The sequence below is a fragment of the Thunnus albacares genome, chromosome 11 (assembly GCF_914725855.1).
Source record: "Thunnus albacares chromosome 11, fThuAlb1.1, whole genome shotgun sequence".
NCBI lineage: Eukaryota > Metazoa > Chordata > Actinopteri > Scombriformes > Scombridae > Thunnus > Thunnus albacares.
The window spans coordinates 26,181,535-26,443,226 of record NC_058116.1 but is presented as its reverse complement, the minus strand read 5'-3'; the positions used below and the strand labels follow the sequence as shown (position 1 = coordinate 26,443,226).

Genomic DNA, 261,692 nt, shown 5'->3' with positions numbered 1-261,692 from the left:
TTGTTCTCTCGCCAGTGCCTCTCTCTCTCTCTCTCTCTCTCTCTCACTTGTTCAACCAGGGAGGAGGGGCCAGCTCTGAATGCTGTGTGTGTGTTTACAAACACCAACCAATAAATCCTGTATAGTATATCTTTATAGTATAATAAATAAATCATGACTGGATTGCAGAGTTACAAACAGAGGACGTTGTGTGTTTGACATCTCAAAGAGGGAATGACTTAATCCCATTTAGGATTAAAGCTTCATTGCTATTACTTCAGGCGAATAAAATTACTTCCATTATACGGCACTATTGCTTCAAGTCTTTGGAAACGTATACAGAAATAGACGGACAGGCACACAAGGGTGGATTATCAGCCGGGCAAAGCAGGCTACTGCTCTGCTGCCTCAAATTCATGCTGTGTCACTTGGTTTGTGGTCATATGTATAATTTTGTCAGGACCTAAACATCCACATTACCTAATCGTGGGGCCCTCCCTTTCTTGTTGAGAAGATCTGTGTCGAATAGAGCTTTACAGTAAAACCTTCAAGTTGATATTTCCATGTTCTGCCATGGTGCTCATTCCCAAATAAATGCGTGTCAAAGAAATTCCTACAAGTTCACTGACACACTTTAAACCTGGGTTTAGGTAGTTTATAGGTGTAACAACACGTAGCTGGAGCTGCAGGGTAAATATACTAAAGCTGCCGCGCATCTGCTCACATGGATAGATGGCCAGATAGATAGATAGATAGATAGATAGATAGATAGATAGATAGATAGATAGATAGATAGATGTGCTGCTTCTAAAAGACTTCCTGTTCTGAAACAGACATATCACTCTCTCCAAATCAGATGGCCATTTATTACAGTACATGCTACCAATGTCAACACTACATTGTCTACTACTCATTACCTGACTGTGTAGCTTAGTTGCAAAACTAAAAAAACTAAAAAAAGTCAATAGTTAATTGTCTGTGGAGACATTAAGTTCTCAATAGCCAGCCATTAGAGCGGAAAATCGGCCTTTTGTGGGATATAAAACCATTCCCTCACATTCACAGCAGCAAATGTAATGTTTGAGCTTCACGAAACTTTGGATTAGTTTTATTTTTTTTGGACTTCCCACCTACACTCATCAAACACCTTTTGCAGTGGAGTATACTGTATGTTAGTCTGTCTTGTTCTGTGTTTTTTTTCTACAGTATGTTTGCCTTAATTTTTGGTGTGCGGGTTCTTTCTTTCCAGACATAACAGACATCGTGTCTTTAGCCAGCACACCCTAACTTTGAGAGTTACTTTATTAAAAAATAGCTGTCCACAGTCAAATTATTTTCCAAGTCAAAATACACTTCTATATTCATCAGGCACCACTGCTCATTTAAGAAAACACAGTCTGAGTGTATTAGATGAAACATTGTTTAGAATGACGTCTTTGTTATTTTTTTTTTTGGAGGTGATGTATTGCTAGTGAGGTTTATAGAGAGGAGATTCAGGCAGTTATATTCAGCTGTGCAGCTGCTGGCAAAGGTTATGTGTAAATTATACAGATACAGCTGGCAACAGAGGGAACACTGGAGCAGATCATCAACCGTGTGTCAGCTCACATGTCACCGTCGTTTGCAATAGAACAAAATGTGCACGTTCAAACAAATTTCCACAGGTGCCGGATCAAAAACCTGACGGGAGGAAACAGAAATAGCATGAATAGTTCTCAATGTTTTCATTTGACTGATAAATCTCAAATGTTACCATCCTGACAACAAGAGAATGTTATACAAAAAACATGCACACATCTAAAACAGCACGCATTCACTCTATTTTAAGAATCTCTATAAAAGCATATGAGGTCAAAGTGAACTGAAACAGAGGGAACTTGTTGCAGCAAAAGGTATATGCCATTATGTTTTTTCTCCAGTAGAGGGCATCCTAACTTCAAATATAAAAAGACATTGCACATAATTTAAGAGTGACTTGAATATGATGTACAGTTGCTTAAAGCTTATGATGGTATACAAATACAAATAGGAAGCATAGGTATATGGAAAAATGTCTCAAATGCTGTCTCAAACTTGCTGTCAGATTGTTATTCTTATTTTCCAGTTTCATTTTCCAGTTCTCCCGATTTATTTATAGTGAGTAGTGACAGTTCAATGCCCTGTCTAGAAAGGATAACAGATTATATGTCAGACTTCATAATGGTAGCAGGAAACCCCGCTAATGTTATTAGTTTAGAGATGTTTAAATCTGCAAGACAGACATTGCACAGCTGGAGGATCTTCCAGATGGAACACTTTCCACTGTCATTGTTTGAAGAAGAAGAAAAAAAAGACAAATTTATAACTCTCTGTTCCCATGGTAGCAGGGATGGTGCTCATTGTGTGCAGGTTTACTGCCCTCAATTCTTCTCAGTGGATGATGATGATGATTTTACTCTCCCCTTCTCGCCACAACACCAGTTTAATAAGATGAATGGCATCTGAGTATTATTACTATGTGAAAAATGAAAGCCGAGGGACGGATTCACAGACAAAGAATGAACACAATTACTGAATCAGCTGTGCAAAATGCTGAATATACAAAGAAACGGGTCCTTCTCACATATCACACATTTGAATGAGCTTACAGGGGATGTAATCACCTGCTTTTAGCTCGTTTCCTAATGTGACCTCAGACAGACTTCCTCAGGTGATTTTACAGGATGTTTCATTTGGCTCTGTCAGTACGTGAAGCTTGCATCTCGCAGCCCAGGGGCAAGGCTATTTGTCAAGTGATTACAGGTCTCCCAAAGGGAAATAACACTTTAAGACCACCAGTCATTCATTGGCCTCTGTTCAAACACCTCTCTTCTTCAGACAAGGTCAGTGACAATGTAGTCCTACAGTAAGGTGCGTTTTAGTGTCTCTCAGCTCGCTGTTTTGGTTTCCGGCCCCAAACTCTGCTCTCACCAAGCTTGTGTCCAGCTGCAGCTCTTTTTTAGTGAAAACGTTCACTTACAATATGCTACATGAAAAACAGGAGGCCAGAACAGAACTAAAGGGAGAGTAAATATTGGACTTACATTCATCTGGAGGACAGACACACAACTCCAAATTAACGCTGTTGTTGCTCAGCAGCTGTAATAGGCAAATATTTGCTAACACTTCCATTATAATAACTTAAGAAGGTGATGATGATATGACAGTGTTTTCAGCTTGTTCCACTGCAACCAAACAGCCAAAAATCAATTAATGCAGCTTTTAATGTGACAGTGTTTGAGTAGGCTAAAACAGTGAGGAAGGAATTGAATAATTGATACCCCAAGTCATATTTTTATCATGCATTTGCCACATTATTAATTTAAAAATTAGTTGAGCAAGACAGAGTGTATAGCCATGCTAGTAGCTCTGTGAGGTTGTGTTTATGGGAACAGCAGCACTTTGAGCCAAATGCTAACGTCAGCATGCTAACACACTCATAATGACACTAACATTTTAAGCAGGATTAACGTTAATCTTGTTCACTGTCTTAATTTAGCATGGCAAATACACAATAGCAGATTTTATGCATATCATTGTATCGTATTGTATATTTATTGTATCTAACCATCCGTGAGAAGTAGCTAGCTCTCCAAACAGCAATATTACAAAACAGCTTCCTCAGTGGTTACATTCTTATATAAAATGGTTCATGGCTCATGGTTCCCTGCTACCACTGGAATTTAATGGAGGTTATTAATATGTTTTGTGTACAGACTTCCTGTCCGATAAGCAAGTCACTGCTCGCTCCTCCACTTCTCTTTGTACGAACTGCCACAACTACATAACACGACTGCATTGTCATGTGTTGCTGCAGCTCATCTAGCAGTGGGAATAGCAACCGGCAAAGCTAAAGACATGAGGTATTTAACTGCTGTACATTACTAGGCAATTTTAATCACCTAGAACAAGGGTTATTAGTACTGTTAGCGTGCTGTCTTCAGAGTAAACAGTGTGAAAATACTCATGAGTTTTTTTGAGTTGTAGCATAAAACTCATCAAACTAATTATTGACGTTCGGCAGGATGGCTTATGCAAGTGATCATTTTGAAGTGAGGAGCCAGAACATATTGCATACTCCTCTTGTAAATAAAAAACATTTCTAGTCATTAAATGTTACCATTCTTTTTATTCAGGATATTAACGTTAACTGCAGGAACTGTTCAGAACAAAGCCTTGAATATTTTTCTTTAAGGTTACAACGGTTGATCATTTATATGATGATTTGTGTAGAGTAATGCCAGTACATGAGTCTTCTGGAAAATGGCGCAGAGTGAAGCCAAAACAGACATTTTGAAGGGAAGTTGGCAGGATCAGGACCACAAATGTGCAGATGATGAAAAGCATACCCCCTGGGAGTCCAGTTCAGCAGAACTCTACATCTTAAAGGAACAGTTAAAATGAATTGTGATCTAGTACGTGAGTCCAAACTACCATGTAAGAAAGTTATCCAGTGTGCATTAGACTCTGATCTTGAGTTAGAAAAGACAGACAATGGTCTTTGTAGGTAAGAATATTATCATTTAATCAAACTAACTGAAGAAGAAGCTCTGTGACAATATGGACACAACCCACAACAGGCAGAGGACAGGCTCCATCTGAGAAGTAAAAGGGGATACTGTGGTGAGAAACACAATGCTGGGAGTAGAACAGTAAAAGAGCCGTAACACGACTTATGACTAAGCAAACAACATCTGTGTTGCCCCTGCTCCCACAAAGACCCACAGGGTTTGAAGTGTCTAACAACAGAACAACCGAGTGCTCTGTTGAATTAGGTTGTTAACAAAAGGAAACTCATGTTTCTTTCTGGAGATTTTCCAAGAGGGTGTAAAAAAATATAGCATATAGGCATTCTTGATTTTTATTTCCTTCATCTTTTTTTTTTTAATTTTTTTTTGGTGATGATAAAATACTCCCTCCCATGCTAGGCTAAAGGAAAAACAAACCGGTTTAGGGAGGATGTGTTAGTGCCAAAAATGACCCAGATCACCAAAGCAAATACCAAAAATTCCCTGTGCAGATATCTGAAAAATGCAATCCACAATACAGTCCCGCCACTGAATATAAAACCAATACTGGCCACATGATTATAATATGACTCACTTACATATTGTGAAGTTATTAGCAATTTGTTTAAACACAATTTTTAATATAAGGGCCCCAAACTGATGAAATGTAATAAAAGGTTTTCAGACAACTCAAACATATACAGTAACTCCATGTGTAAAAACAGTGTTATAATCAATTGTTGTAAAATTAAAATGGAGTGTAAAAATAAATAAAAAAGCTTTATACTTTCCCTTTAATCTTCAATCAATCGGTCAAAAATTCAAAAAAGCAAAATACTTAAATAGTAAAGGTTAAATAGCAGAGTAAAATAATATGTGTAGTTTCTGTTTACAAGTGATCAGTGGTAAAAGAGCAAAATTTAAAAAAAAAAAAAAAAAAAAAAGCATTTTTACACTCCATTTTAATGATTATTTATTGATGTAATTGGTTGTATTTAGTGACTTACCTGATAACCTTTTACTGCCTTGCCTTGGTTTTGTGTCTCCACAGTTTACAGTTAATACTGAAGGTTTTTAAACTTGTGACAAACAGTGAAAATACAAAATTGATATGGTCCCTTAAATTGCTCATTGTGTCTTTAAAGTATCTGCCGGAGTCAGCTCGGGCCTAACGAGAAACATTTGTCGACCTCAGTGTATTTTATGAGTGAGCTCAAATTGTAGGGGACATCGATCGCAAATGCTGAATGCCACTTTAAAGTGTAATTTTTTCCCCACATGTGAGCCATACATCAAGCCGTCTGCTGCATTTTGACAGTTTTTATTAGGATTGCAGTATAAAGCCCAAACTCCTGCGTAAACACAAACCCAGACACATCTACACAGAGGCAAACATGACTTGCTGCCAGAGAAGACCTGTGTAAACAGTGTCAAACTGCCCCCCCCCCCATCCATCCAAATGATCTTGTGCACAGTGTGGCACAGCCTCGTATATCTGCTCTGGCTAAACAAGGAGTTAAATTACTAGTCTGTCTAGCTGCCACAAAACAGAGGAAATTGTGGAGTCTCAGAATATTGTCAAGTCAATCACATGTCAATCACTGGGAAGTGCTTTAGTGCTGAAAATTGGAAAAAAAAAAAAAAAAAAAAAGAACCAGCAAGCAGCACCAGTTTTACATTTTCTTGTCATTGAGCTGTTATTAGATCATATGGGGGTGAAAATCTGGGGGATAAAGGAGAAGACATACGATACTAGTCATATGTTACAATCAAACCCAGGATACACAGCTATGCACTGTTGCAATTTGGGTCACCAGCATGTCCCAAAAAAAATGGACTTTATACAACATCCTACACATGCAGCACACACCCAACACTAACCCCGACCAGTCCAGCAGCACATGTTGTTGTGGTACTGCTACATATTTGCCCCTTATGCCTTTGTACCAACACCCACTCTCCAGGGAATGTGACTCAGCAGTTAAACACAACTTTATAGGGGGTAAACTGATTCAACATTCACCAGACTGGGGGAGTCCAGGCCGTTACATCTCCAGGAAACGAGAATAATTAGCTCAACCTTTCCAGTCGAATATGGTGAGCAGATCTCAGCTCTGAGTTCACTGTAGAACCTTCACTCCCTCCCGCATGTGTGACTTGTCAATGCTTTTTTCCAGCACACAAACTTAAAGTACATTCAAAACACGTCATAGCATGAGTTGAAGCTTTACAATAAAAAAAAAAATGTGATAGCAGTCATTTTGTTTAAAAACAGCAGCAGCAGCAGTATATTTTATACATTTGCATTTTATACAAAAAAATGGCCTCTGATGAGGAAGTGAAAAAGACAAACAGTGCCAAGCATAGCAAGGAACTGAGAAAAAACAAAACAAAACAAAAAACACTGGGCAACGTCAGTTTGGAGATACAGTATTATTACTGGCAGGCTGTAGAGGCGAATACAACCCTGATTCTGTGTTTTAAAGGGTGAAACACAAAATCATACATTCTGAAAACCTTGCATGCATTTAGGCCTGGAGAGAAAAGATCCAATATTATGCATTAGTCTCATCTGCTCCTTACTACTTACATTTTCTACTGTCCAGATAGAAAGTCTAGAACAGGCAGATGCTCTCAGATTACTGCCTGATGGGATTAGAGGAACATCGGACATCTAAGAGACAGAAATGCCTTCAGATATAATGAGGCGCACATATCAAACAAGTTTTGAGAATCAGACAGAATTGTTCCTCTCGTAAACCTCAAGTCATGTGTTCCTGAGTTGTGCCAATCTTAGAGCCCCAGAACAAAAAGAAGAGAGTGTTTAAGTTGTACTATGCAGTCTTTTTTATGTAAACATGTAGCCATAAAAAGTACTGAAAACTATTTTTTTTTTTGTATTTACCTAATTTTTCCAAATAAAATTTTGGTATATTCCCAGGAGATAAATCCTTAAACAAACTGTTACCAAAATAAAGTGCACTCTGTTGACAAGAATCTTGCCAGACCCAGATTGAATATCCTGTTTATGATATCTTCTCGATATCCTAATTGAGAGTGGGATTTTTGTTCTTTTCTTCATACATGACTGCATAGATACTGTGATGCTGTGAAATAAAAAGATGATGTGAGCATACAGTATCTGCTTCTTGTAGAGTCGTTTGTCTCATACATGTTAAAGTTTAAGGATATTGGCTTGAACTAAATACCGAAGATGCATGCAGACAGTCCACATGAGTATCGACTTTAAAGTTAAAAACACTTTCACATCCAGCTTTGTTTACTTTCCACTTCCACTATACTCAAGTTGGAAAACATATCTCACATTACCTGACAGTGTCAGTATAACATGTACTGTATATTTTTTATGTTCTAGCTGTTTACGCTAAGTAAATAAACTGTACTCTGCATGTTTTTTTTTTTGTTTGTTTGTTTTTTTTTTGACTGCACCGTTCTATCAAATGGAAGTATTCTAAATGTGTTGTGCTTCATTTTAAATTTTTTTTCACAATATTGCTGGACATATTTGGTTTTAAACAATGTTGCCCTGTCAGCAGGGCAGTGGCAGTGAAGAGGATAAGATGGACTGATATGTGCATTAGGGCTTTCTGTTGTGTCTGTGCACATGCATGCATATCGATGGTCAAAGAGCAAAACCTCCTATCTGAAAAATGCACTTTTTGAGACAACTTGTTTAAAAAAAAAACTTGTTTTTTTGTTAAGGATACCCAATACATTATACATTGTTTTTGGACTATATTACTATATTATGTTGTATTGTTTACTGTATGTTTGTATGGTTATTACGGTATTTTTAACACATAATATAGTAATATAGTCCCAAAAAAAGGAGGTTTTGCTCTTCGGCCATCAATATGTGGATGTGCTTATATTTGTTCACACACTGTAAATCTGCAGATGTGTATGTATGTATGTACATGTGGAGACTATTAAGGGTGTACTGGTACGTGCATATCTGCACGCATATATGTATTTTGATAGATTTGTGTGTGGATAAAACTGTAGATGTTTGGGGAGATACAAATGTATGTTTATCATTATTATTGCTTTCGATTAGTGAGATAGTTTTAGAGACTGATGATTAGATTTAAAGGAGGAGGATTTGGGTATGATGTAGGAGAAATGAAGAGTCCTATGCTTGGTATATTCAAGTCAATGTAACTAAATGTACCTTATAATATACTCAACAGAGGATAATGCAGGCATGGTGGCTAAATCACAACATGTCAAATAAAATGAAGAACATGGCTTTAGTCCAAACCTATCCACCAACAATTCAAATGTTGTATCATAAAATGATGATGATGATGGTAATTTTGCTGAAAAATAGATATTTAATTATGGATAACTTAATAACGACATAAACATAAAGTTTCTTTAAAAAACAGAAACTTTAAACTCATTTGTCTGCACACAAGATAAAACAACCTGCTCAACTTCTCTCTGTTTTTTTGTATCTTACAAGTCAGTACACGACAGGGAAGGTGTACTCCGTGAATTATTGGCAAGAAAGCTCGAACACATCACCAATGCCTTTACAGTTGAAAAAAGAGATGACAAGAGACACACACTCACAGATCTCTGCAGGCAGGGTCGAACACTCCCTACCTGTACCAACTACAACCCGACATGGTTGAATAAATAACTTTCTGAGGAGCTGTCATTACTCACCTATCAGCTATTTGTAACATTACTTGCCTAAGGTTAGGTTTTCTTCTCCATCACTCAGCTCTATAGCAAAGGCGAGCCATTCTGCTTTAAGGCTTCTGTATATGTACATTAAGGGGTGTCTGCACAGGCATGTAGCAGGCATGTTGCGAAGACTTTTTCAAGGCAAACAGATACTGTTATCATAGGAGTCAAGGGAGGTTTAGGTGAAAACTTTGGCCTATTTGAAATGACTTTCTATCCATTGTAAAGCTATAATTTACTGGCACGCAGAGGCTGAGAAGTAGTTTTAAGTTCCCATTTCAGTTCCTCCCTTCGATAAAAAATTAATTGGATGACTTTTGTCTTCATGACATTTTTGTTGTACAAAGGTATCATTGTAACTTTCCATTGTGAAATGCTTCACATAGATTTCCAAAAACAAAGCTCTCTTTTCCTTAGGGAATTATACATCTTCTTTCCTCTTGACTCATAGACCTCAGAGTGATAAATTACTCTAGCACATTCCAGTATGGGCTGAAGGAGACCCCCACTCACCAGACACACAGAGGTGGTTTACCCATCTGTAGAAGCAACTGGATTATGAGGGCCATGGATTTTTTCCCCCCTCGGCTGTGGAAAGAAAGGGCTCACACTCCATCCTAATAAAAGCGTGACATCACCAGAGTACATGCATTTGTTTTATACCTAGTGATTATTCCGGTCTTGCAGACTGTAACTTTAGGCTCCAGCTTCTTTCCTTCGACGACAGCTTTTCTCTCTTGGTTTCGGTGAAAAATTCACTAATCACGAGTCAGCTCATGGTTCAGATCTAATTTTTATTTAAACTCTGTCAGAATGGTACACTGTGTAAAAAGACATTATTGCAAAACATTGTACAGTGCCATATGTCTTTGTTCCATACATCCAGTGGAAGTGATGATGGAGGGTTGTAGTCAGATTGTTGCCTGAGGTGTAACTTTTATTACAGTATTTACAAAGAATTTGCCATATTCACATTCCCAAGGACTATGGGGTTCATTTGACCTCATCCGCAGTGCACTGTAAGGAGAGATGGTTTTATTACCAAGGCTCCATGAATGCCTAGACTTTTTCTGCCTCCGTTTGCAGAATTACTCTCTTGCTTGTGGTCACAGGGGCTTGGACGCGTTCTGCTTTTGCTATTATACCAAATACCCCTAATTGGACCAGTGTTCTGTGCATAGTATGGTTTAAAATAGAAATGAAAGGTTCAAATAGCTCATATTGCTAAGATGAAATGGAATGTTTCATTATGTAAAACCAAAATATGTCCCATCATTTAATATGAGTCAGTCATAGTTAGGCTCATACGTCGGTGGACTAGTGTTGATCTCTTGTTACAAATTAGAGAGGGTTATTTTTATGAGCATGGATAAGAACTAAATGTCTGGCTAAAAGTACATCATGCTGGCAACTTTATGTACGTCACCTGAGAGGTCATGTGGTTTTAACATCTTATGCAGATTTCCAGGATTTATCCAAAACTAAGTTTATCTCAGGAGGTGGATGGTAGTCTGGAGAGTGACTAAGTCAGAGTATATGAGAATATGCTATTTATAAATGGAAGACGTGAATTGGGGGCATTGCAGTTTATTTTTGGCACCCTAAACCCCTTCGGCCACCAGGTCACCCTCAAACATCTATGTTTTTGTGTATCAAACATTAATGCCCTGTAGAATTGAGAGGTGACTTAGCTTGCTTCTTTGCTGATGACAACAGCTGTATTCAGTCTGTTGGATTCACAGCAGTTACTTTGTATTCCATTGGCAACGAAATGCTTTATGAGTACTAATTTGTTTTACAAACTACATTTTGAAGGAAACATAATTGCTGTCCACATTTTTGAAAGAAAGGAACAGGACTGTGACACCAGAGACATGGGTTTGCATCCTAAGAATCATGCTTTAGTTGCTATGAGTGGTTGTTCAAAGGGGGTATTGTGGGAAAACAAATAAAATATGTTCTCATTGAGCCTTTTTCTGGTACATTTTGCGGCCTGGCAGATTATTTAAACCTTAATTTAAATGTTTCCTAATTATGCTGATAAAAAACGTTATTCGGACAGCATTACCTCTGACTCTAAAAGTATATAAGTCTGTTCCAAACTAGTTGGATATACACGTAATTTGTTGCTTTCTCCATCCCTCACAGGAGTTACATTGGATTTCTCTGGCGACCGTAAGTCATGAAATAGGAAATATCCATAAAATGTCCATAAAAATGTCCAAACCTCACCTGCAGCATGTTCCACTTTTTTGCTCAAGGTCTGTAAGCACATTAAACAATCCCTACCTTACCAGTTAATGCGCGAAATACATAAATTCTAGCAGAGATTTGTAGTTATAAGGAGGTGATAACATCACAAGGAAATAATGTATTTAACTATATTGTTTGGAACATAGTGAACATATATCAGTGGTGGAGAAGATATGCTGCAGGAGTGATTTGAAAAGTAACAAGCAAGTGAAATGACTTTCGCAGGGTGTCTGGCCTCATCCTTAGGGACAGGGAGAGGAGCTCTGGCATCCAGAAGGAGCTTGGTGTAGAAAGAGAGAAATAGGAGATAGAGAGAGAAGCCAGTTGGGGTAATTACGGTATCTGATTGGATGCCCCGTGGATGCCTCCATGTGGAGGTATTCCAACAGATTCCAATGTATTTGACTGTGGCTGAAGAGTGCATACAAAGCTTACTAGCTAGAGGACATATTAAATAGCTTAACAAGCACTGCTGAAAGGTAAGAGAATTATCTTTTTCATGTGATAAGAGTGCCTCTTAACCTGAAAAACGGTGATCTGAAGAAGTGCTTTGTTGAGAAGTGTAGTTACAGACTTCCCCTGATCTATTGGTACCTTCACACCTATCATTGTTTAAACTTTCCCCACATGGCTAAAGCCTTGATGCCTGAGGGACACAGGGGACAGTGTCAAATTAAGCTGAAAAACTCAAGTATTTCTTCATCTCTTCAAGTCAAGTCTGGGCCCCCATCGAACATCAGCAGACACAAAACATCTAAGTGTCCTGAAGTTTCTTAACAGTTTGACAGCCGTGTTGCAAGTCCTGAGGACATGCAAAGTGCTTTAAGCCTGTATAAAATCTCTGCTGCACTCACAAACATTCAAGTTCAGTCCTGTTCCATGTGAAAGGCTTTTATTAGGATACTTGGAGAGGAAAAGTTAAAGGTTTGCAATTTCTGATTGAAGTTTTGATATTTCTTATGCTAAAGTTATGGAAAGATTGGGGGTCATGAAAAAGAAAAAAGCTTCCACAGAAAATTTCATGTAAATAAAGCTAGCAGTTTCCAGAATACCTTATCACTGAGAAGGTCAGAGAGTCATCTAAATCAATCTTACAATAATGAATATCTAGCAGTTGTCAAAATGTGTTGTACCTGCTGACTAATAGAGACAGAGAGAGTGACATCCATCACTAGTGGGATAATATGTATTGCATTATGATTGTTAATGTTCATCTTTATGATTATCATATAATATGACTAGGTGCCTTTTGCCATGCTATGCTTTTGCCAAGCCATGCAGCTTTTTGACACTGTACTAAGCATGGATGTTTTATAAGAGCTGGATACAGGACCAAAATTGGCGCCCATTCAGTCCAATAAGAATTGCTCACCTGGCGCATATGTCAAAAAATTTTTCTAGCTTCCAGGTTTGCTTCTGCGTTGTGTGGCCCACTGAATATGTGCAGTAGTGTTTCCCTCCTCTGGCCCCACCCATGAGTTCCCGCCCATAGACTTTACATTGTGATGACGTCACAGATTTTTAAATCACTTTTCTCAGCTCGAGGACAGTTTTACAAATATAAAACCACCATGGATCAAATATTCATAATAGAAAGAGTCACAATTGACCTTGTTTGCAGTTCGGGATGTCCTGTCGACAGTTTTAGAGATGCCTCTTTTACAATGGTGGTCTATGGGGAAAATGCTTTTTGCGCCGCAGGGGGATTTTTCGCTGCAATACCATGAGTGGTCACTGGAAAAAATTGGCTGCAAGGCTGAGCAGCGGAGCCCTATGCAGCTCTTAGAATACATCCATGGTACTAAGGCACAGTGGTGCTTTGACTGAAATGCTAACGTCAGCATGCTAACATGTTCACAGTGACAATACTAATATGCTGATTTTAGTAGGCAATATTTACTCAGGTCACCAATTTAGATTAGCCTGTTAGCATTCTAACTTTAGCTAATTAGCACGAAATACGGCATAAAGTACAGCTGAATGTCACTATTTTGGTATTTGGTCATACACCAAAGTATTGGACAAATTACACCTAACAATGATGCTAGATGAAAAGTCAAGGGATCAACAAAAGGACCTCGAATATCTGTAGCAAAATTCACAACAATCCATCCAGTAGTTGTCAAGATATTTTACTGAAAACCAAAAACATCAACCTCATTTTTAGAAGAAAAGTCATGGGATTACCAAAGGCATTAGTATACATTGTCTGGGAACCACGACAAACAACATTTTGTGTCAAGTCATATAGTAGATGCCAAGCTATTGCATTGAATAAGTGAAAACCATGACCTGCTGCTGCTGCCAGAGGAAAAATCAGCGGATCATTAGAATCGAACCAAAGTCATTAGGCTTCATCCTCCGAGGAACATGTTTGTCTGCACAAAGTTTCAAGGCAGTCCATCCAGTTGTTGCTTCAGTCAGGACCAAAGTGTACCAACCCATGAACTGACCAAATAAGCATTGTCATCCATGTAGCCATGACACTAGCATGGATAAAAATCACCATGGCATTATTTGTCACTTTTATTTTATTTAAAATGGGTGAAAAAGGGGGATATAAAAGATTCCATTCCAGCACAAACAATTTGTGGTATAACCATTTATTATCTTTATCTAATTGTTAAAAAAAATCCCCAATTGTTTCTCTTTACTTTCTGAAGAGAAAGTTTTTAGAAACAGTCTCAGATTTCATATACAATCCAAATTTGGGCAAAGAGGGAAAAACCTGGGTGGAGCTGAGGTGGGACATGGATGCAGCAACCTTAGAGCTGATATGACAGGCTGAGACTCCTGTCAATCAAACAAACAAAGAATCTTCCAGCTCATTCTCTTGCTGGATAAGGCTGACCTCAATATATGTGCTTGCATTTTTTGTTGCTCTATGCTCACCATTCACCACAAGCGTCACCAAATCCTCCAAATTATCAGCCAATCTTTGGGATTAACACTTAAAAATAAGCAATTTGAGTCATGGTCATGATTTAATGAATGCCATGAAAAGTGCACATGTTTGGTAAGATGCATTGTCAAATTCTCTAAAGGCTGTTGACAGTGAGCAGTGCACACACTTCATCAAAGAGTTGGATGAGCTCCTAAGAAGTAGTCATGATTCCCAGCCTGTTGCATCTTGTCTCTCTTTCAGACACAAAGATCGTCTGACTAGCCATGATCTCATGAGAACTCCATCCACAGGGACAAACCACTTTTGGAAAAAATAAGAAAGAAGAATCTGAATCATTTGAGACTTGTCCTACTTCATAATGATTTCATTACAAATGAAAATACATGAACTGCTATGTAAGTTTTGATAATTTTTACAGTTGTGAAAGTCTTTCTTTTGTTGTACCAGAAAAGATAAATTTTACATTAACTTCTATGTTGTCTATATATTAAAAACTCCACCGGATGTTTATTTGTCAGGGCTGAGAACTCATCATCATACCATTTATATGACTGACGTACAAGAACTGTCACATTCATGCCAAATACTTTTTCTTAGAATTACATACAATACAGTGTATCTCTAATAAAGGTGCTTTGTCTGTAGTTGAAGGTGTTCTTGGCCAGCTGTAATCTGATTGGAGACATTTGAAAGGTCAACAGTGAATAAGGTTAAAGTTCAGATAATTTCCAGTTAGACTGCTGTGGTAGCACTGCACGGTTTAATGTCATCACACTTCTCAAAGGAAAAGAAACGCTCTCTGCAGTGTAAAGCAATTCTTCCAGTGATCACACGAAGACAGACTGATGTGCATATTTTTGGCTTCTTTTGATACACTGTGCAAATGTAAGAAAATGTAAAAGCACCTCAAGTGTAAAAGTACTGAATCAAATCTTATGCTTGTTAAACTAAAGTTTCTTAAGTTATGTTTCTGCCCACCATTTTCCCCTTCTTGTGCCTCTCAACTCCTCTGTCTGGAAAGTAAACAAATGTCTGAGTCCGGCACTCAAAGGCAGGACTTCCATCCCCCTCAAAGATAACTAGCCAATGACTCATGCTCAGTGGTCTCAGTCCTCCTCACATTTTCCACTAGGTGCAAATCATTTCCCCACAACCATGTAAAACCAAATGTACATGTGGTTAGGCATTAGGCCACTCTGAAAACCTATATACCACTTATTTGCTCTGGTTGTTCCTGGTAGTACAAAGAAGAAAATCTGAAGCTACAGTGCATTAGTGCAATCTCCCATCCTGTTTGAAGCTAGCTTTAGCCTAATAAGAAAGTATTCCATAATATTTTGGGGAATACGTATTGGTTTATGAAATATTACACAATAAATTCAGATTTGGAATGAATGTATGATGTATGAGTCTTTCTCTTGTGTCTGACCGTACATGTTGTTAATCAGGGCCAACAAAAAATCAACTAATCACCATCTTCTGACATTCACTTTAATGGATTCTGTTAACATCTAATCCATTTTGCAGACAGAAGGCAGGTTTCTTCATTATTGCTCAACTTAGCATAATAAATATATGGTTGCAATAGTGATCTACAGCATATGACTTGATATACACACAGACACGAGGGACCAAACCTCTTTTTTCCCTAATACCTTCTCCACTGAGGTAAATTTAGTTTTTCGCTATAAATTTGATCCTTCGCTTACTTCCAATTCTATTCCTCCCACATTACTGAGGAAATCCCTTACCCAGATTCCCTGCTGTGTACCTGGAGGAGATTGTTTGAAAGTGTGAATGATGACTATATTGTTATGGCTTTGTTTCTTCATTTGTCACTCGACATTCCTATTGGTTGCTGTGTTTGAGAAGACTGTTGGGACTTGTTCCTCGACAATCTATTTAAGAGCATTCATCACCATTAAAAAGTCAGCACCACTGTTGTCAGTAGAAATGGGAAAGGGGCAGGGAAAGTTTAAATGGACACAAATACTTGGCTTTCTTCAGTTCAGATGGGAAGTAGTTGCCTAAAACATAGTGAACATAGTGGAGTATCTTGCAAGCTAACACAATTTATTACAATTGGTGGTGACCTAAACCGAGCTAATGAGAGACAGAATACCAGACTTACTTTCATGAGGTGCCCTGAAACACAACTCTAAATGAATGCTAATGTAACTTTGTGTCTGCTGGATGAGTTAAAAGTTAACTATTTGCTACTAGGTTCACCATAACATCTTTATAAGGTAATTATATGCACTTTCAGCTTGTTTTTCTGCCCCCTAGAGGTTAAAAAACAAACTCATGCAGCTTTAAGGTCTCCATTTACAAATAGTTTGCAACAGCTGAAGGATTCAACAGAAAAAGGCAAGGCAAGGTTATTTGTATACCACATTTCAATAACATGCCAATTCAAAGTGCTTTATATAAAACATAAAAGGCATCAAGAAATAATGTAAAAGCAATACAAGGCTATATAAAAAGACATTTAAATACAATTAAAAAGTGTTAAATTGGGAATAAAAATAAGCTAAAATAAAATAAGACATAAACAGGAGAATAAAAGTTACAGTGCAAGAAATGACTCAAAAGCCCCAAATTTGATTTGAAAAAAGGCAGTGGCAAATAAAAAAGTCTTCAGCCTTGATTTAAAAAAGACTGAGAGATGCAGCAGACCTGCAGTTTCTGGGAGTTACCAGATATGTTCCAGATATGCAGAGCATAAAAACTGAACTCTGCTTCTCCATGTTTAGTTTCGACTCTGGGAACAGAAAGCAGACCTGTCCCAGATGATCTGAGAGGTCTGGATGGTTCATAATGTAGCAGCAGATCATAAATGTATTTTGGCCCCTAAACCATTCGGTGCTTTATAAACCAACAGTAGTATTTTAAAATCAGTTCTTTGACAGACAGGAAGCCAGTGTAAAGACCTCAGAACAAGAGTGATATGATCCACTTTTTTGGTCTTAGTGAGGATTCGAGCAGCAGCGTATCTGAATCAACTGCAGCTGTCTGATGGATTTTTTAGAGAGACCTGTAAAGACACTGTTACAGGAGTCGAGTCTGCTAAAGATAAATGCATGGACAAGTTTTCCAAATCCTGCTGAGACATAAGTGCTTTAATTCTTGATATATTCTTCAGGTGATAGTAGGCCGACTTTGTATTTGTCTTAATGTAGCTGTTGAAATTCAGGTCTGAGTCCATGACTACACCAAGATTTCTGACTTTCAATCATTCTTCCTTGGCTCCAAAAACAATTACTTCAGTTTTATCTTTATTTAATTGAAGACAATTCTGGCACATGCAATAATTGATTTGTTCAATGCACTTACTCGGTGCTTGTATGGGAACAAAATTAAACACTCAAACAAAACTAAATATAAGGAGTCAAAATGAAATGCAAAACTTTACATAAGTCTAATTATAACAAATTAAGGATGTTCCTCTCCAGGTAAGAAAATATCATTCTTTGTTAAGTACATAATTCATTTAGTTCACACTGTATTTAACTGAAAAAGTGGAGATTTTATACTGATGATTTACTTATTGCTAAGCATTCATTTGGCCTGTTTTCTCTTGGAACTTGTGCCCTTGCTTCAAAAGTTTACCAGGAAGACTGAGGAAGCAATTCATTTCTCTTTGGGTCAACTTTGGGTTCACTGCAGCACAAGGCGTTCATATGTGGGCACCGAGAAGGGCCCCTGGTGTCGGTTACAAAGTTTGCTTCACACATACCTAAAGGAAATGTGCTTCATGCTAAAAACAACATGTCCCTGCAGTCCAGATGAGTTTTGGATTACATGTTCAAAGAAGCAAATTAGTGGAGAACACAGTTTAATCCTCAATTACAGTGAGAAAATAAGAATTTAAGGGCACTAGCAAAGTGATGTTCATTTTTTCACACAGTGAAGTGTGAAACTCAAAAGATTACTTATAGCCCAATTGCCACCATTTATATTGTCGTTAAAATGAAAATAGTTATACAGTTTTTGTAATGCAATATTTATCAAGCCCTAGTGGCTCATTAATCCCATGTAAAAAATGTAGGGTAAGTACCATGAATCAGGACGATAGATCTTTCCTGATCTGGGTGACTGATATTACCACAATATAATATTAAGATATATAATTTCTGCAGACAGGCACATGGCTGTAGTTTCAGCAAGACAGATTTACAACACATTTCTTTTAAAACAACCGTGGCTTATTATCATGAATGTTTGTTTGTGTTAGACATTACGTACCTTGTGCATGTATTTCACTCTGTTAAGGAAATCAGATTTTCTTGTTTCAAGTTGTTATTGTCTCTTTTTTACTGGCCTCAAATGTCTTCCGGGTTGGGGATTGGGGGTTGGGACTAGATTACTTTAGCAGACAAGTCAAGACCATGAAACTGCATGTTAAGAAAGAAGGGAAAGTCATCATAGCCTTGGCAGTCAGAAGCTCAAGCTTACAGTGGTGTGGAGGGAGGATTGTTGAAATACAAGAAGGAGATAGCACAGGGGAGATTTTTTTTTTTCCGCTGTAGGAAGTCCGTTCACAGCTTACATTGCCTTGGAGAATTCTGTCAAGGCTTTTTTCCTGTCCAATCAGGTCTTCCAGGAGTTTTACTTTCAGCAAACCAAAGCAAAGGTTTTGTGTGATTTTATGTGAAACTGGCATCAAAATAAAAATAGAAGATCATATACCCCTGATAATCTATCCAGATGAAAACTTTCCAATCATTTACAAACTTAGTAAATGTAATTTATGCTTTTTTATAATCTTGCCTAAACTACTCCAACTCTGTTTACTTTGACATTAACTAGAAAACACTCCTGTTTACAACTGGTCCAAAACACAGCAGGCTCTTAACAAGTTGCAAGAGCACACATCCACATTACCCCTACTTTAGCCTCCTTTGCAATGGTTTACAATTGAATTTGGAATCAATTTTAAGATTGTACTAATCACATGCAGTATAAAATGGTTACTGGCTCAGATCCAACCTACTCTGGAATGTACTCTTAGGTCTGCCAATAAGCTTCTCCTTGAACTTCGCAGACATGCAAAGGGTAATCATGCATTTGCGTTCAGTGCTTCCAAACATTGGAACAGTCTGCCTGTTCTGCCTGAATCTATAAGAATACCCAATTCATTGTTTTACTGTTTTATATAACTTTTATAGGTCATTTTTGTTATTAGTGAACCAGCAACAGGGAGATGGCAGGAAAAACAAATAGGGGATTATGTATAACAAAGTTCTACAGCCAGACACAAAATAAGCACATTGCAGTTCATGGTTGCAGTTTAGTATGCTCATAGGATTTATGTCCCTAAAGGATGTACTCACACCTCATGATTTACATGCAGTGCCTCCGTAATGGTTAGGATTTTATTAACATTAACTGTGATCTTTCCCTAACCATAACCAAGTATTTTAATTGCCTAACCAGACTTAACCAGACCTAACACAGGAAGAAAGAACTGTAAAAACATTGGCCCTTGATCTCTAAATATTATCATTCTTGGAACAAAATGTCACCCAGCCACATCAGAAGGCAAAAATGCAGCTGTTCTGCATGGCCACACTCAAAAGCAAGAGGAAAAGCCATCATATAGAGGGGGCGAGCTGCAATATATATTTGAATATGGGGATAATGGTGTACACTTTCTGACAATGTCTCCTGGAAGGCATTCATAATGTTGCACTCATTTGTACACACAAAAAAAGTGACAATAGCAGTTAAATCAGGGAAGACACAAGTTAAACGTGAGTGCAGAAGCTTTATGTTATAGACTTTGGCATGGACCCCAATTGATTAGATGGATGTATAGAGATAGAGCCTAATAATTGGATAATAGTTGAGAGGTGGAGCTCAGTGTGATGACGAAATAGGATGACAGCTCTCCACACAACTGACCAATTACTGTGTGACTGTAGGTTTCAAAAAGTTGCATGAATGGATGCAGCTCCCAAGTTCAGTAGTGTGTGGAGAGAGGGGGGTTCAGATATTTTACCATCAAACATGCACTTCTGTTAAAGCATACTGGCATTTATTAATGTCTACTATTTTTTACTTTTTAATATTTAACTATTTTTTTCTTATTGATGCTCTTTTATTCTCTGTTTTAATATGTTTTATGATAATCTGGAAAAGTTATTATACTTATTATATTATACAGCACAGCTGTATCAAATATTTACAAAAATGCCAGTCATCTATAGGTTTCTTTTTATCTTTTCATGATCATTTGGCAGCATCATATACGCTGATGTGCAACATGGACGACGTCTGCTTTTTACAGTAGACTCCATGTGCGTTCCATCTGCTCCGGCATTCTTCCTGTCCAATCCAATAACTTAGTTTACAAGAAAGAACCTGGAAAAAAGGAATTCTGTCTTGGATTAAGATGTGATCTTTGAAAATCCTGGGATGAAACAGTGCTCGTTGTAGGTTATGTTGGACGGCTACTTCGTTGGAGGACTGGAGAGCTTGCTGTTGGTGTGTAAGCTCTGACTGCTGAGTCTGTTTATTGCAGTATTTTTGCAGGCGTAACCTTGGAGACTTAGACACTAATTATTTCCACTCTCTATTTGAGACCAAACCAAGGTTATTTGGGTCCATATGAAGAAGCCCCCCACCCCTCCATGCCTGTCAATAGCATCAGTGAGCCGGATGTTTGAAAATGCAGCAAAGATTATTCACCTATTGCATGGTGTGTCTTTTTGAGTAAAGTACATGAAAATTTAGAACAAAGACCAAAAGTTACAACTCCCATAAATGCCAACATGCAGTATTACATAGACAGTTAGTCACTTTAATTACCTGAAAACACAAGCCTGATTGTGCTTCAACATTTAAACGTGTATTCAGGTAATTAAAGTGACATACTGTCTATATTCAGCATCACTGTATCAGATATTTTGTGCTCCAGTCATCAGCTTTGGCAACAGAGAAATTTCATCATATTAGAGGAGGAGAATGTGTGAAATATGCTGTGACGCTGTTTAGGCACGGTTATAAAACTTGGGTATTGTTAGTCATGGGATAGCATTTCACTCTGCAGACAGCCCTCCTCATTACGATGAAAAAAATAACTGCCAATAGGAGGAGTTTAAGACTCTGGAAGGAGAGGGAGGAGTGAAATGAAGAATAATGCCAGTTGTTGCCATAGATGTATTAAGAGAGCTGGATACTGCCTTGCTGCCAATTTGTCCCAGTGGCCAACCATGGTACTGCAACAGAAAAATCCACTGCAGAGCACTATCATAAAATAAACATCCGTAAAAATGTATATGGAGGTAAAGCAAATTTGAGTAAACTATAAACCCTGAAATAGAAAATGTCCTACCTGTGTGCTGTCAATAAGGGAATTTCAGATCCCAACTAATATATTTGTCTCCAAAGTTTTATTCCTCTGTTGGATACAATATACAGCAAAACCTACTGTCTTATCAAGTTGTTTTTAGTAAAAATAACTTTGTCTTGGAAGCGTGCCTGTTTTCTCACATACATCTTGTGGTAAACTATGATCTGACTGATGGTAATGTGCACCTGGGTTGAAGATTCATCTGATTAGCAAAAATATTAGGTTACTGCATGTAAGCGTGCCATAGCTTGATCATTATATAATGTGTCATGTTGATAGTAACATTGTATCTGTTTTTACTTGTTCAGTCCAATCTCCTTTTCTCTATTCCCAGTAAATTACACTTATCTATTAGTGCCCTATCTGACCATCAGCTGCAGTGGAGACCCCCTCAACACATCACTAGTTCAAACCATACCCACCTGTAAGAGACAAAAACACACAGGGAGGGTACTAATGTCAAAAAAATGTATTTTCTGTTATGTTTAATATGTGTTTTCCATCTGTTTGTTTATTGTAAGAATTATTATAACTTTTAGGCACTTTGAATTAGTAGTCAGTGGTCACAGCCATCATACATTGCACAGAAACCCATGAAAAGTTAACAATGATATTCAGGACTCAGGATGGTAGAGAGCTCCCAAGTGCAGACAGAAGGCAGGCAGATGCAGTTCATACAACACTGAACTTTGGAAAACTTGGAAGACTGAAAACTACTGACAGACTTTAGGAATTGCACACAAAAAAGTTGCCTCACTATGTTCCAGCCAGGAGTCCTGCTCATTGCAGCTCAGAGTAGACTCGCCCCAGTGATCCCAGTGCATTAGAGACCAGATTTTTATTGGAACAGATCAAATTGGAGAATGGGAGAACAGTCGGATAAAGGAAATCAGACAGGATTTTTAAAATGTCATCTGGTAAATTTCTTGGTGGTGCTATGGTGGGGCAGTTGTAATTCCTGGGTGGGCAACAGTCCCATATAGCCCCACCCTAGCACGGCCTATGCACACTGTCTTGGCTAACTATTGCTTGCTAAGGTTATTAGTAACATCTGTGCTTTTTCTACTATGACAAGCTGTGAAAAAGGCAAATTTAGCCAGTTGCTGTATAAGAGGAAAAACCTGAGTGATATATTTTAATTCATTTTGTTTTATCATTTAACACTCTATATAGTCGTATAGAATGTATTTAAAAAGTGCGTGAATAGTGTGTCACCAATCTGACATTACATTTTTGTAGCAGGTTGACTTGTTGAAAAGGTGGGATTTCAGGAAAAATAGAATTTTAGGTTTGAGAAGATTAAAGGTCGAGGTTGGCGTCAATATAAATGTAAATGAAAATGATTATGTCAGTAGTTAAAGCTCAAACGTTACTGTGTAAGTAAAGTTTACAGACCTTAGTGTTAGTGGTTAATCTTAGCAGGCACTAATATAAATTAGCTGTGAAAAACAGCCTCTTTAATCTCTGTAGCTAACGTTATTGTTGCCAGCTGTGAAACACATTAACGACAGCCACTGTAGCTAATTGCTCCTTTGCTAACTTAGCTAGTTTTCCATTGTACTCTTCCCAATATTATTTTCCAGTGTTACAACTGACCATAGACACAGACAGGACCCAGTCAGCATGTCCATGTCCATGTTGGTAGCACATAGGTGTTAAGGTAGGGAAGAAATATGCCATTTCTTTCTCTCCGCAAGCATTACATTAGGTACATTAGGCTTTTGACACATTTTTTGCTAAGACAAATTTAAGTTTTTAGGCTAAGAAAATCAATTTAATCATGCTACTTGGGTGAAATCAGCTGAATTAAAGAGCTAAATCGATGCTTAATGGTTCAGCTGATGTGTTGTTTTGTTTATTCACCATACTGTAGATACTGTATTGTTTTATTGATGTAGCCTAGTAATAAAGAATATAATGAAAATCAGTTTAAAACAAGACTAAGAATTTACAATCATGCTAGTGGCTCTATGAAGCTGTAGGTAAGCACAGCAGTGCTTTGAGCTAACTGCTAACATCAGCATGCTAATATGCTCACAATGGTAATGATAGCATGGAAATGTTTAGCAGGTATAATTTTGGCCATTTTAGTCTAGTGTAATTAATTTAATTAAAATGTTTTGAATTTTCCACTAGGTGTGGCTATGGCCCTAGTTCTGTGTATTTCGGCGGTGAGCATGCACCATACAATGTAGCAGAGCGCTAGCTGCTGGTGGCTACCGGCTAGGCTAGTGGTTTCTAAAAGTTTTAAAAAGTATCCTTTGGTGGCTGCTTTCACTTTAAAATTACCACCACAGTACAACAACGATCAATGTACGTTTTGCCTGCCTTCCAGGGATAAATTATATCTAATAAAAAATCTGGCAACTTATATTGGGCATAAAATTTTCTGTCACAGATCAAGTTATTTTCAGATATTTGTGTCAACCAATCAGGGGCCACCAGGAAAAGCAGAACACATTACACACATACATACATTGGGCAGAGAAAAATACGCCCTTCAGCACACAGACAAAGACTGTAAGCAGCGCTTTTTCATTAGTCATCACGTGTTGCTGTTATTATGTATGACTTATGTGAGAGTAATAACTGAAATTTATACACAAACACACAACACTAACAAAAACAATTTTTCATTAAAATATGTATTTCACAATAGAATTTGCAGGAGGGCAGGGCCCTTAATGGACCACACGCTCCTGCATCCGAGGCTGATGGGAATGTCATTAGTTTATCAGGTGGAACGCAAACCTAAAATGGTGAACACAGTGAGCATTATACTAGCTTAGCCTCAGCATGTTTCCATTGTCATTGTGAGCATGTTAGCATGGTGACATTAGCCTTTAGCTCAAAGCATTGCTGTGCCAAAGTACAGTCTCACAGAGGTGCTAGCATGGTTGTAGACTCTTGGCTGTGTCCAAAATCACACTTACATAGTGCACTACATTGACCTTCCGCCATTTTATTTGAGTGTCTGAATGCTGAGTGAGTAAAATCTGCTAACAATCCCACAATGTTCCAAATTTTATCAATGTGAAAATGACCATTGTGCTGATGGTAATGACGCAAAATGACGATGAATAGTGAGTGTCTGAAATCTCAATCTGCTGCTCACTATTGAATAAACTATTTAGTGTCTATTATATAAGAAGGAATGATTTCAGACACAATCTTAGTCTTGTTTAACTATAGCAATGTACATGCGCTGTAGAAATACAGATAAAGTACTAAAGAAAATTGATCTGACCAATGCTCAGTTTCCATTCTGTTGACTACACTGAATCATTTAATTTAGTCTAAAAAAATAAAAGGAGTTTTACTTTACATTCCAGTCAAGGAAGGTCATGGCCATTTGTAATGTATTAAGACAGGAAACAGAGTTGGATAACTATCTCTAAAACCCTTGAAATCTGAATCAAAGTAATTATGCTTTTTTTGTATTAATTTTAGTGTTGACAGCATAATGCAAGTAACTGACATTTGTTCATAACTCTGTGCCTTTATGTAAAAGGAAACCAAGGGTTGTAGATTGATTTGCTTCCTATCAGATAGAATAAGAGCTCACCCAAGCGGTAGTAACGTCTTGAGCTCACAAAACTCTCAAATTATGAACTATATCTGGTTTAGTTTTTGTTTGCTTTTTAAGGCAAAGTATTTGCAGATTTGTTTTTTTGCAGCAAATTATGGGTGTATACAGTGTTGCTTTGGTAACATCACTCTCCTGAAAACTTAAAACAAACTCATATGCATAGTGATAGAGCTTAAATAGTCTATTTATTTTTTTTAATCTTTTGTTTATTTCACCAAGAATGCAAAAACAGAGAGCAGCCTTAAGGTTGGATGGTGGCTTAACACCATTTTAACAAATGCACACATGATCAAGAGAGTTTGCAGAGGCTAGTTAGTCTAATCAGATTCAGTGAATTCCCACAGTGTATTTCAGTACACTTCCTCCTTTTATGTAGTTAACATCTACATAAAAATATGTCAGTCTGCAGTGTCAACTTTATGAAATGTTCAACTCTACATAAATGTGAAGTTTCCACATGTAAATACTGTGATTGCCTTTAGCTAGGGACACTGTTTGTGAATACAAAGTAATGTTTACTTTCTGACCAGTTGCAAAACTAACTGGTATACAGACTGGCGGGGAACAAACTGTAATTTACACAAATTGATTCCCAGAGCACCTTCCCTCCCTTTGGCAACATTCTCCATAGTGACAAAATCTTTGGCAACAGCCTGCAACTGGCAGTGTTTACAGAGTCTTAATGTCTCCTTTATTCTCAGGAAATACAGCTGATGCTTCTTGTGAATCTTCAAGCAAGGAGACTCTGAATTGGCTTGCCGACTTTTGTGGGCGGGGCTAACAAGAAAACAGCTGTCTTTCTCATCAGCTCTGCTCTGGTCTCTTGAACCCCCTTCACACACACACACACACACACACACACACACACACACACACACACACACACACACACACCCTATGTGAGGCAAAACCAATCACCTGATGCTTTTAGCACCTTGTGAACATGGCACACAGCTGTTTCCTGTCATACTGTTCAGGGTTAGTTGTGTGTGGAAAAGCCTGGACAAGAAGACCATAGTGTCATTTTAATGAGTTGAATATGAATGAATGTTATTTTGACTGTATTGCAAATTAATTGAATATTTATTCAACTTTACGTTTGACCGTAACTTACTGCTAGGATAAGATTTGTATCCAAAGCTTGTCCCTAAACAAGACTTAAAATAACCAGTGAAAACTTGCTCTGTAGAGGATCCTTCCACTGTTTTTTTTTTCCTCTCAAAGATGAATCAATGGCTTCTTTACGAGCCCTTTCAGTGCCTTACAGGACTCAACTACTTCCTTCATGTCTTGTGGGGAAAAAAAAAAGGAATGGCTTATCACTTCAGGTAGTCTCATGACGGACGCAGCACTTTTAGCCACTTAATGAACAGACTGTGAATTTCTATGGCTTTATCTTGCAATAAATTGGATTACAGTATAATGGAAGTACATGACATGTTGTCTGTCAATGCAAGAGAAAAGTTAGATTGCCTGAAAGCTATATTACGGTACTGTATGTTAGGAATATGAATGCATATTGTGTCAGTGTGCATCCTCAATGAGGTTTTAAAATAATCTGACAAAATTAATATGAAGTCTCATCACATGTAAAACCGCCATTGTCGGCAGATTCCATGTTCCTGACATAAGTCAAGAGGTGTTGACCTCAGATTTTTCTCTAAATTTAAACTCTGGATTCTCAATCATGACCACCTACACTGATGACCACCCACAGTGACTGTCACACACAGTTTCACTTTGCTTTTTATCTCTCTTCCTTTACTTTTTATTGAAGATAGTCCGGCTGAACGATGGCACTGCTTTTTTTTTAGCAAAGAGCAAAAAACTCAACAAGCAATCTCATATGACTATAATTTCTCATCGGAAGTGAATTATAAACTCTATTCTTACTTTTAATTGCCCAGTAAAAAGGGATTGTCAGCTTGCTGTGTGTCTTTCTTGGTGCCTCACAGACTGCAATAAAACAGCACTTTTATGATGTTGTATGGCAGCCGCTTCTGAAGGGAGGCAAAAGAAAAAAAAATCAGTGACACCTCCGAACAAGCACATTTTTTTCTTATCTGTTCCCTGGCATCTTTAACTGCGAGTCAGTTTTAAACTCTGAGATAGCTAAACAGGCAGAAAGAATCATTGGAAAGTATGAGAACTTGTGAACATGGGTGTTGTTCTCCCACAGCCACAAAAGCCTGTGAGAGGATGGTTATGGGAGAGGGCTGACAAAAGGGGGAGGAAAATTAGGCTCGCCAGCATTCTTCTCATTTAAAGCTGTAACTACACAAAAAAGCACTCACGCAGTCTGGGCTGGGTCTGCTTGCTGCTTACAAGGAGAGGCACTCTTGTATTCATGGTGGTGCAGTGATAACCTGAGCATTTTTTTTTTCTTTTCATCCCTTTTCCCTTTTGCTTTGCACACAAGGAAGGCTCATGTCTTTCTTATAGACATGATGAGATTTGTGCATTTAAGGACTTTCTTTTTTCTGGTGGTCTCCGTAGCTCAGGTTTTGATTGTAACATGTCAAGACGGGAACAGTGGTAAGTGAACTCCTCTGCTCTTTATTTTAACACCTAATTGCTGTTGGGTATAATGTGTGAAAGTAGCTAAAGATTGTCCTTTGGATTGACTGAACATTAGCTCCTAATTTTTGTTTGTTTCTTTTGTTTTCTCTGTAACAGAAGTTGGGTGTAATTGTTCAAAGTCCTTGTTTCTCCAAGTAGTTTTAATCAATTAACTACAGAAACTCTTAAGTGTGCTCTGGATTACAGGAGAAGTTATTTAAGATGAGATAGTCAGGCAGTGCTTATTTCCCATACCCTGTTTTAGATTTGTTGTGCCAAAGAGATTTCTCCTTGTACACAACCACTTAATTGTTCCTGTTTTTTGTTGGATCGCAGTTATCGACCGTATGGAACATGTAAGTCAGAGTTCTGGTGAGGATGATCCCTCACTTGGTCATTGAATACTCTGTTTAGCTTAGAGAATATTTGAAAAGAGATGAAAGTAGCTCAAGTGTGGATTATCTGCAATTGGGAAACAAGCCCTGCATGTCAGGATATAGCCCCTTTGGACATCTGTCAGTGATTGCGAGTGATGTCACCCTCAGGCACTGAAAATGTGCAGAGGAGGGGAAATGAACACCTTTGCGGTTTTGCATTACTCCTGCACCGCTCCGCCACTTTGGAACATTCATTAAGTGTTACCACAACCATTTTTTTTCCCCCCTTCGCACTACATAGTACATCTGCAAAAAGAATTTCAGCACCAGAGCTCACGCGTCTTTGAGGGAACACAGACTGCCTGTTAATTCAGGGCAGATGTGAGGAGACATGAGGAGGAGAGATGCTGTTGGATTCTCTGAGTCACCAAGAGGGGGGTGAACTGTGGGGCTGCTGATGTCTTCAGCTGGCAACTCCAAGAGCTGGAACACCTGAGTGTTCTTGTTTTAGTTGAACTGTGCTTCCCCCATTTTTTTTTTTTTTTTCAGCTGGAGTGTTTGATCTCTTGTGTCGTCACAAGGAACCGTGGTGTTTCTACGTATGATGTCACGGGCAACACTGAGCATTGGAAAGTGCACAGACTGTATTGTTTATTTTTTAAAGCTGTCATTCCCTCTGGTTAATTGTTTTTTTTTCATTATATCATTAACTAAAATGAGTTGGCTTTTCTTTTTAGGTCCAGTTTCACATCAAGCAGACTGCTGCATGATAGTAAGAGCACCACCCTGTGGTGAATGCGGCATAGGGCCCAAAACGGTTTCCATGCACTTAAACTGTGCTGAAGGAATTATTTCACACTAATATAGATCCTTCCATTTAACCATTTATGGCAGCACTGCAATTAAATTAAATTTTCTTGAATTATATGGACATCAACCAAGCTTAAAATGTGATACTTAAGCTGACTGTGAAATAAAATACAACTTTAGCTGGCTCCATAGCTCTCTGACATAACCAGGTTGAAAGGTTTTGAGTTCTTGTTGTCTTATGCAGTCTAGGTCAAACGCTCTCAGAGGCTTTGTTATAATCTGCTTCTGCACCCTTGTCGAGGAACTGTCTCTGTCCATATTTGTTCATGTGGAACAGCACAGGGATCTTGCAGACTCCTTTTCATGGAATTGTGGTGGAGGAGACGACTGCTTTTCGACCATATAACAAAAACAGTGGAAATTTCATGGCTTTTTGTTGACCAAAAGAACATGTGGTTCACTGGTGCTTTGAGACAATGTACTTTCATGTTTGAATGGCTTGTTCCACACAATTACCAGTTACTATTGTATGGAACAGTTTTGAGTGTGCAGATTTTTTAGCATCTTTTTAGAGACTATTTGTGTAGCTTTGTGAATAGAGAAGATGTTAACCAACCATATGGGGCAGTAGGAATGTACATCAAGAACAGAAAGACACATTTGAAAATTTTATATCACATTGTTCATATCCAAAACAGTCCCCAAAGTTATAAAGCAAAACCTAAAGCACTCACAATGTGTGACACATTAAGTTGCACTGAGTTATAGCATATGGTTATGGCTACAATTACCAGTTACCCCATTTCATTGGGACTTTTATATGGAAATGTGTGCTTTAAATTAGTGTGGTTGAATGTTGATGAAACATACAAGTAGATACATTCTCTCAGAAAACTCTCAACACATTATTTAAAATCTGCTCTTAAAAATAAAAAAGAAGTCAGCAAAAGCTTGTGATGGGGTTATTGGAAAGACTTCTAAGGGACCAGATTTTGGTCAAATTTAGAAAAGAAAATATGGTGCTTTGAAGAGTGAAACATGTTTTAAGCAAATGTTGAAATTTTTAGTTCGTACAGTTATACAGGTCTAGATTAAACTCATATGTCTGCACATGTGCGGAAAGTTTGCTTGCAGAAGAACATAATTGGCAAATGAGATCAAGAAGCAGTTAAAAATCTTCTCCTTGATCTCATTTCTCACAATTGGAAATAGTGACGCCAACGCAGATTACTAGATTAAATCATAGCTGACCCTTCACACAGAACCAACAACCTACATTCGAAGAAGCAGAAGTGTTCAAATGATATCTGGAGTAAGGTTTAGGGATGTGAACATGGAAAAAGGAAAAAAATATATATAGCAATAGATCACTGACTCCAATAACAAAAAACAGGAGTCTGTGCCCAGAGTTTTAGCCAAAGAGAGAAATCATGCCTCTGCATGCGTATGTGTGTGTGTGTGTGAGTTTGAACATTACTCCTCCCAGACGCTGACATAGCTGTAAAACATCTTCAAAGATGCCACTTAGCGCTTTACATCAAAGAGACTAAACACTCAGTCTTGAGTTAAACTGTACGCCGCCGTGGCTTTCAGTCTGTAAGCAGATTTACGTTTGTCTCATCATCACCAGGTTTTTGATACTGATCGCAGCCAAAACGTAAATCATCTCAAAACGTTTTTCCCTCTACGAGAGAAACACACAACCAAAAATCTGGTATTCTAAATCAACAAAACCTACATGAGGTCACTCTGTCTCTCAAATTGGTTCCAGTTGTTGTTGCCACATCACTGACATCGCAACAAATGGGCTGTTTTCTACCAAAGCTGAAACGTCCAAACATGTGAATTCAACCAGGTCCACAGACGGCTTTGATTAGAAACACATGCTGCATTTTTGAGCTATGACTTGATTACACGCCTCTTTTCTTCCAGAGTTAAGGGGGTCGGACTCACCAGATTGTACATTGTCTTGAGTTACACGTTGGAGGAAGACAACGTTTTACCAGTTATCTGATGTGTAGCGTCTGGCAATGAACCTGGGACGTCTTGGTGGCATAGACGATGGGGCTGATAGATTTTTAATGCAGTTTGTGTCTGTGTGGACTACTTCATGGGAACTACTTATAAACCAAATTATTGCAGTCAGCAAATGGAAGCTTGGGGTGGGGGGATGACTTCCAGATGTTAAAATAGTCGCTTTGGCAGTATTTGGAAAATGTATTAAAATAAAAAAGTCTTGGAAGGGGAGGAAGTTCAATGGCTGATGTAAGATATATTGTTTCAACATTGCTTTTGGGTGACATGGATAGATGAGGAGCTCACTGTCTCATGATTTGTCTAAACAATATGAGGGGGTGTCATTTCTCCGTAACTTTACATTGCACACCACTGCAGGTTCAAGTTAAACTAAGTATTTGTTTGAAGGACATGCAATTATGGCTTCTCCTGACAGGTTTCCTGTTCCTTGATTGGTACGCACTCACCAATCTGCCCTGTGATCCACTCAGCCTGTCCATGTGGGAGGATAACAGGACAGAACATAAACACAGAACGGCCCGGGTTTCCCAAGTGCTGTAATTGTCTTAATTTCATTCTAATTAGAAGTGGTGCCAGCACTGCCATTTGCACCAGTCATAGAGCAAGAGCTCTGCCATTAAATTCAAATGTGGCATGACACAACTGATCAGATAAAACTAATTTCAGTTGATTTTTGTGCTGTTCACAGGTACAAGAGTGTGTACTGTATCCCACCAATATAGAAGAAAAAGTTCCAGATTAAAGCGTCTAGGTTCAGTTTATTTGTTAAAAGTTCTACTCAGCCTGTGAAAACAGTTGTATTATGTCTTTTGTGGTTCTGGAGGAAGCTTTGAACTTTAAAAGAATACAACCCAGATGACGTCATATCTTTAATATGGTTCTTAATGAAGAGTCTATATAACAAGCTGGAGGTGTGGTTTGGAAGACGTTGGCATTTAGGAGGCAGGGAGGGTCTAAAGAAAGACGTTATTCAGTTGCATTATGGGAAAGGTTGGATGTAGGCTAGGATATTTCAGCCACTGCTACTTTAATTTTGACCATTTTTTCTTTAATCTGTCTCTTGTCAGATTGCCAACTTTACAGGAGTGGAGTGCTAATTTTTTGAAGTACCCCTTTAGTGGTTCATGTTATCTAATTTATGCACACATTATCTGTCCCAGCAATTAAAAAGAGTAATATTGTCCATCCCCAAATGCCAGGAAAACAAACATGACCATGTTGATGCTTTTGTGGAGCCCAGCCGTTGCCGGTGCTGCAGTGCAGTTTGCTTGTACAGTGATTGTTGATACAGCTGGCTGTAGTTTTTCCAGGAGATCAGGGGGACTTTTGCCCTCTGGAGCTTATCCTCTGTAGGTTGGCAGGTCTCAGTGTAATATAGCACTCTCTCTGAACATGCTTTCTATCTCTCCCCTGGTGACTATCTCAAAGGCTGCTGTAATTGTTTTAAATCTTCCAATTTCATGAGATGCCATGTCCCACATGGGAACTTTTCTCTGGCGTACAGTGTTGTGGATCAGGTAGTGATTCAGTAAAATTAGATTACAGTTCCTGTTGAGTGAATCTGATAATCAAGCAAACAAGCATCTCATTGTAACAGTAGGACATATGTGTATGAGTCAGTGTTAAGCTTTAGAAAGAACTTAAAATACAGTGCTAACATACTTTTCTTTAGGTTTGATAGCACCGTAATAATCGTTAAAGCTCAAATTATCTCATATAACCTTTTAAAGGCACAAAATACTTGTTAGAAATGTGATAACACTCTCTGTCAGATTCTCAAACACCAGCCTTACTTGTTTAAATGCCGCAAAATGGTGACTGTCAGCCATAATTGCAGGTTGTGGTCCAACCTAAATTCTAAGTTGTAGCGAGGTTGTGTATATCACAACTGCTGAGGGTGAACAAGAGGAGCTACATGGGCGTTGGTGGGTGACAAGGGTTAGCAATGCGGCCTATATGTTTAGGCTTTTAACAACTTGTTGGACAGCTGATTGACTTGACGGTGAAATGCCTCATATAAGTGCGGTGAAGTGCCTTGAAGAGCTTTTGAATCCAGGTGGTCCTCCTCTAGTGGAGGTCAAACAGTACAGGACTTACTTTACTGCAGTTTGTTAAATAATAAAAAGGAAATTGGTATATATGCTCACAAATTATTAATCTGTAGTGACTTTCAAGTGAACCAAAAACTAAGGGAGTTGCATTATAATCAGTTGTGCTGTATCCATTTTTTTTTTCTTTTCCGGAAACTGGATTTTTTTTTACTCAATGATGATGATGGATGCCATGACTGAGTTGGACCACATGGTTTGGAATTCCCCTGTCCATTGTCAAGACTTGTTCGCCGTGTCTAGTGTGTTTTATATTTCTTGATCAAAATGGAATAAAGTCTTAAAACTGAAAGTATCTCAGGCAAAATGAATCATTATAATGACTGTACTGTACAATTGTCAGTACAAACATGGAGATTCTCCAAGAGGCTCATGTTCAGAAGAAGAAGAAAAAAAAAGGTTTTGTAGAAAGCCTTTGTGTTCCAAAGACACATAGTGCTGAAGGCTTTGCTATGAAACACTGCCAGATCTCAATCGAGGGTATGATATTTCTTGAAATGTCATCTACGATTAAACTCATATTGTGTGCAAAGCAGATACATGTACAGTATTAGCTGGCAGTAGCATCAAGTCTGGAGTCCTGTGAGGCCCAAATATATCAGATGAGAATAAGTAAGTCTAAGGAAAGTCTTGGTATTTGGAACCAGTTTCACACTGGATCATGGTCTGTCATATCAAAATAGACTTGCTCATTCAGAGTTTCTATGTGATAGACTTAAAGCATGTCCAGTAGGAAAGTAGGGAAAGAAGGGATGCATTCTTCTGACACAATATGAGTCTATCCTGTCTCTTACCCACTGACCGCAATGTCCAGTCAATGTTCCCGAACAAACACTTCTCACATTGAGCCAGACCAATGAGATGTGGAAATGTCTGCTTGTAGTCTGTGACTCATGGCTACCATTTAACCTCGATGATTTCACCAAATGGGTAAAACGCTACAGCCAAGAAATGGCTGAAAGAGATGGAGTGACAGTGAGCTAAAAGGGTAAACATTAAATATGAGATGATTTTGTCACATAGCACACGCATCAAGTGTACTTACTGGTCTAGCTTTTAATAGTCTACAGCACATTGTGGAAAGTTAGGAACATTTCAACAAGGAGGACAACAAATCCAAATGTTGGCATGGTAATTTACAGTCCATCAGCTTTAAAATTATATCCATATGAATAACATCAAATCCTAGTACTTTGTGTTTCTGTAAATATACTTCAGAATTAAAGTGAAGCCACATGAGTTTTCCCAAAGAAACCGTATCCTGCAGAATAGTCATGTAATTATATAGACAAACCGTTTTCCTTTCTCGCTCAGGCTTCACTTAATCAGCCACACCAACAAATCCCTCAGGTTTACACAGCTTGAACTTTGTTGTGCATCATGCCAGTCTTTATTTACCTGAGCTACATTCGAGCTCTAAGTATAGGCTTAACTTCTGTCTTCATTTCTATTTAATCTCATACTCCTCGTTCATAAGCCTTTCACTGATGTGGCCTGGTATTTAAGGGGATAAACTTTAAATGTAGGATAAGACTGGAGAGAAGGAAACTACATTTCATCATAATTTCATATCTATTAGGAGAGGAGGGGGTGGGGGGGTGAATGGGAAGAAAAGTACAGGCACAGTTGCAGATCAGAGTGGAAAGAACAGAGGGCTGACAGAGAAAGGAGGAGGAAGAGGACAGAGAGGAGTCAAGGCAGGCAAAGAGGATAAGAGCTGAACTCTGAGAGAAACACAAGAGTGAGAAAGAAGAAGGGTATAAAAACAGTGGCAGCGAGGGAAACCCAAAGGATTGTTGGGAACATGACAAGTACTTCTTTGTAGTGTCATCCTCTACCCCTTGTACATCCCAACAGACTCCAGCACAGGAAGTGCTGTCAAATTGGAATTTCCTCTGGAAAAGCACATGTTTCAGATCTGGGTTGTTCTTGTTAATGCCCATTGTGATACATGGTTAAAAGATAAACATGAGATCAGAACAATATTTCTTTAAATTATCAATTGATATATTTGAGTGTAAATATTTTCCTGCACCCATGAGCAGTTCAAATAATAACAGTGAGGTGAAAGGCAGTAAAGTAACTGTGTCATGTTGTCTGCATCGATAGCTAATTGTGCTCAAAAGGTAGAAACCATTTAAACTTTCAAAAGATCCTCTCATTTCTTCAAGTGTCGAAATTAGGTCAGCAGTCGATTTGTTAGCTCTCACAACTAAGATTGTTGCATTTTTTCTAACTGGAGTCTGCCTTTTGGGAAAACATTTCTAAGGCACACAGCTGCTGATGACATGTTGAATAAAGTATGCAACTGTTACTGATAGAAGGGAGGAGTTTCAGCAAACAAACTGCAGCAGGCAACAAATTTTGCCAAGAAATAATCTTGTGCTTGGCACTGATGATATTTCAAGAATGCTCTCAAGATGCTAGTAAAGTAGAGTTTCATTGGTTGTTGCAGTTTGGGTGTTCTGCCATAATGTCACAAGGCCAGAGGTGGGAATATTCTCCTCATACTTCTCTTATTACAGAAATACAGGTTACTGTGTGAGTGTGTGGGTGTGTGTGAGAGAGAGAGGTTTGACTACAATTAAATTATAGCAGCAAAATTCAGTTCACAAGAAGCATTAAAGTGATCAATTGAAATTTAGCTAAATGCAGAATATGTAACTTGTTCCTAACAGCAGCTCCTTATATAATTGTAGAATGACTTGATTGGTAACTGTGAGTGTATAAACTGTGCAAACTGGATCTTCTTTTTAGTTTCGGACATCATTGTTATTGGTTATGATAATACTTTATTCACCACTGTTACTGTTACTGGAATCTGATGACTCTGTTACACTGTCTGGACTCAGTTCAGTGACCACACTTGTTATCAGTGTAGTGTAACAGCACAGTTCTGTAAACATTACTGGAATGATGGCAAAAACTATGAATATAAGTGTCATTTTGTAAAATGTTACTGGTCTGTAAGTACAGAAATGTGCTTTTTACCCTCTTATGCTTCTTATTCTTTCTCATAGCTGCCAATATGCAAAGTTGCCTAATTGTGATATGTACTGAGTGAGATAACTTACAGTTGGAAAATAAATCATGTAACGGAGACACTGTGTCCAAACTACTTTACACATATCGATGGCTTTCATGTCCAGTAATTTCTTGTTGATTATCATTCAACATATGCGCCAATAACAATCCGTGATAAGCTAATCTTGTATCAGCACAATACCAATTTATCGATCAGGCTCTAGTGAGTTTCACAAATGTAACCTTTTCAATGGATGTCCATGCGGTCACTACTTCACCAGCCCTCAGTAACCTCACAAAGATAAAACTGCATCATAACAGTGCCCTTCTGACCTCATCACCTCTCTCTGTCTATGTCTGTCTCCAACATTTACAAAAATGCGGGTTGCAATAAACTTCAAAGGCTCCATTTAGCAATAAAGAGAAAGTGATAAATTCCGTGTGTCCCCTGGGGCTTCAGCTGAATGATGTCATCACAGAGAAGGGGCCTCACAGTGCAGACCCCCTTTCAAGATCTCTGGGCTCAGTTATCTAACCAATAATAACCACAGCTAACACTGGCTACCGGCCAGCAGAGCCACTGCACTGTTTATCCCTCAATAAGAATGAGTCTTCTACAACTTATGACAGTCCCATGTGGTTTGTACCTGTACAGAGGCAATCACTAGAAAAATGCCCAAGCTGTTATCTCTATGTGTGGTTTTAGTTAAGCTCTGCAGACGGCATATGTTGTTGTTAGAATAATGGTTGATGTGTTGACTATCCAAGCAAAGCAATGATAGATGACTCCAGCAAGAAAAACTTGATGTATTTCACCTGGAATTAAGTCATGGTTTCCATTTCAGAGATAATCCTGGAATCAAGCATATCTCTAAATGTTTTGAGGAGTTTTTGGCCTTAACATCTGCTAAGACACTGTTTTCTTTACAGATACTGTCTCTATTCTCCATAACATCAGCTTTGTTTTGGAATTTTAGGGCTGTATCTCATTTGCAAAATGTGCTTTCTCTAAATGCATTTACGTCACATAACAATGATATTATGGCAATAATTTGGATGATGCAATTTTCTGCATTAGGAATCCTCTGCAGGGTTCTGTGGCTTTAAGCCTTCCATTCATTCTTTTAACTTAAACCTTTCACATAAAGGTTGCAGTAAAATGTTCATGAAATAAGTCATTTTTAAAAGAATTGATTTTATTCCAGAAATGATTCCTTATTTATTCCTTATGTGGTTAAATGTGTGGTTAGTTTAGCTTGTTTAAGGGGAGTTGGTTGTTAAGTGGTACTGAGTTGTCAGTCTTTTAACACACACTGTCTCAGACATCATAGTTCTTTCTGGACAATATATAGCCCAGCAAACATAAATAATGTCAACTTTGTGACCCCACAAAATGCAGTCCAGTTTAAAATGTAAATATTTATGGAAAACACCCTTTGCCTGAGGGGCTGCATATATGATACAGTGAACGTCAGCATCGTGGCCTAGCAGCTGCATCATTACTCAAGCTCCAGCTTCAAGAATAACCAGATGGAGACCGAGACAAAAAGAGCAAGTGAGGAAGAAAACGAACAGTGAAATACACACTAGTGAAAATAGGTACAATAAAAAAGAAGAGAAAGAAGAGGAAAAAAATAGAGGAGTGTGGAAGGAAAGTCCAGAGGGAGGCCGTATGCTTTCATAGGGATAAGGAGAAAGAAAGGGAGATTGGAGAGCTTAACGGGGATATGAGAAAACACAGGCTAATGCGAAAGAAAAAGTGGGATTTAAAAAAGCGCCTCCGGCAGCCATTTGGTTTGAGGAGAGGATGCAGCATCCTTAAACTCCTGTAGCACAGAGGTCAAACAAAATGTGGAGGCAATAAATCTCTCTTGCCTTTGGGGTTGCTCCTCACCACTAATATAGGACACCTCATAAAACAACTCTAAGTCCATCCCCACCTGAAGAATGATAATGGTTAAGCATGTGTATCCCATATACTGGTTTGTACAATTAATGGGAAACACGTTCGATTGAGGTTCAAGTAGACACTTAAAGTTGTGACCAAATGGTGCATTTGTTGCACTCCTATGAGTTGAACTGCAACTTTGTGCATGATATCACTGGCTTCTGCAATGAATGTGGATGTTGCTGTTGTCATGTTTTAGACTGTGCAAAGGAAACAGTTAAAAATAAGTTGTGTTCTTGCAACCACCAACAGTAGAGCCGAGACAGAGAAACAGAGAGAGAGAGAGATTTAGTGTCAGCACCTTGGTCTGCACTTGAAAAGGCAAACAGATGTGTTCAGCGCTGATGTAACCTGCAGACAGCATGCTTGATAATGTCCTGTAGAGCACGATTTTTAAATGTTTTAAGGGCTGTTTTACCAAAATCATAAAAAACAAAGCAAAACAACCAAAAAAACATATTTTCTAACTTTTCCCAAGTATTATCCAACCATGCAGACCATTTCAAAGTAACTGTTAAGGTTTCGAGGTATCTGTCTATGAGATTCCTGTCTCCAGCCACTGTAATGGAGGTGAATGGAATTTTCTTTGTGCTGCTCCAAACATCAAAAAATGATATTTGAAAAATTCAACACCAATGTGTCTTTCCAGCAACATTGTCCCCATTACTCAGGGGAATCCACAGAGCAGTTTATAGGGGCAATTTCTTTTTTGGAATGTAACTCCACTGAAGTAGTAGTAGTACTTTATTGATCCCCTTGGGGAAACTGATCCTCTGCATTCGCACTGAACACTTGACAGTGAGGCCTGTGGATTATCCAGAGTAAGTTGGACACAGTGAGAAAGTATGTTTTGTGTGATTTGGGTGAGCTGATCCTTTATCATCTGGCCCCACACTGACTAACATGACGCAATACAATTACATGAATGAACTTTTTGGCATTAAAATAAGGTGACCCTAACAATCTAAATTCCCATAACCCTGATAACCTTATACAGAAATACATTGCTTACACAATATACTCAACTGACCAGCGCAGCTCTCATCTAGTTGGCAGAAAGAGGCTAGACAACTGGAATTTAAATAATCAGCTTTTTTTTTTTTCTTTTTAAGATTTGATTGTGAATAAATTCAGAAGCTGTAATAGTTGTGGTAAGCAGTAGAACAAAGCTAAGAATGCAGATCATGTGTTGAGTAGACATGTACAACCACAACAATGCTCTTATAATTTCTTATAATTTTTATACAATGGCCTGAAAGACTAGTTTTAATTGTATTTCTCTGTGTTTCAATCACGCAGCAAGAGCATATTGTGCAGGAAACAACTTTCTTTCGAGCTCCTCTGTGTACAGACGCCACAGTTTATTCTTTCACATCTGGCTGTGTGCTCAGTTGATATAAAACACCAGGGCGCACTGACCCCTTGTATATGTTAACGCTCCGCTCTGTAAACTGGAATGTTTGACGTCACCCATTTTCCTGTGCTGCATACCTGTTTTCACGTGGACAGGCCAAATGTGAAATTGTTAATTCATATTAACACATTTTAAATAGTTTATTTTAACTTAACTTTCACTTTGCTTGCACTGATGATATGCATTTGGCATATAGCATGGAGAATCTTTTGCTGTTGCAGTAACACCATGTGTTTGATTATATGGTCAGACCATCTAAGTATTGTATATTGACTAATTCATTAGTTTAATGTTCATTTTACTTATACTAAATAGTTTTTTAGGCACATTTCTTAAAGTACAGGTTTGAGAAGTGGTGCAGCATATTGTTCACATTTAGTAAAATGTGTCAGTGTGTTATATTTAGCTTGATCAATGTGTGCTGGATCTAGCCTGAAAGGATATGAAAACCACATGTTTGACAGATGACCAAGCCTTTGTGTAAGATTTGATTTCATATCAAACAGCTACTTGGTTAAGTTAAATAGTCATTTAGGCACTTTGCTCTGGTCAAAGAGGTGATTTCACACTAATAGATAAGCAAAAAAGCTTTATATAGTTGCAGACTGTGTGAGTTTATTCATATTGTTGCAATTTTAACCCTTTATTTTTTAGGCCAATCTATTGGGTTATAGTGTTGTATGAATCAATTATCATCTTTTCTGTTTAAACTTTGAATTGTTGTCCTGGTGTAGCAGTATACATCAGCTTTAGAGTGTCTTCAGAGTGTCAGTTTAATGGTTTAGTCATGAGAGCAGTTACATTCCAAGTTTGTTGTAACAAAATGCTGTAATTGATATGTTATTTACTAAACAGTACTGCCTTCCCTAGACAGATGTCTGCACCGTACTTAAAGGACTAGTGTGTAGAATTTAGTGGCATCTAGTGGTGACATTGCAGATTGCAACCAACTGAATACACCTCCCCTTCCCCTCCCCCTCCAAGCATGTAGGAGAATCTATGGTGGCCGCAAAACCCTAACCTTAACCCTAACCCTCTCTAGAGCCAGTGTTTGGTTTGTCCGTTGTGGGCTACTGTAGAAACATGGTGGTGCAACATGGCGGCCTCTGCTCCCTATGTAGATGTAAAAGGCTAATTCTAAGGTAATGAAACCAGTGATTCTTATTTTACAGGTAATTATACACTAATTAAAACATACTTATGAATATTATAATCTATGTCTGTCAATAGAGCCCTTACACTGGTCCTTTAATGCAGAAAAGCTGAAACAACAAAGCAAACATTAAGTACTCATGTGGTCACAATAATCCATCAATAAACCATAAGTGAGGAATAATCTACATGAAAACAACACATGTTGTTGAATCATGAATCTTCAGTACAGGACAAGAGCATTTTTCATGGAGTTTATTCTGAGTGCATTTCATGCCTGGACAGAAAAAGATTACCCTTCTTTGAACTTTGACCCTGACCCCCAGGCCAGGCCAAAGAGGGTTCGGTCTTTAGTAACTGTTGTGCTCTGTACTGTAGTGAAAGACAGTCACTGTTCACTGTTTGCATTTTCATTACAACAGCTTGTGTTTTCTAATTCCCTTATTACAGTAAATTATTCATTTTAGAGCATGCCATCTGTTGTACAGCATGTTTAGTTCATGATGAGTATGCTTGCATGCTGTAAATTTCATTGTCCGTAGGGCATGAAGACACAGAACTTGTTTGATTGGTATAACTGTAAGGACTATGGAGTCTATTAAAGGATCTCTCTTTTGATGTTTGAGAATATGTGGCCACAACCATAAATGTTTGTTTTTGCCACATTCCCACTATCGCAGCTAATTTAATCAAAGTTCATTTAGCATATTATTACATATTCACGTGATTCACTTATCGGTGTCCATGTTGGTCTGTAATTCTAAAATGATGATGAATCAAATCCAAGGCCACAGAAAGTAAGGAGTCAGTCAGCAGAATAGATAAAGAACGGAGGAGGGGGTGTGTAATCGAGGACGACCACAATCCTCCCAGGGCTGATCATGGGAGAGGAACAACTCATAACTGTGGTTGCCTCTTTAAGGAGGACCCATTGGAGACAGGGCCTGTTGATGGAAAAGCCCAGACATGTAATCAGTAAGCTACTTATTCATTTCAACTTTCCTGGCCTGAGCTTCCTACCCCTCCCTTAAGATACAGATTTTTGTTTGTGAGAGCCAAGGTGAAGAGCGTGTTCAAACTAGAGCACTCTTTCAGATTTCAAGGCTTGTCAAGATAGTACAGCAAATCCTAAGTGCCTCAGAATATTAAACAGACAGGATGTTTTTTTCAGGTAATAAAATCCTTGTACCGTTCATTAAAACAACACACTTAATGTGACGGATAATCACGGGGAGTTGATTCACTTTGAAGCAAAACAAGGTGTTGACATGTCAGCCAAAAGGTGGGTGTCCTTGTTTTTGACCCATTACGACTCAGGTTTTGGGCCAATATGGCAAAGGTTTTGACTGATGTTTGTGGAAAGACTGCTTTTATGGATAGCTTTATAACTGGACCAATCACAGGTTGAGCTAAAGGTCCTTTACAGAGAGAAGATTTATGTTTGGCCATGACACCAAGGGTTTTAGAGCAGGAAAGCGCAGCTGCTGCAAAGCCACCCCTCAGCAGCTGTAACTCATCTGTATCTGGCCTAGGAATCAGGCTGTACTCCTTACGGTATTAACCAAGTCAGTTGGGGCAAGTTAGCTTCACTGCAATGGACAACTCATTCAGAACAAGGATGGAAACATGTGGTTTGATTCCATAAACTTACTGTATCATCTAGTGAGCAATATCTTTCTGAAAATGAAACGACAGTGTGGCCATGGGTTTGGGGCCTGCTCTTGGACCCAGTCATCTTTTTTTTGTTTTTTTGCTAAAGGAAATGAGAGATTTAGTTTAAAGTGACTCACTGTTTCCATAAGGTCATTTTCTAACCCCCCAACTTCTGGCTGCAATAGAGTCTCCCCAAACACAGTGTGTTATGAGTATTTCCATATTAGCCAAGGAAAATCCATAAACTATCTACCTTTTTTTGCTTCCTCACATCTGCCAGCTACATCACATAGGGAGCAACAGTAGTTTTCCCAGGTTTTTCCTCACGGTTGGGTCTTTGTTATCTGGCTGATGTCTGGTGAGCTGTACAAAATGATAGCTGGAGAGCAGACATTTGAGTCATGTTGAAGAGCTCCAGACTCCATGTTTTGAACCAGTAGAGGAAACTGTCTGCCCTCTTAGCTGACTAGTGGAAAATCCAGATCAAGCCGTCACCATCAGAAGGGAGCATGCCTTTTCACCATTGTCACGATTAAACTGTGCTTTTACAGCGTCTGTGGAAAAGTGTGGAACCTGCAATGAATTAGCTGAAAGGAGGGGAAAAAGTGAACGTCCCACTCCTCCTCCTCCTCAAGGCTTGCGGTAGGGTTTTTAAGACGACTCTGAAAACCACACTTCTCTTCCAGTAAATTTCAAACTCTTCCAACACAGAGTGTTTGAAATCTCTCAAAACCCAACAGGAAAAAATGCTTTCCAGCTACAATGTGGCTAGACATCCCTGCTGTGAGGTTTGAATGTCTCTGCAATGAAATTGACTCAAGTTAGAGGCAGTTTAAGATAACGTGTATGTACGTGAATGAGATTCCAACAAGAGATAATCCAGCGTATTTGACACTAAAAACAATATTTGAACACACACACAAGAATTCAAATCCAGTCAAGGGGAACAGCTAAGCTTGTTCTTACAAAACAAAATACCACATCATTATAATTAAAATTCATTGCTGAAGTGATTATAAGTCTTATCGCAAATAAAGATAATACACTTTTGTTTTCCACAGAATACTGGTTTTCATTTTGAACAGCCAAAACTTAGACAGTGGGGCGTTACTGGCTGTTAAAAGGCAGGGATTGTAAATGCTTAGGTTTTTAGTATCGTCAAATACTTTGCAGTTGACAGAACAATGATGGCTGAGAAAGTATACCTTGAGGTGTATTGCTAGTCAGAGTGTTGATCTTAAAATCTGTAGCCCTCAGCCAGCACAGCTGGTTGAGATAGTAATGGAGATAAAGAGCCTGTGTTAAAGTCTGATAGCTGTTGTATGTCAAGGGGTCATTTGCAGTTGTAGGACTGTCTATGGTCAGACCTCTGTGTGTAGGTGAATGTGCGTTCACATGTATGTTAATTTGAGTCCGATATGGGCCAAATGGTAATATCAGAAAGCTTTGTAATTCAGTATATGTTTCCAAGATGGAAGCAATGTGTGGAAAATCAATATGAAATTGAAACAAGTAATTCAATATCTGTCTGTCATGTCATTGTCTGAGCTAGTACCGCAATCACAGTTACCCATGCTTGTGAGATTAGATGTAATGATCTTAAGTGTGTCTGATTACATGATGCATTTGTAAGGCATCCAAACCTCAGGTTTTCTTTAATTAGAGGTATTTCAGAGATTCCCGATGTTGTTGTGTTACCGCAAGTTTCAGTGTAATTTAACTTTACTTTACTTTAGCTTTGTTTGATCCTGTAGCAAGAGTCTTGATGTGTCTCATCTGATTTATAGAGCCTTCACTTTAACACTGCATATTAGATGTATGAATGGTATTGAAGGTAACAGCTCAAGTAGCCTTGGCTGATGATTGAATGATGTCATAACAGTATTCGTTCATTACAAATTCAATTTGCAGTGATATCCAACCATACCATTACTGTTATTGATTACTGTCCCCAATGCATACACTCATACCAAACCTGATGTATTCAAGAAAGTTAAGATGACTTTATGTTATTTGTTTATGTAAAAATGGAACATAGGCTAATACATTGCTATCAGACTTTTTCTTATTTTACACTCAAATATCAACATTGGTGCCAATAATGTCTTGATCAGGCTTTAACTACACCATGATGAACTGTAGAAGAGCAGTACTGGAGTATACAGCGAGCTTAGAACACTTAGACATTCATTCAGTAAAGTCCATGTGAAATTTACAAGAGCATCTCTCATCTTTGTTTATTTGTTTGTCTATAGTTTTTTATCTTCCTGTACATCTGTCCTTGGCAATGTGTAGAAGTATATTGAGAGCCACAGAAAACTGGATTCAAATTACCTGTATGGATCAATATACTGGCCCATAAAATTGGTTCTTATTCTCCTCATTGATTATACATTTCTTCATTTCAGTTCCTTTCATTTGGCACTTACATGAAGTGTAAACAACTGCCAAGTATTATTTGCAGCTACTCTCTGTCCCAGGCCTGTCTAACATAAATATAAGTCTGGAAGTGAGCCATGCTGTTTGTTCCATATAAGGCCTCAGTATAAGCAATTCTGCGCTTTGATCTGATTGTATCAGTTCTTTGACATTTTTCTTGAATGTTTTTGGCAGACTGTATAGGGAGGTAGAATGAAGTCAGATTTCCCCACATGTTTGAGATCATATTCTCCCACTGTAGTCCTTAATGTCGACTCTCTTAGAATATTCAAAATCATAGCTATCTGTAGTTAGGGGTATTCTCTGCTGCTCCTGTCTCCAGTAGCCGGCCAACCTGATTTACCTGCAGTCTGAAGCTCAGAGCTGCCACCTGCTGTTTGTAACAGAAACAAGTAAAGGCTTCAGAGTCGCCTCTGGAGTCCTGACAGATTTGGGTTCAGATTACAGAACCCTTACATACAGGATTCTCGCTAAAGCTAGGCACATCCCACAGCTGTTTCCTCCATTGTTGTGCTGAATGTTAACTTTTCTGTCTATTTTTTTTCCACATATGTCACCTTTTTGCATTTGAAGAGCCTCTTCTACTTTTTTTTGTCAGTGTGCAAGGCAAGGCAAGTTTATTTGTATAGCACATTTCAACAACAAGGCGATTAAAAGTGCTTTACATAGAACATAAAGGGCATCAAGACAGAATATAAAATAACACAAGGCAATGTAAAAAGACATGTGTGGGCAATATTTCTATTAGATGACACCCCACAACAGGCCTTGTTGCTGCCTCTGCATTCACTTTACTCATTTTAAAACCTTATTTTCCATAATGTGTAAAAATAAAAACATGTAGTGTGGTCACCATTTTCAGGGTTGTTGTGAACAGAAGTGTATCTGTAGCTGACATTGCTGCAAATGCAACATACAACTTGCAACATTATTTTTATGGCCACTTATTTGTGAAATACTCATTAAAATATTAAACATTCAAACCAAAGTGAATAATAAGACATCTGGGAAAGACAGTTGCTTCGTAGGTGGCTGCAGGTTTTGACTTTTGAACATGAGTCAAGATTTCGAGACGCTGCGTCTGTAGGAAATGATCTCATGTCTAACGGCTGGAGGCTTTGCTTAAACAAAGGCTCGCGTTTTCCAGAATATTTTTCCTCTGAGAGTTTGTGCAGGACACAGTGAAAACTAATTTTTATGTATGCATGGCACAATTGCATATAAAAAGTGTATGTTGTTTGTGTGGGATATACTTCATAAAGCATTGTATTCTCTTTATGTTTTTATTTTTTCTCTGAAACTTTTTCGTTCTCTACCAGTCTGTATGGGGAAAAATAAACATAGCATGAGATTATTATCAGTTAAAAATGTATCATCATTATTTTTTAATGATGTTATGAGACCCAGCAGTGTTGACAAACAGGATACATTGACTCAGCAACTACTCCCCCTGAGGCTGCTCCAAGGATGAATAAATTGTTTAATTTCAGGCAGCATGGTGGCTTAGTAGTTAGCATTATCAACACAGAAAGAAGGATTTGGGATGAAACTCAGCTGCTTTCATTGTTTGTGTTGGGTTTTATAATAGTATTAAGAAGAATGAGCCCTTTACCTTTTGTGCAGTGCATGCTGCACGAGCCTAAACAGGAAAAAGCAAGTAAAGATTTGATGGATGAAAGTTTATTTTTTGTTTGCCTGTTGGACTGTGTATCTAAACTAGCTTTGTTTCTGCTTTGTTTTTGAAAATGCATCTAAAATTCAGCAACAGTTTCTATATTGACACATTTTCCGATACTGTCTGAGTATGAATACTAACAAAAGGTACATTTTGCTCTGTCTTGTCTGTAATTGAGGTCTCAAAAAGATCCTAATTAAGAGCAGGTTTGCTTGGCAAGGCTTCAGTGGATAATTGACACAAAGTTGATACCTCTGTGTGTTTCAGGAGATGATGTGAGCTGCACGGCAGACGGCCAGGTGTACACTAACAGGGACATCTGGAAGCCAGAGCCATGCCGGATCTGTGTTTGTGACAACGGTCAAGTCCTCTGTGATGAAATCCAGTGCGATGAGCTGACTAACTGTGAGAAGCTGATCATCCCTGAGGGCGAGTGCTGCCCTATTTGTCAGAGTGATACATCCAGCACGGGCGGCGGACAAGGAACTTTTGGTGAGCAAGCAGCAGCTCTCTGTGGTCATTTGTAAGTTTGAGAAAAGAAAAATATGTCTAGGAAAGGATTTTTTTATTTTATTTGCTACTTTACATTGCAGGTAAAGGGCACAGTCATTTGCTCAGAGGGCCTCACACACTCATAAGCAGCTCTTACAGAAACATAATTAAGAAAAAAAGCCTAACCAAGAGGGATACTGTAATGCTTAAAGTTGGAATCAATAGTAATAATAATACCATGACCATGAAAGATGTTTTAGTTTTGATAGGACCTCCTGCTGCTAGTGAAATGATTTATCTATCAGACAACAATGGACAAAATACTGCTATTATCAAGCTGTTGTACCTCAACAGACTGTTAAGTATGTGTGACATCAGGGTGATTGTATTAATTGACAAGTATGCCTTTGTTTACGTTGACTGACCTGCATTATCATGATAAGTTTCTAGAACTGCATCACTGTGCACTCAACATCCTCATTTTTCACATGGATTATTTGTGTACCTATTTCTCTCATATCCACGTTGCGATTATGATGAAATAATGTGTTCTTTTATGTTTTCTTCTCAATGCAGATGGGGGCAGAGTCTACAAGGTAGGCCACAGACGTGCTATTACTTTATCATATGTTTGCTGACGTTATCACCATCACAGAGCGTGAATTTTAAAGGTCTTGTCATTTCTGTCTGTTTATTCAGGGTCAGAAGGGAGAGCCCGGGGATGTCCCAGTTGTGAGTGTTTGATCAATATAAACCTTCTCAACAGGCCTACAATATTAGATTAAAAAGACACAGTCTAAATGCATGATCTAACTGGTGTTCTTGATGATTTCCCTGCAGGTGACTGGTATTAGAGGCCGTCCTGGACCTACGGTGAGCATTTTAGTTGTTGACTGTAGCATCTTCTAGGATATATTGGTTGCTTGTAACCTTGTAACTTTGTAAAGCACATTGTGCTTGAAAAATGTTCTAAAAATCAACTATTATTATGACTATTTTGCTGAAAATTGCATGTTTACCAATTTTCTGTGGATGTTCAACTACCTGAATTGACACTAGATGGCATAAGAGGACAGTCACCTCCTGCATAACTTCACCTTAAAAGGACATCTGCACAACTGGATAGTCCAAATCATCTTGAGTCACTGTGAAATTTAAAGCACCACTGTGACATGTATCGAAAAACATTTCATTGTTCAGATGTGACTACAATATTATTTCTATATTGGTATTATTGGTTCTTTCTGTTTATTACCACAGGGACCTCCCGGTTCACCAGGAAGCAGAGGACCCCGAGGACACAAAGGAAGACCTGTAAGTCAAATCCACACATCACCTCTGACAAAAAGCACAACTTAGACAAGATAACAAAATTTGGTGTCTGTAGATTATACTCAAGATTCCATACATTTCCAAATGATGATCCTACCTTCTGACCTTTGCTTAAAGAAACAAATGCAAACTTTTAAAATCATTTTAAGTACACGGTGTGATAAACTACAGTAGTATTTATTGGGTTATAGTGAACATTAATCAGGGGCTCCAGTGTTTTCAAGAGTCCAAAGTGTTATCACCTTAAACATAGTGCAATCAAGATCTTATGTCATGCTCTACCCAATTCTGTCTGTATTTCAGTTCAATGCAGCTTACATTTTGTGGTATGGAGTTTGTTAGGATCCTCATCAATTCATATGCAGACTATTGGTATTTGTTTTGATATTTTTTGTTTTAAACATATCATCATGTACAAGTACATCTATAATCCATTTGGCACTCCCTTCATGCTCTTAAAAATAGCATTCTCATGCAAGTTGACTTGACTCTTTGATTGCTGGGGTCATGAGAATGACTCCTCATTACTCATATTATGTCAAACTAGCCCAAATGGTCAAAAAATAAATAAAAAATACAGGAGCATGAAAACATTTTTTTTCAGTTCAAGGCCAAGGGGCAATAAAAATGTCAAAATGTAATGCAATGTGGCAAGTTGATATACATGTATGATGTGCTTTGCAAGCAAAAGTTTAGCAGGTTGATGAATGAATGTGCCCTGCTTGGTGGGGTTACAATCCAGTTGAGGGCAGCATTTTGAGGGTGATTTATTGGCACATAACCACTGCTTCTCCTACTGCACACACTTTACAGCTCATGGTTCATAATCAAACAAAAATTAAGCTACATCATGTGTATCAAAGTGGAATGAAACATTCCACAGTTCATGTCATTCAAAGCAAAATGTCTTTGCTGAACTAATCGATCTTTGTTTCGGCCCTCACTAAAACAAGATAATAATAAAAACTGAAAACAGAAGTATACCTAAGTGCTCTCATGGTCACATAATAATGAATAAATGTCAGCTTGAGTGTATAGCTATAAAATGGTTTCAAATGAGTGAACCAGCATCTTTCTCTGCTTTCTAGGGACAGCGGGGCTCTGCGGGTTACGACGGGGAGCCTGGTGTTCCAGGTCAGCCCGGTGAACCAGGACCTCCAGGGCATCCAACGCACCCAGGAGTAAGTTGTGCAGGGAGCCCTCCCACATGCTGCAAATACACATACTTACACCTACTTACATGTGCTAGCTTACACAGTGAGAGCAAAAAGAAGACAAATTAGCTCAAAGGACAAGTCGTCTACCAGAATTATTGCTCACACACCTTAGAAACATGAACAAACTGAAACCAACACAGCACTTTAAACTCTATTGAGATGTATTAATCCATGACCTAACCTTGCACTGATGCCAACAACCACCATTTACATTTTTGGATTCTAGGTCAATCATTTTGAAGCAAAAACCCATACCCAGACCTCAGATGGGTTTTCTAGTTAGACTTTGTGACAAAGGATAGACAGAGAGCAGACAATACACACAGGGCCACATTCATTCTCAAGAGGATCAATGGTACCTGGTACCTTGAAATATTGAATCACCTTCATCTACTTGTACTTGCACTCAGTTCACATACTCACAATGGGAAAATTTTAATCAATCTCCCATTATTACACTTATCCTTAATGTGTTTTGTTGTATATAACATGATTCCAGTTTAGCTTCTGCAGTCGTCATTCATTTGCACCTATTTACCATACAAATACTGAATTAACACATTTAACCTATACTAAAGGGTCTGTGTTTCACCTGCAGGGTCTGGGAGCCCAGATGGCTGGAGGGTTTGATGAAAAATCAGGACATCCCCAGGGCATGTTAAGTGGCTCAAGGGTAAGAGGATGCATGCAAAATATGAGCAAACCTAATCTGTCACTCTTTCTTAAACCACTTGACAAAAAAGCAGACCAATGCACTATTTATCTTTTAAAATTAGGTTTGATTCTGTAATGGAAAATTCTGCGTGTAGCTGTGTCAGAGAACAGTGGCATGTTGGCAATTAAGAACAGCCCAGAGAAATAGTGTTGTACATTTTTGCACTGGTTTCAGAATACTTATTTAATACAATGCTTATTTAATCGAGGGTCTAAGGATTGAGACTGTCATTTGTTCAAACAGATTTGTGATTTTGAGCTACGTGTATGCAAAAGGACTAAAGTTGATTTGACTAGTTATTAAACTGTCAAAATCAAACATCTAAGCCAAACAATTAGCAAACCACTATCTATCTAAAATCTACTTTAGTGGAAGTCCCCCTCCACTCAAAAAATTGTTTTGTTTTGCTCATTATCACTTAGATGTTCTGCTGCACTGTGCAGAATGGTGTATGTTAGAATTGGGTAATATGTCAAAATTTTCCTACCAGTCCATAAACCGGCGATTGCTGATAAATTTGCTGGTCCACCTGAAAGGTGAGTCCACCGTAAGTGAGCCTGGTCAGTCAGGTTAGCCATTGTCGCTAACTTCAGGGCTAACCCCCTTCACTTTAATCAACAGGTGGCGAGCAAGACACTGGAACTTACTTGGCTTAAGGAGTTGTAGCATTCATTCACTGACAATTGCCTAGACTATACACACTGTTGCGCACGTCTCATAGTGACAGTGTCAACTTCTAGCATGTAGCTAACTAGAAAAAATGTTCTGCTAGCCGTGATGCTAATTTTCACTATGTTAAACTGCACTGACTTGTGCTGAAAACATTAGGGATCTAAAAGTCTGCTAGCTGCAATGCTAATTAGTGCCATGTAAAATCCCATTTGATCATGATAAGTGTTAGCATATTAAAAACAGGATCTGAAATGGGTTTGTCTGCCCAATCTGAGTTGAACATAACGAAAAATAGCTTCATGGCTAAAGGACATTTTCTCTAGTTAGCTACATGCTAGAAGTTGATTCTGTTTCTGTGAGATGTGCTCAACAGTCACAGCTATATTCACGACTATACTGCTAATGTCATACTCATATAGTAAATTAGTTAAAATTGCGCAATAAATTGCCCCTCCCCCCCAAAAAATAGATCAACTCAGCCAGTTCTCTTTATACATCCATGGCCAGTCGCCGATATATTCGTCCAGTCACCCACCCAAGTATGTGCAGAGTTTGACTGTAGAAGGCTTTTTTTTCATATTCATCTGCTAAAAGTGGAAAGTTTCTCTTACCTTAAATCTGAGTTTAAAGCATGCACTGATGATTTCTGACATCAAAACGGACAACTAGTTTCGAAACCAATCATGGTCCAGTGTGCAACTTACACAAGTGTGATGTGTAAACTTGAAGCCTCCAGTGCACAAACACTGAGAATGGACTTTGCAGTGAAGTAGGAGACACCGTGTGTCCAGCAGTTAAACTTTTGAAATGAAAAAAATATTTGTATATTCATAGATTCTGGATTTTTCAATAAGGGAGAATGAGTAGATGTAATTTTTAAACTAGGTAATTAAAATGTTTTGTGGAAAAACCTTATCAAACAAAAGATATTCAAAGTAGACATATGTTGATAACAAATTGAGATCTGCTCAGCTAGTTTCTTAGTTTCGTATTGTCACCACATTTCTACTTTCACTTGATTTGATGGTTGAGTCTTAAGAGGGTACTCTGTCAATGTAGTGATGCACTATAAAATCAGAGGACTTGAGAAACAGTTGAGATGCAGCAAGCACAGAGATATCCTAACTTTAGCTCCAAAAACTCTGTATCCTACACTTCCCATAATGCAACTCAAAAGCATCTGTCATTACACCTTCCACCCTTTCTCCAAACTTAATGCAAGATAACCCCGATGTCATCACCAGGGTTATTTTTTCAGACTTTAGTGCTCCCCAGAGTCCTGCCCTGGGTCGGGTACCTGACAGGTAACCTGCAAAAAAGTTGTGTAACAGGTAAAAAATATAATTATATAAATTCAGGGGTATGGGCACGGGTTAAAATTAACTAAATACAGGCAGGTAGCAGGTGGTGGAGCAAGTGGAGCCTGTCAGTGGATTACTATGAAACTTTGCTCACTGTTATAAGTCATACAAGTAAGCAATCATTATAACATTAGTATGCAATCATTGTTAAGTGTGTTTGTGTGAGAGAGAAAGCACTGTGGTATCTATGCATCTGTATGTGTGCACTGGCATGTGTGAATGTCAGTGAATGTGCAGTAATACCGTTCTTGCAGTCATAGATTATGACTGTGCAACAAGTAAAAATAAAGCACTTTAAAGTGAGTGACTGTGTAGCCTATGTGTTTAATCATGGGCCAGATTGCAGGTTTTATATGTACGGGTCCGGGTGGTCCGGATGATATGGAGATAATTGCGGGTAACAGAATGGTTTTGGTACTGAGCTTTGCGGGAGTGGGCGGATGCGGGTTTGCAAAATTGGACCCATGCAGAACTCTGGTGCTCTCCCCAGAGCTACAGAAGACATTGTACAACATTACATTATACACCTTTCACAGTCTAAACAATACTCCCTGTGACAAGTAGACTAAATTGGATGTGTAAAATCTGTGTTAGTTCTCCTTTAATCATAAACATTGAGCAGTATTGTACCTCTGGTTTTCAGCAGCCCACTCTCTTAAATGTTGGTGCTTCCCACACCTAATCAAAAGACTTTTTAAAAATCAAATGTAGAGAATGTATGATAGATGCAAAACCCTGGAACATTGTTATAAAAGGTACACAATTGAAGATCAAATTTCAATTTTGAGCATCAATATGCTGAACTTTGTGGAATATCTAACTTTTGAAACTACAACACTTTATTTTACAGTCTGTAAGTTTACCCTTACTTTAATTAGCCAGTACATTATACATGTTAATGTACAAGTATACTATTTTGGGAGAACACCATACAAGGACAGAGGAGATATGGTTTTACGTTTTAAATTGTTTTGTTCTCTTGACCTTTTAGACTGACAAACATTTTGATAAGGGTTTTAGTCTAGTAAAATGTTGGCAAAGTAACAACACATCTCCCTGAGTAGAATATTTTCGGTATGAGTGGGATTGGACCAGTAATTAAAGGACAGCTCTCTGTTCTTTGACAGCAATTTGTTCACTTTCTCCATGACAATCAATCCTCTAAATGAATCCATACTTACACTAAGTGCTTCAGAGACTGCACATCAATCTAGTACTTCCGTGTATTGTTCTCATGTTGTTGCTACAATCCCATGGGGCACGTTATATTATTTCTGGCCTTTTATGTGAATTAGGGTAATTTCTATTCATCAATTGATTTAGTATCTTGTTTGTTTTAGGGAGAAGCTGGAGCAAGAGGACCTCCTGGGCCAAATGGTTCACCTGTAAGTCCACATGTTCAACAAGATTGATGCTTCTCAGTAAAAAGCGATGGCATTTTAGTAGTTTGTTTTGCTTCCTGTTTATCCTTTTAATGTTTTGTTGTTTTCTTTGCCCCCCTAAGGGTGTGCCTGGAGGACAAGGACCTCCTGGAGATGTTGGCGATCCTGGACATATGGTATAACATCATTCTAATGTACATTCTGTGTCTATGGTTAAATCATTTTTGTATGTGAATTACATAATTTTGTTGTTAATGTACTGCTGCTTAGACAGTAGGACTGGCCTGAATATATTATTATTTTACTGTGAGAGAGTTCAGGAGGATGGGTAATTGCTGGATGTTTATGATCTGACTGTGTGTTTCAGGGTCCTTCTGGCCAAAGAGGACCTGAGGGCCCTCCAGGGAAACCAGGTGAAGATGTAAGTCACATTCTGTCTTACTTTAAGCAGACTGCAACAGGGTTATCAGCATTCAATCTCCTGTTACACATGAATACTATTGTTTCATCAAATTATAATCAGTAGGAAAGTTAGAAAAAACATCCAGCCTGGAGCGTGGGAGTGTAAATCTGTAATCATAAACTAGTATTTCACACAGTGCAGGCCTGGCTGAATTCTTGTTATTGTGAAGAGGAAAATCCTTGAGCTGCCCAGTGATTACAAGGAGTCAGATTGTATACTGACAAACTTTAACTGAACTGTCAAAGTTTAGAGCATTGTTATAATTACCTGTCATCGGTGACTTTTAAGCTCTTTGTTTTTCATGCCAAACTGACAAGAAGTTGATTATCCGTTTCATCCAATTTTTGTTCATCCAATGTTTTATAGCATTATGTTGCTGTTGTTTTCCTGTCATGGGTCTGTGAGACAAAATTGAAGACTACATGTAGGTAAAAGTGCAGGTGTCAGGAGAAACTGAAAGCATTTGGTTCCTACAAGAATACACCATTATGTGTAATTAAGTGTCATTTCATCTCGATAGATTAAAAATGTTATGAGAAAAAAAAATAGTAGAAAACAAACTATGGAAAACAATGGACAACATAAACTTTTCATCGAGGATGGTGTACCTCTGTTTGTATGTGAGAGTCAGTTCAGATATTGCTTTTGTTTGTCAAAAATCTCCCGCAGTATAACATGCTCCAACCTTTCTCCAGAATACCAAGCATGTAGTTAGAAGCTGGTGGCCTTTATTGCAGCCCAATAAGTCTGTAATATGTAAATATGATGTTCCTCACACAGGGTGAAGCAGGCAAACCAGGAAATTCTGGAGAAGTTGGATTCCCTGGATCAGCGGTAAGCTTCTCCATTGCTATACCTTCATCATATAACTACACATACAAATTGATTATTTAACTAGATCTACTTCTTACGACTCCATGCTGTGTTTTGTTAATACATATTCTGTGGATATAACTGATAATGCTGTTAAATATTTCAGGGATCTAGAGGGTTTCCAGGTACACCCGGGCCTCCTGGACTGAAGGGTCACAGAGTGAGTATTAATGGAATATTAATGGACATTCATGAACCAGTATTTACATATCTTAGAACATTTGTTCTTTTTCTCTGACTTAACTATAATGAAGTTGCACCACAATTACTTTATAAATGTACTTTCATTTCACAGTTTTTGTTAATTTTTCTGCATGCCTTCTGAAGAAAAATGTTTTATCTTACTCAGCTCTGCAAACATAGCAGAAAGGACAACAGGGCATGTAACATTTTTCTTTTTTTTTTTGTTTTTAATTTTTGTTAACAGGGGCATAGTGGACCACCTGGCCAAAAAGGTGAATTTGGAGCTGTTGGATCCAAGGTATAAACAAAAATCAAATAAAACATGTTTTCAATTCCAGTCTGTCTGCCAGTGATTACCTGATTCATTGTTGATGAAGTAATACCTGTTTGACTTAATTACATACGGTAACTGCCCTTCTATTAAGGCCTGTAAAACATTTTGCCATATATTACTGCTCTCCTCCTGCAACCAAATGACCAAACCAAACAACAAATAAGTTTTCTTTGGTTTCTAGGGTGCTACAGGGCCCCCTGGTCAAATGGGAGGACCTGGACCAATGGTAAGTAATATTCTCAAAACAGAATCATCTAATGTTGATGTGAAGTCATCATAGAGTAGAGCTAATGCTAATGAGTCTGATTGTCCCATTGGTTAGTTCAATCAATCAACCAATCAATCAGTCAATCAGTCAATCTATCAATCACTAAAACTTTATTTGTATAGCATCTTTCATACAGGCTAGTGCAGTTGAAAGTGCTTCACTACAGTAGATAAAATAGTTTAAAAAGACACAACAAAACAAAGACAAATAAAATTGAGAAGAGGGATAAAAAAAATACATGATAATATTAATAATAATGAAGTCACAGATAATAATAAAATAAGTTAATAAAATAAAGTCTATAAAATATTCTTAATCAAAAGCCAGGCTGAAGAGGTAGGTTTTAAGTTTATGTTTAAAGATTTCAACACTTTCAGCTGCTCTCAGATCCTCAGGCAGACTGTTCCAGCAGCTCAGAGTGTAAAAGCTAAAAGCTGCCAACTAACAGCCTCGTGCCAGAGGACCTGAGGGGCCATACTGGCTCTTACACTGTAAGCATGTGAGACATATATGCTGGTGCAAGACCATGATGTGCTTTAAAAACAAGTAAAAGAGCTTTAAAATCAATACGGAAACTGACAGGCAACCAAAGTAAGGACTTTAAAAGAAGTGTAATGTGTTCTCTACTTCTGGTTCTAGTCAGCACTCGGGCTGCAGAAAGCTCAGTATCACACATGTGAATATAGTTTATGTCCCTTTACAGTATGTTCCACTACTATGTTACCGGGACAGTAAATCGCAGCATTTGTGCTTCTGTGTACAGAAAGCTTGATTCCCACACCAATGGTTCTGATAACTCTGAATAATTGTTGTAGTTGCATGAATGAGTAAAATCAGACAGGTAAGCAGTAAGTAAAGGTGTTTATTGGTCAGTAGTGCCAGTATATTCCATCTTCCTAGTGTTAAAAGATGGAGCAGCCCATAAAGATTGTGTTATGATTCTGATTTTGCTGTCTGCTCTTATCTTGAATGAGGCAAGGCTATATCCAGTGTACAGTTTAACCCTGTGAACCATCTTTAAACTCTGAAAGTGTAAACATTTGCAGTGAGTGGACAGCTATAATTAATCACTTTCTGTGTACGACAGGGTCCTGCTGGGATGCCAGGGGAGAGGGGACGCTCTGGACCCGGTGGTGCTGCGGTAAGCATGAAATCATTATGCATCAGAAACTTTTGCTATCATGATTCTGCATTTTTCTCTCTAATGTTGCAGGTTTTGAAAGTAATGGGTAGTCTAAGTGTCTAAGCGATGAGTTTTTGTCTCTTAGGGTAAGCGCGGCCTACCTGGTAACATCGGAAAACCAGGTCCACTGGTAAGTCAGCATTGATGCTTATAATGTGCTATCCTTTTTTGCTTGTTTGTTTAATTTAGTTTTTCCACACTTAGATAAATATGAATGCAAATTATTTGTTGATAATTTCATCCATGTCATTTTCACTCAATTGAAAAGATTAATAACTTCACAAACAGACTGATAGTGAGTAATGGTATGGTAGCTGTACCCTGCTATACCTGGGTGACCAGTATGTTTGTATACTTCTATGTTGTATAAAGGCACATTTTCTGGGTTTTATTATAGTCTTATTGTTGTTATTCTTGGTTAACAGGGTCCCTTGGGTCTCAGCGGCCCACCTGGATATCCAGGAGGCCCAGGAATGAAGGCAAGTACAGTAAAACACACAATACACACAACACTCCCTTTAGTTATATGCTCAGTGTGATGGGCCCAGATAATGATTTGATTTTTAACAAATCATTTATTCACTTCTCTTCATTGTATTACTACATTATAATTATTGATATATTACCTATTAACATTATAAGTTTTGTTTACAGAATATAACCTACACAACATACAATTAAATGTATTAGTGTCACATTTCTGTATGTTAATTGTACTTTGTGATTGTCTTCCACAGGGACAGCCTGGCCCCACTGGAGTCCGGGGTCCAGAGGGCCCACAGGGACAAAGAGGAGAGACCGGTCACCTGGGGAGAGCTGGACCAGTTGGCCTCAGGGTTAATTTCTTACTTTACTCATACTTCACATATCATACGCATCACATACTGCAGATCATGAGGGAGTTATTCATGCAGCACCTTTGATCAATCAGTTGTGCTGGAAAACCAGCCTAGGTTATTACTATACTTAACAACTCAACATGGTGTGTTTCTTTGATGATCTAATTGGTGATATTTTGTGTTCAAAGGGACCCATGGGAACAGATGGTGGCACGGGTACCAAAGGACCAGTGGTATGTACATAGTTTTTAGTTTAAACAATATATTTACTCTTAATGTTCATGTTTACACTGAGGTTACATGGCTGACTCTCCACAGGGTAATCTTGGTCCACAAGGTCCAGGTGGCCATCTTGGACCCCCTGGCCCACCAGGACCTCAGGGAAGCACCGGTCAGCCTGGTATCAAAGGACAACTGGTATACTGGCTCTAGCTTTTCTGTGTATAATCAATTCTTGCTAAGCGAGTTTTTTGATGTGTAGAAGACTCACACTTTTTGCATGTTTGCGTAATAGGGAGATGTTGGTGTGCCAGGATTTAAAGGAGAGGCTGGACCCAAAGGAGAACCTGTAAGCAACTAAATCTGCTTATGCTTTGTTAATGTCTCTTGACATGGACATGTAATTGAAGTAAGGGGATAGGTAAGACTGGTTCTTAATTTGATTTTGTGGCTTGTGTGTCAATTTTGTAGGGTCCACAAGGTGCTCAGGGAGTGCTTGGACCTCAGGGTGAAGAAGGAAAGCGAGGAACTCGGGGAGATCCCGGTTCTGTTGGTCCCCCCGGTCCTGTCGGTGAAAGAGTGAGTCACCATTTTTCCTCCTACTGTAATATTCATCAGTCAGAAGGCTGTGCACCATTTTTCCTCCTGCTGTAATATTCATCAGTCAGAAGGCTGTGCACCATTTTTCCTCTTGCTGTAATATTCATCAGTCAGAGGGCTAAGCTTTAAGGACAGGGGTCATCTCAAAAATGAATTCAATAGAAAAAAGTAATCACTTTGGGAGATAACTCACTTTTGGTAAATTGGTTTGTGAAATTGGAAATGCTCCCACTTATGTGTAAAATATGAATATATTTCCTTATGGATGATGGTAAATTAAGGCTTGGTTGGTTAGCACTGTCACTTCACAGCAAGAAGTTCTGGGTTAAAATCTACTGATGTGGAGTTAGCATGTTCTCCTCGTGTGTGTGGGTTTCTTCTTGGAGCTCTGGTTTCCTGCCACAATCCAAAAGTTGGCTAAACTGAAGAATCTAAATTGCCCCAACACTGGCAACTGCATCTCCATGACCCTGAACAACATAAACCTCTCATAGACGTTCTTTAGAGAATCAACACAAGATTTTGATCTTTTTGTTTGGTTTGTTTGGTTTGTTTACTCCATTGATCTGGTTACATACAGGTGTAACCCTGCTTTTGTGAGAGAATAATAGTATAACTGTGATAAAGAATCTAAATCATAATCTGTTTTTCAGGGCGCTCCTGGTAACAGAGGATTCCCTGGTGCTGATGGGTTGCCAGGACCGAAGGTACAGTTATTGTTTCTAGAAATTGGTCTAATTCTGATTTTATGTTTCAAGCAAATGGGGCAAGAAATTATACGTTAACGTGGGAGAATTTGTGCTGTAGATATTTTCTTTGGAGCTCACCTTTCAGTCAACAAATTGAAATAATTATCATCTATATTTTTCTTTCTAAAGGGTGCTCAGGGAGATCGCGGAACATCTGGCCCTGGTGGGCCAAAAGGTTCTCTAGGAGACCCTGGCCGTACAGGAGAACCTGGTCTACCAGGTGCAAGGGTAACACTGAAGACCTTAGCATTTCACTTTTTAGCTACCATATCTGTCAATTCTTCTATTTATCCACTTTAATTATTTGTTCTTACCCATTTCCAATGCTTACATTTTTAATCTCCTCCCCAAAGGGTCTTACTGGTACCCCTGGAGTCCAAGGGGCAGAGGGCAAGCCAGGACCACTGGTAGGTCACAGTCCTTAATCACAGATTAGACATTGTGCATACAATGTGTTTTTGTTACAAGCATTACAAGTTAGCTGCGATGAATCATAGGGGATGGTTAAGTCAAAGTATGGTTTACTTCTTGTTTAGGGTGCCCCAGGTGAGGATGGTCGTCCAGGCCCTGCAGGGTCCATTGGAAACAGAGGTCCCGCAGGAACTATGGGAGTACCAGGCCCCAAAGGCTTCACTGTAAGGCTGCAGAGTCACTCACACTTTGCATTAATAGTCAGTCTGTTTCTCTCTTGTTTTGTTTCTAATTCAAATGTTTTACACTCAAAGGGTGACCCAGGAAAGACAGGTGAACAAGGATCTGCAGGAGTGCCAGGTCAAAGAGTGAGTATTATTTATGAATGAAAAAAATTGTTGTTTTCTTTGTTTTGCAATCAACAGGGAATACGAGGAACAGGATGTATTAGCACAATAAAGACAGTTGATTTATTGATAGCATGTTCTGTCGAATTTTTTGTACTATTTTTCCCTTTCTTTGATTTCCCAATGATGTACTTAACCACAGAAGTCCTTAGGTCTTCTGAAGTTACTTAAAAACCCCACATACACCTTTTGGAAATAAGTCTACCAGTCCCTTCCAGATGTGGAATAGGCAGGTTTTTTAATTGTCATTTTTGTCTTTAGGGTCCTCCTGGGAAAGATGGAGAAGTTGGGCCTGCTGGACCCCCTGGCCCATCTGTAAGTGTCTGCTTTCTCTTTTGTTATATTCATGTCAAACATTTTTTTTTACTGTTATCATAACTAACACAAAAACTAATGTCTCTTTTCAAAGGGTGTTGCAGGAGACAGAGGAGAGCAAGGCCCTCCCGGTGTAAATGGATTCCAGGTGTGTAATTGTTCTTTGCTGGTGGTAAAATGTGAGAAAGTTTATGAAAATGGACTTAGATATGAAAAGACAAGGCAGCAATGAAAATTATTAGACCTCAATCTGTGCTACAGAAATGCTCTGACTGTTCTCTTGTGTTCTTAGGGTTTGCCTGGAAATCAAGGCCCCCCTGGAGAACCTGGAAAACCAGGTGACCAAGTGAGTACAACAAAAGCTATAAATGCTGCTTTAGACAATATTACAATTGATTTAACCTCATTCCATCCAACTTACTATCTTTAATGTTTTTTCACATTTGAAATGTCATATTAGGAGCTTGATAGGGGTCAGCATAGATGATGCTATTAAGAGGCTACTTCCCCAAAATTATCACTGAAAAAATTGAACCTTCAACAAAATCATGATTTTATTTGGGCAGTAACTACTGGCAAAAGGCTAAGCCTTCCCTAAATTTACTGCTGGCTGTTATGCACCCTACACTGCATACTGGTAAAGTTAAAATAATGAAAACACCTGTGTCAGCACTTCAGCGGTTGAAAAGACAGCAGCAGGTTATGTAGGCCTGAAGTTCGCGACACCTGACCATGCTCGCTTAAGGTTGACTGACCTTTAAGGTGGACAGGCTATCCTTATTTTAGTGACAATCTCAGCCGCTCCTCCGAGTTTTGCTCAGCCCCCCAACCCCACACCCCAGTCACCCCGTCTCTGACCCTTAGCCTCCCCAAGCATAATGTTCATGACCCTACGTTAATTGCTCCATTGTCTGTTTCTTTCAGGGTATTCCTGGAGAGCTTGGTGCTGTGGGTCAAATTGGACCAAGGGTAGGTGAATGACACCATGCTGACTTGCATTAATTTTCATTTTTAGTGAATCTGACTACCTGAAACTGATAGTATTTCTTCTGCAGGGTGAGCGTGGAATTCCTGGAGAGAGAGGAGAAATGGGCACAACTGGTCTGCAGGGACCTAAAGGAATCCCTGGTGCACCTGGTCCAGATGGGCCAAAGGTACTGTACAACGCCGTCACCTTTATGTGCAGTGAAAGTAAAAGGAGAATACTGAGTGCCAAATGCCGTTATCAGAAATTAAAGGCATACTATGCAGGGTTTTCCTAAAAATATATGTATAGACTCATACAAAAATAATCCTACTCAATCATCTCTTATGACCCACTAGTAGTGTGTGGCTGTATGTATCTACAGAGACCCTGCCCTCTGCCTGTATTTTCTTTCTTTTTCTATTATTTTGCTTCAGTGTTTCCCCTACTTCTCTGTCTCTCCTCTGCTGTGTGCAGAGTGCTTCTCCTCTGCTTTCTGTGTCTATTTGACCAAGGGCGGGGCTGAGCTACACACACACACATACAAACACACAGCTATGCAGAGCAGAGAGGCCACAGCAGACAGGATGAAGTGTGTACCATGGCTACATTCACCATTCACACAAAATCTGGTACCTTCCTGCAGGTTTGTGTGGAGGTGTGGGTGTGATTATTTGTGCTTTAGAACATATTTGCCAAGAAACAAGCAGAAAATGTTTTATTTCTCTGATTCACAGTTTTGTTCTCGCTACCGCTGCTCATTCTCTTCATTCACTCTCTAGCTCGCTTGACCACCACTGCTCTCTCTCTCTTTCGCTCTGATGTTGTTGAGCCAGGGAGGAGGGGCCAAATTTGAGTGCTGTGTTTACAAAGAGCAACTGAAAAATCCTACATAGTATGCCTTTAAAGACATTTGCAAGAGGTGGAAAATACCTGCAAAAAATATAGTCCTGAAATAATTAACTGATTAATTGATGAACATGAAGAAGGAAATGCATTCAACAAGTTTGATAGACCTCAAGGATGGAGAGAGATACTGAATACAAACATAATATTTGTTTGTTCACACGAAAACTCAGCTGGTCACCTGTAAATAATCAAAACAAAATGTCAAATCTTTGCCAGTTCCTTCTTCACAAATGTGAGGATGTACTGCTGTTTTCTTTTTTATATCATTAAATGAATGTGCTCGGGTGTTGAACTGACAAAACAAGTATTATGGAGCCATCAACTTATCTCTCTAAGCTCTGGAAAGTTGTTACAGTTTTTCACAGTTTTTGGACATTTTATGAACCAACAACTAATCGATTAATCAAAAGTGAATGAGTATAATCATTGGTGAAGTTGAGTATATAAGTATAGTATAGTATAGACAAAGCCAAAACAAAAAAAAAAGTATGTTTGGTTGTATAAATTCAAAACATGCCCAATACCTGTAAGATATAAAAAGCCTGCTAACTTTGGTGTTTGTCACTGAAGGGTAGCCCTGGTCCCCCTGGTGCACTTGGTGATGTGGGTCCTCCAGGTCTTCAGGGAATGCCAGGAGAGAGGGGCATCTCTGGCCCGCCTGGACCTAAAGGTGACAGAGTAAGTGAATCACAATTTTCTTTTTAATGTCAGTAATTATTTGATATGGTTTACTTACATGTTACACTGCTAATCAACTAAATGTATCTCAGTGCACAAGGGGTTTATTTATGGGGATTTGGAGTGCTGATATGTGTTATTACTGTGTACAGTAAATAAAAAAAAACCTTACATCTTTGCTGATGTCTGTCTCTTGTATAGGGAGCAATTGGTGAGAAAGGATCAGAAGGTACACCTGGAAATGATGGAGCGAGAGTGAGTAATGTTTCTTTCACTCACTGCAAACAAATTTTGTGTTTGCTCAAGCAGGAATCAGGAAGTTCCATTTTACACTTGGAAGAAAAAAAGAGCTAAAACTGATTATGTATTAGTGCAAGCTTGAAACTTGTCACAGCTTGCTCAAAGAAATGTGTCCACTGACTTGACTGCACAACTTACTGGTAACAGTAGTGCTAAACCGGATTTCTTTACTGTCAACAGGGCGCTCCAGGTCCGCTTGGCCCGCTAGGACCCGCAGGGCCCAGTGGTGAGAAGGTAGAGTATTTTTTCTCACACATCTTAAGAGGCTGCTTGAATAATGAACACAATGAATAAAGGTTATGACTGCATAAAGTTAAAGTTATTTGGGGTGGAAGTGTTAGTTCCCATGATGCCCACTATATGCCTAAATCCTTCTGCTCATTTAACTTTCTTGGCTGCATCTGACTTTATACTCCAGCTTGTAAAGGACAGTTTTTGGCTTGCAGTGTTTTGGCAAACATAAAAATACTGGATTCATGGGACAGCACAGTTTCAATGACCAGTTGCATTACTGTCAGTGAACTTGTGACATCTTTGCAGGGAGAACCTGGACCCAAAGGACCACTTGGACCTGCAGGATCCAGAGGAATGCATGTAAGTAGACCTGGCCAGTGTTTTCAGCTTGTACATTAAGTCTGTTTAGGCAATGTTTATTGTACTGCAGTAATTGAAGCATACATTATTACAGAGTGCTTTGATGTAATAATTGATCTTCAACTGCAGGGAGCAAGAGGTGACCCTGGCCCAATCGGTGCTGTTGGCTTTGCTGGACCCCCTGTAAGTCATATTTTACATTGTATATAAATTACATAATTTTCTTATGAAAACAATCCTCTCTGCTTTATTTCCTAAAACATATTTATGTCCTAAAGTGATCCTTCAAGAGGTGACGTAAAACTGATGTATTCTTTCAACTATGACTTACATTTTACAGGGTCCTGATGGTCAACCTGGAGTTAAGGGAGAGCCTGGAGAACCAGGCCAGAAAGGAGATGCTGGGTCTCCAGGACCTCAGGGCTTGGCCGGTGCTCATGGACCTCCTGTGAGTCGCAAACATAGAAACTACATGAAATAGTTGTTCTGACACATTTTCATGATATCTTAAATGGTGTCATCAGTCAACTTTGTACTTTTAATTGGTCCATTGGTGTATGAATTCCTTCAAAAATATTTTGTGCAAATAATGCTGTATGATAAGTCATTTTATAATAATAAGTTATTTTTGTAGGGGCCCATTGGTGTTGCTGGACTGAAAGGAGGAAGAGGAACACAGGGTGCACCAGTAAGAGCATTTCATAATTACAGAAGTGTTATGTTAAGGTGATATTAGATGAAAAAGAAATGATTCCATGAGCAAAGGAAGGGTATAACTCCTGATTGTTCAATTCATCTTACCTCTGACATGTTTTTATAAAAACTTTAACCACTATATCCTAAGTCTCTACTCTTTTTTTTTTTTTTAACGTGTAAAGTATTATCTAAAGACATTGTATCATTTTTTGCTCCCAGGGCCCCACTGGTTTCCCTGGATCTGCAGGAAGAGTTGGCCCACCAGGCCCAACTGTAAGTACTCAGTGTGAATAAAACACAGTTGGGATAACAGGAAGAAATATTTGTCATATGAGCTTAAAATTCACCAATGTCTTCAGTATTGTAAAGCATCGCAACTGTGCATCTGTCACCAATCATGCACCCACCTGATATGTGCAGTATGTACAAATATTTGTACTTTAAGACCTCAGTATCCTTTAAAGGATCAAAAATGGTTGTCAGATTGTCTAACAGCATCTGAAATCCCCTTTCCCATGTGTTGGTGGTAGGGAGGTGGCTGTATCTGACAATTTTTTAACTTTCCAAAACAGACAATCAATTCAACAATCACGCACACTTTACACAGTGATTGGTCAGCTGTGCAGAGGTGTATAAACAGTTTTGCTTTTATATATGATAGGACAGCACTTCATACAAACTAGTTTGTTTGAAAAATATTGAGAACTTAATGCTATTCGACTGCATACATCTATGTGTCTCATGAACATAACCATTCCTGCCAGGGTCCAGTTGGAGAACCTGGACCCCTTGGAGCCCCTGGGAAAGAGGGTCCTCGAGGTCTCCGTGGAGACCATGGGTCCCCAGGAAGACAAGGAGAGCGAGGACCAGCCGGACCACCAGGGAGCCCAGGAGACAAAGGGGACTCTGGAGAGGACGGACCCACGGTAAATTGATGTTTCAGTTACTTTTACATTGTGAAATTAAATTTCAGCTGCCAGTTTAATCCTGCCTGACTTACACCAAGACAGGAAATATTTAAATTGTCATTGTGTAAACACTTGGCATCGGTTTTCATTTATATAACTATGTTTGAATTGATCAAACTCCTGCAAGTTGCTAAATATATTTAAAGTTCTAATGAAAAAAGGAGAAAGTGTTTAAATTCAACTTCAACATTTTATGTATTGATCTCAGCACTCAGTTTTTACTTGAAGTGACGTGTCATAACTATAAAGTAGAGATAAAAAAAGAGATTGGGGTACAGTATATTGATTCTTCTCAAATTGAAAACACAATTGTTTTTTCAAGTTGGGATACACAGGGGTCTCAAAGCATGACTTTAAAACTTGATTTCCTCAGTATTTTTCTACATGGTGATCTTGGTTTTAGGGTCCTGATGGTCCTCCAGGCCCAGCAGGAACTACAGGACAGAGAGGAATTGTGGGTCTTCCCGGTCAGAGAGGAGAGCGAGGGATGCCAGGTCTTCCAGGGCCAGCGGTCTGTATCATTTTCATATTTGACTGAAATCCTGACTCTCCTGTACATTGACCTTTCTTTTGAATTTAAACATAAATCACATTTCACATGTAACTTTCCCACCAGTCAATCTATTGCATATTTAATTTCAGTGCTTCTACAGTATGTAGTTGGTACTGATATAATCTGTATTTTGCTGCATTGTTAGTTGCCTGTTTTATTTTTTAGGGTCCACCAGGAAAACAGGGAGGCCCAGGTGCAGCTGGAGATAAAGGTCCCCCAGGTCCAGTTGGTGTTCCTGGCGCTAATGGACCTCGTGGGGATCCTGGTCCTGATGTAAGTATACATTTTCAAATGGTTGTGGTTCGACATCACCGCAAGTGCATCTCTAACATCTACAGATGTCTTAATGTTTTCTGTCTGTTCCTTAGGGTCCTGCTGGATCAGATGGCCCACCAGGCAAAGATGGTGTTCTAGGACAAAGGGTAAGAGACAAAGACACCGAAACAATGACCTGTGTCTTTCTTTACATGTTGCAAGTGACTGACAGGTGATACTTTTCCAGGGAGCAAGAGGAGATCCCGGCCCAGAGGGTTTGGCTGGTCCACAGGGACTTCCAGGCACTCCAGGTCCTGTTGGTGTACCAGGTGGTGCTGGAAGGAGAGGAGATGCTGTAAGTGGAATTTTCACCTTCTTTTTTTTTTTTTTTTTTTTTTACCTCTGCTAGGGCCAGAAGTTTCTGTTCTGTGTGTCAGTTTATCTGTCTGCCCATCAGTACAATACAAGACTGTGTTGAGAGATTTACACATTTAGATGATTACATTCTTGAAGCCGAGTTGATTAAAATCCTGAGGGCATGTTGGAGCGTGAATGAATTTAATATGAAGTGATAGGAATGATGTGTTTTGTATAACAAGTACAGTTGTTGGAGAGTTTTTCCAGTGTTGGCAGAGGTCTGTGGTCCCTCAGGGCTTTCTCACAACTCTGTTCATTTGCAGGGCTCAAGAGGACCTGTTGGTCCACCTGGCTCAGCTGGAAGGCGAGGATTAGTGGTGAGTCTCCAACCAAGAATATCTTGAGTTTATGTGGAATATTATGCTAGAAGAGTCGACATATAGTAGATGCTTTGTAGATTTATTTGACTAAATGTTACAATAAAAAACTTATCCATTTTAAAACAATAAACACATGAAATGTATGTATTTCAGGGACCCCAAGGACCAAGAGGAGATAAGGGTGACTTGGGTGATCATGGAGAAAGAGGGCAGAAGGGACACCGAGGTTTCACTGGTTTGCAGGGTCTTCCAGGACCTCCAGTAAGTCAGCGTGATGCTCAATAATCTGATCAGAGCATGCTGAGTCATCTGTCTTCTGATTCATCTCAAAGTCCTTCCTAACACACTTTGTGTATATAGTGATCAAAAGTTTAAATGCAGTCACTTAACTCTTAATATCTGGTTCCTTTAACTTTTTCCAACTTACACAACTATCACATAGAATCTATGATTTGCAGAGCATTTCACATAATATTCTCAACCATGTTCCTAATGAAGGGAAACATGTTTATACTGTGTCGACAAAATGTTCAACCATAGTCAACATGAAGTTACATGTAAAGTGACACAGTATGTTATAACATCGAAAGTAGCTGAGAGCTGAGAGACGCAGAGTTGTGTGAATGTAATGTGGGAAAATCTATGGAATATTATTTGTCAATATTTCAATATACTCACCTCTTCATTTTATTTCAGTGTAGCTATTAAAAGTTTAGAAACAGAAATCTATCTGACTATCACAGGTGTGATATGGATGAAAATCTCTGGTATGATATAAATGACAGACAACATTTGGAGTAGTTAACAGACTGTCTAAGATATTTTCTTATCTGTTTCAAACATCTGCAGGTGTGAACAAATGATTTGCTGCACTCTGTTGAAAAAAAAATAGTAATAACTTTATTTGTATAGCACTTTCCAAACAAAGTTACAAAGTGCCTTACAATAAAACTGAAAGCCATAAAAACTAAGCACATTATAAAAACACAAACTGAGTAAAATGGACTAAAATGCCATGAAATACAATGAGATCACCGAAAAGCAATTTTAAACGAATGGGTTTTTAACAGTGATTTAAAAGACGAGACAGGGTTGGCAGCCTTGATCTCCTCAGGCAGGTCATTCAGATGTCTAGGAGGGTTGGTGAAATGTGATCATGTTTCCTAGACCGAGTTAAAATCCTGGCAGAGGAGTTTTGGATGAGCTGGAGGCGGGAGAGGGACTTTTTGCTGATGCCAGAGAGCGGGGAATTACAGTAGTCCAATCGACTGGTTATGAAAGCGTGTATGACAGATTCCAGGTTTTTGGCAGAAAGAAATGGTTTAATCCTTGAAATGTTTCTGAGATCAGAAAAACAGGATTGAACCACTGGATTAACATGTTTATCTTGGGTGAGGTTTTGATCAAAAATGACACCAAGGTTTCTGCAATGATGAGTTAATGAATGAGATAGTGAACCAAGACTGTTCAAATTTGGTTGTTTGCACCATCTTGACCTATGATTAATATTGCTGTCTTATCAGCTTTTACCTGCAGGTACATTTTTGTGACATCTACATGTATGATGTCATTCAGACAGTTAAAATAAGTTTAAATAAGATTGTTTTTGTTCCTTTTGGCTGTCTTAGTTTTTTTCTTAGTATTTTCTTTTTGGATACTAGAATATTTTTTATGGTAAGCAGTGTGGAGGACAAATCACTAAAACTGGAACTTTTATTTCTATGCATCTATACAATTTCAAACACTGTATTATATAATGCAGCGTAGGAACATAAACACAGATCTGATGCTATTGTATTTAGCAACAGACTTCTCTGGTGCAGCTGCCAACCTGTTTCCTGTTTGAGTATCATACAACAGGTTATAGTCATCAAACGCAGGTGCAGTTGTGCATTGTGTGCATTCTTGGGAGACCTTTTATGTGCAATGTGTAAGTCATATGTATTGAGAGAATGATACATATTTATCTCTCGCTTTTAGGGTACTACAGGTGAGCAGGGAGCTCCAGGAATCATTGGACCAAATGGCCAGAGGGTAAAATGCTTCATTTACATTTGTTTCAGGAGGAAAAACTATTTTCTGAATGTCATCTTTTGCAAAAACATCATCATATTACTATATGTTTCAGTTTCATGCCAGCATTCAGTTTGGAATTAAACTAATAGTCTTTATTGAAATATTATTCAGGGACCACCTGGGCCTATCGGACCTTCTGGAAAGGAGGGAAACATTGGACAGCCGGGGCCGATGGGACCACCTGGAACTCGTGGACTCAGTGGAGAAATTGGACCTGAGGTATTATCTCATTATACAGTGTAGTAGGAAAATTCTTGCTTACTTGTGTAGGACTAATAAAAGATTGCAGCACATTTAGTGTAAAAAAAACAGGCAGTAAGATTTTGTGTGTGTTAGGAATGGCTGTAAAAAAAACACTCAGACCGTCATTAAATCATTGAACATCTTTTAAACAGATGTTTAAGGCCTATTAGATTGCTTTTGCGTCTCATTATTGTATTCATGAAAACACAAAAAGACAACATAAATCTTTTTCCAATCCCTAAATCAACAGGGCCCTCCAGGAGAACCTGGACCCCCAGGACCACCTGGTTCACCAGGACCTCCCATGGCGGCTATGGATGACCTGTTTGGACCACCTCAGGATTACGACTCCGGCCCTCCTCCCCCACCAGAGTTCAGCGAGGATGAGGCTATGCCCAACAGCAACTCCACCATAATGCCAGTGGATCCCGGCGTTCAGGCCACCCTGAAGGCCCTCACCAGCCAGATCGACAGCATGAAGAGCCCAGACGGCAGCAGGAAACATCCTGCCAGGACCTGTGACGACCTGAAGAGATGCTATCCCATGAAGAAGAGTGGTAAGTCTTTGGGGAGATTTTATTGCTCCAAGCAGCCAAGTTACATAATGTTTTGCAGTAAAATTGTGTCAAGTCTTACATTTAAATTGATTGTTGCTACATTAATCTTACTGGAACAAAATATTGAATATTAGGAAAACTTGTTTTTTACTCTTTAAATGTGCTGACCAGAACTGCAACAATTAATATCAATGCATTAGGAGAGACTGTGCGGTGTGCTCTATGAATTTCAATCACATCCCTCTTCTCTGTCTTGGTCCTCTACTTTATTATAGTCTTATCTCATCTGTTATTTTTCCTGTTCCTTGTCCCAGTGCTGTCACAGATGATAAATCTAGAAACATTGTAAGGGCATGTTGCCTCTGAACTGTGAACTAAAATGGCTTCCATGTAATATTAGTGATTTATTTTCACATTCATCCTGATCTTTTTGTTATTTAGGTGAATACTGGGTGGATCCAAACCAAGGCAGTGCAGAGGATGCCATCAAAGTGCACTGCAACATGGACACCGGAGAGACCTGCATCTCTGCCAGCCCCTCCAGCATACCTCGTAAAGTGTGGTGGACCTCTTCCAGGAACAAACCTGTGTGGTTCGGAGCTGACATCAACAGAGGAACACATGTGAGTGGTTAATGCAAGGCTGTGTACAGCAAAGTTTAAGTAAGAGTAGTTTCATACCTTATAGTTGTAAAAAATATGCAGTTGTTAACTGAAACATTATGAAAACTTAAGACTGAGAAAGGTGTCCTCAAAAAGAGCCTTATATGTCAGCACAACCAAAATCTGGGTAGTGTGTGGAAGTGTATTATTAGTAGTGCATGATGAGTTCGGGTAAGCCTGTTAGACCCTGGATTAACCAGCTGTATTTGTGTTTCTAGTTCTCTTATGGCAACAAAGATCAGTCAGCAAACTCCATCACAGTCCAGATGACATTCATCCGCCTGCTCTCCAAAGAAGCATCTCAGACCATCACCTACCACTGCAAGAACTCTGTGGGCTATAAGGACGAGAAGAATGGCAACTTGAAGAAGGCTGTGCTCCTCAAAGGCTCCAACGACCTGGAGCTCAAAGCAGAAGGAAACAACCGGTTCAGATACACAGTGGTGGAGGACTCCTGCTCAGTAAGTTCCCACATCTCTTCACATTATTTATAAGCTGTATCAAAGGACAAGGAATGACCTTAAATATGCTCTATATTTTCTGTCAACAAATCCCATGAAAAGACAGAAACCAAAGTGTTCCTGTCTGTAGAACCTCAAACCAATTCATTCCTAATGAAGACTTTAAAATGGCTCACAAATAGAACATTTTCTTTTATTTCAAAGAGGTTCAGCCATCCCCTAAAACCACTGTGCAGCTTCAAGGAACATTTTAACAAATGTTAAAGCTGCAGCAATCAATTTGTTTATAAGAACAATGGGTCAAATGACTGTGTGTATGTAAATTGGCGCTCTTAACTTAACTGTTTGGTTCACTCTCACCACTCTCATCAGCATTGTCTCCAGATGTAGCAGACAGTCTAAAAAAAAATTAAAGAAGCAAAAAAGCTCTGATTAACACACTCTATGCTTTACCTGTCCATCACCTCATAGCAGACAGATAAAGGTAGCGACTAGCTGGTGAACATACTGTCGCACAGCATTTAGCGGCTAAAAAACACCAGAGACTATAACAAGAGCTAAAGGGAGAGTGAATATTGGCCTTACTGTCGCCAGATGGCCAGAAACACAACTCCAAATTAATGGTGATGTTGCTGCATGTCTGCTGGATATGAAATAGGTGTTGATAATTCACATAATTCAGTGTGTTGGCCACAAAGACAATACTTGGTAAAAATCCATTCAAGGGATTTGTTGACGATAAGGAAATATAAAACATATGCTAAAGGTCTTAGGTTGCCATGAAAAAAAAATCCCAGATGAGATTTATTCGTCTGATGCAATAATGCTTTATAAAATATGCCTATGTGTGTGTTTGTGTGTGTGTAGTCATTAAAACACAGTTCACTATTTTATTGAGATGTAGCATTCCTTATTGTAGAGAACAATGAAGTTACTGACTGAACTTCTGTTTGTCTTCACTTTTCCAGCAAGCAAATGGCAACTGGGGCAAGACAGTGTTTGAGTACAGGACACAGAAAACAGCAAGACTTCCCATTGTGGATATTGCACCTGTGGACATTGGTGGCCCAAATCAAGAGTTTGGCATCGATATCGGGCCTGTGTGCTTCTTGTAAAATCGTCAGCAGGGATGCGTCAAGGAGAATCCTGAGACTATTGAACTGACAGCTGACGCGATCAGCCACATTGTACATACGAGTACTGAGGACTATTCTGGCCCTGTGGCAAGATATTTATTGTGCCTTTCAACCCAGTTCAAGACATCAAAGATTTGTAAGTTAGATGAATGTTTGGAATTTACATAAACAATTGGTAAAAAAAAAAAAAAAAATCAGAATCATTCCTCTGTCTTATTGTGTATGTTTGACTTCAAGCTTCCTGCGTTCTAAGCTCACTGTGGTCTAAAGATCTAATTTCACAAAACAGAGTCCAAAGAGTTACCAAAGATTTATGAATCTGAAAGCTTTAAAATGTTAATTATAACTGCTGTTTCATAGGCCCAAAACCATTCCACTGAAGCCTATCAAATGCTTTGTCCCACCACTACTCGATCTCATAGATTTGTCTATTCTTTTTTTTTTATTTTTAATGTTTGAATATAAAAAAAAAACAAACAAACATTGTGGTGCTATTGAGGAAACTAATCTAGCCGCTGATGCGTTCACCAGCGCGTGTATTTTCTCCAGACAGTTTTGATGAACCAGTGTCTGTATCCAGTTATTTGAAACTCTGTACCGGTCATGTAGAACATTAAAGAAACATCATGACTGTCAATTCCTCAGTGTTAGCTACCTCGTCACCGAAACTGAGAAACGATGACACTACATGTAAATCTTTGTTTCACAGGTGCTGTTTTGTAAGTAGTGTGATCCTTGTGCACTTCTCCCGGCTACGCGGTACAGGGCAGGGTTTGGGGATGCCAATAAAGATCTTTCTGTCAATGATGGAGAGACGAATGAGGTATCATGTGAGTGGTGTGTGGTGATTTGTAACTTTTTTTTTTCTCCTTCAACTGCAATATCGGACAGTTAAGGTAGCACAGAGTATTCTATTTTTATGCATGTCAGTTCCCCCCCTTTCAGTATCCTGGACTTATATGCTCTTGAAATCTTTTTTTATAACATTTTTTATAGAATACGGTGGCTGTGAGTGCCTGTTTGCTTTGTATCTCTTGCTATGCAACAAATTAAACCAAATGCCTGTTAATCCCCCAAGCTCCTGTCCTATTAATTCAGGTATAGCTAGGTCATTTCCTTTCAGTTTGTCTTTTTGCACACAAAATCTAGTTTTACATACTGTAATGTGTAGATTAAAAAAAAAAAAGCAAAACAAACAAAAAAAAACATTTATGTACTTTAAAATATTTTCACAGTTGTTTTTTAACTTGAGCTGTTGAATGTGCCTTCAAGTAATGCTATTGTGACCATTTGGTTCTTATTTGAGTATATTTATTATAGATTTGTAACTTTTGTGAGGCGTGACTGCCTGATAACACTCTAGAAGCAGAGAGGAGAAGAAGAAATGAGGAGGAGGAGGAGGAGGCTTTCCACACTGGAAGCAGATGAATTTCATCCTTTGAAATAAACGTTGAAAATACTTCTTTCTGCCTGTTCTTTGTTGAGATGAGTTCATTTGGTCCTTGATAAAACTTTTTTTTTATCATAGCGGAATATTTTCAGCCTTTGTGCAGCATGAAACTCATAAAATCAGTAACAAAAGGTAAGAAAATGTGATGTCAAAACCACAGAATGAACATGGATTGATGAAGTCAGAGTGACCTACTCCTCAAACTGCATCGTCACATCAAATCACAAACTACAAAAAAACTTTTTTAACAGAAGACGAAACATTTTTAACAGGAAACTCATAGATCATAGTTAGCAATAAATGAAGGAGTAGTAACATTTTTTGCAGTAACATTTTTCTTTAATAACTGTAACAGCAAAGTCAATGCAACTAAAAGTAAAATAATGGGAATATTACTGTGTATGAACAGAGGTTCCCCCCCCAAAAAAGTGCCTTCTGGTGCAAGAGAAGAGGAGACTAAAATGATAAAAGTAAAAATATGACAAGTAAATACTGAGATGGCAAGTCAAATTTGTGAAATGCAAAACAAAAAAAACAAAACACAATTCAATACCAAAAACAACAGGTAGAAAGATCAGTAAGCCAAAAAAAAAATAAAAAAATGTCAGATTGGATTAATTAACAACATAACGTGCGAATTACTGTTGAGTAAAATATGTGCTGTTATGGGCAGGCTGCTGTAAGTTCATGTTAATGATACAGGTTTAATTTATTTTCTTGCCGGCTTGTGTTTGGCATACAAACAGGAATGTGTTAACAATACAGAATTCAAATGGTGCATACACACAAACTGTCTCATAGGAAAATTCTGCCACTGAGTGTACCATTGGACATTTTTCGACTATTTACATCTCTCATTGCCTGTGCAAGCAAAGGTACTCAAAACTACTCCTTCCATAAGTTTTTTTTTTTTACAAAAATAGTTCTTTTCTATAATGGATCTGAGTTTACCTTGAAATATCGAAAAAACCAATCTAAATGCAAATGCATATAAACCTCAAGATGAAAAGTGTGACATCTCGACTCATCTGTGGAGTGGATTTTGGCACTTCTTCATACAAACGAGTTAAAAGTACGCGACAAAGAGCATCTTCTTGGCATCAGCAGCGGCTGTCTAGTGGGTCCAGAGAGAAGACGGTGCCCTCTAAGGTTAGTCCCATTTTGAACCCCTCCTGAAAGACAAGCCAGACAACAGCTGTGACCAACAGTGACTCTCCGTTAGATTACATGTCTCAGTTTTGTTGATAAACACAAAGTTTGAATGATGTTGAGATTAGAAGCAATGGGAAAATAAAAATATCTATAAACATCCGAGGGCAAAAAAGAATGAAATGCTAAACAAAATAAAGAGTACAACACTGTTGCACTGTCATGCTTGGTCATGCGTTATATCTGAGATCATAAACTCAAACAGAAACAATGAGGCATGCATCTTGATGAAGGAAGCACTGGTGAAACCTCAGCTTGAGTATCTGGTAAAAAATTCACTTGTAGCTGTTTTAATGTGTTTTCTTTTATATGAATTATTGATTTGATTATGGTCCCAATAGAAAAAGCATACTTGATAGATAACACTGTGTATATAATACATCATGGTACCTCTAAAGATTTTCATGCAAAAGGAAATTTTACAGCACAAAAAGTATTTGCTCACTGTTCTTGTTCATAAAAGAAATAACAGAAGCTCTTCAACTACAGAGCAAGAGCTGGAATAACAAGTGCAATGTGGCCTGTTCAAAAGATGAAAACATTTCACAGAAGATGGAAGAAGTTGTTTTTTTTTTTTTTTAAGTGACACTGGTGGGTTTTGTAACTATGAGAGCATGCGGCAGGCTTTAGAGCATACAAGACAAAAGCACAACAGCACAGAGCAAAGAGTACAAACCATCTCTGCCGCTACAAGTGAAAAGCACAAGAGATGAATTCAGTTGTTAATAATTAAAGCAGAAGAATAAGTTTGACTCAAGAAAGTGTGTCAATGCAACACTGCCTCCTACTGGTTATTGTTTAACAGTTATTTTGCAAACAGAACCACGAAAGTTGGGGTTGGAGGGTTGAACGACGAACTGCATTTCAGCTGCAGAAGTCGTTATATTCTAGTCATGCTGTACTTCACTACCTTACATTTTCTTGCTTTATGCAGACCCACAGAGAATGACTGAATGATCTGACATAAACAGCAGCAGTAATAATTGTCCGACTGCATGCTGGTTCTAACCTGCAGCAGTGGTTCTCAAACTTTTTTCTGTCATGCCGTCTTTTGGGAGGAGAAAGAGTGGCGTGCTTCCCTATTCCACTGTAAACCAATTAAAAAGGCAGGTTCACAATTGTTCAAGTCTGTCTTACATCAGGTGTCCATATGAGCAGTGAAAGAGGTTTTCCTCGTTGTAATCATTCCTCTTGTTCATACTGGCTATTAAAAGATCCTCTTCAAATGCGCTTTTGATGTAAGTGATGGAGGCCAAAATCCACAGTGTGTCCACACAGACATTTAGTTAGTTGATGTGAAGCTTATATGAGGCTTCAGCAGTCTGAGTTGGTCATATCAAGCAGATATCTGCCACATTTTTAGCATCAAATTCCCTCTTTGTGTTTCCTCGGATAGTGTTTCCCTGTTGAGCTTCGGTGGAAGTATAGTAACAAAAAGAGGAACTTTCACACTAAAAAGACTGTAACGTTGAAAGATATCTACTTGATTTGACTAATTTGGACGACTGAAGCTTCCTATTAGCTTCAGATAAACTTTTAAATACATTTTTGCACAGATTTTGTCCCCCATCACTTAAATTGTAAGTGCATTATGAAAGGATCTTCTAACAGTCAGTATGAACAGGAGGAATGATTACAGCAAGAAAAAACCTATTTCATTTTGACACCTGACTAAAAATAGTGAACCTGCCTTTTAACCATTAACAATACTGGGGATGTCTGTAACAAATGAGTCAAGTTGAACATTAAACTAATATTATGAAGAACATGAACTTTAAGATTTCATTCGCATTTAACTCACATGAGTAAAGTTAAAACATTTTCCAAGCTACTGCTGAAATGCTGCTGTTTGACTTTCTATTCATGCTTCCAGACAGCAGGGTTACAGCTGCTTCTGGTAAGCGACAAAATAAATGAAACCAACAGTCTTGACAACAATAGCTGTCAGTTTCCTTTTCGTTTTGTTCCGATTTCACAAAAATACAATTACAACTACCACCTGCTCCTTCATTGAAATGCATAAAACATACTGGGTATTACACAAAAGACTTTTTTATTAATTCAGTTCTAAATGAATGCCTGATAAATGTAATTAAAGAAATAAATCTCATTCACCACAGCTGAGGTCATTTAAATTGTACATTTACTGTACTCAGCATTTTTTAAAGAAATATAAGCAGGAATATAGAATTAGGTAATCCCTCACATCTAATTGTTTTACCACTCTACTGCACAAACACCACTCTGCTGTGACAAACACCATCTATTTTAACATGAATCATTTTCATAAACAAGAGTTCTGGTGTTTCTTTACGGTTCACAAGGGGGCAATTAAGGACAAACTGTCCTGACATTATACAGCAGTGATGCCACCACTGTCAGACAGCATTAGGGGGTTCTCTGTTAGGCTTGGCTGAGGCATCCTGCATGAAGCAAAAAAAAAAAAACAAAAACCCTGTGTTCGTATAAGCAAGAGAATTTTTTTTTTATCTTCAAAGTGCTGATGCTGATAATAGGACAGACAGGAGGCCTGTGTTTCACAGTTAAACCAGCCTCCCTGCAGTTCTAAAAAAAAAAAAAAAACTATGTGGAGGAATCAGACGCAGGCAGCCGCTCACCTGCATCTCATCCAGCTTTGACTGAATATCTGGAGGGAAGTCAGCTGCCCCGCAGGTGAATGGATCAAATGGCTCAGCACCAAACAGGTCTTTCCCTAAAAACACAGGGAGCAGATAAACATTATACTGACAGAAAAAAACAAGAATCCAGCTACAATCCCTCAATTCTAAGTCACTAAACCAATTATCCTAAAACAAACAACAAATACAAAATATTACTCATATCTTATGATGAGAAAGTGATGAAGTAAGTACTCACTTATATCTGGTGGCAATGTGGTTGGTGGTGGTGGTGGGCAGCCGTTGCTGGTCAGTGTGGGCATCAGCGGTGTCACAGGGGAGAAGGGAACCATGTCGAAAATGTCTGTAGACTGTGGTTTCATGGAGATACTTCCTGCCTGTATAAAGCGGTAGAGACGGTTAAGAAAAGGTCAGGAGTTCTTCTACGTTTGCTCATGCATAAACTACACACCTATTTTTGCACAGAAGCAGGAGAAACAGCACAAAACAAAAAGAAGAACAAAGGCGGGGAGAGATAATAAGGCATCAGGGAAAGCGACAGAGCAGAAAGAAAGAGAAGCGTAGGGTGTTTACGCGAGGCCGCGGGATGCTGCATCCCTCGGTTGGCTTAGGAGGAAGGAGAGCGGGTTTGGCAGGCGGAGGAGTTAGTAGCCCGGCTGACAGGTTGGATTCCGGCGAGCTCATAGGAGTGAGTGTGACAGAGGAGATCTCCAGACAGGAGAGCGACTTGATGCTGTGACACCAGAAGAGAGAGGAAGGCCTCTGCAGCATGTACGCTTCATTAGCTGCGTTAATGTGCAGCGGCTGAGAAAAAGAGTGCACACAGAAAATGACCAGAGAGGAACAATATTATTCAGTATTATATAGCTGGAGAGGTTCAGGTAATTGCATTCGCAGGCTGTCACAAATACTGGCATTTGCCCCAATTAGATGGTGTATGTTTCGCAGTCCTCATACGACCAATCAAGTGTGTAATTACTTTGCTTCAAACATAGCTTAGACCCCAACCAACTCCCTGCAGGTAGACCTGGTCATTCAAGACCTGAGTTTAATCACACACATTATACAGTATCAGCAAACCCAGCTGTCCGTAAAAATACTTTAAAAAAAATTTTTGAACCAAAAAGTTGTGGTTGTGTATGTTTGGCTGATGTGAAACATTTGAATTATTTTAATTTATTTTAAGATATATTACATTGGCAAACTGTTTTAGTTCATTCAGCAGGCATTGCGATTAAATTGAAACTACAGTATGTGACTTTTGACATAATAAATCACCCAATCTTAGTCTTGAATGAAATGAAAAGTTGAATTCATAAGCAATAAAAGGCACCCTTGTTCAGTTTAATACACTTAAGGGTTTTGCTGCTGCAGCCTAACTTGGTGTGGTATGACCATTAGCTTATGGTGGCTAATGTTAGCTAGTTTAGGTAGATATTGCATGCTGTATCCCTCTTCTCTACTTGTGTTAGTGTTACCCTACGTTTTAGCAAATAACACTATATCTTAATTGTCACTTAAGGTTACAGTGGCTGTTGTAACCTTGGCTCGATTTAGTATGTAGCATCTGTTGAGTCTCTTAACTGAAGGGGTGTGTGTCCGTGCGGTTTGTCCTTACTGGTGGCACATGTGCTATCATCAGCTGTTCTTCAAGGTCTTGAAGTTGTTTCTTTAGCTCAGAGTTTTCCGTTTCCAGTTCTTGAATCTGCATAAAAAGAAGAGAAATCATTCAAATTATAGATAAACAGCAGTATGGTGTCTTATATTGTTTTACAGAAATCTTCATAAAAGATAGTGGAGAGGCAAGATTTTTTCATGATAAAGTATACTGTTTCTGTCCTGTGAAAACCAATATTTCCAAAATGTCATTTTTCATCAGCTAATAAAAACAGGTCTAAGCCTTTTTCAGATAATCCTGTGGGTTTTGAAATGGTTTTAAATAAATCACATTTGGAGAAACATTATTGTCTCTGGAAAAATGGAATGGTCAAAAAAATGTATGAAATTTTAAACAGTTTATAGTGTAGATAAAATAACTCTCCTTTTGATAGAATCAAATAAATAAGCAAATCAAAGGTACTTCTTCACATTGATGCAGAAATACCAAAATATTGAAGATATATTCGCACAATAAACACATTTATATCGTCTGATGTTATATTTATCATCACATCAACCAAATCTTTCCATAAAACTTTAAACATGTAGTTTGATCATGAATGTTAGGACTTCTCATCTGTGTTAGAAGTTCTAAAAGTACCATGGATGAAATCATAACACCTGCTGAGTTTACATGTCTCCAAGGTCTGTCTCCATGACAACCGTGCAAAATCTGCGCACTGATGAAAACACTGTGATATGGTGAAAAACTTGAAAAGCTAATATGTGGACCTGGAGTTGGGCAAGGTCAAGAATGGTCTTCGATGTTTGAACATGTACAGTAATTTTACCTTTGATTATCTCTTTTGAGTAATTTATGATTAAATGCCAAGTTTACCATATTCTTTATGTGGGAATTACATTTTATTAAGCTTATTACTGTTAAAACATAAAACAGAAGTCCTTTTAACTCCTGTTGTAGAGAGTAAAGCAGATGTAAATATTCAGAATTCTCTATTTATATTGGGATGGCTGCACAGTTCCAGCAGTGTGTACAATAATCCAATTACAGACTGGGTCTCTAACAACAGAGCTTACTGTCATTAATATTAATTACTGACATATTTCATCAACACGGCTTAATTGTCCACACTGGGTGATTTAAAACAATCAATAGAAACAAGCTCTGCATTAATTAATAGAAATATCAATGTGTCAGCATGATGGTACAAGTTTTCAAAGTAAATTAAACTCTATGTGAGAGCAAATAAGCTGAATCAACGAGACGTGATGTACTCTTTTCTGTAGGGTTCCAATCTGTTTCCTGGTTTCCACATCTTTGCCTCCAGACTCCAGGAACTTCTTGTAGGCCAAATCGAAGGCCTGACCGATAGTTAGAGTTATCTCTTCTGCCTGCAACATGACAGAAACAAAGACTTGGCTATGATATTAACCTAATTGTCACAGCAGCTAGGATTATACAGTTAACACCATCATTGAATGTTGATTAAAAGATGTGCAAATATCAACAGCTAGTTAAAGTAAAGGCAATCAAAACTTGTTTAAGTCAAAAATAAATATTGTATCAAATATGTTACATTGGTTTCAATGAAATGAAATGGAAACTATCAAAGCAGAGAGCACTTACACACTTTTCACTGTCAAACACATAGCAGAGGTGTTTGTTGGACTCGGAGTCTTTGCAGATAAAAGTGAATATCCTTTTATCAGTTTTGTCATCTGCACAGAAGGATATTCTGTGTAACTGACAGTTATGCTGCACATCCTAGAAAACAAACACAATGCATATTTATTATTTACTGACTTTACAATCATGTTCAATTCCATCTTCATCTACACAATGTTTATTGTTGTCCGTAGAACAGGTGTCAACATTACAAGTACAACTGTGAAACATCAAAATTTAAAATATAGGGTATGGACTCACTTTTGTCTTGGGATCTAGTATCTTCACGCCATAAATGGAAATCTGCAATTCCACTTTAGGGGTCTTCTGCCCCTCTGACTTCTTGATATGCCTCTGAAACTGCCAATTGGAGACATTAGGTTAGTTCACCTTATCAGTGGCCTAATGACATGAAATAGCACAACTATGTCTGTCAAAAAGCATCTTTAGTATCCAGCGTACATGCTTTAAAGCTGCAGTAATTACATTTTAGCCACTAGATGGCAGCAGACCAACCTGTAAACTCCTTTTTAAGTTGATACAGTGAACATGTTAGCCAATAGTTGTTTTTTTTGTTTGTTTTAACACATCCAGAATGAATGGAACAACGTAAGCATTTATCTGGAGCCATTTATCTGTCTACTTGGCAAATATAAGTCTAATATTTACTCTCCTTCTAGCTCTGTTTTTGGTCTCCACCAACCCCTGAGGGAAATATCTGCTAAATGCTCCACTGTGTTTACCAGCAAGTCTCTCAGTTTGTCTCTCTGCTGTGTGGTGCTGGGAATGTAGCTTATAGTGGATTTATTAAAGCTTTTCTATAAATGAAAAACAGCTGTTTGCTACAGCCGCGAACGATTGCCGACGAGAGCAGTAAGAGTGAACCAAAACACTAAAGTCGCCATAAAACGAAAACATTGCGATGAAAGAGGCTATGACGGTGGAGTCGGGTGACAATTTTTCTGGGTTCATAGAGTGACCCCTTTTTTACATAACACAACTTTTGGATCAAGTGTCATTACAGAAAACATTGATAATCGCAGCTTTAATTTTGCATAAGTTGAAGGAACATTTACCACAATAAAATTAATAGAAGTCCCACACAACAGAAAAAAACATAAATGGCAGCATGTTATCTTTAAAAGGGGGATGAGAATTTGTTAAGGAAAGCATAAGGTTAAGTGTTTTACAGGAAATTAACAGATGAGGAAATCAGGCAAATCTATGATCCGTTTTATGGGTCGTTCTTTCAAGCACCGCCAGAAACAAATTGAAGTCTTTTATAGTTACTGAGCCAAATGAAATAAATACTAACATGACTTGGCAATGAGTTTAGGTCAATAATGAAAATGTCTGCTAGAAAGGGGAGTCACTGTCAGATGTTGTATCATATCATATAAGGACACTTGCATGTAATTAATACATGTAAAAATAAGTGAATTTGCAGCTTTAACTTTTGCCTGATTTTACTTACCGACTTGAAGCCATGTGATGACAGAGAAAGTGTGTGTGCATTTGTGAAACAAGATACTGTAATATTTTTACAGCCTCTAACACTTTGATAGTTATCGTGCTGACTGATAAGACACTGCAGTATTTCACCAAAAGCATGAACACATGTCCTCGAAGGCTGTCTCTCAACTCTTTTTGCAACGCTTATTTTCATTTCGCTTTATCTTTGGAAAGATAACTTAGCCTGTCCTGACTGCCAGTGTATCTGGAAGTGTAACTATGGTGCCTTGCTCCCCAAACAGACTTTCAAGATCAAATGTAATTTAACAATGGAGGTATGGGTTTGGGAAAACAAGCCTCCCTTACAAGTGGCCTCACAGATTCAACTCTTGGCAGGAGAAAACAGAGGAGAGGCCAGCAGGCAGTGAGCACAGCCACATTTCATGAAGCTGTGAGAAAGGAGAGTTGTCTGAGTTGTGGCTGTTCACAAGGCTAGCACTGCTAGCTTGGTTAAATTTCACTAATGTTGTGGACCTGAAAGTTACTCAGTTTAAGAGTCATTCACTGGGGAATTTTACTGAAACTGGGCCCTACATTAGAAAACTAAAACCTTAAATAACAAATAAGAGTGTTTGCCAGTGCTTTCCAAAATCACCCACTGAGCATATGCTGATGCAGCCCTGACATATGGCAACTAAGGCTTCTACTAAGATAAGGAGATAAATATGTACTCATTAAAGAAAACCAATGTTGACTTTTGGTAATGCAATGGGACTTGAAGCCTGGTCTCTGGGGTCAAACTCAAACACATTGTATATCCACCTCAAGCTGTTCTAACAATATTTTTATATTAACATTGAGAATAACCTCACTTACTGTTATACAGAAGAGTTGTCCATTTACTCATCAAATGGGAACAGAGCAACATTAGTATTCATTTACGGTCGGGTTACTGGCCACCTGGCAAAGTCCAATATTCATTCTCCTTTTAGCTCTGCCAGATATTTCCCTCAGAAATATCTAGCAAATGTTTACCAGCTTGTCGCTAATCCTGTCTGTCTGCCCTTTACTGCGGGGCAGGTAGTGTACAGTGGGATTATCAAAGCCTCAGAAAAGGAAACAAGGCTGATGAAAATGGAATTTGTGGAACCAAAAAGAAAAAAAAGACCTACAAGCAAAGCAGAAAAGCTCCACAGAGCTGAGAGGAACTGCAGAGTTGGTGATTCTCTGAGGGTTAGTCACTACAAGAGACACCTTTCTTGTTACATACAGTGATTTAAGCAATTGTTAATATATGATAAAGCAGCTTCGATGCAATGTAATGCATTCATTAATGTCTTTTTCTATAGCACCGGTGTTGACATGAGTGGTGTTTACACTAAAAATGTAATTTAGTGTTAAGGGATAATATTGTTTCAAGAAATCTTTTCCCCATTAATATGCAAATGTAGGCAGCAGCACCTAATTAGATCATCTAATTCATATGAGGCACCAGTGATGGAGATTATTAAGAGTCAAGTTTTTTTTTTTTTAAGTGTCACTGAGTTCTGTCAGAAAACATGCAAAGTAAAACGTGCATGTTGCTGTTTCAAGAATAAATTATGGTTAGAGGATTCAAGCACACGATCCTAATCAACCTGTTTCATGGCAGATAAATTTAATTTTTTTAATTAAATTTTACATGTACTCAGAGAAGGTTGACTGAACACACAGCTGTGCTGATCCAGCAGTTATAGGCATCCACACTTGGGAGCTAAAAAACTCCAAGGACACCTTGCCAGTAGCTGATGAGGTAGGGGAGCAATTCTCACGCACTCCCACAGTACCTGCTCTGAGTCTCCTATCTAATCTGGTCACTCAAGAACACACACTCTGCCCTCTAGGCTACAGCTTAGTCTGGAGACGGGCTTTTACCTTTAGCTTTCTGACTGCATCCTTAACAACTTCTGTGCCTTTTGGGGCTTCAACTTCTGTGTTTCCAAGGAACTGGAAAGAGAACAAATAGACATACATCTATGTTATGACAGTAACACATAATATATACTGTACTGCATATAAGAGTTTGGTGCATTAAATGACATAAGAGAAGACATAAAAGACATAAATCAGGGGAATAGAAATACTGTGCTCATTGGTGGTAAGATGGAGAGCAGATTTCTATCACATTGAATCTTAATTATGGATAAAGATTTAATATTTTACATTGGCATGCAAATCACTGACATCTGAGCCATTATCATCCTGTATTTGTCATTTTAAGATCAAATGAATGTCGATAGTGTTTGTATCAAATTATTCCTGCTCACATCCTTCAGAGGCATAAACACGATTTCACTCGCTAATGTACCAAAGCATATGCCTTATCCATGTGACAAATGCAAATGCACAAAACACACATACGCACACACACACACATGCAAACACACATACTGGAGCAGCACTTCTGCCACCCTCCAACAGATGGAGCCATTAACCTTTGTGCATCAACACCGTGCTTTCCATCTGGCAGGAGCAGCTAGTAATTGTTCCAGTCACACACACTGCTTCAGTGCCTCCTGAGCTTAATGCGAGTAGCCTGTTCGAATATCAGACTTCATAAACACTGGTGTCAGCCCCTTAAAGGTTGGAAAAAACAAAATAACAATGTCTCCCACTGGAACGTAGCTCATGGATGGATTGTGTACAACAAATCTGTGTGAAGCGTTCTATGACTCGGCTTTGCTAATGTCTACTACAATCTGCAGCTTGGCTTGCAAAATATTGTCCTTGTATTAATGCAGAGTGATGCTATAACCAAGAAGTGAGTTTTTTTTGTATTGCACATGGTCTGTTGGTTCTACAAAATAAGTTGTTTGTCTTGTGTTACCCACACTGATGAACTCAGCAATTAGTTATTATTATTCTGACAGCAATTTCGTGTTCTTGACTATGATCCCTTTGCTGATGTTTTATAGTAATATAGAAATGTCTACAGAATTAAGAAAGCTCTCAAAATGTGTAACTAATTAAACCTGCCATGAAGTGAATAACAAGCAGTGGAATTCTGTGTCTACGTGGAGCCATTAACTTTTCACATCTCTAAATGCAATGAGACAGGAGAGACACCACCAGAATGGCACTTATCAATAGGGCCAGAAAACTGATTGAGGTTTCATATAAAAGTGTCAGCACTCTTCACCGCTGTGACAAATGTACTCTGCACTCTTAAGGACATGTCTGAGAGCGCCGCTGACAGATGCCCAGAATAGAATGGAGAAGCACTTGTTCCTGACCAGTGCATTCTGGGCTTCGACTGGGGAGGTTTCACAAGGCGAACCGAGCTCGGAGGCTCATCCATCAACTGGTGCATGCAGCTGAAAAACAAACCATCCCCTGCTAATTCCCTAGAGTGAGGATTCACACTTTAGCTGAAAGGGACTGTGCACTCTCAATACACAAATCAAACAAAATATGCACAGAGAACACACAGATTTCAACCTTGTGATAGGTCTGTAAAGTTCATTGAGATGGCACAATAAAGAGCTCAGAGCTAAACTCTATGTACAGCCTTCTACTCCTGATTAAAAGGTTTTCAGACTTTTTTTGACAAAAAAAAAGGAGAAGAGGAACTGTGTAAAGGGCAATTTATGTCATTTGTGAATGCGCTCTGATTGTCGATGCCAAGCACACAAATTGCAGCAGCACAGAAATCTTGCCAGCTGTAGTCCCGAGGTTAATAACACTTGTTGATTAGAGGGTAGCAAAAACCTGTTCAAGCTGAGCCCCCAAAATACCAACAGCAGCTTGGTACAAGAGTCAAATGCAGAAGGGCATCTCAAAACACCAAAATGTCAGACCATTGAAACAGATGGGCTACAGAAGAAGATGACAGTCTCTTCACAACAAAAAGCTTCTATGATGGTCATCAAAATTTGATTCATAACAGGAATATTCCACCTGGTCTGACAAAATCATGGTTGCGGTTGTGATATGCTGATGATATTGGAAATTTGGCACACAGTATACATCAGTTGCCAGGATTTTAGAAATACTGAGTTCATATCAAAGTCCTCCCCAAAAAACCCTCCCAAAACTTTCAAAAAATGTTTCATATAATGTTTCTGTTTGTTTTATTCAAAATGGAGGAGTTCTTTGAAGGATATTTCTCTGAAAATCAGCTTATAGGGCCTAAAATAACATAATAATAATAACGTCTCAGAGCTTGGTCTCTATTTTTCCAATAATTACCACTAAATTACACAGTTCCTTCCAGGAAACTTTCTAGGAAACTATTAAATCCTGAGAAATGAAGCATTTCAAGCTGAAAAAATAAGTAGACTCATCGATGGAAAATGAATAAACTATTCTGATAACTGATGAATCATTTCAGCCATTTTTTTAAGCAAAAATCTGTTTGGTGGCAATTCAAGCAATGTCAAGATATCATTTTGGGAAATTATAATGGACACGTTTCACCATTTTCTACAAATTTTATGGAGTAAACATTAATAATCAAAAAACGAATCAGTTAATGAAAATCTTGATTACTCGTTAGTTGTAACCCTAAAAGCATTACTGTTTTATTTCCCAGCACACAAGGTCTGAATACTGTTTCAAAGCCCTTTCAGTGCTGCCACAAACAACATTGTGGGGACAGAATTTTTAATCATTTATTTCTTAATAGTTTTGTCAGTGTAAAAGTAGTCAAAGTCAAACATATTGAGTCTAAAAATACCCACCATGTGTACGTTTTCAACTGCTCTATATAAACTCCCTAAAATGATGCTAATAACCCCAAATTCCCAGAAAAAGGAGGGATTCTACACTTACTAACTAGAAGAATATGTAGAAAAATTGCTAACTTAGCTTATATTCAACAATTCTGAGTGCTTTGAACCAGGGAGAATAGGCCAAACACAGTCTCTCAGCACTTTGACACTCTCTCATTCCCTCCAATTCCTTCAGTAATGAATGTATATATGTATTCAGATCTCAGCAAATTTAGACAAACAGTCAACTCATCAGTGAAAACTGACAATATGCAGACACTATGGGAACTGACATTATGCTTTGATTTCAGAGATATGTCTTCTGGCAGTTCCCTCTGCTTCTTTGCTGCACACACTGAGGGAGCTTCAGCAGTTTGGGGGATGTGGTAGTTTGGAGTTCCTCCTCGTTTCCATCATAACATTTCTGAAGCACGGGATGTTGGCTGACAGTTTCTGTGCCTCATAGGAGAGAAACTCTTTGTTGAAATGAAGCAGAAAACTATTCTGACAGGGAGGCGCTCCCCGAGTGAGACAGTCCTCCTTCAAGATGTGTTTGTTGGATGTTTGAAAAAGACTTTTAAAGAAGTGTTTTGTAACTAGCCATGTTTCCAGTCAAGACCAAATGTACCAAGTTATGCTTGTGTCAGGACCGATAGTTTTGGCTGGTTTTGACAGAAGCATGAGTCACTTTACAGAAACACCCCCTCACTAACACATTCCTTAAGAAATAAACAGATCAACATGGATAAAACACAGACAAACTCTTTTAAAATTAAACTTTGACATGGAGAATTTTCCCCTTTCCACAGAACTGAGGAAAACAGCTGCTCTGGAAGATAAATAAGGAAATATCAGTTCTGTGACAGCTCATATTTAAAGTCTAGGAAGAAAATAAAATATATCACTATCAAAAATCTAAATTATTATTGTCAACCCTAACCCTATGTCAGTGTTAAAGGTGGCAATTAGCAATTTAAATGGGGTAAGGGGTGTTCAATGAGGTGCCTTCCTATGAAAATGTAGGCATCTGATGAAAGCAAACCCAGAGACAGCAAAGCTCATTTGCTGGACAGACTGAGCTGCTATTGCCATCAACGAAAAGCCTGGTTGTCTCAAGAGAAATGCATCTCCTGACTGAGAAGTGTTGGTTTGACAGGGCAAACAGAGGTGAAACCACAACAGAAAGATTTTGTTTTGTTTATTTTGTTTCTGTGGCAAATCTGTTTCGCTATAAAAGCTTCCTCGCACCATTCTTTAACAGCAAAATGCATTTATTGTTTGACTTTTTTATAGTCACACTGCTCTCACAGTGCACAGTCAGATGGTGAAACATACCTTGGCATTGTAGGGTATGTAATGCTTGGCCAGTGCCTCCGGGGTGTGCATCCATGATTTATCTGAAATGATACAAACAACTTACTCAATAAAGCAGTCATAATCGATGGTTTCATTCAATAAGGCATGGCAGAGGTATAATTAACTACATAAGAGGGTAAATACCACAAAATTAAACATGTGAGGACTGATTATTGTAAAACAAAGCACATACACAAAACCTTGACATCACAGAAAAACTGAAATATGCATAAAATAGGAATCAAAGATTGGAGTTTTGTCTTATGAAAGTATTTTTTTACTTGATCTGTATTTCATATATAAATCTTTACATAACCAGGATAGGTTCAATGAGTGCAATGCTTCTTTTTCAGGAACACCTTCCCTCACTCTCATACAGTCACACACATTTGCACCTGGAAGTTCCTTAGTGCAACCGCAGTCTGATTTGTTGGTCAGACCCCACCGGCTGCTCCAGTGGAGCAGCAGGTGGGGTTAAGGGCCCTGGCAATGTGAGGCACCTCAGCAGTGGTAATTAGGCAGGGACAAATGCTCTTCCCACTTGCCAACCCTGATTTGTCCTGACGAACAGGTGATCGAACCTGTGAGCTTCATCACAAGGCGTGCTCTGACTGAACGCACAGCGATGTTTAGAGGTGGCACGATTGCATTTGACGTAAATTTAAAGGCGCAACTTGAGGTGAACGGACATGAATGCGCTCTAGGTGGCGCTAATTAACGTGAAGATGCATTTGAGTGAGTAGAAAGTGTTTATATGTTTTATTAAGACGAGATAAAGAAGAGGTCAAATTTACACATTAAAGGAAAACAAAAACTCTCTTTGCCTTCAATTTGAACATACTTTGAATGTTCTGCGTACATTCAGGACATTCCATATTCATTATAAACCAAATAACAATGTGCTTTATATGTGGACCTGAAGGTCACCAAACAACTATTTCTGGACAGATTCCACTAACAATCAACAGCAGTAATATTGTATTTTCAAAACTATTTCACTGGGTAAATACAATGAAAAATGAGCATCAAACGATTTGAGTTTTAAGAATATAATTTTTGAATTATTATCACTCAGTACACACAGATAATGAATTGTTTAAAAATCTCCATAACAACTGCCTTTGAAGATTACACCAACACAAAGTGAGCAGCGGATCAGAGATCATTTTGGGTCATTGATAGCACGACCCAAAGCATCCCATTATACTGTCTCCAGCATTCTCTTAATTATCCACTGATTAAGGATTCTTTTCTTTCTTTCTTCATCTCCCATTTGTACAGGCTTATCGCCCTGTTAATGAATCTTGTGACAAAAGATGCACAACTGTGACCTCAGTGCACTCTGCTCCTGTATGTTGATTGTGTTAATCAAGGCATTGCAAGGTGAAAAAGATGTGAATCAACTTTACCATGTCCTCTGCATAAGTATGCTAATGACTTTGTGTACATGACGTTGTTGGCTGAGTAGCTTGATGAATTCAACGTCTATTCTAATTAGTGTTAATTTGGTGCTCCGCATTTGCTTAATTATGATTGCTTAGGTTTGCTAATCTAACATATTGCGACCTAGTCTCACATCAAAGTGTATAATAACTACATTGAACCACAGCGCAAAACGTATTTGTTTCACAACACAGCGTCCTTGATAACTCAACAATACAGCTGCCAGCTACACACAGGAATGTGGCAGGAAACTAATGTCAGCCATTTTGTTTGTTTTCGCAGACAGAACCTTGACAGTCATGTGACCTGGACACAGGCTAATAGAAAACAATACGCCAAAAAAACGTAGGCATCTCACACTTTTAGAGCTTTTATTGTGAAACTAACATATTTTGCGCTGATGACTAACATAGCTATTATACATTTTGATCTGAGACTGGTTTGCATATTATTTACAAGGGAACCAATGGGCAAACTTTTAATTTACGGCAGTTTATTGTAATGGCAGGAAATGAATAAACACAGGAAACAGCAATATGCAAAGATGGCGGTCTTTATAACTTTGGTAAACATAAGCCTTTCCCTCAACTTAAATTGTCCTCCTTATAAGTTTACTTAACAGCTGTGCAATGAGATTATCCCTGCTTGCACCTTGCAGTCTCCTCCAAAGTGCAATCAATTTCCTAGTGGGACTCTTGAATGAAAGTTGAAGGAGGGATGATTTAGCTTCTCCTTTCTTGTACAACTAAGGAGGCAAAGAAACTGTAAATTCCAAAAGAAAGGACAGAGAAAGGAGGAGAGTGGTGAAGGCTGACACAGCGGCATGGCAGGTAGGCTGGCATTTTTTTTTTCAAGGCGTCAGCACACACTGTTCTGATTAAAGGGTGGGGAGGCATACTTCTTTCTTTCTCTTTGCAGCATTAAATAGCAAATACATGAGCACAACACAAGTGGCAAAAGTTGCAAGTGATGCCCGGGTCGCCCGAAGGGATGATTAACTGCTGGCGCGTGAGGATGAGCTGGCGTCTGAAGGTCAGTCTATGTGGCTGAGTTGTCAAGTGTTGGATGAAGATGAGGGAACATTCAAGGGATGACAGCATGAAAAGTGTCAATGCCTCTCTGTCAAACTGGAGTGTGCTTCACACAGCTCTCTAGAGATGGGGAGTACATTGCTTCTCTGTGCTCTCTTGTTTCCTGGAGAAGCAGTTAGCGAGTGTGAAAGCATAAAGGTCACAAGTCCTTCATGCATGTTACACTCCAGCAACGACTGTTATTAGCAATAGCTGCCTTCAAGTTTCTGCTTTCACATCTTGAGGGCGGGTCTCTTCTGAAAACAGTATAATTTTCCAGCCCTTACTGAAACAAGTGAGGATTACATTAGGCAGCGACTGTATAATGTAAGACCCATGGTTAGTTCTTATATGAAGTGTTTTAAAGACGTTTGTACACCCCCTGAGATCTTTTTCACGCTTGCAACAATGCAAAACTATGTTACACCAATTTGGACTCCAGTCTTCAAGCTTCAAACAAAAATAAAATAGAATTCTCTACGTAGTTGGTTTTCTGACACATAATCTATCCTCCACCCTGAAATCCAGAGATTTGTCAGCGGTAACAATTTTGTTTCATTTCAAAGACTTCAAAACATAAGTGTTAAGGAAAATGTTTTTTCTAGCATATAGGGAAAACATTTGGCTTATTTCAAAACCTACTTGATCTATTCTACTCTAAGTCTGTTCACTGGTGCCTAAAACACTGCCCATTGACACCTGCTCTAATGAAATAAAGTAGACAGATATAAATGGTGAATTGTTTGGTGTGAGGGGAAAAAAGAAAAGAAAAAACAACAACTACAACAAAAAAAACAATAAGTACCTTAAGCTAGCAATGATTCCTAAGCAATTCAAATAAAAAGCCCTGGAGCAGTGATGGATCTTATCTACTTTTTGAGAGTAGCTACACAAATGTTCCACAAACTGTATTTACATGTTGTGTTGAGCAGTTCACACATCAAATTTCACTAAGTTATGACTGAGATGTTAGCAATGATGCTTTCAGTACTACTCTTTTTACAATCGATAATTCATTTCATGGAACAAAACCTGCATTGCTGGACTAACCTAATTTTAAATGTGATGTACTGGAGCAAAAGAGACTGACACCTTGCACAGAAAAAAAACCCAGCACACACGGCAATTTGTGGATGAAGTGAACCTTTGATCTATTAGACCTATATCGCTCATGATCTCTTCTTATCTCCGCACTAACAGCTGTATTTTGCTCTATCTCACACCTCTTTATCTCATGTTCTACTGTGGATTCAGGAACTGGGGGGGATAAAGGGTGCTTACAGTCTTTCATGTCAATGAGACAGGAATCCAAAGATAACAAGTGCTCCTCCACTTAAAGACCTATTATATATTATTACAAAGTCTTGAGCTTTATCAAGACTGCAAGTTAGTTCAAGGAGAAAATTCCACAGGTAAAAATAAAATCTATATAATATGTACAAAGGGTCTGCTTTAAACTGGCAAACAAGATGCTTTCAAAAGATATATTCTAGGAGAATATGTACCAGTGCTATTGCAAATAATTTCCAAAGAAAATGTGTTTGATGTCCTCCAAATTTACAAAATTGAGTCTTTTTTTGTCTATTTGTCTATTCAAATTATCTGGTTGCTTTTACTGTGGCACTTTGCAGTCTTTCACCTACTATATACGTGTGAGGGACAAGTGGAATACAAATAAAGGACACTAATATCAGTTCTAATATACCACCAGCATCACTAATAACAACAATAAGAGTTATATAAAAGGTTTTACATAGAGCTATTATTATTGCTAAAGTGTTGTGGTCACTCCTCTTTAAGATTCTCCACACTTAGCCCTCACTGTTTAGAGCTTGAGTGCTGCACTGTAAGAGCACAATTTTTCTATAGGGCCACAAGACATGAGCAGGCAATAGCTTAATTCACTGCAGTGCTCAATCAATGACACACAATGAATTTGCTGGGTATGCACAGTTCTCCATCATGCAGAAGACAACTTCAAATGGGCTCCAAGTAGAAAGGACCTTTACCACACTTTTACTGAGACCCAGTAGAAAAGTGGGCTACTTTGACATACAGCATTTCATTTTTAAACTGTACCACTGTCTGGGCACAAAAAATCATCCAGATACAGTATGAAGGCTGGGTTAAATACTAAAAAGGCTATGCAAAATGTTCCAGTGACATAGAAGCAGTAATAGTGCATCCTTTGAGAGAATCTCACTATGGGTTTGTCTCCGCTGTATACAATACAAATGAGGCGATCGACAAAAATGTCACCACCTCTCTGCAGTTTAATGCAATTAAATGCAACAACACTGCAATCTACGTCCTTACAAACTGAACCATCACCTCTCTGACAGTAAAACCTAAACATCACAAGCTTCAAGGGTTCCACTCAATATAAAGCGAAGAACAAATGCAGCAAACATTGCTGGTACGAAGTAATTCAAGGTTCAGGGCTAATACAGATTAGACAGAGCCAGAAAAGTAAATGCCCATGATCCATAATCATGGTCATATGCCTGAATAAACCAACATGGTCTGTGCAGACATTCAGACAATGACACAGACACTCCTTTTATATCTTAGTGTCCCTTGCAGTACAAGGCAACGAGACACACATACATTACACCACCAAAAAAGAGCATTATTAAATTATTTGTCCTACAATCATATTAAAAACAGTTGCAGGGTACATTTCTGAATTGAGCTACACTTAGTTATTTATATTGTCTGGCAATTCAGTTAACTTGGCCCAAAGGAAATTAAAAAGCCTGTGTATCCTCTGCATCTAATTTTCTGTATGGCTGCATTTTGTTGATTCAATCATAATGATGGATAGCGGACATCTTACCTCAATAATAAAAAAAATACAACATCCTAAAAATGATGTGAATATCACAATTCAGATGAATAAGTGCCTGAAGCACATCTGTGACCTTATGTGACATATGGCGACTGACGACAGTTCTCAGGTTTCTCACTGTACTAGATAAATGAAGAAAATGAACATGACAAATCGTTCCTTTGTTTTGTTTCAGCAGTTGAGACACGCAATTAGGATAGTTTTACTATAACTGTATGTATAATTCTATGTTAACTTGAGGAAACGTTACCAAAATACCTAAGAGACTCCAGTTCCCACTGCTGCAAGAAAATCTAGGGCAAACACTGCACTGTCCTCCTCTACTGTATAATCACCAGTACATTGGACCATTATATTTAGGCTATTCTTCTGCACTAACATGACTAAAGTTAGGCTACTGTTGGTGTGACAGTATTGTATTATATTTATTACTGCAGTCAATCAGGTCAGATATGATGCAGCACATCACAGTGACCTGCAATGAAATTAAGTCCACGTTCCACATAAGTGTAGACCAAATAATAGGAACACATCTCAGTTTGACACATTACAATTGAACAACACAACAAACTACAGCCTCCAAAGTGACCATAAAGTTGAATCAACACCTCTCTAAAACAATAACTGAACATTATAACCTTCACTCACTTCTTGCAGGGCTGTTGTATTAGACTGCATTAGTTACCTTGGTGCCAAGGTGTGCCAGACATGGAGCTGAGTGGTTCGCTGTTCACTTGTTTATTCAAATTTTATTAAACGTGTCACATGTCCAAACAACTTAACACCCGACACTTCACTTCCTTGGGTCCTCAGCAGCACGCCCGCCAAGTGTGAAGTCAAGTCAGAGCCCTGAAGCCCCGCCCCGCTGTGATGTGACAGTGTTTATATCAAACAGCCCCTGCTGCACTCAGGCACAGAGAGTTGCTCGCTTGTTTAGTCAAAGTTTATTAATATTTAACATGTCGTGTGTCCAAAATGCACCATATTCAACATCGGACATCCTTGGGTCCCCAACAATACAACCGTCAAGTGTGAAGTTGATCGGATGAGTGGTTCCCGAGATATGTGAAGGACACATATATATACATACAGACAGACAGACAAACAGAGATTCCTTGCTTTTTAGTTAGATTAACTGCAGTGCCTGTTCAAAACGTGTCTGAGACATCTTGGAGTAAGTCTTGAACGTACAGTACATGCCAAGTTTCGTTCGCAGTACACAGTTCAGTAGGAGAGTTTAAGTCTCTTAAATGTTTTTAAGTCACTATCACTACAGATGTAAACCACAATGTGGGTTGTATAGGTAGAGAAGCGCTGTCTGTATTTCTGCTTGTTGACTCCACAGGCAGAAGAAGAAGCAGATCGAGAACCACTAATCCAAACAACTTCACACTTACCACTGCACTTCCTAGGATCCTCAGCAATACACCTGCAGAGTTTGAAGTCGTTCGGATGAACAGTTGTCGAGATGCGTGACGGACACGCATACAGACAGATGGACAGACAGACATTCCTTCCTTTATAATTAGAAGTCAAAGCTGATAATTACTGGTGACAACTTGGTTTGGTGTGAACATAAACATATGCGTTGTGAAACTGTGACCTCTCAAAAAAATTGGCTGCATGAAAAATGCGTGACTAGGCGTATCGAGTAAACTGGCAACTATTGTAAATACTATGCTGTACCCACAAGCTTGTCAACTTCCAAGTCACGAAAGCACAAGTCAGAGTAGGCTACCTTGCTGGTACATAACATGTTAAATGAGTTAGGTTTTCTGAACAGCTGCTGTATGGCTCTCCAAGAGGTACACGTGAATTTCGTAGAGTTCAACTATTCAATGCAAGTCAGGTCCAGGAGAACAGGGCAATAAAGATAGGAGATAAAAAATGATCAAAATCCCTGTGGGCATTACCTGCTAGACGTGATCACATCCACAAAACACAGCCAGACACAGAGATAAAGCGGGAGATAAATCAGCGGAGTTGATCTGTTGTCAGTGCCAGCCTTCACTTTCTCAGCCAGCAGCAGCAGAGGCAGTCGGGACAGGTGCAAAAATTAATAAATAAATCATAAACTGTTGAACATTTATACACCTGTTGGACTGTACGTTGACTATTTTTTTGGTGTATAAAATAAAATAAATTTAAAAAAATGATAATGATAATGGAAGTGAGCCAAATGCAACTGTGTTCTTTACACATATTAAGAGTTCAGCAGAGACTGAATAATTTACACTAATGTGACATCATATCAAGAAAACCTTTGTTCAGCCCATGTGGGAAGTTGTCAGCTGCAAATGAAATGTTGCATATCAGAAAATAGTTTAGATCGATGACAATGTTTCATCCACAATTGTAAACAAATAAGATGAAAAATTGAAAAAGGCATGGTTTCAAAGGAATCAGATCACTGTATAATGAGACAATCTCAATTCTACCAGGCTGGTCTGAACCTGTTCTCTCTGTGTTATGGTTTAAAGTCCTCCCCAGAGGAGCGATTGCGCTATTCATCCTCTTATCTTCCTCATCTTCCAATTTCCATTAAAAACAGTTCAAGATACCGGCTGTTTCAAAAACTAAATTTAATCCTTATACAAATGCTTCCATTCAAATATTTGTATGAAATCTTTGGAGGATCAACTTTGAGGCTATTCATCAACATTCAGTTTCTTTTGCAACAGGAAACTTGGAATAGTTACTGAAGCCTATAGAGCACACATAGAAGTAGAAAAATACACTGTTCATACACATAAATGGCTCCAGATATATATTTTTTTAAAATACTGTGGTTCATGCTCTTAAATAGAAATGCTTGATATTCATGGGAGGAAAAAAACCTTTCATTTTACTATATGCTGTGGACCTTTTGGCACCGTGTGCCACAGAAAGCCTGTAACAAGTGTTGCAGAAATTAAATCTATAAAGAAGCTCGAGGGTCAGACATCTGTTGGTGTGTAGATGTCAGACTGTATGATGGAGGTCAGAAAACCATTTTCCTTCCTTTAGTGAGAATGCTTTAATTTTATGGCAGATGGGTGACTGGATGCACCCTTTTCAGTGCAACATAAAGAAATGGACAGTGTGTGCTAGCCTGTCTAGGAGCGTTTGTTGAGAGAACAGTTTACTATCTATTTTAAAGTCTTTCCATTTTGCAGGGGCCCTCATTATCTGTCTACTAGCAAAGCTAACTTTCAGATCGAGCCTTTTACCAACTATAATTTACCTTTTCCAGCGTACCATCACAATAAATGCACAGACAAGCACAAACGTACAGCCTAAGTATCTGCTGATATTCACAGAAATTCAATAACAGTTCAAATGAAAGGAATGGAGCTGCATTTCCATATTATGCAATCAAAGGGGAGTCTAATATAAAGTGAGGAGGGAGTATTTGCCCTCGCCGATTACCATATTTAGCTCCTAAAATAGAGGACCTAATGGGAAAAAGTGAATTATGACACCTAAATATCATTAAAGCCCGGCGCACCACCTGGGCCCCGGACACTTTCCTCAACACTGTCCAAGGCTTCTTCAGGTCTGTTGATTCACACCAGAAGAGTGAGACAGATGGTGGTAAACACATCAAGCTGTTTTGCAAACTGCAGTCCCAAATATCCCCTCCTCCGCATTTGGGCAGGGTCACCTCAAGACTCTGTAGTGTTGCGCAATCTCTTTAACTGTGTAACACTTACTCACATGCAGGGCGGGATGTTTATGTTGTTATGCTTGTTGCCCATTTAGTTTTAATGTTTGTTGTACTCTGTTTGTATTTTGTTGTCCTTCAAAGCTTTATGAATAATTTTATGCTTTGGCTGCTTTATTGCAGCCTTTGAAGTCAAACAGTGCATCTAAAAAAAAAAAAAGAATCATTTCATCAGCCAAAAATACTAAACATAAACGTAACTCAGTTTTGGGTTGTTTTTTTTTTGTTTTTCATTGGGAGCTTTCAGTGTGCAGACTTTATAGTCCTGCCAAAATAATGATTTATGGCTGAAACCGAGAAGACCGATCCTCCAATTCAGATGTGGGGTATTCACCAACAGTTTTTGTGCAAGATTCACAGAATTGGTCTCTGGCATCACAAATACACACAGTAGCGACAAATACTGTAAATCTTGGTGATCGTAAAAGCAAAACAGTAACAGTGAGTGCTCCATCTTGATAAAAAAAAAACTAAAAAAAAAAAAAAACTCTTAAGCTTCTGTTATCTCTCTGCCTTGGCTTGTGGAGAAATTCTTTTCATTATTCAAGTTCGGGAACAGAATAACATTTAAAATGAGTTTCGCTGATACTCAGGTGGTGCGACACATCGAAAACGTTCAGCATTATATTAGCAGAGTAGCAATAGTCAGTGTAATGATAGAAACAACTGCGTATCTCTCTCACTCCATGTCAGCATTAGCTATTTCTGCTTACCTTTTTTCCTGTTGAAGGCGCGGTTCATAGTGGAAAATGTAGCGTCTGCGAGGTCCCTTCTGTGTGTCTGCCAATATTCCACCTGGAGAAGCAGCAGAGAGAAACGAGTTAAAAATGGTTTTGACCTCAAGCCTTTACTAAAAAGGCAGAGAGTCTAAAAAGCTGAAAGTCTGAAGTTTTTTTTCTGTGAAAATCCCCACCCTCTGAGAGTGAGGCAATGTTCAGCCGTCAGAACATATTCCAATTAAAATCCCAGCCCTTCTGCATTACAATTGTTTACCACTGGACCTCATCATCGGTATTATCATCTGTCTTTATTTCTAACCTTGTGATGTCGATAATAAAGTACCTCAGTGTACTGCAGACTTTAACAACATAGTATCTTCTGTCAAAAGCAAGTAAAAATGTTTATCTTAATCCATGTTGTGTTGTGTTCTAATCTTTCAAAAAGAGCAAGTGTTTCTATCCGAGCGCCACTTCAATTCTATCACCAATACACTAGACATAAACATTTACAAGACTTAGAAACTAAAACCTGATGCAATAAAGTTTAGTCATCATAGGAGAGGCCAGCATCAAACTTTGCGTGTAATAAAATTATCTCACATAAAAACAACATTGGTATGATTCTACCATAGTCTGCATAAAGTAAGAGATGAATGTGGGTTGTGGTTAAAGACAGTTTTTCTTTTTCCTCTGTTTTCTTTGTAACTGAAGCAGCACTCCCTGGATATGCCTGAACACTGTGACTGGTACAGTGCATTGGATCTGTGCTACATTACAAAATAGCAATTTATTCTACAAATGCAAAATGTCCACCTCCATAGCGTCTCCAAAGAGTGACACTGTGCTTTGACTGCTCTCAGGCCTTTGCATCAATTCCCCAAGATAGCTCAGCAATCTAGAGGACTGCAAGGACAAACTGTCCAGGCCTAGGTAGCTGTCAGCCTGTTCCACAATCAATATGCTTTACTCTTTTACTATGGGAGAATATGCGAGGCCTGGCGCAAAACAGCTTTCAATCTTTGCTTTTCCAAACAAATTAGCTTCTGCCTAAGCAAAAATTAATTAAAAATTTTCTAACTCTGACATTTTCCATTTATCAAGGGAAGCCTGAGCCTAGAAAAACAAATCCTACTCATGCCCAGGAACCAAACTGCCAACATACTGTGCTCTCCAACAAACACTTTTTAGAAACTAGATTTTATTCATGAAAATGATGTAGGTGCTCTACATGAACATCCTAGTAGATCCAATGGAGGGATGTAGGTAGTCACACAGAAGAGTATTTAGCAAGTAAATATTTTTAATTTACATATTGTCTTTCTTTAAAATCTCAAGTTTCACATGAGTCACTGCGCCAACATTCGGTTAGTGTTAATTAAAGTATTTAAAGGACCAGTGTGTAGGATTTAGTGGCTTCTAGCAGTTAGGCTGCAGATTGCAACCGACTAAATACACCCCCATCCCCACCTACCCCTTCCAAGCGTGTAGGAGAACGTACGGTGGCCATGAAACTCACGAAAAATGCAAAAGGCTCTCTGTGAGCCAGTGTTTGGTTTGTCCATTCTGGGCAACTGTAGAAACATGGCGGTACAACATGGCGGGCTCTTTGGAAGAGGCCCCCCTCCCTATGTAGATATGAAAGGCTCATTCTAAGGTAACGAGAACACAATGATTCTCATTTTCAGGTGATTATACATTAATGAAAACATACTTATGAATATTGTATTCCATTTCTGCCAATAGTTCTGCCAATAGATCCCCCTAAATCTTACACACTGGTCCTTTACACTGAATTCTTTGCAAAATTCAGAAATTAAGTTCTAGTGCGCTGATAGGGATAAAATCAAAAGTTGCAGATACAGAAATGTTAAACACAGAAGGAGCACAACACTGGCAAAAGCATGATACTCCATCAATGAATGCGCACTTCACAGTTCACACTCTGCCTCGCCTCAAAAAGTAATATATTTTGGATTGTTTCATCACCTGCCACTGCAACAAACTCTGAGGACATTTATTCTTTGCTTTGCCAATCTATGGTGCACAAAAACCAATTATGAGCTTGACGTAAATAATGCCATTCAGAAAATAGGCTTTATCAACCAATATTCCTAGGGGGCTGAGAAATTAGGTAAAAACGGATGAATATCTGAAAACAATGCTATCAATCTAACATGGGAGGTAAATGGGTCATTAGCTTTGGCTGAATAGCAGTAAGGTGCCACTAGAAAATGATGGAGTCAGGCTTATTGACTCAAATATCTTTTTTATTGCCGGGAGGAACCGGTGACAAACAAACCATCCTAAACAAAGATGCATCCATAACAGAGCTTCAATTATTTCTGAATTTGCATTAAAGAGGCTCTGCAATGATAAGTAACTGTCTCCTTGAACTAAAAAAAATGAAAAGCCCATAGCTGTGCACTGTACATAATAAGGCAGATAATGATATATGGGATATAACAGAAGGAAGTGAGGTTTGCAGAAACAATGCAGTACAATATATGTGGGTTCTCACTGTAAGGGGATATTTTGCTGCAATGGAGGCCCTGGAAAGGGCTGGAGAAAATTTAAATGGAACAAGCTTAAGGGTGGAGACTGGGACATTCCTAAGTCTGCCAAAACAGAAAATCTTTGCTGCTGAAAAAGACAAACTTGTGTTCCTTATTTACAAGTCTAGAGCTGCTGTTGAAAGCATTGCTTTGCATAGCAGATGGACAAGGACGTAACAATTGTTTACATTTCACCAAAGGTAGACAGGGTGAATTCTGCAGATCTCAGCACCAAACTACTCTGCAATATCTGAACTGCCAAATTAAGACCTTGGCAGTAGTGGCCTTGGTACTTAGCCTTAGCATTTCAGAGAACCTACTTTTTTTCCACTGTTTCCTTCATCTTCAAAGCTAGTTAGATATGTTTTCCTGCATTAAGAAAATGCATCTTCCCTTTGATGGTTTCTGGTATTTTGTATAGTAGCATAATGTTTTTTTTTAAATATAAAATCTAGGGAGAGAGAGAGGTGTCAGAGTGGGTCTGCTGTGGCAGGAAGCATGGAGGGGATTTGGACAGCCTCTCTTCATCTCCCTTATGCACAAAAATGTAATTTTCAGCCAACAGCAGCACTGTAGAGGTGTGGTGCACCTGAGAAATTCAACTAAAACAACATTATTTAAGAAAATGTAATGATAATAAACTCAATGGAGCTGTGTTCCAGTGTTTTAAAAAAGCACAGCAAAGCGTTTTTGACAGCTGGCCTGCTCTGAGTAAAATGAGTGACAAAAAAAAAAGAAAAAAAAAAGTCCAAATTCTTTTATGAGATATAGAATCATTTAATAAATGTCTTAATTGGCACTATTCCCAATCCTGTGGATTAGTTTAGGACATCCCTAAAGGCTTAATCACACCTGGCACATCTGCATCGCGTTCCAGCTCCGACGCCATTTTCTTCTGTCCTCCACACGGCGTCAGAAGCAGAGCGTTTTGACTATGGACAAGCCAGCTGCTGCTATAGTAATTACAGTAAAACTAATTAATAAACTTAACTGCTTGATTTTGTTGACTTACTCAGATTTTGTTGATTTGGTCATTTTCCTTGATTTCTGTGCTTCTATTCTGGGTAAGTAGGCTATGTAGTTAAATGGTTTCTTTATTTGTCTCTTTTAATTGTGTTTAATGTTGATATACAATGGGCAGTCTGCGCAGGATGTTTTATTTTGAAAAATGACCGGATGCTCTATGCTGTTTCTGTGTCTGACTTCCTGCCCAGCTCGATCTGCTCTGTGCAGTTTGATGCAGCTTCTGTCAAAAATAGACTGAGCGCGTATGTTTAACGGAGCTAAAAAACGCTTCTGGGATGCTTCTGAAACGTGCTGCGGCGCGTCTGGTGGGATCACGAGCATTGACAAGACTGGCCGATCAGCTCCAGTGGCCCCGTCATAGCCGGAACATGACGCAGACGCGTCTGGTGGGATCAAGCTGTAAAAGTCACTATTAAGAGCTTTAAGTTCTTAAAGCAAAGACTGCTCTCATTCTCACAACCCCGCAGTGGAAAGGTCTGGCAGCAGACAAAGCCCGACTATCTTTCTGTTTGTTTGTGACATAGTGTGGTGTAATGTAGTGCCTCATCTGACACCTGACTGTGATGTCACTCAATTTGATTGACAGCTGCAGTGTTCGCCTGTTTTAATAGCTTCCTGTCTGGTGATTCAACAGCAGCCCCTTGGGAGATCTGTTGACCCTGACACACACACATGCACACACACACACACACACACACACACACACAGAATTAACACTGAGCTGCAAACTTCCTCAGTCTCCCCTCGATGTTCCCCAGCTGCATTGGAAGCAGCAGGTCAGGTCTGTTCAATTCCCCACCAGAGGAATGTGTGTATAGGTGCAAACACATAACTGCGCACATTTGTGTGTCCTTACACATACTGTCTACATGAAATGTCCTCACAGTCAGAAAACATACCTGGCTTACAGAATACTCACTTGACTGATAATACACAATTTTGCTCCAGAAAGACTGCACAAACATGAATGTGTCTAATAACAAAAGGAAAATGAGCACACAAACAACAAGAGCAACTAAAACATAAAATTCTGTTATACTAAGTTAAAAGAAATACATGAGGTCTAACACATGAGATAAAAAAACTCCAAAAAACCCATAACATTTAAGTGTATAACCCCTTGAGTACATAAACAACATGTACGCTGAATTGTTTTTATGAACTCCCAGTAAAAATACGAGCCAGCACTTTTACTTGCTTAAAGTATCATCCTCCCAAAACAAGTGAGAGATGCACAGCAAAAAACATGTCCAGGGTTTAACAATTCACCTTCAGTGACTCAAACATTTGGAATTTAGCTTGGGAAAGACTCTTTCTGGAAAACAGTGCGTCCTACTTTGACCCTGCGGAGTCCTCTCTCCAGCCCAAACAACAACCCGCAAGTGAAAATTAATTGGAAATGCACAAGTTTGGGGAAAGACAGATAATGTTTAAAAAGGCTTATTTAAAAAAAAAAAAAAAGAAAATGTACCGTTCCATTTTGAAATGCCTCTCAGTCACTCACTAATCTGACTGATATGCACTAAAAAGGCAGCAGGCTTTTAACATGGGATAGAAGCATTCACTGTGGTCCCAACATAATGCCACAGCCGGAAAGAAAATCAACAAAGATCCTTTGTTTTCTTCACTTGTGCTCTCACCCCGGCTCAGGAATCTTGCTGGCTGAGTGCGGCACATTAGACATCGCAACTACAATCTGTTTATGAATTTAGTCCCAGAATTCCTCAGTTGAATCAACCATGGTGTCTTGGTGTCTAATCTGAAAGCCAGACTCGCTCTCTCACACAGTCTGACGCTTTCGCTGTTGTATATCAAACTCAGCGCCCTGACTCATTCTTTATCAAGCAAAAGCACCGCTGTCCTTTACAGAGAGTAGAAAAAAAAAAAAAGATCTATGTAGAGAAACATGCAAACAACAACAGAGTTGAGGTAAAAGCTACTTACTTGCCTTCAAAACTAGAGTGGAATAGTGGAAAGGAAGTTCCAACGGATCTTAATAGTTTTCAGCTGTGGGCCAGATGGTGGTACACTAAGGACTGCAGTAAAGAGAGATGATGGGGTTTGCAAACTCAACAAGAAGCGTTTGCCTAGACACATGATACTTGACATTCAAACCCAACTTCCTCCGCCCACAGTTCGTCCAGAAGGATTCTTTTTTTTAAAGTTTTGAATGTGCAAAAAAGAGACCCCTTTCGACAGGAACCGTTCCACTGAGATGCACTGTGGCATACCAGACATGACCTATAAAAACCCAACATGCCAGAGGTTTCAGTCTGACCCTTTTTTACTGCAGTATGTGATTCATCATCACACTATGTGCACTGGCAACAGCCTTATGTCAACATCTTCACATCAATCAAAACAGCAGTATGGCCAAAACATTATGAAGTAAAAAGTCATAATACCTTTCCACAACACAAAGCTCTAAAAGCCTTCCCTGTGAAATTATGTCAACTTTATAATACCCTTTCCTTTTCCACCACACTACAGGCTCAGAAATGTGTATCCCTGCAGCTTGTTATAGCGCTTTAAAATGTGATCCTTAATTGTCCTTTTTTTTTTTCCCCCACATAGAGATGAACTGCCTGAGAGAAGCAGAGGTCAGAGAAAACACAGAAAACACACATTGTTAGAACTGACAAACACCTGAAAGAGAAACCCAATTACTCTGCTTATTGAGGTTAGGGCAAAGAGCTGTGAAGTGGGTTAATATCTGCACATCTAGAATCTCATGCAAATTGTGTTATTCTGGGGTCTAATCAGGACAATGTGTGTCTGACTCTGTTTTCTGGATGTCTCAGTAAAGAGCAGCTACTTAAGGAAGGGCTACCGAGCAGTTTTTGAAGAGTTAAAACAATTTTTTAAAAGATTCATATGAACAGCGGATGTATAATTTCAACTGAGACAAGACTTTACAAAAGAATAAAGAAATTCATAATAAAGGTGAGACTTTATTAAAGAAGGATGAAAAGGGAGTAAATTAGGGAAGTAGTAAAAAAAAAAAGGGGGGATTTTAAATATTGAGCTTTAGCAAAAATGGAGACATTCATCCAAATATATGAGCGTATTTTTGGGACCTTGATGAATTCATGTCTGTATTAACACTGACATGAATGTATAGGTGCCAAACGTGTTTTGTATTTGCACACAGACTTCAAAGAGCCTTTCAGAGAGGATCCTGATTTTAAAGACACATTACTAAAAAGACCAAAAAAAAAATGGTCACAGCCAATTTCCAAAGGTCATTCAAAGCAACGGAAGGCATTTCTTGTGCTTTTAAAAAGGTATTTGGTTAGAGATATAGCTTGGTCAGGGACTTTGGTGATGGTGTGTGTTTTTGTTGGCAAACGGACCTTTAGTTTCTGCCTGAGAGAGCGTTTAAAACTGGGAGGGTCTCAAGATTTGGGCTTTCTCTGTTCACACTTTATTTTTCTAAGGGTTTTTCTGTGCTCTGCCCTATATCATTTCATGTTTGTGTCTTGTATGAACAGCTGTGGTGGGGTAAGGGAAGTGGCTGGCCCAGACACTTTCCGGGAAAGTCGAGCCCTTTATGCTACACACACACACACACACACGCACGCGCACACACACACACACACACACACACACACACACACACAAACACACACACACGAATAAAAAAGGGGAAGAAAAGTTTAGGTAAAAATGCTCAATTACACAGATGGAGTGGCAAAATTTATGTTCCGTGACACTTTTTCATTTATTCCTGTGTTTATCTGTGTACATAAAGTATCATCATGGTCACAGCTTGCCATTTGTCATTTTTGATTGGTTGCCAGGCTTCAAGAGGCCATGTCTGATCTAATATGAGCCTGTCAGAGGGCAGCAGACGCCGAGGAGAGAAAGTAGAGATACAAGCACATGAGAGCGGCACTCTGCTGAGGAACTCCTTTGTTGAGACTGTGATGGACAGTGAACTATTACCCTCATCCTTGATTTAGTTTGTTAACTCTTGGTTAACCTAAATGAACTGAAACCAATGTGAGTTCAGTGGACTGTTGGTGAGTGTCTTCAGTAAATGTACGGTTGCCTCGACTATGGTGCATTGCTGTCAGGGGTTTGAAAGACAAGTAAAATGTCACTGAAATGCATGTTATTGGGATTTCAACTTGGCCGTTAACATAGAAGCAAAGAGATTCTAGACAACAGCGAAGACGCTCGACAGACATAACAACTCAAATGGATCTAGGTCGACAGTTGAAAACAATACCAATGAGTAATGTTTTCAGACTTTGTTTAGAAACTAGGCGATGGCATCATACCTTCTTCATATTTAATGTTCAGTTGCAACATGTACTTGGAGAAAAATCAAGTAGAGAATACCACAAATTAACATACAGAAGATTAAAACATCTTTATCTTGCTACTTCTAAGTATTTCAGCGTGAACGTTTACATTTCCTGTATAGTTTACAGATTTACACAAGTTTAGCGTTCCAAATATTTCACTCCTCGCTTGGGATGTGTGTGTGTTAGTGGAAGTGGGGAGTGGATGGAGAAGCAGGGATGTACATCTCATTAAGATACATCTCAGTGGATTTTCATTGCAGCCTCCGCATGATTTGTGTTCCGTCTACGCAGTAATGCAAAGTAGAAGTGTGTGATAGCAGCAGTGTATTTTCAGTTGGCATGGCTAGTGTGCGTCCCTGCACCACTCACTGCACCAAAAAATTATGATGACTATGGCCGAGAGTGAAAGCAATCATTTCCATCCGCTACTGTATCACACGCAGTCTCAACTAACACAAGTAAATGTTGAGTTGAAATGATTTATATCCAAACTGACCTTGATATGAAGCCTAATACTGCAGGCGGGAAATCACTATAATCCCTGGATAAGTGTCACTTATCAGATCATTCTGTCAACCAAGCATTTTAAAATCCAAATACAAGAGGCAGAATTCATAAGTAACCAGTGACATGTACATACACACTTATTTGGTACACTCAGTGACACATGCAATGCACATAAAATGCGCATACACACACCTTATTCCTAAACTTGTGCATACATGATATTTATGAAATTCCATACTAAGACATTGTTACAAGTCAACTTGCTTATGTTTTTTTTTTCTATATGTGAAGGTATGTGTTGTTGCCCTCAAATGACTGAGGAAGAGAGGAATGACAATTGGTGATCGTCATCATCATCGAAAGGTAGGCTGTATATTTGTAAGCAGCTGTACTATTACCTTACTTCACATTTATCAATTTTGCTAATACTAGGGGAAACATTCAGATGTCCGCTGTTTCCTTATGTGCACACTCATTCACGTTAATTACCGTACATGAATATACCAATTAATTAATGGGCCTGCATTAATTACCTATCAGAGTACTGACAGGCCTCCCTGGTCTGCACTACCGAAAACACAGCTCACGGAGCGCGACTCCTTCGCTGCTGTGGAGCTGGATGGATTCACTCTCATCAGAATGGACTGAAAGTCCAGCTCCCATAAGAGCAAAGGTGGAGGAGTTTGTGTGTTCATTAATGAGAAGTACTATAATCCAATCCACATTACAACAAGGCACATGATTTGCACTAAAGACATTGAACTCTTAGCCCTTAAAATACGGCCACACTACCTGCCACGGGAAATAAATCAGTTCCTGCTGTTCCTTGTTTACATAGCCCTATCAGCTGATACAAGCATAGCAGCCAAGACGATACATGACCTTATATCCCAGGCTGAGACTGAATCACCCGACGCTGTAAAGCTCATAATGGGAGGTTTTTAATTCAGGCAGGATATCTGGAGCCCTACCATCTTACCACCAATATGTCACACGTCCCACCCGCAATGATGCCTGTCTGGATCTCTGCCACGGAAGCATCCCTGGGATGTATTCTTCCAAGGCACTACCACATCTTGGGGGCTCGGATAATAATATAGTGCAGCTGGTCCCAGTCTACAAACCACGCTTGCAGCGTGACAAGACAAAAAAGGTGGAGATTAAAAGCTGGACTCCTGATGCTATTGAAGCTCACCAGGACTACTTTGAGTCCACTGACTGAGCAGTGTTGGTGGACAGTGCTGCTAACCTGGAGAAGGCAGCAGACACTGTTACAGATAACATTTGTTTCTGTGAGGAGCTTGTTATCCCTAAAAACAAACCATCGGTGACATGGGAATTAAAGGGGCTCCTCAATCAGAAGAAACGAGTATTCATGGAAGGAGGTAGCAAAGACTAAAGGAAAAACAAACAGAAGCAAGTTAAAATCAAGATAAGGGAGTGTAAGGCTGCCTACAAAGACCAAGTGGAAAATTACTTTAAAGAATAGCAGGAGGGCCTGGCAAAGCTTCCAAACTATAATGGGTTACAAACCAAAAAAAAAACAAACACATGACTGTTGATAATGACCTCACTTTTGCAAAGGATCTAAATCCTTTCTGTTGTAGGTTTGACGTGATTTTTTGTCAGCAGAACATGGCATTAGACAGTATAGACAGTATACCAACTGTTGATACACTGATTGCAGTAGAGGATGTCACACAACACTTCAAACGTGTCAACCTGAGGAAAGCAAGCAGGTAGGACGGTGTCAGTAGCAAGGCACTCAGGGTTTGCGCAGAACAGCTTGCAACACTGTTCCAGTGGGATAATTCCAGACTTATGGAAGAAATCGCTGGTTATACCAGTACACAAAACCAACAGGTTTGTAGCACTTACGTAGGTCTCTATGAAATACTTGGAGAAAATCATTAATAAACACCTTCTCTCTGATGTCTCACCTCTGCTAGACCCATACTAATTTGCATATCGAGCCTCTAAAGGTGTCGACGATGCGCTACTGGTCATGTTGACTAACATCTATGAACACTTAAAACAAGCAGCCTTGTGAAAATCGTGTTTATTGACTTCAGCGGTACGTTCAACACTATACAACCTCACCTCATGGTGGAGAAGTGGGCGAATATGGGGTCAGCTCTCAGCTGATCAGGTGGATTAACAGTTTTCTTGTAAACCGTACACAACAAGTAAAGTTCAATTCTGCCATATCCACACACAGAAAAGTAAGCAGGGGCGCTCCACAAGGCTGTGTAATTTCACCAGTCCTCTTCACTTTGGAAACTAATGCCTGCCGAGCCCTGAACCCAGCACACACATTTATAAGTACGTGGATGACACCGCTGTACTGGGTAGTGGTACTCCGACAATTTCCTGGATTTAAACTTGAAGAAAACAAAAGAGACGGTAATTGATTTTAGAAGGAACAAAACTACACTGCCTGCTACAAAAATCAATGGTGAAACAGTGGAATTGGTCACAACACACAATACTACAAAATTGAAATAGACAAACTGTGCCACTTCAAAAATCAGGAAACTGCAGCAGAGAATGTACTTCTTACACAAACTTAACTACTTTAATGTAAAATATTGGATTTTACAAATGTTTTACACATCAATACGTCAGAGTGTTCTGTCTTTTGGTCTCATCTGTGTGTTTGGTAGTATGTGGAAACAGGACTGAGCCAGGCTGCAAAGACAAATTAGGACAGCAGGAAAAATCAAAGGCATTGACCAAGAAACAGCCACAAGCCTGTACACCAAACTCATCCTCCAAAAACTAGAAAAAAATCTCACAGGATAGAACAATCTGACCCGAGGAAAGAGACTTCTACAAAGAAAATTCAAAACAAGTAGATACAAGAACTCTTTTATTCCTCAAGTCATTAGCCTGTATAACTTTCAAGTTTAATTAATAGGTCTCTTAGCTGGGCATTAGCACTTTTACACTTTTATATCAAATTGTATTTTACTGTTTTTGGATGGATTGTTTTTATCTGATATGTTGTTTTTTATTCTGTCTCAGTGTGATCAAATGTGTTTTATTTATTATGATTATACTATGGTCTTACTGGCTATTCTATTGTTTTTACTGTGGTTTCTATGGTGCTTTTATGTCTGGTGCATTGGACCAAACCAATTTCCCCAAGTGGGATAATAAAGTTGATCTGAATCTGAATCTGAAAAACAACACAAACATCATTCACCATATAACATACTGTGAATGCTTGAAATTATTATGAATGGTGTACTGTTCCTACTTGCAGAGCCTGCAGTTTAAGAGTAAAATGAGAAGTAGTGTTGATTTTCCACAGTGCTGACCACATTTAGGTCTATAGTGCAGGCTTGGATTAAAATACATACTTAGTCATGTAGCACAAAAACCTCTAACTGCTTTTTTACTATAAAGGCTCCATAAACAACTAATTAGATAGGCTTATTAAATTAAGTATCTGAAACCAAAATAGTCTCTCACAACCCAAAGACAGTTGTTAACTTTGCTGATGTACCTATAGAGAAGACATGATGAAAGTTCATCTCTCTTCTGTGTTGACATTTCAATGCAAAATGTGTATTGTTGAAGTTTGAATTATACACTAAGTGAGACAAAACAGTCACAATTATGGTATGATCTTAACTTGATGGACAAGATTACAGGCTAGTACAAATGAGTCACATTGAATGGTTAAGAGACATGGGGGAGTGTTTATATGGAGAGGAATTGAACTGGATGGCAGTGTTTAAACATAGAACAGACATTTTCAGAGGACTGAATGGGGAAAGCAAAAAAACAGTTTGAAAACATACAATAGATTAAGAAAAGAATATATCCTTGATTTGTTAAGGCTGTGTGTAAACAACAGGTATAGGACAGTATTCTGATATGACTGCATAGCGCAGTATTTAAAAATGCTGAAGGTATAATTTTCAATATTGTGTTCTGTTAAAAAACAATACAATCCATAATACTTTTTGATGCTGCGCTATGAGACAGCTCTTGTGCAGCAAGTGTGGAAAGTGAAACAATATTTTGTGCTCAGGAGAGTACAGCACATTGGTGGTCATGTGACGAGATACACTCTGAGAAAATGGAGAAATAAAAAAGAAAGCTAATGTTAACATTAGTGTCTATCATTTAGTGTCAAGGAGAAATGGAAATGCACTGTTCAGCAATGCTTTGTTTTCAAGCCAGATGACGAGGATCAGTCAGTCAATATTAACTATCCAATATGCAAGCTTTGCATGAAGATTGTACAGCTGTTCACCCTTTTCTTTTTTGTAATAGCACAATAACACTGTATACCCCAGTGCATGTGGAAAGAATGTGTTAAAAAATTGATACAGCCCAATCTTTATTAAAGTATTTATCTTTTTTCTTTACTTTTCAGTACTATTATGGCTGATGTGGCAGCACTTGATGCCGTGAACACCAGTGGATCTTCAGGATGCAGAAGGTTGATGGCAATTCAAGAAGACTCATTCTCTATCTGCTCAGGGACCTCTCAAGGCAAATGCTTAGGCCAAATTCAATGACATATCAGACCCAGAACATCCATCCTCTTTGATGAATGGCATGCCTACAAGGGGCAGCTTTCCCAGTTCGGATATGGCCAGTATTCTGTCTGCCATAAAATGAATTTTGTTAACCCAGAGACCGGTGCCCCTACTCAGCATATTGAGCGTGCATGGCAGAATTACAAGTTGGAAATATGGCATCATAGAGGTAATCACACTCCTGAGTCACTGAAATTCACCTCAAAATGCTAAAGTGGCACCACTGGTTAGGTATATGCTATTATAATGGTGTCTTAGGCAGACTTTTCCATGATGTATAAAGACAAGTCAAATAAATATTAAAGTGTAAGTGTTTAAAACTTGTTGGTTTGGGGTTTTAGTTTGTTGAAGTTGGTAATGTTGTTTGGCAGCCATTATGGCCCATATTGTGTATTGTGTAACGGGAATGAATCTTCAGCATTACAAATACTTGAAGCCCTTATGTTTGGTGAAATGTAGATTTTGAAGTAGCATTGTTGAAAAAGGGTTGTAGGTAGCAGTGACGCAGTGCCAGTGGACTTGCTGAAAGTGGGTGTATATGAGGTTGGTTCCAGGACGCTGGAATTCACTGTTGAGCCTTCTTGAGGTGTCGTGGACCGAACTCTGCCCACTTGATAACTCAAATGACATGTCTCCTCTCTGCACAGCTCAACCACCCCCTGCACTGTTTTCAGTTAATTTTGGGTTAATTTGTCTTTAAAGTGTCTATTATCTCACTGTCTGGAACCTTCTGTTTGAGGACATATGTATATGAAGATCCTATGCAGCTTCCTTGCAAGGTAAGACAGCGATAGATGGTGACAGAAAGATGGTTCATCCAGTCACCTGCCAAGTATTTTTTGAAAAGTACCTGCCCTTTTCTAAACAGTTACCAATGACGACCTCTCAAATGGTTCTGTGTAACAAACCATCTGGTGTGTCAGGTTACCAAAACACTTCATGTTATGATTATGAAGATGTTACAACTTTAGTTGACACTGTTACAATATTTAAGGATGTCAATATGCCTGCAACTGAAATTCCATACTAAATTTAGTATGCTGAAACAATATGTGATATTTTTTAGTATGTCCAAAACCTTAGTATGAAACCAATAGTACGTGAACTGCATACTGTTTCTTGGGGAATATTACAGTATGCAAGCACTGGACACTACACCAGCATACATATTCCACGATGCAATGCAGTAATTACAGTAAAAACAACATAACAGACAATGACACCAAGGCAGCTCTGGAGCTTCAGTTTAAGTCTAAGTATAAGGCTTTCACTTTTCTATGTGTAATATATTTTTAAAATTAGTTCAGTTTAGCCGGTAGAGGTGAGGTTGGCACGGGTTACCATGGTTGTGTGTCTCCAAATGGCAAGGAGGCTCTTTGGAAGTGATAATTACAGCTCAGTGCGTCCAAAAAGATACATACTACTGTTCATTCACACAGAAATATGTTGAAAGACAGTACAAGTATTGGGTATGTAGTGCATAGTATGTGATTTCGAATGCAGCGTGTGAAATGACAAAATTGTACCACTGTAGTTGGGGTCAATGGAATTATTCATGACACTGTTAAAAAACATTTGACAGTGTAATAAAACTTAATGACATCTATATGACAAGTCCAAATTGTACCACTGTATTTGAGGTCAAGGACACAATTAATGACACTGTTTGAAAAGCATTTGACAGTGTAATAACACTAAATGACACTTCAATGACTAGTTGGAATTATACCACTGTAGATGAGGTCAAGGAAAATATTCATGACACAATTATAATAGTCCCATGGCAGCCAATGTCAAAACCAACCATGTTAACCATGTTAAGTTGTCATAACAAAGACATCTCAAACACTGTGAACTTTGCATAAAAATGACATAATTGACCAAATGACACTTAGTGACAACAGTGATAAACATTCATAAAGATTCCTTCATGTTCGTGACAGGTGTCATGTCATTGTTATGACAGTGTCATGTCAGTCTTATGCACACCCCATTCAAATAAAGTGTTACTGACAATGCTAACATACTGATGTTTAGCTGGTCTAATGTTTACCATTCTAACCATCTTAGTTTAGTTAGCAGGCTTTTAGCATTTGCCAATGAGCACTAAACACAGAATATAGCTGAGCCTGATTGGAATGTCATTAGTTTTGCAGGTATTGGGTTATAAACTAAAGTATTGGACAAATTAAAATTTTGATGATGGCACTAGATGAAAAGTGAGGGGATCACCAAAGTTATGGGGATTAATCCTTTGGCCACCACGGATATCTGTGCCAAATTTTATGACAGTACATCCAATAGTTCTTGAGATATTTCAGTCTGGACCTAACATTGCCATCTTTGGAGCCACATCTGTAGCATTAATAAAAACATGGATGCCTCCAGTTAACTAGGTTTTGATGTAAAAGAAAAAGGGAATAAATTAATGTGGGGACATGAAAATATAATATGCTGCCAAAAATAGATTATTTTGTAGTATGTCAGTGTCAAGGTGTCGCTATGAATACCCATGAATAATATGAAATTGTAAAAAGTAATGCTGCTGCCAGCCTAAAAAAGTGCAGGACATTAAGTAAAAGGAGCATAAACAGACTTTTAACTGTCCAATCATTTTGGAAGACCGGGCACATTTTCAAAGGGTAACTACTGTGTCAACACCACAGCTGTGATTTCCTATTCATTAAGTTCATCTATTCCCCCGGGCAACAGTGATGGGAAAATACTGTAAGTGCAATCTACTGTCACAATTGCCCTCGGGCTCTATTAAAGTATATGTGCACTAATTTCACAGCTGTAAATTACATTCATTGCAGTCATCTAACCCTAACCGCCTGCTGTTAAAAGCTGTTTGGGCAAATAATGTACTACAGGCATTACATCTCTATACTTACCTTATGTAACTTCTCCAATTGTTTTTAAATGGTATAACATAATAACTGTAGAAAGAAACAACAGCTGTAAACATTGGGTTATTCTGAGTTTTGGTAAGACTGCAACTATTGATTATTTTATTATTATTTCTTATTATTATTTCTTATTATTAACTGATAATCTAAAATATAAGAAACGAGTGAAAAATGCCCATCAATGTTTTCCCTTCCTCACTCCGTAATTTAAAAATATTCAGTTTTCTATTGAAAAAGACAAAGAGCAAACAGCAAATCCTCACAACTGAGAAGCTGTAGGATTGTTTACTGCTTTTGCTGGAAAAAATGAAATAAAATACATGATTGCTCTAGTTTCTTTCTGCTATTCCCACTTTTTCAGCCAACTGTCCTATGTAAACTAAAAATATACATAGACTCTTGAAGCCAAGCCGTTGCATGATGTCTAGTGAGATGTGCACAAGCGGCAAGCAGTACAGCTGTGGTACTGTTGCTTGCAGTAGGCACTGCAGATCCTCTAAGCCATTTGATGACTCCAAGAAAACTCTGAACACTGAACAACATTGAAGTGACTAAGAGAACCTCCAAATTCTCTCATGAAATACAAATTAAATTAAGTTTCAACAAGCCATTAGGCTTTTAACTGCTACCTCAGCAACCAGAATGAACACCAGAATTATTTGCTAGATCAACCAAGCTGGTTCAACCTAACCCGATGTCCACAATACTCTATGGATAATGTGGGCTTTGAATAGAAGAAGGAAGCTGGCTTTTTATATAAATGGCTGCTCATACAAGCTTCTCAAGCAGCAGCAGCAGCAGCTTCAGTCCTCTGTCAGTGTCTACACAGGATACGTTCAGGCACAGTATTGAGTGCAGGTAACGCAAGTTTTGGCAACATTCAGAGGCCGAGAAGCAATCATTGTTAAGTGTGTAAAACGGAAGAAAAAATACTTGAAGCATAAAAATACATAGCATGTGCAATGATTAAAATAGAAGCATGACTTTTCCATCAGACAAGAAAAATGCGGCTGTAACACCTCCTGTGTAGACAAGCCTTAACACTGAAACCCTCCAGTATCCAAGGTTAAGGTCACTTTTATTTTCTCCCTGAGGGTAAATTTGTCTCAGATAAAAGGAATCGCTACAACAAAATCACCACAATAAAAGCACATTAAATAAGAACACGTTCACATACTGGCTTACGAGAAAAAATGACCAAGCAGATTAGTATAAAAACCATTCACTCTATTAAAAACTACAAAATTTTAAGGCAAAAAACATCTCAAAGCATACGTACCTTGGCAAATAAATTTCAAACAAACATTTCATTTCACATGCTTACAAAACAAGCACGACATCGGTGGAGAGCACCAGTTATCTGAGTGCCTCTCTGCCCTTCTGTCTATCCTCCATGAGTTATCCATTAATAAGTTTAACTGACAGAGGGACAAGTGAATGTTTATAACCGTTGTGCTTCTACAACGGGATCCTGTACCTCCCTCTACAACCCATAAGCAGATACTTCAACACATGAAAGGGGTCAGATAAAATTCTGTTGGCCTGCCGAATAGTCAATCCATTTTCAGCCAGTTGGAAAGTTTTTCTTGAGCAGTTAGTTGTTGGCAGGCAAAGCCAAACCTCATAGCGCATTAACATTCACTAAAAAAAGGAACACATCACACTGAAATCAATTTGCCTCCAAACTGTACAACAGGAAAACAATTGTGCTTCTACAGCGGGACCCTGTACCTCCTTCCACAATCCATAAGCGCATAATCAGAATTGAACACATGAAAGAGGTCAGATAAAATTCTGTTGGCCTGCCGAATAGTCAATCCATTTTCAGCCAGTTGGAAAGTCTATCTTGAGCAGTTAGTTGTTGGCAGGCGAAGCCAAACCTCATAGCGCATTAACATTCATTTAAAAAAAAAAAGGAACACATCACACCTAAATCAATTTGCTTCCAAACTGTACAACAGGAAAACTCAATAGGGTCATGAACTGGTCTTTTTTTTGCTGATTCTACACTAGGAAGCTAATTAAAAGGGACAAGCCATGCAATACCATGAGGTAAAAGGTGAAAGCAGGAGGGTGTCTACTGCTAATGTTCCTCATGTTACTGCAGAGCTACAGACTTGGTCTAGACAGCTCAAAAGGTCATGCAACATCTGTGGTTATGCTGTGCTATTGATGTGAGTAAACATTTTTTTTATTTATTTCACTGTTTTCTTATGTAACCTTTAGTCTCTTTGCAGCAGGAATCTGTCCACATATTGTATTACGCCGCAGCATCACTTTCTGACCCAAACAGCTGATCTGTAATACAGTACATAGTATGCGTAGGAATACAGAAGTTCTATGGTTGAGAAAATGTAGTGCCAAAGGAAAGGGCTGCCTCATGGCAAGGTTAAGTGGTGAAAATATTCTCAATATAGTGTACACTTAAACTGATATTGATTTTTTTTGGGCGGGCCCTTTTTAGATGGCTAAAATATGTTTTGCTGCTGGCTACGTCCACAGCTGTACATTGCTTAGCTTCCACACTGTTACGCCTGCCTGCTTCTCCAAACTGGGGGGGGGGGGGGGGGGGGGGTGCAGGTAATACACTGACTATGGATAAGTACCTCATACAACCAACCCCACTTCAAAAAACCTGAATTATCCCTCTTAAGTGAGTACAGTTAACAAGACTGTTACTGAGTACAGAACTAATATATATGAAGAAAGGTAATAATGAGTCATGATATCAACAATATAGTATGTGGATTAATTTCCCTATTTGTGTATATAAATGTATTTATATACATACATATATACATAGAAGGGCCTGTTACACATACAGTAATAACACATGCTTTTATGCTTTTATATTGGGGTTTTAAATAATGCAGTCATTGAATCCATGTTTTGTTGTCCCAGTTTTTAATGGGGTAATTTGGGCAGCTCTGTTGAACTGTATTAACCTGTCGATTGATGTATGTCAGTGTATCTGTTAGTTGTAGCTCAACATATCACACACAGTAGATTCAATGTAAAATGCAGCTTTGCTCTGTAGATATGATATTGCTACCAAAAATTCTCATTGCACTATTTCCGTAGTACAATACAATACAAACAGTGAAGACTCTTCTTACAATAAAAATTACTGCAGCCTTGGGAAACACTTAAGCTGTGTCCAGGTTCTTGATGAATGGATGGATGGATAGATGGATGGATGGATGGAACAGGTACATAAACACAGCTGCTATGATGAGTAAGCAGACAGACTTAAGGATGGATAAGTGGTGATATTGACTAATAGTCCGGTTATAAATAAGGTACAATATAAAGGCATAAAGTGCTGAGGATTAATAATGTCCAGGTACAGTCAAATATTTCTCTTGGCATCCGTTACATACATTTCCTACAAAGAGGAATTCAAACATGTTTTTGTAGTCAAAGAAAACCTCAACGTAGGTTTTTTTTTTTCTTGGAATCTTAATCCACCAGATAGGTCTCTTGACTTCACATCATCTCTTCAAATACTCCCACCTTTCACCTAAGTCAACAGAACAGAAACGTGGAGGCATATCAGGTGGTTCAAGGTCTCTGCAGGATGTGCTGAGCTTGAGGATAGAAATATGTTGTTACAAACAATGAAACCGGTCAAAAGTCAGAATTCGTTTAGAGGTTAAGAGATCTATTCAGATTGCATTTAGCAAGATGGTTTATAGTTTGGCTGACTCACAGAATTAACATTAATTAGTTTAATTAATCAATTAAATTGCTTATCTCTAAATTACATAAAAAATGGACAAATTGAGATACACAATGTCTAAAAGGGTCTAAATTTTCATCTTCTCTCATGGCGCCCCCTTTAAGCTGATTAGCTTATCTTTTAAATGGTGAATCTGTGTTTAAGGATGCTTCATCCCTCCAGGTTTTGTCAAAATCAGACAAGTGATGACTAAGATTCTACTCTAGATAAAAAGTTTTGTAGATAGGCAGCCACAGCCATGATCCAAGTTTTGTCTTACAGTATGTGTATATGGATTAAATGCAGACATTGGCACACATGCCTGGCTTTATATATACAGTACCAGTCAAAGGTTTTAACACACTTTCTCATTCAAGTGAATGGGAAGGTGTGTCCAAACTTTTGACTGATACTGTATATACACTCACACATATTATTATCCTTTGAAATTTTCAAATTCCTTTTAATCACACCTAAAATGGAGGTGAATACTACACTGAAAAAAAGTATTATATGATATTTTATGAGTCAAGCTGTACCACACCTATACCAGGAGGAGGAGGAGGAGTGTCACTCATGGCTCTGTTCTGTTTGCACTACAATAATGATACCGGATAATTCCATCAGGGAGCAGCAAAAGTCATGGAAAATTGTATGGCAGTTAATAATTTATGCTTTTCTGTGCAGGGGAGCTGTTGGGAGGTTAATGAATTGTATCAAATACCTTTTGTCCGGATCACTGCATTTTCTACCTGTGTAATCTAAAAATGATGTTCAAGAAATGCACTATTTCCAAGTTGATGGACTGAACATGAGTGGCAGAGTGCAGGCAACATCAGGTAGCATGTGTTGAAGAATTTGCACATCTGACTTAATGTATTATTGCTTAATTATAATTATTATAAAATATTCCTGTAAAGCAGGTTAACGTCTTAAAATCTGGAAAAAATGGACTAAAACCATATGTTCTATAGAAAAGAAAGGAGGACATTAATCCAAGGGATTGGTCGGAAAAATACATGGATTCAGACACTACTACTCAGACTCTAGCAAATCATATCAAAAGAATTTTTCATTAGCAAAGAGCTACAGAAAACATTTAGATAACAGGCTTCTCATTTTCAGGTGGCCATCACTGTCTCTCGTTAATGTCTGTAACGACTAAAATAAAAAGTTTGTTCTCTGGTGAATGTGCTCTCTGAAGCCAGTGTTTGTATTCATCCAAATCAGTCGTTTTAAGAATCTTCCAGATGAATGATTTATCGATTATTAATTCCCATTAATAATTAAACCAATTAAAAATATATATAACTGATTAAATGCAGAGGGCACGGAACGTCAGAAAACGATCTTTAGATTTGCTGTAGTACACTGTTGCGCCACTAGGTGGAGCCTCTTACTTTTTAATAAGGTGGGGTTCCAGGTGTGTTTGGTAACCGCCTGTAAGGGCCACCGTTTTCAAAACTAACGTACCTCTGTGCTGTTGAAGGAAGAAAAAAGTTGCAGTGTACCTCGATCTGCTCACTGTGTCGTGTTTATGAACACTGAAGCATAAGGCTGTGAAAGTTCCACGGAGTTGTTGTCTGGTGTCTGTGTGGTTTAGCTGTCTGATGCTAATGCTAACACAAAGCTAGTAGCTGTCTGATGCTAATGCTAACACAAAGCTAGCATCTTGAACAGAAGCAGCTGCTTGGTTAATGCAGGCTGAGAGCTGAGTGTCAGACAGCAGGACTCTAATTACACACGTTTCCAACAAAATCAACACAAAAGTGATGAACTGTATAAGCAGCACTCCCCTGCTTTGAGTATAAATGTGTTTTAGTGGTGGCAATAAATGGGCTGATGAAGTCGGAAAGACAGTATTGTTCATCCCTGGAACATCCGTCCAGCTGGACAGCTGTTTCCAGCAGCTGGACTAACGCTACAATGAACAACACACATCAATCCATCACGTAGATCAGTTATGCAGATTATTTTATATTAAACCAGTCAGACTGAAGACTGTTGTGGGGAGATTGGAGTAACCTATTTTACATTTATTCAGTAAAGTTACAGATTAATCATTATTGAAGGCTACAGCAATTTTGATTAATTGTTAGTTAATTATTAGGTCTGTCCAACACATCCTGTCTGATATAATTAATGTCCTCTGGTGAAATTGCAAGTTGTGCAGCTATTTCCTGTGTTTAATACTTTGGATTTTGTTGGGCCAGTTGTTGAATAGCGACAGACAAGAGCTCCATAGTTTTAGATTAAGTCATTATTTTGTTTTATTTAGTTTATCATTCGAGTAACTTGTTGTTTACTTGATCTGTTCTTCTAAATCCTAATGTAACCTACTCTGACTTTGCGTCAAACACAGGTCACGTTAGTGGTTAAAAGGGTTTTATAATGGAAAAATGTCCAAAATATTTAATGAAATATAATGATTAACCTATAATCGGTTGTTAAGGCGGCCGACTGTCAGTTAAAAAAAATGCTAAAATTTGCATAGAATCCCAGTAGATTATAGCTGTTAATTAAATGTGTCAGATACATATAATTAAAATTTCTGCTCATCTCATTTTCAGGGTGTAGGTTACAGGTTACAGGTGAACATTAATTAGACTGCCACTGTAGTGTTTCTGCCTGCACATCCAACAAGAGGTGAGGACACAGTTGAGTTGAGTTATATTCGCCTTCAGTTACTTGCAGAAGTTGAACCTAATAAGATTTGGAAGGATTCAGAGTCAATAAAAGGATTAAATACTGGATTCAAACTCAGTAAAACACTATCAAACCCTGTCCCTAATAATGTCACATCATGATTAAAACAGTTGTTAATATGCTTTGTGAGGAAGGAACATTATGGAAGGAGGAAATAGGGAGCAGTAAACACAATTTTAATGAAACCAATTTGGCAGTTAGCAGTGTTTCACCTGTACAGCCCACACAGAAAGTGCAAACAAGTGAAAGACATCTCCACTTTCATACTGTCTTTAGGACATATTTGATACAACTTGGTGCCATTGAGATTGAGAATTTGAACGTCATAACACAATGCTTGAGATGTGCCTGTGGTATTCCACGGGGAAACAAAAATCTGTGACAAATATGGATGTTGCTTGCAGATACAGTAAAGTAGGTGGTAGTAATCTTAAACATATATCGATAGCAATATCACACCTTTGCCCGAAATGTTTGTGACTGCGGCTCCCCGATATTCTCTGGTAAATGATAGATGGATGGATAGGGATATGTGATGCAAGTCTCTGAATTTCAAAGATTGGAGCACTTTAGTGTATCTTTCAGATGGTTCTCCAGATGGGTGGGATCAGGAAGAGTAAAAATATCTTTGAATGGCATATATGAAATATGCTTCTGACATGTTTATCCCTTGAGATGTCTGCGTAACTAGTGATGGCAGACCAACCTGTTTTCAAATACTTTACAGTGTAGTTGTTACAAGCATGTATTGCACTGCAGGCACTTATTTCATGTTGTCTACCCAATGGTACCAGCTAATTCTATTCTCCTTCCCTTTCATGGTGAAGGTCCATAACAAAATTTTATATGAAACCATGCCATGAAAACAAGATTTAAGAATCAGAATCATGAACACTGTGTGTGATCCACACTTTCTACTATTGTACTATTTCTTGGGTATTCTCTTGTTTCTTTACTTGTTATCAGAACAACCCCAGGGAACTGCTGAACATTGTGCACTAAAGCTAAAAATAACCCCAGTTGGACCTGACAGAGGAATTGTGGGAACTTTTCCTTTGAGAATGATGGCTTCTAAAATGTATGGCACTGTGAGCTGCATCATTACATCTTTTAGCTCTTCTTGATAGTAGTAATTAAGGATTTAGTCTGTGACAAAGCTACATCAAGATAACCTCAAGAAAAAAGTAACCATAGATTAAAGAAACTATAGCAAAAACTGAATAAATGAATGAAAATTGAATGAAAACACATATACAGCCTGACATGGCATCTCAATGCCTAAGTTATGAAAAAAAATACATCCCCAGCCTCAAAATCTCAGAGAACCTAGAACACCTGAAAACCTAATAAGGTACAAAAGATAAGTACTACCTAAATTAGGAAAAAAGAATATGTATTAAGAAAGAGAGGGAAACCTTCTTCACAAAGAGGAATCATATTACAATTACTGCAATAAAGACCTTTTCAGTAGTGAGTGTTATGGAATTTTCCATCTTTAGGGGTTATAAGTTGCATTACATTGGGTCAAGCCTGGGCCTTGAGGTCACACTACAATTCTTAAGTAGAAAGAGACATTCTCTCCTCGAGACTCTGAGTAACTGTCTGTGTTGTTTGGGGAAGTGAAAACCTCCCTGATAAAGGGTGAATCAGCATTACTGTGGTTACCAAGGTCAGAGGGGGCCTTCCTAGAAAACACAGATAGGTCAATGCGAAGATTACATGGCAAAATCAGACATTCAAACCAAAATGTGCTGACGATGACCTGAAGTTCCATGCAACGTGACCTGAACTAACACGGGTAAAGTGCAGTTCCTTGTTTAGAAACTAGTGAACCAATTAGACTTTTTTTTTCATATTGTAGGCTGATCTGTTACGGTTAAAGACTAAGAGTCAGACCTTCTGAGGGCAGAACAGGAAGAGACAGCATCTTGTGCAGAACACCTTGATGTTAACTGTTTCAGTTCTCTGCTTGGCCAAGTGTTTCAATAAACATTCTCAGCATTAAGACATCAAAGGCTCGTGTGCACTTTCTCCACTGAGGTGCTGACCATCGCTCAATATTTCCACAACAGTGAGGAGCACATATTCAAAACATAACCTGTCTAACAACTAGAATCTTAAAGTTGGAGTGCAAGATTTATGTCTCCCCCTTCTGGCAGTCAGAGTAATTACAAAAACACTGTTGACACTTGTTTACGTCATAGGCTCTGCCGTAGCCTACTCCGTCACTACTGTTGTGGCTGTAAAATGGTGGACAAATTGTTTTCACTATCAGAATTTGATCCATTCGGTCCGATAACATTTGGAAAGTCTAGAAGAGCCGTACAATTAAATTATTTTATCCACATTCAAGTTAGTAGAGAGCTAACCAGAAGTTAGCCACTTGGCTGGCGGAAGTCTCTAGTGCACATGCTCTGAACATAGAGCATGCACAGTATGCATTCATCCAGCCAGTGTGGGAATGTCAAACCCTACACCATCAAACCCGACAATTACAAACTCCAATATACTGTGACATACAGAGAGATTTACCTGGTGGCGAGGGGCTTAATCAGCATTGTGTTAACTCGTTTGGCAAGGACTTGAATGTAATGAACATTCATTTATATGTAAAAGTTCCACACTGCAGATTTAACTTCTACCTTTAAACCTTTAAGCCCCCACAAAAAAAATTATGCTGCACAAAAGTACTGGCAGATGGATAAACTCTTTGTCAAGAAATAGTTCCAATACATAACTCACCCTAAAACTACAAATTGTCATTTTTACATTTCTGTTTATGTACAGGTTAAAACACATAAAATACATCATATAAATAAGTCTACTTTAGAGGCATTAGTAGGCACGTTTTTGGACTTTGGACAGAGTTAAGCTGGCCATTTCCGCCTGCCTTCGGTCTTTACGCTAAGCTAGGCTAATCATGTAATCACTCAGGATCAGTACTTAACTCACAGACGTGGAATTGATCTCAAGCTTGTCATTTAACTCTTGAAAAGAAAGCAAACTCAGTCAGGACAGATTTTAAGATTTTAACCCTTTATTGTAACATTGTATTTTAGTTTGGCAGTGCGTCAGTGCTCATGTGATGCCCTGAAACAAATCTAAGCAAGCTTGGCACAGACTGTCCCTGAGCTCACAACCCCCCCTGGCATAGCACTACTAAGCAGGGGATATAATATATGACAAACATCCAAATGGTTTCACTACAAAGTGTGTATCCATGTATCAGTTTGAGGATTTTTTTTCCTGAAACTTATCAGGCAAATATTAAATATTCTACCCTCAAAAACAATCTTAAAAGCAAAAATGCAATTTCAACAACAACCCATGATCTGCCCAACTTCCATGTCAGCAATCGACACCGGAAAGCATCATTTATAAAATAGTGCATCACTGTTTTGGGTACAAAACTCATCACTGGTTTCAGAGTAGTTATTCTACTTTAAGATCTGATGGAGAAGTCTGGTTCTCAAGTGGACTATTTGAATTGCTATGGAGAGCAAACAGCTCACAAAGCACAGCATATTTGGAGGGGCATGGCCTCCAAATATGCATGCTTCTTCAAAATGTTTGGATAAAGATTGTACAAATCTGTCAGGGTACCGTCATCTGGAGTCATGATGAATGAATTCTTACGCTGCATCCCAGATGGCAACAAGTATGTCCAGTGCCTACTCAAAACCAACAGCAAATTATTTCTCCTCTCTCTCAGCTCTCTAGAACATAGAATCTGGAGAACTCTTGAAAGAAAATGAGGTTTGAAGTTGTAGCAACATCATTTCTTAAAAAAAAGAAAAAAAGATACAAATCTTAGTATGAGTAAGACAGAAACCAAGACTGTGTAATACAGTGCAAGATGTTTGATAGCAGGTACCTATTACATTTGCAGTCACCTCAGGACGGTGGACATGTTTCATAGGGAGTAAAAATGCTACTTTAACTCGTGTGACACACTCATAAATCTTTAAGAAGAATTCCAGTGGCCCATTTATGGCCCAAATCTACCTCAATAATTTACTTCTAATCTACACCCCTGTTTCTGCATGATAAGACATTCCCCAGCTTCAATGTAAAGTCTGCACAAAGTAATTTATACAAGGCCATATTTTACTGTCAGCAACTGTTTTAAGTGTACTGACTGCTTTGGAGAGCCTGGGAAGCTTTATTTTCATGCATGTTTACACTCACTGACACTTAAAATGTACATGGAGTGCATGGGAGGTAGACAAGGCCCTCAAGACAAGCCAAAAGGTCCACGAACCTTGGATGGGACTTACATGATAAAAGACTTACTGCAACCATACAAACTGTTCTCTTCTCTACAATGCTGCCATCCTCAGAGCAAAGAAACATCAAAGCTTCACATTTGCAGCATGAAACTCTAATTTTGTCTGCCTCTTTATCACTCTCTGACCTGACTGTGTCTCTGAAATAACACCTCAAATCGAAGAAGACACAGTACTATGTAACCTGGACATTTCACTTGACAAAAACATGTCACTATGAACTGGGTGACAAAGAGTAAGGATGCTAGGCTGTAAAAGAGTCCATGATACAGTATGTGACGTTTCATCACTTGTTTGCTTGTTTGATCATGGATATTAATTGAAGACAATGCCAATATGAGAGATTTAGATCGACAAATTAGATAATAAACATTCAATACACCACTTGATGTGCAAGCATGCTGTATAAGTGCACATACATGCTAACATATCTATTGTTCAGGTGTATCAAATTCTATAGTGTACATTTTTGTTTCACAGCATCAAAAAACTAACATTTACATTAACTACCTTTTTACATTCAATTTTCAAATTAATCAAAATACAACATGTTTTGCCACAGCTAAATCTGGTGATCACAGGTTGCCGGTTGTCGTAGTAACACAAGAAACTTTCCAGCATTCAAGTTTTACAGGTGAAATAGAGACTACCGGAGCAAGTAATGGAATGATTTGTAAAAGCGCATAAATGCTGATACATATCAGCCTTCAACACGGTCTGAGATGACAGAACCTGAGCTGACAGTGAAAGTCACTTAGATCGCAGCTTTTAGTGAACAGGAGAAGCCAGCTGTCCCACACCGGAATGAATCACATGCAGGGAAAATCTATCCAATGCTGCAATGATGCCATTGAAGGTTAAGAGACATTTTGAGACAAAGACGTTGAGTACTTAAAGCCACTAAGAGGGTTAAATGAAAAAATCAATGCATGATGTCATGTGTTAATGCTTTTGTTTTTGTCCTTGAAAACCTAAAATGTAAATAAATTCAACTTTTGAACAGAGCAAATGAGATATATTTAACCACTTAGCATACTTAACTTTTTACTTGTTTATTTTAAGTTCAATATTTATCTGCAAATCTTCTTAGCAGCATAAAACAGCTCTTTAACAGATTGAGAATAGGTCTATATTATTTCACTTAATATTCATATATGATATATGCAACATATGGTGTGTGTGGGGGTATGCATGGAGAGATGCCCTGAAAAAATCCTTATATAAATATATATAAATATATTAAAAAAAACAAGCAAAAAAAAAACAAAAAACACAGTGTCTGTTTTATGTTAAGATATTTACAAGTACTGTGTGAATTTTAATGTTACTCTTAAAAGAATAAAGTAGTCACTGACAAGCAACATTTTCTAAGAGGATAAACAGGATGGCATCAAAATGTCACTTCACTCCTGTCTACACTCCATCAAAAAGCAAAGAGACCCTGACGAGAATATACACAGCTGAATATGGTGTCAGAGCGACGTGTGAGCGCTACCGCATGCCCTTACTGTGGCTGTCTTTTCTTCCCACAATCACACAGATTCACTGATCAGAACAATAAACAGGTGCTTGTGCATTGGGAGGATCTGGACTGGAGGATGGGGGACGTCTGAAAAAGGGGGACTAATGATACCTTCTTAGACAGCTTCGGGGTGTGTAAGATAGCAGATGTTATGGAGCCTTACTGTTAGTGTGGACTGTTGATGTTCAAGTTTCTTCGCTGTGCCTCACTCATCTACAGGCTGATGGCTTCTCATTAGTGCTGCATCTTCTGTAGGCAGGAAGAGACAAGAAAAAAACACGTAAGAATCAAGGTTTTACAGATGAACGAACACTGCAGCAGGTCTACCCTCTGTAGTGATTATATTAAGCCATTTAATCAAATCTATACAGTTATTTATCTGTCTAAAAGTTATCCATTCGTTTCATTTAGTGTAACACATTTTATTTCCAGGCTGGAACAAATAACCATGTGTTTCAGTTGAAACGAAGGCTGTGATAAATAATGAAAAGCTTATGTTTTTGTTTTTCTGTGTCCTTACAACATCAAAGTAAAGATTTTTTTTTTTTTAACTGGATTGTGTCGACTCTCAGGCTGACAGGACGGAGGAAGAGTGAGCCTTACATTAAAAAGAGGTATACCGATACACATCACCTGTCAATCTCGTCAACACTCGCAGTACTGTATATCTATTAAACAACACAAACCGCAAATGAACTCTGGGGATACACACACAAGTTTTTGTAAAGAATACAAAGAAATAAAAAATACAATAAAAGAATATTACTTTACTTGATGACCGAGATACTGACTCAGCTCTTTCCACTGGTAGCGCAGGAAAAAATGTTTTCATTCAAGCACCATAAACTTTTCCCTTCTGTTCAATACTATGACGCATTTTTATTCACGAGCTGTTAAATTTATAGCGGCGTGTCAGATGTGAAGGTTTGCAAGCTGTCGATGTTTATTAATAGTTTAAAGAAAGCGTTGATCAATCGCTCTCAAACATGCAATGATTAAAAATAATCTGTGAAAAATGACACTGAAGCCAAAAAGCCTTTCAACAACTGGCCCCGTTTGCTAGACTGTTATATCTGTTTCATCTTTACTAGACCCTCAGTCCCTAAACTATCTTCTCGCATGACTGATCCTCCAAAACCATCACTGAATTTTGGCCTTCATCAGAAAGATTAAAAATGTTGGTAACTCAAGTTCAAATTAGTACCTTAAAATGGGACACTTTTTTTTTTTTCCAACAATAGAGCTGGCTGTCTGCTTGCTTGAAAAACTGGACCCAAAAGTTTTCTATGTGTTACCCTGTAGTGCTGCATAGTTATCATGTCAGTGCCTTAGGAATTTGTTGCAAATGACATTCAGAGATAGATATAAAGGGCAAAGAGTGTGCAGGAATGTGGAAGGTCCTGCATTAATTTGTTGACTGTGTGCAAGATTTTGTTGATATATATACTGCTGGACATCATCCATGTACATACAGGTTTGGTGCATGCATGTAATGTATGTATGTATGTAGTTTTCAGTGAATACTGTAACTTTCACTAAGATTTTGAGTTTATAAAATGTATTGCTCAGCCCTGCAAGACTGTTTAAATAGCACCCAAGTCAGATACATCAGCAAAAATCACATTCACAGAAAGAAAAAATCTTTTCACTCTCCCCAATGAAAAGTGGCAGTTGTCCAACAACTATGTAGATTAGGAAAAAAGAATTAAAAAAGAGATGAGGACAACTCTGTTGGGTTAGTTTCCAGTCAATACTTATATTTTGAGGTTCTACTGGAATATCTTTGCATGATTTACAGTTCAAAAAACTGCTTATATATCTTATACTGTCTCTTTACGCAGCCCCTCAGTTCAGCCTCTGTCTGAAACAGGCTGTTTTAGCTCTTGTCTCTTTACGGGCCCCCTCCCCGATAAGCCCACTCTGTTCTGATTGATTTGCTTCAGGAAGCTGTGTCTCAGCTGACTTCTAGTGGTTAGGGAGGCTACATGAACAAACGGTATTAGTAGGATTTCACTTCTTTTTCTTGTTCTTAAAGCTAAATGGAAATTTTTCAAATACATCCAGACATGTTAAAACAACCCATGGAACAACCTTAGCAACAAAGGCTATGTAATGGACAGCTGTTTGTGCTCATGTGTGAACAATCTTAATGGTAATATTGCAAACAAAGCCTTCAGAACAGGCTGAAGCCCTGGCTTTGAACTTTCAGGAGGCATTTTTTTCATAAGTTCATGTCAAGTTTTGGACTTTTGACCATAGATATCCCATTGCAATATAAAATTAATAGAAAATCACGAAAAGCATGATATGCCCCCTTTCATTTTCAAATCCAGAAAACCTACCTGCTTCTTACTATCTCTTGAGAATAAATACACTCTCAAAATCAAATCCATCTCGGCAAAACCAAAGCTGACATGATAAAAATGTCTTTAACCCATCTCCAGCTGAGGAATAATGTAAATTGGATTTTCTTTTGCATTTCTCTCAGTGCTTCTGTGTTCAAGAGGGAGCCTTTTGGCATTGCATATATATTATACTGAAAAATGGAGAAGAATAAATAAACAACTGTCATTTGTATCCCGCCTCAAGCAATGACTTCATGTTTTTATACAGTATAATGAATCTTAACAAGCAAACAAGTGTTTAAGATTCAATGCACACTGTGAAACTTAATGTTATGACAAGTTCTAACGATTTCATTATTTAAATTTAAAGTAGTACATTTGCTATGGGATGAATAGTTTGGTCTGTACTGTATGTACCGTCAGGAAAACAACCCTCCATAGCAAGCGACAAAAACAAAAAGACAATTGTAATGCTGCGTTAAAGAATGTACTCGCCCTATAATAGGAACACATTGGACAAACATGAAAGAAAATGGCAGAGGATCATAGCACTCTTTCGTTGAAATTTATCCCGTTCCTCCTCATTAGTGGAAGCAACGCACCCAAAAATCATAATTAAGATATACTGGCAATGAGAAGCTTGAAGTCCCGAGGACTGGGGTTACTTGTTATGAGCGAGAGAGGTCTACTGGATTAATCCTCTTTGGCAGGTTTTGACAGCAAAGCAGAAAGTAGACTCCAAAACAAAATAAACAAGCCTTGATATAGAGTCTCAAGTGAAGTCAAGTTTACGTGTATGGTGTAATATTAACGCATTTTAATAAAATATTCACATCTCCCAGACTTTGACTTTTCCTAAAATAATGTTGTGTAGCACCCACTAATGTTAAAAATAGTGAAGATAAATCCAGATTAAAAACAGACATTTATAGCTATAAGCAACACCAGATAACATTTACCCCTATACGACATGCATTCATCTCAGCGTGGGTTTATGTTTAAACATTCTAAGTTGCTAGGCAACGGAATTCATTGGAGTGTTTGATCTGACAACTACGTCAAGTCATAATTAAATCATAAAAAGAGCAGTGGAGGATGAACTGCAAAAAAAAAACCTTCGCCAAGTGCCTGAAAAGCAGGAAAGCTGACTGTGGAAAATGCACAGTCAAGGTACTGAATGTCTGCACAGAGTGTGTTTGAGGGACATGTAGTGTTCAAATGAAGATGATTTAGCCTACTCACAAACGTTCATTGTGTGTAAAACCTATTTTTAGTTAATTGATTATTCATTCATTTTTGTTTTGACATGTTAACATTTATTGTTTAAAGGCTATTTAGCCTAATTTGCCTGTTGCCTTACTCTGTTTTCATGAAGGGAACACCAAATGAGAAATATATATTTGTATTATGATGTTATACATTTAAAAAAATCTTTAATGGTTACCTCAAGTATCTTGGTGATGTTTTCTTATTCACACATTTCGACATTAAATCACCCATAAGTGTGGTGGTTGTTTATTGTTGTTATTATTATTATGGCTCATTACTGTCCATTTGGGGTATTCAGGCTACTTTGGTAATTTAAATAACATGTCATCTCTTTATGTGATGAATGCTGTTTTATAATAATATCACACCACCCAAACATGTAAATATTTTCTTCTAATACCCATTTTCCATTTCTCATTTTAGACTGATACTGACAGCCATGCAAAGCGATTAGTGCTCTTAAAGATACAATATAAAACGAGGAACGAAACACAGGTGATGATTAAACATCTAATTTCATTTCATCGTGAAGCTCTATAACACTGTGTCCAAACAGCCTGCGTAGCGAAAGCAGTATGTTCGCAGAGAAGCAGCAGCAGCAGCAGCTTCAGTCCAGATGCGTTCAGGCGTAGTAGGTCACCCCGGAATTTGGCAGCATTCAAAGCCCAGACAATACACAATCACTGCAGTTATGCATGTAAAACAGGAGAAAATAGACTTGAAGCATAAGTATACGCTATGGGTCAAGGTTGCCTGCACAAAGTGAGTGAAATGCAAGCCAATACGCGGCCTGTGTAGACAGCTGTATTGATTTAAATGGGAGTGTATCTGTGTAGTCTGCATCTTTCTGTGCACCGTGCAAGGTGACTAAAAGCTCCCCAAAAAAAACCCTAAATACATTCTCCTCAGAAATTGCAAAGAAAAAAAAGATACTTCTCACAGAATAGGTCTAATGTTAATGTGGTAAAAGCAATGTAAGAAATATAATAAAGGAAGCCCAAGAAAAGTGAGTAAAGTTCACTTGAATAAGTTTGATATCAGTTCTTCACTTCTCCATTACCCAGTAGGAGGTGCAGGAATTAGGCAGAAGTGTCAGTGTTTTAGTGAATGTTGTCATGGTGGGCAGCATGGTTTAATAACCCTGTGTCATATACTCAGATGTAATAATCCTCATTAAAAATGAAAGTTTTTGTAGATCTTGAACCTTCCCTGTGGGGTTTTATAGTGTGAGCTTCCTGATAGCAAAACACCATCATGTGGGCAGTAGCTTAGATCCAGTATGTAACATGCTGGAAGTGGTAGATAAGAGATGGTGGGCATACAGATTGCACCAGGCTGGCTTCGGCCCTTCTTAAATCCTGAGGGGAAGAACACTGCCTGCATTGCAGATGTCACGTTCTGTGTACAGAAGGTGCAAGCTGGCATTTTAAACCTGCAACCTGACCTACACACTGAAACCACAGACAGTCAAAATGTATCAGCTTTTGAAACATTTGAGGGAAATAGATAACCTAAAATAACTAGAGGTGACTTTCTGTAACTCTTAGGCTTTCTAAATAGCTCATCCTTCATGGAACATTAGTGCTCTTACGGCATTAAATGACAATGGGAAAAGATTACGTATGTGTGCTTTAAATAACACCATCCAGAAATACGCAGGATTTCATGTGCAGCTCTTGAGAAATCCTGCAGTGGAGATTTCAACCGAATAACACTTTCAATAAAACTTTGGCCCCCAGATCACTGATAATTCTAGTAATGGAAAGTCATTTTTTTTACAGCCTGGATATTATTTTTATAAATTAGGCCATCATTCATGCTGTTTATGACATTTTATTCACCAGCTTTATTGCTGAGAACAGGCGACGAAGTGACTCTGTGACAGAGTCCAGTGAACAAACAAAAGAAGCAGTCAGACAGTCAGATAGAGTAATCCGTTTGTTTTAATTAATTAAATTTAATTACAGTCCTTTTTCAACAATCATTTATATTATGTTCATAACGAAAGTGAAGATAAAGAATGAAGTACCTACAGTATATATAAAAGGTTCAAAATGATTTTCCTTCTGGGAAACAGCACTTACAGGGGACCTCTTATGCTCTTTTCCAGCTCTATCTATCTATATTTATTTATCTATATATCTATTTATTTTTATTCTGGTACTCCACTAGAGTAGCTTTGCATGATTCACAGTTCAAAAACTCTTTATTTATCTTATACTGGCCCTTTATGCAGCCCCTCAGTTCAGCCTGTGTCTCTTAACAGGCAGTCTTAGTCCCTGTCTCTTTAAGGCCTCCTGTTGAGCCCACTCTGTTCTGATTGGCAAGCTTTCCGAAAGCCTGCCAAGGGGCAACCGTACGGTTCAAAAAACTCTTTATTTATCTTATACTGGTACCTTATGCAGCCCCTCAGTTCAGCCTCTGTCTGAAACTAGCTGATTTATCTCCTGTCTCTTTAAGGCCTCCCTCCTCATGAGTCCACTCTGTTTGGATCAGCCAGTGTCTGGAAGCTGCATCTCGGCCAACTTCTGGAGGCTCATGAGGTTACGTAAACAAACAGTGGTAGTAGGATTTAATTTGTTTTCCTTGTTCTTTACTCAAAATGGAAACTTCTCAAATACATTCGTTCATGTTCGAGCCCGAATCCAATCCGAAATATGCGAGTGGAAAATGCAAACAACCCATGAAACAACCTTAGCAACAAAGGCTACAGAACTAACCATTTATGGGCATGTATGAACAATCTGATGTCATTACAAGTTGGAAGTAGAGGTAACATTGCAAACAACGCATTCAGAGCAGGCTGAAGCCCTGGCTTTTGACGGTCAGGCAGCATTTTTTCATACATTCACCTCAAGTTTTGTACCTTTGATCATGTTTAACATAGACATCCAACATAACCGTATAAAAATAACAGAAATCACAAAAAATATGTCCCTGTTAGAACTTCTCCAGGCATGTTGGCCTAAAATCTGAGGTTTATAGTTCATTCTTGAGACTGGAAACAAAAGTTGAGAAAACAATCTCACCACAAGGTCTATTTAGTAATAGGAGCTGTTCTGGGGAATTCAAAAATGAACAACATGGATGTGCTCAGAAAAAAATGGAAAAAATACGTTGAAAAACTATGACACTCATATGCCACATACTGTACTATATGAAAAAAAACAACCTTACAGACAAACATTGTCAACATACACTCTGATGTTCATGTATGAATGCAGACAATCATGGGTGGCATGAATGTATATCACATTAGGGCTGCAACTAATGATTATTGTCATTATCGATTAATCTGTCAATTATTATCTCAATTAATCATTTAGTTTACAGACAGTCCCATAACAGTGAAAAATGACGATCACTGTTTCCCAAAGCCCAAGGTGACGTCCTCAAATGTTTTCTTTTGTCTTGATTAACAGTCCATAACCCAAAGATATTTGGTTTTATAGAGGGGTAAATAAACCAGAAAAAAAATCACATTTGTTTTAAAATGTGTTGAAAACATTTGTTATTTGTCTGAATCCCCAGATCACAGCAATCAAATTGTAGAGTAAAATGTTCCAAGAAAAATGGGCAAAAACACAAAAATGAGATCCAGGAGGTAAAAAAATGATATTTTCATCACCTGAGTTGCAACTGAGAAGCAGGCGTCATTCAGTGAATAAAGCATATGGGGAAAAGAAAATTGAGTTTTATATCCAATGAATAAAATAAGGTCTGCATAAGTCTATTGAAAAGCTGAGAAATATGTAAAAGGTGCAAATACTGTTTATGCCTGTGTCATATACTGCATCTCAGAAGAATAGAAAGCTTGCCGGCACACACACACACACAAACACACACACACTCACAAACGCTACAGAGAATTTTGATGCAGCAGAGCCCTTCTGCATCTCTTTCGGTGTGCTTTAGAAGAAAGGGAGCTCACAGCAGCTTTAATGTACAACCTGACCCAGTTAAAACACTGATACTCCATGTCAACTTCAATCAAGCTAGGTTGAACTGTAATTCCATGTGACCATAGAAGAAGTGGTGGCTGACAAGCAGATGCAACAACTGGATCTGTATTATTGATAAAACATTACGAGCACACCTCCCCCTGATTTGGAATAAACATTTGGTAGAAGCCCTCCACATATCTGTTTCTGCTGAGCAAGACTAACCACGGTAAACATGTTTACTTCAAAGCGTGTAAGTGAATTCTACTGTTTTCTCATGTGGTTTGAGGGTTTCAACAGACAACAAATACCTCTGGCTGAGCATTACACTCAAAGCTGCAAGGAGCTTTCTCCCTTTGTCACAGTGTTGACACTTACACAAGCAAGCTACCTGAGAGAGTCACACTAACAGACCAGGCTTTTTAGACACAGAATTTGTGGTGTACAAACATACACTAAGAACAAATCTTTGTGAATGTTTTAACTGGCAGGTATTGCAAGACTTGTGAGGAAAACCAGATGATCCACGAGCACATTCTTTTTTTTTCCACGATGCTAATGGTTTCTGAATGTCAGTGACCCTCGCTGTTTCCCCTGTCTCAGCAAAAGGGCTAATATGAGGTATAACCCCCCCCCCACATCTAAGGCATGGGTAATGGAAGAAAACAGGATTCTTATCTTCAGTGGAAAAAAACTAAATCTGCTAAAATCATAATATAAATCATGTTATGCAGATCTGGCAGATAGAATTAAATTTTCCTCATTTTGTGCTTGTTAGTACTTATAACCTAGCACTTTTTAGCCATATTGGAGAAGTTTTGGACAGATTTGAGACACAAAAGGACACCTAGGTACACTGCTTACTAAGTGCCCTGTAAAACACTTTTACAAATCAACCTAAAATTTGGGAAACTTGTGGACAAGAAATGTTGGAACCAGGAAATGTAAAAGAGTTTTATAATTCATATTTTAGTTGGTTCACTGTAAAACAAACTAAATCAAACATTCTTTTTTTCCAGAAATAAATGTGTAAACAATGTCTGATATTTTCACGGAGAGAAATAAATTCACTTATTTGTGCTGATACACTTAATGGTATTAAGTGACTTCTTCGATTTAAGCCATTAACCATGGTCCTGCGATGTTTACATGAGAAGTTATTAAGTATTAAATAGAGGTGTTTTCTAATGGTGTCCAATCTTTCCCTCCTTTTTTTTCTACAATGTTAAAGGGATCGCCAACATATATCAATCAAAATCATTTTGACCTTTACAAGAACGATGGGATGAGATACACAAAGGCCACAGCTTCTTCTACTTGTGGATTTAAGAAGGGAAAATAGGTTATCCGGATAAACTGAAGGGCTACTAGTGATATAAGTGAGAAGTTAAGTGTTTTAGAGTGGCGAGGTGTTGGAAAAGTGTGAATGCATCTGTCTTGCATATTTCATGTTCACTCCTCCTCCTGGAGTGTAACTATATTGCACTGGAAGTGTCCACAGGGTCCTTCCTCTGATAACAGCAGCTAAGGTGAAACTCAAATTACTCAGAAATTAGCTGTAGTTCTCACTCTTTCATTAAATTGACAGGAAGCAGCAGCTTGAGTGATTTAAACATATGTGATTATACAGAGGGTCGAAACAAGATGTTGAAGCATTCATCTAATCCCTGCTCAGTTCAACCACTGAATGATCTCTGTGGGTGAGAGAGCATTGATCTGTGTGGGGGAGAGAGCATTGATCTGTGTGAGAGAGGGAGTAGCATGACTGAGAGCCAGAGAGGATAAAATTTTTGCTGTTCACAGTTCAAAAATATGATTTATCATGTCTTTGTGATAGTTTATGGATAATTGTTACTGAACTGCTAAGATTTATAACTGATTCCTCTGGCGCGCTCCAGTAGTCTACTGGTTAGGGCGTATGCCACACAAATGCAACATCCCTGATTCCAGCAGGTTGTTGCATGTCATTTCCTGTCTCTCTCTCCCCTTGTTTCCGATCATATCTCAACTGTCGCTATCCAATAAAAGGCATAAAAATGCCCCAGAAATATAAAAAAATAAATTATTCTTCTTCTTGGGGTTTTGGCAGTTACCAAACAGCTTCAGGAGCATTATCACTACCCTCATTATCCATTAATCTGGCTATTTATTTCCTCAATTAATCATATTATCTATAAAATGTCACACAGAGGATAGATGCCCGTCACAATTTCTCAAATTCTAAGAAGATGTCTACAAATATTTTTTTCCCAAAACTCCAAAATATTTTGTTTACTACAATATAAGACAAGGAAAAGCACCTAATTCTCACACTTGAGCAGCTATAACCTTGAATTTTACTTGCACGATTAATCGACTAGGAAAATAGTTGCAGATTGTTATCTTAATTCTCGCCTGAGTTTTATACAAGCTCTCGGTGTCCCTACATTTTTTCAACAATTCAAGCAGGTCTGGTGTTGTTTAAGTTGCAGCTGTTTCCCCAGTTGAAAAGAACAACAACCTAAGGCTGCAACTTACGATTATTCATTATCAATTAATTTGCTGATTATTTTCATGATTCATCGTTTGGTCCATAAAATATCAGAAAGAGTGAAAAAAAATCTTTAAATGTCTCCAAGATATTTTCTCTTTACTGTAAGTACCAACAACTGAAGACTCAGGCAATCGGTTGAGCTCCAGGAGGATTTTGAGACTCTAGCTGAGTCTGGAAAATGTCTACAGTTTATCTTGTCCAGCTCCCACTCAGGGGACTGGCTGTGAGAATTTTAGGACATCAAACCTGGCCTCTGATCACTGCATTGGCTGCCAGGTGATTTTAGAATTGATTACAAAATTGGACTTATTATCCAAAAAGCACTGCATGTCCTTGGTCCACAGAAACTCTTGACAGGCTTCTCAGAAATGAGTCAGACCTCTTAGATCATCTGGTGCATGATATTTGGATGTTTAGTAAGGTAAGTCTAAAGCTGGTGAAGCTACTTTTTAGTTTTTAGAGCTGACATACATTAGAATCATTAAATGTGCATGAGATTTGTTCCAATGTTACATATTTTAAAAGCAAAACTACACTTAAAACTTTCTTTTTCTTCTACACAGTTGATTACTTTGGGAGTTTTGCATTTGATTCTTTTAATTAGCAAAAAAGCACAAGCACAGAATGTACTTTCATTTGCTTTTCTGTGAAGTATATTTCCCTTCAAATAAAATGGACTATATAAACTTGCTTGTTTTTTTGGATCACTACTGGCTTCCTGCCAATCTTGGTCACATACAGACTTCTTTCTGCAAGTTAACACATTCTTTTTTCTACTAAATGTATTGGAAACTGTTGCATTTAGCCTACTGTTAGACTTTGTCTGTCTTTAAGTCAAAATCTATCTATTCTCCCACATCCCCTGGGGCCCAGTTGTCAATCCAGCACCACAGGGGTTCTGCTCTGGTCATCTCTGCTTCCTGGCTGTGCAGCTAGCACTCTGCAAATCCTCTCATCTCAGCTCAGAACATTCCTGTGCAGCACTCTGCAACAAGCTCTCAGCCTCACAATTGTGTACAAACCAAGAAACACATTACATGAATAGCTGTTGTTTACTAAATCATACACACACTGTGTAACTTCCGATTATCAGCATTATTGTATAAAAGTAGAAGATCTGATAGATCCCCAAAATACAGGCACAGAAACACAGCCATGGATTCCCAACTTAACAGTCAGACGGGTCAACTGCTGGCAACTGCATAAAAAGCGCTTTTTGATTTTGATCTTTTTGATTTTCTGAAAGTAAAAAATTATATATATATTTTTTACCATTTTTTACTTTGACACTATAAACCTGTCCGAAAAGTAACAACTACACTTGCACTTCACAGTAAGTCATGTCATGGAGGCTAAGCTGCAATTTTTGACACCCTTGCATTATTCACTCAGAAGCCTTGCTTTTACACTTACTGGTTCTTCTTGAGGTCAAGCTCAGCGGTGCCTTTTTACTCCCAATGTTCTAAATCTATTCTGGGAAAAGTGACCTTTTCAATCTGTTGACCTTTGTAAGCATCACAGCAGCCGTGATGTGTTGACAGCTGACTTCAGTTTTGATTTTGAATTTGACAGGAACGTGGTAGACAACAGGTCTAAGTCACTGTGATGGGGAATTGTCAGTTTTCATTATTTTTATTGTCTTCTTTGTAGGAGAGAGCAGGACAGTGTAAAATGTGCTGCTCTAAAGATAAATGACAATGGGAAACTTGTTGAGTAACTCTTCTAGTGTAAAACACAATAGCAGTTAAAAGTGTCAGGAAACTCAGAAATGGAAGAAAAGGAAGATGTTGAGATGGATTACAGTACTCTTACATTTAGTAAACCACTTACTGAATACATAGTTTATAATGGTGACGCTGCATGAAAGTGGGGCTGGTCGATATAACCTGAAATCCATATCACCGTTAATTGCTACATTTAGAGACTATTTCTGCATTCATCTGTGCACAAGTCCTTGCAGTGGACCTCTTATTAATTCTTTATGCTGAATAATAAACAGAAAATCACTGATTTTAACTGAGTGCAGTTACTTTAAATGTTCAGTTGTTAGGAACCCTTTAGGCATGTGTGTGCTGAAACTGAAAAAAAAGTAAAATAGGCTCCATTTCACATTTTTTTCAAATACAAAATATATTATATAATCACATTATTTAGAAAATACAAAGAGATTTAAATGTGTGACTTCCATTATCTCATCCCCTCTGGGAATTGTTCTAGGCTATGGATTACCATTAGAAAATGCAGTTTTTTTAGTTCAATTGTGAGATTATTTGTAATAACTTTTTTGTTTTGGTTTTTGGGGGGTTTTTTCATCTTGTTTTTTTTTTTTTGACAATGCCTGACAAAAGGTCCCTGTTTCATCCGAGTGTTGCTCCGTTAAATTAAATTTGCTGGGAGCAGGCCAGTGTGCTGATATTTTGTTTGACTGTTGCCTTCAGTTTTATTTTTCCAGCACCTGTAGAGGTTTTTTGGATGTGCTCTACAATCTGCTGGTCTTTATTTTGTTCTTGGCCATGAACTCATCATATTCAATGACACGGTTTTGATCCGTGCGATGGAACAAATTGCTGGCGTTTCCACTTGAAAATACATTTATCTTTAGACACTTAGCTTCATTTTGTTGTATATCATGTTTCCTGTAGTAAAAGTGAGCCCATATGACTGACTTGGCTTTTTTTTCTCTCCACAAGCTCATCCTTATCTGCACCCATAACCCTAGCTGAGTTCATTTCTATATATGACATATGCTGCGTGGGCACTAATAGTTGATTACATTGAACTGCTTGGTGGAACAAAAGCTACTCAACTTCATTCTCCTTCCAAAATTCTGTTGTGAATGAGTCCACACAGAGAATGAAAGCCCTACACAGAAGACTCACTTTTCTATGTGCAATACAAAGCAGGATGAACTGAACTTCACTGGAGTGGATTCCACTCACACAGTGAAAGACAGACCTCATGCCAACACGATGCATGTACGGGCCAGTGGCCAAAACAATCTGCCAAGGGGCTATCCTTCTCTGTCAGTGTACGGAGTGGCTGACAGGAAATAGCCTTGAGGGTAACTAGGCAAGCGAAACACATTTTCAGACTTCTTTCAGCTCATCTTGATTTAGTGGTTCAACTCAGGGGTCAGGATTCCTCAGTTCTTACCCAGAGTTCATAGTCTCTGTAGGGCAGAGTAAAAGCACCTAAACCAACCGAAAATGATTTTTCAAATGCTGAGTGAATTATTAAGCTCATACTTGGAAAAACAGTTATCTCTTATATCTCTTGTATTGTATCTAACACACATTATAGCTGGTTCAACTAACACTGAGCCAACTGCATTAATTCATTATGATGTACACTTTTTAATCACACTCCAGATAACCATGCCACAGTCTGTAAAGAACAGCTGCCTGGCTAACTTCACTACTTTGTGCAATCTTTTAATGAACACTGCCTTTTAGCACTGAATAAAGTGGCCCCTATTAAAACTAGATCAGCTCCTTTGATCAAGTTCTCCCCTTGGATAAATGACAATATTCGCTCTCTAAAAAGAGGCTGTAGGAGAGTCAAACGCCTGTGGAAATCCACCCGACTACACATCCACTATCTTAATTTCAAAGAACTTTTAATGTCTTTCAATAATGTTGAAAAGCATGCTAGAGCTACCTACTTCTCTAATCTTGTGTCTAACATCAGCCTAATCCCAAAGTTTTATTTGACACTAAATATAAGTAATATTGCTACTCCTGCATCACCTGCTCTTCCAATTTTTTCCAATTTGAAGAATGTATCACATTTCTTTCTTTCTATGTGGGCAAGATTGATGACATAAGATTGAATATTTTCCCCTCATCTCTTGCTCATCTTGGCCTACAATCCTGGAGAGTTTTTCTCCAATAACAGTCCAAGATCTTACTAGTTTGGTCATCCGTATGACTTAATCTTCCCCCCTTGACATTTTACCAACATCTCTTTTTAAAAATATCAATGGCTCCATTGGTCCTGCTGTGCTCTCTATAATCAACAACTCTCTGTTATCTGGCCATGTCCGTGCTCAGTTCAAACAAGATGTTATTCAACCACTTCTTAAAAAATCTAACCTTGATCCTTCTCTACCCCAAAGTTACAGGCCCATCTCCAATTTAAAAAAGTTGATGCCAAGAAGCTCACAAGTGCAATAGATGAGCATATCTTTCATAAGTTTCAGTCTGTCTTCCGCCAGTTGCACTCAACAGAAACAGCTCTTCTCAGAGTCTCGAACGGTATGTTAATGCATGGTGACGCAGGAGAATGTTCAGTGTTGGTGCTGTTGGATCTCAGTTCAGTTTTTGATACTGTGGACCACTGTATCTTGCTTGAGAGACTTGGGCAGTGGGTGGGTATCTCTGGGTCAGCTCTGCAGTGGTTCCCCTCCTACCTCTCTGATAGGAGTTTTGCAATTTCTGTTGGCAATTTCGCTTCCTCATCTGATACTCTGTATTGTGGTGTGCCTCAGGGTTCAATACTTGGTGCCTTGTATATGCTTCCCCTTGGACAGATAATAAGGCACTCTAAAGGTATCTCCTATCACTGCTATGCAGATGATTTTTAATTGATACGTCTCTTTTAACCTAAAAACATAGCTAAATTGTCAGTTTTAAATAACTGCCTAAACACTATAAAAACTGTATGGCAGAAAATGTCTCAATGTCTTATTTCTGCCACTCCTCGTCTTACCTCATCGATTAAATCATCCATAAGAAATTTAGATGTCACTATGGACCAGGCTCTGATTCTGGACCTGTCAATTGTCTGATTCACTCTTGTTTTTTCCAGCTGAGAAACGTTGCAAAGCTCAGGCCCATTGTGTCTCAAGCAGAGATGAAAATGTTAATTCATGCTTTTATATTGTTCCGTCTTGACTACTGTAACTCCCTTTTTATGTGCCTCAGCGAAACATCCCTGGATCGTTTAGCAAGTGGTCAAAAATGCTGCTGCTTAACTCATGACCAGGTCCTCCAAAAGGTCTCATGTGACACCAATTCTGATTGCTCTTCGCTGGCTCCCCATCAAATTCAGAATCCAATTCAAAGTTCTTGTGACCACCTATAGAGGTCTGCAATGGTCAGGCACCCGTTGACATTAGAGATCTACTGCAGCCCTATGTCACCAGCAATGGTCCTCTGATCAGGGTTTGCTAGATGTTCCTCTATCTAGTCTTAAAACTAAAGAAGACTGTGCTTTTGAGGTTGTGGCTCCTAAACTTTGGAAGTCACTCCCTTTGGACTTAAGATCTGTGGACACTGTGGACAACTTTAAAAAGTAGTCTATGCTTTACTTTTTCTGTGAAGCACTTTGTGATGTCTTTGCTCTTGAAAGGTCCTACATAAATAAATTACTTACTTAATTAATGGCGTATGTGTGATCGGAATATAGAAAAACACTAGAACAGTTTATACCCTTGCATTAAGTATGCCCTCCCTGCAGGGCTTTTCAGGTGAGCAGCTATTTAAATGACACATGAAAACAAAAGCAGTAGCATACTTTTGTTCTCAATTTTCTCAAATGTTCATGTCATAATGAGAAAAACAATCTGAAGTTTGAGTTTGTTTAAATCATAACGGTAAAACTTGTCTCTTTTCTAGTCTGTTTTAACCATATGACCCATTACAGCTTTCACACCAGTGTAGACCTACTAGACTGAGGACGGAAATTATGTCCACATATGAAGATACTTTAGTTTTAACGCTACATTATGTAACAAATGAATTATGTCATGCTCTTTGACAGTCCTTCTACAATCCATATTCATCACTCGTCATTTAGAAGCCAAGATGAATAAGCCTTGAGAAAGAAAGAAGGACAAATAATGGCGGCACTTTTCCACAAGGATGGTGCCTACTGAATCAGTGCAAAGCTCTACTATAGAAAATAGGTTTCAGGTCAATACACTTCACTGGCCGGTAAACCTGGTTACCGCCAGACTCAATAAGCACAGAAGAAAGACAAGATACTGTAGCTGTGTCCTAGTTCAGGGTCTGTTTCTTCCACATTTCTACACCAAATATGTCATAACTGCAGCCAAAGAATGTGGCATTCATTTGTTCGAATGTGGGGGACATATTAATTTTATACTTCATAATCCATTGTGGGCAGGTCAGTTGTTCAAGGGGATGATGAGAAACTGCTCTGTTGAAAGGCAGCACTCTTGAATATTCCTCTGGATCTGGCCATATGAACATTTGTCTTATATGACAGCTCAGTGGACTGTTAGTCAAACCAAACAAGAAAGTTGAAGATGTCACCAAGGGCTTTAGGAAATTGTGATAATAATAATCGGATTATTGTCTGTTTTGGTTCAGAACCTGAAACAAAAAAGCTTAACATTTCTAAGAACTCCTCACTACTCAGAAATGTATTTGCCTTTAAGCCTAAGAAAGCAAATCCAGCTGTCTTTGACTTAGTACTTTCAGACACAGCACATTTTTGGCAGGACCGGCCACGGACCAGCCCTATAACTGAGTGAGTGAGTGAGTGAGTGATGAAGTTACACCATTGGTTTGATGGCCGAGTGTTGGAGTTTCTCTATTGGCCGTTGCTCTTTCAAAATGAATTGGTGCAAGATGATGGAAGCAGAGGACAGCAGAGCGAAGTAGAGCACCTGTGTTTCCTGCTCCGAGTTCTGACGCTCTTAGCTCTGGTGTTAAATGCAGCGATGTCGGCTAAACTCCTGTTTGAACAGACACATATCAGTGTCTCTGCGTCTCCTCCACCATCCAGTGTGATCGACTCTCCAGCTGACAGCGCTGTCAGCAGGCGGCAGGAGAGATGCTCCGTTTGGATTTTATAACTGAACTAATACCATGACGCAAACTTTTTATTTCTTTTGATGTTTTAACATCACAAACAATGAACAGCAGTATTAAAACACGAGTCCTGCAGATAAAACATGTGACTCATGTAGGCTGTTATATCAGTTTAGTGTGGGGCGGCTGTTCTGCAAGTGTGCTTGATTTGACTGTAACTGCGGTAACCAGGCGGAGATGAGCCTCCTGAATTTGCAAACAAAATACTGTCAAAACTTTCATTTCCACCGCAGCCTCCATAATTCTCAACCGGGAAAGAGACAGAAAAAAGGCACATAGAAGCATTAGGAAGGGAGAGCGCACAGTTAAAGCACCCCAAATAGCCTATCACTCTGACAAAACACTCAATACAGAGTGAAAAACGAGAGACACTAACCGAGTGAATCAGATGAAAGAGCAGGGGGAGTTAACAGATAGGTAATTAGAATAGTTATAATTAGAATTAAAGTAAGTTCTCTTTCAAATCAAACATCATATGATATGAGTGGAAAGTATTGTTCTTGCAACTGCATCTATAACTGCATTTTTGCTACTTCAGTATACTTTAACAACAAATTTTACTGGGACCACTACAGAAAATTGCAGATGAATATTTAATATCCAGGAACTCACATTATAGAGGCTACCACTGACTGTCCCTGTAACAAATCGGCCACAATCTCACACATTGACCATACACAGTCCAGCTATATTCTAGGTTTTGACCTAATCTTGTTAAAAATCTTTCCACCATGTTTCTGGAACACCAAAGCAATCACTTATTACTATCAGAGGGATGATGTTCTCCTTCAAATACTGCCATGTGAGCGATTTTCATCAATATTTAATTGCTTGAAATGTTTCCTGACAAAGGAATTCAGAAGCTCATTATGGAAAATGGATTTCAGAATTCCAAACCAGGGCTGCAGAAAAAGCACTCAAACACAGTGCATTGTTTTCAAGTGTGAAACAAGCTTTCTTAAAATATATTCAAGATTTTGCCGAAATGCATTATGGGCAAGTCACAAAGCTAATGTTGCATTACATATTTCAGTGATAAACACAAAGAGAAATACTTTTAACATAGTGTATAAAAAGTCAAAAACACATTCTTTCACTAAATTATCCAAAGATGTTACGAAAGGTGTTATGAATTGTAAGCCTTTGTGCAACATGAATTTTAATCAGCAGCCCAGAAATATTTCATGCCATTATCATAAGCAACAAACCACTGCAATAAACACAACAAAGCCATCTGTGCAAACAAACACGACACGAGGCCTGCCAACATCAAAGTGGTTATTTTGAGGTAGCTTTATCAAGAGACCTCTCCTAGCCGGCACTTCATCTTACGCTAAGTAAATAAATGGTTATGGGCCACAAAAGGATCAATATTGGACGTATTTGACTTGTCTCTGACTCTGTAAAGTCATTTGCTTCACTTTATAAACACTTTATGAATAATAGAGCAGCCTAGAGGCCAGTGAAAGTTAGTTTTGCACTTCACATCAGAGAGAAACAGCTACAGAGAACAAGTTTTTTGATATGTATCTTTAGTTTGAGGTAATTATTCACAAAAAAGAACATTCCATGTTTTACACGTTTTTATTTTGGTATTATCCTTTATGTCAAGTGCAATAAACACCATATCTGTCTGAGATCAACTACAATGGGGGTACAGGTACATCGCTAACAGTGGCAATGATGTTAGAAATGAGGGCATCATCTCATTTATTCATAGGCTAAAAAGGGGAAAGCCTGGGCTGAGCTTGTTGACTGTAGACGGTGGGGTGGATGGGCACACAGGCAAAGTGATTAGCATCCATCACTGTCTGTTCCTCTCAGACAGTGGGAGGGGAGGATGGGGGGGGCTGTGACAGATGAAGGGAACACAATCAGGGGTGAAACTGCAAAGCATGGCAGAGAAAGAAGACTGGGAGGGAAGCGGATGAGCCTGGTCTGCTGAAACGAATGACAAAGTTAGGACACCAGCTTTTAAAAGGTCAAGATAAGGACAGAAAAAATGTGCTTTGGGAAGATGACAGGAATCTGAATACCCATCGCTTGAGTGCGGGAAAGCTAAAGAGGCTGCATTTGTAAAACTTGTCACCTGAGCAAAAGCATAATTTAAATTTTAAAATAAATTTAAACACGCATCTATTATGAGACAAGGTCAATGAAAACAAACATAAGTCTGTGAGCATTTCTCACATCTTAACACTGCACACTATAATCCAAACTGACAGAGGAACATCATGGTCAGAGGCGCTATCAAAAAAATATGCAAAAGCAAATGTAGGGTATTTGCACATGGAACAGGGCTGCGAGGCGTGACCATTCATTCATATTTTGTTTTCCCTTCAAGTAGTGGCTCTCTTTTGGTCACACTAGTGTGACTAAGGACCTCGGCTAAGTGTCTGAAATTTCTGACTTCTAATTTTCCTCATGACATGGGAAGTTTCAAAGCAGTACTTTGGGTTTCTAAAGTGATTCGGGAATGGGCTGTTTCTGGTAAATGACAGTCCATTATAAAAAGACAAAGCTGTAAGAGCTCCATTTGTTACTGTTGGCATTTTTCATTCCCTGGATACTCAGTCTGCCAGTACGTAATCAAAAATTTGAGGTTGAAATTACAGTCAATTGCTGTATTTGTTGGGGGCCAATATAAAATGTTACAGTGTGCTACCTTAAGCCAAAATATTCTTGGCATATGATGTTATATCAACAGCCACTAAGACAAGATGAAAAACTTCAAACGGTATTAAATCACACTTTGGCTTCTATTATCTTATTCAAGTATATTTGGAACTCATTCTTACAGTTTTAATTCAGCAGCGTTTTGCAATATGTGTATCTTTACACTTTGTAATATATTCTTTGATATGATAGTCATTCTATTATCCCGTGTCTTTTCTTTCTCCACCATCTGTTATGAGCTAAGGTGTATTTACAGGCATGCCGCAGTGTCCAATCAATAGAATGTGGAGAAGAAGAGGCTTAACCAATGTGTAAGGTTATATTCCCAAATAGCAAAAATCAAATGACATTAGTTAACACTAATGAACACAAACCACACTCAAGATTCTCAGCCAAAACCCAACAGAGTTCAGGTCGGCTCTGCCCTCAATTAAATTCTAAATTCTCTTGGGTTTGATCAGGTCAGGTTATTTTACTCATGGGGTTCAATATTATTTTATCAAAACAGAATCTTCCTTATCAAATTTTATAAGGCTTACCTTTCATTTAAGGTTTACATTTACAAGTAAAGGTTTTAATAGCTACAACTCAAAGATGTCTAATCACATTTTGTTCGCCGAAAAGGGAGAAACATGACAGCTTTTAGTTGCAGCCTAATTAATGTTCAAAACCTATATCTACAAGCTGAAAATGAGATGAGCAGCATAATATATGAAATGTTATTTATTTGAATGTAGCTATAGGCTACTTTACTTCACCAGCTACTTAATTTTAATGCTTAAAGTCCTGATTCAGAGCTATGAAGCTAATGAGATTAAATGTTAATATGATATGAATCAAAGTTTAAACTGGGAGATTCTTAGATTTATGTGAAGTGATCAGCTGATCATTTCTCTAGAGGAAGGTCTTAACTCTTAGTTATGTGTCTTTTCACTCATAAACAATCTTTGAATGAATACAGACGTCAGCTGCAGAGAGCATATTAACTGCAGAATGAAATTTACTATACGGAGAAACCTGCTAACTATATGGTTTTTTATTGCTCTTTGCAAATGAAAAAGAGTGAGGAAAGATACAAGGTTCCATATGAGATTTGTTAGCATTGGAGCTTAACAAACCAGGAACCCGATCCAAAACAGAACTGACTATTGGTATCCATCCCTAGTTTAATCATAGTCTGTTTGGTTGTGACTATATGAATACAGTCTAACATTTATTTTTCATTACTGTCAAACATTTCCATCTAATAGAAAAGAGATTATGGTTTGATTTGGAGCTTTAAACTCATAAGACTACTTCTCAGACTGTCTGCATTGAGTAATGGTACTTTAGATTATCTCCTGATGCCACAAACTGAAAATGTTAGCGGCACTTGTATAAAAAGGTCAGGAAAAGGTTGTAGAGGCAAGTTAGAATTGTAGTTTGAGGAATAAATAAGTGCATTTAGAATAGTATAGAAGACCGTTGAGCAGATATTAGGTATATTATATTAGATAATGTACAGTAAGCTTCAATATATTTTTGTTATGTGTAGTCTAAGCTGATATACAGTAAGCCTATATCACATACAAGTGTGAAGAAACCAGCCTGGAAGTTAGATCCGACATGAGGGAGGCAGTTAATGGATGAGAGTATGTAGCACAATCTCCTCCCTCTTTGTTACATTTCGACTAAAATGGAAACAGAGCTACGGAATCTAACTGTGGAGAAGTAATTATATTTTGAATCTTGAGTGCGAGGAGAAAACAGCATATAATTCAGCTTCATTTTCAATTTACAATTCTTCCTGGAGAATGATCTTAGCTGCTGTGGTGATGGGCCACAGAGACTCTATGTAGCCAAGCTTGCATCAACAATCTCAGACGAGTTTCCCCCCCAGGTCTGTATCTCAGCTCCTGCACAAAGAGCTAACCCGTACCCCTGTTAGTGCTGCAATTACACACTAGATTTCCTCACTGGCCTCATTTTTGGCCATACTGCCAGACAAGCTTTCCAAGCAACAACCACCAACCAGGCTGGTGAGCTGGAAAAAGCACAGAAACAACTGACAGAGACTGAAAACAATCTCTATTTCAAACAACTCAGTACATTTGACAACAGTATTGTTTTCTGAACATGTGGAGGACTGTGACACAATGCCGTTAAATATAAGTCAAACTCTCCAATATCCTAAAATGTAGATTTATATGAAGTTATTAGTGTTATATAAGTAATGTCATTAGTAATTTTGTTAATCTGAATGAAACATATAGTAGTTTGCTCTTTAATAAATGTCTGACAGGATCTCTTGATTAGAAACTGTCGTTTTATAGACGGCAGACATGATTTTTGTTGAATTAACTAGATTTTTGCATTGTGTTTGATGACACTATTTCCGACTGAAATATCGTTTAATATTATAGTTTTTCTTTCTTTGCTGTTAAATCATACATTTGATTGCATTTGTGAGAGAGTTAAATTGACACCAATAAGGAAATGAGAGGTTGTGCTGTTTTAAATTGTTACAGAGACAACAACAAGCTTTTTCAATCCATTTTCATGCAGTTTTTGATTGTACTGATGGGCTATTTTAATACAGTACATTGTAGTATTGTTATCATTAAATCCACTAATATAAAAAAGTGATAGGTTGCTATGATACAAAGATGTCAGAAATGTCCAGAACAGAACCTGAACAGATTCAACAATTCTTCTCATGTCGACACCGTTACGTGATGTTAATCATCTACCAGAGAAGAAGACAGTGAAAAATGTGAAACTGTAGATTAAGAATTAAACAACATGGCACATGCTGTGTGAGGAGAAGCCTGGTTGGAAGGATAATGATCAAACATACTCTAATCCAACTGTCACTTCTTTGAAGTTTGCAAAATCTAGATCAGACTACAATCATCTCACTGTTACAATCTGATAGACAAAACAACAGGCTATTTTTTTTTTTTTATTCTGCAGCTTGATGTCTTACATTTGAAAATTGGTCTGGTCATTAGATACAAGACTATTATGTACAGCAGATGAGCAAAGGAGTGTCTGACTAGAAAAAAAAAATTCATATCTTATACTCATTTCATCACAAATAAGCACTGAGACTTTATTACACTCCAGCTAACAGGACTGAGAGTCTACAGCTATGCTAGCAGCTCTGTGAGGCTGTGCTGATGCAGTGGTGCAATGTCAAGGCTAACATGTTGTTTATCATCTATAATGTTAATCATGCTCACCATCATTATCATCATTCACAGTCATTAATGAGCACTATATACAAAGTACGGCTGAGGCTGATGGGAATCAAAGTATTAGGGAAAAAAAATTGACCTGATGATGGCGCTAGAGGAGAAATTAAGAGATCAACAAAGTTATTAACTTCATCCTGAAGGTCTGTAGTGAATTTTATTGTCTGATAATTATTGAGACACTGCACTCAAAGCACAAATGTCAACCTTAAGGTTGCAGCGGAGTAAAAATCAGGGCACCACCAAAGTCGGCAGGATTCATCTTCTGTTCTGGATTAATATCTGCACCAAATTTCTGAACCAAAGGGTTGGACAGACTGACATTGCCATTTCTTGAACAATGCTGCTAGGTGGACACATGTTATCAATTAAGCCCATACGACACTGGATTTTTGAGGCAGATATCCATATTATAATATACATATTTGAGGGTTTAAAAGTTTATTTTACTTTTTATTTAAAGTTTATATCACCTAGCAGCTACCATATATCCGCTGATAAAAGTGCAACGAAACAAACTGCATAATAGTGACACTGTTTATAAATGACCTTATTTAGTTTCTTATTGCTTAGTGAGCTAAAATTGATTCAAATTCTGTTGACTGAACATGAACAGTCAATATTTCCCAAATTGAAAAAAAAGAATTTGAGTTTTCTTAGTTCTTTTCAGAGAGCTGGTTACGTCATTGCACTTAAAGCAAACTGTACATGAACGTAATATAAAATATTTTGTGAATATTTGTGACGTCATCATGGTTTCTGTGAACAAACCACAATGATGTTGGAAAGTGACTTCACTGGGATAGCCAAGTATATGTCAAAGTGATAAAGAAGGTTATGTTGTAGTAAACTTGGGAGCACAAACAACAGCCGTAGAACAACACTGAAATTCTGACTGTGTTTGCAAAGGGAGGCGGCACTGTAATGAGCCCAAATAAATCTAATTAGTTTTAATGTGAATGATCTTTATGGAGGAAGCTTGCAGGCTGATAATGTAGAAGAAAATAAATAATGTACTTGAGAGGGATAAGTATTTACTCCAGACTGCAGCCTTGGAAAAACATCTAGGACGCATAAATAGCCATTCAGGCCTGCAAGGATGAGATATGCCGTCTACTCAGACAATGAACAGAAAAAATCTGCCTCCTAACTAAAGTGCTAAACAAAACCAATAAAACACATAACTCCTGCCAATTCATTACCAGGAGGAGGATAATGCAGTCATGTTGTCTCAAGCGGATTAAAAAAAAGTCAGCTGCAAAAGCACTGAGGCCTGCCCCTTGAAATTAATGGTACTCATCAAGAAATAAAAGAGCCATAAAAAGCAGTCTGTTTCGCTCACAATGGGATGACTTCTTAAATAAATTGGGGACGCCTTGGACTGGGTAGTGCCAGTGATTTCTTTGGAGGTGTTGGATCATGAAGACATGTTATTAAGCCAAATTGGAACACTTATACCAACAGTGTTAGTCTGTCTCCCTATGTGATTTACTCAGAGCCATCAGCTCTAAATGCTGTTTGTCAGTTGCATAAATGCTGAACTGAATCTGCGATCGTATGATGAAATGCAGATATCCAATGGCTTTATTGATCCTGTACTGTGTTCCTCGGTAATGTGAATTAACAAGAGATGCAGGGCAACACATGGAGGGACCTGTTGTGCCAAATTTCTACATGATTGGGATACTCAGGTGGTATACCCGAGTGCTCCTCCATAAAACAGAAAAATCACAGTATTTTTTTGCACAAAATACATTACGGGCCTTTCACCTGCAACTCTTCATCTAACCAGTTCTGTGGCTGCAATATCTTATGCATACGTACTTAAAAACATTCAAAATTAATCAACTCACAAAAAGGTGCAGAAAAATAAACATGTTTTGATGTTAACCAATTTAAATCAACCAAGACTTAGCAGTTGGTTGCTAACCCCTGACAAAAGCTTACAGTACTGTTAATGGTCCGGACTTTTCAGTTTGATCTGAACCAAAATTACAGGTGTGAAACATCCCCCCGGACCGAGGTCCAGACCAAACAGCCGAGCCTTGGTCCGACGAAAAGAGATGGTCTTGGTCTGAAGACATTATAAAAAGTTAACTAGAAGAAAAACTCATAAAAATGCCAACACTTTCCAGGTATTTTCAGAGAGGATCAGAAAGAGAGGATATGAGAGGACGGGGGAGCAGTGACACCTGAAGATAAAGAAACTGTGGGAGCATTATACAAAGGTGCTGCTGGTATTAATACCATAATAATATTATTATAGTGGCAACGAAATTAATCTGTTCAATCATTTTTTCTCCATTAATTCAAATGGGGATAGAAGTCAACCTGCCCAACTGATAACTAATACGCCAACGCCAGACACCCATGTAGGTGATGACGACAGGATGAAGGTATGTCATGTAAAGTTCTTTAGTGCGCCGTATAATTGCAACGTGAAAACAAAACTAACCGGATCAAATGTATATACATGAACCTTGGTTCAGACCTTGATACGGACTTTCAGGTGTGGAAGAGCCATAAAAGCCTTTCAGAGGTTTGCCAGTGATTTTATTGCTTTTCAGTGCAGCTTGACAGATATTTTTTCAGGATTTTCGATACTAATATTGATATGTATTGTGTGTGTGTATGTAGTGAGTGGTACTTTTTACAGTTTCTAAAATAAACTTGTCAGAGCTGGTGGACAGCTACGTAATGGTGACACAGTTTCTTAATTACCTCAAACATAACTTTGCAAATACACCTATGATAAGCTAATATTAGCTGATAATGTCAGCCATGCCCATGTGTCTGTCAAGCTCTACTTTTCATGTGAAAAACAATAGGAAACGTTAGGTATGCATTACAGCTCAAACTGGTTCTAACCAGTTCCAACAGCTTGACAAAGGAAAACAGAAAGCAGTGAAGCTGTTGTCTGTTAGATGAAGGTGAGAACAGACAATGGAACAAAACTCGAAGAAATGCAACTCTTTCATTTGACTTCTGAAAGCTGAACACAGTCAGCAGTCTAGTCGCCTGCATTACCACACATGTTGAGCCAATCACATTAAGTGGGGGCACAACTCAGATAAGGATGAAGACTGGCTTGGCTCCATGCAGGACCAAAATTTTGCTGGTGAACAGTAACCCGCTGCAGAGAGGTTGTTATACAGTCTTTAATAGACCTACTTTTTTTACATTTACTTGAATAGTTTTGGGATCTGATGAATAGTATTTAACAGCGATGTCCCAAGCTGATCCTAAGGACTCCATCGGGCCGATCCCAACTTATTTCAAAGGATAAAATGAAGCTTATCAAATGCCGTTACTTTCATTACTGCACTTAATTGTGCTTTGTGCTATCCTGTACAACAACTTACAGTGCGAGTATTTCACTCGTATATGCAAATGAAAATTAGAGTGTGTGATTGTGAAAAATGATTTAGTAACACTGGGGCTCTGATTCTGACATTCTGTTTAGCATAATACATGGATTCGCTAAACCCTGACTCTTAACTCTCTCTCACTGGCAAAGAGTAGCGGTGTACAAGACATTCAGGCAGCAGCTTCTCATTTTTAGCTGGCGCTGACCGTCGCTTTCGCCGGTTAAAATGACGAACGTCAGTGGCAGAAGGTCATATCGGCTGACCCTAATCAACATTAGAGTAACTTGATGGCAGGTCAAAACTTGGCTGTTGTCAGGTTTGTGTGCTCTCTGCAGCCGGTGTCTGTGCTCCACCAAAGATCATTTGTCAGGTAAGAACATCCACTCTGTAATGCCTCTGGAACCTTTTGTTCCAACGACTCCAACAGAGTGATACATACGTCTTCTCTTTAGTGGATGTCAACTTCGGGAGTCACGTTCTGTTTATTTCAATGTGCCCGATACATATGAAATCAACATTGAATATCTTCTTCTGCTATGTAAATATAAATATCAGATCAGACTCGGAATATCAAAGGACTCAGATAAGGATTTGAGCCAGAAAAACTGATTGGGATATCCCCAGTATTTAAAGACAGTAATTTTACTTTTATGCAAGTATTATTTAGATATTTAAGCCATGTAACAGTACTTTTAATTGGGCAGGACATTTGAGTAGTCTCTCCAGCCCTGGTTTCATCCTATATGCAAAAGCCATGAAAGTTAAATAGATGGGAGACTGTTATACTTCCTATATGTATTGTATGCATGTGGCACTTTATTCTTATGGTGAAGTGGCAGCTTGTCCTGTGTGTCTCTCTGGCTACACGTATTATGGGAGTTTGATAAAGATGATGAAAACGGAGGCAAAAGATCACTGTCTAATTAGAGCTGCTACTAACCATTATTTTCATTATCAATTATTCTGTCGTTTTTTCTTGACTAATTGAGTAGTTGTTTGGTCCTTAAACTGGTCGATCACTGTTTCCCGAAGCCCACTGGGACGTCCTCAAATGTCTTCTTTTGGCCCGACCAAAAGTCCACAACCCAAAGATATTTAGTTCACAATATATATAACACTAAACCAGAAAATATTCACATTTGAGAAACTGGAATCAGAGAATTTGCACATTTTTTTCTTAAAACATGACTCCAAATGATCCAAAATCCAAAATAGTTGGTGATTAATTCAATAGTTGGCAACTAATCGATTAACTGACTAATGGTTGCAGCTCTACTTCTAATTAAACTTCAACTATTTTTTATGTACCTTTATTTCTCAATGGACTTCCAATAGCCCTTTTATTTTAAATGTGTTTATCAATGACTTATTCAGTAGTGCATTTTAGTTTAGCCGGCAAGTGTTTTCATTGAATGCTTGAGCAAAGTGAAAGAGTTAAGTGAGGCTTTTATATCTGAGTGGATGGTTTATTCTGCACTACAATATGTGTAAGCCATAAGTCAAATAAACTTGCACAGGGTTCTTGATCAAGCACAGAGCTGTAAGAATACAAATTTACTCCAAACAATATCCATCACCCTGTGAATGTGGATTTTTGAAATATCTTTAACCACTGACGGGCAGAAAATGGAACTTAACAGCTTTGATTTCCGCAGTAAATTAAAGGTCATCTCCTGTGAATGTGTCTAGAAGCCGGCTGTCATGATAAGGACAAAGGTGTGAGGAATGATACAGAACGTCAAAACGGCAAACCAATTAAGCATTCAGTCCACGTCTGCTGTGTCTATTTATAGTTACAATCACTATCAAATTTTGATAGCTATGAACGTAAATTGTGAGAAGCTATGTTTATCATCCCATTAGCCTATCTCTTACAAAGGCAGGAACACATTCATCAGGAAATTACACTGCAGAGAGACATTCATTAATCAAAATGTATAACCTTATCCATGCCTAAACTATGACAAGCACCTCATTAACATTCAGCTATGACCCACCCCTCAATGACACAAAAACATCTACAAGTCATAGGTTCCTCTTACTAACTTTAAATATTAAGACTGTGTTAACACAGACACTCTTTAAAATTAACAGCAAAATGACACACTGAAAGAATAAAGCAAACAACAGCCAAACATCTGAAACCGTATGACTAATTTCAGATTTCCACAGCATTTTAACTTTATAAATGCCATACACTACTGGGACAAAGAAGGCAAGAAAGTTTAACAGAGAGAGAGAGAGAAACAGCACATAGAGCCAAAGATGTAGAACACATTAAATCAAATCAGTAATTGTGATTTGCCTCAAATCAGAGGAAGGCTAAAGTCACAGTTTGAAAGCAATAATGTAATGAGGCTGATGGGAGCTTTCTCATCAGTTTGACTGCTCATTTTCCTCTGTCATCGGCTTCCCTTGTCTCAGTTGTGATTTACTAACAAGATCAATCCGACCTACCCTGGAGACAGTGACAGACATTTCCTGCAAATAACAATGGGCAACAGATGGTTGTGAATACAAAGGCACCTTTTGTATTTGCTCACCTTTTCTTAGTCTGTCTTAGCAACTGATGTTTCAAGGGGACCTATTATGCTTTTCCTTATTTTCAGTCATATATATGATGTTACAATGTCAGATGTTCATATTAAATGTGGCCAAAGTGTCAAATAATGAGGTATCATCTGCTCCACACACACTGCATGAGTTCACTGCTCTGCTCTGCCAACATTATGGTGTTTTTTCATTGTTTTTTGGGGGTAGTCACACTCTGAGTGTTTTTCCATTACACAGCACAGCAAAGTAAAATAAGTTGTTTACCTGTTGGAGGTGTGCTGGTCGTCTGCAGCTCTTCAAACATCATCATCACTGTGGCTGTTTCTGCTTGTACTATTCCTCACTGCATTATTTCTAACTAATCTGCTGAACAAATAGCTCCAAATATCTCCATATGTTGTCATTTCGACCGGTTTTTAGCACTGCTATCATAGCTACTTCTGTGAGTAACACGTTTCATTTCTTGTAAATTCTTTACAATAAAAGTCTACTGTTATTGAGTCATTTAAAAGCTTTTAAAATGAAGCAGGAAATGTTGGGTTTTCATCAGCAGTGATTTAACACGACTCTAAGCTAAGACTGCATGTTTGAGACAGAGGCTGAGCTGAGGGGCTGCATAAAGGGCCAGTATAAGATAAATAACAAGTTTTTTTTAACTGTGAACCATGCAAAGCTACTATAGTGGAATCCCAGAATACAAGTATAGAGCTGGAAATGAGCTTAACAGGTCCCCTTTAAAGGGCTACGATAAGATACTGTACTCACGTTGTACTTTCAACTGTACACAACTCAAATATTGCTGAAATTACTTTCAAGTGACATGTTTGAAAGGTTCAGAGTTGGAACAAATTTAATCAAAAAATAAAGCAGCAACAATTCGAATGATGGTGTAATCATTTTCATAATTTTTCAAGCACAAGGTATCTCAATAGTGAGATTTTACTGCTGATCTGTTTAATATCAATGTAACTTGAATATGTTTGGGTTTTGGACTATTGGTCAGGACAAAAGCTATTTTAAGAAGTCAGTTTGGAACTTGTGGTGGACACAACAGACATTTAATTTTAATCATGAAATTATTCAATAGTTTGCTATGTATCCACTTTAATCCATCATCTTAATCAACATCTACTGATATATAGAGTAATCAAGAAAGGATCTGCTGGACAATTTGACAAAAAGGTCTTGGCACAAGCTCCACTCCCTGGAAATTTTTGTCATGGAAATGGTTCAGTTGTTATCATTTGGCCAAAAGAGCCAAAATAATTTTTTTTTTTGTTTGTTTTTTTTGGTCAAACTACTATTTTGGAAGTCAATAATGAACCTTCAAGCTCAACTATATTTCACATGTTATAGACTAAAGAAACCAGAAAATATTCACATTTGAAAAGCTGGAACCAGAAAATGTTTCCAAAGAATGACTCAAAACGATTAATTGACTATCAGAATAATTGGCTATTAATTTAATAGTTGGCAACTATCAATTAACCGACTAATCGTTGCAGCTCTAGATTCCATAAACATGCAGGAGTGCTATACAGGCAACTGGACTGTTGCTACCACAATAGGATTCATTTCTTGTTTTGTAACTGTTCATTTGACATTTATGTTTCAACTTGTGTACATTGTGGCTGACTGAGCTGAAAATGTTTTCTTTGGTTAATCTTGTGAGGCTTCAACATGATGATGTTTACCGCCTTTTTTCCTCCACTAGCAGAAAGCAACAATACAATATATGGAAAGTGATTTCTAGTGTCACTGAGCACAGTTTACAAAAGCTCTACTACATCATTGGGAATTACAGAAAATCCCAAGTGTTTGGCAACAAGCCAACCCTACACAGAGGCTAGTGTTTCCCCTATAATTGTACAGGCCTGGCAGGCTGCCAGGCCAATGAGAACCCCCGCCAGGCCAAAAATATATATTTTTAATGCCAAAAATAACGCCAAATATCCATTCATTCAGAAATCAATAGCGTTTGGGGGCCTTTGTGCAGCGTTGTTCCAGAACGTGAGTCAACATCTTTGTTGTTGCCTGGGAAACTCTTGGTAGCATAGCTCCTTTTAAGGAATAGAGCAGTGTGTAATGTGTGTGTGTGTAGTGAGTGAGTAGTTGAACGAGTGCAAGCGGCAGAAAAGTGATGGATGAATGTGAGCAGAGCACAGGAATTGGTTAGCAGTAAGTTGTCAATCTGGCAGTAAATGTTCAGTATACGCTACAGTGTATCAGTTAACAAATGCTGCAGCTTGTCTAGACAAAGAAAAGTGATGTGTGTCGTTTCCCCACCTGGGGGTTAGCTCCAAAGTTGGCAATAATGGGTTAGCCTAACTTGACAACGCTAAACAGAGAAACAGAGAATGGAGAAATGTCTGACTGCTGAGTCTCTCTCAAGTTTTTCTGAGCGCATCCATCCTCCCACCACCCCAAAGCAGTCAACCTAAGGGAAACACTGGAGGCAATGCTTTAACATTTTACAAATGAAAAAACTATTATTTAAAGATTACTGTAAGGTTAAAGCATGCAGTGTGTTAAATAAGCATTCTTAGATTACTTTTCAAACTTAAATTAATGTAACTTTGCATCAGTCTGTGATTAGCAGACTACTCTGATGAGATTACAGAAGTTCAGCGTGTGTAATTAACAGCTTTGTTAAATGCAATGGAAATAAATTTCACACTGAATCCACACAGGAGAAGGTATAATTTATGAAGCACATGTGAAGGTTCCAACACATTATCAGAGGCGAAACAGATCTGCACTGACTGAGCTACTGTTTTCTGCTGCCTACCGTTATTGTCAGCACCCTTAACTTTGACCACATTTGCAGCTGACATTTCCAAGTACTACCAATCAGACTGAAGCTTCATATTGTATTAGCTGGCACTGTGAAGAAATGCATATTCTCATCCTGTGTGTGCGTAAACCTCACTAGATCATAACACTAAAAACTTTCCATTATCTTGGGAGGAAAAACTATTGCATGGCAAGTTGTTAAGACTGCAGTGTCTGAGGCAATAAATGCTGATCATGTAGAGACACCTCAAGGCACAACTATGGTAAGTTTTTTACAGAAAACCCATTTCCATTCTGGTTTGTAATGTGGTATCCAGGGAGCAAGGCCAATAAGATGGTTCATTTATCAAGCTGAAAGTTTCATTAAGACCAGCACCTCGTTTCGTTCACAGAGTTGGCAGATTTATTTACCCTTGACTCATATGGCTTTTTGAGGGAGCAGGTCCAACTGCTATAAACAGTCTGTCTGGACATGTAAATGTCCATGATACAAGGTCTTTTAATGTTGTTTTTGGTTTGAGGTATATTTCATGTAGACCCACTTTCTGTTATTGGGCATGATTCTATTACGTTATGACTTCTGCACACCTCTTTAAAAATCTCCTCCAGACATGTTTTAAAACATATTAAAATACTCTGCTATGAATAATAATAACATGTTTTTTTCACAAAAATCTCTATTATTCTAATTACCTAGATAAAAACTGCATCTACATCTTCTCCCCCATTGTAAAACCAACATGTTAAACTCAGACTTAAGGTGAGCAAAGAGAGAATTTCCACCTTCAGGAGATGAATGTTAAAACAGCCTTCTAGTTTCAACTTCTGCATCCACCTAAAGGAATAATACACAAAACACACTTCTGAGATAAGTGGGCCTTTTCATAGTTACAAAGCTGCGGTTTCAATAATTTATTCAGTACCAGTACTGAGAAAGCCAGGCCAGTGTTAAACTGAAAAAAACCACACTGTACAGGGTTCCAGGGTAATATTTTCCCTCTTATATATAACTGTATTTGCAAGGGACAAGGTACAAATCATCAATCTTAATGAGGTTTTTTTTTTTTATACCAGGCAATTAATCAGGTGTTGTGACCCACCTCAAACTGCACATCAAACAACAACCAATCTGGCTGAACTTTGGACCAATTGTAAAATTAGTCAGGGGGCAATCAATTCAGGGATAAAATACAGCTTCATGCACCCGTCCTCACAAGAAAAAACAAAAGTATAGGTCTATAATTCAGTCCGGCAAAAACAACCTATAGTTATGTTTACGCCATCTAGTGGCCGTAGTAATTATGTCTTGGGAAAGTGACATAGTTCAGATGACATCAATATAAGGTGACTTGATAAGGTGATTTTGCCTGGTTTAGGAGGCAGGTTGGGTGAATGGCTAGATAGATGGTGTATTTTGCTGCAGAAGACACTGTTTGCGGGGACAGTCAGGACATTTTTTTAAAAACCGTAATATTGTGGTGTTTACCATTGCCATGACAATGAAGGTTGCGTAACTTTATGGAAGTATAAAACATGTTTAAAGTGATCATTTTAACCCAAACCATGATCTTTCCCTAAGCCTAAACAAATGGTTTTTGTGCCTAAACCTAACCAGACCGTAACCACAGCGTTGTCATGCCATAAAACATCATTATTTTTTAACTGTGATTTGTGACAGTTTTGGAAGTGCATTACTATGGCCGCTACATGGTGTAAACATAGCTATAGGTTGTTTTTGCTGGCCTGAATTTTAGACCTATACTTCATTGTTGAGGATGTGTTGCTTAAGCTGTACAGTGTCTGCCCAGCTTTATGCTATGATTCTTCAAACGATGTTATTTTTACCACTTGCATTGTTTTTAGAACAAATTCCTTGTGCAACTTTGTAGAAGCAGGTTCATTTTTTAAAATCTAGTATTAGAGAGAAATAATTATACCAGTACTAACAATCTCAATGTCTTCTTTCTGTGAAATATGTGACTTCAAATAGAAAACTGGTCCAGCTCCAGCCAGCTAAGGGGATGCAGTAATCTGGCCTTTTGTGCTTTGTCATTATTTTGATACATTATCAATTACCCCTGTGAAACATTAACATCTGAATAATTTAAATTCAACAAAAATATTTAAATGTATTTATACAGCTATTACTGTAAACTGCATTGCCCAATTTTCTAAGCCAACTGTACAGTAATATTTCACAAAAATCTTCAAGCATCATACATTATTACCATTTCAGTTAGCTACGTGGGTGTAATAAAATGATTTATGCTGGAAAAAGTAGCACAAAAGTGTTATTTTCAGCTCAAACATCAAAGAACTGAACGCAGGACGTACCTTTTCAAGTGTCTGGGACTTTAGCTATATTAATTTTTTTTCTTCTTCTTGTGAATCTCAATATACTTCCAGGATGACACATAATATGAACAAAGAAGCTCCATTAGTACTAAAAAGGAGCCTCTATTTAACGAAACATTACTAGCCTCATCCAAGAAAAAAGTAAGACAGAAAAAACAGAACAGGAGTATAGAAAACAGGAAGTAACATGCACAGACCCAAGATCCCCCCAACTGTCTCATTTGCAAAAGCCCTTGATTAATTGAGATGTATAATAATTACAAAGAGGATTAATTCAATCACTGAGATGGTGAGACAGAAGGCTTTGACATTTGTGGGAGTCAACACCTTGGCCAAGCAAGACAAAAATATCAATTATCTTGACTTAGGCAAGTCACTGGTGTGGATTTAACCTATAAGAAGGATTTTGTTTTGACATAATGGCAATGTGAGAATGGAGTCTTTCATAAGCAGCCTTGTAATCTTCCTGCTCAATTTTCATTCCAGAGGTAACAGCTGCAATAGTCATAGTGAATGAAAAGCTGTTTGATGTTTCCGGCTGTATATGAGGCTGAAGTCACTTTCAGCAATCTGACAGCAAACAGCCCTAGGTGGAAAGATGAACTTGATATAATAGAGTTTCTGGTGACAGTGAGGAATGGGGAGCATGGGCTCATAGTAATGATGATATCAGTCACTGTGTGATCGTGCGCTGATAGATGAAGCGGTTGCTGAACCTTCTGAAGCCAGGCAGGGAGTGGTAAACACGAGTGCTGTCAACATAACAGTAGCAATACGCTGATTTTCTTAACTATCTACCTAATGTGCCGAGATAGTCCTTTCTCAGATGTGATCAATCAATATGTAAACATTATCACTAGTCTACAAGATCAACTGTCTAAGGGTATTTTCAGACCTGCCTTGTTTAGCCCAGTTGACTCTCGTGTTGTTTTCCCCCTTGGTGTGAATGGTGTGAGTGGTATGAATGGTGTGGTGTTTGGGTAGCTCTGAACACATCAATCATACTTGGGTGCGGACTAATACAATTGTTTTCCGAGATCCTTTGAGGAAGCGTCCAATCCTAAACGTATTCTGGAGCAGTCCATTTGCGGACTGGACTTGCACAATGAAGAACGTTATATTTGGCTAAAGGAACTTATATCAGGTCCTCCTTCCTGTGTTTACGTCCTTGCTCCCGCCCCAGACACAACTAACCAATGAGCCGAGTGAACGTTCTCAGCTGGCTTTTAGTGATGCGTTTTGGTTCGCTGGAATTTTTTCTTTGTGAAAAGAAACCAAAGTTTACCCAATCATTCACTGGTTTGGACAAGACCAAACAAACTATAGGTTTGAAAACGCCCTTAGAGACATACTGACACATGGAGGCAGGGATCAGTGCAAGCTGACTACACCCATAAGTCTGTACATTCATCACATATCAATACAATTGATAGAATTCAATTGTTGCAGCCATACACATTTGTTCTGAAAATCAAAAATGCTTTTGTTAGGCCACTTCTAAGCAAAACATGTGAATAAATGTGAACTTCTGTGTCAAAAATACCAAAATTTCTTGTTCACTTTGCAAACCAAACATCAATTACAAATTAATAACAGAACACAATAAACTGTCACATTTATCTACAATGTCTTATGGAACAAAATGAAATAAAAAGCACCTCTGCTAGCATCAGAAGAAATTATTACACTTCTATGAATTACATTATTAGTCTTTAGGGAAAACAAGCAGAGGCGCTACATCACAGCAATTTAATAAATGAAATCAATATTTAATGAATGAGGTGACTGTTTAAAACGTCATCTACAGTAGTAACTACATTAATATCGAGAAATGTCACCATCTGTCTGATTACTTAAAGCCAGTGTCTGACTACTCGGGAGCCAGTGATGAGTGTAGTGACGTAACCGACCCCTCTAAACCTGCACTCTTCTCTGAGTCATAATTTGGTCAAATCTCAACACACATACTATTAAATCACAACTTCCTCTCCTACTCTTTCAAATACTAGTTCTGATATCCACTGATCCATAAATCTTCTATGCAATCCTGTAAAAAAGATGTTTTTAACTGATCTTATATAACTTCATAATAAGCTAATTTACACTCTTCTTAATTGTACATTCGTGATTACAATACAATGAGGTGCTGCTGGCAGGAAATGCAGCACAGCTCTCCATGGTGCAGCTTGACCAAAATGTAAAGACATACAGCCAAAAAAAAGCAAACTTGATGACAACATTATACATCATTCAAAGCGTATAAAAATAAAAACAACAAGAATGACAAAATCCATGAAGACATCCTTTTTTTTTTGGTTGTTGTGTTTTTGTATGTTGTCAATATGTTTAGACAATTATAAGGCACAGAATGCCCATTAAAAGTGGTTCTTCTATCTCTTGAACATTGACACTTCATCCATTTACATATCAGTATTCACCATCAGCTGTAATGTCATGCCTAAGACATGTAGTAACTATGCCAAACATAATCACTACATGTCTAAAGGGAAGTGAAGTGAAGCCCAAGGAAAAAACAATCAAAAGGTTCAAAAGGTTAACCATCATCAAGAAGCTAGAGGGACCGGAGATGAACTAAAAATGTGTCCTTATGCATCTGTGTGTACTCCACTGCTACGGTATTTCAACAAAATGTGTTTTATTTAACTTCAATCTGTATTGTTTGTGTTCATTATATCGTCAAACAATGATGAATTACAGGGATTTCACAGGAGATGTTTTACTACTTGTGCAGCTTTGCAACAACACCAACATCCCATGTTTTGAATCCGTGGCAATATTTGTCTCCACAGTGAACCGAAAAGTAATTTCAAATGCAATTGGGTTGATGGCATTTGGACACAAACGACAGCAGACCTGTTTACGAAAAACAATATCGCTCTGCAATATTTCAACAACACTCTTTACAGCTTTGAGGTGAGAAAAAAGGCTCATCCAATATAATAAAACACAGGGTGGCAACACACTGAGTGCCAAGACTGTTCAGGCTGAATAAGACTGTCATTTAATTTATATGACCTTTATTTAACTCTGTTTGAAATCAGCTCTCCATGGCCACCTTGTTCTAGTCCTGTCAGACCGGTGGGAACCTGAAAAGCTGTTGTCCTGAATTGCAATTTGTAGAAGCCGCAAGGCTAATTCATGCTGATTTTCACAGCATTTAATATGAGCCACTTGGAGAGCAGCTAATCAATTACTGCTACCAGTGGCTGAAAAACACCACCAACCTGTTAAAATGCAGACTAGAGAACAAATGTACATTTGTGAAACAATCATTATTGCTGACTTCAACAAGTCTCTAAAAACCTGTATTTCACAACCATAGAAAATGGTGACTCTTCAGCCATGAAATGAGAACTGTGAAATAGACACCAGAGGAACTACGCACGCAGATCTATCCTCAAAATACTGGGTGTATTCATTATTGAAGTTATTAATATCTCACAGCACACAATGGCAGACAATTTACAAAGCTATCATCATGTTGAATGCCAAGTTCTCAGCTGAAAACAATGTAGGCAGAATATCTGATAAGTAAGGATGAAATGAAAATGTCATTAAATATATCATTGTTCATTTTGAAGGTTGAGAGTCACTCATGTCAATATGCCTCTCATCCCTGTGAAAAGACTTCAAGCGAAGCAACATCCCAAGTCTTCTATAACACACATGCATCCTCTATATAGAGGCTATCTATACACTGTCAGCAAATATATGAGCTAAACTCTGAAATACTACCTGAGAATATGTTTTATATTTGATCATTTTCTTAAGAACAGATGTTTTTTGAACTACAGCAGCTTAACAGAAGACGCGCATTCTCGTTTATATTTAGCTACAGACGGTGTAAGAAGTATAAAACGTCTTATTGTTTCTCAATGTAGCCTTAATCCATTATTACAATAACAGAAAATGTCACCGCAAATGCAAATGACACCGTCAGCTGTCGGTTTGCCACGAAAAGGCTAACTGACAACAAGCATTAATAGGGTCCGAATGAGGAGGTGACATACAGAAATTCAACGTGTTTTTCAATAAAAGTGACAGCTGGGAAAAAAGTAAAACATTGTCGAGCAAGCTACAACTCGACATAACCACAGAGTCCACCTTGCACGGACTTGCGCAACAAAGTTTCCCGTTAGAGGGGTGAATATGATTCAGACAACTGGAGCCTATTCTGGGATATTAAACAAAAAAAAGGGAAGGTATGAAAACATGTTCAAAACAGCCAGCAGCAACAATGTCAACTTCGAGTTTTTTAACGGCAGGCAACATCCCAGAAGCGAAAGTATGCACCAACAAACAAAAGATTGTTGCCAGCAGCCGACAAAACTCGACCGCTAAGTCGGAGCAGCGAAAGGAAATATCAGCTCTGATAGAGAGAGGAAGAAGAGAACCGCCTTTACTTACACCGGAGCAAAGAAGAAGTCCAAGCAGTCCCCGTAGGAAAAAAAAAAAGCTCCCGGTCCTCTGCGCTCCACAGTCCGAGCTCCACATCCAGCAGTCTGTCGCCCTCTCCTCCTCCTCCTCCGCTCGCCTCTACAGCTGCTCAGTAAGTTTGCTGACGTCAACAAGCACTCAGTCTCAACCGGCAAAGCTCTTTGGTCGCAACTTGAATAATACATGGAAAAGGAGGGGAAAGACGCGACCGGAAAGAATCGGGGAGGCAGGCACCACGACAATAGCCATATTCATTATAAAAATAAAAAAAGAAAAAAGAAAAAGTTAGGAAGCAGCTTGTAACGAGGCAGGTGCTTTATGGGAGTTTCTGCGCAAGTATTTGGATATAAAAAATATAATTACAAAGCAAAGATAGTTGACACAACCATAAAAGCTATGCAGCTAAAGCTAATAGGGAAGCAGTTTTTGTTTCCCCAAATTTGATTTATTATTATACATGAACAGACAAGTAATTAGTTAAATAAATAATATAGGCAAATTAAGATAAAACATTGATAATTCTGTTATGGGGGTTTTCCGAAATGTATGGAATATTTTGTCATTACAAATCGCCTAATTTTCTCAACCTTGATACAGTTCAGTTGGCTGCTTCTTAAATCCAGCCTTCACATTCAGGTGCAGCATGTGTCTATTTCAAAATAATAAAACTATAGTGGTCAGAGTAGTGAAAGCTAGGACCCTTAAACTGACACAAATTAGACCCTAATTTGATAAGATTTAGTCACAGGGTCCCCCATCTGGTAAGATTTTTGGTTTTAGATGTTTTATTACAGAAAGTGTATGAAACTCATGACCAAAATAGTCATATATTCTGCCACTGCGTTACTTATGGATGGAATTATAGTGAAAATAAATGATTCTCCTTTTTGCTGAGGCCCCCCTAAGCCCCTTCAAGGATCCCTGGTGGTCCCCGGACCCCACTTTGAAAACCATTGTCATGGGGAATGCCAAAATCACTGTAGATGGGTTGTGAATAATTGTGTATGAGGAAGCCTGGCCAGAATGGCTAGGAAGGTGGTAGGAGGTAGACTCAGACTCTTGTTGAATGAGTAAAAACCAATTTATTCAGTCCAGTGTAACAAAAAAAAGGTGTCCCAAAAGATGAAATGAATACAAGCAAATTAAATTTAACTGGCTCAACTCAGGATAAAGCAAACTAAGGCATGATCATGTGTATTCAGCTACACTATCATCCACTAACTTCTGCTCCCCCTGAACCTACATCTCTCCCCTTAAATAGACCCTCCAATCTACCAGGCAGAACCACATTTATTGCAGGGGGGTCCTTTCCCTTATATTTCCCGTATAACAGTGCTACTTGTATCAGTCAACATTGTTTACACAAAACACATCCACAGCATAAACCTCAACATGAGCCAAAACAAGAAAGAATCATATAGATGATAAACCAAACATTTAACTAAGTAAAATAAATCCCCCTATACTTGGTCTAACCCGGTGACATCACTGGTGATGTCATCCAGTGTATAAATACAGGAAGTGGTTAGGCACCGTCTCATTTAGTCTCTGTAACACATGGTGAGTGTGGTAAGTAAGAAAGAAAATGATTAACTAATGGAACGCAGACCTAAACCAATAAACAGTAACTGAACTTAATACTTGTCTGTTTTATTTTAACCAAACATGTTGATAGCATGTAAACTGTAACCAAACATAATGCAAACCCCAAACAAACCTGGGATAGTATGTGTCTGCAAGTTACAGATTCATGATGGAACTATGGCTAAAACAAACAATTAACACGCATGGTGATATTAGTAAACAATATGGCAGTGATGGTGAAAATGGTGACAACTGGCGTGTTTTTGCCCACTTTGTCACATTGTGTTAAAATTAATTATTCCATTTAAGCAATTTGCAACATTAAAAATGTTCTAGGCCAACAGTCAGTTGGGTACCTTTCCCCAGCATGTGCTGTATCTGCTACTTGCAGTAGGAGGCATTTTTTCTAATTATAAATTGGTGTAATACATTTTTAATCAAATTTTATGTTGAAATAAATTATTGCATGCTCATAGAAGAGTGCACTAAGTGGAGCATTTGTTCCCATTTACTTTTGGTGTCTAGATTCTGTTTCCACACAAAACTTGAGTAAGATGGTCCGAATCAACAGAGAGAGAGAGAGAGAGGTGGGGGGGGGGGGGGGGGGGGGGGGGAGGCGTGTCATGGAAATAATACATCTCTGATATTTGTTGACCTCCAGAGGAGTCTCTAATGGAGGTTGAGAGACAATTAGGAATGAATTAGGGGCAGTGCCCATTCTGAAAAAAATAAAATAAAACAGTTGTGTTTTAAGGAACCAAATTGATAAAATATGAAAATATGTCCTTACTGTATGGGTCATTTGGGCCGTTAACCAGCGCAGTGGAAACCCAGGGCGATATGTTTTGTTTATATATTTTTATTTTTCCCATTAGTAAGTGAGCGCTAACAGCTTGTTTTAATTCTCATTTGGCTAAAAGTGATTCATACATGAATATGTGTTCTGTGTTACACTTGGAGGCTAGACGTGGACTTTATTAGTTATCCACACATAATAAACAGCATCCTGCTTCTATGGTTGATTGAAAGTTCTGTTGTTGCCTCACAAAAAATGGCATCAACACACCATTTCTGTTCGACTGCCACCTGTTTGTGTTTATGAAGAACAAATCTGTCATGCTTGAATAGGCTTAAATTGTGGAATTAAAACATTGTTTGCACATTAAAGGACCAGTGTGTAAGATTTAGGGGGATCTATTGGCAGAATTGGAATACAATAGTCATGAGTATGTTTTAATTAGTGTGTAATCACCTGAAAATAAGAATAGTGTTTTGGTTACTTTAGAAAGAGCCCTTTATATCTACACAGGGAGGGGGTCCTCTTCCACAGAATGTGTCTACAGTAGCCCAGAACAGACAAAGCAAACACTGGCTCTAGAGAGGGACTTTTTTGTGAGTTTTGCACAAAGTACTGCTGTTTATCTAACTTGTTATAGGTATAAAGGTTTATTCCACCCAAATACTGATTTCTGTCTTTTTATAGGTTTAAAGGTTTATTCCACCTGAATACTTCTTTGTGTCTAACGTATAGTTTTAAAGGATGGACAGACACATACACACACAAAAGCCCCAGACAGTAACTGTATGTTAACAGGAAACTAGGAATAGACCTATTTTTGCAAAATACAAGCTCCAGACAGTAATTGTGTCTTAACAGGGAACTCAGGGGGAGGCTGTTTTTTTCCGGTTGTCTGTTTGTTTTTTTAAGTAAAAGCCCTATAGAGTTACTGTGTCTGACAGGAAGTTCAGGATGAGACTTGTATTTCAAAATCAAAGCCTTGAAATGTTAATAGGAGCTTACCAGGGGGCCACAGATAGGGCAGGAATTTCAAATTAGTGATTCATTTCAGATTTCTTCTGTTTGTTTTTTGGTTGACTACTACTTCTTCATACTTTAAGCTACAGAAACCATTCAAATGTTAAATTTGTTCTTTCAGAACTTTTATGTGTCCATTCAACTTTTTTCTTCCCTTTACACTTTTTAAAATATTAAGCTTTTTCAACAATTTAGCAATGCATAGCATAGCAATAGCAATGCATTCCAGGTCATAGATTAATGCAGTTTAGCTTCCAATTCTAGCAAGTCATTTCACACTTCTGCATTTTCAGTAATGCTTTGCAACTCTAAGTTCTTTAGGCCAATGCCTTTTCTGTTCCAACATGTTTAGCAATTCAGTTCGTCTGCGTGATATTAATACAAAGCATTTGTTCTTTCATTCTTTTCAGGCAATTTATTCCAACTTTTCCATCTTTGAAACTATTAAAGTTAAGCTTCCAGCTTTTCTATCAATGTGTTTCAACTCTTAGCTTCTTTATGTAATATTTCATTACATTCCAGCTTCCACGTTTTTCAACAGTGCAATGCAATGCATTTGAGCTTTTAGCTTTTTTAAATAAAATGCATTTCAGATCTCTGCATTTTCAGCAATGCTTTGCGATTCATTTCATCTGTCAGCATTCACACTCATTTTCCCCAGTAAGTGCTAATCTAGTTTGTGTTACAGTCCTAATTCCTAATTATTCCAGTTAACGAGGACTTCACAATGAAATGCTTAATCGACTTTTTAAATACAAAATGTAACTATTTATGTGACATACCAATACAATAGCTGCTTTCTGGTGAGTCAGGTGATTAAAGCCTCTTTAGTCCTAGACGTGCACCAAACACAATACGGGGGGATTTATTTTATTTAGTTAAATGTTTGGTTTTGTATTTATATTATTTGCACTTACACCAACAACGTCCTATGTGCCCAACAGGTCTCAGCGTGCCCTTAGAAGGGCATGCTTCTCAAAATATATGAGGAATGTTTTCAAAGTGGTATCTAAAAAACTAAAGTGCATTAGTATTCATACTACATGGACAGGTGTCCCATGTGGAAATGCTTAAAATATTAAAACATGGGACCAATAGCGCCACCATGTGGTCAATTATTATGTGTTTCACATAACTCATGAACTTTGAGGCGTATCAAAACAATATTTGCACAGTGTGTTCATTGGACAATGCTGATTCAACTGATATAGGCCACGCCCCTTTGTGCCTGGAAATATTTTCCGCCATTTAGGATTTTTTTTTAGGATTTTTTGCTTCTGTTGGCACATATTTCATCTAATCTAAAGTAATTGGTTGCCAAACTTCTGAAGGTGTGGATGATGCCCTTAACGGGCCAGAACTCTTCAATGTTAAATTGGATTGCAACCAAATTTGGGAATGTTGTACATGAAGCCACACTGCACAAGTGTTACATTTGACATAATTCTACCCACAGTAAAGTAACATTATAACATGATATTTCTGCAATTCTGTTGTCTTTAATAAAGTGAAACTTGGTGCACAAGTTCTCCATGAGAATCTGCACGACATACTGAATTATGGCACCAATAGCCCCACACTGTGTTCATGAGTAAAACACCACCATACTATTTATTAACTGCCATATCTCGTAAATGTAATATACCATGGTAACCAAAGTCTGCATAGTTGTACAGATGGGGATGCTGAACAAATGTATTGTATTTGCAGCAATGCTTTGCAAGTTATTTCAGCTGTCAGCATTCACACGCATTTTCCCCAGGAAAGGCATTTCTAGTGATCTTTTGGTGTTGTGTGTTTTGATTTATGGTGTAGATTAATATTTATGATAGGATGTTGTAGATGAAGTAGACTCAGGGCTGTCATTTTCACTGCATCTCATTCCATTCCTTAAGCACTCAAAACAGATTCATTCTCAAAACAAAATCCAAATAGGTCAGCCGCTGTCTCCACGGTGACAGAGAGATTGGCTTTGCACAGTCAAATAGGCTCTTGTTTAAATCATTTACAAGAAAATTAACTTTATGTCAAGGCAGCCAAAGTCTGGCTTAGATATTTCACAGAGGATTATAGAGCTTGGTCTCAAAAGAGCTGGCAGACAGTCAGCTTCAAATGATTTCCCCTCGTCTACAGTTTACTAAAAACGTATCAATATCACAGGAGAATCGCCTCAGGTGCTGTCACTGTATTTACAGACTTTTCCTCACTGACCAACTTCAGAGACTCTTTTGATGACATTGCAGATACTGTATATGCCTTGGCTTCCAGATCTTAGGTTAGCGCCGACACTGTTTTGCACAATGATGGATTAAACTGTCCATGATGATGTGAATATCTGAATTCTGTTTTAGGGATATTTTCCTTCTTTTTTTTTTTTTAGCATTCCTATCTTGTATATGTTTTTAAAAAGTTAGCAGGCAGTCAGAGTTTAATAGCCCGTGAACAAGCTCTAGTGCTTCATTACTGAATACTCTGTTGATCTTTAGCTCACCTTATGGTTACCTTAAGTTCATTACAAAACAACCACAAAACTACCAGATGATTGCTTTTAGCCATGCTACCTTCATGCTAAATTCATGGTCTCCAGAAGATGAATCCTAATAACTTTGGTGATCTCCTGACTTTGCATATAGCACCATCATGAGGTTGACTTTTGTTTTTTAGTGAGAGGTCTCAACTATTGGTTGGATTGCCATGACATTTGGTACATTCATGTTCCCCACATGATGAAGTGTAATAATTTTGGTGAACCCTTAACTTTTCCTTTGGCATCATTATATTTCTAATTTAAACTGTCCAATACTTGGTTTATGGCCAAAGCATCAGCATCAACTGTTTTGTGTTTACTGCTATTTTAACATGATATCACATTAAATTAAGATGATGAACATAATAAAAATTACCTGCTTAACATCAGTGTATTAAGATTGTCATAGAGAGCATGTTAAGCAACGCTGTGTCTATACAGCCGATAACATTGTACACTCTTGTTTATATGATTAGTGACACTTTATTACCATGGTAAAATCTTTTTTCTGATTGTAAGATTGGCTGGTGATGTAAAAAAAAATCAGTATTTGTGTCAGAGCAAACACCAGAAGGAGGTGTATACCCAAAAGTTGTATACTACTGCATATTAAGTATGTAAATTAATAATCCAGCGTTAAAAGTTGTTCGCACTCGTGGCTGTGTAGTATACTGCTGTAGATGTACATACAGCATCATCCACTTTCTCCCAATTTTCGTCAGGAAACTTCCCTGTTTCACTGTGCACGGAAGAGAAAAATATGCATTCTCTGCATATCGTCAAAGCCTGCTGGTTTTAACTGAATCCTGCCAGTTGACTGTTTTCCGCATTTTTAAGTTAACAATCAGCATCACATATATTTTTTGGGAAAATATTAGTAATTCACAGTGTCCACTTTACAGATTAAAGCTCATACAGAAACCAGTTTCCAATTGCAGTCAAGGTCATGCTAGCCGCGTGGCTCCAGGAGTGGCAATGTCGGTTTGTTGATTTGTTAGGTCCAGAGGGAAATATCTCAGCAACTATTACATGGCTTGCTGTAAAAAAAGTGAACATGCATTCATGGTCTCCATAGGATGAATCCTAATGACTTTGGTGATCCCCTTAGTGAAATGTCTCAATAACTATTGGTTATATTAAAAGATTAGGAATTCACAGTGTCCACTTAACAGATTAATTCTTATACAGAAACCAGTTTCCAGTTACACTCAAGGTCTTGCCTAATTCAACAGCAGCTTGTTTGAGCTCCCTCTGTTTCATATTGTTATTTGCAATTCCCCTACCTCTATTTCATATTATTATTTGCAATTCTCTTCTCAGGCTATAACAGTAGTCTATTTTCAGAAAATACCTATCATCAACACACCAAATCTATCCATTTCCATCTGGTGAGACAAGACTGCGTATTAAGAGCAGGGCAAAAGACAGATCTCATATCCATCATGGTTGCAGCTCATCAACGCAGCCATCAGGAGAGATCACCGTTGAAATGATTAATGTAAAAAAGTGCACAAGCAGTGCAGCTTTCCTTTTAGTTCTCCTTCGGCATAGATGAAAATGGAATAGCTCCGTTTGTGGAATTTAACTCAGAAAACAAGAGCCATAATTGCCAATATATACACCATTAGTTACTACAACTTCAGAGGCACAGCACAATAACAATTCAAGTTTTATGGCTTAAATGCCAGCTAGTGTATAGGTTCTATTTTCTGCCTCGCATTTCTGTCTCAATGTAGAGGCAGGGCATGTTTTGTTTACAATGTTTCTCTATTGCTTAGATACTTAAGCTTATATGCTTTGTTAACAGACACTTTCTCAAGGCCTCAAAGTACTTGTTTGGTTACTTTGAAGTGTTTCTTTGTTAGTTATTCTCTTGTAGTACAGTGGAAGGGTGGCTTTTCATACCAAACTTTGTTCCACAGAAGAAAAGGGAATACAGACACACATACAGTACATACAAGCAATTACATGCAACATAGAAATATGTGATATTTACCCATTAAAAAGGTCTAAAAAACACTCTGAAGAAGACAAGAAATACTAGTTATTGTGCTGTATATCTTCTGTATAACATACATTGTACTAGAATTACGTCAAACCAGCTTTTTTGCACAGGATATTTCAAATTCTGCACTCCTGTGATCTGCTGCAGCAATAATTGAATTTGAAATCCGTGCAGCAGCATTGTGAGCTAGGGGTTGTTTCAAAAGTAGAGCGTTATACCCTGTATTTCCAATCTCATGAGGAGATGAGAGTATTGATGTCATTTAAAGCAGCCATTAGGGAACTGTGCTTTGGCAGTCTTTTCCCGCTTTGTCTGATGTTATTGGCTAAAAATTTCACCATGATTGCATGCATTGTCATGCCTTATTCACATCAATTACTCCTTTCTCTCTCTTCCCTCAATAGATGTTCAGGATCCACAGAGAGAAAGGTGAGTTTGCGAGCACGAGTGAGCTCCGTTTATGCTGTGCAGTTCTAAATAGTCACAGCATGATAATTGTAAAAAGTCATCACTAAATTTTAATGGATATCACTGCTAAAATGGAATCCTGCCATGATTGGAATTTACATCATACTGTCTTCCAAAGATACCTTTGCTGTCTGGCAAGTCTGCAGTTTGGGCTTCACCCTGAGTTTTAAAGTTGCTGATCACAGTTATTAAAATTAGAACTGGTGATATTATTCTCTTTATAGAGAGCAAGACAAGTGCAGTGCTACATGCCCAGCCTGGTGGCAATATCCTAATAGCTTCACTAGGCGAAGAAATGGTCTCTCATGAATCATTGAAGGATGAAGAGTTACAACACAGTGGCAGCAAAACAGAATACTGAGGAGATTTGATGGAAGGAAGAAAATATACGTCTGTGTCATTATGAAAACTCCTGCAGGAGTAACATTATAAACCTCTATATCCAGCCAGCAGGATTTTGCATTTTAAAATTTGTGTCTCAATCAGTCTTGTAGCTTTGTTGCAATGTCATCATGTGGTGAAGTCATCATCATTATCAGCTGTTTTCAGTTCTGTTTTTCCATGACGGTGTAACTGAGTCTAACTGAAACAGTCACGTTTTTTTTTGTTTTCTTTTTAAGAGCAAGTAAGTTTCATCAAAAAGACATCCATATTTAATGACAAAATACACTGTAACTGCCCTTCAGAATGAGACATATAAGCGAAATCTGATCTGACGCCCTTATCCGCAGGATGGTACGATTTGTCAGTGTCTTCCGAACCTTTTAAAATTACAGTTGCAAAAACATTTTTTTATCTATCACCACTATGGTCAAGGTTTGGTTAAGCTTAGGCACAAACAAGACTTACTGAGAGTTAGGGAAAGGTCATGATTTAGGTAAAAAAAAAAACCCTACTGTCTTAAAGGGTAGGAGACAATCATGGTTGTGGTTGAAAAGGAACCAACTTTGACTGTTGGTAAGAAATGGGAAGCAAACCATATTCTTTCATGTCAACCTCTTCCCTTTGTGGATTCTGTGGCTCTATATCAACATCACACTATTTTTTTCTCCTTTGCTCCTGAGCAACAAGAGTCATAATATCTACAGCCCCTATACAGTGGGGATTTGTCGTTTAAAGGTAAACATGTCGATTTTCGACATTTGCTGAAAGGATTGATGCTGTAGCATTCCCATCAGACACTGTAGCAATCTGCAGTCAATACTGGAATAAGTACAGTACATGTGATATATGCAGTATCTACCAGTTACCAGTTTATTCATTTATTATCAAATTTGGCTTTTAATTTTTTATTATTTCCTGTTGCGAAGTTACAGTTGTTGAACTGGAAAAAGGTTGGGTTTCTCTCTGGCACACGCTGAGTGGTTTTCAGGTGTCTCTGAATCAAAATAAGCAAAGTACCAGCCAAGTACAGTAGCTAATTGGTAAGAATGGAAGGTGAAAGTCCATATAAGTTATTGTTAGATAGGTATTACTGTGCTGGAGGGGTTGCTCCAGTTTTGAAGGTTTTGCAGACTACTGCATTTTTGTGAACTGTGATGAACTGATAATGGACCAGTCTCTCTCTCTCTCACTAGCACAATTAGTGCTAGTGTCACTTTGTCTCTCTTCTCCATCCTTTGCCATTTTCAGTCACTGTTCTGTATAATTAGTGTGGTTCCTTTTGAAAACAGTACGCATCCTCATGTTCAGGTTCTTAATGTTGTGTAAAACATTATAAAATGGGCATTTTAACAGTTTTCAGGTATAAAGTATCCTAGTAATTTGAAGTAATCATAAATTGACAATATTCTGTCGCATTTATTCAAACTCACTTTATAAGTTTCTCTTTGCACCCAAACTTTGATTCCCTGCAGTGTCCTTGGTAATGTTTACTCTGCAGCTAAAAGTTTATTAAGTTTTTACCTTGACACTTGGCACAGATGTTGTAGGCTAGTCAGTCTGCACAGTTGCATGCAGAGTCATATATTTGCAATTCTGATCTGGGAGTCATCTCATGAAATTTGCAACATGCAAGCTGATATTTTAAAAAATGATCTAGTTTTCCTTTACTCTTATTGACACATCTCATGAATAAATAGTAATTGAGTTCTCCTGTGCAGGCGTGTGTGAAAATGGCTCTCACTTTATGTATTATATACATGCTAATCAACAAAGAGCAGAACAAAACAGTAAAATACAAAAAGACACATGAGAGGCTATTTGGAACTGAGCATGAAAGCTCTGAGCGTGATCAAGCCTCAGGCAACTCAGACCCAGAGGGCAAATACAAGTAAATCAAATCTCCATTACCACGCTGTAGAGTCAATGTGTTGCAGATGTTATTACCTTCATTATTGCTCTCCACAGTGCAACACAGAAGAGGAGGAGCAGAAATGAAAATATTTATAGCAAAAATATTGCTATAAATTGTTTTAATTTATCAATTAACTTCTTACAAAGTTGAGTTAACAGCAGAAACCTGAATGAAATCAATATTTGCTGTGAGCGGCTTTGCCTTTAAAACAGCAACAGTTCTCCTCGGTTCATCATTCCTCTTGTCACTGAAAATAGTTCTTTATGACTCTAGCTGTATGCTTGGGGTCATTGTCATGTCATGAATAAATTTGGGACCAATCAGACACCTCCCTGATGATATTGCATAATGGATAAGAATCTAAACATCTAGGGTGCCTAACACTTTTGCACAGTACTGTATATATACATATATACATATATTTAGCTAGTTGAACCCTTTTCTATCTTTTAAATGTTGTTTGTTATGTGTGAGTGCACCGTCAGGATTTCTACTCAATTTCATTATACACTGTGAAGTGACAATAAAGGAATTCTATTCTATTCTATTCCATTCCATTCCATTCCATTCCATTCCATTCCATTCTATTCTGTTCTGTTCTGTTCTGTTCTGTTCTGTTCTGTTCTGTTCTGTTCTGTTCTGTTCTGTTCTGTTCTGTTCTGTTCTGTTCTGTTCTGTTCTGTTCTGTTCTATTTGAGGTTATAGCCAAAAACAATCTATCAGATGTGGTAAACCTGTTTAAATGAGGTAGTGAAAACTGTCATCATTAGACCATCCTGCACCCAAAATGGAGAAAGGTAAATTACTCTGTAGATTTCAATTTCAAATCATATGCATAGGTCCCATTTCCACTGTTCTGTTTTAACCTTTAATATCCCACAGGCACAAGGTCGTGCTTATCTATTCCTTGTATCCACTGCTTTTTTTAGTCTATTTAAAGAAGAGACGTGCCAAATCATATTTTTTTTAAATTTTTTTAGCAATAATATACTTTGTTACTCTTAATGACATATTAGGTCTACACAAATTAGTTCTCATCATTACAGATTCAGCAAAAGCCATCAATCAACTTACAAGCCATCTCTCTCAGAGACTGATTTAGAACATCCATCCCTTTCATTTTAATTGACTCTCTTTAAAGACACTGCCAATTTGTGTTCTTGTTATCAGAGGCCTGCAGGCCCAAGAATTACCTCAGCAAAGTAAAACCATTCTCCATCAGTCAGCAATGCATGATAATCCTGGAAATAAAAACCTCTGTGTGATGAGTGAATCTAACATCATCCCAGATATGCAATACATATAGAACAGATATTATGTCGCTGTATGCATGGAAAACAGATTTAATCCCCCATGTATGTTGCAATGTCAAGTGTTAACAGGACGGAACAGACGGTACAAAAAAAACTCTTAAACCTGTTTTATTAGCTTATTCCTTCATATACATACATAAAATGCATTTTGTGACCTGCATATTATTGCATTAAATCTTTACAGTGTTGTAGTGAAGACTGTCAAGCTTTTACATAACATAAACATTTGCCTTATTCACATTAAAATTCCACGACCACAGAGAAAATTCCATAGAAAATATGAGAAATATTACTGCCACCAAAAATGGCCCACAAAGCTGTCACTGACTGCAGCGTGTGTGCAAATTCCTGGAGCCGGTTTCTAGATTCTATTATCACATTATGATAATAGGATGTTCTTCCAATTGTATACTGTAGATTTCAGCCATTTGGCTCCTGTGCCCGCTGAATCAGGTGCTCTGGCGAGCAATGTACCTTTGCTAAAAGCAGGCAAGTTGCCTTTAGTAGAGGTGGATTAGAGCAGAGGATTAGAGGAGCTCACTGTCATTTTGGTTCAGTGCATGTACCGGGCTCTGTTCTTGATCCCAACTGTAGCTTTGAGTCCTTGCGGCTCTGTGTGGCCACGTGATGCCATTCTAGCGTAAAACTGAAGCATCCAGCTGTGACTCTAACCTTTAAGGATGTGTTATGTAAACTTTTAGCATGAACTATTCTTCGGCACAATGTGGTGGAAAAATAAGCTAATTGCCTGGGATTAAAAAATATAAAAGCCAGGGATTCTGTTGACAACATTCTGCATTGTGAAGTAAAAACCATAAAATCCTTGTGGTGAAAAAGCATGTTTTGCTCCAGTCAGCCCCCAGACTGATGTTGCCTCTCTTAATCTTTACATGTCTGACATGATTTTGCCACTGTCACATAAAGTTAACACAGCGTTTCCAATAATTTGGCTTCCACAGCAGTTTTAATCACTTTCTATGGCAAATTTGACGAATATAAGATGCTGAAAATTTCTTGGGCTTTATACAGCGCTTAGAATATCTTTTTCAGCTGCCAGTTTGGTATGCTTCACAATATGAGTGCTAATGTTACCACTGATAAACAATGAATGTTATACATAGTTATTCATATGGATTTAAAGGAATAATCTTGCATTTTGAGAAAAATGTGTTTAGTTTCTTGCCAAGAATTTGATGAAAAGATCAATATCCCCCTTGTGTCTGCGTGTTAAGTATCACTGTGAAGCCTGGAGGTGATTAGTTTAGCTAGAAGAAAGAGGAAAACCAGCCTGGTCCTGTCTTAAAGTCCAACTGAAATCACTTTTGGTTTTCCCCTTTTTTAATGTATTGGTAATAAGAAAAAAAGGTCTTTGAGGAAACATCAGAAATGATGAGTGCTGTTGTTACACCTGAGGGCTCGTTCAGACTGACATTAGCTCTGCGTGAAGAAATGCAGCCCTCTTATTCATTTAAATGGGGACAATGTGTTGAAGCAGCGGGGGCTCAGTAAAACACTGCAGCGGTCATCTGGCAAAAAAGTTGAATTGGACTTAACTTTTGCCACAATGCAATGCCACCTCATCTGACAAAGCGCATTAGCCAATCACTGACATGCTGTATTTGACTGTTTACCTCTGCCTATGATAGAAGACTGATCTTACTGCTTTATGCTGACAGCTATTTCTTATCAAACAGGGTCTAAGCACAGTGATTAGCCGGGCTAATCACCTCATGGCACTCGCTTCATACATACCATACACATGAGAGCGGTGTTGATTAAATAAAGTGAATAATTAAAGTGAAAAATTAAATTTCCAATGAATTAAATAAGTAAATTATATTCAGAATAATTAATGAAAACAACTTAGGCAAATTATGGTAGAACAAAGAGAGTGAAAACTTTATACTCTAGCATAAATGTGTGTGTGTATGTATGTGGAGGGAGATTTAGTCATCTGAAGGTCTTTATTTTCTTGTCAGCGGAGACTGCCTGCCTCCTCGTTGCAGCCTGTCTCTTGAGATATTCAACACCGATCTGTGTTATTTCCTCTGACTGTAAGTGTGGTAGTACAGTACAACTGACAATTCATGTCTGCTGGATAAGAATTGCTGTGACTGCTGTCTGAGGCATCAAAATCAAATTTTGCTCTGCACCTTCGCAGAGGTTCAAGGTGGTTTTAACCAGAACAAAGTCCAGGCTCAGTTTACAGTCTGCACATCCTTAATAGCTTGGAGAACTCATTATATAAAAGTCTGCGCTGTTTTTACATTTACCCTTTCTCATAAACATCACTCTCAAAGGTCTGGTTGCATAGTCAAAATGCCTTGAAGGGGCTGTTGAAGCATTTCCAATTTTGCCTTTTCTTGCTCTAATGTGGAAAATGTATAGAATGAAAAAAATTACTATTGCTCTGTTATACCTCTCTTATACCTTGATATACTATGCTACTTTTCTGTGGTGTACTGCCTGTTCCAGAGAATAAAGAACTCCACTGGGATCACCCTGAAGGGCATCATGGTTCGCTGCCTTATGACGTGCCATGAGCTACCACGGTGCTGCTTAGTCTTTCAGTGTCCATTTAATGTAGTCTACAGCATCAATCTATAATGTACACAGCTATTTTAACACAGCAGTGACCATGACTTTCTCAGCAAACTGAATTATCTCAACCGTAATGTATAAAATGTGTTTCTGCATGGCTTGTTTCCACTAATAAGGTCATATGTGGTACCCAGTAGTGACTTTGAAAGGGATTTAAAGGCATATACAGTCACAGATCCATCGGTCATACCGTTGAATGTGGCTTGTTTCAGCTTAGCTACCCCAACTCGTTGCTTGTATGACAAATCCAAGCCTTTGCTTTGAAATAAAATGATTGAATCCAGAGATATATTATGCAGAAGCGTTGTCGCTGATTCATTATCCAGCCCTGTACACCAACAGCATGTAGAGAAACAGAAGATCAAAGGCCACGGAGAGATAACTTTTCATCTTGGTAATGATGAGTAGGTGCTACTCGTTCAATGAGTGCATTGCAGACTCCTGCATGTTTTATTTTTAACCTGGGAAGCCTTAAATAAAATATAAGCATATGGAATATATAGATGTAGGCAACTGGAGAATTAATGATTTAAGATGCAACGTTTAGTGCTCACTTTAAGGGTACATCACAAAAGGGGGGTTAACGTGTACTGTAGGTGTGTGTGTTAAATGTGGTGTATTTCTTTGTCACTTTGAGTCCCATTTAAGTGGGACCTTGCTATTAAACAATAATATATTTAGTAATGAATGTTAGTATTCTAACAGACAATAGACAAAACTCTTTATCAGTGTTACAGTAGAGGCATACCTACAGTAAACTACTCATTTAGATGATAAAATGCAAATCAGTTCCTTATAATGTAAAGATTGGTGAATTTTTTGAAGGCCAAATAAGTAGAAAGGTCACAGAAATCCTCCAGCATGATGACAGTTTGTGGGCTTTTGTTGAGCTAATCGCAGTTACAAGTCCAATAGAGTTTGTAGTGTCGATTTGTGTTTTGAAAAGGTACGTTATTGGAAATAGTGGCTTTGCTGTAAATGAATTGATACATGGTACAGAAGTTGGCATCAGTTGCCATCGGTTGAGAATTGAAGGCAAATATATCACCACCATGAGCACAATTTTCTGTCACAAGGTTTTACTGATCTGATCTGTTGGGTTTGATGGATGTCTGTTTCTGTTTTGGTACAATAACACATAATAATTTGTGTTCCAACAGGATTTTTATCTGTGAAATGACTCTAATCATAGTTTAGCTTTTATCAAATGTGTTGTCCTCTGTGTTTACTTTAATATGTGCTCCTTTCTGACTGTCAATACTGAAAAATGTCTATATTGGTGGAAATATTTTGTGTCAAGGTATTCCAAGATTAAAGCTCCACCAATCAATATGTTTTTTTTTTTGTTTAGTTTTTTTTTATCAACAATGGATCAAAATCATTATGTATAATGAGAAAAATGCCAAACCCTTTAAGAATTAAAACCCAATTCTGCAGTTGCCCTTAGCTCTACTTTTCAGTGTCATCTCATTGTTTTAGTTGTATATGGCAGACAAAAAAAACGAAATGTACAGTGAGTTAAAGAGCTTTTTCACCTTGTTTCCAGCTGAAGAAGTCAGCTGGTTTCAGTGAAAAAGCTCTTAAACCCATAACCCATTGTACTGTAAACTTTTCAGAGCGTTTAGCAACTAAATAGAAAGATATTTAGTTGGTGTAAATCAAAATGGAATGAATATTGGACTTATATTTGTCAGGTAGCCAGAAACATGACTTCAAATGAATTCTAATGTTCATCAGTGTCTGCTGGTTGTGTGAATAAGCAACTGTTTGCTAACATAATAGCCATGACAACCTGTTTTGTTGCCCCCAAATGGCTAAAAAAATAAATTATTGCTGCTTGACTGTAATGACAGCACTTGTAATTTTAAGTGTCATCTTTTCAATTTTGCATTTTTAAAGGAAAATCTTAACATTTAGCAACTTAAAGGCTTGGTTTGGTTTAGTTTTAGTCTCATAAAATCATGAATACACAACATAGCTGCAGTACATTTGCAGGCATAACATAGATGGATAGTGTGAAATGTGATTACACAGAATTGCACAAAACTGAAACATATTCCAGGATAAAAACACTAAACATGGCCATAACTTTTTCTCTATTGAGGTCGTGGCCTCACCAGGTTTATGATAACAGAACACTAAACCAAACTATGAGGATAAACTGCAGCTGTGTGACTATTTCATTTTTCAACAAAAACTATTAAAAACTCAAAGAGCCAAGCATATCATTGCACCGGGTGGCATAGTCTTTCATTACAGTGAAAATTGCCATGTGTATTGTAATGACAAAATGTGTTGCAATAAGATAATGGCATTTTTTTGATATAATGGAACATTTAATACAGTATAGATATAGATAGTGTCTTTAATCTTGTAAAAGTTGTGACCTGCAAATTTTGATTACCACAAGTATTCCTATTGAATGTACTACTATTTAAATATTAAATATATTTGCTCATGTCAAATCTAATCAGTGCAATAAAAACAAGTTTTTCATCACAACTATTTTTGAAACATCAAATGCATTAATAAAAGGGGTGGATTAGATATGTAATTAAGTGTGAGTGCATGTTTACTCATCCTCCTTGTGTGTCATTTACAAAAGTTGATGAATTTACTCATCCATCTTAGGCAGATTTTGCTACAGGCACATTTATAAATTTGCATTTGTGTGTCTGCTGACTGTTAAGGGGAATAAATATCTGTTAAATATTTGTTTGCATGTGTGTCGGTGTTTGGGCTCACTGTGGGTGTACACATGCATACTGTAAATGAATGTATGTGTGTGGATGGGATGCTGTTGTCAGCCTTAAATCTCTTTCTCAGTGGGCGATGACCCAATGTGTTCACCGCACAAGATGGCACCCACAAGCACAGAACACATGGAACTGGAAATCCCATTAAAAATGGGTCAGTTGATAAGAGAGATGAGTACATAGCGCTCCAAGTGATTCCCAATTTCACACCTCAACATTTTTCTACTTTTAGGGAAAGGAAGGGGGTGCACTTGGAAAGTGAAAAGAACTGCAAAACGCAATGCAACAAATGACTGCAAGAAAGATCCCACCAAAACAAAATATCGCCAAGATTCATCCTCCTACCTCCTAGCTGTTGTTTCAGGTCCATGGTCTGCAGAAAGGGAGCAGATTGCAGGGGGTTTGTCCCTCCATCAACATTGTTCTCAACAAACTGTCCCAATCCCACTAACAAAGCCAAGACATGCCACTGTGGCCATAAATTGTTCCTTGCTGGGCTGCGGGTTATGCCGCCTGCTGTTTTGGCTGTGTGTTGTGGATGAGCTGTATGCTGGTGATTATTTATTTCCAGTGTTTCCCCCATTCTGTTCACACTGGCAAAACTATAGATTACATAATTAAAGCAGCATTAATCTTTTTGCTTTTCTTTTGCTTTTTGGCCACAGGAGGCCAGAACTGGGCAGAAGAGCAAAATTTGCATCATTTGGAGTGATGTTCTGGCAACCCAACAAATGTAAGTTCAATATTCATTCTCCCATTATTTCTGTTTTTTTCTCCACCAACTGTCAAGAAAAATAGCTGCCTCTTTAGCTGTCAAATGCTCCACTATGTTTACTAGCTACTTGCTAGCTGGTGAGTATAGTTGAGCATATCTGCTAGTTAGTGCGAGGCAGGTAGCATACACTGGGTTTATCAAAAAAGCTGCCTGCTGTGGCTGCAAACAGGGTTGATGAGGGTGGAGAGAGTGAAACACAACAGTGAAGTTGTGGGCCCTCAAACCAAAACAGTTCATTAAAAGATGCTAAACCTGTAAAGCTGAACTACAGAGTCAGGTGATAATTATCATATCATATTAATTATGGATTTGAAATATTGCTCATAGAATACTATTGATGAGTACAGCCTTAAGGTTCAGCATCTACAGCACACAAAGGTAAAGAAAAGGTCATGTCTTTATGGGTGAGAACTGCATGTGACTAATTCAACTACAGAAAAATTCTCATAAGTAAGGGAGGTGGGTAGATGTTAGAGCATAGACTGCATAAACAAGTCACCATGACTTCACCCGTTGGTTCGTGGACTCGCATTTTGAAGCCTTGAGTTTGGCATTTTGAACTCGGATTTTTGGACAAGAGAGTGGAGCTGAGCCTAGCGCTAGCCGCTAGCTTGGTTAGCACGATGCATTTGCAGTCTATGGTTAACTATGATAATGCTAATACCAATGCTTCAGGTTCTTCCCATAAAAGGGGGTGTTTGGTGGGTCATTTGACTCTTTTTCCACAAAAAATGGACTGATTGTGTGCCGCCTACTTCAAATCACTGATCAGTTTTCTAATCAGTGTTCTAATAGCTGCAGTACCAGCAGTGTTAAATGGACTTGGCAGCAAATCCGGTGGTTAGTGAAAGGGTGGCACTTTTTAGAGCTGATTTAAGTCAAAATTCAGAACATAACCTGGACCAGGTTAAGTTTGCAGCATGAGTTACCATGGTGATCTAGCCAGGTTAAAAGGGAGCCGCCTTCATGACAAACCCTGGCTTTAGGCTCAACATACCTCACTAACCCACTAATCTCACTTCATAGTACACCCCTCCACTTGCGCTTGAGTAATGTTGAAGTACCGTCAAAAAGGTAGTCTGATATCATCACAGCCAGGAGCCAATGCTGACAGTTCAATTAGGCTTTTTTAAAATTTATTTATTTATTTTTACTGTATATTGTTTCAAAAATGTTAAAATAATGTCACATATTAAAATTTTCAAGGTATACAAACTTGAACAAAGAAATACTTTCAACAATTCTGCCAAAATAATATGGCATGATATGATAATATTTTTGGGTGGAGTATCAGTTATATCATAATGCACTGTGAAAAAAGTTTCACATGTATCAAATGAAATGAAAGAAAGGAAGAAACGAAATGTAAAAAAAAAAAAAGTACAAAAATGCATATGAACAATCAAGTCTGTATTATGAGTAAGAAAATAAATATTTCAAGAGGTAAAATGAAATTCTAGACATGTGAAGTTGAGAAACTGGCCATTGCTATGATTAAATCTGGTTGCTCAGGGCTGAAGGTTTCTGTTCCTTGGCTGCAGTTTGACTGAATAAGAGTAAAACCTGGCTGCCTGTTCTGTTGGCTTTCCACAGAATCCCAGTTATGCACAAAAAAAAAAAAAAACACCTCAACACTCTCTTGTTTTGCATATGCCTCTTTAAATATTTCACACAGTCAGCCAAAGTAAACAAGGCAGCTGAATGGGGCAGTTTATATCTTAGAGAAGGATGTGTTCCTGTTGTCAATTATGAAACTTTTCCCTCCCAACTGCGGAGAAAATTATGAATTGCTCTGTAAAAAAGATGAATTTGGCCTGAGTCAAATCAGGAACTAGAGGCTAGAGGGAGCATGCTGTATTGATAAGGATGTTTTGGTGAGAATGGTTTGTAAAGGATAAATTATGGCTCAACCAAGAGAGGTGAAATTGTTTTCCAGCAATTTCACTTCTCATTATTTGGAGTCTCTATTTGGAGAGCCTGAATATCGCAGCTGGTAGTGCCAGCTCGCTCACTGCTGCAGGCCAGTAGGAAATCATTACTTAGCTCAGCCATTGATTTTCCTCATGCCTAGAAAGATGTGCCAGGGAAAATATGAGCAGCTTTTAAGATAGATTGCCAGCATTCAGAGTGAACTTGAAGGACATTTTATCATGACAATACATTGTGTCCAGAGGTATATGGAGTCGACTGTTTCCAAACTCTGCTGGCCTTGATATGCTGCATTTTTGGTCTTTGCTTATTTGCTGAAAAGAAATGTTATGTTATTTAAGAATACTGTATCCCCATACAGACTTAACTGTGAAAGTCAGTATGTAATGCAATCAAAGAATATTACAGTGTTATGAGTCAATACCCAGTAAGAGCAGCTGTATTATCAATCATATCAAATCAAGGCTCCAGCAGGGGCTCTTATATTTTAGTGTGATCCCTAACTAGTTGAATGTGGTGCACATTAGCACGCATTTACACTATCATGAGAAAGATTTTACAGCAGGGTGCCGGCAGATTGGCTCATTAAGAGTAATCACACCATATAAGACTTCACTATTAAGATTCCCTTTGGGGGGGGGGGGAAGTTCATAAAAACACAAACCGGATTTTCGATGAACACTATTTACAGTCAGATGTGTTAGTCATGCCTGCTGCCATTAGACGTGCATGATGGAAAATGAAATCAGCACAATAAAATCACATTATATTTCCCACCTGTCACCCAGTTTATGAAGTGTGATGAAGCAGCCAAAATGTTTATTTGATGCATATTAATTCAGGTCAATGAGCATATGATGTATGTGTGTGTGTGTGTGTGTGTGTGTGGTAATTAATTACTTCAGCATATTTAAAGCACTCTCAGCAGAGAGAAGAAGATCATGGTGGAAAATTGAATATTTCCTTTGCCAAATGTTGTTGAAATATGAATTTCTTGAAGAATGAGCAAAGAATAACAGCTTTGTAGGCTACACAACATACTGGTCAGTCTAAGCTCCATTATAGTGACAACTCAATGACAGGCTCCTGGAAAGCCAATCCAAGCTGTTTATTGTGTGTGGGAATGGCCTGCAGCAATATCACAGTGGCCAGTGGAAACTCATCTTTTGGGAAATGAAATGACAAATCAGCAGATGAAGAATGCATCTACAAATATTTTTCAACATATTTCCTCACTGAGGGTTTTTCTCCCCACGGCTATTCTACTTCTAAATGCCAGCCAAAATGGAAGAAGTAGTGAACAAACAAACCAAAAAAAAATCCACCTATCACAGCTGCCATTCATTATTTTAGAATCCTACTGGATTTGGCCCTCTGCTTACTCTCTAATATGCCCTGAGTCCTAATGCATTTTGATTTTTTATCAGGAGACAAGAGCTGAGGCAACTGTGGTGCCCAAAAGGGAATGGTCGATACTTGCCCAGTGTGGCAAGCTGCTAAGTGGAGCCTCTGTGGCTGCTATGGAGGTACTGTATATCACCATAGCTATCTAATTTCCCAGCCTCACTTAAGGGACCAACAAGGGCAATTTTCTGCTCTATCAACACTTCCTTCACTTTTCGATGAGCTGAGACCACATCCCTTGGCTGAGGTGTAACAGAGCATGTTAGCTGCAAAGAGAGACAGAGAAAGAAGGAGCCTGAGAAAGCCTGAGAGAGGGAGAAGATAAAAGAGGGGAAATAAAACAAACGTGCAAAACAGCACAACAAAGCTGCTAATGTCCAAAAAAATATGCAAGAATGTGGAGCAGGGTGTTAATGAATCTTGGCAATCCACCAGCCAAGCATGTCCCCAGTGGAACGACCCACTAACAAAACAAAAGAGTGGTGATTTGTCCATTTTCTTCTTTCCAAAGCCAAATGGTCTAGTGTAGACCTAGTTTTGAAGCCAACATGGTTCGGGTGAATGAAGCATTCAGGGTTTTAGCATGGGCCAGCAATCAGCCCCTCTCCACGCCTCAAGTGAAAAGCACAGTGCTTATTATCATTGTGCACGGCTGGAAATGATACACAGTGCAAGCATTCTCAGCAAGGCCACAGTGGCAACCTACTCATTAGGAGCTCTATGGGATGAGATGCAGCTCACCGCTTTGGAGGACATGATTAATCTGATTCAAAATGCACATCCAATAATCCTTTTAGTGTTGCACTGCTTGATTAAATCTAAGATTGCTCTTCAGCTCCATCAAATAAGACATCTGAATTTACTTTGAATTCTCTTAGAATTAAATTCAGATACAATTTCATAGGGATACTGTAAGTCTGCTGATATTCTTCATTTTTCCTCTAACAAATCCCATTTAAAGACCAAGAAAAGCCAGCAACAAATTGACCTGACTAACAAGTATTGCTTCCTAATCCTCTGTGCTATAGACCTTTGTTGTACAAAAGCTACTAAAAACACATCGGTGAGCCACACTGTTGCACTGGGTGACATGTTCCTTCATTACCATGAACATGGGCACAGTACAGTAGTTTATTTTGAATCCCACATACACCGCCCTACTGCTGTAAATACTCTTTGTAGCTGAAAATAGTCTGCAACAAAAATACTGTTCATTCCTGTTTGAGTGAAACTACAGTGCCTAACTGTTATAGAAAATAATATTTATCCTTATTTAAATAATAAATGAAAGCATGGATTGAGTGCCACAGACAGGCTGGGGATGTGGGAAAGTATTGAGTGATGGACTAACAAGCTGTTGCCTTGAGGGCTTTTCATTAAATATAGAATATCGCCAGCCTTTTCCTTGAAAGAGGAACTCCACATTAAGTTTTTTTTTTTTATTGCGCTCATCACTGGTGATTTTTTCAATACACATATTGTGTGCTCAAAACAAGCTTGTTGCAGTAGAAAATTAACAAAAGTCAAATTCTGTGGCGCCTCTTGAACTGTGCTCGTCCCCAAAAGAAAAACAACAGTATAGTTCAAAAATTCAGCTGGCAAAAACGACCTATAGTTACATTTGAGTGACAGATGCCATCTAGTGGCTGTAGTAATTATGACCCAGAGAAGGGATGCAGTTCAGATGAAGTCAATATAAAACGACAGAGTTCCATAATCGGAGGTGGTGGGTCTAGTGGATGTCTAGATAGATAGATGGCAAAAAGTGGACTTAACTGCAGGAGACAGTTGTTTGCTTCCCGTTTGACATTTGAGTGTCATGTTTCCAACCGTGAGTCAGGACAGTTTTAAAAAAAACGGAACTACGATTGTCATGGTGTTTACAGTTGCCATTATGACAAAGGGTGCCTAACTTTAAAGAAGTAGTAACTTTAACCCACACTATGTCCCCTAAACCTAACCAGGTGGTGTTTGTGCGTAAACCTAACTAGACCTTAGCCACAGTGTTGTCACACCGTAAAACAGAATTATTTCTTAGCAGTGACTTGTAATGGTTTTTGAAAGCACCGATAGAAGCAGCAGATTAGAAAAATGCTCCTATGGGTCGTTCTGGAATGCATGGTACAATCGACCTATGTGATCATTTCATTATGAGGATGTGTTGAAATGTTACGTAATAGCCAAGACTATGAGGTATATTTTAGACTAAGCGCTTACAGGGCCGGCTGCAGCCAGGCCCAGCTGGAGGTTCAAACTGGTAAGGCTTGAGATCTCAGTGATATGTCATAGGAGAGGGTGGGAGATTGCTTTCTTCTATTGAACGTCCCCCACCTCGTGCGATCATTCCAAGGTGAAAGTGCCTGACAGTCGGCAGTATCCATGCTAGCTAACTGTGAATTTGTCTCTTGACAAGCCTCCACACACCTACAACCCAAACCTAGTCCACACTCCACGCACTGCGGTTTTTAGATATTCTGGCTGGGAGGAGATTGAGGGTGTACATACCACTAGTACTAACACATTTTATTTTCATCTTGTTTTCAGCTTTATGATCTTTACAATGTGAACAAATATGTTATATTTGATTTTAATTATGGTGCAAAATATGAATAAGCAAAATGCAATCTAAATTGTTGGGTTGAGTAAACATAAATCTCATCTTTTGTGATTAGTAGATCACTAAGGGTTTGAACCAGTGTACCATGCGGTATCAAGATGAATTCTGCAGTATCTGTGTCTTGAATATTTGCAAAATGTTATGTATTCTTGTATATTTATGGGGTAGTTTTACACTATAACAAAATCCACCTAAACCCATGAGTAATGGTACTGTATAAACTAGACTTCAGTTCAAAGAACCTGACGTGCTGCTAAATAAATATATAAATAAAAGCAGTACCTCCCTGCTAACTGACACAGTGCACACATCTGCTAAGATTTCCATGCCAAATCTTCTTCCCTGCTTCCCTGGCTTGCCGCGGGCAGCAGGTATGTCGGCATATTGTACCAAACACAGAGACTGTACGCTGTGACATCCTGTACTGCTCATCTTTGTGACAAGAGTGCATTGTATCCTGAGCTGATGTGCAGGCATTGAAATTGTTCTGGGGAACCACTTGGGGCACACCCTGGTTCCAAGCAGTCTTCTGAGGGAATAGGGTCTACTTTTTTTGCTACCAATAAGTCAGAAAAAACAAAGACAGTGGAGTGTTTTACTTGCTTTACAATGAATAAATGAAACTTGAAGTCACATAGCAAATAAATATACTTGAGAGAAATGTACAAAGGCAAACATGGCTTAAAAATCAGATCTTATTACTCAGGTTTGGATTTTAAATCAACATTCAGTGCAGCTCATAGTACAGCTAAATGACACAAACTGCAGAGGAACTGGGCTGAATGTGTAGGCTGGCAGGGCACATCAGGATTTAATAATTGAACTAATAGACTCTGCTGGCTGCATGAAGGGACTGGTGATGGTCTCTGTAGTGTCACCATTCCTCTTTTCTTTCCAACACACAAACACCACAGCTGACACCCTAATACCAAGCCAAAAACACAACAAAATCCACCCTGAGTTGTGTATTTCTTTATAACATGAGTGGCGAGCTGAAAACCTGGCAAAAATGTGGAATCTTGTAAATGATATAGAATAGGTTGCTAAAAAAGTGTAGATTAAAGCTAGAATAAGTAGTGTTGTGTGAAATGAATATTTAGCTAGAATATATGTTGCATCATGAGTGAAAAAAAAAAGTCTAACTTGGACTGAAAATGTCCAACTTTGTGCCCCACCCAGTGGTAGTATCAAAAAATACACTGTGGCAGACAACAAAGCTTTCCATCAATAATCTTTTAAAAATGACAAAAAACATACAGTTGCATTGACATCTACTGTAGTCAATCATTTTCCCTGCCTGAAAATATGATGACCTTACTCACAGTAATAAAATTCTGCATGAGTTGAGACTTATTTCTTGATGACATGAGTTAATTCACCTCTCTGATTGTCGTCTATCTTATTTTAAACTCAAACCTTGCACTCTTTTGCAATGCATGGGCCATGTTATTTATATTTACATACATATACAGTTTATACATATTCTGAAATTGAAACAACACAGTGGCCCAAAAAGCTGTTGCACATATATCACAAAATGTTATGAAATATCACACAATATTATAAATGTTTCTCTTTTTAAGGATCTGTTGCCCCATGTTTGATGATTACAGATAATCGTCATACTGTGACCATCTTAATGGTATGCAATAGTGCACATTCCACAGAATCATTAATGACCTATGTCGTGTTCTGTTAGTCTCATTTGCTGCTTTTATAGTCAGTTAGTGCACGCTGCCAGCCAGTTGTTGATGAGCCACAGTCCAGCCAAACATCCAGGTGCAGCCTTGAGGACAGGACAGCTTGAGCTGCACTAACTGTAATGCATATGCAACTACAAAAAAGTCATATTATAATATAATAACTCCTGCTACTTAACTTATTGGGTTAATTAAAGTCAATTTGCATCGTTCCATTGACTTTGTATGCAATTGCACAGCATCTAAAATTTGCTTTATGTTCTGTTGTATAGTAAAGAAAGGCATCTGCATTTTTATCCATGACAACAAGCCCAGGATCCTAAAGTACTGTTACAAAGTTAATGTATCAATTACTGTATTACTATGTCAATGTGTTACTAAGTTACACTATTACTTTGTTAATGTGTTACTAAGTTACTGTATTATTAATTTGTGTTACTAAGTTAGTGTATTACTAAGTTAATGTGTTACTTAGTTACCATGTTATTAATTTAATGTTACTAAGTTACTGAATTACTAAGTTACTGTTATTTATTTAATGTGTTGCTAAGTTACTCTATTACTAAGTTACTGTGCTACTAAGTTAATGTGTTACTTAGTTACTGTATTACTAAGTGAATGTGTTTCTAAATTACTGTATTAATAATTAGCCATTTGTTTCTACCCAACAATGTTTTCTTATAGTTCACAGTAAGTACAGTAAGTACTGTCTCTTCCTCATGAGACACCTGCTTCTGACCAGTTGTTGCTACATTTGTGGCACTGTCCCCGCTGAGCAGAAGGAACAATGTCTAATTATTCACGCTGCTCCTCCACTGAGCATTGAAATGATTGGTTGAAATTACAGATTGGATGCCTCTTTGTGAAACATTGCTGCGAGGGATTCTTAGCTCGCCAGGCTATTTTGAACATGCCCACCATGTCAGCACATCCCCTCACTGTAGTAGCCAGCTGATGCAAATTTGACCTTTTTTATGTGTTCTGTAATTGTGCAAATAGGCATTCCATGTCCTTTACCTTGACCTTAATCTGCTATCACATTTGTCGTTTTTTGAAGGTCAAATTGTATGGGAGGGAGGGAGGTAGAGAGATAGAGAGAGAGAGTGAGGGGCACACTTGTTTCACCAATTATGCCTCAAATAATGCATCCTGCTTCTTTTGACTGGTACTGTATATTACATCAGTACTGTCAAGCTGTTACCGTTGAGCTACAGCTATAGGTCCCCTGTTGCTCTAAATAAAACATATGAGAAAATGTGGTTTTCAAATATGAAAAATGATATGGAGGGATGAAAGACAAGCGGAGGCACTTGTAGAATTTCAAATTGAAACATTTAATGTCATCTGATATGTGAAGTGCTTGCATCTTCAACCAGCAGCTACTATATGAATACTCTGCATATTTCAGTCCCTCCAGGATTTCACTGAGTTTTTGGTGATTATTATTATTATTGTGGCCAAAATTGCTTTTCTCAAAAATATATACAATACAATACACAATATGCAATACAATTCATAATGTTTTATGTGCTCTTATTGCCGTAAAATTGCTGGAATTGGGAAAAATTGAAAGCAAAAGAAAATAATACCAATGAAGAGTCATATGAAATCACTTCCTTTGATAAAAAAGCATACTGCATATTACAGTAACAACTATATTTCAGTGCAAATTTTTAAATGTATTTTCTGAACTTGAGAATCGTGGGTTCAAAGTTATATAAAAAAGAAAATACTGCACTTGAGTTCCATTTATAAGCCTTTATTAAATAAACTTTCACCTCAACATTAGCATCAAATAATATCAGTCAATAGCGCCATTAAAATAAATCCTTTAACATAAAAATATAGTTTCATTTCCAATGTGCCCCTTTTTTTATGTTTGAAGTAGATTATGTCCACCTTTGCTGTCTGAAGAACATCAACTTGCATTCTTCTGACTAACTGAATACAAACCTCATGTAGGAACATATGGTTACATGGTCTATGGCAGTAAGTTTTGTTGGAAGGTGAGACTCTCCCACCTGAATGTGTGCCTAAATCCTTCCTGAATGCGTGGTGCGTGCTGCGATGACATAAGTTACCACGACACGAAATGTGACAAATTGATCCAAATCACAAGCGGTCTGTTGATCTGGACATTTCATGTGGAAAAGTTGTGGTAATTTACCAATATTGCAAGCTCCTGCAAATATTGTGGAGTTTTCTTGAATTTGCCTTAATAATTTCCTGGAGGGACTGATATTTCATCTGCATTTTGTGATAAAGTGGATGAGAATACACCATTTGTCCCTACTTTCACCATCAATGCCACATAGCTTATAAATATAACCATGCTTGTTAATTGTCTGTTTAGCCATATGTCCATGATCAATCTGTAAGTTGCAGACACATACTATACTGGGTTTGTTTGTGGTTTGCATTAAGTTTGGTTACAGTTCACATACCAGCAACATTTTTGGTTAAAGTAAAACACCGACAAGTATTGTTAAGTTTAGTTATTGTTCATTGGGTTAGTTCACATTCTTTCTGTGTTACTTACCACACCCACCATATGCTCCACAGACAAGAGGAGGAGGCACCCAACAATGTCCTGTATTTATACACTGGGTGACATCATTAGTGATGTCACTGGGCTGGATCATGTGGGGGGTGGTAGTGAATTATGTTAAGTAAATTGTTTACTGTGACTTTGATCTGTTTATGTATGGTTGCAAGTGTGTTATATAGTAAGCTATGGGAAAGTGTTTCACCTTGGAGGTTAGTAAGATGAATAACTTTATCTCTTACCTGTTTTTAGGAGAGACATGCAATGTACCTGCAGCAATGGTACAGCCCAGATTGACTCTGATGGACTGCTGATGGAAGGGTCTATTTAAGCAGTTGCTTTTTGGCTGTCGGGGGGGTTAGTACATCAGTGTCATATTTGACCATATTTTTTTGTTACACGTGTAGCATGGTGCCACTTTTTCTTGTAAATAAACCACCTCGTGATACCTGGAATAGGTTTCCTGTGTCTGCCTCCTACCAAGTGACCAGCCACTCCGGTCAGGCTACACAACACATTTATTCACCATCAACACTTTTGACAAATCTCTTCTGGGTGCAAAGTGAACATTTTCCAAGGTCAAACCACTTAACAGTATACAGAGAGAAGTGATTTAGACTTAGTGGTCAGCTATCCCTTCTCTGACATGCTCTAAAGTACATTTGTACACAACAGAAACTTATAAACAGGCTTGGGTAGATGATTAAAGAGACCATTTGAGAGGTGTGAGTAGGTGTTGGGCAGCAGCTTCAGCCCCATGAGATATGGTTAGCACCAGTCTACATCAAGACCTGACCTGGGGTCTAACACTCAGCAGACCTTGCAAAGCTCACTGTACCATGGTAGCATGTGGAGTGTATAGAGTATATAATTGGAAAAAGCTGAACTAGCAGCTCAGGCTGAGTGGTCAGGCTGGAAATTAAGAACTTGAACGGTGGAAATTGGCTGGTGTAGATTTATGTTCACATCCTTTACCATGTTATTCAATAAAGACGAATTAGTCCTCTAGGAGGTATAAGGATATAAAAAATGTTGAAAATTAATAACAGCATTTTCAGATAATTCTGACAAGCACTCATCATTTTCCTTGGAGCTGAATCATCAGGTAGCTGCATGATACACACTCAGTTGAGCAGGAGAAAACAGATATGTGCAGGAAAAAAAAGAAGGATGGAATGAGCAGGAAAGGTTAATAGCTACTGTCTAGAGGCTGATTTGGCTTGTAGATGTTGCTGATGGGTCAAGATTTGCTCCTGAGAATCTTCAACTCAGTCTCATATTTTCACTTTACTTTCATTATGTTTTATTGAGCTCTTGATGTGGTGGAACATAAAGAAAGGGTTTTTGTTGCCTAACCTTAACCATACCTTTACAATATTTTATTTGCCATAACCACAGTCTTTACCCAACATTAAGCATACCATTATGCGTGTGCAGATATTGTGGAAAGAAATCATTTTAATGGGTACTTCAGTGTTTTAGGAGTGCACTTTCCTAGAGTTTGAGGACTCAAAAGAGACAGATTAAAAAATGAATGGTCAAAATTGAAGTAGCAGAGCCCAAGAGGTCTTGACTTTTAGTATAGGTCAAGTTCCAAACAAACTGGATCAAATATTCTCCATGATGTATCTCACTAGCGTCTGTCATTAGCCCATACTTCATCAATGCCCACTTATTTCATTTCTGTCTGAAGCCCAAACCGAGTTATCCCTGATGGAAAGCTTTCTTTTAGAGCTACAAAACACATTAAACATTTGTTTCACCAGGCTGAATATTACTCCTCATGTCAAGTTAAATGGGCAAAGTTGTTGCAGTGGCCCTTTAAAAATGTTGGCATTGAATATTAAAAAACATTATGTCTGGTAATAAGGCTTAGAGAAAGAGGTTGTTATAGCAATAATAACAGTTGCATTTCAGTGAAATGGATCATGGGAGGCGCTTTCTTTACTGACAAATGCAGTTGTGGTGAGTAACTTTACTCAGGTAGGTCAAACTGTATGTACTCTACAACCACACTCATCAACCTGTTAGCGTGGTTTCAATAATGCATTCAAATGATTAATATAACATATTTACAAAAAAAATATCACACTTTACAGCATTAGAGCAGAAAAGAAATAGAATACATAAATAGAAGTGTACTGTTAAGTGATTTTTTATGGGATATTCATGTGAAAATGACACTCAGATGGTAACAAAAGAACAGGTCCTCCTGTCTGCTTTGAGCACATTATTTATAGTGGCCCAAAACACTGTTCATTTTCTCCATATTTACACTGGCATCAAAAAATGATAGGTTTACTGTGTCTGTGACAATAAATAAGTGCAGGGGATTGCATGAAATTAATCAAAACAAAGCAGTTTCAAGCTTCATCGAGTATTTGATCTTTGATTAAATGAAAGCATGTCAATGTCGATGTATCTACAACACTAATTATGTAACTACAACTGCAATATTTTCTATAAGTGTGTCTGTCTGTGCCAATTGAGTGCAATGTGTGAATGCACCCTCACAGATCAAGAGGCTGCTTTTATTATTTCAGCAGCATACTGACATTTGAATGTGCTCTCACTCAATTTTTGTTGAAGAGCACGACAGAGGTGGAGAACAAAATCAAAGAGATGGGGCTTGGCACTGTCAGCGGCAATAATGTTGATGTCACTGTTGGAGTGCTGAAGGGAATCTGGCTTCTTTGGCACCCCGGTGCTCATCAACGTACATGGGGTTTCAGGGAGATTGGAAACATCAATCTAAGAGACAGAAAGTGGTTTTTGACTGCTCACTGTTGGCGTTTCTCTTATTCCTAGAATACAGAGACAACCAGTGCCCCTGGAAGGCATTGTTCAGTTCAAAAATGACGCAGCTTACAATAAATTCATATGTGCATGTCATAGAATAATACTGTATATTTTATTCTCACAATATTTCATATGATAGTTTGGAGCTTTTAATAAATATTTATGATTTATGTGGTTAACATATATTCTATTGGGAAACTTTTCCACCAGAAGGGAGCTGTTTGTACATTATTTATCGTTAAGACTCCATCATTAAAGCTCTTGTGGTGCAATCATCAAATCCATTCTGCCAACCCCAAAGAAAAAAACCGCCAAACAACACAGCCCTCAATGTGCACAGATCAATTTATCTCCTGCATTTGCCAGATGAGAACAATGCTGGGGGAAAAAGAGACCGAAATTTGTGTGATGCTCCAGCCCCCCCCAGGGAACCTGGACATGAGACGATGCAAGCGCTCCCCTTTTTTTCTGCTCCCAAGGATAACCAGCTTAAATCAAAGTTCAGGCTCAAAGAAGCACTTTTTATTTTTCAACTCAGAATTTAGCTTCAGGGTAAGCTATGTTAAAAACCAGAAAAACTAAACAAAAATGGCTTCTCACCCTTTGTAGAGTTGCTACTATACAAAAAATATATGGAGAGAAATTATAGGGGCATCCTGGTGGCTTCAGGGTTTTTGGCACTGACCTTATAATTAACGAACACGCCCAAAAAATATTTTACCAAACAAATGTGTTACAGTGACAAGTTCATGTTTCATAGTATACAAATGGACTACAGGATTTATGAATGTATATGATTTGTGAATACATTTTGGTGATCACAAACAGGGGCGTCACACAGTTCCTTTTTATGAGGGACCACAGTGTCGCAATGTAAATGTAAATGTTCACACCAATCCAAGCTGTTAGCAGTAATTATCTGCTTTGGCTTCTATTTTTATGATCAAACCGCCCTCCTATCAGTAACTATCTACAACTATCATTGAATTACACTTATTAACCCTATATTGCATTTTATAACAATATTGAACAAGGAAATATCAGAGAAAAGGCTTTAAATGACAAACATTAGCAGGTTAGCTAGCCAGCACCATTAATTATGTAATGTTGAGTAAAGAAAGCTCAGAAACAATGTAGCTGCTGTTTTTACTGACACTATTTCGCCCTTGACTCTGTAAAAATCTCCTTGTGTCTATCCCCTGTTAGGATGCATTTCAGTGCTGCAAATTTGTTTTGACAAAAACTATAATTTGGCTACTAATAATAGCGAGGAATGACAAGCTAACACTCATGCTAATTACTTGTGGGGTATAGTGAAAACCTCTGATGCTGAAGTCACTTTAAACAGGGGAATTCTAAAGCTCTAAGTTATTTACTAATTCATCCAAATCATAATGTTTTATGGAGTGAGTTGAGATTGGTTATTCATATCTCACTCTGCACTTAACACAACCACAACAAACAACGATTCTACACTACTTCCACAGCCATGCAGCTGAGTGTCTCTAACAGCTCCTCTGTACTTTTTAGCTGGAAGGAACCGAGCAGCTTAAAGGACAGATTCACTATTTTTTTAAGTCCTTCTTAAAACAATAGTCAGGTGTCCAAATGAACATTGAAATAGGTTTTTCTTGCTGTAATCATTCCTCCTGTTCATACTGACCATTAGAAGATCCCTTCATAATGCACTTACAATGTAAGTGATGGGAGCCTTCTTCTGCACAAAAATGTATTTAAAAGTTAATCTGAAGCTAATATGAAGCTTCAGACATTCATATGAGTCAAATCAAGTAAATATCTCTCAACGTTACAGTCTTTTTAGTGCCAAAGTCCCTCTTTTTGTTACTATACTTCAACCACAGCTCAACAGGGAAACACTGTCAGAGGAAACACAACGAGGGAATTTGATCCTAAAAAGAATATAAATGTGGCAGATATTCAAGATTCGAGATCTTTTTCAGTATCACTTTACAACACAAGGTTGCACAATGAAATGTAGTCTGTAGCCTCCCAATACCACACACAAAAACAGAAACCACACAAATGGACCAACAAACAAGTCACAAAAACAAAACTATTTTTTATGCTGTAGTGCAGAGGATGACTTGAAGAGTGTCTCAAAATGAGGAGAGAAACTGTCTTGTAATCTGGTGGTATGACAGCAGATACTTCTGTATCTCTTGGCAGATGGAGCAGGGTGAACAGGCTGTGGCTGGGGTGGGTATTGTCTTTTAGTATCTTTTGGGCTCTATGCAGGCTCCTCACCTCACCAATATCACTGATGCTTGGTAGATGGGTACCGATGATGTTCTGGGTGGTTTTAATCACCTGCTGCAGAGCCTTCCTGTCTTGGGCCATGCACATCCCATGCCAATTTGTGAATTTTCTTAAGTTCCCTTGAGAAGTACAGTTGTTTCTGAGCTTTCTTTTTATTAGGGTGGAGATATGTGATGTCAATGACAGGTTCTCTGTGATGCTGATACCCAGGAACTTGGGTTCACCTTGTTCACCTGCTCCACCTCAGCTCCACTGATGTAGACAGGGATGTGTGTCTTTGCCTCCTTTTTTCTAAAGTCAACAATCAGCTCCTTGGTTTTGTTGACATTGACCAGTAGGTTGTTCTCTGTGCACCATACTGCAAGATTTTTGATTTCCTCCCGATATGAACTCTCATCATTGTTTGAAAACCAGCCAATGATGTTGGTGTCATACACAAACTTCACAACAGAGTTCTCTCCATGTCGGGGGTTGCAGTCATGGGTGTACAGTGTGAATAGGAGGGGGCTGACCACACAACCCTGACCACAACTTGAGCACTAGGGTGGAGGAGGTGTGACCACCAATCTGAACTGTCTGTTTGTGAGGAAGTCCACTATCCAGTTGCAGAGTGTGGTACTCAAGTCCAGATTGCTAGGTTTTCCAATCAGTTTCATGGGGGAGATTGTATTAAATGCTGAGCTGAAATCAACAAACAGCATTCTGATGTAGGTGTTGTTATTTTCAAGGTGTGTGAAGACTGAGTGGAGGACAGTGGAGATAGTATCCTCTGTGGATCTGTCGGTCCAGGCTGTCTGGGATGTTGTCTTTGATGTGCTGGAGAACCAGTTTTTCAAAGCACTTAATCAGAATGGGGGTGAGTGCCACAGGGCGGTAGACGTTTAGAGTAGACACTACAGACTTTTTAGGTACAGGGATGATGGTGGCTGTCTCAAAGCAGGTGGGAACACTCTCCTCACACTCTCCTCCTCACTCACCCTCCTTAAAAATGTCAGTAGTAACATCAACTAGCTGGTTGGCACATGTTTTTAGTACACAGCCAGGGATGTTATCAGGCCCAGCAGCTTTATTCATATTCACTCTCAGCAGGATTCTTCTCACATCCGCTGTGGATACTGTCAGTGTCAGGTCCTCTGGAGGTGGAGTAGACTTTACACCTGACTCTTTGTTGAGGATATCAAAGCGAGCATAGAACGAGTTAAGCTCATCTGGCAACGTGGCCTCACACATTATGGGGGCACTGCTGCTTTTGTAGCCTGTGATGTTCTTGATCGCCTGCCAAGTATCTTTGGTGTTGTTGGTATTGAGGTTTCTCTCCAGTCTCTGCTCATGTCTCTGCTTTGCCTCCTTGATGCCAGCTTTCAGTCTTGCTCTGGCAGTGTTGTATGTCCTTGTCAGGCAGCTTTTTTTGGCTCTGGATAGCGCCCTCACCTTTCCATTCATCCAGGCTTTCTGGTTGGGGAATGATTTTATTGTCTTTGTGATCACCACATCATCAACACAATTGCTGATATATGATGTTACTGTTGATATATATTCCTCAAGACTGATGTGGTTGTCCAGGGTGATGGCATCTCTTGTGCCAGTGAACAGTGAACATATGCCAGTCTGTGCACTCAAAGCAGTCCTGTAGAGCTGATGTAGCGTCATCTGTCCACACTAGTTTTTAATGATTAAGAGTAAGTATGCAGGAGAGGCAGGGAAATATGGTCTGATAGACCAAAATGGGAACAAGGAAGGGCTTTGTGGCTGCCAGGAATGTTTGTATAAACATGGTCCAGGGTATTAATTCCCCTGGTGGGGATGTGGACATGCTGGTGGAATTTAGGTAAAACAGTTCTGAGGTCTGTTTCACCAGCGACAATAAAAATACCATCCGGTTGTTTTGCCATGTGAATGCTGATGACCTCATACAATTCCTGTAGGTTATTTTTTGAATTTGTATCTGGAGGAATGTAAACAGCAACAACAAACACACTGGTGAATTCTCTGGGCAGATAATATGGTCGACATCTCAACATTAAAAACTCGACATCTGGTAAATATTGTCCATCTACTTTGACTGTGAGCACCAAGCATCATTGATGTAAAAACAGAGTCCACCTCCCCTCCTTTTACTGGAGTCTTGTGTTCTGTTGGCGTGGAACCCAGTCCACCCATCAAGTGGGATGTTGGGATGGGGCCAGGTCTCTGTAAAGATGTAGACACAACAGTTTCTGATTTCCTGTTGCTGAGTTAGCCTGAGTCTTATTTAATCTATTTTATTTTCCTGCGACCGGACATTAGCCAGAAGTAGGCTGGGTAGAGGAATAGCCTTAGGTCCAAGCTGGGTTAGCTTAGCTCTGATCTCAGCTCTCTTCCCTCTCTTTCTGGGGGATCGCACTGCTGTGGTGATGTGTGGTCTGGCTGGTCTGGCTGGGTGTTTGGGAGACGCCTTTGGCAGTGATCGTTTCAAGGTCCACTGCACTTAATGCAATCCCCGCACCTCCTTTTCCGACATTGTCATACATAATATGTACTTCAATAATAAAGGTAACAAAATAGAAAATAATAACAAAAATGTAGCAAAGTTTCAGGCAGCTACTGGCCGCTGCATCTGCATGTTTCGCCATTGCCATTTTATCTACATTTTTTTCACCCTTTGAGGTTTAAAGGTGCAGTGTGTAGAATTTAGTGCTATGGTGTGGAACAAATTTGGCAGAAATGGAATATAATACTCATAAGTATGTTTTCATTAGTGCATAATCACCTGAAAATAAGAGTCATTGTGTCTTTGTTACATTAGAATGAGCCCGTTATATCTACAAAAGGAGCGAGTCCTCTTCCATGTAGCCCGCCATGTTGCACTGCCATGTTTCTACAGTAGCCCAGAATGAACAAACCAAACACTGCATAACAGAGGGCCCCTCGCATTTTTTTGAGTTTCCCAGCCACTGTAGAGTTCTTATACATGCTTGGAAGGGAAGGTGGGGGGGCAGATAGGACAGGTATTCAGTTGCAATCTGCGACCTCACCACTAGATGCCGTTAAATCTTACACACTGCTGCTAACTAGCTGGTGCTCTTTTACTTATATCATCTTGTTGCCCCCAACTGGAAAATTAGTGCCACCAGTTGTGTATCTCGACAACCCAACCACAAACATTTGCATAACAGCGATGGATGGAAATGCAAGTTATTTTAAAATTCTCTTTTGCTGATTTTCTGGAAAATCAGTCAACCCTTGTGCTACATTTGGTCCCTGCCACTGGAACACCTAAATAGAGTGCACACACTATTAACATTATTAGTTACACCTGTGTTTCAGTCAAATTAAGTCAAAATCTAATCATATATATGTGTATATATATACATGTTCCAAAATTACAAGATTAATCTCCCTAATACCTATCCAGAAAATGCTATTTTTACCAGTGCAGCCTCAAGCTGTCAGTTATCTATACACAAGTGAAAGACCATCTGTCAGCCTGGATCACACTGAAGATGACAAGCTGCTGGTATTCTCCAAGAGCTGGAATTAGAAAGCAAAGCCTAGGCTACCTGTGGTACGAGTTGCCAATCGAAACACCTCTATAATCACTTGAAACAGTCAATCACACAGCACTGCCTGCAAGTCATCAGCCACACACATCCCAAGTCAGATGGGAATACAGCACTACCAGCAATTCCATAAACTGCAAAATGAACAAAAATATAACATAAGGTTGTAAAAACTGTAACATCAGCAAAAATAATCTTTTATTTTCACATAAACTCTCATAAATTATCAATATAATAACCACCACATTTTAAATGTATACTGTATATACATATAAAAACAAGGACGTTGACCACACATCGTCCCGAATGGTGTCATACATATGGAACAGTGTTTCAATGCATATAGATGGTGTTCAGCACTCCGGGGACCGAATGAGTTCAGGGTAGTGCTGTAGATATAGGAAATCGATACAAGTAAGACGTGGTCTCACACTGATGCCTTCAAAAGGTCTCATTTTCCATACTGTACCAAAATTCACAGTTCTCAATGCACACCTTCTATCCTGTGATTGCTCATTATGTCTTTGATAACGAAACAAATATATTTTCCATTCGGGCAGTGAGATATAGAACATGAAAGAAAACATTTTACATATTAATAAATACCAGCAAATTGATCACTCTTCACTCTTTCTATTCCTTAAAAAGGTGTCTTACCATTCATCCCAGCAACAAAGCTTTTCCTCACAGATGATTCAAGGAATTTCAGATGTAAGTGCAGTTTGAGGTCTATTGGAAAGGCCAGTGCAAATATGCTGTGACCCAAGAGATTTACATAATGACTAGAAAAGTCCTTTTAACAGTTGCCATCAACAAGCATACTGTATGTATGACATAGAGTGTACATGTACTTGTTATTCAAAGGAAGTACACTATTGGATACAGATGTGGCAGCATCTGCCTGCCAAATCCAACACTCAGCATGAACTAAAAGCAACAAAAGGGCCTTATTTTATTTACACAGTGTCGTATGGTGTTTCAACATGCATTCTGATGTTAAGGACATGACTCTGGATTTTCTCATTATAGTAATTCAAGGCTAATATAACACTCATGGGGAACCTACTGTTGATTAAAGACAGACAAAAACATATATATTTTTTTATTTCAAGGATCAAATTCCTCATTAGTGATTCAAACATATTCTTAAATCACAATAGGGAACATATAAGGAGCATATAAATGCATGCATATGAATTTCAATTTTTGTATGATATTCAATTAAATGTTTCTTCAAAGTACTATGTGTGTGAACTAGATTGTTAAATGTGGATTTAGCTTTAAAAAAATCTGTGTTTTAAACCTAATTTACAAGCTCAATATAGACTGTATAATAAAGGCTGAAGCAGTGAAAGATGGTGTAACATATGCTTATGTTGCTTTCAATCAAATAGCTTAACACTGGAACCATATGGTAATATTTATTGAGACAGCAAAAGAGAAAGATTGTGATTATTTGACTCCATTAATTTTGTAGCATCTTCATTAAACATATAAACATGAGATGGTGGACTCAGTAGTGGTGGACAAAAGCCAGTATGTGGAAGATTTAGCCTCTCGGTTGAATCTCTGCAGCAACCTGAGGATTATGGTGGTGATGGCAGACGTGGTGGCTCAGGTCTAGCATACGAAATGACAAGATCAGCATGATAATGAAAATCCAACAACTGAATGGCACATTGAATGAAGGCAGAATTGTGAATGAGGATCTCAGCTCGGGAAAACAAAAGTGACAGACAATCCAGAAATTTAAGCAGGAGCAGACCACATTCAGGTTGCCTTACCTCACTGGTGAAGGGTGTTGGGGTTGTATGCAGTCTGACAGGAGTACCTGCAGACACTATACTTACAGCTGAGTAAAGGTACTGCCAACTGTGTTTTTCAAGTAATAAAGTAATTTGATAATAATAATAATAGATGCTTAAGAAAACATTGCATTCGTCAGTCTGATTCATATCTGATCTCTGGCTAAGCGACCTCTGTCAGAACGGTCAGATCGGTATTCATATGTTTTTTTTTTTAACATCTCACTTCTCTGCATACGCTCATATCGCCTGTTGTCATTGTTCAGTGTCAGCACCTCAAAGCCTGGGAAAAACAAACATGGAGGAGAGCAACACCAGTGTTTATGATTTGAATGTCACTTACAAACATGAATGTGAACCATCAACACAAAAAGATCTCATCTGACTCAAAAATCTGAATGGAGAATTAAGGCCTGTAATGTGAACAAAAACCAGCTAGTGTTCTTTAATGTAAAAATACAATATTCATATATATACAAGATCCCCCCATTATTATAGAAAGCATAATAACCAGTTCATAACTGGTATGTTTCGATTCATAATTTGTATATACACATATCTTTTTTTTTTCTTTTTTTAAGCATCATGCTCATCTTTTGTACTGGTGATGCAACTAGGACGACATTCATTCCCATCCAAGCCTTCAAAGCCATTTATCATTGTCCATTGCATAAAATGAACAGGACATTTTCCGGAGCCTTGGATGCCCAAAAATCCTCCTCCTAATATGTTGTATCTCAAGAATCTTGTTAAAGTATTTTAAGAAGCTAAACTAAAAAGGCTATTGTTGAAGAGAGGCCTTGAAAATAAATAAGCAAAATACAAATGAATAATTCTTAAAATTTTCTTTGCAAAACAGATGTTCAGATGAATTGATATTTCCGTATGTTTTGCAGGCGACTTAGTTCTATTTCAGGTTTCTATTTTAGGTTTTGATGTCATCTAATTGTGTTGAGTGTAATGTCGATTATTTACTGTACAGTGTATGTAATGTAAGTGTAAAAATGTATTGATTATTCTACATCAGGAAATTAACACTGAATCATTATTATTTTTTTAAAGATAGCTTCTAATAACTCAGGGCAAGTCAGTTTAAATACATGAGATAACTCCCTTGATGCTCATCTAACTAGAGCTTTGACCCATCATCTCTTCACTTATTTATCTATGATCAATTGAGAGATAAGAATATAGGTCAGGTCTTTCTCCTCATGTGTTAATCATATGCATTATCTGAGACATTGCTGAGCAGACTTCGATGAAACCGATTAGTACACATGCTAGAGGTGCTACCTTGGTCATTAGTTTCATCATGTGTCATCTGCATTCAGTCAGACACCCCTGACTGAATTTTAACAGGAACAAGAGGTGTGACCCATCTCATCATCACATGTTCAAAATTACACCGACTGGTCCTAAAGAGTCACCACAATCAAAGGGTGAAGTTTGAGGAATTTGTTACTGACTGACTATGATTGGGACAACAACATTCACAGTCATATATCCGGCTGCCTTTTATTATTCAGATATTGTATTTCTAAGGATAAACAGGCAAGTACAACAAAACTATCTCAGTCTGATTACGAGAATTTGCAGAGTCAATCCTTGCAATCATGGATCCCATCTGTACTTTTTTTGCCGGTGTTTTGGGTGATTTTATTTTGTGCCACTGTGTCCCTAAATCCATATCAGACATTTCTGCACCTCATGATTTACACCCAATGCCAGCGTTCAATGCCAGTGCAGGAAGCACAGTGCTTTTTGTGTAGTGAGGTGGAACATAAGGGTGTTTGTGGAGGTTGGGATTGTAGATGGGTGTGGATGTCTCACCTTTTTACTTCCCATAACCACAATACTTGAAGTGTTTTTTTTTTCTTGCCCAACCCTAACCATACCTTAACAGTATGTATTTTTCATAACCACAACCTCTAGAGGGCACTGAAAAAACTCATACAGGTCGTTTTGAGAGTCATTGGAAATAGATCTATTTTGTCGTTTTGGTATGAGGATGTATTGCTCGGGGATCGATAAAGTATTTTTGATTCTGATTCTGATCTGTGTCACCTGCATTAAAACACGTCAATCCAGCCAAAAGAAAAAGAAAACACATTCCAGTGTAATTTCTGACAAATTGTATCAAAACTAAATAATAACAGTTGAGCTTGTAAGGAAACCTCAAGTCGAGTTCTTCATTCAGCACAGAACACAAATATGAGAACATTAGAGCTGCAACGACTAGTCGATTAATTGATTAGCTGTCAACTATTAAATTGATCGCCAGCTATTTTGATAATCAATGAGTCATTTTTTTAAGAAAATAAATGTCCAAATTATTTTTTTTCAAATTCATTTTTCATCATTTTCTGACATTTTATAGATCAAACAACTAAGCAATTAATTGAGAAAAAAATGGACAGATTATTAATGAAAATAATCATTAGTTGCAGCCCTAGAGAACACTGGAAAAACACTGGCACAAACATTATAGATAGATATATAGATAGGTAGTATATATATATATATAATGATAAGAAAAGGAGCAAAATAAAATAAACTTACATTATCCAACCCTGACACATCATCTATTGCACTATTCTCTACCACCTCACAATGTGATTTTGTAGATCATCAAAATGTATTTTTCAGTGCAAATGACTGAGCTACTAAAGATATACAACAAACATGCATAAATATAAAAGTATAGAGTGAGTGAGTTAATGAATACCTGAGCAGTGCAAACATCACAATGTTTTCGTCTACAATATCAAAATCTATATTCAGTGCAAATGAGTGTTCACGACTAAAGATATCCAACCCTCAAACATGACTAAATAAAATAAAATAAGTTTTGCTCTCTTTTCTGCAACTTTGTTATTCACAATGTAACTTTCTAAGAACATCATAGTCTATTTCTCCCTGTGTATGAGTGTTGCTCCAAGGAAACATGGCCAACCTTAAAACATTAATGAATGCCTGAGCAGTGAACTGGTCTCTGCAACTTTTTTATTACATCATCATCCAAAGACATGATAATTTCTTTCTCAGTGCACAGGAACATGAATACCTCTAGGTGCTTCTGGGTTAAAGTCTGTTTTTTTTATGAATTTCGCTGTTGAGAAGCTTCTCTCACAGGTTACTTGTGTGACTGACAGTGTTAATAGTAACTTGCAGGCCAGTCCAATCACATGGTAGGCTTCAATAAGGAGACTGAACTGAGAGAGGATGAGATGAACACACATGACACAGTTTTTGCAGGAGGAACAAATGTTGCTCTCCAGTTCTACATCCTGCTGTTCCACTGAAGGATCCTCCTCACTTATATGTGGCATCTCATTGGCTGTCCTGAGAGTGTAACCAGAGGGGACATCTTTAGCCTGTCCCACTGGGATGCAAAGTAGAACAGCTCACATTTGCTTATTTCTTCGAGAGCTGAGTTTAGGGAGCCCATTTTCCCGTACTTGAGCAAAGTTTCTAGGGTCTAGACAAGCAAAATCTGAGCAAAGTTTGGCATTAGCAGAAAACCTCCTCTGAATACTGTCTGTCACAGTGTCTACAGTGATGTTGTGGACCTTTTGGCTGTTCTTCTCCAAGCTCTCTTGGCATTTTTTGTGCTTTTTTTTTACCCTTTTCTCATTAAAAGCAGTCTGCACTACCAGCTCACAGTCTTCCTTCTCCTGCAGCTTTCCATTGGCCTGTAAGTATTTTGAAAGAGGAGATATATGCTTAAAAATCTGAAGTAAGAGTTGAGAAGTGAGCACTGTCTCATACATAAGATTTGAGCTGTGCGCACTGTCTCATACTTCAAAAGGGCTTCTATGAATCCCTTAGCCTTGCTCCTCACAGTTGGCTTTAGTCTACTGTCTTCTAGAATAGTGTCTAAAGTCATAAACACGTCAAAAAAACAAGGCTTCCTGAGGATTCTTGAAGCACTCAAACACTTTACTTAGAGCCCACCAGCTAGGGCACAGTCGTCTGTGATGCCTGTCCTGACTCATCTTTTCTCACTTCTGCATACGCTTGTATGACTCTCTTATGAACACTGCTATATCATTAAGCAATGAAAACAGTGATGCACTTTCCACTGCATCACTGCCTGTTGTGTCTGCCAGTACAAGATTCAGAGAATGTGCAAAACACTGTATATGAATCTGAGTAGGAGACTGCTCAGACAGAAGTGTAGAGAACCTCTGATACTGTCCCTGTTTATTAGCTGCACCATTCATTGAGTTGCTCCCACATGTGCCGATGGCTATATTGAGCTTCAGTAATATTTGTTTCAGTGGCTCTGCAAAATGCTGCCCTGTAGATGATTCACAGCCCACCATAGCAATCAATCTTTCATGAATGACATCTGTGACATATCTTTGTGTAATAGAAAACTGGTCCTTTGAGATGATATCTTGGGTCGTATCTACTTGGATGGAAAACATTCCCGCCTGCCTTACTTTCTCTGCAATGGTGGTCTTTATCAGTTGGCTGATGACATCCACAACTTTGTTGATTGTGTCTTTTGACAGCAGGGTAACAAAAGATCCTCTGTCCTTCGTGCCAGTTTCATGACGCTTCTTACTTTTCTCTATGCAACTGTTTACATGCTGTTGGAGGCAAATGTCATATTTGCTCAAGAGTACAATCAACTCAAGGATGCTGATTAACAATAATGTTTTCCAAACTATAAGTAGCCTCAGCTTTATCTCCCCTGTAGCTAAGGCTACATCTATTTATAACTTTAATGACATCCACTATGTAATGACATTTGGTTGCCAGTCAACAGGCTTTTCACATTTGCCTTTTTTTACATTTAGAAAGTAAACATCTGCGCTATCTCTATGGATCTTACTTTTTTCATGTTCCACAATCCTTTGGCGAATATGTTTCCAGGCTTCATGCCTCCCTTTATGAAAGGGCTATCACTACTCAAAGGTGCAAATGCCAAACAGACAGCACAGGACAGAGACTGGTTTTGTTCACAGTGTGTCAACCAGTTGCGGTTGGTGTTTGTTGAGGATGATAACAAAAACATCTATATCCTGTGACTCAGGGTGAGCAAAGTAATCAAGACAATCAACAGTCTCATCTTCATGTGTGTGTGTTTCTTAGTTTGTGGTTCAGGAGTCTGCTGCTGGCTTTAACTAATTTAACATGACTGAAACAATGTTTTTCCATGCCAAAACATGCAGTCTTATTTCATATTCTTTTCATCTCATTCCCTTTCAGTTGTGGTCTTTGTATGCTATTCTACTATGAATGATAAAAAGCATAATAGCTCAGTAGTAATATGTGGGTATAAATAGTGGTGATATTGAAACTAATATATCTGGTCATGTGAGATTGTTCACACACTGTGATACAACAGCTCATCTGTGCCTTCCACAGCAGGGATCCCTCTGGGCACATTACTGGGTTCTGGCACTGCCTCTGACACTAAATCAAATTAAAAAAAATAAAGTTGTTATAATTCTCAGCACAAGTCTCTCCTCCCTACCTGCCCACTCTGGAGATATGGGCTCATGGTTGGCACTTGGTACAACCTTATCTTCACCACCAGCAGCAAACCAGTCTACTGTCTATTGCTTAGAGACTACAATAGACGACAAAGTGCCTCACAGGTAGGTGGTGTTGTGACATACCATTTTGTATTTAACAAAGCACAAACAGTTAATCGTATCGTTTATGACATAATGCCACACAATTACATGACACTACACTTGAATTGTGGTTTGTAGGCAACATCATATTTTGTTTTTGCACACCTGACATCATCACTGTATCCTAAGCTAGCATACCTGTCTCATCCTCACCATAAACCCTCTGTCCCTTCACTCTCAAGCCACAAGCTTGTTTTTTTAATCATAAACAAGTTGCTTATTTTGGCTTATTTTCAGCTCCCCCTTTTCTCTTTCTACTCTCCACCTTGTCTTTTTTCATGTCTTTCTCACATCTTCTAACGGCTTCTAACCATAGACTGTATACTTCAAACGGTTACCGATTTGTAATTACATCATCACTCAGGTGACTCAGGTGAGGTCACTCTCATCCTCCCTATCAGCATCAAGTGTTTGGATGTTTCTGTTGAGCTGACCTCAGTTGACCTGTGTTTTGAGGAAACAACTAACAAGAGTATCAGTATGAGTGTGTGCGAGCGTGCGACACAGAGCTGCCCACGCTTCTGCGAGTTTAGCCTACATGATCCATTTATAAAATTATTGTGTTTACCAGCCCCAACAGTCAGCCCGACCCACCGAGAGGATTCCCGTTTTGCCCAATTAGCCATTACGTGCCTGATCGTACCTTCAAAAGTATGACTCAAGATATAATTAACCTGGAATTATTCTTCAAATATACAGTCATAAAACTGACCATCCAGAAATACAGTGCTTTCATTACAAATTGTCTTTTGACAACAGTCCAAGCATTTGCTTTTTGCTTTTTCAATTTGCTGATGACAATGGGCTGATTGCTGGTTAATGAGGTTACATGCTGGCCCTTTTGTTTTTATATCTTCTTAGTATCCTTCATAGTATTCTGGCTAAGATTGATGATAAGAATGATTAAAAGCAAATGTCATACACAAAAAATATCTGAAAATAAGTTGCAGCTATTGGGAACACAATACATGTGTGCTGCAACCAGCGTGACAATCCTTGGCAGGTGACGTGGCAATTTGTCACCAAGAAGACCATGTGCATGTATTCCTCAGAGAGCTGTTACACTCTATAAGTGGTCTAGTTTTAATGTGCTGTCAAACACATTAATTACACATTGCCCACAAAATCTTTCAGCCCCTCTAGCCCTAGCATCTGGCCAGTAATATCAGAGCAAAGCAACAGCTGAGGGGAGCTTGTGTCAGAGGTGTGAGGAGGTTAACACAGAGGCACTGGCCCTGCATTAATCACTGAAAGGTCAGGCAGGGAAAGGCCACACAGAGCAAATTACTCCTGACTGGATTTCAGGTGATCTGAATACCCATGAACTGAGCAACCACAACAGCAGCAAAATGCAATCAATGTGATGAACAATGTGATGCTATGCATTCATTAAATTGCTCATGCACTGATTTAATGATCAGCAAGTCTGTTTAATTATGTTATAGGTTCTCATGAGGAGACTCCTTACCAGAAGAAAGACAGCATTGGTTCTTTATTTAAATTCTGAAAATGACTTTTGTTTACATTTATCTGATCATGCAACCTACTGCGTCCTTGCCAGTAACGACTTTCTGCCCATTGAATCATCGTAAATGCTCTTATATCACTCTAAAAACTCACAGGCAACACACTAGCGGTGTATGATGCAGCTTCCACCAACCCCCATAACCTAGTTGGTTCCCACTAATGTTAGCCTGAAGACTTGGCCCTTGGACAGAGATTACATTTAAGCTTCAATGTTCATATTTTCAAACAGTATATTTCAGTTTTAACATTACAAGAAAAAAAGTGACAAACATAAGAAACAGAAACTTCTTCAAATCGAATTATGAAACAATAGTTGTGAACAGAGTTTTATCTTCAAGAAACCTGAAACTCCACAAAAAATTGTAGTTAGCTAGTAAGTAGTTAGCTACTAAGCTAGTTAGCGGTTAGGATAGTTCCCTTAAACTTTTGTTTTCGTGTTTTTGGTTTTAAAAAGGAAAAAAAACCCTTAAATATAGAGTATTGTTCATCATGTGGTAAAATTTGGACAGGAAAGTTTGACAGGCTGCCATGTTACAATTGCGAAACTATGATTGCACAATTACTGTTCTTGGGAGGGGTTAAGCCAACGGTCAGTTGACACATATCAAATGATGCAACGCTACAGGGCACAGCCGACATGTGTTGCACTTTGGAAAAGGTCAGACTCGATGGTCAGGCACACAAAGCAGATTACTTTGTCATGAAGACTGCAGATTGTGTCTCGTCTCCTACTGGTCATCAATCTTGTTTCCTTTCACCTGTGAAACATGATATTTTTCTTACCTTGACCAAGATGGCTACTGCACTTCAGTGATTTGTTTTAATCCATTTCAGGAGCAGTCAGTGGCACACAAGGTTAAAGTTTGTACTTCAATCAATTTGCCTCCCACAGAGGAAACTTGTCACTTATGAAAAGGCATGTGTAGAAGAAAAAATGTTCTTTTTATTACTGAAAATATTTAGCAGAAATTGTTGGTAAAGCCATAGTATCATGTGATATCTAATACAATACATGTACCATGTATGGGGCAGCTGTGGCTCAGGAGGTAGAGCAGGTCATCCACCAATCAGCATTCATCCACTGTTTTGATCCCCAGCTCCTCCAGTCCACATGATGAAGTGTCCTTGGGCAAGATACTGAACCCCACATTGCTCCATCAGTGTCTTTGTGTGTGTGTGAACGGGTGAGCATAGAAACATTGAGGAAGGCAGCCTCTGCCATCAGTGTATCAATGTGTGTGTGAATGTTAGCATGTATTGTAAAGTGCTTTGAGTGGTCGATAAGACTAGAAAGGCACCATCAGGGCCTTTCTAAGCTCAGTGGCCCAGTTTGGAAAGAAAGTTTTGGTTTAAAGTTTAAACCTTGAAGTGAAACAACAATGAAAAACATATGCTGTTAAATAGAAAAAAAATAACGTCTTGACAAGGGAAATCATCAATCTGGGAAATTGGGCAGATGTTCTGATTAAGTTCCTGAACTTCTAAATAAGAAAATAAGGAACCAAAAACTACTTCCCCCTCTGAAAATTAACTTTACAATTTTGGCTTTACTGAGAAGCAACTCTGAGGTAGAGCAGTGCATAAAAATAAAACACAGCTCATCATTCATATTTTCTTCCACTCAACCTTTATTATAGATATATTCACAAGTTGACGGCTCAAATAAGAGGGCACATCTATTTATGTTAACTCTTGTGAAATGTTGAACAGAAAATGGATATTTGGCAGGGAATTTTTTATATTTAAAAGTCAGAAAATGATGAATAGGATATTGCTATACGGCTGAAAATTGAGAACAAATTGGAAATTGGGAAATAATGTACCGAGAGAAAGGTTTCAAATTAGAAAGATCTTTTAGATGTTTCTGTTCCTAACTTGTATATTTAATTCATATCATTTCCATTTTGTTCTTTTATGCTGTATGTAGAGCTTTTCTGTGACGATAACAAAACCAAAGTAAGCACAGATTGCGGTGCATCCAGATTTTGTTCACCACTGTCTAACAGGCCTAAGTGCACATTTATCTTAATACGTTCACAGAGAAAAAAAGAAGTCTCACCTGAATTCTCTCCACTTTGCTTTCAAGTAAAACCGATGCATGAACGAGGCATTGCTAATCATTTTGGACAGATGATACTATCTCTCTAAGTGCCTTCCTGTCTTTTTGTGTCTCTCAATCTGTTTGTGTCTGTACCTCTGTGTTTATCTTTCAGATTGTGTCTCTTGTGTTTATCTTGCTGTCTGAGCCTTGTCTTTTTTTTTTTTTTAAAGGCAGGGTTTAAAATGCCCCCTAACACTTAAAAAGACATTAAACAGGTAGCTCAGATGTCAGATGAGACATCTCATTCAGGGAGATAAATGGATGTCTTCCACATTGAAGATTTTTTCCCCGTGTGCTCACATCGTGGAATCTTTGATTGGCTCAAGGACAAATCTTGAACAAAGAGTGAGCTAACAAGGTGCTGGATCACATCAGAAAATTACTCTTCCATTTGACCCCGAGGTGACTGCTAGTTGTACTGAAGTTCCTGTGGTTTATTTATCAGTTTTGCAGCATCCAGTAACCATTGCCCTCTATTTTCTTCACAATCTTTTCCTAACCAAAGTTATTTAGTTGCCTGGCCTGATCGCGTTGTGGTGCTATCAACAGGTGAAATAAAACCTATGTTGTAGGTGTGACTGATGTAATCGCTGCATCAAGTTCAAGGTATTTTCAATCCTGCATTGTCTACACCCATGTTTTCTAGCTTGTAGTTTTCTTCTTTCCTGCCTTTGCTGGTGCATTGCTGAGTTTCCTGGCACGTTACAATTGATGGAATAGTGTGAAACCATTGGAGGGACCGCATATTACCTCGCCCACAGGCACATGTGTGTCTATGTACGTCCTTGTGCATGAGACAAACAATACAGCGACCTATGAAAGTGCTCCATAGCACTTCTAGAGGTCAGAAACTCCACAGGGTACCTTTAACTTCAGTTATAGTAATAAAGAGTGGGGTGTTTTGTGTTTTTTCTTTTTTTTTTCTTCCTGGATGTCCACCATAACAGATTGTTTTACCCAGGAAATCTCATTTCAAAAGCTGATTTTGGATAAGTGCTGTAATTTCAAAATTTATAAATGTTAAACTTGGAAAATGTGTTTCTTATTTCATGATTAAAACCTAATTTACAGTAGCTCAGAGAATTTCTCCTTATCCTCATTTTATACACATTAAATGACAAACTTTTATTACTAAAAGACATTTTGTTTTTGTAAGTAAAAGAAGTATATATTGAAAAAAAAACCCCTCTGTTTTAAAGGTTACACCCATGAGCAGTCTACCAATCGACATTTCCATGGCGCTCTCATGTGTTTTTAATGATGCAGCCATAAGTAGGAGAAAAAAAAAGAAAAGAGAAAGCCGGGGGACAGAACAAGCACTATTTAAAGGACCTATCTTCCACAGTCTGCCGTGCAAAGAACATTTATGAACATAATCCCCCGGCTCCCTTCATGCTATTTACTGCTGCCGATGTGTATGAGAGACAGAGCACTGAGAATCTCATTACAACCGCTGTCACTTCCCTCAGGTGTTGTGAGTAACGACGACACCTCACCCACTGACACTGCAGAATCCATCGCTGGCGATTAAAACCGGGGTGAAGTTAGAAATTGATTCCTCAGCTCAATTTTGCAGCTGATCTTGCTTTAATTGAGTTACAGGACGACGCATGAGTATCCTGCCTCGTGGCATCACTGATACATGAACTCATTGGCTCGCTGAAGTTGAAACTTTCCTCTATTTTAGAAGCGGAGGGGGATCTGTCAGCCAGAGAGATGAGGTGAGGTAGTTAATAATGTGAAGATGTGGTAGATATAAGATTAAGTTCCACAACTTCATTAGGTTGAAATGATTGTCTTACTGTGACCCCAAACTCACAAGGTAAATAAGTTTTCCATTATTAGTTGTCATGTTTGTTAAGACAGAACGAAGAGATATTTTAAGTGCCTGTTGATTTGTGTGGGAAGACAATTATTTCACGGATGAAGAGAATATACTTTGACAGATTCACTTACCTGGAAACACTTGACATTTTTTAATATTTTTGTGATTTGATTATATTTTAATTCATTCATTAGCTGATTCATACAGCACACCATGGGTTTCAAACTGGCTCTGTGTTGCCAAAACTTCCTCATTGCTGTTAATTATTGTCGCTATGCCTTAAGAACCTTTCAGATTCACTTCTCCAAAAGGGGAAAAGGAGAAGTCCAACAATTTTAAACAAGTGTTGTTGTATCAGATGAGGGCCCATCAAATCTGATAAATTGCCACATTGAGGAGAAGTGTCACTTGAGGAAAATGTAAAATCACATGTCATTTTGACATAATCTTGTTTGGAGGCTTAGGAAAACCATTTTTGTGGTTCCACTGACTCTATCTCCTTGAAATTATGTTTATATATGACTAAATTGTTTTCCCAATTACGTTGCATCTGCAAATGCATAAAGACACAAAAAATAATTGCTACCTGGATTATGTTCACAGGCAGTGTTGTTTCCAGTGAATGAAGCACTGCATCGCACCTCGAAGTTGCTCGGTGGAGGTTGGGATGGATGGTGGGTGTACAAGACACAGGATATTGACAACAGAGCCCCGAAGCAGTTTGGTGGCTCGCTTAAAAGTTAATTAACATTGTGTTTCAAGTCATTGCAAACTTTTTTTCTGTATTGTACTGCAAGATCAGAAGTTTGGTGGAAAAATAAAAGACCTAAGTTGTCACTGAACATTTCACTTCATGTTCAGTTTCAACATTTTTGCGACTTGCCAAATTCTTTAATTAAAGGGGACATATTATGAGTTTTGTGATTTTCTGTTATTTATGTACTGTTATGGTGTTGGATATCTATGCTAAACATGGTCAAAGGTTCTAAACTAAAACAGTTTTTTCTATCTTGCAGACGAACTGATGTCAGCTCATCATGCATGACAATAAACAGCTGTCCATTCTGTAGCCTTTGTTGCTAAGTTTTTTCATGTGTTGTTTGCTTTGTCCACTGAAATTTTGGATCATTTCGGCTCAACATGTACTTGTAACTGTATTTTATGTAAAAAAAACTAGAAAAAGTGTTGAAATCCTACTGCTACTGTTTGTTTCATAGTTTGTTGCATGGTTTGTTTGTGTAGCCTCCAGTATATCTCTTACATTGTTGCACTGAGTAACACAATTATGAGCTCTGAAGGTAGCAGCAAAGTCTGCAGCCGAATTGCCGTTTAAAATGTGTGTCTGTGTGATCTTTTCATAGTTTTGAGCTATTAAATTTTTTTTAAATTTTCAAAATTGAGTGTAACATCCCAGTGTGTATTTTATTATTTACAGATTTCTCCAAACTGCTTTCTTCTCAAATTTGACAAGATCATTATTGTAGGTTATTTTAACATTCAATGATCCCTCTAATTCCCTTGCTACAGAATTCCTTAACACTGCAAAATCATTTAACCTATTACAACATGTTTCTGGCCACACACAACTGTGGGCACACCCTGGATCTTGTTTTTGTGCTTGACCTGATTCTGAACTCCCTACATATGCCTGTCTGTTTTAGTTTCTGATCACAAATGTATAATTTTTGACTGGGTTTTATAGTCAACAATCATCAGTGGTCTCAGATCAAATTTCAACCTTGAAGTTTATCACTCTGTTCAAGTTACCTGCCTTGTTCTAGTGTCTGAGTTCAACCCTGCGAGATCTATTAGATATAGTTTCTCATATATATCCATCGTCCTGCCCTCTATTTTATCCAGTGCCACAGAGCTGTTTCCCTGTTGGATAACTCCATCAGGACCCGCGGTGGCAAAGGCAGCAAGAGGTGGGTCAGCCACCACAGCAGCTGGGGCAGCCATTACAGCAGGACTTGTCCACATGGGGAGGAGCAGCATTAGCCACGGGAACAACATAAGCCACTGGGACATCAGCAGAGTGAACTGTGACATCAGCCGGTAGCATGGCATAGGGATTTGAGAGGTTTACGGACAAAGACGAGGCAGCTCAGAGTCTTCCCATCTTGCCATGTCTAACTACAACCTCCGACCAGGTAGCCTGTGAGCTGGGAGTGGAACAGGAGGAGGGCCAGACGTGACGAGGGGTGCCAGAGGATAGTATCCAAGATGGCTGAGTTCATGGCTGGGATCGTTTTGGCCTGTGTGGCTGCAGTGCCAATAAAGAGAGTCCTTTTTTGCAGTTCATCTGACAGCCCTCAGATATCCTCCTTGAGGTTAGTAATGTCTCCTTTTGCTTTTAGCCAGTCCTTGCAGGGCATAATAAAATTAAAATGGTTGTTAAATATTGACAAAAACTCCAGGGAGGCTTTTCTAATACAGATACTGTATTTATTCTGAACAGAATATCACACAAGGTTGAAGTCACAAGTCCTTCACAGTCATGTAAATTGCTATGACTAGAAAAACAAATCCCTAAATTGCCCTCAACGTGCTGTCCTTTCTGTAGCCTTTGTTGCTAAGGATGTTGCTATGGTTGTTCCATGGTTGTTTGAATTGTAAACTCGGATATTTTGGATCAGATTTGGGCTGGAACATTTACCTATTTGAGAAAAGAAGTAAAATCTGACTACTATTGTTTGTTTTCATAGCCTCTGGAAGTCTGCCAAGGGCAGCTGACTAATCGGGTCAGAATGGGCTCATTGGGAGGGGAACCTTAAGGAAACAGGTGCTATGGAGCTATAAGATAAACAAGGTGTTTTATGAACTTTAAATCATGCAGAGATATTCCAATAGAGCCCCAGATTAAATATATAGACGTGGAAATGTGTATTTTATATCCTCTTTAACAAAGAGTTATCTTCACACCATTGCTTGAATATGAATTAATATTTGAGTGAAGTTTGTTAACTCTTTTTTCCCTCAACCTGGTATCAATCTGGTTTTGTTTGCCTTCTTGCCGGAGAGCAGCTTGGCTGGGGAAAAGTAACGGCAGAACAGAAGGGCTTGGGTTAATCCTCTGTGCCACTGGGAGAGTGTGAAGTGGGCGTGAGCCAGCAAGCTGCAGGTCTGCTGCATCTCATGCTGGATGCCAACGACTGGCCCCTGAGCAGCATCTCAACTCTCTGCTCCAGCCCATGCACACCCTCGGACCCCAGGCACTGATCCCACCGGTGTTTGTGTATGTGTGTGTGTGTGTGTGGTGGTGTGTGAGAAACAAAGAGAAAGAATGAAAAATATGGAGTATTATGTGTGCTGTCCTTGGGGATAACACTGTGTTAATGAGATGAAAAGGGTTCCTTTGTAAATGGTCAATTGCTTTATAGTTAAACAGGTCTGACTGATGGAAAAAAATGTTAAAAATTCACATGGTATGTTACATCATATTCTCAAGTTGCTAAGAAATGTGAAAACATGTGATAATGTAGGGAAACCCAGGCAGCTAATTAGCAAGAACAAAAAAAGGGCTTTGGCAAATGCTACAATTCAATCAACTTCACATTTTTCAACAGCTCTTTGATGTCAATATTTGACGGGCCTGCTGTGCCTCTCACGTCATTCTCCTCACAAGACCAAACCTATCAGGAATGAAACTGTGCCTCTTTCATTCTGAATGTAATTCGCTTGAAGGTCTAAATCTACAGTATATGCAAATACAAACAAAGGGATCAGCCACATCACAAGTGCATAAAATGTGAAGTCAAAAGTCAAATATTCTGTAACTAAGTTGGATGTTCTTTTACCTCTTATTATATTCCTGTACCTTAGCCAATAAATTTCCTTTTTCCTTTTCACAGATTAAACCATTGCGTAGGATCATGGAGATTTTCAGACTTCAGTCCCAAAATGTAGATAAAATGATGACATTTATTGACAATGAGTCAAGACAAAATGAGACACTGACAAAGGTTGAAATATTATCTGTAATATACAGTAACTACTAAAAATTTAACAGTTCAAGACTCACTTGGAAAAAGTTTTGTGATTAACTGTATTCAAATAACACAGCAACATATTTTCCAACTGGAAAAGATGTTGCGCCCTGGAGTAGAGTTCCTGTCTACCACAGCAGAGACCCAGAGACCCAGAGTTCAATTCCTGGTAGTGATGCTGACAGCTTAGTGCTGTGGTCACAGATGGTCTTGTCTTCAAGGTTCTTGTCTTGACCTTGTTGCTGCATTAGTGACTCTTCAAAGCTACAGAGTTTATTTCAGTCAGCAAGTTTTATAATATGAAATTAACTTTAATATGAATCTATTTTGTATTCTCTTTTCTAATGGCCGCTGTCCTTGCCATGCAATATATTAGGGATGTGCAGAGAGCCCAGTATTTGTATTTGTATCTGTATTTGTTGAGGGAGCAAAATGATTTGTATCTGTATTTGTATTTGAATAAAAGTGGAAAGAGGCTTAACTGTTTTTGTTTTTATTACACTTTTAATTTTAGAAATTAAAGTGTTACAATAAGTGTAACTTCAAAGGCAATTATTACTTTGCACTTTTCATTTATTGCCTATTTTTTACAACCTAACTTTGTGGAAAGGAGAAGGGGAACAACAGGTTATGGAGAGTCTTTAAGAGCACTTTGCATGTGTCAGTAGCTCAACTTTATCTCTGGGGAACACCCCCGACAAATAATTTTTTAAATATTTGTATGAAACAAATATTCGTATGAAACTCTCTATTTGTGCTTTGCCGAATAATGTATTTGTATTCGGGCACGCCCCTACAATACACTTAAATCAACACTACCTTCTCGATCCAGCCTCTATCTAATACAAGTAAATGGCTGTAAAATAGGCCTTAAAACCAATAAGACAATGGGATTCATGAGTGTTTGACTGAGCCCACACAAGGCAGGTTATAATCGTTTGTATTTCCAAAAAGCAACAAAAAAAAGTAGCTTATCATCAGAGAAACAGAAACTCTATTCCACTCTTTTAACAAATAAAGTATTAAATCAGGTCCAATATTAGTCATTGCCAGCTCCACTGCTCCAGTCCAACAGATGGAAGACACAAGACAATAAAAGGAACGGTCAATGGTGAGATGACACAGTAGGCTAAACTGTGGGATATTTATATAAGCTATTATGTTTATGAAAAATACAAATGAATGTTCATTAATGTTGGATTTAAATGTTTGACTTTAAATAAACAATGATCTTTCTGCCTGGTGAGAAAAGAGACAATTAGATCAAGTAAGTGGCCAAATTGAGCTGTTAGATGGATTGTGTTTTCATTTCTGATTCAATTTGTGTTTGAGTAAATGTTAGAGTCCTCTGTAGTTGGAGTCATTTAGTGCATCAGGATATATGACAACACTGCTAGTGTGTAAGCATAAGCCCTCTGTGCCTCCAGCCCCATCCAGGTAAATTATGACCATCTGCCACTGCTGCTGACTGGGCATTGTTCACCTCAGTTCCAGGGTCAATGTCATCCTTTCAATTTTGGTATTTTCAATATTCTTGTATGGGCACATGTCCCTGTAATAAAACAGCATACAGCCTCAGTAAACAGCGGTCTAACTGCTAACGCTACTTGCTTCGTGGCGACTGGTAACTTTACTGCCAGCACATGTTACCTTCTTATACCAGTGGTGAGGTTTGAGGTGCCACCTATATATTTTATGACAAAACTTTTGGAGACTATTGTTTGTCAGTTCATTTTTATTTCAAATTATTTGTCTTTTAATATCTACACCCCACCCCACCCATTTAGACCATGCTAGAAAAGAGAAAACACGATGAAAAGGAACCAGAAAATTCAATAAGCAACACTTTTTTTTATAAGTGCAGTAAGCTATTTTATGATGAGCAAACAAAAAAGTAATACAATTCATCATAATTATACCAAAGCATCATAAAAGTGGTAAGAATATAGGCTATAATATCATTTTCCAATACACTTTCTTGCATTCAGTCTTTATAAAGTTAAATCACATTAGTGCTAAAGAGACGCCTCCGCCAGCCTCCTTCCTTCATCACAGTCAAGTTTTAAAATCAAGTAAAGGTCTACCTCAGATCTATATCTCATTAGTCTTTCTTTTAGTATTTGAATGAATTCTAATAATTACCAAGTACCAGCAGGTTTCAGCCTCAGGTCTGTATATTTATTCATATTTATATTCCCCTCCTTTTTAGCCAATACAGTTTTTTTTAATGCCTGTAATTGACTGGAGTCTTTTCCTGTGGTGTATCTGGGAAGATTTAATAAATGAGATGATGTCTTTGGCTCTATTTCATAATTCTCTGATGAAAATTGATTTTGTAAAATTCTGCAGCCATTGTCAAAGTCACTGTGTCTTCTTGTCCTTGTTATAAAAATACATTGTTCACCTTCAGGGCGCACGGATGCTGTCTACTTTCATAAATCGGGCAAAGTTGTCAATTTGAACATGGCTTCCACACACACAAAAAGGTTTTTGTGTAAAGCAGCAGCAGGGTATTTTTTGTGTCATGCCTTTTTTTTTGCTAAATATACAGTAGCCCTTAGTTAGACATAAAATGAAATGAAAGTGGGCATGGTTTGATGGTTTGTGACAATCTGCATTCCACTGACAAGGGAAAGCATATTTAAAACATCAGAAATCAGTGGTGGAGGAAGTATCCAGATCCTTAAGTTAAATAAAAGTGCCAGTACAACAATTTAAAAGTACTGCATTACAAGTAAAAGCCCATTCAGAATCCCCAAATAAATCTAAAATGTACTTGCTTTGTGAGTCATACTGTATCTTATCATATATTACATTATTTGATTATTATTGCTAATGTGTAAGTGGCATTATACTGTTGTAGCTGATGAGGTGGAGCTAGTCCTGACTACTTTAAATACATAAAAACATATATTTTTATATAAATTCATAGTCTGAAAAGTAACCAGTAAGTCTCAGTTTAGTGAAGTGAGAAGTTTTGTGGGTGTCGGCACTCTGCTGTGGTAACCACAGATTTCTCAACTCACCCACCAGGCTACACCCTATTTTTGAAAACATGACTTTCTCTGTCCAGGGACTGAGAAGCAACAAACATGTCGCAATCATGTGTTATCGAAATTTTATTATGAGGGATTTTAGGCAAATGTGATCGCCTAAAATTCAAAATGATTGTAAAAGTTTTTGCGAGCAGCCATAATTCCTCCAACTGCAACACCTGGCCTAAAGACATGTCTTGAACAGTATGTCAGATGTGAGCAGTTGCCAAATTCAAATGTGTACTTTTAAGAATTTGGAGATACAATAAACTCTGTAGAATTTCTGTTTGTGAAGGATTAGTATGCAAATAGGATATGAAAGGAAAAAGTGGGCTTTCTTGTGGTGCTCCTGTTGCCTCCTACAATTCATGCGGTCTGGATTAGCAGCTTCATATCGTCTGGATGTGAATGACTGTGCGTCTCTATGCGTCAGCCCTGTGATAGACTGTGTCTTGTTCAGGATGATCTGTCCCAGTGTGAGCAAGGATAGACTCCGGGCCGCCACAACCCTGCACATGACAAAGGGGTAAAGAAATTGAATGGATGGGGGAAAATAGATGAAAATATCCATTAAAAAATATGGTCCATGATCCACAGTTTGTGTTCACTAAACAGACAAAACCAACCCATAATCCTTGTCATCTTATTCTGTTGTTGCCTTAGAAGAAACACAACTAGGGAACATTTCCTACATAGGCTAATGGACAACAAAGTGTGAGGAATGAAAGTGTTATGACGTCTTTTTCTAGTGTTATAGCATGTCACGTTATCTGAAATATGTTCATGCACACAACATATTGAATAGCAAGCAGTCAGACTAGCAGTTTTAAGTACATAGCAATAATATCTAGAATGTGCATTAGGTTTGTTTGTTTGTTTTTTTTGTTTGATTGTTGTATGAAAGACAGATTTCCACCAAGATTTTGATTTTCATAATGCTTTATAACAATAATCATAACACGTTATAAGGCATTTTATAATGACTTATATGGTCAAGTATCATAAAACTTCATAATTGCTGGTCACTCACTGATATATATATATTTTTCAAGGATCATAGTATATTATAATTCTCATTCTCTCCTCCTCTCTAGCGCTGCATGCTATTCCGTGCTAATGCTTCTTGATGAGGCTTGGCAGATGCATTAAGGAAGTGTAACCTCAAAATAGATCTCATAGCGGCTGAGCAGCTTTTCATCTAGTTGAAAGGACTGAGGAGAAGGGGGTGGTGGTGGGGGGGGCGGGAGAGAAGGAGTTTAAAAGAGAAGGGGTGAGATTTATTTATTTACTTCATTAATCATGTTGTTGAAGCCTGTGACAGGTAGCAAATGAGGGATTGAGCAGAGTATTGACAGCATGCATAAATAAGGTCCCACCAGGATTCTGTCGGAGTACATACAAGAAACATGTCCAAAAGGAAAAAAAAAGGATGCAGTCCCAGACCATACATGATTTATAGTGATTACGATATGATCAACAGTATAGTTACAGATATTACAGATATAAGTAAACATTACATTATGCACTAAATTTAAAATTTTTTTGTCTTTTTGTTATCTTGTCTCTGTTTTCATGGTGTCCGTTTCTGCTGTTTCCATAAACTGTCTCATCTCATGACATGGTTTCCTCCTCACACTTTTTGTGTGTTTATTTGTTTTATGCCTCCCACTGGTATGAACTGCACCCTGATTTAGGCAGCAGGTAGCGGTGTTTTTTTTTTTATTTGTAGCTTACCAAGAGATAAGTCTGTGTAGCAGCATCAGATCTGACAACAGGATGTCTTGTTTGATTAAATAAAAGACAGCCCTCACAAGCAAAGTCCACACCACTGAACCAAGTAATGTTTCTTCCTGACAACCGGCACCCTCTGGAGAAAGGCATTGTTGATATACGACAAGGCCCACATATAAGTGCTCTCCATGCAATGCAAGGATTTTTTTTTCTTCAGTAAGGTCACCTATGATGCTGCAGATAGAAAATATGTTTGATTGATTTACTTCGTCTACAGTACCGTTGTCATAAGAGAGGAGTATTGATCAAACAGAGTGACCTGACAGGTTAAAAATGCATTGAAACATCAACTGTCTCTCCAAAACACTATTTGTCTATTTTGGGGAAAAAAACAACAATGAAAGTAACATTGAATGAAGTTCATCATTCAATATCTTGAAATCTACAGCATTTATTAATGTTGTTGTTTAGTCATTTTGACAACCAAAGACTTATAAATACCTGTTTAAATGTTATAAATCAGTTTTAATGTAGGTTTTAAAGCTGCACTAATCAATATTTTTTTATATAAATGATGGATCATAATTACTATCTGTAATGGGAAAGGAGTCACTTGTAGTGTTGAACCATAAGAGAGTTATTGTCCAACTCTATAGTTCCATTCAGAACGTGACATTATGGTGTCTTTTATCTTATTGTTTTGGTTTTTGGGCAAACCTTGTTTCAGAACAGACAGCTGCTTTCAGCTGAAAAGCTCTAAATAATTACTGTACACCACCTGCCAAGCACCAAACGGCTTACAAAGTAAGCACCTGCAGTACCGGTCAAAAATCAGCACACACCTTCTTATTCCCTTGAATGAGAAAGTGTGTCCAATCTTTTGACCGCTACTGTAGCTGGTGAACGTAGTGGAGCATTTAACAAGTAACCAGAGCTAAAAGGAGAGTGAGTATTGATTCATCAGGTAGACAGAAACACAACTCTAAATGAATGCCAATTGTGCTGTGGATCTGTATTATCAGGTAATTGTTAGTGTGGCTGGATCGAGTGAATCAGCTGTGCGCTGATTACTGGGTGGTGTGCTCAGTGCTATATCTAGGCAGGTGTCTGTTCTTTGGATAGACACTTCTGCCTCTCTGGAGCCTGATTTCCATGCGGCTGGCATGTGCACAGTTTGGTATTACTGGTGTGTCTGCTGTGTTTCCTCACAATCTGGTCTCCCAGCAATGGTAAGGTGTGTATTTTTAGAGTCTTCCTGTGCTACACATTAATAGCGTGTGTTATTGGCGTTATATCTGCTTCTGCTCCTTTATTTCACGGCGTGGTCTGCTCGTCTCCTGGCTGCAGACCCAGAGTAATATTGCCAAGCCTTGAGCCCTTGCTCAATGCAGCTTCGTCTTTGTCAAAGTAGACTGGCTCAAACTTATTTCACTAATTTCAGGCCCCTTCTATCTGGCCTCCAGCTAAACATAACTCTTTATTATGTACTTTTAATTCAGGTGTAGTTTCCAGTTGGTAATTTCAGTGTCTCATGCACTAAGCAGGTATTTTTGAAGCCAGGCTGTGCACTACAGTTGGTGGATGCTGTTCTGTCTTTATATACAGACGGGTGAAAAATTAAAGGAAAAACTGGTCCAGGTCTGAATGTTTGACCCCTACGGTGAGGAGATCTGGTGGCTCTGTTATGCTTTGGGGGGCATTTTGCTGGCATGGTTTGGGTCCACTTGTCCCCTCAGAGGGAAGGGTCACTGCAAATCAATACAAAGTTGTTCTGAGTCATCACCTTCATCCTATGATGAAACATTTCTATCATGATGCGAGTGGTCTCTTCCAGGATGACAATGCACCATTTCACAAGGCACAAGAGGTCACTGAATGGTTTGATGAGTGTGAAAATGATGTGAATCATATGCTACGGCCGTCACAGTCACCACATCTCAACCCAACTGTACACTCATGGGAGATTTTGGACTGTTAGACAGCGCTCTCCACCACCATCATCAAAACACTAAATGTGGGAATATCTTTTTGAAGAACGGTGTTCATCCCTCCAGAAGAGTTCCAGAGACTTGTAAAATCAATGCCAAGCCTGAGGAATCACGTCTCAGTCGAGTTTTCGGGTCGAGGTGGCGTAATTGACACTATTAAAACTCCTCCCTCTCTTGCAACACTAACACCATAACAACTTTATACAGCTGAAAATATGTAAATGCCGTCTTTACAGTTTGTTATCCTTTTTTTATTGATTTCTTTAATGAATGAATGTAATACACAAAAGAAAATCACAATATAATAAAAGGGATATTCATTTATGCTGACACTTACATGATTAATACTTTTGGGTTACAAATGGACACTTTATGTTACGAACAAAAGCACAACACTTCCCTTGTTTGTTTGGCTCGATGGTTTCTTCAGAGATTTCTGGCTTCCTCAATTACTTTTCAAGTGGGGAGTTTTGTCTGCACAGAATGTCCCCATTACTGACATTTCACCTCCGGGTTTGGAGAGCTCCATGTAATGACAAAACTGTTTGTGTCTTGCTGGTCCTAATTGGCAAGGTGTGTTGCACAGTTTGCCACAGTTTTAAAGGTTCAGCTCGCACTGAAGCCATCAGTACAACAAATCTGTGCTGTCACTGTAAAGTGCCTCACCGAAAAGACTGCCATCCAAGGATACGGTGTGAATAATAATATTGAACGTATCATTTACGGAGTGAATCTATCCAGTGGATGGGTCAAAACCCATTTCATCTCCTTGCTTTAGGTCTATGCAGACAAAGCTTAGACGATCAAGGAGGAGATGATTAAAATGGGTTTAGAGTGTTGGCTTTGCATTGCCTGATGTGATTGCATCATCTCAGAAGAAGCCTATTATTTGTGCAGCAGAGCGGAGCAGAATAGCTTGCAAACGGAAATCACTGCCATTTGGCAAAATTTTTCAAGAGGATGGCCTATAATTTCAGTCTGTAATGTAATTATTTCAGCATAGCCTTATCAGCATGTCCTCCCTGACTGAAAGGCAGACTGGTTAATGTTCCCTCTCACACATTTCCACGTGAACCGGCTGCATTAATCACGTTTGTCATTTATGAATGTGTAACAGGATGAGTGGGACTTTGCACCGAATGACCAGCTAACAGAGGGATAAAAAAAAAGTTCAGGCATTAGAATTTCTCAAGGTTTTCATTTCGCTGCACATCCATTCTGAGGGTGGAAAAGATATTCAAAGATATTCAAAGAAATACAGGGGAATGCATTTTCAAATGCACAGTTTTATGAGTTATGATCATTGGCTTGCAGGCAAACAGGGTAATGGCAGCATATACTCGACAGTAGACAGCACCTCACGGAGACAATAATAAAAATAAATCATAATAATTAAAATAATAATTAAATCATCTGCAAACATAAAATGAGAAATTATGAGATCATTAAAAACACAACATGTTTTTACAGTCATTTAACTGTCAGAACAAATCATCAATATACAAGTTAAAAAGGTATAGAAATAATATATGACCTTGCCTGATTCCATTACTGGCATGAAAAGAACCAGATATAGTTCTCTCCTACAGTACATAACTGTGGGAACATGTTTTTAGTTGGGGGAGCGGGGGTGTTCTGCTCTTGAACACCCACTCTGTGCAGTATGGGGTCCATACACAGTAAATCACATCTTGACAGGACTGTAAAATGACATTATGTCAGCCAAACAATATGACATTTTGAAAATTGCATTGTTATGACATGTACTTTGACAAACAGTATGAGCACACTGTCATAGCACAGATATGTCACTCATTAAAATGCCATATAGAGAGCTGCTGTTGGTTGAAAACTGCCTTTGAACATATTATAAGTATTTTCTTCATGCTGTAGAGGCTCTCTGAATCTGATGAAAACCATTCTGAGGTTCGCAAAGACAAAATACTATAGGACATTATACAAAATATTACCAATCTGGCAACAGTACAAATAGCATATCCCTCAGCCACCTGGATACATGGATGCTGCACTTGTTGTTGCAGCATCCTTGCTTCCTGCAGTTTTGTTCTCCTATCTAACCTGCATGGTTTGATAAGCACACTAAGACTCCTCTTACACTTAGATAATCAAAGGCTTTCACAGAAGACATGTCACAGTGGGGTAAAACACAAGTGTAAATAATTAAATGATTGATGGCTGAATGACAGCCATCAATCATCTGCACAGGGTCTTGTGCATGTTGGCTCACTGTCACACTGCCATCGCCTACTGAGACGCTTGAAAAGAACAGCACCATCATTAATGTGTAACCTGTGGTTTTCTTACTGTGACAAGTCAAAATGTCTGCAATGAAAAAGGCTTATTTGTTAAAATAAACATCATAATTGTTCATAATAATTCTCTCAATCAACTAACTAGGGCTAAATGCCTATTGTTCTCTCTCCAATTGACTCCCATTCAAATAGCGTCAACTTCTCGCTGGAAATACTAATATATTTTTTTATATATTTATGTTTTTTTCATATTTCTCCCTTAAGAGTTGGTAGAAAGCAAAAACAGAGCTAAAAGAGAGAGAATATTGGACTTACATTCACCTGGTGGACAGAAACACAACTCCAAATGAATGATAATGTTGCTCTGTAACTGCTGGATGTGTAAATAACCAATTACTTGCTGACAAGGTCAATTTATCAAATTAGGTTGTTATATCATAACCCATAACAGTGTTGTTTCTGCTGCCCCCAAGAGGCCAAAAAAAATCAGTTAATGGAGTTACACTATCAAGACCCTCACAGGATGCTGTCATGCATTATTTCCGCAAGTTTAATGTTACTTTATTATGATACCTGGCCTATTAGCAAAACCAAAGTAGCCAGTGTTAGCTCAAGTGTGCACCACTGGGTGTTCTCAGTAAGCTAGCATTTGATTCAGTTGAATGGTAGCTGGGTGTGTTTCCAGAGCCTGAAAGGCAACACCCCACACTCCTTATTTGAAAAGTAAATAAGGAGGCTCCAAATGGAAAAGATAGCTCCGACCATATGCTGCAGGCGATATTTTTTTTCCCAGGATGGCAAAGTCATGACCCTTCTACTCTGCCTCTGATTGGTTTACCCTGATATTCTTACCCTACCCTAACCAATCTCACTCCTCATGCCTAAACCTAACCAATCCAACCAACGAAGGCAACGAGTACTAGCCAATCAGAGGCAGAGTAGAGCGGGTCATGACTTTACCATCCTGGGAAAAAAAATTGGCCATGCTGCAGCTCTGGGCTTTCAATCAGGCTCCAATGCAAACCACTGGGTAATGTCATACCTCGCTGCGTCCATCTTTATATACACTCTATGATTATAATACAGTTTACAATACCAGCCAAAAGTTTGGACGCACTTCCTCATTCAAGGACATGGAAAAGTGTGTCCAAACGTTTGTATATTTCTCTGTCTTCTGTGAGTGCTCCTCAGAAAGTGTGGACAACTTTTCAGAATACATTATTACCACACATGGTTCTTATGATCCACTTGCTCAGGTTAATGTTCATCCCTGGAAGACTCAGTGTAAGAAAGCTGACTGTTAGCCTGACCTTCTCATACTAAACCAAAGTAAGTGAGAGTAAGTGATGATCAGATGTTTTAAATGGGCAACAACCAGGTTTATTTTTGTAATTCAGAGCAAAATTGTGTTTTGTTTTTCTTTTCTTTTCTTTTTTTTTGTGGCTGTAGAGTTTTTAAAAATATCAATAAATCTTCCAAGCTGACACAAGCGTTAACAGAATTACTGTTTTTTCAATGTTTCTAATTGAACACACAAAGAAAAAATCTTATTGAGATATTAAAACTTTAGAGGATTATATTATCCACATTAGCTAAGGGATTTCTTTTCTGTTAGCAGTGTAGTTCATGCTGCAGGCCCATAATGATTTGTTGGCTACTTAACAGACCTGGAGTCACAAGAAAAAATACATTGTCTTTGTGGTCCATGTATAATGCACTTGTGATTAATTATCATTTTTTTGTAAGCAGAGCGAGAGGAAGGTTTAATTCAATGTGAATATATTTTCCTTTATCTGAAACGTAGCTTTATGTTTGATCTCGAGACAGTGTGTTTCAGCGAGGTTTCTCAGTATTTCAAGATGAAAACAATATTCTTTCAAGACCAGATGCCTGCAAGCACAAAAGAAACAATAATAATGTGTGTGTGTGTGTGTGTGTGTGTGTGTGTGTGTGTGTTTCTGCATTCTTGTACTTGCTTGTACTTATGTAATCCAACTTGGAAGCTTATTACTCGCTGCACTTTCAAATTGAATTTTTTTTTAGATCTGCTGTTCTATCTTAAAACTCCGAATAAGCAAAAAACTTACCGACTTCATGAGTATTTTTATTATGTCTGATTTTCAATCTCCTACTTTTAGTTTTGCCCTGTAACCACAATCACATATTCATAGTTTAAGATAGAACAAGGCTCTTAATTGCAGAGCAAAGTCTTTGTACTCTGATTTCTGTATGAAGTCATACAGTGAGTTGGAAATCTCCTTAGGGTCCTTTGTTTGACATGAGCCTAGTACGTAAATCCATTTTAATCAAGTTCCAGTGGTCTTTTCTTTCAATGTGTGCAAGCAATCTGGCCTATTCATGCTGTGAGAGATATATATTTTTCCATGAAGTGAAACTTCCATGAACTAGATGCAACAACATATGCTTTTGCAAAAAGTGTATGTGTTGAGAGGATTGAGAGAAAGAGGTAGTTTTTCTTTATCAATGACAGATTTTTCAGGAACTCAATATGACAGCTTATTTTTTGTCTTTGGGTTTGGATTACTTTCAAGCCCAATAGGCCTTTGCATCCAACTTTTCAACATTGCTCCTTCACAAGTTGGTGTTGGCATTATGACTGCGATACTTGATGGTAGTGAGGATGTTATACTTAATGGTGTTTGATTTTCTTTATATTTACTTGCATAACTTAAATGTTAATTGCACAGAGGAAAGAAAATCCAATTAAAATGCATTTATCCATCAATGCACTTTAATCCGTTACCACCCTAACTTGTGACATTTAGCTCAAGCAGTTTTCTCTGCATATTACTTATTCGGGAGTCTAAAATCTCCCTTCTGATGCAAAAATAACTCATCATCTCCTGGAGACGTAATTAAAGCATTCAGGTTAATGCAGCCTGGATTTAGATGATGATCAGAGAAGGCTATAAACAGTAATGTACACTGTGATGCAGTGTAACTTCCTCTTGATATCCAAGCAACCAAAGCTTGTATTTTAGCCTGAGGTGAGAGCGCTTTTATACATCCCCCTCTGTCAGTGTTGATAACCGATTCCAAGTTTCAAACATAACAGTAGGTGAGGCAACCAGCACTGAATGACTGAACTGTTCGGACAATTTGTAACGCTGTGGTGGGTGATATAAATTGTTTGGACTGTAATCGTGGCACCATTTTACATCAAAGAAAGCTGCTTATTCACTGGCCATTGAGCCCCAAGAAGTTACAAAGATTATATTGAGACAGATAATGAAGTACACCAGGTGGTTACAGAATCCAGCACAGGAGTTTCACATTAAAGACAGCAGGTGTTGGAGCTGTGACTCATGCTCTCTACCTTGATTTATAAGTGGCAGCATATTTCAACTCACATGGCAAGCTTGTACTCAAGTATCTGCTTTTTCATCCACCAGCTATGGGCCTATGACTTCACTCATGAAGGAGTGCCGTTTTAAAGTCCAGTATTTATGAATGTGATGTGTTACTTGAAAATAATAGCCTTTAGCATTACTCTCCTTGTAAAATTACTCATCCTGAGTTGTCCCACCAATGTCATTTGACTATTTTTAAATGTCTTTTCATTATAAGTTGAGACATGTTTGGCTGCAGCTAAGGATTTCGAACAGAGTGAGACTACAAGTCTTAGCGGAGCCAAACAGGTCATGACAGAAAGTGGTCTTGAGTGGGGCTTAATCTAAGTCTTTTGGGTAGAGCTGCAATAGGACAGAAAATGATGGGCTTTAAGGTTGTGTCAACCCACCACGAGCTACAGAAGTTCTGAGACTTTGTGTACTTCTGTTAGTAGTGTATATGTATGTATGTATAGTACCAGTCAAATTTTTGGACACACCTTCCCAAACTCTTGAATGAGAAAGAAACCTTTGACTGCTACTGTATAAATGAGGATATCATTTGTTTGGTCCTTAGTTTGTAGATGCAAAAACTGCAGGGAATTGGCTTGTAAGTCCCTGACTAACTCAGAAATCCACACTTAGTGTTTGGCAGCCTGCAGATTCTCCTCAAAGGGGGCTATTTGGTCATGGTCAGACTAGTTCTCATATCAACCTGCACCACCTTCAGGAAAGGAGAGTAATAGCAGCAGCAGATGTAGACATGTTGATGCCGCCCTCCTAAAATACTGGTTTGCAGCCTTTTTGTCTTTTATAGTACCAGTTCCACCAAAGAGTTATGTTTCCTTATGAGATAGTTTAATTTTAATAGTCTATACAGGCCTGAAAAGGTAAAACAATTAGAGAAAAGACCAAGTGGGTAGCTCCAGGTCTGAAAAGTGAAGCCAATGTGGAAGTGCCTTAAACCTGCATTCTTTCTTGCGGCCAGCAGGAGGTGACTCCACTGGTTGCCAAAAGAAGTCCGATTGTATGGAAGTCTATGAGAAAATGACCCTACTTCTCACTTAATTTACTACCTCAGTAAACTGTTTCCTAATGAGTTTATGGTCTCAATCGCTAGTTTTCAAGTCTTCTTCAATACAGCATGATGTTCATTTTGTAAATTATGGTCCCATTTAAAGTAAAATAGATGATAAAGCAGTGTATGCTTTAGGGCGTGGCTACCTTGTAATTGACATGTCACTACCATGGTGACAACGTTGATTATGTACCATAACCATGGTGTAACCCCAGATTTACAGAGTATAGGCATAGCTTCTGCTATTTCACAGTGTGTTTCAGGTCATGAAAGTTAATTGTAACATTTTGGTCGCCTATAAAAGTCTTGTTCAGTGTTTGGTTGTACTAATAGACCCTCTAGGGAGTTGGCTGTTCAGTTTTTGTGGTAAATACATTTTGTTTTAATGGTTTTAGGCCTGTTTTTCTCTAGCAAAAATTAGCATTAGCATTAGCATTAACACAGTTTACCATAGACCGTAAATGCACCGTGCTAACCAAGCGAGCAGCTAGCACTAGGGTCAGCTCCAACCTCTCGTCCAAATATGGTCACTTCTGGCCTCAAAAATCCAAGATGGCAATGGTCAGATTTAGGTTTCCAAACGGCAGTCCACAAACCAATGGGTGACATCACAGTCCATATGTTTTTTTTACAGTCCATGGAAAAATATAATTTATTATTTATATGCTTTATCTTCTGCTTCTTCTTTTTCTATATAATTTATATATATATATATATATATATATATATATATATATATATATATATATATATATATATATACATATATATAGTATTGTATCACACTTTGTACAAAATATTTTTTTTCACCATAAAAAATATATCTTATCTCTCTAAAACATAACATAAAAAGTTAAATAAGACATGAATTTTTCATTTATTTTTCATTTATTTCCTATTTCCCTAAAGTAATTTAATGTAAGTTATTTTTTCTACCAATTAACAACATATATGTCAACAATGCATCATTTTCTTTTGGTGTCTGCATCTCTATATGTACATATTATGGACAGAAAAAAATCTGAAGTTAGTGGGAAGACAGTCCATGGGAACAGAGCACACAATGACATCATTTCATCCGCTACAAAGCATAAAGTGTTAGGAATCTTATTCTCCAACATATTGTTTCCAAGTGAGAAATATTGAGGTCATGATATCGTGGGAAAATTAGCACACAGGAAATTCCATCAGAGCTTTGCTGTAGATTTGGTGACTTTTGCTTTTCTCAATCCAGAAGTTTTCCACACAGAAGGTGGGGGGACCACTGAGGCAAAATTTCCCTGTGAGTGAGTAATAGTGCTGCCTGATTAGTCTTACAGACAGACGCATTCTTGTCCACTGACATCCCTCACATGTGCACAAATGTAAAACCAAGCGCACACACTCAGAAAAACACTCACAGACAACGTGCCAAGATGGTGGACTGGTGTTTTACAAGTGTTTCAGTCTTATTTTCATCCTTCAAGGCAATTTTTTCCTCAAAACAAGAATAAATCTGCCAATCTGGGGTGAGATAATTCATTTGTTCTCAGTGCAGATTCAGGAATTTTAGGAGTGAGTGTTATTATCTTGAAAACATTTAGCCTACTACACATTTAATGTTAATTTGCACTATTTTTATGTGCACACACATCAGTTTTCCATACATCTACTGCTATATTACAAATGATCATAAATAGCAAAAAAAACCAAAACAAAACAAAAAAACAACAACTATCGTGCCTTCTAAGTCTGGATATAAGGATAACTGGGAAGAACCCACTAATCATGTTTGGCTCAAACGAGATTACTATGAAGGGAAATTATTATATGGTTAATTTGAGAACCCAAAATGCATTTTGAAACATATTGCTGAATGGGTTACATTATCGTCAAACATATCAGATAGAACATTTTTACTGTTTTTATGGTCTGTATCTGCAAAAGGTCCACTGCCAAAATTTTCCGATCAGTTATTCATAATATTTTGGCACCTGAGAATAAGCAACTAAAAACACTGAAGTTTAGGAAACAGTGTGTTAATAGCAATATTATTTTGGGCCACTTGTGGGCAGTAAATTGTGAACACAGCAATGACCATAGACTGTATATAAAGATGGACATAAAGAGGTGTGACTTTTTTTTTTTTTTTTTTTTTTAAATTTGTATCCAGCAGGTACTGAGCAATAATTATTGGGTGTTGTGTTCCTGTCCACCTGACGAATGTCACGCGCAGCACCAGAAAGTTTAACATTAACTCTCCATTTAGCTCTATTTTGGTCTCCTGAGGGAGATATCTGCCTCTTTAGCTGCTAAATGATCCACTATGTTCACCAGCTTATCGTTAACCATGTCTGTCTGGCGTTGGAAGCTATAGGCAGGTAGTGTGCAGTTAGTTTATCAGAGCTTTATTGCTGAAAACAGCTGCCTGCTGAGGCTGGACACACGGTTGATGAGAACAGTGAGACTGGAGCACCATAAAGGGAAGATGTCTGTCTTAATAGTAGTGAGAAGCCTGCTGAGTGTGTTTTCTGGTCGCTTTTCTTTTTCAGGGAGTAATCACATAAAACACTTGTAAAGTTTCAGTTCTGTCCTTCTCTCCCACTTGCTGTCTTGCTTTTTCTAAAGATTTGAGAAGTCAGCTAAATAACAGCATGTTAACCTCTCAAAATTTAAAGACTGTATCATCTACATCAGTACCATTACTCATTGGTTATTTATCATTGAAAAGGTAATTACATTACTCAGCTAAATGCTTATTACTAATTACTGCAAAAATAATTAGTTGTATTACTCGTTACATTACTTTCATTAGTCGGCAGCACAGCTCTGTTAAAAGTGCCTTTAAACAACCCAAACCCACATGTTGCATCAAATTTATTTCCAAGTACAAAAAAGGGTTTGCTCATCCAAATAATCCTCCTGTTTTGGCTAGCCAGCTCCCCACACCTGTTTGTACTGTAAACAAGAAATCACATCACTATGATGCAGTACTAATGGGAAACATTTTCACATTTTACTGAACTATATGAATTTCATACTTCCTGCATTGACCCTGAATGTTATCATTAAGTGTAAATTGCTATTGTGTGATAATTGCAAATGAATCAACCACATATGTGCAATATGTTTTAAATCTGTATGAATACAGCAGGCTGCACTTCGGAATGAGTAACCTTTATTTACGATGACATACTACTGACGCACTATTATTATATAATTCTCAATGAGGGCATCCAAGTAGTCGATACTGGCGCATGTGAAATAAAATAGTGACTCAGTTTACTCAGGGTGGGTTGATGTGATTTAATTGACGACTCATACAGTTAATAACATCTCCTGGGAAGTATCACAGTCAATTATTCCACTGACATTTAGAGAGAATTAGCACTTTTTATCGTTTTATTATTGTATTATCAAATCTTTATTTGGCAAAGGGCGGAGGCCTGAACATGCTCTTTTCCCACTACTGTATCAGACTCATTAAGTCCCACACAGAGTCACCAGGGAGCTAACCAGTATGACCAATGTCTTCAGTTGCTGGCTATTTATGAGCTCCATGAGAGTAGTTGGGGTTTAGGCGGCTGGCTTGATGGCACCTCAGTGTCCCCTCAGGGAGAGGAAACAAATATTAACTTTCCTTGCACAGATCTTCCCAGCTGTTCTGTGGGGATGAACCAGAACACCCTGTCAAAGTCTTTTCCGGAAAGACAGCTTGTCTTGGCAACTGCAGCAGCATCTGTTGATATTAGTACAATAAATTTGAGTGTTTCTATCAGTTTTGGAGCTCTGTCAGTTTGCAATATATTTCACTTTGTTTGACTGTACTTAGGGGTTATAAAGAGTGCGAGAGACTAAAAGCATTATTAGAATTGTTGTACATCCCATTTAAGACCAAAAGCCTTAGTCAAGACTTTGAGTATAGTGACAGTATACAGACAGGTACAGTATTTTACAGCAGCCAGAGTGGAGGTGTTCAGACATGTACAAACAAACCATTACCACTGAATCCTCAGTCTTCCTGTGGGCACCCATAAGTGGATGTTGGTATGATAATGACTACATAGTAAATCATAGTTGTAGTAATATCAAATAAGTTGTTGACAAATACTGTATATTAATAATTAAAATGCTGCTTATAACTACATTATCGTGCATAAAAATGCTAAATCTGGGTACTTAGAGTAAAGTGTGACCATTATTTCTTGGCTTCCTGGAGTCTCTGTTGATGGCCTGACAGCTGGTCCTGGTAAGTGTTACAGTGCCTGTGTGATGTTTATTTTTCTGTTATCAAGATATTTTATTTTGAGGTTTCAATTTTGTCACAATTATTATAGCGTGTGGTCATGTGGAGTCTCGGAACATATGGATTAGCTCAGTTTAATGTGGCTTTAACACATGCCACTGCAAACGTACTTCCATGTTAAGTCCAGTCAAGTCATTTTTATTCATATATTCTCAAATCACAAATTTATCTCAGAGGGATTTACGATCAGCACAGCAGATGACACCCAACTTTAGATTGATTCAGATAAGGAAGAACTCCAATGATGTGGCTTTTATGACAGTGAATAAATTGATTTTTATTCTGGGTGTCCCTGACTGTGTATCAAATCCCACACCTGTGCAGTGGTGCAACTAGTGCATCTGTATTTGACATAGTGTGTTATGTGCATAAAACCAGCAAGATACTTAACACAGTGTAATGAATTCGTTTAAGTCATGAAAGTATAAGGTGCAAAGGGACTGGCAGACTATAATTTCAGTGTATATGTGCCGGTTTGAAGCTCAATTACATTGTGTGTCACTACCTCAGGCCTGAAGGAGCTGAAAGAGTTTTTTTTTTTTTTTTTTTTTAAAAAAAAAAATCCTCCATAGGACTCGGGTACGAATTTCTTGAAAGAAACAGACAGCTGAGTCTGGGTAATGGGCCTCAGAAGAATATTTCTCATCACAGAGAGATGAAATGCTGTGGATTAAAGTGTTGTTGAGAGTTGAAAAGATGCAAACGGCGGCCAAGCTCGCTACAGTTCATCGGCTCAGCGAGAGAGAGAGAGAGACAGAGACAGAAACACACACACACACAGAGAGAGAGAGAGAGAGAGAGAGAGAGAGAGAGAGAGAGAGAGAGAGACTGTCAAGACCAAGTTTTCTACTGAGACGCAGTTGTGCAGGTTGCCCACAATCCTATTATTATTATTAGGCTATAACATACACGTCATACTCTTTATAGGCTATGGCGAAATGATATAAGGTGAAGACGGGTAATATGATAACATAATATAAATAAATAATTCACTGGTTTTCATTTACGATATGAGTCGGTGGGGGGAACTTTTTTTTTTTTTTATTTCCTTTTGTGGAATTGTCCCTCCAGGAAATTACTGGAAATTTCAATTTCACAGTGCCTGCAGACTGGCACAGTGTTATCAGACGGAAGTACGCACCCACACATAGCCTACACAACTTCAGCCCTTCAACTTGATGAAGTTTTCCTCTTAACTTTACATTCAGTCTGGATCAGCCCCCCGGTTCACCAGCATGGCTCTGTCCAACAAGTGGTGGATTTTGTGCTCCGTTTCACTCGCCTGTGTCGCCACTTTTGGGTCTTGCAGCAGAGATAGAAGAGGTAAGATGCTTGAAAAAATATATATAGGGATGTGAAGATTGTTATTTTAACTGTGTTCACCGTGTATACACTACGACTGAGTGGTGACACATCCTAAAGGAAAAGTTTTCGTCCCGAAACGCGTGCGTAACTGGAAGCTGAATGTAAAGTTTATAATTCCTACATATTCACACTATTAGACTATTTGTTCCGGCTTCAGTTTATTTATGATGTGACTTTGGATATACAATGTAATACGTGATATTCTTATAATATTCAACGTTACTGGTTTGATATCTTCTAAATTTTTAGCGTAAACCTATTTTCAAACGAAAGTGACGCGTAAAACGGGCTAACCCCTTTGAAGTAGTAAATCGTAAATAGTAAATAGTAGATCGTGCAGTTATCTATTATGTGTAATACTCCACACACTGATAATACCGGATCCATATTTTAATACTTATATTGAATTCCTGTTCGTACCAACACCACAGTTGACGCACTACTGGGCTTGTTTTGTTGTATTAGGAGGCCTTTTAATTCCTCATTAGTGAGGGCAGAGTTGTGGCGTCAGGAAGGGCCAAAGTCCACACCGTCAGTAATTCTCATACCGGCCACGACCCATACCTGAACCGCCTGGCACCTCCTCCTGTCCTGTCATGTCCCAACAACAGCCTCGCAGGCGAAAATGAGTCTGTTGGGATTGGATGTCAGATACAAGCGCTGAAAGGTATAGGGTCTGCTCCAAAGTGGAGGAGAAACTGTAATACTCCTCTACTATTCCTCCATCCCTGCGAGCAAATACTGAGCTGGTCTGACTTCAGTAATGAAAGCTGTGTGCTTAAAAGGAAAGTCCAGAAAGGTCATACCAAGTATGTGAGGTCATATATTGGCTGAAGGCAGTGGAGAGGTTTGGTGATGAACTTCAATATTCACTGTGTTCCTTTAATGTCAATGTCTCTTATCTGTCTGTGAAATACAGCCTGATTTACACTATGCATTTCCCTGAATGGAAGGAACATGGACAGTTATGGAGCATGGAGCAGAATTGATACTAAAGCATGAAAGCTGAAAACCTTCCTATGAAGAGAAAATAAAACATTTTATTGCCTCTAGAAACATTTTACAAGTAAATACAATTCTTGTGAGCATTGTTCATAAAATACTTAATTACACAATGAAGCTTTTTCTTAAATTTTTTGTAACAGTACTTCTTTATTAAGGTCCATTAAGAGCTAAGAAAGGTTGGTTTGCTCGTCATGCTTGGTTTGACTGTGATCAGTTCTGCCAGGGCTGGATTAACTCCCTAGTATGGCCTGGGGCAAAACTGAGCTCTGGGCATGTGAGTACATAGACATGTGATACAGTCAGCCACATACTAATATTCATAGTATTCATTTGTACATACATTCAAGTGCCGTTAGTAAAAACTTTAAAACAACATATTGTACAACTTTAAAACAACATTGCACAACTTTAAAACAACATATTGCACAACCCATCCATCTGAACAAGTCCCTTTGGGGACTATGGCCTCTATGGCTCGTACTGTGTCCTTTTTTGTTAATAGATGTTAATAGAAGAAAACATTAATGAGTTTTTAAAACTACTGAGTCTTCACTCGGGTACTCTGTATTGTCTGCCAGAGGGTAAAAGCTTGTACTCAGAGTGGAGAACATGGGATGGATCAGCAAGTATTCTCTGTGCTCCTCTTAGCATAGACCGCTTGTATAGAGATTGAAGGGACTGGTGTTCTTTCTTCCCTATGACCTTCATGACAGTCTGAACAAGACAGGCAAGCCTAGATTGAAACTGTACTGAGAGGTTACCGTACCATGCCTGTGTCCCATACCTGATTAGGCTCTCCAAGACTGCCTGGTAGAACAGATACATAAGTTTCTGGTCAACCCCATACACTCTGAGCCTTCTCAAAAAGTACAACATCTGCTGTAGCCTGGAGCGAAGGCTGTCTACATGGGCTTGCCAGGTAAACATGTTATCAATATGGTCACCAAGATACTTATAAGAGACCATACCTGGATAATCACCGGGCTGTGGTCACCTACTACCATAGGGTCAAACACTATCTCTTCAGTTTTCTTCACGTTCAAAACGAGGTACATCAATGTAGGTATCATTGTCATTGATGTATCATTGTCACACATTGTGCAATAAACTAAAGATAACAGTGTCATCAGAGAATTTAAGTATGTATTTATCCAGGTGTATGCGCACACATTAATTTGTATATAATGTGAAAACCACTGGAGAGCTCACACAACCCTGGTGGGCACCTTTACTGATTGATTTGGTGTCAGAGAGGGTGTTGTTGACCTTTACATGCTGGGTACAATCTGTCAGAAAAGAAGTACCATTTAATAATAAAAGGGTTCACACTCATCTGTTTCATTTTCTGAATCAATAGATAATAGAATAGATGGTGTTAAAAGCTGAACTAAAATCAACAAAAAGCAGGCATGCATAAGTAAATGGTAAATGGACTGCATTTATATAGCACCTTTCTAATTTACCGACCACTCAAAGCGCTTTACACTATATGCTGACATTCACCCATTCACACACATAGTCATGTAGAGGCTGCCAACCTGCTTATCAGGAGGAGTTTCTGATCATGCACACATTCACACACTGGGAGCAATTTGGGGTTCAGTATCTTGCCCAAGGACACTTCGACATACGGACTGGAGGAGCCAGGGATTGAGCCACCAACCCATCTGATTAGTGGATGACCTGCTCTACCTCTGGGCCACAGCCGGCCCCCAAGGAAAATAGGGTACTATGTGGGAGTCAACTCAAAAGTCCTCAGCAGAAAAGCGGTGATGTCATCTAGGCGCGTACCTGACAGAAGAATGACTGGACCTTGTGTCGGTCCACAACCAACCTGGTGCCAGAGTCACTTGAAATGGTCTCTAGCATAGTAATCCTGAGTGAAATCCTGAGTCTCAAACCTGAGGTAAAAGTTTAGTTCTTTGGCTTTCTGAAGATCATCCGTGGTGATGAGGTGCTTCTTACTTGGTTCCATGTTAGTCATGTTAGTTCGCAGAATCCCACAGTTTTTTGGAGTTCGTTGTGGTGAAATTTTGTTGTATCACGTCCTTTTGTGGCCTCCTGGCCTCCCTTAACATTTGATTGGGTTTTCAGCTACATGCAGTTGCAATTTCTGAAGGTTGCTTTCTTCCTGTTGATACAGTTCTTTTTTGCTATGTGTGGTTTGTTGTTGGAATACACAATAATGGCCTTTTTTGATGACCATGCTATCCATGTTTATGTAACTGGTTACCCTCTCAACAGCCTCATCTATATTTGTGTCGTGAAAATATTCCAGTTAGTGCGCATGAAACATCCTTTCATTGTCTCTATGCTATCTTCTGACCACACGGTCACTATTTTAACCTGTGGTCTGCTGGATTTAAACACAGTCTTATATGTTGGTATTAGATGTACTGTGTTGTGGTCAGAGTTTGCCAGAGATGGTTTGGTTTTAGCTGTGTAAGCATTTTTAACATAATATTTGTCTAAAATCTTGTTGTCTTGTGTTTTACATTTGACATGATAGCTCAAGTTTGCAGTGGTTAAGGTCACCCAGAATAGAAAATAGGGGCCCCAGGTGTACGCTGCAGCTGATGGCGAACACAGTCTGCTATGCGGGCTGCAGCTCTTGCCGCATTCCTGCTGGGTGGGATATAAACCGCACAGATGATAATGTTCCCAAACTCCCTCAGGAGGTAAAACGGTGTCATATTTTGACAAAGAAGTTCACCGGATACAGACAGTTCCTCTTACCATGTATTGTTTGCACCAGTTGTTACTCACAAACACACAGACGCCTCCACCCCTGTCATTCCCAGATGAGTCGTTTCTGTCCGCACGGATGAGAGAGAAAACCTCAGCTTCAACGAGGGAGTTGGGGATATCCTTGTGGAGCCTGGTTTCTGTTAACACCATGACACTTGATTCATGATACTCAAAACATGTCCAGGCGTTGATTCAGAGTTCCTCCATTTTGCCTCTGAGTGACCTTGCGTTGCATGGTATCATGGAGGGCAATGGAGGTCTGTTTCTCCGTCATCTGAGGAGCTGTATTATCCCCCCTCGTCTGCCTCTTCTCCGCTGACGTCTGCATCATTCAGGCTGCACTTTCACAGCTTCGGGCAGGTCCGTGGGGGGAGTAAATCAAGCAGAGCGGAGTGACAGCAGTATATCTCTGGTGTAGGAGATAGGTAGCTGAGTCGCCACGCATGCTGGAATTGTTTGGCATGTTTTAAGGAATTCCAAAACAATCAGCGTTAGGAGGAGAACTTGCGCAAAAGTCACCATAAAGTCCTTGACCTAATGTTGCTCTCACAAAAACGAACAAACAGCAATTAATACAGAACTAAAACACCCAAATAAAATGAGTAGAATGCAGCAGCACATAAGCCCGGGCAGCACATAAGATAATAAAGGACTCGCTGGACCTCTGTGAAACTTAACATCAGTATCATTGGTGCATGGTCTTGGTAGACTTCGCTAATCATCTCATGGAGGCGTAAACATTGTGTCTCATTAATTTGTGGAGAAATTTAATTAGATGCTCACTTGCTGTTTGAAGTGGTCCTTTTATTAGGAAGCCTCAGGCCATAGACAGAAATGATACTGTGCAGCATGTGCCATCTTAAATTAGCGTGTGCAAGAAAGAGTAGACTTCAGAAAAGTACTCGCCTAAACTGTCACTAAAAACCATTTGACTCCATTAGATGAATACACCTATAACTGGAAAGTGTAGACACTCCTCTGCCATGCCAATTATTAGGTGTTATCTAACGTTTTCTCCACTCACCAGCATGAAAACCTTCAGTTTTTTTAATGAGAAAATGTCGGTTTCGTCTCAACATGAATCTCACCTAGAAGCAATTTACGCTGCAGCAAAAGCAGTGGCTCTATCTGGGGGTGACACCAGCACTATAATACAGACTATTAATGAATTAAACTGCATGAAATTTCCTCCGAATGATGCAATTCACTATGCTCTGTCTCTTCTCTGCATGTACAAGCATGCATCCATTCCCACTTTCTACTTGAGTTCAGTTTCTGCATTTTGTGCATGATATTTGTTGAGTCTTATTTGTCAGTTTTAATTATTTAGTTTGTTATGCCTATTCATTTAATTATATCTTAGTTAACTTTTCTTTATAAAACTGACTACTGCAGAATCCATCCTAGTTTACATTTAAACAGTAGCTGTAGACTGTAGAATTGGACTCCAGTCGCAAAAATGAAGACTTGCAACTTGACTTGCAAGTCAGACTTGGCTGTGTGAAACTTGTCTTGAGACTTGAAGGCAAAAAACTTAAGATATTTGACTTGATGACCCATAAATACTGAAAATGCTGCCCTGTGTGCAGTGTTTCCTTTTGGAGCGCTGCTAAACTGTCATGGATAACTGACAGCACACCATAGAACACTGTAAAAATATTAATACATATGAATAACAAATTAAGTTGTTTCAACCTAAAAATATGAGTGACCAGGCTGCCTAAATGTTAACTGAACTAATACTATCAATTTGTAAAACATGGAGAGCCAACTGAACTTAGCCTAAGTAAGTTAGACAAACTTAAAATTGAATTCAGCAAACAGCTGCTTACAGTGAGCTGCTTGAGCTGTCAGTAAGGCTTGATTTCCATTTATGTTTTGTCTTTTTTTCACTAGTAAAGCAGTTTCGAGTCTGTAGTATCGTCTGTAGAATTCTGCTTAATCATTAAAGCTTTGGCTTAAATGTTGACAGGAATGTACCGAATTGAAAACCCAGGTTCTGTGATCTATAGAACTCTACAATGTTCCAAATGGACACAAAGTCATTGTGATATTTTCTTGCACAATTAAACATATTCAAATGTTAGCTTTTAGGCTTTTAGATGAACAACAACGTTCACTACTCCCAACTGGACATTCAGCGCAAGTATTTGGCCTTTGTGTTATTGTCATCAGCATTGAAGGATTGGTAGACTTGAAAAACCTTTTCCAGTGCAGCCTTTTTATTTAAGTCAAACACTTGAGACTTGACTTGCTCTTGATCCAAAATATTCTGCTTTTAGTCTCTTGAAGGCTGGGATGTAGCATGCAGACAACCCTATTTCATTTAAATAAGGTTGTCTACACAAAATGGTCCCATCTTGTCTGTTTTGTCTGAATTTTAAAGAGGGCCTGCTTTAAAAACAGTTGTGGTGCCAACAGCAGGCTGCATGGATGAAATATATAATGAGCAGTGGAAATGAGCAATTTGCTCCCTTTTAGTTTCCATTAATATCAGCACTCAGAGTGGTCTTTGTTAGTCATTTCTTCAGCTTCCTGATCATTGCTGCCTTGTCTGAATCTCAGTATATGACAACATTCTGAGATGGAAAAACATACTTGATTGAATCCCATTGGTGATTGTGGCCTATAGTATTGACATTCCCGGCATGCTCCCTCCCTCTATCTCTGTAGGTTATGGTACTTCCCAGATGCAAGGGGTTGAAAACTACTTGAGGTGACACCTCTAGCTACTACACTGGTAGTCTAGTTGTCATGTGTTTGGTGTCTCTGTCTTTTTCTTTCACTGTCTCCAAACAGTACAGTGATATGGCGTTTAATTAGTCTCAAAACATGCGCACATGAAAACCAGGCGTGTGCAGATGATATAAGTGCCAGAACAGTATCCGCAAGTGGAAAAACATCCTTGCAAGGGAGCATTTCTGCTCTGCATGCACAAATGCAGTAACGCATACATACTTGCAATTGCTCAACACTCGCTCGCTGGTCAAGTTGACTTTTGAGACTTTGGAGGTGGGATGGAATAGACAGTTCGCTCCTTTGATTGGTCACTTAGAATATTGACAATGACTTTTGATTGGCTGTTTGGTTTGATCATTGACACAGTTAAAGACAGGCAGTTGCCTGAGAGAACAAAGGGAAACATAAGTAATGGTATTTAGCAGCTGATTCTCTGTTTTTTTCCCTACTTACACTTATGAAAAAATGTTAGACATTGTGTTATTTCTCCATCCAGACCACATTAGACCAGGTCTAAATCTAAAACCACTATACTTAGACCTGTCAAATCTGGACTAGATTACCAAGGAGACTCTAGAGAGTCATTAAAACACAGTTTTAGATTTGTGAAACCTTTACTCTATTTGTGAAAAAACAAAAAAGAGTGATTTCACTTATCTTGCGGCTAGAAATTCATAGCACTATTTCCCGTCTCTCCATTTCATTGGTTATATTGGTTACTGTAGAGCTCCTCTTTCTCAAACAAAGGTAGAAAAGTTATTTTTACCTTTTCAAATACGTTCACACAATATCTTTATAAAGTAACTGTCTAATCTGTCTAATGTGGTCTGGATGGAAAAAAGCATTGAAATTGTCCTTTTTCAGTTTTCACATATAGAATAAAGGTTTCACAAATCTGAAATTGTGTTTTAATTAGTCTCTAGAGTCTCATTAATCCTTGGTAATCTAGTCCAGATTTGACAGGTCTAAGTATAGTGGTTTTTGATCTAGACCTGGTCTAATGTGGTCTGGATGGAGAAATATCAGTGAAATCGCCCTTTTTTCTGTTTTCATAAGCAAAATAAAGGTTTCACAAATTGGAAAGCGGCTTTAAACAGCATTAAGGCTTTTGCTATGATGTCTAACACATCTTCGTAAGTGTAAGTGGTGAAAAAACAAAGGATCAGCAGCTAAATATCATTATCTATGTTTCCCTTTGTTCTCTCAGGCAACCGCCTGTCTTCAACTATGTTAGGGATCAAACCAAACAGCCAGTCAAAAGTCACGATCAGTATTCAAAGTGACCAATCAAAGGAGCGGACTGTCTATTCCATCCTCACCTCCAAAGTCTCAAAAGTCAATTTAACAAGCAAGCAAGTGTTGAGCAGTTGCGAGCATGTAGGGAGGGTCAAGCTCATGCTCGTCACAACCCCATGCTCATAGGAACGCATTTGTGCACAGAAATACTCCCTCTAGAGGATGGTTTTCCACTTGCGGATACTGTTCTGTGCACTCATATCACGTGCAGTCACCTGGTTTTTATGAGACTAATTAAACGTCATACATTGAGTATACAGTGCAGTATAATATGTTTACTGATACTGTATATGAGCACACAGCTGAATAAGGATGCGTCATAGCTGAGTTGGAGTGGACTCATTATGACACTTGCATTATGTAACCTAATTGACATGGAACAACTTGTGATTTTACTCGAGTGCCACAGACTGTAGAGTTCAAAAGTCCTTGCTGATTCATCTGCTTTATAATATAAAATCAAGGACAGCTTGGTGTACAGCAGGGGGAAAAAAGCAGAAATTGTAGTTTAGACTGCTAGTTGAGTTGAGTTTTCCGGGCACGAGTGGGTGTAATAAAACAAAGACAAGAATACAAGGAAGAGTCAATGACAATACTGAGTTAGTCAGTGAACTTAAAGCTTTTTGTTTTGAATAATATATAATAACACAACATGTTCACATGTGATTTATCATGCTCTATGTAGAGCAAAGATTCTCAGATAGAAGATTTTGCTCTGTGGAAATTGGTCCTGAGCATCAAGCCTCCTACTTCCAGATAAAAGGGCGACTGCATGGTAATATGCTGAAGTTGTGTCCTGTATGAGGAAGTACCTGTCCACTCAGGCTTGACAAAGCAAGGGAGATGACAAATGCACTCAGAGGAGCCTGAGCCGCAGGATAATCTGTGTGTCTTGTGCACTATCGCCTGTAGAAATTTGGCTGGTCAAAACAAGACACTGGAGGATCTCGCTCTGGGGTCTGGGAAACTATGATAGACATTTTTCACTATTAAAAAAATAAATAAATAAATAAAATATTAACTGATATTGAAAATAATCGTTAATTGCAGCTTTACAGTACATGTTATTTAATCCCAGGAGCAAAGGTAAGGCACAAATTAATGAAGCACATTGTTAGGTAGTCTCGCTTGGCATCAGCTGTTTCTAATATGCAATCATCGGGTCATTCACAGTTTGTGTGGCCTGTAACATCCAATCATATTCATTCAGGTGCACAGTGTGAAAATTATAACCTGTTTACTCTGCTGTTCATGATCTTGACAATGTTGTTTGCTGCCGCGCTCCTTCCACCGCCCTAACCTCATTGTAATGTGGTATTTCATATTATAGCTTTAACTAAGATTAATGATCATTTATATTTATTATAGGGGGATTAGCTCTGTAAACAGAATACTTGTCGCTGCTTGGATTCTTTGAGAGCTCCCTCAAAAAGCAAAGCCTTTTCCACTAAATGTAAAACCATTTGCTCTAAATGGTCAATTCCCTGATTTTTTTTCCTATTGACACTGGTTCCTTTTGGTTTCAGTTTGAGCTGAAAGGATGCTGCACTTTGGCACAATAACCCTGCATTATCACAGACAATAGAACACAGATTGGATTGATTAGAGCAGGTGAATTAAAGGCCAAGCTGTTTCACTCAAATTTAATCATTCAGACAGGAGTGGTACAGTCTTGACAACACTAGAACAGATGATGGATGCTGTGTCTGATGTGAGAATTTTTAATGTGTAAGATTACACTGATTGCCCTGATGGGGGCCAGATTTCTTCCAGTGAAAGCTAGATTTCCTACTTTGATAAACTGTGGTTGGTTAAAAATTGGCACATATGGTGCTTGTATAACTTGAGGGAATGGTGTGTTTACTTTCTGGTTGGGGTGTTTTTAATTATTCCCGAGGCAAAAAACAAAGTAAGCCTTTTGTTCAAACGTTGCTTCATCTGTCTGTATGTACAGTGTTGCTGTATCTTGAAGGACAGTCTGTACACAATAGAGTCTGCAGCAAGGGATTCATTAATACTGTCTCTCTGTAGCTTACAGGAAGCTTAATTTTCTGAAATGTTGACACATAACTGGATAAACATTTCACATTTTGTACATTTTGCATTAGGGGTGAATGACACCAACAGGGATACTTATTAGGGATGTAGTCCTGTTGCATGACTCACACATTTACCAGTTTCTTATCTGAGTCTGGAAAGTTTTTGCAAGAAATTAGAACTGGTCATCTGCTAATGGATAAGACTATGGTAATGTTTCCTGTATGAGTCGTACAGACGATAACTGTACGCTTTATTTAAGGGAGAGGGTTTCAGGAAGTAATGAGTCTTACAGGATACTCAACTTGTAGAAGATAACAGTTATGTTAAGTCAGTCTGGAAATGAGCAATGTACAGATGCTTAAAATAGAAATATAGCTTGAGATATGTAATGGCGTTAATGTATAATTTTGTTTTCAATATATTTAGCAAGGAATGTAAGAAATTACAAAGCAGGTTTCAAGGTTAGGGAAATAGCTCATATTAGTGCTGCCATAAAAATTCAACCCAATACATCTTGATATCACATTGCAGAATAAACTACCTGTCATCATAAAAGGCTTTGCAAACACCTTTGCTCTCATCCATAACAGCTAATGTCAGCGTATACAAAAGGTTCAAGGACTAAAAGAAAGGGTCAATGGACCGGAGGAACATTTTCATAGTTCTGAAAACTGCTGAAGGAACTACCCCCTTTTTATTGTGTTCACACTGCAGAAACTGAGAATGATCATAGTTCTTAGAACGCTGTTTTGAGGGACTTTTTTTTAGCTCCTATTTCAGGGTAGGTACTGTCCCAGCAAAAGAGGGACCTTGAGGGACATAAGTGTACGGTGATTGATTGAACACATGAGCCGATGCAGCACCAGCAATCACCATTTTTAAAAACCTGTGTAAAACAACCACATAGTCTAAATTCCTACGTCTCCTTTCCAACTTCCACCGTTATTATCATGAAACCCACAACACAAGACAAACACACAGCTCCGATAACGGCAAAAGTTCTGTGTGCTGTTTTCTTTTTCATGTTTTTTTTCTATTAATAAAACACACTAATTCCTGCACTTTCTACATAAAAGTCAGTTTTTCCTCTATATTTGTAACACTTCAGATAGATCATACACTGCCTCTTTGTTCTCTTCTCATTTTAGACTGAATAAGTTGGCGCTGCACCATTTGTGAATTTTTCAAAGAAAAAACAGTAACTTTTACAGGCTTAAAATAAGCACTGGTACCAGTATTACTCCCTTTTTACAGAACTGGGGACTCATCCCTCATGCTCCAGTGGATTCTGCTAATCGTTTCTGTTGAGAATTCTACAATAATGGCAGGAACATTGAAGATAAAACAAAATCTCAGCTTAACTTTAGGTGCATTTCATGTGTAATCATTTCCTCCTTATGTGTGACCCCAGCAGCAACGGGGTTAATCCCTCACAGTAAAGCATGCTGTCAAACTAAACTCTGTCTCATTGAAGCTCACCAATTGCCAATGAAAGAAGCATTCGCCCTTTTTTCTCGTTTGTATTCTTTGAATGATAACCTGCATCGCAAGAAAGGACTGCGGTATCGATCCTCTCATCTAATCAAGAGTGCATCTACAGTACAACTGGTCGAGGATGACATTTGTACAGACGGGGAATGAGCCACTTGGTCTCGCTTTCTGTCTGTCCCATTGATTCAACTGTGTAATCAGATCCGCATCAAAGGAGAGAAGGCTAAGACACAAACATTCATGGCTACAGTCTGTAGAGTCATTGAAAGTCCATTCGAAATATGTAAAATGACAGCTTCATTGTATTTAAGGTACTGAAGATGCATTTAGGAAAAAAAAAATTGCTTTAGCTAGGCTACTCAACATGTGATGCTTGCAATTTGAAAAACAACAGGTTTTTATTTTCTTAAGGGTGATGGTCACAGTAGCTGCTCTTGAAAAACCTGTGGTGTGGTCCTATCCTGTGAGAATTATGTGATTTCCTGCTGATGACACTGCTCACACATTGTAATGGTGTGATGGCAGAGATAGGACAAGGCTTATATTGAATTCATACTGAATTCATGATATTGCAATAACACACTATATAATGTTATTGCAAAGACTGCAATATGGGTGTTTTAAGATTTGTTTTTGAAATTATTTAGGTTATGATTAAGTAAAATTCTGAAGAAAACAATTAGATTTTCCAGCAGATATGCAACAACACTCAAAGGCTAATATTTCCCCCATGTGAACAGTTTGTCTGTCTGTTTCAAACTAGTTTTTGAATGAGTGGCAGAGAGTGTATTCTGTATAGTTTCTTGAAAGTATACAAAGATATAATCTCTTGTTATTATAATGGTCAGCATAATTAAAATCTCAAATTGTCTGGTTGATCTGCAGTGAAAATTATAGGAGTAAAAGATTATCCACCTCTCCAGGAAGTCTACATGCAGTCTGTGCTTACACATCTCCTTCACATCTAATTCCAGCTTTTATCCTTTGATAGACACATTTAAGTTCCCTCAGTGTAGGCTAAACCACAAACACTCATTTATATATATAGATGTCAAGCTACTTAAGACCAGAGAATAATATCTTGTTGGCCTAATGGTTGTGCAATATGTCTTCATTGCCACTTGTGGATGTACTTGTGTTTTGGATGATTTAATTGGATAAGATTGCTTTGCATGCAATGTGTGTGTGTGTGTTATTGTGTTGCATAGGCTACCCTTATCTATTGTTTCAAAATGTGTTAGTGTGTATACTGTAATTAGGACTGATCTACAGTCTGATGAACCCCAGCACAAGACAACAATAAGGACACAGACCTCACCGTCCAACAGTATATATTAGCTGTGCCTGAAATTATATGTATGAGGTGTGACTGGTTTCTACATAGCATTTCCACCCCTTTCAGGTTACGGTTAATTTGTTTGAACTTTGCCCTCTATGCATCACTGCCTCTGATTGCTGCTCCCTTGCAGAGAATCAGGAGGTTATGATCAGTCTGATAGCTCCTGATGGCACAACAGCACCACAGTGTGCGGAGGTGAACCACCTGCAATTCTTCAGGCTTGGCTGGTCTCCCATTTTTGGGGGTCAGTGTCTTAGACAAATGGTGTGAGAGGGCAGATGCTAGCACAGGTGCAGCCACTCATTATAGTGGCCCTGAAAGGCTTTGAAATTATCCCCTTCGGTCTTGTGGACTGTCATGTTTGATCATTCCAGTGTTGTCCTGCTTCCAGCATGTGTTGGATAGAAGTCTATGAAATTCTACTTCAGCTTAGTTTCATCCACTTTATGTTGTAATTACATGCAGGGAATTAGTGTACAGTGAGATTTTCTTCACGTCATCTGGTTGAGATAATCTAATATCCAACACATATATAAAAGGAGCTTAGTGTTATTTAAGTCTTAAAGATGTGAGACAAATAAGTCATTTAGTACATGAGCTGGAAAAACAAACAAATCTGCACAGAAGTTATATACAGTAGATAGATATTCAGAGGCATATAGGACTGGCATTGAAGCTTCATAGACCTAGTGAGTAAACACAGCTGAAACACTGTCAAATATTTTACTGTCATGTCTAAAGTACTTCTTAAAAATTCACTCCCTCTTAATCATATTATCCGGCTAGCCAAGGACTGACTTCCATTGTGGCTTTTCTCTCTTCCGTTTCTTCTGTTATCTGTTCCTTGAAGCAGGGAATTTCACAAGAGCACTTCTGCTCTTGTGAATCATTCGGTTGTTATTGCTAGTGATGCATTGAATAATTCACTCAATGTTTTGTAATTGGGACTCCCTCAATTTGGCAGATGGTGTCTTGGTACTTCTTTCCCCTACAGGCCTGTGCAACTTATGGTAAACGTATGCCCACGTCATTGTCTGCCATATGCTCCTTCTGGACTGAGAAGTTGCCATTTTCTGTCAAGAAGAAGAAAAGGCCAGACACTATTTTGCTCCTACAGATGTATGCTTGATTTCTTGCAAAGGCATGACCAGTTTCAGGATATTTGTCACTAACCTGCAGCTCATCTATTCACACACTCCCATTAGAGCGTAGTCCAGGAAATGCACTTTGTCCAATTGATCGGATGAAAACCAGCCGAGACAGACTCTTAATTGGCATTGAGTGGGATTGTTCGGTAGTGGCAGCGCTTGGACTTTGCAAATGTCAAAGCCCGGATTTGGCAGAATCACTGAAGCGAGAGGGATTTCTGGTTCCCACTATTGTTTTGTTATCAAGAGGAAGTGGGAAACAGGTAGGGGCTCAACTAAGATATAGGCAGGAGAGATAATGCCATTGCAAAGGGAGGGCGTGGAAATTTCCACCACTGAGCTGACATTAGAGAAAAGGGAGTTGGATCTGATAAAAACACCTTTTCAAGTTTGCAGGTGCTAGATACAGGAAAGAGAATTAAAAGCCATGAAAAGGCTGATTTTTCTTTGTATTTGTTTTATTTATCTGTTCAGAAAGAGCAAGACAAAAAAAACTTCAGAGGTTGTGGTTGGAAAAAGGCAAGCTGAAATGAATTTTAAATCTGGCCTGGCAAGGACAAATGGGTCTACAAAAGCTATCGAGTTGTGGAGCAACAATTAATTCGCTCAATGCATCCCTCCTCCCTCACCACCTGCCACACCAACACGCAGGCTCTGATTAAAAATGCATGGATCTTGCAAGCCTTTTAGATAATTAAGAAGGTTTCCCTGCAGCGCTACTAGAGCAAAAGTGAGAGCACTGTCGCAATCTTTTTTAGCAATACTAGATAAAATACATAATGGTTTGTACAGAGATCTGTAGCGTAAGTTTGTGGTGAAAGATATTATATGATCTTTCATCTGTGCCAAGTTTTTCCCATACGGGCGTTTCAAGCAACATTGAAACCACCAATCATGCAGAGTTTGTGTCATGCTCCATGTACTGAGCTATACAGGACTAGGCCCGTTGCTGCCCAAACACAAGTAGGTGTCTCAGTCTTCAGAGTAGCCCCCAGTATGTCTCCCGGCCACACAATGTGGGCTCTCAAAGCTTTTATTGTTCGTAGAAATGGCAACAGATTTCTCCTAGAGGCATGAACGTGTCCATGTTTCAGTGGGATTCCTTTGATATGCTGGAGAAAGTGCTTTGGATGGTACTTGAAACCCACTTTGATCTGCTAACATGAAGTGCCATGGAAGTGCTGTATGCAAGGTTACTGCAGGAATGAGGCCATCTTTCTATAGCGGCTCAAAAGCCATAGTCAGGTTTGCTATTACAGTATTTGGCTCGTCCGCATTTTAGTAGCTTTGTAGTGACTCACACGACAATGACATTGCTCCCCTTACTTCTTTTTAGTAGTGTGAAAAGATGTTCGCTCTTCTTGTATTTCATCCAATTTTTCAGAACCTCCTGTTATAAAATCTAAAACGAAACCATAATGAACCACAATACTCACCGGTTTGACTCAATAATAATAGTGCCAGTTTTCTTTCTGAACTTTGTTGAGATGTGGTGTTTATGTGGTAAAAATGAGAGTGAAAGAGTAAAATTGAGCCATTTATCATTATGACATAATTTTGCATTCCATTAGAATAAATCTAATTAGAATATGTTTGTTCCTCTGCATCTGTTATATAAAAAAATATAATACTGGTTATGGTGTTTGTGGACCCAGAGGTCAGACCATCTCATGTGGTTGCTTGATATACAAACAGCGCTAATGTGACATAATGTGAGTGAAAGACAAAAACTATTATTTTTTAAATACAACATTATTGTACATACCATATTTTCTTGATGTAAATGGCCTAGATTATAAAAGATTTGGGAAAACAAGACATTTGAAGATAGGAAACATTTGAAGATAGGAAAGACACCAGATTTAATGTCTTACAAAAACAGTAGCCTATAGTGTCACATTTTTAAAATAGACACTAAATCAAAATAACTAACAGAATAATCACATTTTTAACATTTTGCCATCTCAAACAAAATTAACCAGCAGATTAAGATGTTTGGTCATTTAAACTGGCTCTGTTTATAGGATCCCTACATCTTACTGGGCCCCTACTTACTAGGGCAACGTGTAAGGATAACCTGAGATAGAATTGGCGAACCCATTGGTAAGTCATCATCCTTGAAACCTTTTCTCTTTTAAAAATTAAACACCCAAGTATCCGAGTAACATGGCATTCCTTGATTTATTCAGTTTTTCACTCACATACTCAACACAATCTCCTGTCAAGCTCAAGTCATTATGCGAGCAAGGAAATATCTTTTCTGAAACATTTTTCAGACTTCGTTTGTAGACCGGCCATCTTCTAACATGACACACAGTGACACTGTATTACTTGGCCTCTTGACAGATGACTGTGTCTGGTCAATATCTGTAGTAAATGTCGGGAGACACTTGTCAGGAGCTGAGAAGTGCCTGCCAACATATGTTACTCAATTATAGCAACACATGAAATGGCAGAATACTCAGAATACAGCAGAATGTATGTTCAGCTGGACTTAATGGTCACTTTTGGGACTGCTAACTGTAGTCGGATGGACAGATAGAAAATTAGTACCCTAGAATTATTTAGGCTGGAAATAACCTGCAATGCAGCACTCTATAGAACAAGACTTTTGTACTCAACAGTTTTGAACGTCTAGTCCTTGCACTCTGTTACAGTTGTGTTTTTAGGGTTAAAACAGTAACCTGCTAAGAGCTCCTTCTGGTCTTGTAAGTAGAATGACAGCCTTTAAACCTACATAAAAAAAAGAAATGCAATACATGTTTTAAAAAATGTGCACACATACTGAGACACACAAATACATATAATCATGGTAGACTCATTTCTACAGAGTTCAACTGTAAAACCTCGGGACAGGCTGTGACTCATCCTCAGCCCTTTGTCCACTGGCCTCAGGGCACGGCTTTGGTAAACAAAGATAATGGCTCTTACATTGAAGGACTATCTACACTGACAGACTTGATTCACTCTTTTGGTTTCTTCACCAAAGTATACGTGTAATACTTGGACCAAGTGTTGCAATCAAACATCACTTTTATTCAAAGGAATTTGTACTCTTCACCTCAAGAACAGCTTACACTTAGCAAAGTGAGTCACTAAAGACAGTGGTGTTGACTAACAACAGTGATGACTAACTTTACTACTGATTTGCACTCACACAGATTTTACGCATGTAGAGTCCGAACAATGTTGTGTGTTTTTTAATGACGTCAAAACCTGAATATGCCACTTCAAGCGTTTAAAAGCATTGTATGTTCATGTTATTACACTCACTGAAAATAATTCACCAACATTTGAGATGATGCTGTGAAACCTTTGGCATACATTTTAATGATTGGTTAAACCAAAGTAACAACAATGAAGAAAAGAAAACAAAATGCTTAACAAATACAGGCTGTCATACCTTAACTATGGAGGTTTTCAGTCCAGGTTGTTTGATATACCACAACTTAACTGGTTGCCAAATTGTTATAGTCAAGTCAGGTCAATTTTATTAATACAGCCCAAAATCACAAATGATGACTTTAATAAGTAACCTTATACCAGACTGAAAAGCAGAGTTTCACTGCTGTCTAAGGTCTGTTCTAAAGCGTTGCACCACCTTCTTTGAGGACATGTGTAACATCTATAACCAAACCCACCTGTGATGTATGAGTGTACTCCAGGGTGTTTCAGTACACCATGACATCACAGGTGGGTTTGGTGATGTCATGGTGTACTGAAACACCCTGGAGTACACTCATACATTTCTGCAGCAAGGTGAGAAGTTAAACTACTGGAGATGAGCAAAAGGAAGATTTTCAGATGATGTTAGGTTGTATTTTAAATGAACATGGATGGGTATGACTCACTTAGAATTTAAAAATTATCCTCACAAAAACATTCTAATCAGAATCATTAGTCACTATATGTATTTTATGGTGGATTGGGATCCAGATGCTGAAAAATGCTTAAAACTTTTATGTTATTGAAGTAACAAATTATAAGAATTGTACAAAAACTAGAAAAGTACCCTTTGAAAAGTACTTTACAATTTTCATCAATGAATAAAAACAAAACAATAACGTAAAAGACAGATTAATGGACTTATTAACTAATTATTGTTTTAACTAAAGTCTTATTCAATGACCTGCATGCATCTGTGGAATTGCGCACTGTAGCCTAGCTCCTGCACTACCCTTAATAAGAAGCTTTTTGCAATCAGTGACATTATGTGTGATATTACCATTTCTTGGAAGAAACTGATTTATGCACTAAATTCATCTACAATCCATTGAGAATTGGACTGGAAGTGGCAACATAACAAGTGAGACAAACTACAAAAACACGCAGGCTTGCATGCCAATGAAACATTATCGAGAGCTGTGGCCTCTAAATGCTTAGAAGACACAAAAAATAAAAATGTAAGACAACAATGAGACTGTCACTGATGAAAACTACTTTTTTTTGTTTACTAAAATTTGATAAAACTAATATAACCATACCAGCTGTTTCTGGGGCTTTTTTCATAATATTATTGTGTATAATATATGATATTATATATATTGTATTGTTATTATTGTGTTATGTGCAATATCCTTGCCTTTGTTACAATGAGCTTTGTTTAGGTTGTGTTTTTTGGTTCAAGAATGTCACTACTTCAACTCTAATTGTTAGGAAAATGGAAAGTTTAAAGCCATATAGATGAGACAGCAGATGACAAAATAAATGGGAGCTGACAAAACTGTGGCATTGCTCAGCTCCTTTCCTCTGTTTCTTTCTCCATCTGTCTCACTTTCCCCAGCTGATCTTTTTAGGACATCATACTTTACTGTCATCTTGATAACAGTGCTCTGTGGTTTTTTATCTTTAACAGACTCATCAATGATTGGCTGGCTGGCTGGTTTTCTTTCTGTTTTGTTTTTTCTTTGGCTCCATAGCTGTTGTGCCGTTGGTGCTTAAGTCCCTTATGCTAAAGGACATAGAAATGAAGATAGAGGATAATCTTCTGGTACACTAAACAAGCTGGGACTGGGCCTTAAACCGATTCAACCTGCCCGTATAAGGAATTACAGAGGTGCTTGGCACAATGCACGTGTTGGGTAACTCAGATCTTTATCCAACTGTGTGTGCAAATCTTGGCCAAGCTGAGCCTGTCAGCAATACTCAGGAGACCAGCTGCCAATGGAAATTTGAAGCATCTAAAATCTGTTTCCCTATTCAGCATCGTCCATATTTCAAAGACCTGGTTGATTTGTTGGTTCACTTCCAAGGGTTTTGCTGATGCATTGTGTGACTATATTTATTCACCTTGTGTGACTATATTTATTCCTGATGACAGATCTGGAGCTTTGGATGGATTTGGGGATTGCTTGGAAAGGTTGTTTGCATTCAGAGCCGTCGCAAGGGGTGTGCAAATATGTGCAAATATATACATATATGTATGTATATACATATATATATATATACACATTGTCAGAATGGTGATAATTATCCTTTATCTTTATTATTGAAGTTGTAATGGTGGTGGTGGTGTACTGGAGTGCATTATACTGAGAAGTGTTCCTCCTCATGTATGTTAATGGAGTGGACAAAATATTAGGAACACCATTCAATATAATATGCTCCAGTACACCACCACCACCACCCACTAAGACCTCAATAATAAACATAAAGGAGGATTATCACCTTTCTGACAATGTCATCAAAAACTGAAAATGTATAAGCTTTGTAAATGTAGAATTTATGGCAGAGCTGTTGTATTGAATTGCATTAGATTGCACAGGTGTACCTAATAAAGTGGCCGGTGAGTGTATATATGCAGTACTGTGCAAAGATTTTATGCACTTAAGGTAAGGTTAGGATGCCTTCAAAAATAATGTCATGTAAATTTTATTTATCAACTTTTGAACTTTATACAAAATGCAATAAACAGAAAACACCTAAATGAAATCAATATTTGGTGTGAGCAGCTTTGCCTTTAAAATGGCACCAATTCACCTCAGTACACCTACACACAGTTTTCAAGGTCCTTGGCAGGTCAGTTCTTGCATCTTGGAGAAGTTGCCACAGTTTTTCTGTTGATTTATGCGTCTCAGCTACTTTCTGTCTCTTCATGTAATCCCAGACTGACTCCATGATGTTGAGATCAGGGCCAAACCATCTGTTGTAGGACTCCTTGTTCTTTTTGTTGCTGAAGATAATTCTTTATGACTCTGGCTGTATGTTTGGGGTTGTTGTTGTGCTGCAGAATAAATGTGGGACCAATCAGAAGCCTCCTTGATGGTATTGCATTATGGATAAGAATCTAAACATCAAGTGACAAGACAAGTGTCTAAAACTTTTGCACAGCCATTGTCTATATGGGCTCACTCAGTACAGTCAACTGACTGGCGTGTTGGTCACTGGACACTGCAAACTTCTACCTAAGTTAATTACTTTTCATTAAAAGCATTTTTTTTTTGAAAATGTCTGGTTTTGAATGAACAGGATTTGTTACTGGTTAACTGACTTTGAAATAGCCTCGGTTGTCTAATGTGCCCTCCATGCCGCAGTTCGCAAGGTGATGTAAAATGACTTCACTGTATGAGACAAAACATGTAAGGGATGATCTGACGACACCAAGAAAGTTAAATATAGGAATGGATTTAGATTCATATTTAGCTCACAGTTAAACTGCTTTGATATCATGTCTTCTATGTATATTCACTGGACAAACCTGAAGTTTTCCTCCGCTCAAAAATGTGTTTTGCTTATTGTTACTATTCTTGGATGTTTGAGTGCAGTCACTATAGCAATAAGAGTAAGAGCAAGTCTGCTATGCATGCATCCATGGGGATGTACATGTTTGCATGTCTCTCTGTGTGTCTTCAAGGACCATTTCTAGTTTCAGTGCAGAGAAAATTATTTAATTTGCCCTCACAATGCCTTTGTCTGAATATTGGACTCTAGTGATTGAAGAACACACTGCTTATTGTACCTCGTTCTGTCTCAGACAAGAGTAGTATAGATCAATAGAAAATTATCCTTGGGCAGTGAAATTCTGGCTTATTTAACATTCCTATTTATGAGAATCCAGTCTGTACTTTTCTTCTCAAAAGGAATGATTCTGTTGCAGCTATGGTAGCTTGAGGCATCCAATCACAAAGACGGGAGAAACAATCTCAACTTGTCATTATATCTCTGTAAAGTTTGTTCAGTGAGATTCAGCAATGAGGTATGTTTACATAACCAAAAAGACCCAGATGGCCTGTGTCGCTGTGTAATTTCTACCCTGCTAGACAACCCAATATGCTACCGCTTATCAGCCCCGACAAGAAGAACGTAAATAAAAAATACAGCAAGTCTCTGCAGGGAAGCCCTGCTGCCCTCACCACACCTCCCACATGCAATAGCAATACCACAGGTCCAGTGGAAGGAAGTAGATTGGGAGTGTTTGATAGGTTTCCCCAATCCCTGGTTATAAATTGGAACTAGACAGGAGGGCAGGTTGTTGTGGTGAGCTGCTGCCCTCATTACCTTGTCTTTCAGAGGGACTTTTTGGTGACTGTTGTGCTGAAAGGCCACGGCAGGGTGATTCCCATTATGGGATGTGTTTTGAGTGAACTTTGTACCTTGCGGGAAAGATCATTTAATGTTTGTTTTCTAAACTAAACAGATCAAAACAGAAGTGGATGATGATTAACTGACTTAAATGATTTTAAAAAAACATAAGCTATCAGGTTAATGTTTAACGAAAGCACAAAAGCTCAGTCCAAAAACACTAAGGGCGTTTTCAATCCTATTGTTGGTTTGCTCTGGTCTGAATCAGTGGATGAGTTGGTAAAATTGGTGTATTTTTTCCCCTTGGTTAGGTTCGTTTACACACAGAAAAATCCAAGCGAACAAAAATGCATCACTACAAGCCACGTGAGAACGTTCACTCCGCTCATCTCAGATGTGTCTGGGGTGGGAACAAGAACATAAACACAGGAACAAGGTCCTGTGCAAGGTCCTCTGGCCAAAAACAACATTCTCTGTTGCGCTAGTCAGTGTTGGACCTTGATTCATTCTCCAGCTAGTTGCTAGAAACTGTTGCTTTTGTTTATATCCATGCCAGTATGCAAAGCACACCTAGCTACAAGAACCATTTAGCTCAAACTGGCAGAGTACGCCTAGTTGTTGGGTCAGATTGAAGTCAGATCACGTTCCCACCACAAATGCAGATCCAGTGTTCGTTTGTGACCAAGACCACATCCTCAAAGGGTCTTGGTAAGGTTGTTTTGGTCCGCACCCAAGTATGATTGCAGTGTTCAGACCTGCCTAAATGAATCACATCAAGGGGGAAAATTATCCGATGAGTACGATTCAACCGGATTAAAAAGTGCAGGTCTGAAAATGCCCTAAGTCTTTATCTACCTTAGTGGATTTGTGAGGCTTAAACACAACAGTGCTTTGAGCTACTGGTACATCAGCATGTACACAGTGACAATGGTAATATGCTGATGTTTAGCAGGTATAATTTCACAATCTTAGTTTAGCTTGTAAGCATGCTAATATTTGCTAATTAGAACTTTTGTAGGCATTTGATCATAAATCAAAGTATTGAACAAAAAAATAGAATTTTGACCAAATGTTGGCACTAGTGGAAAAGTTATCACCAAAATTAATACAATTCATCCTCTGGGTACCATGGATATGTGTGACAGTAGTCATGGCAATCCATCCAATACTTGTCCAGATGTTTCACTAAAAAACAATGTCAACTCCATGGTGGCAAAAAAAAAGGAAATTCAGTGGATACATCCTCTGAGGACCATAAATCTCAGTCTCAAATGTATTAACAATCCATCAGCCAGTCAGTCTGGACAAAAGTGGTGGACAGACAGACCAACAGACCGACATTACAGAGCCTAATTAGTAGCATGGCTAAAAATTATTATTAGCTTAGTGTTTAACAAAAGCACAACTCAAAAATACCCAGAGGAGGTTCATATTCACTGTCCAGCTTTCACTTTTCCTCTCTGTGCCAATGTTGTGAAAAAGGCAGTGAAAGTAGAAAACATTGAATTACAGATCACATAACATCAAGCTTATTTAATGTTAGCAAGTGAAATGCAGAACGACACTCTTAAATGTTGGCACTCAAGCCTTGGCCATCTGCAAATCCCTTTGGACAGACCTCCCTCTCTTCTCACTGGGTGTTGAAGTAACTGTACTGGTACAGGCGGTCATAACAGAGACCTGACCTAAATACAGCAGGGACAAGGGCAGAGAGAGCCGTCTCAAAGCAGCTTGCTGAGATAGTGATTTAACATTAGCAACTGGTAGAGCTCAAAGGGTTTCATTTCACCTATTTCTTGGATCTGACAAAGCCAGCTTTTATGATTGATGATGACAATAGAGAAGTGTGTCTATGCAGGACTAATTCACTGTCCACAACTATATCTGATCTTGGCAATTATGAATAATGTGACCTCAGGCTCTGTCCAGCAGTCCTCACCATAACCTCATCGATCAAACATTCTCTGCATAACAGGGCGGTTTGTTTAAAATACACTCTAATCTTCCAGTCTTTCAATCTGCTCACTACACTGCTTATGTTCTGCCACTATGCAAACTATTGCTGTGTGCAGCATTCTGTGAGATTTACACTGTCTTCACTCGCTCACTCCTGCCAGCTGCCACCTGCCTAGTACTGCTTTTATGTACTGGAGGGATTTAGGTGCTCCCTGATGATACCTTATTCTCAATATGAGAATAAAAAAACCTAAACCAGAACTTATTTTATAAAAATCCATGGTTGAATATAAGTATATGAGTGCCTTCACTGACTTTTAATACATTTGCATATTTTTAATTATTCAGTCAAAATGTTCAGTCAGGTCACACAGCTCACCATGCCGTTAACAAATCCTTCACACAGTCTTCCTCTTCAACCGAGTATCTGAAAACAGTAAGCTGTCAAACTGTTTCCACTGAAGGCTTTTGGAAATTATACTGGCTTGCAACTTTACCTTATCTCAAAGCCTGAGGTTAGAGTTTCATGCTGTGGCCTAATTTCTTTTCATGGAGTGTCACAAGAAGCAGAGTGCTAAAAGTTGTGTCTCCTTCCCACTTTGGCAGATGGAGCGAAACCAGAGCTCTTCATCTTCAATGAGTTGTGCGCCCTGAAGGATGATCAAGGGCCTTGCAAGGCCATGAAGGACAGATATTTTTTCAGTGTTGACACGGGACGCTGTGAGCTGTTTGAATACGGAGGCTGTGGGGGAAACGCCAACAATTTCAGG

At 38.4% G+C, this 261,692-nt stretch overlaps 3 protein-coding genes across 7 annotated transcripts in view; 2 read left to right on the top strand and 1 right to left on the bottom strand.

Annotated features, from left to right (window-relative positions):
- Positions 1 to 27,573: 27,573 nt before the first annotated feature.
- col5a2a (collagen, type V, alpha 2a) lies at positions 27,574 to 73,782 on the top strand. The gene is made up of 54 exons (XM_044364900.1): positions 27,574 to 27,854; positions 46,783 to 47,007; positions 47,584 to 47,603; positions 47,707 to 47,739; positions 47,848 to 47,880; positions 48,268 to 48,321; positions 49,428 to 49,520; positions 50,155 to 50,229; positions 53,645 to 53,689; positions 53,809 to 53,862; positions 54,054 to 54,107; positions 54,930 to 54,983; positions 55,129 to 55,182; positions 55,450 to 55,503; positions 55,721 to 55,765; positions 56,895 to 56,948; positions 57,076 to 57,120; positions 57,416 to 57,469; positions 57,728 to 57,826; positions 58,018 to 58,062; positions 58,148 to 58,246; positions 58,344 to 58,397; positions 58,520 to 58,627; positions 59,302 to 59,355; positions 59,527 to 59,625; positions 59,751 to 59,804; positions 59,934 to 60,032; positions 60,123 to 60,176; positions 60,477 to 60,530; positions 60,625 to 60,678; positions 60,823 to 60,876; positions 61,455 to 61,499; positions 61,586 to 61,684; positions 62,974 to 63,081; positions 63,283 to 63,336; positions 63,562 to 63,615; positions 63,922 to 63,975; positions 64,105 to 64,158; positions 64,316 to 64,423; positions 64,610 to 64,663; positions 64,891 to 64,944; positions 65,436 to 65,597; positions 66,043 to 66,150; positions 66,358 to 66,465; positions 66,561 to 66,614; positions 66,695 to 66,802; positions 67,128 to 67,181; positions 67,338 to 67,445; positions 69,165 to 69,218; positions 69,372 to 69,479; positions 69,754 to 70,060; positions 70,502 to 70,683; positions 70,941 to 71,183; positions 72,152 to 73,782. Exons 1-54 carry the CDS (start codon positions 27,764 to 27,766, stop codon positions 72,296 to 72,298), a joined length of 4,491 nt encoding a protein of 1,496 aa, XP_044220835.1. The 5' UTR covers positions 27,574 to 27,763; the 3' UTR covers positions 72,299 to 73,782.
- On the bottom strand, positions 72,889 to 164,858 carry gulp1a (GULP PTB domain containing engulfment adaptor 1a). 5 transcript variants are annotated; one of them, XM_044364901.1, is made up of 13 exons: positions 164,662 to 164,858; positions 126,495 to 126,580; positions 98,237 to 98,318; positions 88,439 to 88,500; positions 84,270 to 84,341; positions 81,165 to 81,263; positions 80,865 to 81,002; positions 80,513 to 80,629; positions 79,236 to 79,322; positions 78,191 to 78,421; positions 77,856 to 77,994; positions 77,597 to 77,691; positions 72,889 to 74,941 (listed from the first exon to the last, which is right to left on the bottom strand). In XM_044364901.1, exons 3-13 carry the CDS (start codon positions 98,262 to 98,264, stop codon positions 74,870 to 74,872), a joined length of 1,140 nt encoding a protein of 379 aa, XP_044220836.1. In that variant the 5' UTR covers positions 98,265 to 98,318; positions 126,495 to 126,580; positions 164,662 to 164,858; the 3' UTR covers positions 72,889 to 74,869. The 5 variants fall into 5 exon arrangements, with proteins under 5 accessions (XP_044220836.1, XP_044220840.1, XP_044220837.1 ...); XM_044364905.1 differs by lacking the exon at positions 78,191 to 78,421 and having other exon boundaries at positions 164,662 to 164,844; XM_044364902.1 differs by lacking the exons at positions 126,495 to 126,580; positions 164,662 to 164,858 and adding an exon at positions 103,765 to 103,883.
- Positions 164,859 to 237,176: 72,318 nt separating this feature from the next.
- Positions 237,177 to 261,692, top strand: part of tfpia (tissue factor pathway inhibitor a) — a 40,999-nt gene continuing 16,483 nt past the window's right edge. Inside the window, exons 1-2 of the mRNA XM_044366661.1 lie at positions 237,177 to 237,597; positions 261,529 to 261,692. The exon at positions 261,529 to 261,692 is cut by the window's right edge and continues 37 nt beyond it. Of these exons, the coding sequence (XP_044222596.1) occupies positions 237,510 to 237,597; positions 261,529 to 261,692 (252 nt within the window). The 5' untranslated portion in view covers positions 237,177 to 237,509. The remainder of the gene's footprint in view (positions 237,598 to 261,528) is intronic.

Excerpts from the sequence above, each read along its gene's own strand:
- col5a2a (XM_044364900.1), top strand. The coding sequence starts at position 27,764 with ATGATGAGATTTGTGCATTTAAGGACTTTCTTTTTTCTGGTGGTCTCC. Across the intron at positions 64,664-64,890 it reads GAGGAACACAGGGTGCACCA|GGCCCCACTGGTTTCCCTGG; the intron begins GTAAGAGCATTT and ends TTTTGCTCCCAG. Across the intron at positions 70,684-70,940 it reads ACATCAACAGAGGAACACAT|TTCTCTTATGGCAACAAAGA; the intron begins GTGAGTGGTTAA and ends TTGTGTTTCTAG.
- gulp1a (XM_044364901.1), bottom strand. The coding sequence starts at position 98,264 with ATGAACCGCGCCTTCAACAGGAAAAAAG. Across the intron at positions 81,264-84,269 it reads ATGCAGTCAGAAAGCTAAAG|TTTCAGAGGCATATCAAGAA; the intron begins GTAAAAGCCCGT and ends TCCAATTGGCAG. Across the intron at positions 80,630-80,864 it reads TGTTTGACAGTGAAAAGTGT|GCAGAAGAGATAACTCTAAC; the intron begins GTAAGTGCTCTC and ends GTCATGTTGCAG.